A 288358-nucleotide genomic window follows, 5' to 3' on the forward strand; every position below is an offset into this window, starting at 1 on the left:
GGTGTAATATTGGGAGTCTGTTATAGGCCCCCAAGTTCTGATGAATCAAGAAAAAAAAAAAAAGGGCAGCAGTGTGGAGTAGTGGTTAGGGCTCTGGACTCTTGACCGGAGGGTCGTGGGTTCAATCCCTGGTTGGGGACACTGCTGCTGTACCCTTGAGCAAGGTACTTTACCTAGATTGCTCCAGTAAAAACCCAACTGTATAAATGGGTAATTGTATGTAAAAAAATAATGTGATATCTGTATAACATGAAAAAATGTATAATGTGATATCTTGTAACAATTGTAAGTCGCCCTGGTTAAGGGCGTCTGCTAAGAAATAAATAATAATAATAATAAGAAGAAAACTTATACACAAACATCAAAAACATAAGTAAGGAAGGGGACACCATAAACTGGGACCACATAACCCAGACAACGGTTCAGACATAGGAATGATATAGTTAGTGCAAGATTGTTTCTTATTACAACTGGTGAATGCCCTGACTGGATACAATTACTGTTTAGATTTGGTATTAACAAACAATGAAGCAAGGATACACAATTTACAGCTAATAGAGCCATTAGGAATAAGTGACCATAAAGGAATGCAACAGGAGCTTCTAAACACAGACTGGGACAGAAAACTAATAGATAATGAAGTTGAAAACAATTGGATTACATTTAGAAATATAATGTTAGAAATGCAGGATACATTTATCCCAAAAATGAGAAAAGGTAAACTTAGAAAAAGAAACCACAATGGGTAAATCAATCTATTAAACTGAGTATTACAAATGAAAGAAAACTATGTCTTTCTATTAAAACAAAAGGAGCAGCAGCCTTACAAATAGTGTACAGAGAGGCCTGTAGAGACCAGAAAAAAACAGACTAGGAGAACGAGAATAATTAGAGACAAGTAGCTGTAGATATTAAACTTATTTTTTATTATTATTATTTTTTATTATTTAGAGTGACCAATTATTTATTTATTTTTCTCCCCAATTTGGAATGTCCAATTATGTTTTTTCTCCTCACTGCAGTGAGTCCCCACAGAGCACAGGCGTTCTGAGGGCGTGTGAGCATCCTCCGATCTCACAAGCCTAAAGCCAGAATCGCTTTTATGCCGAGCAATCCAGAGCAGAGGTGGGCGGGCTACCGATCCTGGAGAACAGAGATCAGCCCTGCCTCTTATCCACGCTGAATGTGCTCAGTTTAACTGGATGAACAACTCGGGGACCCCAAGTAAACTTAATCCAAAAGGGTTTTTTCAATGTTAATGCTAAAAGAAAACTAAAAGAGGAAGTCAGTAGTCTAAGTAACAGCAGTGGTAATTTAGTGACTAAAAACAAACAAATCGCAGATGTACTTAATCAGTATTTCGTACAAGTATTTACAAATGAAGATTTATACAATATACCTGTCCAGGAGTCCTTAGTGAAACTAGACAACAGATTTTTAAAACCAGTATGTTATATATTCAACAAATCTATAAAGGAGCCATCTCCACTGGACTAGAAAATTAACAATGTTGTTCCTATATTTAAAAAGGGAGATACATTTGACCATGGGAACTACAGACCTATAAGTTTAACATCAATAATATGGAAACTATAATAAGGAGCAAAATGCAGGAATATTTATATAGCAACAACCTTATAGGTGACAGCCAACATGACTGTAGGAAGGGTAGATCTTGTTTAACTAATTTACTAGACTTCTTTCAGGAAGTGACTACTAGAGTCGACAAGGATAGTGCGTATCACATAATCTACTTACATTTTCAAAAAGCATTTGACAAAGTACCGCACGAAAGACTATACCTAAATATTAAATCAGCGGTAATAAATTGTAAAGTAGCAGCATGGATTCATAACTGGTTACAAGATAGAAAGCATAGAGTTATAAATTAGGCCAGGCATCAAACTGGAGTAACGTAACAAGTGGGGTACCACAGGGATCAGTATTGGGACCATTGTTATTCCTCATCTATATAAATGACCTGGACCAAGACATAACCAGTAAGCTATACAAATTTGCAGACGACACAAAAGTAGGAGGGGTAGCCAACTCCCAATCAGCAGCTTTAATAATACAAAGAGATTCAGACAAGATTCAAGCTTGGGCTGACACATGGCAGATGACATTTAATGTGAATAAGTGCAAAGTCTTGCACATAGGGCGCAAAAACATCAGAGGCAAGTACAGCATGAATAGTAACAAAATACAGGAGCCTATGTATGAAAAAGACTTGGGGGTAGTAGTGGATGAATCTCTTAAGCCAACTAAGAGCAGAGAAGCTATAAAAAAAGGCAAATAGAATGTTAGGTTATATAGCCAAGACAGCTGAACTCAAATCAAGAGAAGTTATATTAAAATGATACAATGCACTGGTACAACCATGCCTAGAATATTATGTCCAGTTCTGGTTCCTGTATCATAAGAAAGACATCTTCTGTATAGCTGAATCTGTACAGCCTAGAAAGAAGGAGAGCCAGAGGAGACTTTTAAAATTGTCAAGGGGTTTAACAAAGTAACTGCTGAGAATTATTTTTCACAGGTCCTAGAATACAGTTCTGGTCCCCATATCATAAGAAAGACATAGAGGCATTAGAAAGAGTACAGAGGAGAGCAACACGATTAATTCCAGGATTAAAAGGCATGTCACATGAAGAAAGACTGAAAGAGCTGAATATAGCCTAGAAAGAAGGTGAGTCAGAGACAACTTAATAGAGGTATTTAAAATTATCAAGGGGTTTAATAAAGTAACTGCTGAGAATTATTTTTCACAGAGAACAGAATCAGGGACCACAGGTGGAAGCTGAAGAAGGGCATGAATTCAGAACCGAGGGAAGAAGGAGCTTTTTCACAGAAAGGGTGGTGAACCATTGGAACAGGCTGCCAGACAGAGTTGTTAAAGTACAGACTATCGGAGCCTTCCAGAAAAGACTGGATGCTGTCATGAACAATACTGTATAACCCTCTCTGTGACCATAATAAGACCTTTAGCTAGCCGCCTGGAGGGAGGGCGATCAGTTTAGCAACGGATTCCCAGAGGTTTCATTTCCCCTACTAACCTGGTTAGGGTTTTTTTGTTTTTCCTCTCCTGAGTGCTAACGGACCACGCTGGCACCAAAGCGAGTGAGCATAGGTGGGGTGAAGTCCCTTTTCTCGTTCTTGAATTTATTATGTTCTTATGTTTAGTCACAATAACTTATCTATTGTAGTAACACAGCAGCCTGCATGAAAATACAATAAAATACAATATTCTGTTACCGGCACGGCAATGCTCGGGAAACAAACAGGACAAAACGTCCTTCCCAAGAAAGGTTCTGGGACTACACCATCCAAAACGAGACATCTGGTCACTTTAGACTTAAGAGACCAATTCACATGTACAAAAAGTATAAATATGTATTATAAAAAGGAAGCTGGATACTATTAATCTAGAAAACAAATATTGAATATAAACAAATTTGGAACCAAGCTATAAAATATATGAACAAACAAGAAACACATTAACCTTTTCCAGGAAACCATTTATCAATCACATCACTACAGAGCATAAAGAAGACCTGTAAAATACTCTAATGTAACAATGTTTATATGTAACACAGTCTTAAATATAAAAAATGCAAATGGTTTATGTTTGTGTTTGAACAATAAAATTGCAATTATAAAAAGAGAGTTAGATAAACTGTTCACCACAAGACTTGGTCCCTGTAATTCAACAAGCCAGAAATTATAAATAAGACCCCATGGCTCTAAAACTAAGTCAGTCCCAAACGTGTCTTCTATATCATTTTTTTACACCACCTGTACACTACATAACAAAAATTTCGATTAAATAATTAGCCTAAAATTAAAAATTATAACACTCTTTTTTCAACTGCCTGTTTGACCGGTGTAGTGTTATAAAGTGGTACATCGTCACAATGTGGTACGTGTATCAAAACTTGACCCGTGTAATATTAGAAAGTGGTATGCTGTGAGATTTTGGTACAGGTGCAATCAATTGCACTTTTTCTGTTTTTACCAGATTTGAATGGGCACATCTGTGCTTTCTAAGCGAAAGTTTTTTACGCATGCGCAGTGATCTGCGTACTTTTTTTTATCCGCGTATCTGAAAATAACACTACAGCAGTCTGTGTTGCTAAAACATAATACAAAACAAATGATAGTACTGTACCGGCCACAAAAATAGCATTTGACTCTGTCGAGTTTTCAATCGCCGCAACATGTTTGCATTACAGTACTGTAACCACAAAATTGTAATACATTCCATTGCTGCAATTGTTACGAGTACTAGTATTATTGCAACTAACACAGGAAGCACTCTCTGCTGAACTCTGACCCCATCATTATTTCTGCCTTCTCTCACATCTAGCCGGATGTTCCCGGTATAGTGTGGAAAGAAGGCAGCCATGTCGCAGCTCTCATTCCGTTGTGTCTCCCAAATGATTTGTTACATATACGATACTTTAAGCCATACAACCTAAATAAAAGCGTCTTAGACTGAAACACTGGAAACGGTTTCAAATTTATTTTTGAAAAAAAAAAGTGTTTTTGTTTTTCCTTCCAGTTTTGTGGGAGTTAACTCGTTATCCGGTGTTTCTTTTATTCAAGTGACGTAAGAGAGCGACAGAAGACAGTTGTAACCACTAAACTCCCCAGCAACTCTTAACATTTTTTTTGTAATTCGGTTACAGTGGGGAAAAAGAAAACAAAGGATTATTTTTATAACAACCTGGGACCTTCTGCTTTACAAACGTAGTTTACACTTGGTTTCTGAAACCAAGAATAAAACGGTCCTTTAAAAATGACTTTGTATTGAATCTGCCGAAGTGGAGTTGAAACTAAGTGAACTCTGTGCCTGACCGAAGAGAGAGACACTTCCGTGTTGCCGCAGCTTGGAGAGGGATGGTGGCAGCAGGAGCTGCAGGAAGTTTATGAACTAAGAAAGCGATCCTTTCCATTTGATTACCTCTCCAAAACTTTCACAACCGGGATACTGTTTTGTTCTTGTAATCGAGTACACGGACATCGTTTGGAATGCGTTTTTCAAGCCTGTGATTTCAATAGTTTTTCAAACTGCCGGCTATGGATTAGAATTGACTGCTTTTTGTTTTATTTTATTTATTTCTGTTTGGTCACGTTGTGGATATACAGGACAGCGAGGATTTATCTGGTTGGCTCTTCAGCCGGAATACTGGTGTTGTGTCTATTAATTACATGTCATTCTTCATTTGAATTACACGTATAACCAGATCAATACGGTCAATACAAATACCCAGTTGAGCGGGCTGAATATTAAATGCCGAGCTCGGAGGTGGTGCAAGAGGGTCGGGGACGGAGCCCCTCTGAGCACAAAAAGCCCCGGCAGGAGAAGAGAGTTAAATCGCCAAGCTCCAGTGGAGGAATAGAGCTATTCTCTCAGGATCAGAAACGCCGGGAGAAGAAGCGATCTTCCTCCTCCCGAAACAAGAAGCGCGAATACGGCAGGGAACGAGTGCAGCAGTCACTGAATGAGCCAGGCAGCGAGCGGAGGACCGTGTTTGAGAGAGACGGAGAGCTCAGGACCCTGGTGGAGTATGACGATGTCAGCTCCCAGTCGGAGCGTTTCTCGGGGAGTCCCTCTCCCAAGCCTGAGCCGCATAACCAGCGGCTTCTGTTGCAGAGTCTGAATGAGGACGAGCCCGGCGGCGACAGGGGGGACGAGCAAGGGAGGAGATCGAGAAAAGAGCACAGTAACCCAGGCAAGGAGCCCCGCCAACACAGTAGCCGATCCACAGAGAGGAACAAGCTGGAAAAACAGCACAAGAAGAAGGACAGCCATCAGAGGGAGGGGGGCCCTTCTAAACCCTGGGCCAGCACCAGTAGTAACAAACAGGCCAGAGATGGCACCCGTAGCACTGACAGCAACGGGAAGAAAAAGCACAACTTGCCCATCTCCGTGGACAAAAAGGAAAGGGAGGCAAAACCGCACAAAAGTAATAAATCAAAAGCGGAGAAGGAGGCCCCGTCTGCCTACAGGGACACCCCAAAAGCTTACAGGGACGACAGGGAAGAACCCAGGGCCTACAGAAAGAGACAGTCAGTAAGCCCAGGGCACAAGCAGGACAGCCCTTATGTGACTTACGGCCAGGGCTATGGGAACCAGTCCCCAGTTATTGGTGGGTGTTACAACCAGTTTAATGCTAGAAAGAGCCCTAGTTACAGCAAGAGACGATCCCCCAGCCCACATTATGGTGGCAGAGACTCTGAGATGTACGCTGCGTACAACAACATTACGAAGTCGCCTAGCTCGTATTCCAACAGAAGACATCGGTCTCCCAGCCCTTACAGCAGACGCAGATCCCCCAGTTATAACCGGCACAGCCCGTATGAACAAGGGGAAATAACTTCGAGTCCGTACAACAGCAGGCGAAGATCAAGAAGTCCCTACAGAAAATCCTACAGCCCGAGCCCCGATCTCAGGTAAGACACACATGCACACGGTCCACCCTGCACCTGTGTTTTCTCTTCGAAGTAAACACAACTACATTCAAAGTAGCACATTTAAGTTAAACAAATATTTCCACCAAATCCAATTTCACGTTACAATAGTATTAGATCGTTACATCTTAACGTTACAAGATTAACGCTGCGTTTCATGAAACAAGGCCTATAATGGGAACTGGGCCTGGTAATTATTTGTCAAAGACAGTGTTTCCGTAATGTTTTTATTAGTTAAAAAAATAGTATATATGTATGTGTGTAATATATATATATATATATATATATATATATATATATATATATATATGTATATATATATATATGTATATATATATATATATATATATATATATATATATATATATATATATATATATATATATATATAATATATATATGTGTAATACTAAGTGTTTAAACAAGTTTAAAACTACACGGTTGGAGTTACAAGACCCTTGGACTTTAAGCCAATATGTCAGATCCCTGCAGGGGTGCTGGGGGTTAGGTAGCACCCCTGGCTTTGCATGACTTCCATCATATAGAGGGGTTACAGTTTTGTTCAATGGCTTTCAGCACCCCCACTATAAAAATTGTTCCAACGCCTCTGGATCCTTGTTTCATCATTCTTGATTCAAAGAGGTGAACTTGATGTTACTGTACTTAATACAGAATGGTTTATTGCATAGCCCCCAAACACGTGCTGGCCAGTTTAGTGTTGTACCGGTATCCCTAGTTTAAACTTCAGTAGTTTAGTTACAAAAATAAAAATAGCAGCAAACACTGCACAGCACAAATGTCAGGTTTAGTAAGTTTCCTACCAATTTGTCGCATCAGTAACAACTCCTCCCACAGCAGACCTGGCTCAATTACAATAGTAATTAGTGTCACTGTAGTTGAACCCTGGCACAACTGCTTAATTGGAGTTCTAATTGGAATTGTCATATAATTGATACATTACAGTTCAATTACAGACCTTTCCAAGCGTAAGCAGTCACAGTTCCATATTTTAGTGGTATTTTCAACCACTTGTTTTTTAGTGACCTATTTGCTTGAGAAAACCTTAAAGTATGTTTCTGTATTTGTACCTGTGATTTCTGCTTTGTAGAATAAATGAATGTGTCGTAGCTATGTGTTACTTTTTAGTGGAATTGGTAATTTATAATTGCAATTACTGCAGCATCATTGTAATTGGACAAATAGCATTGTAATTTCAATTTCAGAAAATAATTCTGCTATTGACCCCAGGTCTGTCATACAGCATACAGCTTGTGTTTTGTAGGTGAACTGTACTTTACAACCTGAACTTGTTAGTCAATATAGGTTTCAGTTATTTTACAGGTGCATGGAGGATAATTTGACATTTGTTTCCATGTCTGCTTTACTGGTATTGATATCTAGCAAGCAGACTGGGAGAGAACAGTTGTTATTATTATTATTATTATTATTATTATTATTATTATTATTATTATTTAAATTAATTGGTCTTTTGGTTTGGCAGGTCTAGATAGATATATTATTTGAAATAGAATTTGGCTCTATCATCAATTTACAGATTTGGAACCCCTGCTCCTGTTCATATATTTGCATTGTGGATTGGTATCTGGTAACTGTCATCTGATTTTTAGTCATTTAATGCAGTGGTGGAAATAAGACTCCTTGCATAGCAGTTTGATCCATTCTTGCGTTTACTATGTGTTTAAGACAAACCTGTGCTTGTTACACTGTGGCTAATCAAGCTGTTGGAAGTGGAATGGGTGAAACAGCTGTGCAATACTATTATTTGTAATAGTAATTTCAGTAGTATTATTTTTATCCCTGTAATGTCAAAAATGCAAGGTGGATTAAAGTAATGTATAATGCTTACTAAATAAAACAAAATCCAGATACTTGATTTGTGCATCGTTTGAAATTACATGTGTAGCAGTTGGAAGTAACTTCTGTTTGCTTCGGTTTTGTGGGCTTTTCAGTTACAGTAATCAGCACAGTACATAAATGGTTTCCAGTAAGAGAAAAAATCTGTTGCACAAAAAGAAACATTTGATAATTGTTACACACTGTTAATGAGAAATATCCTATTCCTGCTATTGGTGCATGTTTGTCTTTGTCTTTACCTAATTTACAGGTATGATGTCATAGTATTTTACATAGTGTGGAAATCCACTTGTGATAAAAACTTGGTTAGGATTTTCTTCAGCAAATCTGAGAGCAGAATCTGGGGATATTAGGAGGTTCCTTGCCTGTTTGTCTTTCTTTTATGCGTACCTGCATGCCACATTTTACATTTATCCTATAATGCTGAATTCAGTTGTAGTGATAAAAAAAAACAAAAAAACTACACAACAATTTTAAGATTATGGAGCCATCTGTCTGTCTGCCATATGTCAAACTTACACTTATACATGTGAATACAGTGGATGTAGGTCATAGTGATTTTTTTTCTACAGTTTGAGGAGGTAATATATTTGATCATTTGTTCTTGGTGTCCTTATTCAAAATGTGCACCCTAAGTTACTGATTGTCCATCCACATACCTGTCTCTCTGTGTCACTCTACATGGTGAACAAACACCACAACTGTCTTGAATTTAAACCAGCCTTCTCCACTTTCATAGATTCTTACTCTATTGCATTTGGGTATAATTTGATAAAACTTTAACCTTTGCTTCCATTTAAAGTACAGTTGATGCAGATCAGTAATAAAATTTTAAAAAAAAAACTGCCAAACAAAAGTCAAATCTTGCACTTGTCTAGGAGTAACTTTAAACACAAACATGCACCTTTCCACTGATCTGATCAAATCTGTTGGAGCACTGTGTGCAGTACCTGAATTTGTAGGCCTACAGTATATCATACTCATGCTAAAGAATAGGCTATTTTGAATGTGCAATTCATTAGTTTGTTTAATGCTAGGTGCCTTAAATGGCAAACATGGGATAAGATGGAAAAAGTGCCTCAAGAAAAATTAAATGTCATATTGCCCATTTTGTTTGCCAAGATCAGTTTACCCACATGGTTTGTGTATATTTTTCCAAAATGAAAGCAGTTTAACTATGTTTAAATGTTATAACTTACTTTTTAATGTGTAAATGTGCTTGATTGTTCAATTTCACCAAAGATTGGATACAGTTTTACCCCTTTTTGAGAGTAGTGTTTGCTGTGGTCACAACCTTTTAAACCACTTTATTTGTGATCTGCAGTATGATATGCAACACATTTGAAAATATATATATATATTTATAGGTGGATCTCATAGTTTATGTATTGAATCAAAAAAGCACTTAATACTTCCATTGTTTTGCTTTAGTTGCTTAAAATGGATTTACTGCACGATTATGTACATACGCCCAAATTACTGTACACAAGTCGAGCAAAAGGCTCTGAAAAACTCTCTTCAAGACTTGGGGACGATTTCACCAACCTGAATTTAAAAAAAAGTGCTAAACTAGGATTAGTTAATCAATTACATTGCACCACCAAAATGTAAACCAGGATTAGTAAATCTTGGATTAAGCAGGTAATCCTAGATTTGTAATTATCAATCAGTCATTATTTGTATACACCAGATTCCAAAAGGATAAAAGCAAATGTAAACAAAAACAGTTCAAGCATAAGAAAAAGTTAATTCCTATTATTTTTACTCATCATATACTATGATGCATTATATAGTAATTATCAAAAAGCACCAAACATAGGCCCCACATACAGCCTGTGGCTACAGTATCCTACAACCCTTAACCCGGTCTCTAGTGATGCTGACCAGGTTGTTCTGAATTCACTCTGAAGATTTGATTGAAAGAAATTAAGTCAAATAATGGCTGCTTTACTTTGCATACATTTAGTGTCAAAGTGTTTATACCTAAAGTGGTAAATTGTAATATATTTATTTTATTGTTCTTGATTACGGTGTTTCAGGCAAAACAGCTACAAAGTTATGGAAAGTATTCATTTATTGAAGACAATACATCTGGAATGAGCATTCATTTAAGGCCAATTTATTCTTTAATTATCGACACCCGTACATGTGTATACTTATTACCATGCTGCATACTCATTTTCATTACCTTTTAAAAATGTGTAATTGTACAACACATGATATATAAACACTATACATGACTAACTTATTATTATTATTATTATTATTATTATTATTATTATTATTATTATTATTATTATTATTATTATAAGCATGCTTATAGCTTATTTGTTTGTGACTACAGGGTTTTACTAAATATTCATTGGGTGAGATTTGCCCTGACTAGCATTTCATGTTCTCCAATTTGAGACCGATTGTGCCGTTGTTTGACACAAAAGGTACTTTATTTTTTTATTTTATTTTTTAAGAGATCGATCTACCATTGTAATGAGGGTGTGAGAACTGAAGCAGTCTTTTTGTTTTGATGTTTGTTTATTCCTTTCGTGGGTAAAACATGTGCAATTCATCCTAGTGAAAAAGCTCATCCCAAGGAAAACCATTACTTCTGAGGATATTATCAGTGTGTCTGTCAGGTAAATAAATACTGGTCTGCTGCCATTATGTGCAAGTTGAAACCACCTCCAAGGAAGGTTTAAATTTAATTCACTTTTCACATTTAAACCTGGATTAAAATTACTGGTGCAATGTGATTATATTTTAATCTTGGGTTAAGAAATGTTTGACCTTGGATTCATTTTAAACCAGGGTTAAATAAAAAAAAAAACGCTTTAAAGTTTTTGTGCAACATGATTAAAATATAAACCTTGATTTAAAATGGGTTAGTGGTTAATCCATGTTGGTGCAATTGGATCTTAATGATTTATGTGACTAAATCTGTTTAGTCCTACTTTTCCCAGATGTTTAATTTAGTGTACATGTACAATAGGTATAATCAATCTTGGCCAACGATCCTTACAGCTACTGTACAGGTACATCATTGGTAGGTCATAGCTAGGAGCATGGAAAATTCACTGTACTTTTTCAAGAAATTCACGAATTACAATAAAAAAACAATACATTTCACAGATTATCACGGAAATGCCATTTTATTAAATAAAAAAAAAAGTTTCTATTAAGTTGCCTAAAATTAGTAATGCATCAAAGAAAGTCACATAGGTTGAAACATTTTAACATTTAATAGTAGCTACTGAGTCAACATTTACATTGTAACGTTTAAAACAATCTTTTAAAATGTAACAAACAAGGGTCATTTAAATGTGTTGGCTGAAAAAAGTAACAAGCAGACAAAACTGATTAAAACAAAACAAGGATGAATGACAAATCTGGCAACATTGTTGAGTTTTGTAAAAGTTTAAAACTTAGGTTATATTCATACAGTAATTAAACAGACTGTGTTGTATAGCGTTATGCTGACTGCTGTTAAAACAGGGTTAAGTGCAAGTGACAAAACAGAAACTTTGTGTTTCTTTACACACACTAAATTATATATTACGTTTTAAAACCACATAACATCGTGCTACTTGAGCGAATCAACCTATATAAAATAATCTGAAGAACAAGAACAGGAAAAACAAGAAGAAATCGTATGCAACTTTTTATCCATCTAGCGTGTTGCACGCACACCCCCGCACACCCCCGCACACCCCCACACACCCCCCCCTCCCCCCCCCCCACACACACACACAAAATAATTATCTGGCCCGTGAGCAGAAAACTAGTTATTTGTTGAAGGCCAGCATCGTGCATCTTGTTGCAGTTTCAACACTCATGGTTTGTCTTTGTGGTGTAAAAACCTGTCCATATGCTGAAACTGCTCGTTCTGCATCCAGAGTTTTGGTGGAATTGACAAAAAGCAGCGTGCAATTTTTGCCATGTTTGGGAATCTGATTTCAGACCTCACCCAGAAATCAACAATATTGACATTTTTGTCACTTTCAGCGGCATGGTGCTTGTAAGATTCAATTTCATCTCTACAGCTTGTGTGAAATCAGGGATTGCATCTAATGGCAAAGATGTGACATCCAAAACTGACACTTGTGGGTTGAGAACTCGAATAGCGTTCAAAAAGTTTGCTACTGGTTGAAAAAAATGGATGCTGGATTTTCGAGCATCGGGGCAGTAGTAGTCAGAGTTTGGTTGCTATTTGTTTAAATAAGCCTGTGTTTATTAATTGCTTCTGAATGGCTATGGTGTGCTTTTGCCTGCCCTTAACTCCAATGGAGCAAGTCCATTACCTTGTTGTAAACAAGGTGAATTCGAACCTTACGTGCTTCAAACCATGTAAGAAGATCCATGAATCGTGTTGCATGTTGTGCAATGAAAAGCATGTCATCGTGTGGGCTTCTACAGTCAAGCAATTTGTTCAGTTGTTTTAGAGCTTGCTTGTCAGGTGTTAAATCAAGTTCTTGTTTTACAAACTCTTTGTAGACGTCTAATTAGAATTCAACTGTATACATGGATTCAAGATTTCGGAAAATGCAGGATATTTTCGCATGCAAAGTACTGTAGTAGCCTAAGTATGATTTGAAGACCGGACATTTCTGCGATAAAACGGAGACCAATCCAATAAGTGCTTTATCGAATTGTCGGGTCTTAAATTCAAAGATTACTGTCCTATACCTCTATTCAGATTCCCCACAATGTACAATCAGCCTTTTCAACAGCTCATCCTGTTCTATATTACCAGTTTCTTTTGCAGACATTATTTTAAATAATCACGTCATTTTAAAGATGAAAAACATTTGCTGCTTCAGTATGGGCTATTAACAAATACATACAGACTTTAACAAATGTATTACTTTATCCCTAACTAGACAGATGGATGCATGGAGACTGACTACAGATTATTCTTATTTTCTCTGTTTTCTAAAACCATGTGCAGGAATGAAGGTCAAAGTTTGCACATGTGCAGTACACTATTGGAATAAGTTTTCCGAAAAGTGTGTTTACATGATATACATTTTGTTACTTTTTGGAATTTAATCGGACATTTCTAGGTGCTGTTTTCCGAAAACTGACTTATGGAATATTCCGATACATTTTCTGAAAACTATGTTTACATGACTTTTGATATTGGAAGTAGTTTTCCGAAAAATGTTGGAATTCTTATGCTCATGTAAACACACTGACTGTTAGGCAGGGGTCCACATTTGGGGATTTTTATAGTTAAAAAACGTTGTCGTTTTTCATTGTCCAGCTGTTGTATCGGTATGTTTGCTGCACTGAAGTCAATTCAAACGTGTTGACGTTACGTGCTTCTCTACTATCTGTGCTCTTTTTAAATAGCCCCGTGATTGTGACCTGCTTGTTTGGTAATTGTCCAGCCTGAACTGCTAGTTTTATTTTTTTGTTTTTGTGTACTGCACTGTCTAGATGCTTGTCAATAGTACCTTAGATGAACATTACATGTTGAGCAAAACTAAATACCACCATCTGCATGCAACGTCCCCTTTTCGTAGCTCTGAGCACGATGTTCTGTTGAAATGAATTTCACTTTTTTGGATTTATCAGCTGTCTGCATTTTTATTGTTAATTATACACTGTAAGCTAATACATCTGCACCATGTAAACAACACTTTTAAAACTCCCGCTTCTGAATCGCATGTTACGTCACTGTACAGTATGAGGAATTCCTCCAATCATGAAGCCGGTATTTGTTTGACCCTTTTCCCATAGTAACAAAAAGCACGTTGATGCCAGACAGCTACTGTCAGCGGAGAGCTGTTTCTACCATGATAAATATAATATCTATTGTTAGTCGTAGTTTTATTATTGTTGCAGACTTTTCTATGTAGTTGTCTATGGTTTCTACATAATAAAAGCTGGTGAAAAGCTCTGTGAAATCTTGAATTTTCCATGGCCCTAGTCATAGCACAAGGTACTATGCTGATACTGTCTCGTTTAAATCAACATTTTGGCCCAGCTTTTGATTCAGTGCACTGATATCGGACCTTTTGTTACTGCATATGAAAGATGCTACATACACCCCGACCCTACAAACTTACACTTTGACCTCTTGTGGGCTTACTGTAGTGGTGTTCTTTCAAAGCTCATTTATTATAAAAAGGTATTCTTTGGTTTGTTTGAAGTGGTATTGGCTAGTCTACCAGGTTAACGTCTGATATTGCTTCCCGCTTTGACTTGCAACTAAAGTTGAGGTGTTACAACTATGTGAGCTTTTGTTTGAGAAATGATAAAGACCTAACGCTTTTGTGATCCCTTTATATCGTAAGACCATTTGAGGTACAGTGCTGACTTCATATTTGCATAAGCATGTGTGCTAGTTGTGTTGGTGACCATGACATCGACCCCTGTCCTAACATGGCTGCCATATTAAGGTCAAGTTTCTTATAGAAACAGACCACTTTGAGTTACTGTATATATTCTCTTGTTTATTTGGAGAAAATACCCCTTGTCTTCATTCCGTCATGTTGAAGCACAACACTATCGTTTCCCATAACTTGTGGTAATATATAAAAATGACCATGATACAATTATCAAGAACACAGTATTGTAACTGAGATATATCACACTCCCTAGAAATTACAGTAGCAGTGTTAGAGGGTTAACACTTGTCATAAAAAAGACATTGTACAAAACCGTACATTATAATGTCTTTACACATAAATTATAAACAACCCATCGAAGTCCCATCTTTAGAAATGAAGGCAATGGTAGTCTACTACTGGGAAGACAGTCTGTTTACAGTAATACTATTAAGCTGTTTCATGAGAATCCGACTTTTAATTCAGTTTGTCTCCCACACCTTTACGTTCGCTTAAAATGTCTTCTTGTCACTTCTTTTTTCCAGAAGAGTAGGGAAGTCGAGGAGCCGCAGCCCCTACTCGGCCCGTCACTCCCGGTCCCGCAGCAGACACCGGCATTCACGCTCACGCAGCCGCCAATCTAGCATCTCCCCCAGCACCCTCACCTTCAAGAGCAGCCTGGCAGCCGAACTCAGCAAACAGAAGAAGGCCAAGGCAGCTGAAGCAGCCCGCACTGTGGCCAAGAACTCCAACGCCTCCACACCTGCTAAAGGGCCTGCTGTAGCCGCCACCCCAGCTGCTGTACCCCAGCCCTCCCTGACAAACCATGTGAAGGAGCCCAAGAAACTCTGGCTGGACAGGCCTCCCTCCCCACCGCCAGAGAAGCCTGCTAAGGCCAAGGGGCCTTCAACAGAGGGCCAGGTGGAGACTCGGTCCCCTGCCGATTGGACTAGCAAACGAGCAGCCCCTCCTGTAGCCCCCAGAGAGAACAAAGGGAAGGAAGAGTCTTCCCAGCTGCCCAAGGAAAAGAAGAAACCCCCTGTGTCTGGCAGCCTGGGAGGCAAGGAGAAAGAGAGAACGACAGTGTTGCCCACCTCGACCCTGCCCCCTCTACCTCTGCCCCCTGTGCTACCCGAGGACGTGGATGCTGAAAGGTTAGTGCATTTGTATGACTGCAAATATGGAGTAAATTGTCTGGGATTAAACTTTGCTGTCTTAATTCAGAGGCAGGTAAACTTGGCAACCTAGCAGAACTAGCAGAAAAGATGACGGGAGAGGTAGGCAGTAAACTATGTACAGTAGTATTGCATTCATTCGTCTTTTTGCAATGTACTTGTTAGTTAAACAGTACACAACTTCATCAATAGAAATATATACCAGGACTGCACATACAAAGGGGACTCAAGTCAAGGTTACAGTGAAATGCAATCTGAACTTCTAAAGGAGGCTGAGAGTGTGTAATAAAGAGTTTAGTGGGAAAACAAATAAGTGTGGTTATCATGTTCACCATATACAGTGTAAAAAAACAGTTAAATATGTCATTTATTTTAGTAATACTTAATTCATACTAGATACTGTACTTTATAAAGCACTGATTCTATCCATATAACAGTTTACTGTAAATGTAGATGCATTATATTCATAGGCTTGGGCAACATGGGAATTTTAATAAAAATGAGGAGTAACAATCGATTCGGCTAAAACGTTGCCCGATAGTCCAAGAAATGTGTTGTTCAAATGTGTATGCACACCAACAGTGTGAAGAACAAATACATAAATAAACATCCACTGCATTGTCATTCACAGTGTTGCTTATTTCATATGATGGATGATTTGGGATCTAAATACTTAGTCAAAAGTTTGTCAAAATACTTCGTTTAGGGCAGCAGTGTGGAGTAGTGGTTAGGGCTCTGGACTCTTGACCGGAGGGTCGTGGGTTCAATCCCAGGTGGGGGGGACACTGCTGCTGTACCCTTGAGCAAGGTACTTTACCTAGATTGCTCCAGTAAAAACCCAACTGTATAAATGGGGAATTGTATGTAAAAAATAATGTGATATCTTGTAACAATTGTAAGTCACCCTGGATAAGGGTGCCTGCCTGCTAAGAAATAATAAGTCAAAAGAGAAGCATGTACCGTTTACCATCAATTACAGAAACATACTGTAGAAAAAGAATACAGAAATTCAATATAAATATGAAATTATACACCTCTAACTTTTGAAATATTTTGAACAATCAAGAACACATACAACCACAAATGTGTAAATTTCATTAACTTTTTTAATGTTTTCACATCATTTTACTCTTAAACAATATAATTAGTCTTTGCTAATTTTCAGTATTAATAAGTAATGTTCGTTAAACTTCGAATTCCCCCAAAATAAATACATTTGAAATAAATTTATATAGGATAAAGGTAAATTCTTTCTAAAATAAACATTGATTTAATCGATTTTGGAAAAAAAAATTAAAATTGAATAAATTGAAGACGACGACTAGGGGGTTTGAAATAAACATGGAATACAGTCTTTTAAATTGTGACAGATTAAGCTATTAAAAATAAGTAATCGATCACCTACCATGAAGAGTAAATTACGATTAAAAAAAGATAAATAATAATAATAATCTAATTTATCCATTTAAAATACCAAAGTGAGTGAGTTTCACTTTTACACTAGAAACATTAATAACATTTTTACTTTAGAAACATAAATAACATTTTTACATTATTTCAAATACAATCATAAATATTATGTTAGGCCTATAGGAATATTGATAATCTCTCTGAATGGAGCTAATAGATGGATAGCAAGTAACAGCTGCTGTTTGGTACAGTATGCTTAGTAATATTCCAGGTTTTTCATTCTCTCCTAATAAAGGCAAATAGTGTCTCTCAATGTCTTGCCCTATCATACATTTATATTCCCCTGTTGATCTATTTACTTAGCTGTGTGTCAAGCATTCCCTTTTTAAAATGTCTTTGTGAGGTGGGTTGAATTATTTGTATTGGGATTGCATAACCCTCACTGAGAGGAGGGTACGTTTGATACATTTATCTTGACCCGAATACATGACATGATAAAATGGGAGGGGGAGCGATTGTTTTGAAATGGTAGGTTTTCCCATGCAAGACATGAAAAGCACTGAAATATATATCAAGGTTTTCTTTAAAACTACTGTAAATCTTCTGATTGGGGGTGGAAACTTAAATGCGTGATAAACTGTGTGATTTATTATTATTATTATTATTATTATTATTATTATTATTATTATTATTATTATTATTATTATTATTATTTTTTTTTTTTGTATTAAAGTTCAGCAAAGTCAGCCAAGAAGAAGCCAGAGAAAAAACCTCGCCCATTACTCAGCGACCTCCCTCTACCACCCGAACTTACAGGAGGAGCTCCTGCTTCCCCAAACAGTCCAGAGGATAAGAAGCCAGCAGCTCAGCCAGTCATTAAACGGAGACCAAAGTAAGTCTGGTAGACTGCATAGGAAGCAGGCAAGGATTAAAATGACTACTGACTGCACTGCCATGCAGCGTCTACAGTTTTATATTCTCTTCTTAGATGTTAAGTAGCTTCTAAGCCAGTGATTTACAGGGAGCATTGATTTATCTTTCTCTGCCAAGAAAATTACTTTAGACTGCAGTGGTTCTTTGCCAGTTTGGTGGCAGCATTTTATTTTAACAGTTGGATGTTTTGCAGAAACACAAATATTGCTTTCTTTATCCTTAAAGCATTGCAAGTTTCCCAGGGCAGGGGTCATTTCACGTTTTGATGGTTTTATTTCCTAAAACAATCCAGTGACATATACATGTTACCCCCAACGCTTTAAAATCCTGTTTGCCAGCTGTTTTTTTACATATAGCTAGGGAATGGCTTATGTAGTTGGTAAATGAGACTAAATAAAGACATTCTTCAGAATCTGAGGATATATTGTGGTGCCTGCCTGTCTATACGTACTTTACATATGTCACAGTTACATTTCTAAATGTATCTCAAAAAGAAAATGCTAACAAAACTTGGTATGGGCATCAGATTGTGAGGGTATATGAAGAATGTCCGTCTGTCAAACTTATATTTTTACATGTGGATATAGGTCATGGTAATCTGAGTTTTTCATGTTTCTGAGGGCTCTAGTTTAGAATTTACAGCCTTGGTGGGTGACATGCTTGCTTTTTAATTATGGCACGTTACTGGACATGTGCTCTTTTTCTGCCTACGATCAGTAAAAATATATACGAACTCAGATTGTCAAAGAGTTGTGTTAATACGGCATATATTGTTTTTCATTTGAAGAGTTTGTGGGCCTCGGTTTGGTGAAATAAAAGAGACAGAGATCGACTGGGGAAAGCGTTGTGTGGACAAGTTTGAAATCCTTGGAATAACGGGAGAGGGCACTTATGGACAAGTCTACAAAGCAAAAGACAAGGATACAGGTAAAAACTTACTTGGATATCAGATTGCTATCAGGGGTATCCTGCTTAACTTGGTATTTTGGATTTGTTTAAAAAAAAAAAAATTATAATAATAAATCCTATTCCTATCTGGAATACTTGTTGATGGGCAGTTTTATATTTTGAAGCAAAAAGACCTGTTCATTGTATAGAGCAAGAACCAAATAACTAAGTAATACAGTACAACTGTGGATCTTAAACTCTCAATGTTTCTCATTGTGGATCATGAACATTGATTTTATGTTAAATAAGACTAGAGTAAGTTGATTTAAACTTAACTCCTCAGACTTCAATGCTGCCAAACAAAAGGCGATGCAGTCTGGGCTTTGAACATCTCATTTAATGTTCACTCGAGTGAACTCCTGCACCAAGGAAAAAATAAATAGAAATAGCTTGAATAAGTAGAAAGAAATTGTGAAACTTAAAACGTTATATTTTGAAACAAATGATCACTAGCCCTACATATATATAATTTTGTTTTTTCAAGCTGAAATGGTGGCGCTGAAGAAAGTGCGATTAGATAACGAAAAGGAAGGCTTTCCTATCACTGCTATTCGTGAGATCAAAATCCTCCGGCAGCTGAACCACAAGAGCATCATCAATATGAAGGAGATTGTGACCGACAAGGAGGATGCACTGGACTTCAAGAAGGACAAAGGTATTTCCAAGACATTGGTTTCTGTTTTAACTGACAAACTGAATAAGAAGCAGCAGCAATATATATGTATTATGCAAAACAAAAAAAAAGGAACTATATTATAATATAACCGTTTTTAATGCACATAATACATGTGAAAAATAAAATAGGTCAGCAATCTGTTTTGGCTGTGTAGAGAAGACATTGCTGAAGTGTGTATAGCAGGGAATAGGTAGAAGATGGGTATGCATTACAGAGATTTATACATTGCAGAAATAAAGAAGCAAGGTATATGTGTGTAGTGGAGGATGTTCATGCGGCACATTTATTTAATGTCAAAACCTACTTTTGGGCTGGGCACCACCACGTTTATCACATTACTAATTCTTACCACGACCCTCTCCCCAGTTGAACCCAGATTGAATCAGTTTGGCCTCAAGAGCTTTTCCTGGAGTAGATCTGGTATGCCCTGGTTGAATTCCTAACCATGTTAACTGTTTCCTTTTAGGTGCTTTTTACCTCGTGTTTGAATACATGGACCATGACCTAATGGGCCTGCTGGAATCAGGATTAGTTCACTTTAATGAAAGCCACATAAAATCATTCATGAGACAACTAATGGAAGGACTGGACTACTGCCACAAGAAAAACTTTTTACACAGAGATATCAAGTGTTCAAACATTTTGCTTAATAACAGGTAAGGTAATGTTTGAATTGCTCATGGTGTTGGTGTACTCGTAGCCCCCCCCCCCCCCCCCCCCCATGAAATACATGACGTATTTGCCCCAAAAATGTAAGATAATAATCAGTAAACTAACTAGTAACATCATATTTATGTATTTGTTGTATTTATCAGCCGTAATAAAACTAGCCGCTGGGGGATGCTGTTGTACAGACAGAAAAAGCACTGAGCAAATAATAATCCCTTTAAGGATGAAAGTCCTCCTAAAAGTGTCCGACTGCTTGTCAGTATGATGACAACTGTCTGGAGATTTAGCAATTGTTCATTAATAGTCCATGTGCTATTAAATTAAAGTATTTTTTATTCTATTATTGAAGATTAAGGTAACCTTTTTTCTTTATTTACTACTTGTTGTTGATATTGTAGGAAAGAAAGATCATGTTCTAAAAAAGAAAATAAATTCTAGCTTCAGTTTGGTCAAAACAGTTTTTATTTTACTTGAAACCTGTGCAGTGCAAGCAGTGTAATAGCCCTGGATTCACTGTTTTAAGTGATTGCTCGCAGTTGGATTGTGCTGGAATGCCTCCCATTAGGGATCAGTCTTGGTCTTAGAGCAGAAGTTCTCAAACTTAAGCCTATAAACTTGCGGAAACACATATGTAATGTCATTTGAACTGTTGTGGTGAGACTGGCATTGTGATACTTACAGGCAATATACTGTACATAACTATCTTTACTGCAGTATAGTTTTTGTTTCTTGTTTGTGTTTTTTTGCCTTTTCTGTTCAGCTCACGGTCCCTATTCAAAATTGGTACTAGTCGAAACACCCCCAGACACAAGTTTGAGGACCTGAACTAGAGAACCAAAGACCAGCACTTCGGCACACACAGCTCAGATGTGCCTTTTGAACTTTTATTCTAATTAGATTATGGCAAGGTTTAATACTTTGTTCAGAATTGGAAACCGCATTTAATGTGCCATGCATTGCCTGGATTCACATTAAAATAAGGATTATAATCAGAAAATGCACCGTTAACAACCAAAACCAAGCTAACTTTATACATTATTAAAGAAAAAGGTTATATTTCTTTATAATAGAGGAAAGCTGCATATAAATTAATTCTGGGGAAAACCTGAAAGTATTTGACAAATATCCATTCTGTGACTAATTTATAATGAAACCATAAACTTTTCATACAGAAAATTGAAATTCACGATATTGCAGAATAAAATGTCACTTTTTTTTCATTTTCTTTTTTTTTCACTAGGGGGCAGATTAAGCTTGCAGATTTTGGTCTTGCACGACTCTACAATTCAGAGGAAAGGTAAAGGCTGTCTCTGTTCAAGTGAAATTGGTGTTCTGGTTTGTACAGTACCAAACAGTACATTACTGTGTCCTCTCTTTATAGCAGATACGGTTTTACTCCTTTATGGCCAGCGTGACTCCCATTTTCCCCATAATGCCTTTTCACTTGTTGTTATGCAGTGAAGCACATACTGTACCTTGCAGTCCCCAAACTATTGCTCTGACTACAGCGTTATTAGGACTGTGCTTGTGTGAGTATTTCTGCATGTACTGTAACTGTAAATAGGACATCTTGGTAACGATTCAGCATGTTCGAATTGACCTTTTATTTGATACTGTGAAGTTTTTGTCCTATGTTTTAGATTTTGTTTCTTGTTAATAATTCAATGTCATGTTACATTCCATAAGCTGGTATATCAGTTACTTGAGTGTGTAAATAATAATTAGTTCTTTACTGGGCAGTCTTTTTCCAGCTCCTTGGCTGACGGTCTTGCTGCCTTTAGGTAAATCTGTTTAATTGTACTGGAGTCAGTTGCTTTCAAAGAGTATTGCCAGTACCATAGGAATTGTTGTGGCCCCAGATGTATTGTTTGACTGTGTAGCTTGTGTTTAAGCAATATTGATTTAAATGTAAAGTCATTTGTGATTAGACATAAAGCTTGCACATAACCGTGCCATTAGAAAAAAAAAAAGTGTTACGTTTTTTGTTCAGGGCAAAGTCTACATAATGTGTTTTTATGTAGATTTAAACATTTGGCACAATTCGTTAGTTTATAGTTTTAAGCATTCAACTCAAAGTCGCAAAATATAATCTTAAGACAGCTGGGGATGTTTGTTAAACTGCTCACAATCAACAACCATTTAATTAACAGGACGTTACTGACTACAGTCAAGATATCTGTTCCAAGCTTGCATTTTGATTTAAGGACCTGTCTTCTAAAACCGCTGGTATCCGTTAAAACAGTTAAACTGCAGCAAAGCTTATCGGTATTTCCGTGAACATGCTTTATTTATTAAAGGTTTTGCCTTGTCAGATGCCAGTGAACAGCAAAAGGTATGTTTACATGAGTAGTGTGTCATTTACAGCAAATTCTCTATTTCTGTATTTCAGCCGCCCATACACCAATAAAGTCATTACTCTGTGGTATAGACCACCTGAACTGCTGCTGGGAGAGGAGAGATACACCCCAGCGATTGATGTCTGGAGCTGCGGGTAAGCTTTGCAATGAGAAAATAAGTGTGGCCCTTCTCTTTCCAATTTTCTATAATTCATCTTTTTTTTATATATATAATTGTTGAGTAACTCTCATGTCCCATTTTGTCTACAGGTGTATCCTAGGAGAACTTTTCACAAAGAAGCCTATTTTTCAAGCAAACCAGGAACTTGCTCAGCTGGAGCTTATTAGGTAAGAGTCATACAATGTTAAGTCTTAAGAACCGGAAAGTTTCATCTTTATTGTGGGTTAACCTTATGCTGTCAAATTATTGTAACACTTTATACTGCTTGCTGTGTTTGAATAACACAAGAAATAATTTCCAAATTACGTGCCTTTGTTGTGCCTAAATGTTGCAATATTACTTTGTAACATTCCTGTATGCCTACTTTCAAATAGTCTTAGAACTGTAGTGTTTTTGTTTTTTTTTAGTTTAACTTATTTCTTGCACATTCATTTCTGTATGTGTGAGTAACTGTTTTAAGACAAACTACTGTAGATGTAAATATGTAACTAAATGGCAGTGTGTGATCTGGTTGCGATTTAATATGGTAATAACGTATTACACTGTTTAAATGAATTTGTGGCTATTACAATGTTAGTCCTACTAAATACCTGAAATGATGCAGGATGATTAAAATATAAATGTGTTTCTGTATAAATGTTATTTTTTCAGTCGAATCTGTGGCAGCCCATGTCCCGCAGTTTGGCCAGATGTAATAAAGCTCCCTTATTTCAACACCATGAAACCAAAGAAACAGTATCGGAGACGACTAAGGGAAGAATTTGCATTGTAAGTTTTTCTCTCTTTTTTTTTCTGATGATAACCTAAAATAAACTGAAAACAGTTTCACTCAATTTTTGCATCACCTGACCTATTGAAGTGATTGTTACAGTGGTCCTGAAAGAGAGATGCATTATTTAAATAAATTACACCAGCAAGGCATTAATGCAGCATGAAACGTTTTTTTTGTGTTTCTTTCTGAAATAAATCCCCCCCCTTTTTTTCTTTAGCATTCCTTCAACTGCATTAGATCTTTTTGATCATATGCTTGCATTGGATCCTAGCAAACGTTGCACAGCTGAGCAGGCTCTTCAGAGCGAGTTCCTGAAGGATGTGGATCCTGTCAAAATGCCTCCTCCTGAGTATGAATCTAAGCATTTTGTCTCTCCTTTTTTAACCTATACAGTGCTTAGATTTGCACTTGTGACTTTGTTGTAAGTTATTGTTTCTGTTGTTGGAGTCCTTGTCTAAAGGCAATCCAAATCAACCTAAGGGTGCTTCATGAGACATTTTTAATCATCCCTATGAGGGGAGCTTATATGTAATGGTCAATCGGGTGCCACCACAGTGCTATTCCAATTGCTAATACTAGTATCTCAGAAGGCATTTGACCTTGACCTCCGACCTAATAGGACCAAACATTATTGTCATGAAACAAAATGATTTATCTGTGAAAAGAACTGTGGGGAAACATATTTCTAGTTTACACTGCCGACTTGTGTGACACAAATAATGTGGTTTCCAGTGATGCTATTGGTATATTCCTGGTATAACAAGGTACTTTAATGACTGAAATATTATTTGTTTAAAAATCCGATTTTTGAAGCTGAAAGGTTTAGCTTTGTGGCCTTCAATTGGATGTTTCTTTATTATGGTGAAGATTTGTAATTATGTAATTGTTATTATTTTACCTCACAGCCTCCCTCTATGGCAGGATTGCCATGAGCTCTGGAGCAAAAAACGTAGGCGTCAGAAGCAAATGCCTGATGAGATGACAGCCCCCAAAGTCCCCAGAAAGGAGCTGGCTTTGGGAATGGATGACAGCAGGAACAATACCCCTCAAGGCCTTCAACCTACTCAACAGAAATCTCAGGGCAGTTCTAGTGTAGGACTAGGTCAGTAAACGACACTGTATTTCTGATTGTTTATGAAATAAACTACTGATAAAGCTGCTTACTAATAAACTCTATTGCACATGTAACACGAAATGGTCTGCTTACTCTGCCTGTCTGGATAGGAGTAGGGGAGCTATATTTGTGCATTTAATCAAGCATCATGTATATAATGTGAACATTGGTACTTTCCGGGATATGAAGTTTTTGTATTTTAGTTGTGCACAGTTCTGTATTTATTGCTTGAAATTATTTGTATTACTGTAGGAGACGGAAGTTGCTTACTTGCTATGTAATCTCTCCCCCCCCTCCCCCCCACTTTGCTCTGCCTACCTTTATTATATTATGGAGATGCCCATATACCTGTACATCTCCCACAGTAAAAACTGCTTCTCCAATTATGTATTATAAGTCCTTTGAAACTATGCCTGGGCATTTGAGTGTATTATTAAAATAAAAAAAGGTCCAACACATTGTGTTACTGTCCCCAGTCTCCACAACAGGTAGAAACCATATTCTGAATTTAAATCCCATGAACAGATGATAATGCAGTAAGGATGTTTTGACATCAATGGCTGATGCAGTCATTCATAAACTCATCTAAAAATAGTCTAACTGAGTCGGGGACATAGAAGTCAAGCCTATCTTCATTATTTGCAGATCTATGCAGACTTTTTTAAAGTCCAGGTGCCAGCCAGTTAAAAAATACCAAATATACATTTTTTTTTTTAAATATATAAAGTCATTCAAAATCTATATTGATCAGGCAACCAGTTATCTCCATATTTTACTATGTAATTCTGGAGCGCTGAAAGTCATCAATGTTGCCCTGCTGCTGGCCATAAAGATACACCAGCATGCCTCTTTGTGCGGCTGCAACTACTGAACAGTGGATGTCAAATTCACAAACACTAATCCCAAAATAAAATACATTTGATATGTTTAACCAGAAAACTGGGTATAAAATAGTAGTTGGAAAAATACCAAATCATAGCAATACTTTAGTGAAAGTGAAAAACATTCAGCAAAGACGTGTCTGTTCAGCATTACCTGCACGCAGTTTAAAGCTTAAATGAAAACATGAAAAATATCCTGCTTGGAGAAATAAAGTATGCAATACATTATGCTCATAATTAAGTTTGATGATTACCTTGGCCTTATCTTGTTGAATTTTTTTTTTTCTTTACACGACTTTAAAAAAATACAATAGGTCATATTAATAAAGTTCCGGCATACTGGCTCAGTTGTAATGCACTTACTGGCATGTCCCATAGAGCCGCATTCATCTTCATTTATAACTTCACATTGGACGAATGTTTCGGCTAATGTATGTTCTGTAAATGGCTATCTTAACTTGTGGAACAGCGATGTGATTCTAGGGGTTTAAAATAATCTGCAAATGTTTTCTTGGTGGTTAGAAAGAAGGATAATCAGATGGGGAGATAAAAAATAAAGAAATATCCTATTTGAGTTTCAATGATTTGATTGGACTCCCTAGCATCTCTGCTACTCTGATGTGAACAGTAGTAGAAATAATTGTGTATGTTCTGTAGTAGAAGAATTCCAATACACGGGGGTCTGAGTGGCTCAACAAGTCGCCGTTCTTCACTGGGGATTCCCGAGGGAGTGTCGCATTGGCTCTGACGCTCCATGGGTTAGTGAAGCAAAACCGTCAAGGATTGTTTCTCCTCATCACGCTACAGCGGACCCTACTGGTCAGGCGCCTAGTGAACACCTACAGGGCTGGTGGTAAAATAATTGGGCACACTACATTTTTATTTAAAAAATAAATAAATAAAAAAATTCCAATACACTTTTAAAGGTAGTCATTTTATAACTTCTAAATATGAATTATGGAAATGTAGAAATGTTTACATATGTTGCTTATGTTGCTGTCCTGAATAAGCACCTTAATTTGAGCTGATATGATATTGCATTCCATGCAGTAGGCAATAGGGAACATTCCGTATAACTAATATGAAACTAATATTTTAGGAGACTACATGTTATCATTTTTTCCCCCATATACGCTTTGCTAATGTGTTTTTTTTTATTTTAATTGTATCTTCTTTCTGATGATAGCACAATGTGGTTAAAATTTTACTATTTAACAAAAATCTTAGTTTGGGGTTGGATTACACAGAAAAGTCAACATTTAAGTATTAGAATTACATCCTCACTAACCTATGTATTTATTGCATTACTTGTTCTATATCAGGGAAAATCTTAATGACCAAACCCAAAAGAGGTTATGGTATAGATGTGCTATTGTGTTGGTATGTATTGTAGGGACACAATCATATCTACATCATTATGCTTCAACACATCTCTGTTCTTGTGTTTTCTCAGATATTAAAGCCACTGGACCCCAGCTAACCCAGGATCAACTGGCAATTCTGCTGAACCTGCTTCAGTCCAAGAACACAGTTAGCATGGCTCAATTTGCCCAAGTCATGAACATCAATGTGAACCCAGAGACTTTGCAGCAACTGAACAGCATGTCCCTACCAGCTGGGATCCTGGCCTCCACAGAGAAGCCTCAAGAGCCTCAGCCAGTGGTAACCCAGCCTCCTGTCCCCTCGGCCCCACGCACGCCTCCACAGCAAGCCCTGCCTAAGGTGGAGGGGGACGCAGCTCCCACAGCCATTCAGAGTGCATTCACAGTTCTACTGGCTCAGCTCCTAAAGGTTCAGCAGATGCAGAAAAAAGACAGTGTTCCAGTAGAAGGAGAGATTAACAGTGGAAATGATGTGCCCCCAGAGCCCAGGCAGCCCCCGGAGCCCAGGCAGCCCCCGGAGCCCAGCCCCTCACCTTCACCAGGTAAACACTTCAACACATTTTAGATATGTTTTATAATGCCAATGCATCAAGACACAGAAACTACAAGGGAAAACATAACTTTGTTTGCAACCTTTGATTTTGTGATTGATAACATGTTTAGGTTTAACTAACCGCTGTTTATGGTTAGTGTCCTCCTACAATCTTTTTTTTTTTGAGACAATGCTTTCTTTTTATATTTGTCATTCCGCATCATTTCTGTACATTGCTCCTGATATTGCTACAGAATTAAGATATTTTGATATACAGTATGGTAGTATGCACATACAAATTTGGGATTCCCTACTGTACATGGTCTGAAAAGTCTTTGCAATATGATTTTTTTCTTTACTCAAATGATTCTTGCAATAAAATAATCAGATGTCATACATCAAGATAGATGGTGTGAGGGTAATGGTAAGAAAAGATGCTGTGAGAATAGAAATAACATATCTATCTGTAACGCTATCCCTTTTATTGGTAAAATGAACCAAACGAGACAGTTTACCCACAATATTAAAGCAAGCTTTAACATAGCAATGTGTGTGTACTCTTTTAGGTTTGGCCGATAATGCTGACCTGCAACATAATGCCACTGCTCCAGAACCTCCGTTGATTCTGCCTCCAGACCAGCGTCCCCCAGAGCCTCCAGAACCCCCTCCCACCACAGAGGATCTGGACTACAGAGGAACCATGGGCTCTGCTGATCCCCATTCAGGAGTGAAGGCAGCCCTGATGCAACTGATTGCCCAGCACAGTGTACCAGAGCCAGAGTACCAGCAAGAAAGTTCCTACCAACCGGGCAGTGAGTACAGGGAGAGCTTTGGGAGTTCCTCATTCTCCGCCAGCAGTTACACCAGTGACGACTTCAGGGGCAGCCACTTAGGGGCAGGGGAGAGAGCCAGCTTCCTGGGCGGCGGCTTACCTCCACACTCATTGAGGGAGATGTTTAGTAGTGGAGCTACAACTCACACTGGTGGTGTCGGCAGGCCACATACCCCAGGCTACCCAGAGTCCTTTTCGAGCTCAGTGGGCAGCAACTATGGCGACGGCAGCAACTACTCTGGGTGTGGAGGAGGAGGAAGTGGAGGAACCATGCTATTTAGTGGGGATAAGGACCACAGATTCGAGTACAACCACAGCCCTCTGCCAGTGCTACCAAATAGCAGTAACCTAGAAAGTACTGGCGCTGCTAGCATGCCAGGAAACATCTACAGTTATAACCATGGGATGAGCAGGCAAGAAAACATGCTTCCTGGGGGTCCTGTGCATGGGCAGAACTGGGGATCGCCCTCACAAGGTGGTGCCTACTCGCAGGGCTATAGGGCACACATGAACACTTCAACATTAAGAGGAAGGGGGCTACCATACTGATCAATTCTTGAAGACTGGTATTAAAAGGCTCTTGGGCACATTCAAAGCTGGGATTCTTTGTTTTTTTTTTGGGTTTTTTTTTAACACGGCTTAATAATTTACCAGACGTGAAAGACAATTGTTTTGTTTTTTTAAGAGAGACAGTGATGCATAAGATTTAAAAAGAAAAAAAAATGCTCATACCTTTTCATATTGTTTTTAATCAATTATACTGCTGTCCTTTTTAAAATGTTCACATTTGAGTGTACATTATACTAAACCAGGTTATAAATTTTATCTGTCCTTTTAGCTTTTTTTTTTTTTAATTACTTTGGTCTTGGGCAGATTAGTATTAACTGCTGAACCAGGCACCAAATTTAGGAGAGCAAGCTGGACAGCCTGTGCACAGGATATGAGATTCTATAGATTTGGACCAAGCCTATAAATCGTACTGAAGGCACTGGATGTTTTGATCGCTTCTTTGGGAAAACTACTTTTGTACTGAAAGATTACTGACAGTCTGTGACCCACTGTCAGTGTTGTTGTGGATATTACAATTGAACTGAAAAAGCCAGGAATCTTTATTTATGTAAACAGATTTCATAAATTCTGTTCTATATGTAAACCCTCCCTCCCCTTCTCTGTCCCTTTCCTTTGTAAAATCAAATGCTCTGGTAAAAATGATCCCTGTTAAAAAAAACAAATGCTTTTGTACCAAGACATTTTCTGGCAAATGTTTATTAAAGAAATACCAAAATAAATACATAGTCTTGTTGCTTTTACAAATCTTCAGAAACTTTAAGCCTCACATATTGTAATTATTAGGTTAAACATCTATATTGAATCTAAAAAAACAAACAAAAAACAAATACTTCAGTATTACAAATACAATATACTTTTTTGGTTTTGTTATTTAACTTATTAGCACAGTTTCCCAATGAGGTGCTTGATTTAACTTGATTATCTGAAGAATTAAAAAGATACAGCTACATTACAAGTCTATTTTGTTAGGCTGTGATGAAGATTCCTTTTGTATAGTTTGGTGTGAATTGACTATGGTAGGGCATATGTCAAACACAACAAACAACTTGATTTGTAACAAACCAATGAAATCGAAATCATCAGGGAAATGAACTTGAAATGGGCATACTGTACCCTACATACTGCTTATCAATGCATTAGCACTCCATGTGGCCAGTATTTCCTTATTGTAACAGTCTTGTCCCTAATAGCCTAAATAATATGTTATCTAGTGATAATCATGTGGCTATCCATGAAACAGGATACACTTTAAGTATCAAAAGCCTGTTTATTTTTCCTTTTTGGAAATGCTACATGCAGGTATCTGAATAGAGTTAACATACATTTTCACCGCTGTGCTCAAGCACGAATTCACAATTCAGTTCGGCTCTGTCAAAGCTACCAAAACATTCAGGATTATCACTGGATTATCCTGTGAAACAACTAAATTGGCCAAGCCTTCATTTTTTATTAACAAGCAGGACATACAAACGAGATTGCAACATGTTAATAAGCGACTAATCGTTCTGTGTGATGTGTTTCACTGAAAATCCCTGTAAATTAAATCAATTTTACTATTAACACTCAAGGAGAGTAGAAGTTGGCGGAAAACACTGAAAATCAGAAGCCCTAATTATGATCTAGTTCTGTATCTATATTCTATTTTTCTGCTAACCAACGAATCTTGTTTAGTAGACTAAAAAAAAAAAAAAAAAAATCTTAAGCAACTCGCCATAATGTGAACCAAATGTGCTTATAAAGCTGCAATGTGAAAATGGGGGAGTAGTGATAATGTTGCTCGTGCAAGCTGTTGTAGAAGTAACAGGTTTTGTGAGGTTTAAATGAAGAACCCTACTAAAAAAATAAAACGTTACTCTTAAAGTGTGAGTAAAATATGGTACTTTGTGCAGTAGTCAAAAATAACCCTTAAATAAATGTAGGCTCTTCAGACGTGGACTGCTTTGGCTGAGATGATTCATGAAGTTTTTGATATTCAGATCTTCTGGGAAATACTGTGATGTGATGGTCACTGGTCATTATTTTGGCTGCTCACCTTCTGTTGGAGGCATTTTAGGCCACCAACTTGAATTAATCTATACCAACTGTTAATAAATACATTTTTTTACTCCAGTAATAATATTTTATATGAGATTCCCGTGAAAGTTGGACCACAGCTTAGTTTGAGTGGTTCTACTTTCCACAGTAGTGTCACTGCACCTGTAACGAATTAGAACACCACTTGCTTGTTTTTAATTAAGCATCCTGTAAGGAGGGGGGCTTGTATGCCACAGCACCAACTACTGCTAAATCTCATTAACCATTTAAATTTTTAGTGTTCAGGCAAAATCTAACCATTCATTTTGACCTGTGATCCTAAAATGGATCATGTGACTTTTTGGCTTCATACTCTGTACCACATATGTATTCTGTGATTCCAATTGTGATAAACGTTACTATTCAGAGTATCAGAATATGGGGATAATGGAAAAAGCTGCCCTATGTACGTGTGTGTCACACTTTACATATGGTTGGGGTCATGGTGACCTACTTTTTCATCAAACAGCTCTAATTTTCTATTTACAGCAGTGGCATGGGATGTACAGTACTGACATCATCTGAAATGAGGGCCAGGAACTTGTAAACTCCTTGTTCTGAGTACACCTGAAGGAGCCATGTGGTAAAAGCCATTGGGACTGGTAAATGGATGAAAGTCCTGTATGTAAAAATCATATACAGAATCATACTGGATGTCTTTATATTTGATAAAAGTCAAAGTTACCTTTTCTCAATGTCTATTTTCTGTAGATTTTACAATCTGATGTTGAAGTGCAATGCAAGTAGAAGCTGCTCAGTCATTACCACGGGAGCTGCAGATTCCAAATCATTGTTCTCCTAAAAAAAAAGCAAAAAAACCCCCTGAAACTTCATTTTCTTCCTGTGTTTATCCATTCTTTTTGAGCTATACTTCCATTACCGTTCTGGAAACTCCTTGTCCATGCCTTGCCCATAAATGTCCTCCCCTGCCTTTGCAAGTGGATTCATACAAGTATTAACAAGAATGGTTAGTAAAGCTTCCTCAGTTCTGGCAGAGTGAGCACACAGGGTTCCAAACAGGAAGACAGTGATAGGGCTAGGGGTTAAATGCCAATATTATTTGTATTTTTTTCTCTTTTGAGATGGGGTTTCTGGTAAATGCAGCAGGTAATTGTGTGTAAATACTGGGCAGTGGAGCCATTGTGAGATTTAATAACCACTCATTTAATAAATGTGTCAATCAACAAAGCATTCTATCAAGTCTTATTGTTTTGCTGTATTTCTCTCACATGGACACAGTTATAATCCCTTTTTCCTATGCATGAAACTCAGACTATTCCTATATTTAACCATATCCACCTGTTTCCACCACCAGCTGCATGCTATACTAAAAAGGATTATTTGAATGCAAGCTTTACACTGGAGAGATGTGCATGTGGTTGATGTGACAAAGTTAGAGACCCTCAAATCACAGCAAATAAATGCATGAAAATTGTTATGGTTCTATAGGAAGTTGGCTGAATAGGTATCACAATTTCCACTCTTACAGCGTGTTGCACAGGGTGGTTATAGGCACATTCGTCAACTGTAACTAACTTTATTTCTGTACTAAGTTGAGTACTAGCTAGTATGTTACTATCTACATATTATCCCCAGCTCTATACTATCTTAGTACCAACTGCAACCAATGGTTGAAAAGAATAGTTATCAGAAATTTCTTTTTAGTACTACAATAATCAACGAAATCCAGCAGACAGACTGATGCGTTGCGTTCGTTGCAACTGAGAACATCTCCAAACCTACCTGGAGTCTATCTGGAGGCACTTGATTAGTTGCAATTGAAACTTGGCGAGAGCCGAGTTCAAATCAACATGAAGTTTTAACATCTACTCTCGTGTAATGGAAATCATTAGCTTGCAGACTATCATTAGTAACTATCTTCCTGCTAACCACAGGCTCATCCCCAGTTAGTATGCTACTTTTAGTTTGTTGCAATTGACCAGTGGAGTAAAGGCAGGTAAAGTTGGTCAATGTAGTCTACATTGTCACAACGTTGGCCTGGAGGGCGGTTTTGTTTTCCACGTTAAAGAAGTTTCAATCAATATGATGACATACATTCATTCTTTCCAGGATGTTGTAAACAGCTATTCTGAGCATCTTTCACTGCATAGGCCTTGAGGAATGATCCGTTTATGGCAAAAAGCTCTTAAAAGTAGCATTTCTGTCATGGGTGTAATAAAGGCTTACAAACTAAGTCACTGTTCCTAAGTCAGCAGGTTTTCTGTGCCGCACATACAGCACTTGTTTATTATGCAGAGCACACCATGTATCATTTGTAAATTCCAAAGCACAAGGGATGATTAGATGGAGAATGTGCCTAAAAGGGATGGTCTTGATTTAAACACATTAAACATTTTATTTTGGATGACAGTGTAGTCATAATTTGTAACTAATCGGTCATTGGTGAGAAAATGTCATATTGTTTACAGTGTAAAGTTAACAAGATACTCACATCTGTCAATTTGTGCAGTGTGGAGTAGTGGTTAGGGCTCTGGACTCTTGACCGGAGGGTCGTGGGTTCAATCCCCGGTGGGGGACACAGCTGTTGAACCCTTGAGCAAGGTACTTTACCTAGATTGCTCCAGTAAAAACCCAACTGTATAAATGGGTAATTGTATGTAAAAATAATGTGATATCTTGTAACAATTGTAAGTCGCCCTGGATAAGGGCGTCTGCTAAGAAATAAATAATAATAATAATAATAATAATTTTTAGTCTCTTTTTGATCACTTCCTGGCCATGACCAGAATCGTGTTGTAACCAAAAGATAAACAAATATGTTGTTAAACCAGAACTATCTTCACTTACAAAATATGGTATTCCATTTTTTTTCCCTGTTGGCATATTTGATGCAGCTATGATATACCGAGCACCAAATAAACTTATCACTATTATAACACATTTATTTAAAAAAAGGTATATAAATGATGGACATTGGTTTCTTTCAATCACTCGATCATTCATCCTTGACCATGACACGCTTGAGTGACTATGACTGAAGCATATGCACTTAATCACCGAATTAGTGAGACAGTTGATTAGACACTGGATATGGAGTGATTTCAGCTGTTGAATTGCAAGCTTGAATAAAAGCAAGAAGAGTAGCACCTTCCTGCACTCGACATGATGGAAGCTGGACTAGGGCAGCGTACTGTGGCTCGCCGTCTTGTGTGCTCACAGCCAGCAATTTCAAACCTGGCTAGACGGTATAACCAGATACACTCTGTTAATGACAGGCCACGAACTGGGAGCCCAAGAGCCACAACACCTGCCCAAGATCGCCAGATCATTTTGCAGCATCTTCGTGAAGTCAATTGTCACTGCACTTGGTCTAAAACAGTTTGTCGTTTTTCAATCACATCTAGTGAATTTTATCAAAATATAAGTGATATGTTTCTTTTGATGCTCAAATATAAGTGACAAGTTTCTTTTGTTTCTCAGTATAGATGATACTTCTGATGAATACAATTATTTGTTTTATACTAATGTGATGATAAACCGGTGGATAGAAGTCTGATGACCATGACATATTAAAAGTATGTATAGAATAGTATGTAGTAAGAAAGGCAATCCATTTTTTAATGAAAATTGGATAAGTTGTATTTAAGACCTAGATTAATGAAGCAAATGAGGTGTTGGTAGCATGGCAAATGTAAACGTGGCATACAGACAGATACATCGCCATATATCCACACAACTTGATACTCTCATTAACTTATGCTAAGCAATGTTAATACCAAGTTTCATCACAATTTCATCCCCCTCAGGTTCGACTGCAAGGTCGTTGCTGTTCTTCCAAGATCTTTATTTTAATTTGTGCAGAACATTTAATACACCAACATTTAAATAAGAGAGGAAATTAAGGATGCAGCAGTGGTGATTCAGACAAGGACAATTCCAGCCATGATATCTGATGATAAAGGACAGCAGTTTTGCAGTAGTCAATGCTTATGGGGTTTACTCGTCCCAAAGAAACAACATATTGCCTATTGAGCTACAGTCACAGACAAAAAAGTATTTGAGCAAGTAAAAAAAAAAAAAAAAAAAAAAAAAGAGCCATAAAGTGATTTCTACAATTTCTAATTGTTCTATTGAAAGATATAAAAGTAGAGATTCAGCTTTACAATAAAACAAATTATTACATAACATGTAAAAACTAATTTCATACTTTGACAAAAGTATTTGGGCAATCAACATATTTCGTATGAAACCCATTTGTTGCTAATTATTGACAATTATCATGATTGAAAACCAACACCTGATAATTATAGAATACATACATAATCAAGTGCTGAAAAATAAAACTGGAAATTTGATTAAAAAAAGCCAAAAAATAAAATAAATAAAAATAAGGGTTAAAACTAAAAAGAGTACAACAATTACCTCAAAACTGCAGTGATGATACAACAAAAAAAACAGAAAAGGAGAAACTACCAGAAAGCCTCAGTTTACTGAAAAGCACTGTGTGGACTATTACTGACAAACAAAGGAGAACAGGAACTACTGCAACTAGCTCCAAGTGTGGAGGACCAAGAAATATTTCTGCAAAAACCAAAGAATCGTTCAAGCAGCCCAGCAAAATCCTTGGATTACTGCAAAGATTTGACACAAGAATTGAGAGAAGATGGTCAAGAAATTCACGAGCGAACAATTCAACGATACCTTAACAAGATGAATGTCCATTGGCAAAAACCAAGATGCAAACCTTTGTTAAAAACAATACACAAAAGAAAGCGATTGGAGTTTTCAAATGGTATGGTCAGATGAATCCAAAATAGCACTTTTTTCACCAAGAAAGCAACAATATGTTTGGAGGAAGAGAGAATTTAAAGAAAAGTTAATCATGCCCAATGTTAAAAATGGTGGAGGTTGTGTGATGGTATGGGCTTGCTTTTCTTCCTCAGGCACTGGCAACCTTTGTACTGTAGAAGGATAAATGAATGCTGCAAAATATCAACACATTTGCACTCTCATTTGTTAGCCGGTGCTAGAAGGCTTATTGGATGGAAGTTTCTATTCCAGCAGGATAATGACCCTAAGCATTCCACAAAGTCTACAAAGGAATTAAAAAAAAAAAAGGGAAGATTACAGTTATGGATTGGCCATCTCAGTCCCCAGACTTGAATCCCATTGAGATGTTGTGGATTGACTTGAAGGCTGCTGTTGCAAAAAGGAAACCAAAGTCGATTGCAGAACTCAAAGCTGTATGTGTTAAAGAATGGGCAAAAATATCTCGGGAAAGATGCCAGGAACTGGATTCAAAATTAAAAAAAAAAAAAAAAAAAAAAGATAGCAAGCTGTAACGTAAGCAAGGGGTGGGCACACAAAATACTAATGTGAGGGTGCCCAAATACTTTTGTCAAAGTATGAAATTAATTTGCATGTTATGTAATAATTTTTTTTATTGTAAAGCTGAATCTCTACTTTATCTTTCAATAGAACAATTAGAAATTATAGAAAATCACCTTCTTTGTGGTTTCTTTCTTTTCTGTTTTTTTAACTGCCCAAATACTTTAGTCTGCAACTGTATATTAACAAGTTGTATTGTTATTGGAATGGCTTATGGGTCATTCTAGCTTAAGTGGACCAGGGTTTACTTGACCTCTTGCATCAAAATAACTTTTTTAATAATATTTTTCTAGGACATCCCTTTTATGGAAAAAATTATGTCAAAAGGTCAATATTTTTTTACCACCTCCACACTTTCTCTCCATGAGGCATGAGTTAAGGTCCTTTTGTATGTACATGACATCTGCACTGGCACCATTTTCTCAATCACAGTGATTTATGTATCACCAACATCTCTCCTGAATTCACTTGAGTTGGAATGACCTTTATCAAATCCTTAACACCATGGTAGCAAAGCACTGCCATTTATACTGGAGGCACTGTTATAGGTTATTATATAGGATATAGGTTATTCAGTATCAACATGAGTGTATGTATGATGGAATCAGTCAATACTTATGTAAGGGGCAGCAGTGTGGAGTATTGGTTAGGGCTCTGGACTCTTGACCGGAGGGTTGTGGGTTCAATCCCAGGTGGGGTACACTGCTGCTGTACCCTTGAGCAAGGTAGTTTACCTAGATTGCTCCAGTAAAAACTCAACTGTATAAATGGGTAATTGTATGTAAAAATAGTGTAAAAAAAATGTCATTGTATGTAAAAAATAATGTGATATCTTTTAAGTCGTCCTGGATAAGGGTGTCTAAGAAAAATAATTGTCATTTTTACAAATACAGTGGATGTAGGTTAGATTTTTTATGATAGGTCTAATTGCGTATTTACAGTTGTGGAAGTGTATTTCTAACACATTTGGTTTGATCGAGTTGTTTTTGGGTTACCGACATGAGAATGAAAAGTTGAACAATTGAATGAAGGAGAAGAAAAACAAGGATTATAAATATTTTAGAACACATACCTTTTTGGGAAGCCTTCATTTTATAAATTAATGTACTATTTAAGACTTTTGAGCTAAACTAATTTTTTTACATTGCTGGAGCTTTTCAATTGGTTTCCTGGCACTGGTAGATGCCATAGAAGCCTTGCTGTAATGAAAAATGTTAATGGAGAATGTATCTGACTTCAAAAACTGGTCATTTAACTTATCTTGCCATAGTGTAAATTACTATTAATTGAATAGAGAACAAGCATGCAATTTTTTTTTATTTTGCACTGTGAGCAAGGAGGGCACTGTACTGATTAGTGGAGTGTACAGCATTAAACTTGTCAAGTCTGGCTACAGCTGTTAGTAAATGCATTCCACCCATAAAGCCTTGTTGAGTTTGAGGGTCCCTCTTCTGGTCAGTTAAGTATTTTTAATGACGTTTCTCAAGCAAGTTGGACACCAGTAGCCCATTTTAGCAGGTATTAATATAGGATGGCAAACATCTGTGTATGAGGGAATACTGGTACAAGTCGAAGTTAACAGACCAAGACTACAAGTGTTGATATAAACCAGTCCATTGCAGTCCTATGCCAACCGTACTAAGAAAAAAGCACCACAGAAATGAAATGGGGTACAGTTGATATCACAAATGCGGTTTCTATGTGTTGTGTTGTGTCATGCAGCAAGCAAAACATGCACCTAATTGGTTATAAGTTCCTAAGCAGTCTAATTAGTATTCACGCAGGCACAACAATGCAAGAACAATGTTTGACTGCAAAAGAGAAAAACGTTTATTATTGCTACCTGTCAAGGTATGCAAAATATATTTAAAGTAAACACTGCAATATTCATGCATATGAGAAAATCCAGGATTTAAAATCTTAAGTAGATAAATACTTGACAAATTGTTTACAGTCACCTTGGATAAAGGCGTCTGCCAAATAAAATAATAAGGCTCACTTACTTTAGCAGTGAAGATATGGTCTTCTTTAACATCCCTCCAATTACTGATCTTGAATTTATAACTCAATAAATAGGATTACTGGTACCAGATCTTTAAAGATTTGACGTCCAAGACATTTGAATGTCGTCATCATGGTGACATCATTCCCGTAGGTTCTAAAAAAAAATGTTGAAAACATTCCAGCAGGTAATGTTGCATGAAAAGCACCTCCACCGTGATGTCTAGGTTCAAACAATTCCATCTTCAGCCCAGTTCATTGATGAGCATTCAGCCTGGTAAAAAGGACAATGTTTGTGTATTTCAAAATGACATTATCCACCCCACCACCTCCAAAGAACAATGATTTAAATGCATTTACCTGTTAGTCCTTTGGATGAGATGTAAAACCGAGGTCCTATTGTAAATGACTCTGCAGCAGCTGCTGATACATAGCCTAGATCACCCCTAGTCTGAGTCGTTTGGAGAAAGCATCTACTAAATGACTAATTAATAATCATCCTCATCCTCATGCCAAGTAATAAAGATTATTTCTTCTTTTCACCATTTCACATGCTTCTGTATCTTTCTAGCAAGATACTGTTTTCACGATTGGTGTTCCAAAACATCTTGATAGGTTTCGTCCAGCATTCTTTAACATAACTGAATCGTACATGTTCTGCCAAAAAAGGGACTTTAGATACTCTTAGGACTTGCTCAACGGCTGTGGGTATTACCCTTCAAATTATTAAATCTGTGCAGGAATAATAAAATATGAGAAATTAAAATAACATTTTTGAGGATTAAGGGGAAAAGAAAGAACTAAATTAATATGCAACCATATTGTCAATGATATTATCTGTAGCTGGTGCAGAGTAATAACTAAAATTGTATACTTTTAATGACAGAAATGGTTAAAAAAAATGTTACATGTTAAAATAGACAAAAATCACAGGATCTAGTCAATATATCATTAAGTGGGGATTAAAATCAATGAAGCTTTACAGCTGGTTTCAGACCGCAATTAGCACTAATCTTGCACTACCTTACCAAAGGTAACATTAGTAGTCCAAGACTAGTGCAAATTAGAGTCTGTCAAACCAGCAGTTAAAGTTCAACACATGGGGAATATCTATGCACTAAAGGTAGAAAATAATAAATTACCCATTAAAAAGGAAGCTATTTATTACTAAGTTTACATATATGTGCACAGACCGGAATGGTAAACTTCAGTTGTTAAGTACTGTAGTCTAAATAATGGAGAATGCCTAGCAGAAAAGCACAGCTAAATAAAGTAACTGACTCAGAGGGAGGTTATGCATAACTAATAAGTGGATGTTTCACAAAGACATGGTGCATTCAGTACTGGTAAATGTCATATGCTTAAAACTGTCAAAGGGAACAGTGTACTGAATAGAATCAAATACATTTCCAGAAAGCGTTAAGTAGATTGATAGCACATGACAATTACCCATCCATGCCCAATGAAAAACACTGCTATTAATCTGCAAAGCCTCCATGTTTTGTAACCATGGATGCCTAGTAAAAATGGTTTTAAAAAGGCCCCAGAGTTTGGATGTTTGTCCTGCATACATTAAACAGCTTTCCATGAATACAGTACATATGTCATTTTTTATATGTAAATATGTGCACTAAGCTTACAATTACCCAGGGCATTTATTTAATCAATGTTGTTTATAATCTAGTTAATGAAAAATGTAGGACTGAGTTTTGTTGTCGAGAAGTCACCATACAAAACATGTACCTGCTTAAATAATTTATTTTTTCTTCAAACTTTAAATACGGTGCCACTGTAGTATTTTGTCCTGCACTCAAAATGAACTGAAATCAGCCAATTTCAAAATAGACTAGTTTATGTTTATGCTTCATTCATGCATTTCCAACATCAATTCAACCATAACATGTCTCAATATTCAATGTAAATAAAAGCAGCTGTAGTTTTGTTTTATTTTTGAAAGGGGGGTGGGAGTGTGTGTGCAGGATGTCAAATACATCAGTTCCAACCAGGTGTTTTATATAATGACTGCAAACAAACAAACAAAAACATGACAAACAAATGCATTACACATATAGATCCGGTCATAAACAAAGCCACTTCATTCTTACACATATTTTGATTCTCAGTAACCAAGCACAGTGAAAAAGATTAAAGTTGTGGTAGAAAGTATATGCTTCCTTTCTCATTTCTGTTTTTGCTGCAATCAAATGCATCAGACATTTCTTTGTATTTATATAATTGGGGGCAGCCAGGTAATCTGCATTTGTTAATGATTCAGAACTTTGATGTGCCTAACATACAATAATATAAAACACAACAATAGAAATACTTCTAAAACAAGGAAAGTTTAAAGACATGTTCCATTCAATGCAACACACTGGCTAGGTCCAGGTAGCCTGTATTTTTCTAAATACAATATCAATTTGTGTTGTTGGCCAGAATACCGATAAATGAAGTGCCCTTCAGAGGACTGTTGGGTTTTAAACTACATTGGACTATTTTTGTAACAATGTCGAAAGAGAAATATCAGTTTCTGTCTGCTATCTCATTGGCTGACAACTGAACAACATGTCAAAGGCTGTTGCCTATGCTTCACAGAAACACATTTGGAACTGCAATCTTTATGTTTAAGAGAACAGCTCAGCCAGGCTGCATAATTCATAGCTTGCATTAACAAAAGCCTAGGAGCTTGTTTTGCCACGTGCAGATTAGCTGCACGTAGCAAAACCACAAGACTGGTTTAGTACACATGCCCAAAGTCAGTACTCAAAATAATGTATTAAGATTGTAAACTATAAATATAATACTTCTAAACAGGGCATTGATATTTAGAATATACATTTGCATGGAAACATACTAAACGATTAATACAACAATTTAAAACCTGTTTATGAGAGAAAAAAAAAAAAAGAGGTTTCACTATATACTATAAAATACATGAGAACTGAAAAAAAAAGCATTCCTGACCATGGTTTTCCACTGTATGTACACGGTTTGTTGCAAATCTGCAATTACATGTAAAAACCTTGGCTCCAACTGTTAAACCTTTAAAAAATAGAAATAAAACACTTACCTTCAAACCTTGCAGCTGTAATGCAAGAACAGTCCATTGTTCATTATGATTAAGGTTAGGATATATTGTCAACCAGTGGTGTGATTGAGATGCTGCAATAGATGGTAGAATGCAACTAAAATAGATGTAGACTAATTCAATTTTATATTGACAACCTGGAGTCCCTATTGGTTTTAATTTTATTTATTTATTGTGGGAAAGGTGCCACTATCTTAATATTACTTTTAACAGAGGCATCCAATATGTTTAAACTAAAATGAGCATGTAGTTAAACTTAGAGGTCACTATTGATAATTTCAAATGTGGCGAAAACTAATTTTGTATCAATTAAATACACATTTAATCATTTACCTTTTCAGGGCACAAACATATACTTTCATATATCAGCTTAACAGATTTGGTTGTTTCCTTAAGCACATCCAGCAAGCTACAACAACTACTGGAGTCACTTACATTCTTCAGGTTGGCCAGCCTACAAACTGAATTGTAACCCTGAAATTATTTTTAAAACATGCATATCTGAAAACTTCAAGTTAAAATGTGTGTTTATGTTTTTATAAAACCAAAAAGGTTGATTTGCAATGTATCTTTAGTTTGGCTTGACACTGGCACATTAACAACAAACGCAATGTAGAATTATTCATGTTCACCTTGATGTTCTTTTATTTAAATATAATAAACAAAAAACACTCAGCTTGCAAAAGCCGAGATGGTGTATTTTAATCAAACATTAATGAAAGGGATTTAAAAAACAAAAATAACATCCCAGTTTAAATTACAGAAATATGTTGACATTTATTTGCCTTGACTGAAAGAAGTCTAAAAAGAACGGTTAAACAAAGGTTTATTTTATTTTACAGCAGTTTAAATTAGCTGTATTTGGGTTTTAATCAGACTAAGTAAATACATAACAAAATATATGTAGACATCCTACAACATTATGGTTATTTTGATATTGTTCAGTGAAAAATATTCCACAACTGGAGATTTAACAGAAAAGTTTAGGTTTCATTCCTATATAAACCTGTCATAACAGTTTATTTGTTTATTTTACACAATGGAAAACATGTCCTGAGATGGTTAAAAACGAGTTGAACGTTTGATACTGTTCTGGTCTTCCAACACAAATAGTTATTTTCTTGTACAAACCAATGGAAAATAATAGCACTCTAAAACATGATTAATCTTAAATACAGTATATACCCATATATACACTACTTATGACAAACTACCGATGACAAGCATGTTGGCTACAAATTATTTTATGTTATGTACAATTTTGGAAAACAATCAAAGGTGTACAAACTTCCATTGTAATTCCACTGTAAAGTCAGTCTAAAAACATTGTGATAAAATAAAAAAATACCATTTCAGTGGTATCTCAGTAAAAATCAGGCATTTAAGCTGCCTGTCGGTATTCAAAGAGAGGTAAATAGCGAGATATTGTTTTACCAGTTGCTAACTGTTCGCTGGTGATTAAAGAACACAGATTATTAAGTTCTTCAGAGCAGGGAGGCACTTCCAGATCCCCAGAGTACTAAGAAAACTCCCAACACCATCCATCTCTCCCCTTTGGAAATACCCAATGCAGTAAAAAAAAAAAAAAAAAAAAAAAAGTCTCATAAAAATACTGTATTACAAAACATGCTTAAATAAAACCCATTTTCATGTTCATGTAAACAGTACTTTGTCCAGATATATCCCTAAAAAAGGATGTGATCCTGCTTCTTAATCTGCGTTGCTGCAATAAAAAAGGGGGTCTATGTATCTGGTTTTAACTGAAATACCTCCCTCTTTTAGCAGTGTTTGTTGTTTGCTCTCTGTTGTACTTCTGGTTAGTGTCTGTAACAGTAACTGGCTCTAGGCTAGCCCATGGGTCCTCAAGCATTGAAGGTCTGTAATAGTTTTCCACATCATTAGACACTCTTTTCTCTCTGCCATGCGCAGAACCAAACGGTGTAGATGTCCTGGGTGAACCCTTTGAGAGAAAATCATCATGTAAAGAAACATTCCATAGTTAAAAGAAATAAAATAAAAATAAAACTAAGTAATATTAACACAACATTTTTGTTCCGATTTAAGCTTTAATGATCCAAATTGTATGTGCTTTTTCCCCTCTAATCTTTTTAGAGTGGCACCAAAGGTATGTTTGATAAAGTTCAATGTGAATGTTAAACAAAAGCTTCGACATGAGGCTTTGAAAGAAAAAAAAGAAAAGAAATAAGTGTAGGAAGTTTGTATTTCTACTTATTCATAAAGTTTCAAATCACGACCCATAGTTCCAGCACCTTTTTTTCTGTTTCCAACTACAATCTAATTTTTAAATGTATTTCTCAAGACCCAGGTTCTATCAAAAAAGTAAATGTAAACAGTACTGTAGTTCAATGCTATGTTTACTAGTCTGGACAGTTAACTGAACGACACTCCTCGTTTAAAAACTTACACCTTGATCTGAAAGCTTATTTAGCTTTTACTATCGTTGTGAATCTTCTCCTAGTAAGACATAGGCTTGTCCATAATTTTGTAAGTGGTAAAGAAAATTAAAAGCAGACTCCCCTGCCCCGCCCCCATTTTTCTCCTGTGACATTAATGTTTTACAGCTATCTGAAGCTTATTTATATCAGATGGAAATGACATCACATTCAAATTTTAAAAACATATAAAGTATTGGGTGCTGTGTCATATATACGCTGATTTTCACCCAAATTCAGTGTGGCCATTAAGACCACTAATGGTCTTAATCCAGTGTGGCCATTAAGACCATTTTGAATGTCAGCTTGCATCATACAGTACACGATACAATTTTCTATACTACATATTTAACCACTGGCCAAAGACTTTGTAGTTCTGCAGTGCTGAAAGTTAAGAGACATTCACAATCAACCTCTACTTGTGGAATACTGGCATGCAATTGGTCTCTTCATTTAAAGCAATGGCTTGAAGTTGTATGCACTTTCTTTATCAAGGGTAGGCACACTTTACCTATTTTCTTAACCATGTACAGTTTCTAGAATAGAAAGGGTTAATAATTTAAACACGACAGCAAGCCCCCTCCTCCATCACACACACACAAAAAAACATTAAATAAAGGATCCAATTAAGAATCAGTTTTGAATTTACAAACATGGAGCACTTAAGTAAATTACCTGCTGCTAAAATATCTGCCCTGAGCTTTATGATGCTCAGTTAAGTTTACTAACTCAGGATGCAACTTTACTGCCATCAACAAGACTCTGAACTGGATATTGCTTCACCATAATCTTATTTTTCATAATGCTGTATTGGTACAATGCAATATTGACAAAATGCTCAGTACTCCATCTTCCTTGAAATTATGACCCATATTATTAAAATACATTAAGACAAGCAGTAGACTTTTCAGTATACTACAGTAGCTCAATTATAATAACAACACAGAGGCCCAATGTATTAAGGCTTTTACTTCAAAATGCAATTTGAACCATTTTTTTTTTAAAGAAAAAAATAATTTGTAAACCAAGCAACAACTCAAGTTTAAATTCGAGTGTGCAAGTTTGTTACTAGTAATGTAACGTTAGCAGTTTAATTTACCTTTTACAAAACTTGCTGCAAGTTTCATTTTGGTTTAAAGACCTTAATAAAGTATACCCAGGGTTTGTTTCAATAGGAGGACAACACCTTTGAACTATACTGAGAATGTAAAGTGCTGGGCTTGTTAATTCCTCTCAATGGAGTATAAGCAGTAAACTATTAACTGGTAAATGTGCAATTCTTTAGAAAAACCCACACAGCTTTACTAGCCTAAACCAAGTACAGCATACCGATATGTTCTGCTTTCGATAATAAAATGCAACACTTCATAAAAGTTGCAAATATGGCTTGCTTGAATTTGGTTAAATTAGTCACTTATGGAAGTCTGTGTAACCTTAACTGCAAACCAATTATATTCCTGAACCTTGATTTATAGGTGTTTTGCATTGTTTATGCATTAGACCTAGGCCTACTTTGTAAAATGTCGAAACTGACCGAATTTTAACTGCGTTTTGATTCAAGCAGTTTTCTGCTTTAAAATATGTATGATAAAATGACACTGCTTTCGAGTGTCTGATCCCATGATCCAGACTGCATGCATGACTTCTGTGAAGCAGGAACCAGCAATTCCTATAGGCTATGGTTCTTCTGAACCATGTTAGCAGCATACCCTGCAGCAGAGTCTTATTCAGGGCCAAGAATTGTGCCACCTGCCTACATTACATTATGCTGGTGGATTTAAGTTGATTTTTTCCAATTTTAATGCTTGTCATTCAGTTCACATCTGGGTGAACAGAAAAGGGATGGTGCTGACCAAATACTGGTTTATTTTAAAGCAAAAAACTACAAGATAGGCAGCACAAGATGCTCATAGCTTTAAGAGATGGGCAACCAAGGCTTTAAAATACCCTTACCTCAGGCACTAAAATTACCGAGTCCCATTTTCAGTGCTGAAGATCTATTTGGCGCTCTTCTTTTTTTACTACTGCACAGAAGGAAGTCCTACTACAGACGTATACTGCGTTAAAGGACGTTGAAATCAAGCAAAGTGATTCTCTAGACAAGTATAACCAAGTGTGCGACATAAGAAATTGTGTAAAGGCAGACTTTTAGATTCGTGGCTATAAGAATATAACCTGCTATTCTCATTTGTGCTGACTACATTTCTTTCATCACTGGCGATTACACTAAATTCTACAGGAAAATGCACCTCCAGCAGGCCATAAGAAATGAATTTTAAAGCCTTGGTTACCATTTCTTTAAACATACCTATAGGCCTGTGGATAGTTAAGTCCTAATTTAAACCTAAACAGGCTACAGTACACTTAACTCACACTCAAAAATAGACAATTCTGACAAATTTGTTGTTAAGCTTTAATAAGTCATTCTAATAACAACAGAGTAAAGAAAATACAGAAATTAATTTATTAAATACTGTGAAAACATTACTGCGTATTACCTTTCAGGGAGGCGAGAGTCGGATGTAGTAGCCACTAGAGGGTGCAAAATAACTTAACTTAACACTTAACTTGCACACTCAAAAACACAAAATTACCAAATTTCTCATGGAAAATAATTCAAAAAGGTTATTTACAAAAATAGTAAAATAGTAAAACGACGTGAAATCCCTGGTGTGGGGGGACACTGCTGCTGTACCCTTGAGCAAGGTACTTTACCTTGCTCTTATTTTATTACTTGTATTGTAACACTTGAAATGTATTTGCTTACGATTGTAAGTCGCCCTGGATAAGGGCGTCTGCTAAGAAATAAATAATAATAATAATAATAATAATAATAATAATAATAATGATTGCTCCAGTAAAAAAATTAAATAAATAAAAAATCCAACTGTATAAATGGGTAATCGTACGTAAAAATAATGTGTAAAAAATAATGTGATATCTTGTAACAATTGTAAGTCGCCCTGGATAACGGCCTCTGCTAAGAAATAAATAAATAAATAAATAAATCCAAAAACCGTAAAACTTCAACAGAACTAATTGAAGGAGTAACATGACGTTTAGTTAATTCACAATTACTAACACCATTTTATTTGTCCATGCACAACTACAGTCCGCGCCACATCATATGTGATTTCACCTAACCCCTACACCAAACCCATAAAACTGTCATTATCAAACTAACTTATTTCAACACCGTTTGCTTTGCACCCTCTAGCGGCAGGATGCTACTACATCCGACGCCCACCACCCTGAAGGACACAGTAATGCTTTCACACTATTTCATAACTTCATAATTTCTTAACTTTATTGTTATTAACATGACCTATTAATGCTTAACTACAAAAACATGTGGCAACATTTTCTATTTCTGAGTGCGACTTGTGTGTTACAGTAACCCCCAAACAATTCTAATAAATAAATAAATAAATAAATAAATAAATAAATAAATAAATAAATAAATAAATAAATAAACAAACACTCTCTCTAGTCTACGTTTGGCTACATTTATCAATGTCTTTGCTCCAAAGTGCAACCATTTTCCTTGCTACTATTTATTTATTTTTTCTCCATGGATAATAAACAACAAATGATAATGTTAAACAATAAACTCAAATACAAGTCAAAAGATTCAACTTGATTTGCCACACACAAAAAAGGGAAATTACTCTGGCGTAAAGACGTTGTGGCCTTTAGTTTTTACAGAAACACTGGTAAAAATCAAAAAATAGTTTGCTACAGTTATAATATCTTCCCAACTTCTCGAAAATATAAAGACCGTTCCCTAAACCATGTAAACTTTCATCTCCATATGCAATTTACCGATGAAAGCCCAGGCGTCGGAAAAAAAAACCCACCCCACGCACACCTTGTTTTAAATCAGAGTGAATGAGTATTTATTTTAGCACAATGATTTTTTTTTTGCATTTGTAGCCCCCTATTGTTACCTGCCGATAGGCTCTCTGTTGTCCGGGGCTGTGCTTCTGGTAGTGGCGGTGGTGGTGGTGGTAATCGTTGTGTCCTCCCGGAGAATTTGCGTACGGAGTCGAGTACCTAGGGCTTGGCCTCTGCGCGGTCTGACCCGGGGACGGGCTGTTATAGCTCCCCATACCGCCGCTGCCGTTGTTGTTATTGCCGTAAAAATTCTTCGGAGGAGTATGGGGAGATTTGCCAGAGTATTGCCATGGTCTCTGGCCATAAGGCGGAGACGTGGCGTTTAGAAATCCCCGGTTAGGAGGAGGCAGCAAGCCCGCCTGTCCACCTCCTCCAAAGCCGGGCCCTGTCGGGGAGCCACGAAACCCCGCAGGTCTTTGATCCATACCTCCGTTTCCTGGAGGAAGTGGATGTCGGAAACCCGGTCTGTACATTTTCTCAAGACTAAGGCGATCTGCTTTTATCGTCTAAGCTTTGTATACTGCAATTGAAACACAATGTGTACAACAACGCAATCAAACCACCGCCATGTTGTGCTGCAATAGGAAGTAGTCCCCTTCCCTAACGGAACAAAGACCGAGCGAAAGCGTTCCGACATCCTGGTAGTGCCAGGATGAAGGGGTGATGATTTATTAATACAGCGGTACAGTCACACCAAATAAAGAAAGACCAAGAAAAACATCATTTTAACACGAAAGCCGTGTCAAAGTACAGAAACCACATTTATGTAAGATGAAAATCGTTTGGCAAGAAACACAACTGTTTCTAAGACATTTATATTTTATTTAACATTTTTGTTAGCACCATCGTTCAATTCTAAGAAATGGATAGTTCACAGTTATCTTGCAGTAAACGCTATCTTACGCACCTTTTCAATTGTTAATGAGGTGCACATATTATTTAGTAGACTACACGAGTCTACATGATGTACGGTAACAGGGCGACCCTTCGCTCCGGTGTCCAGTTCTTTCTGGTCCCCCGTTTTGTCTTTTCCTGTCAGTCCGCCCCTTTGTTAATTTGTCGGGAGGTGAGGGTAAGGGAAGATGTCTGCACTATCAGCGCTCGCTAAGGGTTTGCAAGACCCTTCTGTTTAAACTCCTCGCGTTCCTTTCATCTTAATTTACTACAAAAATGCAGAAACAGCAAGAATCTGCTCAGAATTCGCAGCCAGGTACCATCTACATACCTGTTATTTATTCTTTTGCATAACGCATTTGTGTTTATTCCATAAAAAAAGACTGCAGTTGTCCAGTATTGTAAAAAGTCGCTTTTATTATTTAAACATTTTACAATATAACCTACTTGCTGGTTTATATGTGAAACCAACTGTTTTTCGCAGTTTTTTGGGGGGTTGGGACTGTGGCTGCTGTCTCCAGCCTGCCAACTCTGTTGCCATTGGCAACGTGACGCTTTTTTATTGTGGGGGCAAAAAAAAAAAAAAAAACCTAGTTAGCAATGCACTGTATAAAATTACAGCATTTCAAGCTATATGAAGAGTAACCTAGCTTTGTGTTACATTAACCTACTGTATAGTAGAATACAGGAGAATCAAAACAAGAGAAGCTAAATAAGTAAAACATATCAAAGGTATAAAAACAAGGTCTTAAAATCAGTTTAGTTATATGCTTTAGAAGCCTGTTGGTTGTTTAGCACAGAGCTTTCCAACCTTTCTGGCTAAAAGAGCCATGCCAATTGATGCCTGTAGGTGTCTAAAGAGTGAAGTGTGTAAAGTGTCAGACGATCACAAAAACGAAGTGAATGAAATAAAACATTGCATATTGCAGTACAACCTTAAATAGGGTTAGATTACAAAATAAACACATAAATAAATAGTAGCAAGGAAATTCAATAAAGGCTAGTGTGACAGGATGGACCGAGGTTTGAGACTCAGAGACAGTTTAAAAGTTCAAAAATAAAGTTTTTAATAAACAAAAATACAAAAAAAAAAACCAGCACGAGGGCCAAACAAAAAGATTTAAACATAAAATACACACAAAGCAAAACTTACAAAAATAAAGGTTTCCAGGCTGGGCGTTGCCTTCACTGGAACAGAAAAACAGCACATACAAAACACACCTTCTCCTCTGGAACTCTCCTCTACAACTCTCCAACTCTCTTAGCCAGGGCCTCTCCCCTGGCTTTTATCCCCTGTGGCTGGAGCCCAATTATTCAATAATTGCCGATTAGTCAATTAGGGCTCCAGCCACATTCTCACATGTTTTCCTGGCAGGGAGGAATTTTAACCCCCTCCCTGCCAGTCCTAACCATGATCATAAAGACGGGGCAGTACCCCGTCACATATCCCCCCCCTTGTGCCAAGCACAACATGGCCTAAATGGCCACCTCCCCCCTCAGTCTCAGTCCCGGAAGAGGGGGAAGCACAGTGTCCATGGGGGTGGCCATGGTGGGACGTTCGGCACCACCCAATTCTTCGTGGCCAGCAGCTCCCTCTTCCGGGGCTCCGGCCACACACCATCTTGCCGCGAAAGTGCAGCTGGGGGAGCTGGTCTCCTGACCTCCCTCCCCCTCTTCATGGTCAGCAACTCCCCTCCGTGGGGCTCCGGCCACAGTGTAGCGACCCCAGGCGAAGCAGGATCCCTGGCAACCCCAGGCGACGGCAGCAGCAGCGGACCCTCGGGAGGCGACGGCAGCAGCAGCGGACCCTCGGGAGGCGACGGCAGCAGCAGCGGACCCTCGGGAGGCGACGGCAGCAGCAGCGGACCCTCGGGAGGCGACGGCAGCAGCAGCGGACCCTCGGGAGGCGACGGCAGCAGCAGCGGACCCTCGGGAGGCGACGGCAGCAGCAGCGGACCCTCGGGAGGCGACGGCAGCAGCAGCGGACCCTCGGGAGGCGACGGCAGCAGCAGCGGACCCTCTGCTGGCGGAGACGGGAACGGCGGCCCGGCTCCCTCTGCTGGCGGAGACGGGAACGGCGGCCCGGCTCCCTCTGCTGGCGGAGACGGGAACGGCGGCCCGGCTCCCTCTGCTGGCGGAGACGGGAACGGCGGCCCGGCTCCCTCTGCTGGCGGAGACGGGAACGGCGGCCCGGCTCCCTCTGCTGGCGGAGACGGGAACGGCGGCCCGGCTCCCTCTGCTGGCGGAGGCGGGAACAGCAACTCGTCTCCCTCTGCTGGCGGAGGCGGGAACAGCAACTCGTCTCCCTCTGCTGGCGGAGGCGGGAACAGCAGCTCGTCTCCCTCTGCTGGCGGAGGCGGGAACAGAAACTCGTCTCCCTCTGCTGGCGGAGGCGGGAACAGAAACTCGTCTCCCTCTGCTGGCGGAGGCGGGAACAGAAACTCGTCTCCCTCTGCTGGCGGAGGCAGAAACAGCAGCTCGTCTCCCTCTGCTGGCGGAGGCGGAAACAGCAGCTCGTCTCCCTCTGCTGGCGGTGGAGGGAGAAACAGCTCCGGTTGTTCCCCATCTGCTGGCGGTGGAGGGATAGACAGCTCCGACTGTTCCCCCCTCTGCTGGCGGTGGAGGGATAGACAGCTCCGACTGTTCCCCCTCTGCTGGCGGTGGAGGGATAGACAGCTCCGACTGTTCCCCCTCTGCTGGCGGTGGAGGGATAGACAGCTCCGACTGTTCCCCCTCTGCTGGCGGTGGAGGTGGGAACAGCCTGTATTCTTCCCCTGCGGGTCCCTTCAGCCCTGGGCCTGTGGGCTTCCCCTTCTCGGGCCGTGGACGCACCGACTCCTCCCGCTCGGGCCGTGGACGCACCGACTCCTCCCGCTCGGGCCGTGGACGCACCGACTCCTCCCGCTCGGGCCGTGGACGCACCGACTCTTCCCGCTCGGGCTCCTCCCCCTCGGGCTGTGGACGTTCGGGCTCCTCCCTCTCGGGCTGTGGACGTTCGGGCTCCTCCCTCTCGGGCTGTGGACGTTCGGGCTCCTCCCTCTCGGGCTGTGGACGTTCGGGCTCCCCCTCTCTGGGCGACGGCAGCGGCCCCCATTCTGGCTCTCGGGACGGCAGCTCCTCCCCTTCTGGCTCTCGGGACGGCGGCTCCTCCCCTTCTGGCTCTCGGGACGGCGGCTCCTCCCCTTCTGGCTCTCGGGACGGCGGCTCCTCCCCTTCTGGCTCTCGGGACGGCGGCTCCTCCCCTTTTGGCTCTCGGGACGGCGGCTCCTCCCCTTCTAGCTCTCGGGACGACGGCTCACCCCTCTCTGGCTCTCGGGACGACGGCTCACCCCTCTCTGGCTCTCGGGACGACGGCTCACCCCTCTCTGGCTCTCGGGACGACGGCTCACCCCTCTCTGGCTCTCGGGACGGCGACAGCAGGGGAACCAGCAGGCATGCTCCTTCTGCTGGTGACGGTAATGGAGGCAAAACCAGCAGGAACTCTCCCTCTGCTGGTGGACACCTGGACCGTGGACGTTGGGCCTTCCCCCTCTTGGGCTCTGGCCACACCGACTCCCCCCTCTTGGGCTCTGGACGCACCGACTTCCCCCTCTTGGGCTCTGGACGCACCGACTCCCCCCTCTTGGGCGCAGGACGCACCGACTCCCCCCTCTTGGGCGCAGGACGTTCGGGCTCCTCCCACTCAGGCGCAGGACGTTCAGGCTCCTCCCACTCAGGCGCAGGACGTTCGGGCTCCTCCCACTCAGGCGCAGGACGTTCGGGCTCCTCCCACTCCAGGTCTGTGTCCGATAACACCTCCGGGCAGTGGTGCTCCTCATGCCCATACTGCATGCACTGGGTGCACCACTCCTCTTCCTCCCATGTCTTCCTTCCTCTCTGCCTCCTTCTTCTCCCCTCTATTTGCGTGGGGCAGATGGCCACTGTGTGCCCATATGCCCCACAGCCAGTGCACAACTCTGCCGCGAGACTTTTTAAAAACAACTCCCCGTCGTCATCTGCCTCCTCCTGGGCCAGGGCGTAGGGGCGTCCTGCCCAGTTGTGGCCATAGACTTCACCGCGCCCACACCAGTCCGCTGGTAGCACTTCTGGGCAGGATCTCCATCGATGGTCCTGCATCTCGCACCATGAGCACCAGGGGAAAAGACTGGCTGGGTCCTCCAGCTGGGGTGGCTGTTGTTGCAGCAGCCTACATTTCTTCGGCTGCTGCATCTCCTGCCTTTGCCGCTGTCTGCTCTTCCTCCCCATTTAAATCAAGTTTCCAAAAAAAAAAACTCCCAAAATTCAAGAAAAAAAAAAAAAATTACTGCTCTGAGCCTCCAGGTGGCGCTCTCCCGTTTCTGACACCAAATGTGACAGGATGGACCGAGGTTTGAGACTCAGAGACAGTTTAAAAGTTCAAAAATAAAGTTTTTAATAAACAAAAATACAAAAAAAAACCAGCACGAGGGCCAAACAAAAAGATTTAAACATAAAATACACACAAAGCAAAACTTACAAAAATAAAGGTTTCCAGGCTGGGCGTTGCCTTCACTGGAACAGAAAAACAGCACATACAAAACACACCTTCTCCTCTAGAACTCTCCTCTACAACTCTCCAACTCTCTTAGCCAGGGCCTCTCCCCTGGCTTTTATCCCCTGTGGCTGGAGCCCAATTATTCAATAATTGCCGATTAGTCAATTAGGGCTCCAGCCACATTCTCACATGTTTTCCTGGCAGGGAGGAATTTTAACCCCCTCCCTGCCAGTCCCAACCATGATCATAAAGACGGGGCAGTACCCCGTCACAGCTAGCTTTTTCACAATTAAGCTAGCTGCTTCGGTGTTTGTTTGCTAAACATCCCTGGTATAGTACAAGCTTTCAATTTTGCCTGCTTTCAACATATCTGAAGGTACCCCACTGTAGAGTACATCAACTGTCATATGATTCACTGTTTGAAAAAAAAAAAAAGAAAACCAGTTGGGGTCAATTGCAAAGAACTTGTAGATTTAGTATGGAGCTGCATAGTAAGTTGCGCACTAGCTTATACGGTACTTTCTCAGGATCATCCCAAACTGCATACTAACTAGGACCCTGGCGCTGTGAGGTAGCAGCGCTAACCACTACACCTCCGTGCCGCCCCCCAAATTCACATATATAATCTAATTTCCCTAACACATGACCAAAATGAATGAAGCTGCGTTAGATGATAAAACTTCATTATTTTGTAATATGATATTTTGTAACAATTGTTAAGGATGAGGGTGTGCTAAGAAATAAATTAATAATAATAATACTACTACTAATACTACTACTACTACTACTACTACTACTACTACTACTACTAATAATAATAATAATAATAATAATAATAATAATAATAAGTACTCATCAAATACATTTGTTTAGGACCAAAGGTGTATTGTAGACTATACAAGGTGTAACTCGAATCAGAAATGCTATTTACATATTTCAGGTATAGCCTATAAAAGCTTACTTTCTCAGTACATCCATTGAAGGCAATCATGGCCAGTAGTCGTGTGCAAAATTATACAATGGAGCAAAAACTTTATTTCATAGTGTACAGCATTTTTTATTGGAACTGTGGGGAGGATGGCTGAAAGGATTCCACGACAGTTCTGCAGCACACAACTGCATGGAATACACTTTTACAACAGATTTAATTCTGCCTTCCCTGAGAGGCGGCAGGTACAGCAGCAAATTTAAAAAAAAACAAAATGTGGAAGAGGATGAAAGCAGAGACACTGGAAAGTTCTACTGGAATGTATTATTATTATTATTATTATTATTATTATTATTATTATTATTATTATTATTATTATTATTATTATTTATACAATAGCCCTACGTTAAGTTGAATACGGATAAAACTGGTTTTGACACTTTTTTTTGTCAAAAGCTTTGAAATCATGTTATATAATTGTTGGTTATGACTAGTTCAGTTTCATAAAAGTTGGCAGTACAATTTGGGATTATTCATATTTGTTCCAGTTAGTACGATATCACAAGTCTTTAGTCTCCTGATATTGCTGGACAAAAAAACAACAAAACCCTAACCATTTAGTTAGTAGGGGAAATGAAACCTCTGGGAAACCGTTGCTAAACGGACCACCCTCCCTCTAGGCGGCTAGCTAAGGTCTTATTATGGTCACAGAGAGGGTTATACAGTATTGTTCATGACAGCATCCAGTCTATTCTTGAAGGATCCGATAGTCTCTGGTTCAACAACTCTGTCTGGCAGCCTGTTCCAATGGTTCATCCACCTTCTGTGAAAAAGCTCCTTCTTCCCTCGGTTCTGAATTCATGCCCTTCTTCAGCTTCCACCCGTGGTCCCTGGTTCTGTTCTCTGTGACCTGTGAAAAATAATTCTCAGCAGTTACTTTGTTAAACCCCTTGACAATTTTAAAAGTCTCCTCTGGCTCTCCTTCTTTATAGGCTGTACAGATTCAGCTATACAGAAGATGTCTTTCTTATGATACAGGAACCAGAACTGGACATAATATTCTAGGCATGGTCGTACCAGTGCATTGTATCATTTTAATATAACTTCTCTTGATTTGATTTCAACTGTCTTGCCTATGTAACCTAACATTCTATTTGCCTTTTTTATAGCTTCTCCGCACTGTCTAGTTGGCTTAAGAGATTCATCCACTACTACCCCCAAGTCCTTTTCATACATAGGCTCCTGTATTTCGTTACTATTCATGCTGTACTTGCCTCTAATGTTTTTGCACCCTATTTGCAAGACTTTGCACTTATTCACATTAAATTTCATCTGCCATGTGTCAGCCCAAGCTTGAATCTTGTCTAAATCTCTTTGTATTATTAAAACTGCTGATTGGGAGTTGGCTACCCCCCCTCCCCCGCCAGTTTTGTTTACAAATTTGCGTAGCTTACTGATTATGTCTTGGTCCAGGTCGTTTATATAGATTAGGAATAACAATGGTCCTAATACTGATCCCTGTGGTACCCCACTTGTTACATCACTCCAGTTTGATGCCTGGCCTCTAATTATAACTCTCTGCTTCCTATCTTGTAACACCAGTTATGAATCCATGCTGCTACTTTACCATTTATTCTTACTGATTTAATCTTTAGATATAGCCTTTTGTGCAGTACTTTGTCAAATGCTTTTTGAAAATTTAAGTAGATTATGTGATACGCACTATCCTTGTCGACTCTAGTAGTCACCTCCTGAAAGAAGTCTAGTAAATTAGTTTAACAAGATGTACCCTTCCTAAAGCCATGTTGGCTGTCACCTATAAAATTGTTGCTATGTAAATATGCCTCCATTTGGTCCTTATTATAGTTTCCATGATTTTACATGATTGATGTGAAATGTATAGGTCTGTAGTGCCCAGGGTCAAATTTGTCTCCCTTTTTAAATATAGGAACTGCATTGCCAATTTTCCAGTCCAGTGGGATGGCTCCATTATTTATGGATTTATTAAATATATAACATATTGGTTTAAAAATCTGTTCTCTAGTTTCCCTAAGGACTCCTGGACAGATTCCATCAGGCCATGAAGATTTGTTTATTTTAAGTGCTGCTAGCTCCCTTAGTACTTCATTCAAACTCTGGCAATGGTGTTTGTATACATTCTGTTAAATTTGGTATATTGTATAAATCCTCCTTTGTAAATACTTGTACAAAGTATTGATTAAGTACATCTGCGATTTTGTCACTAAATCACCACTGCTGTCATGTAAACTACTGACTTCCTCTTTCAGTTTCCTTTTAGCATTAACATATTGATTAAGTTTACTTTCTGCTGCTACTTGTCTCTCTAATTCCCTTTTCACTCTCCTAGTCTGCTTTTTAAGGTCTCTACAGGTCTCTCTGTATTGTATTTTCGAGGCTGCTCCCGTTGATTTAATAGAAAGATATAATTTAAATTTATTTTTAATACCCAGCTTAATAGATCGATTTCCCCATCGTCCTCCTTACTAACCACGGGATCATCCCCAGTTAGTATGCTCCTTTTAGTTCGTTGCAGTTGACCCCTTGTGTTTCTGCTCTAGACAAGCTATTATAGTTACCAAATTGGGGGTACAAGAGAAGGGCCTTGGTTTTGTTGTAGACGCCTCGCTGACAGCAACCAGACAGTGTGGGGTGGCTATTAAAAAGGCACTCATGGGGCCTGATTTTCGGAAGGGGCACTTTAATAGAGAAAATAGAGGTCGCAGTTAGAGTTAGGGTTAGGGTTAGGGTTAATAAAAACCTGATTTAATTTGCTAAACATTACTACAGTAACAATTTGAACCGATTTCAAGCTTATGATTGACTGGTTATTGATCAGGGCTCTGGTGTTTGATTGGTCATCCATAGGGCTCTGGTGTTTGTAGTTTTAGCTGGCCTATTATATATTATTAACTAACAGTTAACAAAAAATAAATAACGTACATAAACATGTTTATTAGCTGTTGTTAACAGTTAATAAACAAAAAAAAGGCCCTGTGGAAGGGTGGTGGGCAATTCACTGACACACACGGGAGACAGAAGGTTTATTTGAAAACACCGCACTGGTGCCCAGTTTTATTTATTTTCTTTTTGGATTTATTTTAGCCCACAGAGGGGGCTGTTGTCTGTGGCCTGTATACCGGCAACGGTAATCAAGACCACAGGTTACTAACACAATGCAGGTGCACTCACAGGAGCTCAAAAACAATAATGAAAACCAAAGGCGAAATGAAAAAGGAAAATAAAACACAGTAATAAAACTACAAAACAAAAAGTGCTGCTTACGCAGTGCCCCCACTGCCGCTAAGCCGGTCAGTATTGGTCAGCCGGTCAGCTATTTGTTTCTATACACTGAGGTGCCCAGAGTTCCCTGTATAACTACACACGTCCCCTCAGGTATGTAATTATTTATTTTCCTTTTTAGTTTATTTTAAGGCAGGCTGTCTCCCTCAGCCGTGCTTGCCTGGTCTTTGTTTACACTGGTTTCTTCCACCAGCGTCACTGTGTATTCCCAATCACAGCCACCCGAATGCATAACCAAGTGCAGTATTTATGGGCTGAGCAATCCCCCAAGGCCTGTCTCTCAGCCACTCAGAGAGAGGGAAAGCCAACACACCCTTTTCCCCACCTCTCCGTGTCACTGCCATGACTTACAGGCGGATCTATGAGGCGGCTGCCCCCTTCCTGCAGTACCACGCATGCGCCAGATAGTCAGCACAGACCTCCCCTGTTACAGGCCCTTAAAATAAAGCATGACCAAAATGTTAAACATTAATATGTGTTTGTTACATATGGTTTCAAATGGTCTTATGTTAATTATGTATTTAATATATTCTAAAATTAACAGGCCTCCACTTATAAGCCCCCTGTTCGAATTTTCTGAAAAAGGCACTGTTCTCCAGGATAAAGTCGTGGCATAAGCCAGGGTACTTGGCATCTACATCTGTGATAATACATTGAGCATCACATAAAACTTGCACAGTTAAAACATAATGATGTTTTCATTCCTTGAATCTGGGGATATTGCAACATGTGTGACTATCACTATTTAATCATATCCTGATGTAACTATCACTTTTATCTGCTGTATTATTGAATTGTGGTTTGTCACACTTGTACTTTGCTTGAACAAAAGTTATTGTATCTCTTGCTCTTATTGTATTACTTGTATTGTAACACTTGAAATGTATTTGCTTATGATTGTAAGTCGCTCTGGATAAGGGCGTCTGCTAAGAAATAAATAATAATAAATAATAATGTGTTCAATCTGTTACACCTAGAACGTTTGGTAAGCAAGACAACTGATAGCATTTGTGTTTGGTTCTGTTTTGTTCCACATCCCCAATTGGAAATAGTACATACTCCTATGCCCTATACGGAAAAGTGCATCTGTGACATCAGTCAGTATCTTTGACATAGAAGACTGACAGATGCCTAAACTGTCCCCAGCTGTTGTCTGGAAGGCACCCGTTGCATGAAAATGAATGGCTACTGTAACCTTTACAGGTACAAGTATGGCGTGACTGCGGGCTGTTTGTGATTCTAAATCAGACTTAATCAGATCACACAGCTTTGTTATAGTGCCTATATCCAATCTGTATCTACGCATAACTTGTTTTAGAGTTAGATCTAGAAATGTCTGACGGGGATGAAATATTCTGGGTTTAGGGTACGGTCGTTTTTTCCTCCTCTCTTCCCTTTCGTGCTGCAGTCGAAGATTTTGAAGCGCTTTGATATCCTCCATTGTCGATTACAGCTCAGTAGCCCTGTCAGTGGTCGCAGTTTAAATAAGACACAAGAGGAGGCATGGCTTAATTAGCGAGTGTATTTTGATGAAAATAGAACTAATTATGGACTTCAATTGCTTAACAAGCTGTAATGTGAGTGCATTTTCATAGAGCGCACACCCTGAAATGCCATTGCGCAACAGATTTATAGGACTTTTGCAACCTCTTTTGAAAATCGGGTCCAAAATGTAGAGTAAAAATTAAAGTAATTGTAGCTAACAAAATAATTCCATAAATCTTACCTGCCATGCACTTCCATTCACAATATCGGTCTCAGATATGCAGTTTTGACGGAAACAAGAAACTCTCTAGGTGAAATGAACATGGCTTAAGAGCATGGCTTGTAAAGTGAGAGTTCTTTAACCTAGTGTACTAATAGATATCACAATTTAAAAAGAAAATAAATGTTTGCTAAAACATGGGATGCTTTTAAAACTTGCACATTTGAGACCTTTATTGTGAATGGCTGTGCATGATGGTGAACACTTATTAAACTATTTTCTTGCTATAATTACTTTAAAGGCGGTTATGATGTGGTTGTTGAATGCACTGGAAAACCACACATAAAATACTGAGTTCAGTACTGGTCCCTGCATTACAAAAAAGGGTTATTGTGGCTTTGTAGAGAGTACAGTGAACACAATTGAGGGAACTGAATCTACAGAACCCAAGAACAAAGAAGCGTTAACGAATAAAGCCAGCAGCTTCAAATGTTATTTATTAGATTTAAATTTTTTTATTAATATTTTTTATTTTTTATGATGCAATCATTCCGGATGATTCTGGCTGTCATTGCTATAGTGTTATTAATTATTACCATTTTTCACTGTCTGTCTTTCCCTGGCTCTGAGCTTGCCAGGGTATACTAATTGCTGGCACTGAACAGACTTCTTCATTGAAAAATCCAATTTTCACATGATTTAATTGGAATGAGGAAGTTTGTTCTGTGCCGGCAGTTTGGATTTCGAGTTCACGCTCTAGCAAGCTCAGAGCCAGGTAAATACAGATACAAACAGAAATGATAACAACTCAGTCTAATAACAACAGAACCCAGAACCCACCAGAATGACTGCACATGTGAGGGGGGGCAGGGCCAGCCTTAGGCTGTGAGGGGCCCTAGGCGGTTATGGTTAAGTGTGGGGTCCAGAACATCATATGAATGCCACAGTAGCATCCATATCTTAAAGTTAGTATATAGGTGCGTCATGTAATGATATGCACCTACATATACTAATGTTAAGACACAGTAAATAATATTAATGATATTAAAATGTTAATGAATATACTTGTTTCAGTTTGTTTGCTAGACTTTATCATGTTATATAATTCACAACTTCAGAGAACTCAGTATTCCAGTCTACTTCAAACATATCACGTATTAACTCTTTCTAAAATGACCATGCCTCAATAGGCCTATTGAAAAATACTGTAATGCCTGACTATAAGTGGGTTCTGACAGGTCGATGGCGAGAATAACCAGGCAGAAAAAAATAACTAAATAAATAATAATCATAACAAAGAAATCCATCTTTCACACTATGTGTGCAATGCCACTTCCCCTCCCCTTCAATTTAGTTTTTAGTGTTTTGTGTTATAGCAAATATTTTTAACAAAATGTACCCCATATCTAATCACACCCATATTTATAATATTTTGTAAAAAGGAAATTCTGCCACATCTGTCTCATCCATGGCAAGACTCATAGCAGCCTGTAATATTATACACGTGCTCAAATTTGTTGGTACCCTTACAGCTCATTGAAATAATGCTTCATTCCTCCTGAAAAGTGATGAAATTAAAAGCTATTTTATCATGTATACTTGCATGCCTTTGGTATGTCATAGAATAAAGCAAAGAAGCTGTGAAAAGAGTTGAATTATTGCTTATTCTACAAAGATATTCTAAAATGGCCTGGACACATTTGTTGGTACCCCTTAGAAAAGATAATAAATAATTGGATTATAGTGATATTTCAAACTAATTAGTTTCTTTAATTAGTATCACACATGTCTCCAATCTTGAAATCAGTCATTCAGCCTATTTAAATGGAGAAAAGCAGTCACTGTGCTGTTTGGTATCATTGTGTGCACCACACTGAACATGGACCAGAGAAAGCAAAGGAGAGAGTTGTCTGAGGAGATCAGAAAGAAAGTAATAGACAAGCATGGTAAAGGTAAAGGCTACAAGACCATCTCCAAGCAGGTTGATGTTCCTGTGACAACAGTTGCAAATATTATTAAGAAGTTTAAGGTCCATGGAACTGTAGCCAACCTCCCTGGGCGCAGCCGCAAGAGGAAAATCGACCCCAGTTTGAACAGAAGGATAGTGCGAATGGTAGAAAAAAACCAAGGATAACTGCCAAAGAGATACAAGCTGAACTCCAAGGTGAAGGAAAGTCAGTTTCTGATCGCACCATCCGTCGCTTTTCTGAGCGAAAGTGGGCTCCATGGAAGAAGACCCAGGAGGACTCCACTTTTGACAGAAAAACATAAAAAAGCCAGACTGGAATTTGCTAAAATGCATATTGACAAGCCACAATCCTTCTGGGAGAATGTCCTTTGGACAGATGAGTCAAAACTGGGGCTTTTTGGCAAGTCACATCAGCTCTATGTTCACAGACGAAAAAATGAAGCTTTCAAAGAAAAGAACACCATACCTACAGTGCAACATGGAGGAGGCTTGGTTATGTTTTGGGGCTGCTTTGCTGCGCCTGGCACAAGGTGCCTTGAATCTGTTCAGGGCACAATGAAATCTCAAGACTATCAAGGCATTCTGGAGCGAAACGTACTGCCCAGTGTCAGAAAGCTCTGTCTCAGTCGCAGGTCATGGGTCCTCCAACAGGATAATGACCCAAAACACACAGCTAAAAGCACCCAAGAATGGATAAGAACAAAACACTGGACTATTCTGAAGTGGCCTTCTATGAGTCCTGATCTGAATCCTATCGAACATCTATGGAAAGAGCTGAAATTTGCAGTCTGGAGAAGGCACCCATCAAACCTGAGACAGCTGGAGCAGTTTGCTCAGGAAGAGTGGGCCAAACTACCTGTTAACAGGTGCAGGTGTCTCATTGAGAGCTACAGAAAACGTTTGATTGCAGTGATTGCCTCTAAAGGTTGTGCAACAAAATATTAGGTTAGCGGTCCCATCATTTTTGTCCATGCCATTTTCATTTGTTTTCTTATTTACAATATTATGTTGAATAAAAAATCAAAAGCAAAGTCTGATTTCTATTAAATATGGAATAAACAATGGTGGATGCCAATTACTTTTGTCAGTTTCAAGTTATTTCAGAGAAAATTGTGCATTCTTTGTTTTTTGTGGAGGGGTACCAACAAATTTGAGCACGTCTGTGTATATATATATATACAGTATATATACAGTGTATATATATATATATATATATATATATATATATATATATATATATATATACACTGTATATATACTGTATATATTTCTGTATATATTTAGATTTTTAGGGTATAATTGTCATTCTTCTTCTTCTTCCATTCAGAAAAATAAATCTAATTAACAAAATGATGAACAGCATTAGAAACAATTGTGCTGTATATTTATATATACCTTAACACCAAATTGCAATATTAAGAAATCTAAGATGGCAGACCTGAGTATCCCAAACATTCGATATATTAACGAAACAAAGCTTGTGGATTCAGCTTTGTATTAATGGATTAGATTTACATTAGCTGCAACAACTGATATGGTTTTAACATAAGTCTGTGAGTATATGCATCTAACCAAAGAATGACTATTTTTTTTTAATATAAATTTAGTCATCGCCAATTATTTTACCCCGGTTTTCTCCCCAATTTAGCATTCCCAATTATTATCTGTATCCTCGGCTCACCGCTCGCAACCCCCCCCGCCGACTCGGGAAACGGAGGCTGGAACACGCGTCCTCCGAAACGTGCTCCTGCCAAGCCGTCATTTTTCGCACTGCAGATCCACAGCAATGCCACCAGACCTATAGTGCCGGAGGACAACACAGATCTGGCGGCTCCACTGCAGAGCCACAGGCGCCCTATCGGCCACAGGGGTCGCTGTTGCGTGGTGAGCCGTGGATTCCCCTGCCGACCTAAGCCCTCCCTACCCAGGCAGCGCTCAGCCAATTGTGCGCCGCCCCCTAGGAACTCCCAGTCACAGTCGACTGTGACATAACCGACATGGATTTGAACCTGCGATCTCCAGGCTATAGGGCACATCCTGCACTCCACGCGGAGCACCTTTACTGGATGCGCCACTCTGACTATTTTATAAAAAGCTTAACTTCCGTGGTAAAATGAAGAGGCTTGCGAACACGAAACATTATTTTACAATGTATTGTTACCTGTTAAGTCTACTAATTGCCCATATAACTGTTTGACTTACTGAACAAAGATTTAATTGATAACTGTTTAAAAGTGCGCAGCGACATGTTTGCTATCACTTTCCCTCAAAACACGAACAATTTCTCTTGTGTGTGGATGAGTGTGAGTGGGTCATGTGAGGAGTCACCTATGGTTGCTAAGGAATAAAAAAACAATGAAAAAAAATGTAAACATGGTTGCTGGCGGTAGAATTTAATGTTGCTGGTGCTATACGAGGTACCCTAACGCTAAAATCTAGCACCATAGTGCCAAATTTGCACCCCTGATATAATAAAGACATTAAATCTCACAGCAGTCCGGTTGAGCGCAGGGCCCCAAAGGGTGGAGGCCCTGAAGGGGATGTATATAAATATTTTAAAGCCAGCTGGACGTTCTGGGATCAGTCGGCTACTAGGAACCAGCCAAGCACGACTCATAACTTTTTCAGAGTAACCTTTTAAACTTACCAAATAGAAGATCCATTTTACCCCTTAACATCTCTATTAGGATTTTTTTTCCGGGCACTTGATAATATATAGATAAAAGTAAGCTACTCAAAATTGACATGTATATATTCTGTATTGAATAGCAATGATCACGGCAAAACATGCAATAAAGAATATTATTACAATGCACACAAACTGGGTTTATTAACAAGGTAGAAAAGGTTAGTAAGTTAAAATATCATTTGTTTTTCGTATGTGAATTTAATTATACAGTAGTTCGCCAATCCAAATCCCACTGACATATACATTTTTCATTTAAACAAGTTTAAAGGGAAATGAAACTGTACAACTGATACGTCAATGCAAAAGCTAAGCAGGGGATTATACAACATGGTTAAATAAACATCTCTTCCTGAAGTGGCTGAGTAGTTAGAGTTTAAAAGAGCTAGGGTTTCAGCTGGAGTTAACCAGAGCAGCATGACAATTATTTATCCTGAAGATTTTTAAAGGAGTAAAACATATAGCAAATTAAATCGCCCCTCCTCAGTCACTCCAGTTTTAGAGCACAGATTAAATGAATTATGCCAAAAACATAAGTACACACTAATTACACAGAATCTTAAATTGATATATATATATATATATATATATATATATATATATATATATATATATATATATATTACACTGGTAGGTCATGTGGATATAAAACCATTAGAAGGGATTCAAATATTGGACCTGACAAGGTTTGTTGCTTTTTGTATTAAAAGCTGTGATGTACACACATACATTAAAATTAACCTGTGATCTCTTTGGATCAAGCCTACTTATTCACTGAAAATGTGTATGACGGTTTAAACAGTAAACAACCATTTACACATGAACAAACCTTTAAATACAAATAAATATTCAAATACTTTGTAGTGTTTAGAACAAATTCATTATAGCTTATCATTACTGCCTGTCGAACCTATATCCACATTGTGGAGTGAAACCCTGTTTAGGTGGTAAACAATATATTTTGTGGCTTAAAATATTGTACTATTTTATTTTGAAATGCTGTACTGTATAAACATGTACTATAATGCATTACATGAAAATATATTCATTCATATTGTCATTTGTATGTTATTTATTCCAGGGTGGTCCAATTGCAAGTATGATTCTAGGAATGGAAATCATTAAAGTAGAGAGACCAGGTAGGACATTTATAACCACAAAGCCATCCTTTTACAGACTGTTCAGTCAGTTTTTTTAATATATGTACTGTAATAAATTACTAATGACGACCAGTTGTGTGTGTGTGTTTCAGAAATACTGTACTGTATTTTGGGTGGTCTAATTCTTTGCTGTTTTAGGTATGAAACCCAGCCTCTAAAACTAGCAAGAAACAAATATGATGCATGTTTTTTTCACTTCCTTTTTTAAAATTACTGTAAACTTAGCAATGGGGTAAATGCTGTGTGTGTTTATATGTGCAAAGTAATTTGACTAAATTTAATGGTTTTAGGAGTTGGTGATGATACGAGAGCCTGGGGTCCTCTGTTTGTAGGAAAACAAAGTGCCTATTTCCTTAGTGTGAACCACAACAAAAATACTTCCAACAACCATGATCACATTTAATTTGTATTGCAGTGAATCTTAAGGATCCTAAAGGAGCAACTATAATCAAGGAGGTAAGAAGAGGTGTGGCAGTCTGGCTCGCAGTGGTGTGGTGGATGACGTCACGGACCAGGAAGTAACTGACTCCAAAACAGTGGATGGGCGGGTGAAACCGAGTGCAAAAGCACTCAGCGTATTTAATAATAAACAAACAAAAGATTTAAACAAAATACAAACAAAAGGGCACGAGGGCCAAACGAATAAATAAACAAACAAGTAAGTGCCGTGCTGGATAATCCAGCACGTATTAGCAATTGTTTTTTAAATGTTATTCCTTCTCTCCGCTCTCCGTACTCTCTACTCCAACACCCCAACACCCCAAGTGCAGAGAGCTGCTGGTTTATATACTCTGGCCGAGGGATTTAACTAGTTGGTAATTATCTTATTATCCCCCGGCCAGAGTCTGCACGCGTTTGGTAAGGATGCATGACTGTCAGCTAGTTAAATAATCAGTAGCTGATCAGCCATGCATCCTCACGGGGTTTTTAAATAATAATAAAAGACGCGGCGCTTTTACCCGCGCCGCAAACAAAAATACAAATAATAATAAATAGGGGCGGGACACTCCGCCACACATGCCCCCCCTTGTGCGCAGCACACATGGCCCCAACGGCCACCTCCCCCCTCAGTCTCAATGTCCTGGAAGAGGGGGAAGCAAGTTGCATCTGGGGGGTGGCCATGGTGGAATTTCTGGCACCCCCCAATTCTTCGTGGCCGGCAGCTCCCTCTTCCGGGGCTCCCTCCACACTCTATCCTGCCGCGAAAGTGCGGCTGGGGGAGCTGGTCTCCTGACCTTCCCCCTCCTCTTCACGGCCAGCAGTTCCCCTCCGTGGGGCTCTGACCACACAATCTCCTGCCGCGAAAGTGCGGCTGGGGGAGCTGGTCTCCTGACCTCCCCCCCCTTCTTCAAGGCCAGCAGTTCCGCTCCGTGGGGCTCCGACCACATGATCTCCGGCCGCGAAAGTGTGGCTGGGGGAGCTGGTCTCCTGACCTCCCCCCCGTTCTTCATTGCCGGCAGCTCCCCTCCGTGGGGCTCCAACCACATGATCTCCGGCCGCGAAAGTGCGGCTGGGGGAGCTGGTCTCCGGACCTCTCCCCCTTTCTTCATGGCCGTCCGTTCCCCTCCGTAGGGCTCCGGCCATAGTGTAGTGACCCCAGGCGAAGCAGGATCCCTGGCGACCCCAGGCGAAGCAGGATCCCTGGCGACCCCAGGCGACGGCAGCGAACCCTCGGGAGGCGACGGCAGCGGCAGCGGACCCTCGGGAGGCGACGGCAGCGGACCCTCGGGAGGCGACGGCAGCGGACCCTCGGGAGGCGACGGCAGCGGACCCTCGGGAGGCGACGGCAGCGGACCCTCGGGAGGCGACGGCAGCGGACCCTCGGGAGGCGACGGCAGCGGCAGCGGACCCTCGGGAGGCAACGGCAGCGGCAGCGGACCCTCGGGAGGTGAACTCGGGAGGGGAGCCCCTGGCCATGGAGGCGGCAGCGGGAGCTCCACTTCTCCCTCGTTCCCTGTAGCTGGTGGCTCTCCAGGCGATGTGGAGCAACAGGCAGCCCCAGGTGATGCGGAGCAACAGGCAGCCCCAGGCGATGCGAGGCAGGCATCCCTGGGTGGTGCGAGGCAGGGCAGGAGCAGTCCTTCCCATGACGGTGGATGTGAAACCAGCAGGTATTCACCCTCTGCTGGTGGAGGTGGGAGGGGAAAGCAGTCCTCCCACAGCGGCTGAGACGGAACCAGCAGGTATTCACCCTCTGCTGGTGGAGCTGGGAGTGGCAAGCAGTCCTCCCACGGCGGCTGAGGCGGAACCAGCAGGTATTCACCCTCTGCTGGTGGAGGTGGGAGGGGCAAGCAGTCCTCCCACGACGGTGGAGGCGGAACCAGCAGGCATTCACCCTCTGCTGGTGGAGGTGGGAGGGGCAAGCAGTCCTCCCACGACGGTGGATGTGGAACCAGCAGGCATTCACCCTCTGCTGGTGGAGGTGGGAGGGGCAAGCAGTCCTCCCACGACGGTGGAGGCGGAACCAGCAGGCATTCACCCTCTGCTGGTGGAGGTGGCGGAGGCAGAGGCAGCTCTTGCTGCTCTGCTCCTGGTGATGGTGGAGACAGAAGCGATGGGGCGGATGCTAGCCACTCAGAGGGAGGCTGTGGCGGTGCTGGCTCCCTCTGCTGTGGCGGCTGGGCTGGTGTGTGCCGTGCTCCCTTCAGCAGCATAAATAGAGGCTGCTGGGGAACACCAGCATCCTGCCCTTCTCCCCCCCAGAAAAATTCAGGGGGTTGAGCCTGTAACTCCTCCCCTTCTGGCTCTTGGGACTGCAGCTTGGGTCCTAAGGCTGTGGAAGCGCAGACTTCTACCTCTTGGGCTATGGACGCACCGACTCCCCCCTCTTTGGGCTGTGGACGCACCGACTCCTCCCTCTTGGGCTGTGGACGCACCGACTCCTCCCTCTTGGGCTGTGGACGCACCGACTCCCCCCTCTTGGGCGTAGGACGTTCGGGCTCCCCCCACTCGGGCGTAGGACGTTCGGGCTCCTCCCACTCGGGCGTAGGACGTTCGGGCTCCTCCCACTCGGGCGTAGGACGTTCGGGCTCCTCCCACTCGGGCGTAGGACGTTCGGGCTCCTCCCACTCGGGCGTAGGACGTTCGGGCTCCTCCCACTCGGGCGTAGGACGTTCAGGCTCCTCCTCCTCAGGCTGTGGAGGCGAAACCAGCAGGCATTCTCCCTCTCATGCTGGAGACGGTAGCGATGGCTCCTCTCCCTCTGATGCTGGAGACGGTAGCGATGGCTCCTCTCCCTCTGATGCTGGAGACGGTAGCGATGGCTCCTCTCCCTCTGCTGGTGGAGACGGTAGCGATGGCTCCTCTCCCTCTGGCGCTGGAGACGGCAGCGATGGCTCCTCTCCCTTTGGCGCTGGAGACGGCAGCGATGGCTCCTCTCCCTCTGGCGCTGGAGACGGCAGCGATGGCTCCTCTCCCTCTGGCGCTGGAGACGGCAGCGATGGCTCCTCTCCCTCTGGCGCTGGAGACGGCAGCGATGGCTCCTCTCCCTCTGGCGCTGGAGACGGCAGCGATGGCTCCTCTCCCTCTGGCGCTGGAGACGGCAGCGATGGCTCCTCTCCCTCTGCTGGTGGAGACGGTAGCGATGGCTCCTCTCCCTTTGGTGCTGGAGATGGCAGCAGCAGGGTCTCTCCCATATCCGCAGCCAGGTAGTTGAGCACCATGGCTGCGATGTCTGGGAGGGATGCTGGGTGGTGTTGCTGTTCCCAGGCCTCCCAGCGCTCCCCATCTCTTGCCCACAGGAGGTTGATCACTGCAGGGAGGGCTTCCTCATAATCCCTCCCCGGCTCCACCAGCCAGTCCCAGACTCCCTCAGAGGAGAGTGCATTCGTCCTCTTTGGAGGATGCAGGTCCTCCCTCACTGGACGCTCTGGCTCCTCTTTCTCCTGCCATGGAGGGGGTTGGTCGGGTGCTATGTGACCCACCTCCCCAACAGCGAAGCACCACTCCTCTCCTTTCAAGCAGGTGGGGCAGACGTCCAGCATGGTTGAGCTACAGTGGGACCTGCGACCGGCCCCACGCTGCTGTAGCTGCTGCTTCCTCCGTCCGCTTCTTCCCATATTTTTTTTTTTTTTTTTTTTTTTTCCCCAAAAAACACACAAAAAACACTTTGAAAAAAAAACGAACAAAAAAAACGAGATTTTCTTTCCTGGTCCGGCTATTGGAGGCGTATGTTTTATCCCACTTCTGACACCATATGTGGCAGTCTGGCTCGCAGTGGTGTGGTGGATGACGTCACGGACCAGGAAGTAACTGACTCCAAAACAGTGGATGGGCGGGTGAAACCGAGTGCAAAAGCACTCAGCGTATTTAATAATAAACAAACAAAAGATTTAAACAAAATACAAACAAAAGGGCACGAGGGCCAAACGAATAAATAAACAAACAAGTAAGTGCCGTGCTGGATAATCCAGCACGTATTAGCAATTGTTTTTTAAATGTTATTCCTTCTCTCCGCTCTCCGTACTCTCTACTCCAACACCCCAACACCCCAAGTGCAGAGAGCTGCTGGTTTATATACTCTGGCCGAGGGATTTAACTAGTTGGTAATTATCTTATTATCCCCCGGCCAGAGTCTGCACGCGTTTGGTAAGGATGCATGACTGTCAGCTAGTTAAATAATCAGTAGCTGATCAGCCATGCATCCTCACGGGGTTTTTAAATAATAATAAAAGACGCGGCGCTTTTACCCGCGCCGCAAACAAAAATACAAATAATAATAAATAGGGGCGGGACACTCCGCCACAAGAGGTTATTTATGATAATGGGTTACAGCTAATGAACAAATACAGGGACAAATAAGTAGTGTTTTCATATTGGCTAAAGTAAATTTCAATGTAGCAACAAAGATACTAGTAATGCAGTAAATTATTTTACACAAGATACAGTGCTGCAGATTTCTCTTCAAACGCAGCAAGTCCTTAGAATCATTTGGTGACTTGTAACAGAGAGACATATCTTTAATGTACTATAGTACAGGTAGTGGACAAAAAAATGGAAATACCTGGGTACATGAGGGACACCAAGTATATTGAAAGCAAGGGCTTCCACACAGGTGTGGCTCATGCGTTAATTAAGCAAATAACATCCCAGCATGCTTAGGGTCATGTATAAAATGCTGGACAAGCCTGGGTTGTCTATAATTATGGCTAGCATGGCTGCAAGAGGAGACCTCAGTGACTTTGAAAGAGGGGTGATTGTTGGGGCGCGTTTGGCAAGAGCTTCAGTGACCAAGACAGCTCAACTTGCTGATGTTTCACGAGCAACGGTGTCTAAGGTGATGTCGGCATGGAACTCCAAGGGAAAGACATCATCAGCACAGGGCAACAGTGGGCGGAAGCGCATACTCCAGGATCATGATATCTGTGCATTAATTCGAAGTGCAAGGCAAAACATGCGAGCAACTGCAGATCAATTGACTGCAAATTTCAACCTGGTGCGCAAGCAGCCAGTTTCATCAAAAACCGTCCGCCGAGAACTCCACAGAGCGGGATACCATAGTGGCCCATCGCCCTATTAAGTGGCTTTACATTGGTGTTTCCATTTTTTTGTCCACTACCTGTATATTATTCAGTCATTCGATTAATGGCTACAAAATCATAAGGGGCTAGCCACTGCTACAACTGCTGTGGATTAACTTTGCGGCAAAACAAATGATTATTATTTGTTTATTTAGCAGACTCCTTTATCCAAGGCGACTTACAGAGGCTAGGGTGTGTGAACTATGTATCAGCTGCAGAGTCACTTACAACGACGTCTCACCCGAAAGACGGAGCACAAGGAGGTTAAGTGACTTGCTCAGGGTCACACAATGAGTCAGTCGCTGAGGTGGGATTTGAACCGGGGACCTCCTGGTTACAAGCCCTTTTCTTTAAACCAGCCTCCTAATGATGCCGCAGAAAGCATAAAAAAACAAAAAACAAATAATCCTGGAAATGTTTGTCTTTTGTGGCTGTAGTCTGAGCCTAAGTGCATGCTGGATCAAGTTATGATTTGAACCTCATTTTGATTTCAGCTGGCAAGTGTTTGTGATGTTTTCATTGAAAACTATATTCCGGGTAAACTGGGAGAAATGGGACTAGGTTATAAAGACATCAAGAACGTTGCTCCCCAAATTGTATACTGTTCAATTACAGGTATGGCCGTGTTTAACATTACGCAAGACTAGTTTATAAACCTGGAAATAATTGTGCTCACACATTTGTATTTGCTTTATTGCCTGGTAGTTTTGTTTGCCAATACTAATTCCACATTAAGAAGATTAAACAGGTCCTTAATGTTCTTAAACATATTAAGATGTTCTTTTTGTTCTCTTATGGGTGTAACTATTTTATTGCCATTTATTACAGAATAGAGGTGGAGGGTGGGGGTGGGGGTGGGGGTGGGACATTATATTTTATAATTAAGAATCAAGTATGTTAATTAAACATCTGTGTGGTGTTAATTTTATTTTAATAATGCCCGTTTCATTGAAAACCTATTCCAATTATTGTCTGCACGCTTTGCTTGTAAATAACTTTATTTCATTAAAAAAGTTATAACTGAACAAGCCTTAAGCAGTTGTCTAAAATGGTGAAAGACTGGGAGAAACTGTTGATTGTGAGCACATATGCAAGCTTGTTAATCCAGTACAAATGTATAGAAAGTGTACTACTATAATTAAAACAATAAGGGACCCTTCCTGCCCTGCACATGACGAGTGGGTTGTGTGTATATATTTAAATAGTATTGTGTAAAATGTGTGTAATTATTGTATTTAATTAATGAAGTACCTGAAGCATCCTGAGAGAGCTTGCCTGCTGTGTGTGATTAACAAATGTGGAGAGTGACAAAGAGAGTGAAGCATCTTGCTGAAAACCTCCAATCGCTGTAAACTGGGGTCAGAGCCGAAGCAAGAAACCAAAACCGCCGACGGCCGAGCAAGTAGCCGGAGTTGGGGTTTGTTTATTAAACAGAGAAGATTAGTTCAGGGATTGTAGATCCCACCAAAGTATAGAGAGTGAGGTGAATAAGCGGGATCTCCATATGTTAGGAGCAGCGAACGCCATTTTCAAGAACCCTTTTATTTGATAGTTTTTGTACAGTTTTATTTTTGTTTACATACATTTCCCATAGTGTCACGTGAGCTGTAGTCTGTGTAAATAAAACCTGTTCGCCTGCGGGGCGTATCAACTATAGCCTCTGACTCGAGCTCCTGCCTGTCACAAACAGTGAATGCACGCACCCACACGGCAGGCGCCTGTCACAGACCCTTATACACTGATCCGTCCGTCTGTTGGCTCATTGGTCGGTCGGCTCATTGGTCTGTCGGCTCAGTGGTCTGTCTGTCTCTCTCTGTCTTTCATACTAGGAGGGAGCACGATAACTACCTTGATTTTGCAACAGTATTCACCAAACCTTTATCATACACTCATAGCCTCCAAGAGACATTTCGGATTGCCTTTGGCTATAATCCATATAGTCACTTTCTTACCTTAAATGCTCCTAAAGCATTACATCATCACTTTATATCGAATCCGCCTTTTGCACATGTACTATACTTTTGATAAGTATCTTTCACACCCTAGGCTACACGACAGGCGATACCGGAGCGACGTGAAGGATTGAATCCTGTTTTTACTGATTTCTTGGCGTGACAACTAGGGCAATGAGCAGAGAACCGCTTCAATGCGTGTGGTCCACCAGGGTGAAGCAGCATCCAAAATAATGGAGGAAATAACAATACTTGCTGGGAAAAATACCCAGAGCTTTATGACAACAGTCATCACAATTATAAAGATAGAGATGAAAGATTATTTATGGGCGTCCATTTCGAAGGAACGGGATATACATGGGATGCATGATTTATTGCCATATAGATACTCATAATTTACACATCATGTTGACAAATATGTACCAGTCTTGATCGTAGTCTTGTCAATAGCAATTTAATAGCTGTATTTGTTTTGGGGTGAAATTGAGTCCATTTGAAAGTATGTATTTAAAATAATGTATATATATATAGGCTTATGGGATCAGGCGGTTTTCCAATCTGTTGCACTGCATCAAGTCGCTTCAGGTGTGTATGGTAATGTCGCTGCAAAAGTAAAGTTGCCTAAATTATCTTTCATGTAAGAAATAAAAAATAAGGACTAGACATGTTCAAATTCTTGTATACTGGTACTGATTCTTTGTTAATTCCTTGTTAATATCAAAAGTATTCCTGGAGTCTGTTTAGCTATTGTTAATGCAGTTTTCAAGTTGGTCTTTCTGAACTCTCTTTTTTGAACTTCATACTACCATAGTGTACTTCGTGTTATGAGTAAGTGAGATCAGTAAAAAAATGGCCAGCAAATATGATTGTGGGAAAGGGAAAACTTACTGGAAACACCAGGGAGAGAGAGGACTAGAGAAGTAACCAGTGTTTCTGTCAGCAAAGTTTTAAAGTAACAAACTTCAAATATTTAAGATTATCTCTGTGAGTAAGGACCCCGGGCATTATTTTTGGCACAGAAATAGTTTGGTTTCAAAGATTTTAAAACTTGCTTTATTAGGAATTAAACAGTAATAGTAAACTGTTAACTTTTTTTTTTACCAGCATATGTTTCTTTTATTTTTAAACAGCAGCTGAATGTCTTCTTTTTTAAGTATATTAAAAAAAAAACAGACCAGATTTAATATGTGTACGTTATACACACAAGGGAATGTTTTATACACAGAGTTTATAATCACCTTGTTCTTGGCTTTCCTACTAATCGTTTGAGCTTGATCAGTGGCATATTTTCTACTTTTGTTTACAAAAGAAAAAGAAAAAAAAACATTTACCAGTACTTAAGGTCTGCCTGGGTTGTAGCTTTTATAGAGCTCTGTGTCTTACAAAGGTTATAAATGACCTATTTACATTGTGCCGATCATTTAAATCATTATTAATTACTTTAAAAAGAAAGTGTATTTACGTTTAGAGAGAGCACGCCAACAAAAACGTAATTTGTAATTGTTATTTTTTTAAAAAACTAGTCTGTTTGTGTGGTCTAAGTATGGCAAACACAACATGCTGTGGAGTGAAGCTTGCTGGCGAGTCAGTCATGGGGTGTGATCTAGGTGGCGGATCTCAAATCCTTTTAATCACTGCAAAAGATATTCCCTGCTGTTTTAATTTTTTGGGGGGCTACAGAAATGCACAAAAAGAGATGCATATATACTGTAATGGGCAGTGATGTGTGATACACTGCTGTCCCCTGTCGGTGAGGTGAGATGAGGTTAACAGCTATAAAAAAACACGCTTTGCTTGTGGTGGGCGGGGTCACCAGTTTGCGCCCAGCCTCCACTCTGGTACACATATGCTCTGTTACAGTAGATAACACAAAGTCAGATCTCAGTGCCGAATTATAGAAACAGCAAAATGGGATTAATATACCAGAATTTTAGTATAATATAGATTTGTATTGATGTGGCATCTATAATGCAAAAATCTAAATATTGATAAACCAATTATGTCAGTAAATTAAAAACTTAAAGTAGATAACATTCACCATACATGAAAACATGTGTCGCAGGTACTATGAATCGACAAGGCTGATGCCTCTCTGTATCTTGTGGTAAAGATTGTCCATAGCAAGTTTCATGATAATTGGATAAGTGGTTCTCCAGACAGTGTGATAGAAATGCAATACAAAGGCACCTCCCCCTTTATCAAAGGGATATCCATTACCCATGGGGGATATCAAGAATATTCCAGTCACAATGTAGGAACAATTGAAAGGTAATCAATTAATATTACATGCAGACTTTTTATGTTTTTAAGCTGATGTATGTCACTCGAGGAAAGGCAACGCAATTCCAATTGTCGGTAAAATTGATCAGAAATGATTATTTTCTGTTTTAAATTTGCATACGTGAAGGAAAATCTATCAGTATTTCAGTATTACATCAACAGACTATTATAATAGTATCAAGAATTACAACATCAATAGCATTTTTTATGACAAAGAAGAATAAAGCATCTGTCACAGAGAAATTAGATTATATTTTTATATAAAGAAAACAACATTTCCACTTGATCACTTTCAGAGGTACATCTGTCATGTGTCCCCTTTATAATTTGACATTTACTGTATATATGTCTTGCATGACTAACCATGATAAACATTGAATTCACAGAACATTGCACAAAGCAATTCTGTAATAATCCAGGACCATATTCACAGTGTAAAATATCACAAATCAGTTGTCTAGTAAAATTTTAAGATGGTTTATACTAATCTTTACCGTATCTTATTTTGTAAAATTTAATTTTCTAAAGTTGGAATTTAATTGACTTTTACACTTTTATATATTGGTGACTACAGTTTTGCAAAGTCATCAGTAGTTGATAGCAGTGGAATTATATGTTCACATATAAAGGCTTCAAAAGTACAACTTGATGAAAAACTAATATATTAAATCCACCCTTAACTTGTTAAAATCAGTACAGTTTGTGCTGTTTAATCATTGTAATATAAAACACACTTTCATTTCTTCCTTTTTTTGATGGTTTGGGTTTCATGGTGCATATGTGCAAATACACTCAAGACTTTTGTACTTAAAACTATGGCGTGCTCAAAGCTGAGCTAAAAGCACAACTTTGCACCAACATATGGTTCCCATTAACACCATGTTCCTAAAATTATGTGGTTGAATAAAACGATTTTGCTGCGTAGCAATTGATGGAGCGAAACCTGATGTAGGTTTGAAAAATAGAAAGTGTTTTATTGCGTTCCAAGAACTCTTAAAAACTCTTTATTTGTCATGTGCAGGGGATACAGTATTTTTTCAGTTTATTTTTTTCTTCTTATCAGAACGTCTTAAACCGTAACTAGCTTATCATGTAACTATTGTGCAAAATATACAGTTTCTGCCAAAACTCTATGTGTAAAATGTTGTGCCAAGTTTCCTACCATAGTCACTGTTATTTAAAGTAATTTACGGAGAAAAAAAATAAATCTACTGTGCTCATAATTTTGATTGGAATTGACCCACAGATTTAAAAGAAATAACTACAATAAAATTGTTAAAACTGGTTGTAGTTTTTGATAGAAAACAATACAGTAGCTTAACCCATTGTTATCATTATTATTTGTGTAACCTTTTATCAGTATACGTAGGGCTGATAATGTACTCTGAGCTTCCACTCAGTAGGCAGATTTAACCTCACAAAGGCAGCATATCAGAATAATTCTTATCTGTGGGCTCTCTCCATCAACCAGGCTACATCTGAAGTTTGTTTGTAATACCTGCAGTGACAGTACTTTTTCGAGAAGCTTAGCACTTCTCTTCATAAATGATTGTTGGCTATTTCTTTCCCAGTGAGTTGGCAGGCTAAATAATTACAGTATTCATAAGTGAACAAGATATTTATTTTTATGACATGTATATGTTGTTAACCAGAAGAGTGGCTGGACATTTGTATTTTAGTGTCAATAAGATAACTTTCCTAATTGCTTGTGCATTCCCAGGTTATGGACAAACAGGACCAATGTCCCACCGAGCTGGGTATGACTCAATAGCATATGCTGTCTCAGGACTTATGCACATAACTGGTCCACAGGTTAGAACCTCATTTATTCTTTATTACCATTACTCCACAAAGTTATTATTAATGTTTTCTCAGGGGAACTTTATATTATCTACATTTTCATAATATTTAATTGTGTACCTGTTTAATGTCCTATTCTTATATTGTCTCTGAATTTTCCATTCTTACTATTTTAGTAAAAAAAATGTTTGCCAGCCAACTCCAACAGCTGATTATCTGAAGTGCGGTGTGCAGCTGTAATTTCTGTCCCTCTGAAACTGTGTTTTTGTCTAGCCATTTTCCATTTCCAATCAATGTTGCATAATTGTATTCCTTCATAATTGTTTTATTCTTCTCATAAAATGTGCCTTTGCCTTTAGATGTAGATTTATTTGCATGTCGATGTTATCGTTTTTCATAGTTTACTAAATGACCATTATTTAAAGATATTTGGAAGCTTGTTTATGTTTTCTAGGGCAGCAAGAGTTTAGCCAAGGCAGAATTTGGGTATTGAAATTTGATCAGGGCATAGGTTCCCCCGGGACCGTCTTTAAAACAGTCAGAGTATCTTCAGTGTACTCAAAGTAGACCTCAGTTTAATGCCTCCTTTTAACAATGGCTCCTTCAGGATCACAGTGTTCTCTATACAATTGTGGGTCATAGGCTAATCTCATAGGCGACAATGCCCACTATAAGGCAGCTGGCACCACTTACAGCAGCATCTGATCTTTTGGATTTAGTGTCTAAAGTATCAGGCACCCAGCTTGGACTGACCACTGCAGTATTTCCTGGTCACTTCACTGATACTTGTAAAAATGAGAGTTTCTGCATCTTTATGTATCCTAGCACACCACCCTATAGCTCTGTCAATTTGAATGCAAAGAAAAAAAACGTGATTCACTTGATGGTTTTTTAAATGATGTGTACCGGTGATATACATTAATGTTTAGTTTCTGAAAAGTAATCCTCACTTCCATCAAACACTGAAAACTTTGGTTTTTGGTGTTAAAACTCTCCCGGGTTCGGTTTTAAAGTGTCATACATAAAGTGTCACAGGGCAGCAGTGTGGAGTAGTGGTTAGGGCAGCAGTGTGGAGCAGTGGTTAGGGCAGCAGTGTGGAGCAGTGGTTAGGGCAGCAGTGTGGAGTAGTGGTTAGGGCAGCAGTGTGGAGTAGTGGTTAGGGCAGCAGTGTGGAGTAGTGGTTAGGGCTCTGGACTCTTTACCGGAGGGTCGTGGGTTCAATCCCAGGTGGTGGACACTGCTGCTGTATTCTTGAGCAAGGTACTTTACCTAGATTGCTCCAGTAAAAACCCAACTGTATAAATGGGTAATTGTATGTTAAAAATAATGTGATATCTTGTAACAATTGTAAGTCGGCTAAGAAATAAATAATAATAATACTGGTTCTTCTCATAATAAAAAAGAGAGGACAGCTATGCTTGCACTTGCACACATATAGCTTGTAATATAAAGTTAGGTTTGATGCAGTGCGAAATCTCTAATGCAAATGATTGTGCAGTGCATGAAACAGTTTAATAGTGTAAGTGGTGATTTTTTTAAATTTTGCATGGGACTTTATTATGAGTTGTTGTCTGTACTTGGTGTTTCAGTATAGAGCACTCTCATATGACGCTAACCTATTGATAATGAATGTCACTAGACCGCACAGCAGAGAGTGAATATGTTACTGAGAGCCTTTTGACTACTGAGCCCAGGTTTATGTTTATGCCATGATGTTCATACCTCATGTTCCCTGTTTAGGATGGTGATCCAGTCAGGCCGGGGGTGGCAATGACTGATCTTGCCACTGGCTTGTACACACATGGAGCGATCATGGCTGGATTACTATAGAGACACAAGACAGGAAAGGGGCAACACATTGACTGTAATCTACTCTCATCCCAGGTACACAGCAATCTAATATACTGCATGCAGTGTGTTTCTTTTTCTGTTTTAGGGTTTTTAACAATATCAGGATTGTCCATGTGTGTGCTCATGCCTAGTAAAGTTTAAAGCATTGAATCAGTAACTGTAATGCATTTTTGGTTATGTCCTCATGCTTTTCCAGTTTGGCACACCTCCTTTGTCTCATCAATTCAAATTCATTTTGCACCATCTAATGATTGAAACCTATGTCTGCATTTAAATTAAACACATTTTCAATAAATATAGATATTACCTGTTTATTTGGATGTATGATAAAGTGGTGTTTAGGAAGTATACACACATTTATTTTGCCATGTGATCAATGTCAGCTATGTGAGTTTGAAATGGGTTTTAAATTAAGAATATGTTGATGAATATTATTATTATTATTATTATTATTATTATTATTATTATTATTATTATTATAAAAATAGATAAATTCATGCAGAAATTAATTTCTACATGCCTAAAATGTTCCCAGCTAAACGCTAATTTGCATATTTGATGGCATCTCTGTCAGTTGGAAATGATCTGTATTTTTTGGTGAACAGAGACTAATTTCAGAGTGATTTCAACTCTTTCCTAGTGGCAGATGAAAAGGTGTTATTATAATTTTGGTTTTCAAGAGCATCATCAGGAACAGACGAAATAGGCATCATAATTTAACATCAAGAATGCTGTCTGAATGTTATTGAAAAATAAATTGGGGGTGCACTTTGTTATGTGATTACTGGTCATTTTCTAAAATCAGGTTTTACAGCACTTAATTTAGGAACTTGGTACAGTTATGAAGGTAAACATAGGCTGTGATACTGAAGTCTATTGCTAATGTGTATGTTTAAACAAACTGCACAGGTTAAAGCTGCCTTATTCCACATATTGAAATGTTTTTAAAGACAATCCTCCTCTGTTAGAATGAGGTCCTATGAACCCCCCCAAGTGAATTTCAGTTTGCTATGTGTATATATTGCCACAGGAGGGATTTCTTTCCATCTTCCACCTCTTTAAGTGCTGCATCCTGTTTATTCTGCATTACAGGCAAACAGTAACAGTTTGCTGCTCTTGATTTGATATGTAGGATAATATTTATTTCCCAGGCTAAATGTGATAGTTCACCTGTGGAAAAAACATGTTATGTGTTGTTGGAACCACTGTATATGTTATCTTAGCATGCATAGAGTATATATTCTTGTGCACATGTGGCAACACTGTGATTATACTTTTTTTAGTATAAAGCAGTAGACTTAATAAAGCTGTAAGGTGTTTTGGAACAGTCTTGAGCTACACAAAGATTCCAAGGCAGTCTTATAGCATCAGACATTGCATAAGTTAAAAAAAAATCTATGACAGTTTCACAACCTTGATCAATAAACACTCCACAGAAACGACACATATTTTAAATCACCAGGGTATAATAAAACAAATGTCTTTCTGGTAAAAAAGCCTAAAACAACCTTTTTTTTTTATTTGGACTTGGATGATTACACACAGCAGGATGCACAGTAACTGTAATAGAAATAGAAAATGCTGACATTACTACAGCAGTGAAGCCAATAATAATCAAATCATTGGTCTCTGAAATTCAAACGCAACCTCTGTAGTATATGTGCTCCTATATTAAAATGATTCTGATGAACAGCAGAACGTTAAGCTCCTAAATGAATTTCTCATGTATTAAAATTGATTCTAACATTAAAGGAAACATGTGGAGGTTTACTGCTTATATAAAATGTATCAAACAAACATTTCATTTTTGTATGTCTGATTGATCCCAAAACATTTTTTCCCCTCGAAATAGTAGTGTATTTGTATTTGTATTTTTAGTGTATTTGTTTTAAAATGGTTAATGGATTGCTGATTTAAAATAAAATACAGGGGTTTTATAACCTATGCAAAGAAAAACGTCACAAATACATCTTGAATGTATCACTTTATAAAGCCCTATATGCATAAGTTTGTTGGGGGGCCTTTATTGGTTAGTTTCTAAAAGCATTTTTCTTTATTATTATTTTTAACAAGAGGAATAAATTAAAGCATTTAAGGATCCTGTTTATAGGATTAAGCTTGACTGCATCAAAACAATTAAACTGCTGTTTGATAAGTTAAATATGCTATAGAAAACAGAGTATAGAGACAGTGAAACATGCACTCCGAGATGTGCCTAGCGCTGCCTCCCAACACTGCCTGTTCTGTGTGTGAGCTCTGTATAGCTCTGAATGAATGTACAGCAGAATGCAAGGCACTGAGGAGCGTGTTTCAGCTCTGAATGAATGTACAGCAGAATGCAAGGCACGGAGGAGCTGTCTGGATGTGGTTTCAGAGTGGACAGTGGATTTCTTTGTCACACTATTTAAAATGTAAACCCTTACATGTCCACAACCCTTTCAAGTTTCTGTCATTTTGATCATAATTTAAAATTCAAGACCTTGAAACTTTTGCATCTGAACACTGTCCTTTGGATGATACTTGTAAATAAAAAGCATGTGGGATTGGGATGTGGTTCTAATTATGTAATTGTTTGTATTCTTCTGTTGTGGTTCAGAATTCTTTTGGAAGTTTGGCTATCCTTCCTGTATTTTAATTGCAACCAGGATTCTAAAAAAGACTTCTATATTGAGTTAGTTTAATCAGTATTTAGTATTTATTTTTTGGTACAAAATTATCACATGTTTTAAATAGGTGTGCAGTAGGTGTAATGTCTACATTTAACGTGACCAAAAATGATCTTTGATTTTAGTGTCTATTCTTTCTGTTCTTTTTTGACAATGCCCTTTGTCATCAGGGATTATTGTTTTAGATTCAACTGTTATAATCTGGCACAGTCAAGGGTGAAGACAGACACACAAAATAAATGACAGTTGTTACTTACTTGTGATGGAACTTGGTGTTTACATTATTAAGCATACCATATTGAGAGTATGACATTCTCAGGGTATATTGTGGTGGTGTCTGTCTGTACATCTTTCCATCTTCTTGTTTGTTACACTTACATTTTTGCATACATCTGGAGAACCGCTATCCAATTGTCATGACATTTGATAATAACATTATTTATTGAGAATGTCAGATTGAATTTACGGTAGAATGGGATGTATGTAATTGACATACTTGTTCACATACAGTTCCTACCAGCTCAAAAGTACTAATTGCTGTTACTTTTGGATATAGAGGTTGAATCCCACAGGGGGCATTGGCACCTGCCTAAATAGTTTCTATCTAAATATCATGATTGCTTTAATCATGTTGTTCTTTAGAAGTGACCAAAATACATTTGCTGGAGCCAGGTTTCAGTTAATCCTGCCCTGCCCTAACATTAAAGGGTACATGGTCTTAACAATCCAGTCGTGGAAGCCCTACAGAGTACAATGAAATGACATGAAGGCTGTTCTGATAGTGGTCCATAGTGGTCAGTGTGGCATGCAATTGGACAGTAGGGTGCATTCTTGTACCTGTTTTATGCATTGTTAACAAGAAATGCCATTCGACTGTGCCACTATTTTATTAGGGATGCAAGTCGGTTATGATCAGTTCTGTTTTTTTTATCAACTCTTTCAGCTGTTTTTGACATCCAGTGGCTTTTCAGTAAAATCAAAATGAAAGTTTAAAACCAGAAAAATTAAACTTCTTTAATTGCTAAGGGAACTGGACATGCCATTATTATCGAATCACTCATAGCAATTAGAGAACATGTAAAAATAATCTAATAATGTATTACTGGACCTTAAACTTTTTGTATTTATTATTTTCCTGGTAACTGTCATTGTCGCAGAGGTCGGTTGTAAGTGGCAAATCATGTGCAAATCACATCTGAGTAGAACTGCAGCTCATGTGTGATATATACACTCAACTGGATAAGGCCCTTATATTTGAATTCAATCAACATGCAGGCAGAATGCAGCAACAAAGTAATCAGACAAACAAAACTAATTTCAATACATACACAGTAAATTAAGCTACCTTAATAAAAATAAACTACCTCCTCACAGAAGCATTTAATTTAAATTTGAAAGCAGCTTTCAGATATTTGTCCACAGCATCCCTTAGCTTGTTTTGCAGCTTTGCCCAGATCACTGTTTATTCCAGTTTCATGCGTGTTTGTGACCTCAACCAACATTATATTTTCTTTAAATTTGTCTGTTTCAGTCAGTTTAGCATCATTGGTTGATTTTTTATTAGGTCTACAGAAAGTAATTTAACAGATGCAACAGACATATATATATATATATATATATATATATATATATATATATATATATATATATATATATATACAGACGTGCTCAAATTTGTTGGTACCCTTACAGCTCATTGAAATAATGCTTCATTCCTCCTGAAAAGTGATGAAATTAAAAGCTATTTTATCATGTATACTTGCATGCCTTTGGTATGTCATAGAATAAAGCAAAGAAGCTGTGAAAAGAGATGAATTATTGCTTATTCTACAAAGATATTCTAAAATGGCCTGGACACATTTGTTGGTACCCCTTAGAAAAGATAATAAATAATTGGATTATAGTGGTATTTCAAACTAATTAGTTTCTTTAATTAGTATCACACATGTCTCCAATCTTGTAATCAGTCATTCAGCCTATTTAAATGGAGAAAAGTAGTCACTGTGCTGTTTGGTATCATTGTGTGCACCACACTGAACATGGACCAGAGAAAGCAAAGGAGAGAGTTGTCTGAGGAGATCAGAAAGAAAATAATAGACAAGCATGGTAAAGGTAAAGGCTACAAGACCATCTCCAAGCAGGTTGATGTTCCTGTGACAACAGTTGCAAATATTATTAAGAAGTTTAAGGTCCATGGAACTGTAGCCAACCTCCCTGGGCGGGCCGCAAGAGGAAAATTGACCCCAGATTGAACAGATAGTGCGAATGGTAGAAAAAGAACCATGGATTACAAGCTGAACTCCAAGGTGAAGGTACGTCAGTTTCTGATTGCACCATCCATCACTTTTTGAGCGAAAGTGGGCTCCATGGAAGAAGACCCAGGAGGACTCCACTTTTGAAAGTAAAACATAAAAAAGCCAGACTGGAATTTGCTAAAATGCATATTGACAAGCCACAATCCTTCTGGGAGAATGTCCTTTGGACAGATGAGTCAAAACTGGGGCTTTTTGGCAAGTCACATCAGCTCTATGTTCACAGACGAAAGAATGAAGCTTTCAAAGAAAAGAACACCATACCTACAGTGAAACATGGAGGAGGCTCGGTTATGTTTTGGGGCTGCTTTGCTGCGCCTGGCACAGGGTGCCTTGAATCTGTGCAGGGCACAATGAAATCTCAAGACTATCAAGGCATTCTGGAGCGAAACGTACTGCCCAGTGTCAGAAAGCTCTGTCTCAGTCGCAGGTCATGGGTCCTCCAACAGGATAATGACCCAAAACACACAGCTAAAAGCACCCAAGAATGGATAAGAACAAAACATTGGACTATTCTGAAGTGGCCTTCTATGAGTCCTGATCTGAATCCTATCGAACATCTATGGAAAGAGCTGAAACTTGCAGTCTGGAGAAGGCACCCATCAAACCTGAGACAGCTGGAGCAGTTTGCTCAGGAAGAGTGGGCCAAACTACCTGTTAACAGGTGCAGAAGTCTCATTAAGAGCTACAGAAAACGTTTGATTGCAGTGATTGCCTCTAAAGGTTGTGTAACAAAATATTAGGTTAGCGGTCCCATCATTTTTGTCCATGCCATTTTCATTTGTTTTCTTATTTACAATATTATGTTGAATAAAAAATCAAAAGCAAAGTCTGATTTCTATTAAATATGGAATAAACAATGGTGGATGCCAATTACTTTTGTCAGTTTCAAGTTATTTCAGAGAAAATTGTGCATTCTTCGTTTTTTGTGGAGGGGTACCAACAAATTTGAGCACGTCTGTATATATATATATATATATATATATATATATATATATATATATATATATATATATATATATATATATCGTTATCATCATCCTTTTTCAATCCACTGCTGGGTGAAGGCGTCCCCAAGATTCTTCCACAAAAGCCTGTCAGTTGCATCCCTCATCCACTTTGCTCCGGTGTGTTTCCTAATTTCATCTATTAACACAAAAAGCTTCCAGCTTTAGCTTTTCACTAGGATGGTTTAAGCTAGGGTACGCGGGCAGGAGTGTTTGCATATGAAAATAGCCCTGGACATCTGTGACAGGCTAGCTGCAGGGAGGACTTCAGGCCAGAAAGAAACACACAGACAGACGGTACTGAGCTTGAAACTGAGCTTCAAGGGGCCAACAGGTCGTAAGGCTGTCAGCAGCAATGCTGACAGCGGGGTGGCACACTCCTGAATTCCACAACTCATTCATTAAGAGCTATATTTATTTCTGAAATCCACTTAACACCCCCGCAATTCAAAGGACTTTGTGTATATGAGGGGTAAATAGTTTCTGACAGGGGACAGCCCAAAGTTAAAGGCAGGTGTTTTTGGAGTGGAGATATTGCTGAAAGATAACAATACATTTACAGCTTTATGTTGTAAACATCTTTTTGATTTAGAATTGGTTTAAGCTTGTCTTCAGAAAGCTGAGAAAAAAAGAGGTCAGAGGTGTTGCTGTGGAGGGTTACTGTATGTACCAGTGCTATATTGTTGTTATGAATATGTACTGTTATGGACTTCAGAGGCAAACTAAAATGTGTCACTGTGACAAGCAGGCTGTAATGGTGACGTCAGACCAGAAAGGAGTACACAGACAGGCAGCAGTGATGAGTGAAACTGAGCTGTAATGGCTGCGCTCAATACGTTTATTGCAAAATAAAAGGTTTAAGCAGAAAACAGGACATGGCACTTGCGGCCAAAATAAACAGACAAACGAAACGGATTAACACTTAAACAAACGGTGGACTAACAGACAAACAAACACGATGAGTACAAACACTTATAACAATTATTATTTTAGTTTACTTTACTTTCTCTCCTCTCCACACCCCTTCTCCACTCACCGAACACACAACCCAGAGTGAGTAAAACGTGCATCTATATATACAATTGTGCTGGGATTCAATTGCCAATTAATTATTCACTTGAATCCCAGCACGTGAACTAATCTGTGAAAAACCCGTGTTCACATATTAAGTACTTTAAATGCACGTGAAGTGAAGTGCAATCCCTGTGCCTAAATACAATTATACATTTTAAATAACTCGTGCTACACACACCCATTTATATCCCGTGCAGCCATATCTATACACCAACATTTACACACTACATACAACATAAAACACAAAAATACACACAGGGGTGGAGCACATTGCCACAGTCACATGATGGATTTTAAAACTAAGGTTTAATATATTGATAGCAGATTGTGTTAAATTGTGTATTGTTTTATATGTTACTCAATTTTGACTAATGTGCCTGTATTTTGGATGTTTATTGTTATTCAGACATTTTAGATTTAAGTCATTTTCATTTAATTGCCTTTGGCCACAGACATCAAGAAGTTGTTTGTATAGGTAACCAATTCTTTTTTGGATGCTTTAGCTTATTACAAAATGTTAAACTGTTATACATATTGTAGTCTGTTATAAAAAGCTGGGACGTTAACAGTAAAGACATTACAATAATGATTTAAAATATAAACATCTTCAAGACTTGGCTTGCACTGGGTCCAAGCCATTTTACACTTACTTGCTAATGCTGAATCAGCACATATTGCAAAGCAGCCTGCTCTTACCATATTGTTTTCGCTGATGTGGGTGTAAAGACCATTGCTCCAATAGGACATTATTAAATACTGACATTTAAATCATTGACACAGAATAAAGTACAGACAGAAGTAAGATGTAAACCATAACATTTTACCATTACTTTAGAACTGTCAAGCTATTCTTTAAAGATGACACAACAGTATTATCTGCTGCATCTCCATTAATAACCCCTTTTGGGCATCTAGATACACTTCCATGTGACAGCTAATGCTAATTGATTATGCATTCCTTATGGATGCTGATGAATTACTATTGTCTTCCAGCATTACTGACATAATGCATCAACAAATGACGGTGTCTTTTTATTGGGGCTTTGTGCAGGATGTCACAACCAGCCTTACACTGCGCCTTTTCTGGTCAGGAGGGAGATTTACGGTTCAAATACCTTTGCTTTTTGTCACAGGCTTGTATAGAGATGAAAGGGCCCAAGAAATTATGCATTCCGCTATGCTCTTATGTACTGTAGTAAAGTGGGCCCTTTCTAAAAAGTGCTTTTTTCACACAGAGCTTTCTGAACTAGTATACACTGTACTACATGGCAGTGGCGTGCCGTGACAAAATGGACTGGGGTAGCAGAGTCATCGCAACCCCCCCCCCCCCATCCTTTTTTAAGTGGCAGCTACCTGTAAGCCACAGATACCTTTCATAATTTGAATTCTGAAAGTGCAGAGAGTATATCCTTTCCCTTCCTGTGTCAGCTCAGGGATCTGTGGTGTATATCTTCCTTTTTTAACAATCTCCAATTTTTCAGAGAAAGTTCTTCTTGAAAAAGGATTCGTAACCAAATCGACTATGATGTCTCAGTTTTCTCACATTTTTTTATTTTAGTGTAAAATAAAATTTGAAATAATTAGATGTTGTAAAAATATTTGTATTTATCAATGTATATTTATAAGCAATATCCTGCGAAATCCAGCTATGCTCCTAACTGCAGTGCTAACCAATGAATATTCATGTTTTGGGGTTGCTCACTAATGATTGGTCATCTGTCAGAGCTTTGATTTTCCCGTTGGTTGCTAAAGCAGGGCCTTCAAGTGAGGCAGAGAATACCCTGGGAGATTTATGGCCCGCCTCTGCTCACTCCTGATTGGTCACCTGTCTAAAAAAAAGGACATTCTTCGACTCGCCTATTGGTTAAACTCACTCAAGACCTTCAACTGAAATGGAGAATACCCTCAACTGTTTTTTTTCTAGCGTCTGGTAGTTGTTTTAGACTTATGTGGGGGAAATGCAGATCTCTTATTGGCTGATCACATCCCCTTCAGGAAACCCCTAGACTCTTAAAAAACCTGTAGTAAACCCTGTAAGTCATCTTGGATAAAGGCGTCAGACAAATGAACAAATAATAATTACAGTAGTATGTTTCATAGTATAAGCAAGCACACTGTACACAAGTGAGTGAGGCAACGTAATGTCATTTGACTGACGGTTTACTTGGCACTGTCTGGTCAGCAGAGAATACCTTGAAGGTCCTGACGGCACGCCACTGCTACATGGCTTCTAATCATGGTGTCACTGGTGATTATCATAACCTAAGCAATTAAAAAGAGAAACAAGGTAGAAAATACAAAAAAAAAAAAAAAAACTAGTGTTGAAACTAAGCTTGACAAAAATGCTTATTAAGAAGTAACCAGTCTTCTTGCTCAGAGACTTCCTGAGATAAGTCACAGTGCTGCATCCCTATGTTGTCAGCTACTAGTTAGCATAATGATGCTACAGATGAAGATAAGTAAGCCTGGAAGAGTCAAGTTTTCCATGTGAACATCATTAGTGAGCCTCATTAGTGCTTTAGGGGTCCACAAGTAACACAGTAGGATTTTAATGCTATAAAATGTATAACAACTATAAAAAGGTAAACCGAGAAAGACTGTGTTATCTTTTATGAGGGGATGTGAGTCTTCATGCACCTGAAGAAAATGAAAACCGACTAGTAATATGGAATATACATTAAATGCAGGTAAGAGTTCACAGTAACTTTGCTGAAAGAAAGGCTGAACAAAAAGATGAACAAAAAGCACTGTAATCATCCAATTGAACTGAGCCGTGGAATGATCAAAGCAATTCAGACTATAGAAAAGCTTTGGGTGTTGAGACACAAAATAGTACAACGTTGCTGCATCACCACCTGATATCTCACAATTGTTTTATGGGAAGATTATGGCCCGGCTTTCTACTGCTATAGAACAGAATAATGCTCTGCACTGTATTGAGAGGAAGGTATTTGGTATACCACCTGTATAAGACATTAGGTTTTGAGATGTTACACAATACTTAGTATTTTATAGTATAATACTCTGAACTTTCTCAGATAGACAAAGACAAACCCAGCACAAATCTCGCAAAGTGATTCTGAGGACACCCGACCAGCCAAGAAGCCCTGCAAGGGAAGCAAATGGCCAGAAGCTCATCCAAGGAATACAATGTCTGCAAGCCAGCACTTGAGTGTACATCAAAACATTCTACAGTGTGTTTTTTTAAATTGTTTTTTCACCTGTTAATTTTTAGCATTGAAAAAAACAAGTGCAGTTTTTCATTAAAAACAAGAAACATAACTGTGATGTTTAAGCAGACAATACCACTGGGTGGTGTGCACAACCAAGCAAACCAAAACAATTGTTAACATTAGCTTACTTTACATTAGAGTAATTTCAGGGTGAATGTGGCACCATACGTCTATCAATGTAGTTTTCTGTCCGATAGCATGACTGCATGAGGGAAATTCAAGAACCAATTTACTCTAGTGTCGTTAGCACCAATTTTTCTGAAAGTTACTAAAAAAATTAAGAATTTAAGTCAAGCACTCTTAGGTATTCTTAATTAGTTTATTTCTAGTTTGGTAACATTAACGTGTTTTTTCTATTGGTGATAATATCATTTTGGAGTTAAGTTTCCCCCAAATGTGTTTAAATGCATGGGAAATAAATGGAGGACCAGATATTAAGATTTCCAAGTGCATTCTAAACTATGGAACTACACAACACTGTCATTTATACACTCCCTGCCCCCGCCCCCTTCCTTTGGTTCCAAAGCACAACAAACTTCCAAGCCACCACAGTCCCCTTATATGCATCACTGTAATCCTTATATTGGAGAAGGAAAGGTTGGAAGCATCTAAGTGGCTGACCTTATAAAGATGGCTGCTGTAAACCAGCCTTTAATAATAATAATAATAATAATAATAATAATAATAATAATAATAATAATAATAATAATAATAATAATAAACTTTATTTTGTATAGCGTCCTTAAAAGCAGTCATCTCAGAGCGCTTCACAATTAATAGTACAGCAATAAATAAACAGATTATACATAAAAAAGCACAAGGAAATAAAACAATCATAAAAATCATAAAAACACCTAAAAAAGTAAGTCTTTAAATTAGCTTTAAAAACACTCAAAGAAGCTGACTCCCTGATCTCTAGTGGAATAGAGTTCCATAATTTGGGGGCATAGCAACAGAAGGCCCTGTCGCCCATAGAGCGCAGGTGAGCAGGCAGGACACACAGCAGTCTGAAATCAGGTTGCGAGTGGGAGTGTAAAAAGATAAAAGATCTGACAGATAAGTCGGAGCTAGCCCATGAAGAGCCTTATATGTCAGCATCAAAATGTTAAAATCAATTCTAAACCTGATAGGCAGCCAGTGCAAGGCCTCCAAGACAGGAGTGATGTGACCTATTGAGCGGGACTGCTTAGTGAGGATGCTATTAGACACCCCAGCAAGCAGGGTGTTACAGTAATCGATCCTGGAGAAAACAAAAGCATGAACCAGTTTTTCAGCTGCAGGTAGAGAAAGCATGGGACGCAGTCTGGCAGTATTTCTAAGGTGAAAAAAGGAAACCTTGACAGTATTCAGCACATGCGGTTCAAAAGATAACCCAGGATCGAAAATCACAACCAAATCTTTCATCTTAGATCTGAAGTCAAGCATGGTTCCATCAACAGACAGATTTAAAACATTGGTTTTACCTAGCTGGCAGGGAGTACCTAACAGCATTAACTCAGTCTTGTCACAATTAAGGTGTAAAAGATTTTGCGACATCCAATTTTTTATATCAGAGATACAGGCAGTTAGGGCAGAGGCAGCAACATTGATATCAGGTTTACAATTAATATAGATTTGAGTGTCGTCTGCGTAAAAATGATAGTGTATGCCATGAGACCTTAAAATGTGGCCGAGGGGAAACATACAGTGCCTTGCGAAAGTATTCGGCCCCCTTGAACTTTGCGACCTTTTGCCACATTTCAGGCTTCAAACATAAAGATATGAAACTGTAATTTTTTGTGAAGAATCAACAACTAGTGGGACACAATCATGAAGTGGAACGAAATTTATTGGATATTTCAAACTTTTTTAACAAATAAAAAACTGAAAAATTGGGCGTGCAAAATTATTCAGCCCCTTTACTTTCAGTGCAGCAAACTCTCTCCAGAAGTTCAGTGAGGATCTCTGAATGATCCAATGTTGACCTAAATGACTAATGATGATAAATAGAATCCACCTGTGTGTAATCAAGTCTCCGTATAAATGCACCTGCACTGTGATAGTCTCAGAGGTCCGTTTAAAGCGCAGAGAGCATCATGAAGAACAAGGAACACACCAGGCAGGTCCGAGATACTGTTGTGGAGAAGTTTAAAGCCGGATTTGGATACAAAAAGATTTCCCAAGCTTTAAACATCCCAAGGAGCACTGTGCAAGCGATAATATTGAAATGGAAGGAGTATCAGACCACTGCAAATCTACCAAGACCTGGCCGTCCCTCTAAACTTTCAGCTCATACAAGGAGAAGACTGATCAGAGATGCAGCCAAGAGGCCCATGATCACTCTGGATGAACTGCAGAGATCTACAGCTGAGGTGGGAGACTCTGTCCATAGGACAACAATCAGTCGTATACTGCACAAATCTGGCCTTTATGGAAGAGTGGCAAGAAGAAAGCCATTTCTTAAAAATATCCATAAAAAGTGTCGTTTACAGTTTGCCACAAGCCACCTGGGAGACACACCAAACATGTGGAAGAAGGTGCTCTGGTCAGATGAAACCAAAATCAAACTTTTTGGCAACAATGCAAAACGTTATGTTTGGCATAAAAGCAACACAGCTCATCACCCTGAACACACCATCCCCACTGTCAAACATGGTGGTGGCAGCATCATGGTTTGGGCCTGCTTTTCTTCAGCAGGGACAGGGAAGATGGTTAAAATTGATGGGAAGATGGATGGAGCCAAATACAGGACCATTCTGGAAGAAAACCTGATGGAGTCTGCAAAAGACCTGAGACTGGGACGGAGATTTGTCTTCCAACAAGACAATGATCCAAAACATAAAGCAAAATCTACAATGGAATGGTTCACAAATAAACATATCCAGGTGTTAGAATGGCCAAGTCAAAGTCCAGACCTGAATCCAATCGAGAATCTGTGGAAAGAACTGAAAACTGCTGTTCACAAATGCTCTCCATCCAACCTCACTGAGCTCGAGCTGTTTTGCAAGGAGGAATGGGCAAAAATTTCAGTCTCTCGATGTGCAAAACTGATAGAGACATACCCCAAGCGACTTACAGCTGTAATCGCAGCAAAATGTGGCTCTACAAAGTATCAACTTAAGGGGGCTGAATAATTTTGCACGCCCAATTTTTCAGTTTTTTATTTGTTAAAAAAGTTTGAAATATCCAATAAATTTCGTTCCACTTCATGATTGTGTCCCACTTGTTGTTGATTCTTCACAAAAAATTACAGTTTCATATCTTTATGTTTGAAGCCTGAAATGTGGCAAAAGGTCGCAAAGTTCAAGGGGGCCGAATACTTTCGCAAGGCACTGTAAATACTAAATAACAGGGGGCCGAGGACAGAGCCTTGCAGGACACCAGAAGTTACTGGCCCAACCTCAGCACTAAACCCACCCAGCGAGATAAATTGTTGATGTCCTGTTAGATATGATCTAAACCAGTTAAGGGCAGTGCCAGAGATGCCAAATAAACACTCTAATCTATCAAGTAGGATCTCGTAATTTACAGTGTCAAATGCTGCACTAAGATCTAAGAGGATTAAAATTGATAAAGCAGCCATTAACAGATCATTAGTGACTTTGACCAGGGCAGTCTCAGAGCTATGAAGATGCCGGAAGCCAGATTGAAAGGGTTCAAAAAGATTGTTAGCAGTGAGATGCCAGTTTAATTGCCTAGTGACAGCTTGTTCTAGTAGTTTGGCTAGAATGGGCAAATTTGAAATGGGGTGAAAATTATTAAGATTATCCAACGCCATATGAGGTTTTTTAGGCACAGGCGTAACTGCAGCAGTTTTAAAAGCAACTGGAACCACACCAGAACTCAGGGACTCATTTATAATAATTAACACCAAGGGGGAGAGCAGCTCAAAACAGGACTGAAAAAGAACAGAGGGGTTAGGATCCAACAGACAACAGGTGGTTTTCATACGAAGGGCCAGATCTGTAAGAGAATTAAGAGTGAGAGGTGTAAAACAGGATAGAGAGGACCCCACAAAGCCAGACAGACCGAGAGACTGTGCAAGAGGAGTCTGAGAAGAAATACTAATATGTAGCCTTTGTTCCATCCAGATAAGGGAAGGAAGTTAGTGGCTTTAGCACGTCCGTCTGTCGGGACTAAATGTCCTTCACCGTGTCACAGTATGATACTGAGTTTTCATGAGGCTGCTTACAACATTAACTATAACTATAATGTTGTTTTGTACCCCTTACCAACTTGCTCTTAAGGAGCCAGTATCATGTCTATATAAGTTATAACAAGACCTGTAGACATAGCCAATCTATGTTGAAGCTTGGTAGCATTGTTTTCTTTGGCTGGCGTCATCATTCTTTCCAGTCAGGTAGCAATACAGAGTGCACCCTGATAAAAGTCAGTAGATGCCCCTATTCATTAGTCTCATTCTAGAGTTCCCCTGAGCTAACTTTTACAGATAGCTTCTCATGTTGCTAGACTACAGTTTTATCTTTGTATTTTTAGACACCATTAAAGAGTCATTTTTAAATTGGTATTGTATAAATTAAATACTAAGATCAAAGGTGTGTTTTCAAGACCGTGGTGACTGTGAGCTGAGGTCAGAGGTCAGTGTTAGTCATTCCGAACTGTAGTATTGTACTGACAATGGGGGATGCTGGGTATTTTGTGTATATACTATTAATTAATTAATTCATTGATACAATAATAGAAAAAAGACAAGACCCTGTATCTTGAAAATGCATTTCTTAATAAATAATGTTTATATACTGTAACTTACATACTCAAACTCAACCTCTCTAAATCTGACCTCCTTTTCTTTCCCTCCTCCTCCCCCTCCTCTGATCTCTCTATCTCTGTTCCTCTGGAATCTACCACACTCTCTCCCTCTTCCTCAGCTAAAAACCTTGGAGTCACCCTGGACCCCTGCCTCTCTTATTCCCAGCACATCTCCACTCTGGCACGCACTTGCAGATTCTTCCTGAGCAACATCCGAAGAATCCGACCCTTCCTCACCAACTATGCTACCCAGCTCCTGGTCCAGGCCCTGGTACTCTCCCGCCTAGACTACTGCAACTCCCTCCTGGCTGGCCTCCCTGCGTCTGCCACCCGTCCGCTCCAGCTCATCCAGAACTCTGCTGCTCGCCTGGTGTTCTCTCTACCTCGCTTCGCCCACGCTACTCCACTACTCCGCTCGCTCCACTGGCTCCCGATCACCGCTCGCATCCAGTTCAAGACTCTTGTACTAGCCTACAGATGCCTTGATCAGACTGCACCCAGCTACCTCCAGACCCTCATCTCTCCCTACACCCCCACTCGACCTCTCCGCTCCGCCTGCACTAGAAGACTGGCTCTACCTCCGCTACGCTCCCCTGCCTCCCGAGCCCGCTCCTTCTCCACCCTTGCTCCGCAGTGGTGGAACGACCTTCCTACAGATGTCAGGACTGCCCAGTCCCTGACCACATTCCGGCGCCTCCTTAAGACTCACCTCTTCAAACAGCACCTGTAGAACTCCTCTGTTGTATCCTGGGACACTATCACCCTTCATTTAAATATGCTTTATTTTGCCCTTATCTGCCCCCTATTTTACTGCATTTAATCCTGTACCTCAGAATATTGTAATCTCCCAAGTGTTTAATCTGTTGTATTTTGTACTTAATCATATCCTGATGTAACTATCACTACTTAATCATATCCTGATGTAACTTTCACTATTATCTGCTGTATTATTGAATTGTGGTTTGTCACACTTGAGAATTATTGTATTTCTTGTTCTTATTGTATGACTTATATTGTAACACTTGAATGTATTTGTATTTGCTTGCGATTGTAAGTCGCCCTGGATAAGGGCGTCTGCTAAGAAATAAATAATAATAATAATAATACTTTTATATTTTGTTTAATTTCTGTAAGTTGCTTTGGATAAAAGCATCAGCTAAATAATTAAATAATAATAATAATACTAATAATAATAATAATAATAATAATAATAATAATAATAATAATAATATCAAATATGATTCAAAGAACTTCCATCATCATTTTTCATTTTTGAAAAAAGCTGACGGGAGTGTGGTTCTCCTCCACTGACAAGGGGGCAGTATTGGAATGGCAGGGTACTTCTATTGAGGTGAGCAGTTAAATCTTCATTCCTCCATTCTTTAGTTTGCAGGCGCAGGCCCACTCTCGCAGCTACCTTTGATAACAGGTCAGTGTTATTTGAAGTAGCACTTTGATGGTTGGAATTTTATTTCTGTATTTTTTTTTTTATTATTATTATTTTTATTCAAAAATACACAAAAGATTGGCCCAAGTAACTTTTTCAGGTAAAAATAATCTCAGCTCCTTTAGATTAATATTGAAGATGGAAACAGAATACTATGTGCTTAGAGAAGCTGTTTGAAATAAAAAGAAAAGGTTATTCACAAAACCCAAAAAGCCAGAAGGTTACATAGGTTACTAATCCAGGGCAAAAGTTGCATTTTTGGAGTGAGGTTGATTATGTTATATAGGCACTTCCATGTACAGCTATGGCCAAAAGTTTTGCATCACCTATAATTTTATGATTGAGACATAATAATAATAAAAAAAAACTACATGAACATAATTTAAATCTTTTATTTAACACCATGTAATAAAATAAACTACAAAATGATATCACAAGTCTACCGGAAGCCATAATAGCAGTACAGTATTTCATGTTATATTTTGAAATGTCACATTTTTCTTTTTTTTTCTTCAGTTTTTAGTTAAGTATTTCTGTTTAAGTGTGCACCAATAGGCTTTTGGCCTACACTGGTAAGGTGATGCACTGTGGAAGAGGCCAGTGTGTCTTGGCTGAAGGTTTTGTTGGCTTTTTCCTGATGGTTTTTGTTAAGTTGATGTTGGCTGATGAAATAAAAATAAAAGGACACTCAAGGCTGACCATGTAATTTTGTTCTGCACCGTCATGCTATTATTCTGGGCTTCAAATACAAGTCATGTAAGGTAAATGTAACTGATTTCACAATGCATAAAAAACAAGCAAATCTGTTAGTAGCAGTTCGGTGAGGAGTCAGCATGATAAGTATATGCAGTGTTGTATTTAAGCATCCTCCTCCTGTTTAGCGTGCAGCAAAACTAATTGCTTATATCTCTAAAACTGTTTTTTTGCCCCACAAACTTTAAACAATGCAGGTATAATATACATCCTTGAGACATACTGTATCTGGCCTTGCCCTCCTATCCAAATGGCTGCCTGTAGTTATCTCTGATATGGCAGAACAGATTCCTTCAAACTGAAGTTTGTTCTTGGCCTACATACAGTAGAAAGGTGTGCAGATTAGACATGGGGGAGATCAGATAAAAATGGCCACCTGGTAGCTGTAGTGTACAGCTGTTTTAGACAAACCTCAAGGATCCTCCAAAAACCTTTGTCTTATCAGGACTTTTTATTGGCATACATTGCCAATTAGCCACACATAATCTACAGTACATTAAGAAAGTGTTTTGATATTGATGCTCCAAGAGCATCCACTGAACTGATACTTACATGTATACTGTACATAAAACACATAAACTATGGCTTCCTGTAATTAAATAGCATGTACAGGAATGTTTATTTTCAAATATGATTTTGTCAAGACTGTGTGTGTGTGTGTGTATATATATATAAAAAATATGTATTTAGTTAAACCTGCACATTGAATTGTAACAAATTGAGTTACTTTCCTTCAAACTGGAGTAAACATTTTCACTTGATTTGAAGGAATGTTGATTATGTGCCTGCGAGATGTGCTGGAGGCACCCATCTGTTCAGATGTCTATTTGTTAAAGTATATAATATGAGTGTATTATGTTGTGATGATAGTCAGTACTTGTGAATCAGTAGTGACCACTGATTCACATGTTACAGTAGTCCCTTGCTAAACCAGATGTGTTGGGAGACAGACAGGTTGTCTAAAAAATAAATAAATAAGTGAAAACCCCGCAGACATACATTTATAGTGCTCAATTTATGTAAAATGCATAAATCATTGTGCTGAAATAACATTATCTATACACACTACATTATGTAAACATATACATCTGAACAGTAGTAAAATCAAACTAACACCTAGTTCTTTTTACTCTAAATAATGTTGCTGCAGTAAAGAAACATTTCTTTCTTTCAGTTTGCCTGCCTTACCCACATATAAGGGCGTCTGGATAAGGGCGTTTACTAAGAAATAAAATAATAAATAATAAAAAATAGCTGCAAATTATCTTAATGGTCAAAAAGAAGCTAAAAGATGGGGAACAGCACATGAAAGCATTGTTCCTTACCAGGTAAGTTTTTAATTATTTTGTTTTCAAATTTAAAATAAAATCTAGAAGCTTTGGCCTTAAAGCCATATCTTACAGAACTCAACTTCCTCGTCTGTTTACCCTGCAGAAAGTTGTGCACCAGAGATAGCTTGTTGACATTTTTAGTCAAAATAGTTCCGGGAAGTTGTAAGAACATAAGTAAATTTACGAACAAGGCCATTCGGCCCATCTAAGCCTGTCCTGTTCCTAGTAGCTGATTGATACCAAAACTTAAAGGATCCAAGTGATTCTGCTGCACCAGCATTGAGTAGTTGATGATATACGTTAGTTTGTTACCTCTCCATCATTATTTTTTCACAAATTGTTGACATGACTAAGTAAGGAATCATACCTCTTTGGAATCCTGTTGGTGTTGACAAGCTTGATCTTGATCTTGGCAGGACTCTTCAAGTTACCCTTTGCTTTTACATTATGTGTCATCACATAACAAATCATTTTTAGAAACCCCACCCCCTCTCTTTAATCCAGGGGGAAAAAATCACTAATCTAGTGTTATCTGCAGGTAGCTTTTAAAAGGTTTAAAGACAATGGGCCAGATTCATGAAGCATTTAATTCAGTGAGAAGTGCACCAGGTTTGTTTTTGTACAAGGAAAAAAAAAATGGTAATGTTCCAAATCAGCAGGAAACAATATGAAAGCTCTTAAATTGTGTAACTCTATTGTACAATACCCAAATACTATTTAATTTGACATTAACATTATGTCCAATTAAATAGTATTATGATACTCTGTTAGTATGTACAATTTTCCAAATAATTGCAAAGTTACATTCATAGTGACTATTTTAGTATAGTTTTTACCTTAGTCTGCTGTTGAATGAAATAGTTAGTTTGTTTTGGTGATGTTTATATTTTTTAACTCAGTTCTGGAGTGGCCAATACTATTATAGAACTATTAAACTAAAGTTGTGTTTCAACACAGAGGTGTTTTTTTTCCTCTTGATACTAATCCTTGTCATTAGGGGTGTTTATCAAGTGTGCGTGTTAGTCAAATCTTTTAATTTACAGGGTTTAAAGGTTCAAAATCTGGCAAATTCCTCTATGAAAACCGACTTGCTCATACCAATATTTACAACCTTATTTTAGTTATTTCTAAATGATACTTCCATTATTGCAAAGGTTATTTTTCTGTCCATTATTACATGGACATGCTAAGTAGTTTTATTAGTATTTAATTTAATACTTTTTTTTCTGTAAGGTTGGTATATTTTGTTGTTATTTTTTCCCAAGCATTTCATTTTATCCCAAGCATTTCATTTTATCATCCATGTTTTTCTAAATAGGATTGAGTTATAATCCCAATAACGTGGCAAACATGTGTTCACTTTTAATGTACTATTTTTTCTAACGCTTATGACGCTAAATAAAGAAATGCTCCATTTAACAAACATGTACTTGGCCTGTATGATGATCTTTCTACAGATGCCTCGTCTTATTTCTTGGTTACTCAGTTGTTTGGTTATGCATTGTTTTCTGTACCACCAGGTCTTTAACTTGCAGGTTAGTCTAAATTTAAGGTGTTTTGCTTTAAAACTTCAGTTTTGCTTAATACAAGGGCTGTTTACATGCTTTTCACAGAAGTTTTAATGCATTTAAATGCTACTATTAAGATGAACTGTAGGCTTTCTTTAACCTTTGATGACAGGAGGTTAGCTATTAGGTATGAGCTGTATTTATGTAATTATGTATTTATGTGTGATGTTAAGTTTGCTATCTGTGTATCTATTTTATAATGCATATATGTTTTTGGCAGGGCAACTTCTTAAATGTTTTAAAATGTCAAAAAATGTAAATAAACAATTGTGACCAAAGGGGATATGCCAACTGTATTACAATTATGATTCATGTTTTTGTAGGGGACAATGAATATGTATTACAAGAGGAATATTACTTTTATTATTTATTACTCATTACTTAAAAATGCAGCTCAGGTGACAATAAAAATCTGTACCGATGGCAATACAAACTGATTATTTTTTTTAAATAATATATTGAATTGCTTGACACCACTCTTTGCACAACATGATTTGTTTTAGAACAGTTAACCACATATTTTATTAAAGCTGAGCATGTTTTGTAACAGGTTGTGTTAATCCTTTACAGTGGCTGTAGCTAACAAAATAGTTTTTAGAGAAATACATGTTATTTTCATTTTTAAATGTGATGTCTTGGTTTACACTGGGTTAAAGCAAGCCAGTTTGCTTGCCTTACTTTCACTTTCTAGGTCAGCATTGCAATTGGATTCAAATCATGGCACTGGCTGCAGTTGCCACTCAATTGGGAAGCAGCTAGTTGTTTAATGACTGGAAAGATGCTCTTAAAGGGGTTGGAACAAATTCACTTACCAGGATGTACAAGGCTTGCAAAAAAATAATACTTCACCTAGTATTGCACTATAAATATTTGTTTAAAATGGAATGACATGTTTGCTTGAACATCTAAACATATACATCCAAGGAAAGCGCGCAACAGGTAATATTTATGTAATTATTTAGATTGCTGCAACCACTATAATAGGCAAAGAACATTTGGGGGCAATTAGCTTGATTTGCAGAGTTATATTTGATCATAATGCAATCTTTAAACTGGTAGAACCACCTAGAGGAATTGGAAGAAATAGCTATCAGGAAAATGTCATTTGTGAAAATATGACAAAGATCACCCCAGGTCTTGGGAATTAGACCTCTGTATTTACGTATATTAGCGGATTACACCGATTTTAAGCACACATCCTGCACTCTTGTCTAAAGTGGCTTCCACATTCCTTTCGCTCACATTTTTCAAGTCTTGCACTTCATCTGTGCAATACAATGAACCCTTGAGTTTCTGCAAAGTTCATGTCATGGGTCTGCTTTTGTTTTATTGTTTTAGACTTGCTTATATTTAGAAATAGGTGGATTTATTTTTAAATGAACAGAGACATGTAAAGGCTAGATGACGCTCCTTCTTTCCTGTACACAATACATAATGTCCTTTAGATACTTCTTTTATATTTTTGGGGTTTGCTCTTATGCTAGACACTCATGGAGGTGCAGAGTGACAGAATGAATCTTGGTTTACAGATTCCTTGAGGTTCTCACAATCTAGCTCAAACTAGACTGCAACCACAAGAAGCCATATCTTTAAGGCACCCAGTGGTTGTCGGAAATAACTTTTAGACTCTCAGTTTGACTGTAAAGGGAAATGTTTTATCGGAAGATAAAAGCACCATGCCAAGAACTTCCCTGAAAAGCTATTCCAAGAACTAAATATTATTGTCATAACCTATTTTCTACTTCTTAAAATTCTTTTGAAAGTAAGATTTATTTTACACACTCCAATCGCTTCTTAAACGAGAGGATTCTATTCCCACTTGCCACTTGGCCCGAGTTTCTCCTTTGAGATCCTACAGTTTATTTTATTGGGTTATGTTTATAGCCTGTTTCTTTACCCCACCTTCTCTCTGTGGGAAATGTTCCTCATCTGGTATTGCTTGTTTATACTTCAAGGGAGATTCTGGACATATTGGACATTCAGAAAAGAAGGATATACAGTATATTACCAACTTGGGGTTATTGTACTGTGAGTGTTTTTTTTTTTTTCAAAATGACAAAGGACAGGCTGTTACTTCTCATTGTCATCCTGGAGGAACAAAGCCAGGAAAGGAACTATCAATGGTGTTGGTGTTCTGAAGCTACATCAGTGTTACTCACTTGTGGACATTCCTTTGCAGGGCTTATTATTGCCAAGTCCTCAATTATTTAATTGAGCTTTCCTCAGCCTTTTTCCAACCAGGTCCTTAATTGTTTATTTGAACCTTGTAGGAAACGCAGGTGTTATTCTCTCTTATCATGAGATGAGACAGGGTATATCTTGTCCTTGTCCACCCTTGTAACAACATCTATATTTGCTAGTTCTGATATTTTTTATATACATGTATTGAAAATTGGTTTAAGAAATCAGTTACCAATATCCAATTTCTACAACAGGTCCCACATTCTTTTAGTAATTCTTGCAATACCTTGAAATGTTTAGATCCACTTCCACTAATCACATGAAATTAGCTTCCAGGATCTAGCACTGGTCTTGACTTGCCACCACAAAACTCAACATTCTCTGGTGACGTGTCTGATTAACCTATGTGGCACCATGGTTTGAGTTGCATTATCTAAAGCAGCGTAAACATTTGCTTTGCTGTAAGAAGAGAGATGGAAAATAACTGCTTAAGTATCAAGCACATCTGTAGCCTGGAGTCTTTTTAGCTGCCAGCACATGCAGGGTAAATTAGAGTAAGTGTGTGGGGATATATTAAAACCTGATTTTTTAAATATGGATTAGAAAATGATTCAGTACCATCAGCTTCCCGCTGGAATGGCTCAGCACCAACTGTGAATCAAATCTAAAATCTTTGACTTGCTGTATTTTTAAGCATAGTTCACTATTGGACAGTACATACTAAACAAAGACACAATTGGACCAAATTAATATTATTATCCACCAAAATCAGCCAATCAATACTTTGCATCGACAAAAGCAGCCAGTCCTGTACCTGCAACTGCCGAGAACCAATCACAGGCTGTCAGCTCGACTGGAGCACAGACACAGCATCTTTCAACATCAACAAAGCGAGACACGGACAGTTCAGTAATATTGCTCCATTCATATATATATATATTCAGGAGAGAAAGGCTTTGGCTGAAGGTAGAAACATGGTGAGTTAGGAGGCATTTTAGAGTGGTTGAATTTGCTGTGTGTGGGAATCTGTTTATTGCAATCTCTGTAGAGGGAATGCTCACTGTATGATTGCATTCGTTTCAAGTACTGTTGCTCAGACACCCTGTTGTTGCTAATGCAGTAATAATAATAATTTAAAAGAAAAAAAAAAAACTTTTTGGAAAGAGCTGTGGTAATTCGTGCTGTGTGGATAGTTCATAATATTTTGCTATCATATGATTTATATATTTGTTTATTGTCATGACAGTGAAGTCAAATAGCAGAGAATATGAGCTAATTGATTTGTCTTTTCCAAAATGAGCCCGCCCTAAATAAGAGGATGCCCCTCACAGCGTTCATGCTGCCGCCAGGCCTGCTACAAGTTGACTGAAGTTTTGTCTAATGGCTTTATTAGGTTAAAATGGCTGAAACATGTAGTCAAACAAGGTTACATCACTTTTACTATACAAAAGTGTTACAATGCCTGGGTGTCAGGACAGAAATATAATAATATGACAAATAGGAAGAATTTCCTCCCAAATCAGTCCCTACTTGAACATTTTCAAAAATTAGAGATATTCCACGTCTATGTCCAGCACTTCAAATGCACATGTTATAACATGTTAATACATTTGAGGTGTGTAGTGGAAACGGTTCATATTTGGATATTACAGTTCTCCACCACTTTCCTGTCACACACTCAATATACTCTGTCTTTAACCATGAATATAAAACTGTGCTTATTTCATTTAGGTCGGCTTTTGAACAAGGTTATTTAGGTTAAGCTTGTGGTCTGTAGCTTTTTACAGAGTTCAGTGAGGGCCTCAAGCATCCAGCAGACCACCGGAATTCATTTTTAGCTCAATCTCTGCTTTAAAAAGTATTATTGCAGTGCTTGTAGAAGTTAATTTTTGTTTTGCCTTCAAAAGTGACAAATGTGGGAATATTGCCTTTTAACATGACATATCAACAGTGTTGGCAGATGCTGTGGGTCTTATGCATTTGGTTAGTCCTGTGAGAAAATGGGGGAAAAGAAAATGGCATTATTAAAATATAAATAGTTTCTAACATCTGCATTTCTTTGCGTGACTGGACTTTGACCACAGTTACACAAGGGTATTAACCAAAGCCTGCCAGTGTTTAATCACTACATTCTAAATTGTGCATGCAATTAACTGTGCCCCTCTGCTAATTAAAAACATTGGGAAACTGTGACCTTTTATGATTACTGACTTTACTATTTTACTAAATAGTAAAGTCAGTGCCAGTGTACTGTTATTGGGTAATACGTGTGCTGGGTTAAACATTCCTTGATTGCTAAAAAACGTGTGTAATCTATGGCCCCAGGTTTCCTGTTAGCAGCTAAATAAGAAAACACTGGCAGTTTGTGCGTTGGTGGGCAACAGCAGAATTAGGCCAAGTAGGTGGTTACAAGAAGACATTTTAAAAACATATTTTTTATTTTTTTTAAATGCATTTAAGTCAGTATTGTATTACCAGGCTTGGCATAATGTAGGATTGCATTATCTCCTTTGCTTGTGAATATTTATATGTCAGTTATTGGTTTATGATCATACACTTTATATATTGCATGGGTATATTTTTTTTACTAGCCTTGATGATTGGATTTTCTGTGGCAAATGGACACCTAGACATCTGAAGTGTGTGTGTGAATCTGTGTTGTTAAAAGTGTCACGTAGATGAGATTTGAAATATTAAAGCCACATTTATGAAGCAGATGTAAAAGCTCACACACAATAGACCATGCTTGTAGACATTTTATTACCCTGGAAAAATTCCCTAAATAATAGTGAATGACCTTATCAAATTTTTTATGCGATGGTCTCCGATGTCATTTGCTGGAAAGGATAAACGCTACTGAGCTATGTTGGTCCAGAATTGAGTTTTATGATCGAGTTATAAAGTCATTGTAGCTCCAACATAGTTCTATGAATTTCCTCCACTGTGCACATCTATTCATATATAGATCTCAAATGTGCAGTTTTGAAAAAAACACATGTTTAAGCATATATGTACTGTATTCCTTCTAATTTATGACACCCTCGAATTAAGACACAGCCCAAATTTCCCACCCGCAATTTCAGAAAAAAATTAAACACCAAATAAAGATGCATTTACAAAGATACAACCTCAACCTGTGAACTGTGGTATTGCTTGACGTACGGGGGTCTGATCAGCGTTTCCGATCTGTCCATCTGGCGCTGTTTGTTAGAACTGAGCCTAGTAACGAAACACTGAGATTGTAAAAGTTTCTCTTCTAATTCCTCAGGAAGCTAATGACGCTTCTTAAATTCAAAGGAATACTGTATTTTCATTTTAAAACATGATATTTGGTTCTACACCAGGTTAAAGAAATATCTGCCTGCAAGCCATACTTTTAGACTGTTGTGAATGTCATTTCACATGGAGGATAAAATAATCCCTAGACTACTGCAACTCCCTCCTGGCTGGCCTCCCTGCGTCCGCCACCCGTCCGCTCCAGCTCATCCAGAACTCTGCTGCCCGCCTGGTGTTCTCTCTGCCTCGCTTTGCCCACGCTACTCCACTACTCTGCTCACTCCACTGGCTCCCGGTCACCGCTCGCATCCAGTTCAAGACTCTTGTACTAGCCTACAGATGCCTTGACCAGACTGCACCCAGCTACCTCCAGACCCTCATCTCTCCCTACACCCCCACTCGACCTCTCCGCTCCGTCTGCACTAGAAGACTGGCTCTACCTCCGCTACGCTCCCCTGCCTCCAGAGCCCGCTCCTTCTCCACCCTTGCTCCGCAGTGGTGGAATGACCTTCCTACAGATGTCAGGACTGCCCAGTCCCTGACCACATTCCGGTGCCTCCTTAAGACTCACCTCTTCAAACAGCACCTGTAGAACTCCTCTGTTTGTATCCTGGGACACTATCACCCTTCATTTAAATGTGCTTTATATTGCTCTTATCTGCCCCCTATTTTACTGCATTTAATCCTGTACTTCAGAATACTGTAATCTGCCAAGTGTTTAACCTGTAGTATTTTGTATTTAATCATATCCTGATGTAACTATCACTATTATCTGCTGTATTATTGAATTGTGGTTTGTCACACTTGTACTTTGCTTGAACAAAAGTTATTGTATTTCTTGCTCTTATTGTATTACTTGTATTGTAACACTTAATGTATTTGCTTACGATTGTAAGTCGCCCTGGATAAGGGCGTCTGCTAAGAAATAAATAATAATAATAATAATAACATATTTCTTTTGAAAATGCACATTTGACACCTATCTACTATAGCTAATAAGTGCAGAATAGCTAAGATGTATGGAATTATTTTGTTACCTATAGTTACTTTAAGCAGACTCACGTAACACACATATTTTAAAGTGACAGAGCTTAACTGCTCTTGATGCAACACAACACGGTATCTGATATTACTGAGATACAGGGACTGTAGACATGAGGCAAAGTCATTGGAATGTTGCTATCCAATCAGATTGCAGACTTTTTCCAAGCTGTTTTGTTATTCTTTATATTAGACAAATTCAGCTGGTATGAATACAAAATTATATTTATTATGTAATACTGTGCAGCTTTTAAATGTGTGTTACCTTATCACTGAGATCACAGTTGTTTTGTTTGCTGGCTGTTGAATTTTAAAATATAGTTTTGACTTTTTTGCTTAGTATTGTTAAATGCTACTGCTAACCTTTTGAGGTTTTTCAACCACAAAGAAACTGAACTGTATATCGCAGTATTCAGTTTGACACTGATTAATGGGTATAGCTGTGTATTTTAACAAGACTAGAGTTTCATATGCTATATATATATAATTTTCCTTCAGAGTTGCTTGTCTTAATGTTTAACTTTTTTAACGAAATTTTTCTAAAGCTGGAAAAAGTTTAATTTCAGTGAAGAAAAAGTTTTTGGTTAAATCAAGTGTGCCAGATGTGAAACGACACTGCTTCAGTTTTCAAAAAAAAAATGATTCAGATTTAAAAAGAAAACACATGTACGACATTAACTGTTTGAATTGTGATATGGTGTCTGGCACTGAATATATAAGTAGACAATTTACAAATCAAGTTTCCATAATGTCTTCTGATGTCTCTCAAAAGCACTATGGGTTGATTTTGGTATTTTGCTGTCATACATTTCAATCTTCTTTTATTGCAGGAAATACTTTTTTCATAAAGAATACTCTTGTTATTGAAACACCTACAGTACCACAGGCCTGTCAATAGGATGTAGGGTCTGAAGTGACCATTCCTAAATGAATACCGCCTCTACGTCCTTCGGGGGCGTTGTGGTTTTTTTCCTGAGTGGGCCTCAGAGTCATAACTTCTGAGACTAATCCCTGTGTAATTGTAGTCTTAGGAGCAGATACGCTTGACAACCAAGTGCCAATTTATGAGACACGTTCCATTGACCGTACCTCTACCGCTGTTTGCTGTAGTGGTCTCATATGAAGGGTTATGAAACACATGTTACAGCAAACATATATTTTCATTTTAACAAGTTATAACTGCACCATACTAATTTAAATACAGCTCTCAGTTTGCATGCCTTACTACAGTCTCTTACACTTCACCTCAACAATGTCTTTATGGCCAATGTATGTCAATAGTTGCCAAGCATGTCAGTCAGGAAGAAGGCATTGGAGAGATGGAGTGAATTCCCAACATTAGCAGGCCACCTAAAGATAGCTTTCTTTAACCTGTACCAGATCAAAAAAATGTAACTGTTCCCCTTCCTATCTTGACTAAAATGTAACTGCTATCCTACCTGTCTTGACTAAAATGTAATGTTAATAGGGCGATCCAGCGTATTCTACACTGTATTACAGGACATATGTCAGGGATGCCATTTGCATTTCAAATCGTGTACTCGGTCATAGGAGGGACATTCCATTTACACAAAACTGTGAGACACATATCGGCGGTGTTTCATCACCTGTACTTTTTGACATACTAATAAAACAACTCTATTGTAAGTGATGACTTCTGAAATCTTCAAAAAATGACTTTGAGAACAGAAGCTGCAAGAGCAGCAGTATCCTCAGATGAGGGCAGTGGTGCTCTGTCTTAGAGTCAGAAGAGTCAGAGGAGCAAAGCAGTGAAATAAACCGTGAACAGAGGCTTAGCTTGATCACGCACTAGAGGTCAGTCTTGCAATCTAACAGCAGGACTGCACTTGTACTTTCTCTTGACGTATTTCTGTCCACTTGTGTGGGAGAGCACAGTACTGCAATTGCTCTAATAACCACCACCTGTTTGTATTGAGTAGCTGCTACTGAAATTGTTTTTCAGAATTACCAAATCATAGCTTACTTTTCTTTCATCTTGATCTTCCATAATCTTGTCCTTTTACTTCTGATCTTCACTAGATTAACTGCTCTTGGACCCATTCACATGGGTGATCAACAAGAACACCCACAAGCAGTGACCTGAGGATGAACAACTGCAAATTAAAAACCTGTTGATTACAGGGGGGAGTAAAGTGGGTGGTGCAATGATTTTCAAACATAGTGATTTGTAGACTCTGCCGCTGTGGTGTATGAATTTACAACACAGAAGCATGTTTTTGTCACAGGCTGTGTTACTGTATATATTCATCCAATAGGTTTACTATGCCTAATTCTCTCTGTCTCTCTCTCTCTCTCTCTCTCTCTCTCTCTCTCTCTCTCTCTCTCTCTCTTTATTGGCTGACTGTAAGTTTTACTGTTTTTTTCAGTTGCTGTAGTGATTGTATGCATCTTTGCAGTGTTATTTTTTTTAAAAAAAATCAAGTGTGTGTCCAAAGCTAGTAGCATCCAGCACAAAGTATGTGTATAACTGGTCTACAAACTACAATATAGTTACATGAGTCTCCTGATCAAACTGGCAGCAAGTGAAGACATAGCTCAGGCATAGGCTGGAGAACAGATCACTAAATAACACCCATAATTCTGGGATGAGTTGATCTGACCAGAGTAGTTGAGCATGTACTATTGAAGAATGTTGGGAATGAACAGCAAAAGCAAGAATGAATAGTGGAATTGTCTGCCTTCAACCATCAGTCTATATTAGTCTGTTGTCTGTTGACCACAGAAAGCAAACTTTTTTGGATAAGGTGTAAACCCCACAATTTAATAGTACAGATCTTAGATTTTGTTTATTATTATTATTATTATTTATTTCTTAGCAGACGCCCTTATCCAGGGTGATTTACAGTCGTAAGCAAATACATTTCAAGTGTTACAGTACAAGTAATACAATAAGAGCAAGATAAATACAATGACTTTGGTTCAAGTAAGTACAAGTGTGACAAAATACAATTCAATAATACAGCAGATAACAGTGACAGTGATAGTTACATCAAGATATGATTAAATACAAAATACTACAGATTAAACACTTGGCAGATTACAGTACTCTGAAGTACAGGATTAAATGCAGTAAAATAGGGGGCAGATAAGAACAAATAAAGCGCATTTAAGGAAGGGTGATAGTGTCCCAGGGGAAAAACAGAGGAGTTCTACAGGTGCTGTCTGAAGAGGTGAGTCTTAAGGAGGCGCCGGAATGTGGTCAGGGACTGGGCGGTCCTGTAGGAAGGTCATTCCACCACTGCGGAGTGAGGGTGGAGAAGGAGCGGGCTCTGGAGGCAGGGGAGTGTAGAGGAGGTAGAGCCAGTCTTCTAGTGCAGAGGGAGCGGAGAGGTCGAGTGGGGGTGTATGGAGAAATGAGGGTCTGGAGGTAGCTGGGTGCAGTCTGGTCAAGGCATCTGTAGGCTAGTACAAGAGTCTTGAACTGGATGCGAGCGGTGATCGGTAGAGTGAGCGGAGTAGTGGAGTTGCATGGGAGAAGCAAGGCAGAGAGAACACCAGGCGGGCAGCGGAGTTCTGTTTAGCTCCTCTCACCCTTTTCTTTAGTTCTGCTGTGTTATATGCCAATAGCAGATATATACACATCTGTACTAACTAGGCATTATTATGCAACCATTGAGAGAGTTAAGTGTAATGTTATGTGACTAGCGTCTTCATTTATTACAGTATAACGGAACGCATTTGATTCCAGTGAATTTGCCATTTATCATTTTAATTTGCATACGTTGTATTGTCCACACATTTCCCTTATGATAATGGCTATTGTATTGCTTGGGAGTCACCGGAGGTTGCAATAGACTACAGAGCCACGTTTATTTGAACCCCATTCCAGAGACCCATGCTGGAAGATGTGGGGCTAAATCTGTAGCATCCTTCACTCAGGACAGCTTTTGAACAGTGTTTCCTGTGTTGTTGACAACAAAGAGCTTGGTGGTCATGTCCTGCCTACCCAATCTTTTGAGGGACAACTATTCACTGCTTCAGCAAGGCAATGCACCCCTCCCCTGCTGTGTCTTAGAAAGACCTGGAAGCTTGCCCATATTTCTTGAATGAGGGCCAAGAGATGAACTCATGACCTTTGCATGCAGTCCTTGTGCTCTTGTGTAACCCTAAATGAGGCCTTTTCTGTTGTGCCCTATGTACATTAGTAGGGATGTGGTTTAGGCTTTGCTGCTTGCCTTGTTTTTCTCGGTTTTGTTTTTCTATCTACCAGGGGTAAAATTCCAACAATTTTAAGGTTCAGTATTTGGTGTCAAAAAAAGGACCAGACTGGAGGCTTTGTGTTGGAGCTCAGCAATATCTTTAAGGTTACAGTTTTCTTTCTCTACTGGTGTTGTATTAAATGCAGTTTCTAATTAAATACTAATCTTAGATATAATCATTTACAGATTTCAAATTTCCTCAATAACTAAATGTATTGTTTATATTTTTAGAAATGGCACGTATCCCAATCATGGTCACATATAACTGGTTCATATATCAATATTTGTGTGGCAAAGTGGCTGAGTGAGAACAGGTGCAGGAGTGATGCAGTGCAGTAATTAAACAGATAGAGCCTTGTAATCCAGTTTGGAAAAGTGGAGTTTATTTTTATTCCAGGTCTGGTGACCAAAACAGTAATCCCCCGGCAATACACAACAATGTGTCCCGCACGGGGTAAACAATAACGGGATTGCAGTCCCAACTAATAAACACAATATCTGACTGTGGCAATGTGCCCCGCCCCTGTGTGCATGTGTGTGTTATATGTTGTATGTTGTGTGTAAATGTTGGTGTATAGTCCATGGTATGGTACATGGTATATAAACGGGTCTGTGTTTCACGTGTATTTAAAAATGTAGATTTGTATTTAGGCACGAGGATGGCACAAATCACTTCACGTGCATTTAAAGTATGTAATATGCGCGCACGAGGTTGCACATAATTAATTCACGTGCTGGGATTCAAGTGAATAATTAATTAGTAATTGAGTCCCAGCACAACAGTATAAATAGATGCACGTTTCATTCACTCGGGGTTGGGTGTTCGGTGAGTGGAGAACGGGAGAGAGAGGAGAAAGTAAAATAAAGTAAATTAAATTAAATTAAATTGATAGTTGTTTTCACTCACCGTGTTTGTTCGTTTGTCTGTTCACTGTTTAGTCCGTTTTGTTTATATATTTATTTTGGCGTAAGTGCCGTGTCCTGTTTTGTGTTTAACTCTTTTATTTTCTGTTCTATGTAATTATTAAATGCTGAGCGAAAGCATTCGCTCAGCTTCACCAAACTCTACATCTCTCTCTGTTTATCTTCCTGTTTCTGGTCTGACGCCACCCACTCCGGCCGTCTTTGTGACATGTGGTGTCAGAAGTGGGATCACAGCGCCTCCAAGCGTCAGACCAGGAGAGGGGTTTTTGTGTTTAAAAACAAAAAAAACACAGGACTGTTTTCAAAAAAAAAAAAAAAGGGGAAAATGGAAGGCTGGAGAGACGGCTGCCGCGACCTGGAGGACCTCCTCGGGGGCCTTGAGGACCAAGGCTGGTGCATGGCCTGTGGGGTCTACGGACACACGGTGGTGATCTGCCCCTTCCAAGGTGAGGAGGAGGAGGAACCGGCCCAGGAGAGGAAGGTAGGGAGGAGGAGTAAGAAGAGAAGGGGGAAAGGAAAGCTGCAGCAGCAACAGCAACCACAACACCAGCTGGAGGAACAGCAGCCCGGGTGTTACTGCTGCGCTGAGCCTGGGTATTCCAGCACCAACTGCCCCTGGTACCCCCTCGGACAGCTACCCCAACTATGCCCCATCTGCAGAGGTGAGCACTACGTGGCCCGCTGCCCTGTCCATCAGGAGAGGGAGGAGCAGGGGTCGCCTCAGTCTCCACCACCAGCAGGGGGAGGTAGACTGCTGCTCCCACCGCCCCAACCACAACTGCAACAGCGGCCAGAGGAGCCAGAGAACCTGTTCCCCTGGTGCACCTGGTGCGGAAAGGTGGATCACCGCTGGAGGGACTGCTCCGAGGTGCCACCGAGCTGGTGCGGGCGATGTGAGGAAGGGGGACACGACTGTTCGGGATGCCCCTATGCCAGCTTGCCAGTACCTGAGTGGGAGGAGCCTGAGCGTCCACAGCCCAAGCGGGAGGAGCCAGAGCATCCACAGCCCAAGCGGGAGGAGCAAGAGCGTCCACAGCCCAAGCGGGAGGAGCCAGAGCGTCCACAGCCCAAGCGGGAGGAGCCAGAGCGTCCACAGCCCAAACGGGAGGAGCCCGAACGTTCTACGCCTGAGTGGGAGGAGCCCGAACGTCCTACGCCTGAGTGGGAGGAGCCCGAACGTCCTACGCCTGAATGGGGGGAGCCCGAACGTCCACAGGCCAAGAGGGGGGAGTCGGTGCGTCCACAGCCCAAGAGGGGGGAGTCGGTGTGTCCACAGCCCAAAAGGGAGGAGTCGGTGCATCCACAGCCCAAAAGTTAGGAGTCGGTGCGTCCACAGTCCAAAGAGAGGGAAGTCGGGGCTTCCATAGCCCTAGGACCCAAGCTGCCAGCAGAGCGAGAATGCCTGCTGGTCCCACCTCCACCAGCAGAGGGAGAATGCCTGCTGTCCCCACCTCCACCAGCAGAGGGAGAATGCCTGCTGTCCCCATCTCCACCAGCAGAGGGAGAATGCCTGCTGTCCCCATCTCCACCAGCAGAGGAAGAATGCCTGCTGGTTTCCCCTTCCGAGGCAGAGCCGCACCAGTCCCCTTCAAGAAAGGCAGAGCCGCACCAGTCTCCTGCAAGAGAGGCAGAGCAGCACCAGTCCCCTGCAAAAAGGGGAGACTACACGCTGCTCCCACCTCCGTCGCCAGGAGACTACACGCTGCTCCCACCTTCACTGACAGGAGCAGAGCAGCAGGAGCTGCCTCTACCTCCGCCACCTTCACCGGCAGGAGCAGAGCAGCAGGAGCTGCCTCTACCTCGGAAACCTTCACCGGCAGGAGCAGAGCAGCAGGAGCTGCCTCTACCTCCACCACCTCCACCGCCAGGAGCAGAGCAGCAGGAGCTGCCTCTGCCTTCATCACCATCAGGGGGAGAGAAGCAGGAGCTGCCTCTCCCTTCACCAGAAGGACCAGGACGTGAAGCTGGCGGTCCTCAGCAGCCCTTGCATAGGCTGCTGAGGAAAGCATGGGGAAGAACCGCCCGGCCACAGAGGCCGAGAAGAGGGCCAACACCCGCACCCCAGCTTGTCCTGACTCTCTGCCTCGCTTCGCCCAAGGATGCCGGCCTCGCTTTGCCCAAGGATGCCTGCCACGCTTCGCCCAAGGATGCTTGCCACGCTTCGCCCAAGGATGCCTGTCTGGCATCGCCTGGGGCTGCCTGCCGCTCCGCATCGCCTGGGGTTGCCAGCCGCTCCGCATCGCCTGGGGTTGCCAGCCGCTCCGCATCGCCTGGGGTGGCCAGCCGCTCCGCATCGCCTGGGGCTGCCTGTTGCTCTGCATTGCAGCAGGAAGTACTGTGGCCGGAACCCCACCAAGGGGAGCTGCCGGCCACGAAGAAGGTGGGGGAGGTCAGGAGACCTGCTCCCACTGCAGCAGTTTTGCTGCCGGAGATCGTGGGGGAGGTCAGGAGACCTGCTCCCACTGCAGCAGTTTCGCTGCTGGAGATCGTGGGGGAGGTCAGGAGACCTGCTCCCACTGCAGCAGTTTCACTGCCGGAGATCGTGAGGGAGGTCCGGAGACCTGCTGTCACTGCAGCTTCTTCGCTGCCGGAAGTACTGTGGTCGGAGCCCCACCAAGGGGAGCTACCGGCTACGAAGAAAGGGGGAGAGGTCAAGAGACCAGCATCCCCCGCAGCAATTTCGCTGCAGGAGTGGACCAGCATGCTGTCAGCCGTGCCACTACCGGCAGGGGTGCTGACAGCATGGCCAGCCATGGGCCCACTGAAGCCTCCCTTCCCAGCCCGAGACTTTGTCCTGGACTGCTGGGTTTTTAAGGGGGGAGGTGGCCGTTGAGGCCATGTGTGCTGCGCACAAGGGGGGGTATATGTGGCAATGTGCCCCGCCCCTGTGTGCATGTGTGTGTTATATGTTGTATGTTGTGTGTAAATGTTGGTGTATAGTCATTGGTACACGGGATATAAACGGGTCTGTGTTTCACGTGTATTTAAAAATGCAGATCTGTATTTAGGCACGAGGATGGCACAAATCACTTCACATGCATTTAAAGTATGTAATATGCGCACACGAGGTTGCACATAATTAATTCACGTGCTGGGATTCAAGTGAATAATTAATTAGTAATTGAGTCCCAGCACAACAGTATAAATAGATGCACGTTTCATTCACTCGGGGTTGGGTGTTCGGTGAGTGGAGAACGGGAGAGAGAGGAGAAAGTAAAATAAAATAAAGTAAATTAAATTAAATTGATAGTTGTTTTCACTCACCGTGTTTGTTCGTTTGTCTGTTCACTGTTTAGTCCGTTTTGTTTATATATTTATTTTGGCGTAAGTGCCGTGTCCTGTTTTGTGTTTAACCCTTTTATTTTCTGTTCTATGTAATTATTAAATGCTGAGCGAAAGCATTCGCTCAGCTTCACCAAACTCTACATCTCTCTCTGTTTATCTTCCTGTTTCTGGTCTGACGCCACCCACTCCGGCCGTCTTTGTGACACTGACCCACAAAAATACATACACGGTTACCAGTGCTGGGTGCGTACGGTAGTGCTCGTGGTGGGTGATACAGTTTAATTAGTAACTTTTGGTGAAGTGCCGTTCCGGCTTAGTGCTGGCCCTCGGCGACAGCTCCAGAACTGTGTTAGCTGTCTGGTAATGTGCAAGATAAGACAAGACAAATACAAGACAAAACAAACAAAACACTCACTGTACTTTTCTGATTAAGAACAGAGTCTCTCACAGTCCTTCTCAGTTTATTTACACAAACCACAAGCGAAGGAACAGATTGCGATTCTCTCCCCCCTTTTATGCCGTCACATATGACCCCTTGGTAAATGAGTGCAACCGCCTCTCCAATCTGCGGCTGCCACGTTGTTTCCCTTCCGGGTCAATGCGTTCTTGCAGCGGAGTCTCGCCTTCATCCAGACTGACCGACTTCCCGACCCTGGGAAAGAACTGTCAGACCAGCAGTCCGTCCAAAGAACTCTGTTCTCGCTGCTTAGCGCCCTCACAGGTCGGGAGGGAGATTTACAACCAATAATCATTGTATTTCTGTCACAATTCACAATAAGCATTATCAACCTGCATTAACCATGGTAGTGCTAGCTGAAGACAAATTGCCGTGGTACGACAAATGCTTGAAACCTTCATTCACAAAAGTTTTTGGGCACTTTGTCAGTGGAACTGGTCATGCTGTGAAAAATGTGGGACACCTAAAAAGCAGTTCCTTATCCATGATAGTAAAACTTGAACACACCATTTTAGACCACCTGGAACAAGAAAAACATTTTTCTTATAGAAGTATGGACTAGTGTAAGATTCCACATTTTCTTGTCAGCATTCCTATTGTGGTAGCCTCACACAGATTTTGACCAAAAGTAATTTCAGATGTATTTACCGCATTAGATATATCCCTCAATTTTGACCAAAAAATCAATATATTACAGAGGGGTGCTGACAAGTGAAACTTTTTTAAGAATGCTAATTTTATTTTCAGTATTAATGCAAAACCACCAGTTTTAGCTGTGGTCTAAGACACTGACTTGTTGATAAGTTGCATGACTGCTCTGCTTTGTGTTTAATCCATTGTGTAACGTGCCCCTTGTGTATACTACCCTAGAAAAAACATGATAGCAAACTACATAGAATATTATAATACAAGTATACTGCACAGCGTGTATTTAACGATCAACCTGTATATGAAAATATGTAAATGTAATACATGCGTTATACATTACTCCATTAAAATTACAATACAGTACAACATCACATATCTGACCCCCCTAGACTGGGGTACAAGCGGATATGTGAAAAGTTGGATTTGCGAACATCTATAAAAAAAGCATTTACACATCCATAAATAGGTTAGTGAACAACAACAACACACAAACTGTTTTAAACATGGGGACATTTTTTGGTTTAAAAGTAAGCAAATGTAAATTAGATTAATTAGGCTACAAATACACAGTGTTGCTATACAGTTTACGAAAAGCCATCTCCACACAAAGCTTTTAAAAAAATACAAAACAAACGGTAAATGTACAGTAACCTGCAACTAACGTTTTCTTTCTTAACTATAGAAGTCCCTGCCTCCCTGGTTCTCCTTTCTTAATATCTCTGTCACAGTACTTTGCGTTCTTTCTTGATACTGCCAACAGCCGCTAAGAAGCTCGGTTTAAATATTGCTTCGGCTATTTTAAACAAACGGCTGGTAAGCATTGCATTTATGAAGCTTGCTTTGTTTAATTCAAATGCATTTAAAAGCTACAACAATACGCTGCCAATATCTGCAACCGAGCGCTCCATCATATAAACACATTGCACAAAAAAAAGAGTAAAACACAAAGCTTTCTCAACTGGTGTATTGAAACGTCACTGCTGCACACAGCTAACTGACACACAGCCCGCCTCTCTTAAAGGGGAACACACCAAAAGGCTGATTGCTATAACGCTTTCTTTCTGTTTCCATCGCGGACGCTGTACTTACTGCCAGCACCATTACTCTCGTAGCCTAATTTTAATATTTATTTATTTATTTATTTATTTAGCGAGGCGGTTAATTGATCAGAACGGTTGTGATAGTCGGATATGTGACGTTCCACTGTACAGTCGACAGTAGAAATCAGCCAAGAAGTGATGGATATTAAGCAAACACATTACTTACCATTGCTGCTTGTTAGTTGAATATTCATATCATAGGTACATCCCCTGTAACTACAGTAGCATCTCCCCGACTAGATGTGGCTTTTGATGACAGTTTATGTTGTCTCTCACAAAGCTTACAAAAGTGAATAACATTTAAAAACAAACCACCACCATTATTACTCTTGCTATAACAAGCACAATACATCAAAGAACAAATAATACATTCAAAGTAAAGACATTTGAAAGGTGTTTTTCAGGTATCTGGTGAAGTTCTCTTGGTTCTCCCACTGAATGCAAATACAACTTTGTGGGGTTTATATCAGCAAGTGTTTTTTTCTTGTTTTTTTATTTTATTGTAACCATTGTGTGATTCAGGGGGCAGGAGCTAGGGCTCCTCCCCGTTCTGTCACACCAATAATGTCTCCCTATTTAAACCCTGTCATGCCCTTGTTCTCTGTCTTACCATTTTCCGTTTTCCTTCCTCCTCCACTATGCTGCTCCACCTCTGCAACGGTCTCCCTCTGGGGGGAAGTGAAGCTCACTCCCTAACCTTAGAAGTCCAGCCGTGCTGACCTCGTACTCCGACAGGAAGGTTCATGAGCCAGGGGACCCCTGGCTAGATGTATCCTAACTCTCGGTTTCCCATTCTCTACCCTCTAGGAGGTCGATCGGTTCCTGTCACAAAGCACTTCTCAATTCCCAATGTTCTTCCTCCACGCAGCCCTTGCTCCTGCCCTATGAATTGCTCTTTTAAAAACGGCTCCTTAAATTCTTCAGTTATTGGTCTGAACCTCATTCTTTCTGGGTTTTCGTCATTGTTTGGTTGATTGTCCATGTCAATATTTTAAATTTATTATTTCTTTTCTGTTGTACTGTGCTTGTTGTATGTCTGTATGTGTAGTGGTTAATCAGTCTTTTTAGCAAAGTTTTTAATCTCTAGCTGTTGCTTTTTCCTATACAGTCACTGATGTTGTGAAAATCAAATTTGACGTGTGATATGAAGACTTCAGACTTTCACTTTTGTCACCTCTTAAGACACTGCCAGGAAGATAGGCCATGTTGAAATTACTGTGCTTTGATTCAAAGTGTCGCCTCAAGTTGGCGACCTTGCAGACTGCTACAGTGGTTTGGCATATTAAACAAAAAGGTTTTGAATTTAAATGAGATGGCATAATAAAAGAAAATGTGCGGTTTTCGCTGTCCACTTTGCGGTGTCCTAGCTGAACGTCCTGTCTGATGCAATTGCAAGAGCATGAGATCCAGTAGATAAGTGACAGAGCAAATTGATAAGCAGCACATTATGCCATTTGCCATTCCCATTGATCTCAATAATAAATGCACTGCTTATACTGTAGTAATTGCTCTTACTAATCCACCAATCAGCTGTTTTCACCTCGTTACCTTGCCATTCACATAGATTTCAATAAAAAAGGCAGCACTTTACTGTAGTAAAAAAGCTTAACAGATCGATCAATCAGCTGTTTACACCTCGTTACTGATCACCCCTGTACTGTACCTTGGCTATTTAATCCCTGTACGCAGTGTCAGGTTTATTTACAGTTTGAAAAAACAGCACTGACTGCAACACAAGCAAGCATGACTAGAAAGAGAAAAGCGATGATCATCAGCACAAAAATTCAGTGTAAATAAAATGTCTCTGTTAGATGTTGTGCGCTTGCTAAAGCATGCATGGAGCTCTGCCAGTCAGCAAACAATGCAACGTTGCTTCAAAAAGCTGGGGACAATATGGGAATGGACCTGATAATGGACTGGGGAAGGGGATGGGAGTACTCTGTAAATGATGTGTTATTCTTGTTCAGATTTGTTAGCGTTCTCTGTGTGTTTTAGCGTTTGTGTGACTTAGAGCTGAAAGACTGCCTGTGTGTGAGTGCGTCACTGAGGGGGGTGGGAGCAGGTCTGACACGACCAGTCATGAGATAGGGAGTGTTGGACCAATGAGTGAGGAAGGGGGAGGGACTTGGGTGTGTGTGCGTGTGGAGATGACAGTTTGAAAGAAAGAAGCGGGATCTGACAGAGTGAGAATTGAGAGAGAGAGATTGTTAAAAGAGGTTGAGTTTGTGAGTGAGAGGAATGAGAGTCATTGTTCACTAAGAGCTATAAAAAAATATAAATACAACGGTTTCCTACTGCTTTGAACCGCAACTGCCTGTCACTCAGCAGCGAATACACGCATCCACAAGGTAGACAGCTAATCTGTCACAAGCGTTAATACCCTGTATCTTTCTAAATAAGGGATTTAGGGGAGCTCCCTAATAAAAGCTCAATCTCAGAACAAAAATAATATAGTACAGTAATTGTTACAGCTGTGTATAATGGTATTTAAAACAGGATTAATTTATCCGCCTGTTTACATATCCGCCCTTACTCTGGTCCCATCGCAGTCAGATATGCGATGGATTACTGTACTTTTTATTACATTCATAGTTTTAAATACATACTTTTTTATTAGTGTAATGAGTTTTTTTAATAAACATTTTTAACCGCACACACGCTTGTTTGTTTTGTTTACTGTACTGGTGATTGGGGGACATTTTGAATGTCAGGTTATTGTGTGGGAGTTTATACCATCCATCACTTACTGCGAGTGAATCACGTTAACACAAACGCGCCCGTTCTAAACGGTGGCGACTCTACCAGCATTTCTTGCATGTCCTTCATTTGAGTTGTTGATTAATGTCTTCAGCTTATTATGGCTTTCATTGGAGACTAAATTGCTGAATTCATGCAAAATGCCTCTTCTTATTTGTGGAAATTGGAGGCTAATCCGTTAAGAAAAAAACAAGCATTGTATGTGTATAATCACATGTGACTGAGATTTTTTTTAAAAACAGACTGATTCTTTATTGCATCTATAGTCTGTGATGGTTGAAGTAAATTTGTAAACATATTTTGTATGTTTATGTTACGATGTAGTATCATGTTTTGTTTACTGAAAATCAGAGAACGCAATTTAGTTAATCAAAGCAGTCTACAAAATGTATAATTTTTTCTGTACTATTCTCACGACAATCTAGTTAATTCATATTTGAACAATGAAAAGTATTATAAATGGAAAATTACTGTGTGTTTTATTGAAAGTACAGTTGTAAGTGAACTTTTAAAAAGCATACATTGCAAATTAATTGCACTTAACCTGCAGGTCCCATTCTGATCACAGGCATTTTAAAACCGCAAAAGCAAGGTGTCGTCAGGGTATTGAGTAAATCAGACATGAGGAGGCCTTGCATCCACAGTTTGCGATTCATAGGCCTCTTATATTGTATGCAGTTTTTTCTGAATGGTTGACAAAGTGTTTGCGAGGATGTTGAAATCTGGGGCTCCAAAATAATTTGCACTTACAGGAAATACATGTTAAGATAATTTGTAGGGTTGGGCATCGATATGAAAATTTTATATCGATATTGTGCACGTATTTCGATATCGATAATATCGAAGTCTTCCAAAACATAGAAAAATATAATAACACAAATGCAACATGAAACATATATACATATAGACATTAACATATATTTACATATGGAAAGCAATAACTTACTTTAACTTAGTGGTGCTTTGCTTCACAATATCCATGGAGAAAAACAAGGTCTTGTTATATTGTTTTACTATTCCATGCTATCATCAGCCACCTCAAAACTGAAATATTTCTATACTTCACTGCGCAGGATAACCAATTTGCAATTTGTAAGTGCAAATTTAATCTTCTCAGCGTATAAAAATGCATGGCACATCTAACGAGAATTTACTAGATATATAGAGATTTATAAGGAGATATAACTGCAGTTTACAACAATGAAAACATTAAGGTTTTTGGATATAAGCCCTAGTACATGTCCTTAGAATGTTTGTAACCTCCTCACAAAAAAAACCAAACAGTATCCCTCCGCTAGTTTTATTTGTAACCTCATCACAAAAACAAACCAAACAATATCACTCCGCTAGTTTTATTTGTAACAAACTGTCATTTAAAGTAAATTTCAACCTTTTTAAGTCAAAGATTCCCAAAAATAATACATCACTCTGGATCAGACCTGACAAAACTAAAGTCTTCTAATGTTTTAAATACGAACACTCCACAAGGCCTGTTTATAAAGTATGGTTTGACTTACAAATACATTTGGGACGGAGAGGTAGAAAAGGCTCAAGAGAATTACATCATAATGCTTTCCTGATTAAAACTGATGTGAGTGATAAAAATATCTGGTATACTTGCAGGCCATAAAATAAAATCAGTAACATGATGACAAAAACGTGTGTTGCTGCAGGTTTGAGCCATCGCTACAGCAATTTTTCAATTAGATACACAACAGTCCAGTTATTGTCCAACGCTGGCTTACAAAGCAGGGAAATCATTTCTGTGACTGGTCATCGATGTGAAAATAGTCTTAAAAGTTACTGGACCATCAACAAAGAGCAAAGCAAAACCTGGTCACGCACTCTGTCTGCTGCGGGAGACGTTCAATCACCATCTTTAGCAAGTAGCACCACTTCCAAAGGTCACGCTCCTTCTACTGTCCAATCACAAGGCAACTTTCCCAGAAACATTTTTAATAACCGCTCAATATCTGGAAATATTTAAATGAATTACAAAGGATAATAATAATAATAATAATAATTAACACTTGCACAATCTTTTCTGATCTTTGTTCTCAGTTTATTCAAATAAAAGTATACACAGTTTTAAAAACATTGTTTGTATACTAATTTTATAGAGAAGCTCATAGGCAACATTATAATGGGGAACTTTATTTTGTAGAATGTTCATTTTAGAGTGCTTATGTGGAAGGATACTTAAAAAAAAAAGTTAAAATACAAATTATGATTAATTGTGCTGTAACATTGAAATATAAAAGCAATAAAACCCTCCACATCAGACATTACCAGTCATTATGTCTTGGGCCTCATTACCCAAATGCTCCATACAGCCTGGTAATAGCCCTCTGTGGCGGTTCTAATTGCTTACATATATTGTATATATAATGAAGAAGAAAAGTAATGGATAAACTGAAAACTTACGATTGTAATAATTAGCTACAACATTTTGGCTTCCTCCTTCTTTAGATATCATGGTAGAAACAGCTAGGTAAACTGATGTTGTTTAAGTTTGAAAGTTGCACAGTGATTAGCAGATGAATGCTCTAAGAACGCCGTGACAAACAATAGACAGTTCTGAGGTGGAGTTCCGAGCCTAAAAGGATGCATTGTCTTCCAGGTTCAGTCTATGGGGAAATGAAGTCTCAAGTCTGTGAATCCAGAAGTTGTCTCTTTTATATAACATGTTAGGATTGTACACTTTTTCTATTAGAATAATCTTTATATCAGCAAGCCTATGGTTTTGAGAGCTGAACTGTATGCATAGATGACATTAGTAGAACTACACGAGATATTCTGTTTTATACTGCAGGTTCTACTTGTTGTGGTACTAATGAAAGTAACAATTTCTTCAAGGTGATCTGAATGATGGATTGTTTTAATTCAGCTTTCTAACAATTTACAGAGATTGGGAGGTTGACAAAAAGATCAGGTGACTAAACACCTCTTTTTGTGCTGTAAGCTGTTAAAAAGTGAATAATTGAACTGGACAGTTCCCAAGCAGCCTGGGATGTGTTCTGTTTTCTGTAAGTCAATGTAAATGTTTTCATTACATTTCATCCTGCTAAACCGTATTTGATCCTTCGCACTTGTAAACATTGTTTTGTATTTCATTATTTATTCTTATGACATTTCGTTTATTGTTTGCATCGTAGGAATTTGAACTGTTGACTTGGTCGTACTTTGTTTACAACCGAAAAATGTCTGTAAATAAATAAATTAAAAATCTGGATACCAGCTTTAGGATTCATTTGAGGATCCTGAATGTTTATTTTTTAGATAAACTGTTTCCTATGGAACTGAATATGAAACATATCAGGAAACAATTATCCCCATATTTTTCCTCCCTCTCCCGGATGCAAAAGTCTGCCAAACTGAGTGTCATTCTTTTTGATATGAGCATGCCAAACTATATGAGGAGTGTATGATCAAAGTGGCCAATTTAATTGTGAGCATTGTGGTGAATCTCCCATGTCTATCATCACCCTTCTGGAAAATATGGACAAGTTAACAATTCCAGACTCTGTTAAACTGTAAGTGGGCTTGCTGGTGGAAAATGTATTATACGTAAATTCATTTGTTCACCATAAACCAAACTTAGGTGATAAAAAAAAACCCTTATGTGATTATCTGCAGATTATCTGAATAAATTTAATCTTCTTCCGTCAGCCTCTCAGGTGGGTTTGCAAAAGGAACATTGAAGACTTTCTGGGCTAGATTGTCAAAGGGATTTAGTCCAGATTGTAATTAGCATGATTATTTCAGAAAGAAAAAAACACACCTGATAACTCGTACATTTCATTCAGGCTCTCGTAAGTAATCCCTTGCAACCCGACCCAATTACAACTATTCTGTTGTTTGCAATTTTAAGATAGTGAGTCAGTCCTTACTCTTTCATTTTGTTTTTCTTCTGTGCACATGGTTCCTAAAGCCCACCTGTCTGTTAATCATCCCACATGAGTGAAGTTACCCTTGTAATTTTGTATTTTAATTTAATTATGGAGGCTGACGTTGTTAAAAATAAATTGTCGACAGGGAAATGTGTAGCAGTGGAAAGTGCCGCTGCTGGAAAGGGTACGTCTAAATCCACTGTTTGGAAAAATTACGACAGTGTCCTATAAAAGTCCATGTGGCTATGTGCAATGCAAATCTTACAAAACACCAGCCAGCTGTGCTTTTAAGAATCATTTGATTTCAGGAACAGAGCTCACATCAGGGTAACACATAATTTTTTATTTTGTAGTTTTAAGAAATTATTTCAGGTACCTTTATCCTCTAAAGCTGACTGGCCTTAATTGTATTCTGGGGTAGAAAAAAAATGCTTTGGAAAGAAAGGAGTTAAAGTCTCAATTTCACCATGTTCTACCTCTACAATTGACAATGTAAACTAAGAGACTAAGCAATGTAGTGGTAACTAAAAGGTTAAGCATTCTCCTTCATAGGACTCATGTTTTGTTTGTGCATTCATTGTGATTGTGTTTGATGCCCTAATTTGAAATAATTTAAGCTGATGGACTAAAGTATGTCAAAACAAAATCTCATTAAATACTGTATGTGCACTTGGTTCTTAATTTTCTTTGTATATAGCACTGCAGACAAACAGAAACCTGGTATGTGCCGGCATACTTATGAATACAATCATTGTTAGTCGTTTAAGAATCTGAGAACAAACTGTTTGCTAATAACATTAGGAAGTATATTCATTTGCTTTCCAGAAGAGATGGTAAAATACACACTTATTGCACTGCTGAATGCAGGACAGTGGGGCTTAAATAATTTGTGTTGTCATTGGTAAAAAAAGATTTGTTGCTACTGTTTCCTTGGTTATTAAGTTTGTTTTTGTAAACACAGACATGGCTAATTATTCAGTTTTGAAGACAGTGCTGAGGAGTGTTTTATTTCCCACACATAGCAGAACATAACCGAAGCAGACGTGCTAATGACCACAGTTTTGAATTTAGAATGGCTGTCAATATATTTATTTGTTTTTCATGGAGTTTATCTGCCAGTCATTAGGTTAGGTTTTCTTGTATCCATTGTAATGTAATACTGAGACATCTAAAAATAGCAGCAGGAAGAAGGTGATTTCAATGGATGACAGGAAGTCTCTTGAAAATTATAATGGGAAAAGGTCCAATTCCTTTCTTAAGATTTCGTGGCTGATTTGTTTTTGAAGCATAACATTAATTGCATTAATTGAACATTTTAAATGCTTATTCATACATCCAAAAGATGCAATGGGTTAGATGTATTTTTTATTTAAAAATGCAAATCAATAGGAAGAAAAAAAGCTAACAAAAAAAAAAACAGACTAGACAATGCTTCTAGTGAATATAAATGAACAGTTTTATTGGAAATAAAACTAAATAGAGGAAAAATTAAAGGTGCAACAACTAAGCTAAAGTAATACAGCAAGGAAGAATGAACTAAACCAAACAGTACAGAAAAGAAAATATAAACAACGACACCCCACTCACGCTGGTTGATTAGCGATCCAATGCAATCAACCCTGAAAGGTTACAACTGCATTCCTGACAGCTATTTAAGATGAAGGTTAGTCTTAACAGGGGTATCATTAGTAACACAAATATTTACTTTCGTTAATATTTGATCATCAAAGCATCGTTAAATCAGTCTCATATATATAGTTTTGGTTCAGAAGGCAATTCTCACTCTTGCGAGATAAAGACGTGCTTTGCGTCCAGACAACTTATAGAGAATGATCTATTATCAAGACAGCTAAATCTGGATTCTAGCTTCTAACGCAGAATGATAATTGCCTTGTAAAACCCACATCAATTTGTATAAATCACATACAAACAATTACTATAGTGTTCATTAACTCAATGCATGAATTAAAAACAATAATACTTTTCTTACATTCTACTTAAAACAAAACGTTAATTTTACTCTAAGGTCTGCTTATTCTCGAGTTTATAAAAGGATTAAAACACTAACACACAAGTTCACAAACAAATAGAAACACCCAGACAAAACATACACGGTCACCAGTCCTTTAGTGAGTGCAGTAGTGCTTGTGGTGAATATTTATTACAGTGTGCTTTTTAGTGCAGTGATGTTCCGGGTGGGTGCTGGCCTCTGGCGACAGCTCCAGAACATGTTTAGCTGTCTAACAAACAAAACAAAACACTCACGATACAATAACACGGATCATTCTGGTATCAATACAATCACCAAAACAAAGGAACAGATTCTCTGTCCCCTTTTATGCTGTCACATATGACCCCTTGGTAAACGAGTGCAACCACTTCTACAATCTGCGTCTTCCACGTCGTTTCCCTTCCGGGTCAATGCGTTATTGCGACGAAGTCTCGTCCCCTTCCGGGTTGGCCGACTTCCCTTGAACCCTGGGAAAGAACTGTCAGACCAGCCTGTCCAGGGAACTCTGTTCTCGCTGCTTATCGCCCTCACAGGTCACCACGAATCATTATATTTCTGTCACAGTGCTGCAATTGAAAGAACGTTTGTTGCAATTTTTTATGTTTGCAATATTAGACAGCTTCTCAAGATCCAATTGTCCGAACCCACTAAGTTAAGAGAGATTGAAAGTGAATCTGATTGCTCTGCATCAGAAGGCAGCAATGATGGTTTCCATGCCGTAATGCAGATGTGGTAAGTTTACTTTCGCTTTCAGTTTGTGTGTTCGCTTTAATATTAAAAAACTAAAAGCTTAACACTGTTAAACGTAAAACAGTAATGCAGTGTTAAGCTTGAAATGTGTAGCTCTGTTCCCCTGTCGGCTTCTTATCCAGCACACAGCTACGTGGTGACGTAGTTCCTTTGTGGCCATGTCTGGCCACATCGGGTACATTATAGCACACCATGCCAGAAAAAGGAACAGATTTTATTTACAATGACAACACTATGTAACACAATTTTTGTTCCTGGGTAGTAAGTGTTATTTCCTAATTGCTTATGCCTCAAAAGTATAGAAAATGGCTATTATTCCCCACAAACTTTGCTTTTGTGACCAGACAGTGATATTTTGAAATTTACCTATTTCCAATGAGAAAACGGGCGAATTTGTGTCTTTTCGTTCACATAAAGTCAGAAAAAAACAACATATGAATCCAAATTAACATGCATTTATACTAAAGTAATACAAAAATGACTACAAAAGATTTAGAAGTGAGTAGTTTTTCGAGATTTACGATTATACTGTAAATCACTTTCACGAATCAGCCCCCAAATGTAGTCTCCCATCATGTTCTCGTTATACTGTCCTTGGTAGCGGCGTTCAAAGTCCAGTATATCCTGGTGGAAGCGCTCGCCTTGCTCCTCCGAGTACGCTCCCATGTTCTCCTTGAATTTATCAAGATGAGCATCAAGGATATGGACTTTGAGGGACATCCTACAGCCCATTGTGCCGTAGTTCTTCACCAGAGTCTCAACCAGCTCCACATAGTTTTCGGCCTTGTGATTGCCCAGGAAGCCCCGAACCACTGCGACAAAGCTGTTCCAAGCCGCTTTCTCCTTACTAGTGAGCTTCTTGGGGAATTCATTGCACTCCAGGATCTTCTTTATCTGTGGTCCGACGAAGACACCGGCTTTGACCTTTGCCTCAGACAGCTTAGGGAAGAAGTCTTGAAGGTACTTGAAGGCTGCTGACTCCTTATCTAGAGCTCTGACAAATTGTTTCATAAGGCCCAATTTGATGTGCAGTGGTGGCATCAGCACCTTCCGGGGGTCCACCAGTGGCTCCCACTTGATGTTGTTCCTCCCCACAGAAAACTCGGTCCGCTGTGGCCAGTCCCGCCTGTGGTAGTGCGCCTTGGTGTCCCTGCTGTCCCAAAGGCAAAGATAGCAGGGAAACTTGGTAAAACCGCCTTGGAGACCCATCAGGAATGCCACCATTGCAGTCTCTTGATGCCATCTCAGAAAAATGCAGATATGTATCCACTTAGGCAGCTGGAACTAAACTGAACTGGTGGGCTTAAGGCCCCTGTATTTATACTACTATTTATATTACTGGAAAGTTCTAGAAAGTGCTAGAAGTTACTCCAAGTTTACTCAGCACTGAATCTATCTGGAATGTTCTGGAAAATAGGTAAATTTCAAAATATCACTGTCCTGGTCACAGAAGCAAAGTTTGTGGGGAATAATAGCCATTTTCTATACTTTTGAGGCATAAGCAATTAGGAAATAACACTTACTACCCAGGAACCAAAAAAAATAATAAAAAATTGTTACATGGTGCAATCATTTATAGCCGAGTACGACGTGAAGTGGAATAAGGGTATGTCATTTCAACTGTAATTATTTCCTTTTTATATCTATATACAGTACCAGAGCAATTTCATCACTAAGCAGCAGTAGGCTGTTTTGAGTGGACATAGACCCTTTTATAACCTCTGTGTGGTTCGGGGGGCAGGAGCGAGGGCCTGCCCCCCATTCTGTGCTGCCAATACTATCTGCTAAACCCCATATTTAAACCCCAAGTCATGCACTCGCTCTCTGTCTTGCGTTTTTTTGTTTTCCACCATCCTCCCCTCTACCTCCACTACACTTTCCTCATCCATTTTGCTGCTCCACCTCTTCAACAGTCTCCATCTGGGGGTAAGTGAAGCTCACTTCCCAACCTTAGAAGTCCAGCAGCACTGGCTCCATCCTCTGCCAGGAAGGTTCTCTGCAAGACAAGGGTGACCCCTGGCCAGATCTTCTAACTCTCTTCTAACTCTCTTTCGTCTTCCCAATTTATCACCTCTAGTTTCCCTTGGGGAAAGTACCAGTTGCTTCCCAACCTCGGAGTCTGAACGGTTTGGTCTCACCTCCGCGAGGACAGCTCTCTGCGAGCCATGGGGAATCCCCTTACTTATCTCTATGTCAGAAAGCACCTCCTGTCCCACGAATCAGAGGTCTACAGTGTAAGAAAAGTTAAGCCTTTAAGGACCGTGTTAACATCGTGTTAACACAATCATACTGAAGTGGGCTTCTAGGACTGTGATCGCGTAAACACGGTAAAAAAAAAGCACTTTGATTTGATTAATTTCAGGGCCACTGTTCTTTGCAGTACAGGCTTGAAACACATATCATTGGATAGGGGAGTGACTGACGTTCACTTTCTGATAGTTGTTGTTCACTGAGAGGGGCATTTAGTGTATAAAGGACAGAGACTGCAGCAGGCAAGAAGAGACAAAAGCAGAAACAAAACATCACAGAAACTTGTTTAGTGCTAATAAAAAAGGGGAAACACTGCATAGCTGATGTATTTGATGTATTCAACTATCTAATGTTTTGTTCTGTGCATATTATTTTTACTTGTAAATTTATGCTATAAAAGTCTGTGTAATACACTTTTATATGCTGCGTTTCCTATGTTTTATTTGAGACATTTTTTTAACTTGTGTAGGAACTTTAGCTTTACAAGGTATAGCTTCGCTGTGATCAAACATTATTTCAATTAGAATGTTGGTAACCATGGTTTTGTTGCATGTTGAATATGATAAAGGGGTTTCGCTAAATGAGATGTTTTTCAATGGCATGAAAAGCCTGTTTTTTTTTTTAAAGCATAAAGGTGAATTTCACCCATTCTCTGCTTGAATTGAAAGATAAAGATAGAAAAAACGGTATATTCTTTCTAAAGTAAACGTCGATATTAATCGTCGATTTGGCAAAAAAATTAAAATCGAATAGTAGCAAGCCTAGTTATAATGTATAGATAAAGATACTATGCATGAGCAAAATGTACTTTCATCAATGTATGCTAGCCAACTTAATGTAGTTTTTTTTTTAAAAATCAGTTGCATTTTACTTTCAAGATTATAAGTGTGTACACAAATAGTAAGACAACTTGATAAATATATTACATAATAAGATGAGCTAATTATGAATGCATTACAGCTTAGTCAAGCTAAAGCTGGCAGTGACTCCCTGTATTACTATAACAGGAACCTACAGTAAGAATGAATGAATATATTAATTCTCTTTATCGGCCACCCACATGCATATTTAACATATTCGTGGATTATGAACCAGCCTCATTTTAATCTTTCTCACAATTGTTTTTTTCGGGTCTGCTTATCTTGTAACTTGCTAGATTATTCTCCTTTGTCTTTTTTTAAATCTCTGAATCAAGTCCTAGAATTATTATTATTATTATTTTTTACCATTTCTTGTTTTTCTCAAACTATAATTTCTGTCAGTTTTATTTTCATGTTTTGTTTTAGTAGTACAAAAAGAAATGTAGGTATAAAATGAGAGAAACATTTTGCCAGTCTCCAAAGACATGGACCAGGGTTTCTAGTTGAAGCAGTCGTATGTGGCCGCCACTAGGGTATCAACAATGGTATCCCTAGTGCAGGAGGATATATACACAAGTGTACATTAATATTTACAAAAAGGCAAAAACAACTAAAATATAAACGGTGGCCAAGCTCGGGAGGTCCCACACCAGGAACCTTCTCCCTAACACAAACATTGGTGGGATTAAAATCCCTATAATTAATCCCCTACCCTAAAGTGTTAATTAAACACTGTCATAAGAACATAAGAAAGTTTACAAACGAGAGGGGGCCATTCAGACCATCTTGCTCGTTTGGTTGTTAGTATTTTATTAATCCCAGAATCTCATCAAGCAGCTTCGTGAATGATCCCAGGGTGTCAGCTTCAGCAACATTACTGGGGAGTTGGTTCCAGACCCTCACAATTCTCTGTGTAAAAAAGTGCCTCCTATTTTCTGTTCTGAATGCCCCTTTATCTAATCTCCGTTTGTGACCCCTGGTCCTTGTTTCTTTTTTCAGGTCAAAAAAGTCCCCTGGGTCGACATTGTCTATACCTTTTAGGATTTTGAATGCTTGAATCAGATCACCGCATAGTCTTCTTTGTTCAAGACTGAATAGATTCAATTCTTTTATCCTGTCTGCATACGACATGCCTTTTAAACCCAGGATAATTCTGGTTGCTCTTCCTTGCACTCTTTCTAGAACATCCATATCCTTTTTGTAACGAGGTGACCAGAACTGAACACAATATTCTAGGTGAGGTCTTACTAATGCATTGTAAAGTTTTAACTAAACTTCCCTTAATTTAAATTCAACACTTTTCACAATATATCCGAGCATCTTGTTGTCTCTTTCTATAGGTTCCCCACATTGTCTAGATGAAGACATTTCTGAGTCAACATAAACTCCTAGGTCTTTTTCATAGATTCCATCATAATCTCTTTACACAGGTAACATAGATTAGATGTTACCCGTGGTAACTGTGGTAAAGGACTGGCTTTCCAAACCCTTTTTAAAGGCAGGTGATCAGGGTTAATTGATTATCAATTCTTCAATTGACACTTGGCCACCTGCTACACATTTTTTATTACAAACCTCACCAATGCTATTTATAATCAAGCAAAAAATTTATTTTACAGGGGTAAGCCTCAGCCCTGCCACACCAATCCTATTGAATTATGGTAGCTTTAAAAAAAAAAAGCAATTACCAAAACGATGAGAATTGTGTGCAGTTATTTAATACTAACACTTCATACCCCAAAGCCCAAACCAGTTATCTTTATCATATTTCTTAGTTGTATTGTCATTTGGTACTGCCATAATGATATATGCTTTATCCCAGCAAAATCAACTAAAATGGATACATGTATTAGTGTGCAGGGTTTTTGCCCTGCTTCGTTAGCCTAGTTTTCGACGTCAATAACATCCCAGATTTGTGGCTACTTCAGTTGATTAGAAATTTGCTTGATTGCTAACCATTAGGGAGTTGAAAACAGAAAGGCAATCAAAATCATTTTACAAAAACTGCCACCATGTAATAACTGTAGGTAAAAATAGAATTGATATGTGACATATTCTGGAAAAATAGACTGATCTGGATCAGTAAAAAAATTGCTGGAACTCGGTTCTTACAGTAGTTACAGGATGCAATTGTTTATGGTTTTCAGCTGTTTGTCCTTTAATGCGTGCTGAAATGAACAACAACATCCGTTATTGATTTGATATGTTTTGAAAGATTCTTGATAAATAAAAGGGAACAATATAGGTTTTATCTTAGGGATTATCCACCTAAATTTATTAAAAACATTCCATATAATTTTTTTTTTTGTTTTTACTTTCTTTGCAGGCTTTCAAGACAAGGGATGGATACTTAGTTGTTGGTGCTGGAAATTACCATAAGTTTGTCAAATTATGCAAGGTACGTAACGTCCTTATCAGAAACAAACAGCAACAAATAAAAAAAACACTTTCTGATTGGACCCGAAACACAAACAAACTCAAGTTTTATATGGAGGGTGATCACATAATCAAGTGTAAATAACAAACACTAAGGTGGCTACCAGGCCAGTAATATGTAGTGTTGTCTTTGCATATTCCAAATTCAAGTATAAAATAAAAGCAGAGAACCAAAATATCATCAGAAAAGGGTAAACAGTAGAAATATTCATAGCGCTAATAAGAGGTTAGAAAATGGTCTTATAATCACACTGTAAATCATTACTGAGTTATACCATGGTAAAAACAGAAAATGTGAAATATTTGAGATGCATTAGGAAACCATGAAAACTATGGGAAATATAAAGTATCAGCATGGGCAAAACATGTAAAAGTTTGCTAATGTATCATGGTAAACTTTTATAATGGCACTGGGGACCGAATTCATATATTTATCTGCAGAGAAAATCTTGTACAATCTAGGAGCTTCCCCACAAGAACACCTCAGCATGCCCTAGAGGGACCACCCTCATTGAGGGGCAGACTGGGATCCAAGTTCACATTCCAATCTAATCCATACTTTATTTTACTTGACTAAAGACAGATTCATTCCTAGGCCTCCAAAGATAGTCCACCACTTATCTCTAATCCTCTTCACAGAACGCTTTGCCTTGGCCAGCAATAAAAATAGTGTGCTTAGCATCTTAGTAACAGTATTTTTTGATTACCTTTGATTCAAGAATATCAAACTCCTGTAATGCTTACACCTTTGCCTGGGCTGACATGTCTCAGTGTTGGACAGCAAAGGTGTTATTTTTTAATTGTACTAAGCTTAATTAATGCCACATAAATTCTCCAGTTCATTTAGTTTTCCCTGAGAATGAAAACCTAAAACAAGCAAACAAAAACAAAATTCAGTTTGTCAGAATAATGTTTTACATTTAGGAGGTTGTAGTAGTCAATAGTACCAAAGAGGGCATGTAATAACTTTACAATTATGTATGTGCATGTGGAGCTCTGAAAGAAAGTTGTACCTTTATCAGCCAGTTTTATTATCTGGTACAATGTGGGGGAAAAAGCCCTGGATTGTGCTTCAGGATTAACTATAGCACTCTTTGCCAGTTTTATCTGCCACATTATTTTAACCATATCAGCTAGAAACACATTTCTGTTCTCTAGGAGAGAGTGAGTTGCTCTTATGAGCACAATAGTGCATTTAGGTCTGACTCTCTCCTGCAGCAGTGCTCATTTCAGGGCAGCAGTGTGGAGTAGTGGTTAGGGCTCTGGACTCTTGACTTGTGGGTTCAATCCCCGGTGGGGGACACTGCTGCTGTACCCTTGAGCAAGGTACTTTACCTAGATTGCTCCAGTAAAAACCCAACTGTATAAATGGGTAATTGTACGTAAAAATAATGTGATATCTTGTAACAATTGTAAGTCGCTATGCATTAAATAATAATAATAATAATGATAATAATAATTTCAAGAGCATCAGCATTGTTGTAGATGGGACCCTGATCTGGATACACCACGATGCTATTAAGAAAAACTCTCTCCTCTAGAGAGTCCCTGAGTAAAAGTTGAAAAGTAAAGTTGATTTATAACCCATGATGTCTGAATAAAAATATCAAAGCAATTATATTAAAAAATCTACTGGTGAGATACAATAAACACATGTTACAGTAAAAGGCAAAAGCAATGCTTTTATCCCTGATTTTTTTTTTCCTTCTCAAAGACACCCTGTGGAAGGGTGGTGGGTAATTCACTGACACACGGGAGACACAGATAATTTTGACAGCACCGCACAGGTGCCCAGTTTTATTCAGTGGGGCAGTTCCACGTCTTGGCCCGCAGAGGGCGCTGTTGTCTGTGGTCTGCCTATCAACAATGATAGACAGAGCCACAGAGATACCAGGGGTGGTACCGTAGTAGGTTATAGGCGCACTCACAGGTGCTCAAACAAAAAACTAAGCAAAAGGGAAAAAGAACCAGGAAAATAAAACACAGTAATCAAAAACTACAAATTAAAGGTGCTGCTCTCGGCAGCTTCACCCCGACCGTCGCTACCCGCACGGTCCGGGTCTCCGTCCTACTCTCGCCCCTCCCTCAGGCTGCTAAAACAAATACTGATGGGGTCTGCCCACGGTTTTCCCCGCTAACCCTGTTTTCTTTCTTTTTGTCTTTTGTTTCTTTTGGGGTTTTCCTCCCCGGCCGTGTCTTGGACCTGGACCACAGCGTCCGCACGTCCTTCTTTTCTTTCTCTCAAAAGGGCAGACCTGAGGGAACAGCAGAATGTTATTTTATAGGGCTAGCAATTATCCCAAGACCCGCCTCTCAGCCATTCAGAGAGAAGGAAAGCCCGCACATCCACTCTCCCACCTCTCCGTGTCACTGCCATGACTGACAGGCGAATATTGACAGGCTGCTGCCCTCTCCCTGCAGCACTATGAACACATTAGAAGAGTCAGTACAGGTCTCCCCCTGTTACACACCCATTCTAGTTTTATGTGTCACTTGAACATACTTTTGCCTTTTGGGTTTGCAGATCTTGAACCTAATGATCTTGAATATAAAACCAACAAATTATGGGTCCAGAACAGAAAAGAACTTCTTGAAATTGTGTCTGCGAGGTGGGTTTTGTTAACCAGATGCATTTCTTTCTTCTCTGGTGCAAGCTTCCAGTCAGAATCTCCTACAGGTTAAACACAATATAGCCCAGTTAATTGTCTGTTGCTTCACTGTTCCATCTAGATTTCCATTACACGAGAGTAGATGTTAAAACTTCATGCTGATTTGAACTCGGCTCTCGCCAAGATAAGCACCAACTAAGACGTAGCTTTACAGTAAACTAATGTGATCCATATGTGTCTCCATCCATTTACGTTTCCTTCCATATGATGATGTAGATATCCTTCTGTCTGGTGTTAATGGCTGAAGTGTAATGCTGGCTCCAGGGATCAGCTTATTTTGCCTCCCTGGCGCATCAGCACACACAACGGCTGCGATGCTGGCTCCAGGGATCAACCAAAGTGCGGCCTCCCCAGCGCATCAGCATGACAACCGTCTGGATTGAGCTAAGTAGGGTACATCTCTGGGGTTTTCAAGTGGGCACCTTCCATCTTCAGTGTTTCGTCGACTAGCCCACGACACCTCAAGAGGGCTCGACGGTGATTCTGGCGTCCCAGCATCACCCCCCTCCGTCCCCCACTCAACTCAGCCCAGCTTACTTACCTGTCCCCAGCCAGAATCTTTCCGTCTCAACCACAGCCAGTTGCTGCTCCTCTCTGCTGCTTCAGATAAGTTCTTCACTGTGCGACGCAACTCTTGGCCACTAAATCCGACGTCTCTGAGAAACCGGGTTGTAGAGTGTGCCACAAATCCTCGACAACCCACTTCCACTGGGTAAACCCAAACTCTCCATCCTCGCTGTTCCGCTTCAGTGGCTAGTTGAGCATACCGCAGTTTCTTCCTCTCATACGCCTCATCTACAGCATCCTCCCATGGCACTGTTAACTCTACCAGGTGAACAAGGCGTGCTGATCCAGACCACAAGACAATATCTGGTCGAAGGTTAGTGGTGGCAATCTCAGGTGGAAAAATAAGCCGTTGACCAACATCTGCCAGCATTTTCCAGTCTCTAGCAGCTTCCAGTTGTCCTTGGCGAGGATTGGTTTTAACACCTTTTCTTGGTGGTTGCTCTCCTGGGCGGAGGAATGTTGTCTTTTGTGTGTAATGTTTTGATGGAACAGGTGACAACTTATTGGTCATGTTACGCTTGTCTTCCAATGCTAAGGCCAAACATCGCAGCACCTGGTCATGGCGCCAAGTAAACCGTCCTTGGCTAAGAGCCACCTTACATCCTGTCAAAATGTGCCTTAATGGTTGCAGGTGATGAACACAAAGGACATGAGGGATCCTCTCCTACCCAGAGGTTCAGGTTCTGTGGTGATGGGAGAACATCATATGTTGACCTGATGAGGAAACTGATCCTGCTCTGTTCCATTGACCATAGGTCTTGCCAGCCAATCTTGCGTTGTTCCACACTCTCCCATCTCATCCATTCTCCCTGTTTGGCCTGGGAAATGGCCTTTATACACCTCATCCTCTAAAACATATTGGTTACATTTAATAGATAGATCATTGTAAACCTAATTGTCCCCTCAGACAGGTTATGAGTAAAGCTGTCCAAAGTTGTATGCTGTTAAAAAAGGAAGTTAAGATCCTGAAACTCTAGCAATTCTAACAAGGGAAAAATGTAGTGGTTCATTGGTCAGGTGCTGCTGTGGGTTTACATCGTTGTTCCTTTACCCTGTCTATGTTGTCTTGTGGTAAAACATGGCATACACACCGGGATAATGGAGAAACGTTTGAGAGGCTTGTCCTCGGAAAGCCTGTATGTTTGAAGTGAAGCTGGCCAGCTTATTTAAAAGACATGCGGTGCCACCCACCCCAGCAGGAGCTGTAGCATTTTTTTCTTTACAAATGTAATTAGTTTTCTCTGTGCTTTTTTGTTTTATTGTGCTGGGGTCTGTAAGCAGTGTACAACCAAAAATAAATCTTCAGCTTACTTTTGTTGTTCAGGTCTGCAGCGTAGATCTACCGCAGTGAAGTGGAATTAAATAGCTTTTTGTTTTGTACATCAGAGACTGTTGATGCATGGAGAAAAAAAACAAATTTGTTTTAGTGGGGTAGCTTTAGAAAACCGAGGTGCAGTTTCAAAATGACCTTGAATGACTATGAAGTTGCTCAAGTAACCCCATAAAGGATATTGATTTCTGACAATCTACGCAAGCATTCATGAAATTGATGGTGACTGCCCTTTAAAAAGTTGCTCAGACTGCCAAATCTTTGTTGACAAAACAAAGCCCAGCTTCTGGGGCATTCTGTCGCCTTTCAGCCGTTAAATATTCTCTATTGTAGAACATTGGCAGCCTCGAGGGATTTTTCACAGTATTTAATACTTTTCAGTACTTTTAAGTATTTGCACAGTATTTAATAGTTTTCCTCTAAGGATCGGTTTGCTTGGGTAAGGGTGACAGAGATTGGTAGGCTATGGCTAGCAGTGTAAAACATTTAAGAATCCTTTAAAATAGTCCTTCAGAATAATGTAATCATTTAAATGTATTATCTAAGTGCATGTGCAGAGAATATTAAAGTGATAACCAGAACCAGTGCATTGTGTATGAGGAGATAACAGTGTTCCGAAAGGATAGAATCCCAGATGGAATAGAGGATATCCTTGAGAGGGAGGCCGTTGTGCACTAGATGAAGTTAAGCTATTATGTGTTTATATTTTATTTTAATTAATACAAAAGTGTGTTAATGGGCAGCAGTGTGGAGCAGTGGTTAGTGCGCTGGACTCCTGACCGGAGGGTCGTGGGTTCAATCCCAGGTGGGGGACACTGCTGCTGTACCCTTGAGCAAGGTACTTTACCTAGATTGCTCCAGTAAAAAAAACAAAAAAAAACAACTGTATAAATGCGTAATTGTATGTAAAAATAATGTAATTGTATGTAAAAAATGTGATATTTTGTAACAATTGTAAGTCGCTCTGGATAAGAGCGTCTGCTAAGAAATAAAAAATAATAATAATAATAATAATAATAATAACATATGTTCTGAAATGACGGCCTCCACAATGCACCTAACAGGGCTCCAAGAACTTCATGCCTAATAAAACATTGAGACTTACATTGTGTAAATAGGTAAATAGGGGTGCAGCAGTGTGGAGTAGTGGTTAGGGCTCTGGACTCTTGACTGGCGGGTTTTGGGTTCAATCCCTGGTTGGGGACACTGCTGCTGTACCCTTGAGCAAGGTACTTTACCTAGATTGCTCCAGTAAAAACCCAACTGTATAAATGGGTAATTGTATATATAAAAAAAAAATTGATATCTTGTAACAATTGTAAGTTGCCCTGGATAAGGGCGTCTGCTAAGAAATAAATAATAATTATCTTGCTTGTTTTCGTGATGCAGTCGTCAACATTTTAAAGCAATTCTGTATTATTCCTCTCTAATTAGAACAGGAGACACAGTAAGGAAAGGTTAACAAAGTTTAATTAAGAGTTGTTGTTTCAAATGACAATATTTACAGCCTATTTCCATGATACTGTTGTATCATAGTATCACACTGATCAATGTTGTATTGAAGTGAGCCATGTGTTTTTCCAAATGCTGTGTACTGCAGTTCAGTTTAATGCAGGTGGTATTAATTACACGTTTACAAAAAAAAAAAACAAGAAACATTTTTGACAGCCTTAGATGGGATACATGATCATATATTATGGAATCTCTTACTGAGATTCCAAAACGTGTATAGTTTGGATAGAAAGCATAGTGACAACAGCCTGTCACCGAACTGGATGACTGATTCAGACTTAGAGTGGAGGCAACACATAACTGACTTTTTAAAATTAAAATTTAAAATATGAAATACTAAAACACTTATATAATATAATAAATAGAGGACACGTTGAGTGTACAGTCTCTGGAATAAATACCTCTGCTTTTAGATTTTATCCACTTGTAAGTGTTGTCTCCTTGTACAGTATAATCGTTGTGCCCTAACGATATGTGCAGGAACCAATGAGAGTGCTTGTTTTAATTTCCAATGTTCAGTCAGGCTTATCATTTATTATAAAAAAAAACAATATAAAGTTGAATCAAGCACGATATCAAGCATCTCATTCAGCCTCTCAACTCCGCAGTTTCTTCAGTCTCCGACTGGCTGAATACGAGAAATCCTGGTTTCAAACAATTGGAACCAACAGCTGTCCCCCTCCATTCATCCGCCATGACAGCCATGCATATCACTCCAGCAGCGTCCGCCCCTGAAGTTTACCTGCCAATCTTAACACTCTCGACAGCTGCTGCTCCTGTCCCCTCCTCTGCTTCCCTGATCCATCGACACACAGCTCTCCCCAGCTCAGATGCAACATTATAGAAGGTAAAGACTTCAACTTAGTTTCAATTTTCATAGCAGTATCAGAATTTCTAGATCATCGAGTCATTGAATGTGGTGATCTGTCTGTTACTGTCAAATCCAGGGATCCTCTGCTTTTAAAAAAACTAACTGGCTGAATTTGTAATATCTTTTTCAGTATATAGAGATGTTTTATGTGAAGTTTACCCCCACATTCATCTTAAAATTTCCCATTGCCAGCTCCCAAGACACCTCTCCGCTTCAAGAACCGCCTCTCGGCCGCATTCCCTATCCACTCATCAGCCCCTCCAGCTACTTCCGTTATCAAGGATATCGAGGGCGGCCCTATTAAATACTCAGGTGGCATACAAATATGCAATCATTTCAATTCTGAATTTTGCTCTTCTAGACAATGCTCACTCCCTTTCCATCTGCTCACTTTCCTCCAAATGACAATCATCCCTCCTCATGTCTTCCACTGCCAACAACATCCCGTCTTGTCCCAGGCGCTACAAAATCACCCCAATTGCAAATTAATTTCCTACCTCATCCCGACTTTCCAATGAATTCTCTAGAAGACTAAAATACATTCCATCATCCTCCTTTTATTGTAAAAATCTTCAATCAGCACAAAAGTATACAGAAATCGTTGACTACCTCATCGCTTCCTTGCCCCCCCTTCCCTCAATTCCGAATCAATCCTATCGGTTTGCCACAAAAATAATTTCAGGCAAGAAGCACCTTATCAATCTCTCTGCCCCTGCGGCACGTCAATCAGCAGCATATATATATATATATATATATTATTATTATTATTATTTATTTCTTAGCAGACACCCTTATCCAGGGCGACTTACAATTGTTACAAGGTATCACATTATACATTATTTCACATTACATACAATTACCCATTTATACAGTTGGGTGTTTACTGGAGCAATCTAGGTAAAGTACCTTGCTCAAGGGTACAGCAGCAGTGTCCCCCACTGGGGATTGAACCCACAACCCTCCGGTCAAGAGTCCAGAGCCCTAACCACTACTCCACACTGCTGCCCGTATATATATAAATTCATATTCATCGTTTTGCATTGGTGGCACATTTGCTGGGTACCTACAGGAAGGTTCTCAGCAAGACAAGGGGGACCCCTGGCCAAGTCTGTCTAACTCTCTGTCGTCTTCCCATTTTCTCACCTCTAGGTTCCCCTTGGGGGAAGTATCGGTTGCTTCCCAGTCTCAGAGACCGATCGGTTCAGTCTCACCTCCGCGGGGATGGCTCTCCACGAGCCAAGGGGAATTTCCTTACTCATCTCTACGTCACAAACCACATCTCTCGTATTACCAATTTCCGAGGTTTCTTCCTCCTCACAGCCCTCGCTCGTGTCCAGCGAATCAGATTTGTTAAAAATAAATTATACCAAACATGCCTGAAGTTAACTATCACAGTTTGCCAAAATGCAATTGTCATGGATTATTTTGTGGGTGATGTCAGACCAGGAAGAAGACAGAACACAGTACTGGTGTTCAATGCGCTGGTGCACGAGTTTTATTAATTAAATAAATGGTTTAAACAGAAAACAAAACACTTATACCAAAACCAAACGGCATGGTGGCCAAAACAGACAGAGACAAAGCCAACCAAGTAGCGGGCTGGTTTATAGCCAGCATGAGTAGCAGTTGTTTGGAGTCTTACTTTTTATTTCTCCTGTCTCTCTCTCACATTCTCTCCTCTGAACACCCAACCCAGAGTGAGAAATTTGTGCTGCTTTTATCTACAGCTCTGAACGGACTCGATTGCTAATTAATCATTGAGTTGAAACTCGGCACAGTCTCCACATGAACTAATTGTGACTTCCCCGTGCCCACATACCAATCACACATTTTACATCATCCATGCTACATAACCCACATTATACAAATAAACCAAAAACACCCAGGGGCTGCACAACTTCCATTCTTTTCAATGGATCACTGAAATATTTAGCTTGCAAACTGTTTTCAGTATGGCATGCCTGTATTTACCCCCAAGATGTTTACATGTGAATCACTGTTGAGAACTAAGACAAGCTTTAACCCTTAGCGGTCCATTTATTCAGTGCCTCTCAGGCACATCAGGTCCAATTTATTTTCACTCGCGCTGTTTATTTTACATGCGCTGTTTAAAAGTTGTTTTTTTTCACAGTAAAACAGGTTTAAAAGGTACTACATATCAACAGGACACTCAGTACTGCATCTCCAGCCCCGCCCCACCCCTTGTTCGCTGTATTTTTCACATGCCTTTTCATAGTCCTGCATACTGATAAATCATCTCCTGATCACTCGTTTTATCACCAAACTCCTCAATAATGCGATCCAAGTCATTATTTTATTACTATAACATCTCAAAAAGCTCTGCAAATGTCTGTGATATTCTTTGAGCGCTGGATGCAGAAGCAGCTATCTTGTTTGTTTATGGCCGTGTTATCTCTGTGGTGCCGGGGCTATGTGTATTGCTCAGATCAGCCCCTTTTTTAAATTTTTCGGCTTCTCTCAGCTCCTATCGTCTCACTCGGCCATTGAATGGTTTTCTCGGCTTTTTCCGGACAAAAATGACTAGAGACCTGTGTTTTACATCTTTTTGATGATGTCGGACAGGAAAGGGAAAATTGTAATGTCGGACCTGGTCCGACATAGGACCGCAAGGGATTAATAAACTAACATTAACCCCTTAGAGTACTATTGGGCTGATGATAGGTCCAGTGATGTATGCTGCTAAAGCACTAAAGGGACGATTGTCGGCCCTTGATTGTCCCTCCCATTTGCTGTCAGAAATGTATTTATTAGACTACTTTACCTAGCCAGCCAATAGCAGAGAGTTTTGCTATTCATACTAGCCAATTAAATAGTTGTAAAACAAAATACAGCTTTTTACTGGTTAAAAAAAAAAACACACATATCTCCGAGCTGAAGGTTGAGAGTTGGCAAATTTATTGAGTGTGTTTTGTTGCGAGTCTGACGAAGAAGGAGAATCATTTATAGGTTTTACAGCTTCTGAGGCCGATAAAACGTATAATTGGTTGAGCCTATATAGGAATCTGAATGGGGATGACAGTGATATCAATTTAAATGAAGAGGAGGATGGAGAAGAGGATGAGGACGAAGATGAAGAAAAGAGCTGCAGGGAGGGAGGAGATGAAAGTACAGACGAAGACATGCCTTTAATTCGGCTGCTGAACAAAAACTTCAGAGCCCCGAATTGGACCACACTAACAGAATTGCCAGAACAGACAATAATTCATTGAATATAAAGAATTACACAGAGGTTAGTGGTTCGAGACATACCACGCAACCCAACTAGTTGAATTCTTTGAGCTGTTGTTTTCATCAGAGCTGCAACATCTGCAGCGAATCCAACAAGTATGCATTAGAAATGAAAGAAAAGTACAAAAAAAGAAAGTAAGAATACATCGCGATTTGTAGTAATATTTATTCAACATTTATTTGCTTGTTTGATTTTTAAAATGATGGATGATATTTGGCTAGTTCATTTTTGCACATAGAAATACTATTTATTCCTGTTGTACTAAAATGTATATAATACTGTGAAAATTAAGCCAATGCCTTATGCCGAGGCACGGGGTTGTATATGTGGGAAGTATTGGGTGGCAGGGATGGAGTTAAAATCCTCCCTGCAAACACAGGTGTATTGATAAGGTGATCACGGGTGGTGAAAAGGTTAGTGTGTTAGAGGTAATGTTGCTGTTAGAGGTATGTGGTGAGTGTTTTTCGTGTTCTGTGCAGTGCCATTTGTCCTGTGTTATTTACTCCTTGAGTGTTTTGTATAGTCTTTTTGATTTGGCCCTTGCGCCGGTTAATTTGTTCTGTCTAGTGTTTGTTTATTCTTATTATTTATTAAACACACGCATCAGCACTTCACTCACTGTACTGTGTCCATTCTCTTCCTGGTCGGATGTCATCCCCAAGCCATCTTGTTCAAGGTTTCATACAATCATTTTTATTTTTGGTGTAAAATTAAGTAATTTGCTGCTCTGTCACAAGCGCGTTCATTTGTATGTGACATGTGTAGTCCTGTAGGGTACAGTGCAGTGGTGGTGCCTTAGTACCCAGAGGATTAACAAAGCACCCCTGCAGATGTTAAAAAATGCAGCAGCAGCAGCAGCAGCTTTAAATTATTCTCACAAGGACAAGTCAGTTTTGAAAAGACTGAATAAACCGTTTTTGAGTTTGATGATGATGAGTTATCAGGTTATAAATCGGTACTCTATCATTTTTTAATTGGTTAGCAACGAATCGCTATCGGTGGCAAAAGGTGTTCTTTTAAACGAAGTTCCTGTTCCTTTAGGTGGAGCATTTCCAATGGGAAAATTCTGTTTCGCCACAAGGTTGTTCCCTAAACCGAAGTGTTCTCTTAGGAGGTGTTCCTATACACAGAGACTACTGTACCATCATAAAACTTAATGATTCTACAATGCACTCCTTTCTAGTGTTGTTGAATATCACAGCCAGCAGGTCACATGTATTTTATAATCCACAGCATTAAAGCCAAACTACTGTTTTTTGGCAATTAGAGGAACAACTAAGTAACTAATTGTCTTCTCTGTGGCAATACAAAAAGTTATCTTGCTACCACGAATGCAGATTTGTCCTAATCAGCAAGAAGATCTTCATTGAAAAAAATTTAAGTGGTAGGATTACGTTTTCTGGAATGAAGACCTGAGGAAATGATCTAATAATTTAGGTAAATTTAAGTAAATGAGTGTTAACATATATGAGTGCCTAACAAGACAAATACCTGGTTTACATACTGCTGTTTAGCAAAATAATAAAAAATATCAAAGTGAAATTTTGCTGTCTACAAACTATGTAGATGAAGGAAGTTTTTTGAAAATTGCAGTTAGAGCAATGATCCTTACTTGAATTGTGCTAATTTTGGTGGCTGCAAACATTGGAAAAATATACAGAGCTATGATGTGATTTAAGCCGTGTTTTTTCCTTGAGGGCAATGTTTGGTTCTTCCCAGAAACACATGTGCATCACATTGTGGTTGTTATTACTGACTGTTGGAATTAAAACAGTGCAGTCATGTACATCTCTTGAAACTGTAACACAAGAGTTCAAACCACAAAGTGGTGTTTGTTCCTAGATTCTCAGAAAAGAAGACGATTGGTTGCAAATGTTTGAAGACACTGGTGTGCCCTACGGCCCAATCAACAGCATACAGCAAGTATTCTCTGATCCCCAGGTCAGTTAACACAATGCATATTTATTGTGCACAGTTGAACCATTACTTCAAAATCTGGGCTGCACATACAGTACTGTGCAAAAGTTTTAGGCAGGTGTGAAAAAATGCTGTAAAGTAAGAATGCTTTCATAAATAGACATGTTAATAGATTATATTTATCAATTAACTAAATGCAAAGTGAGTGAACAGAAGAAAAATCTAAATCAAATCCATATTTGGTGTGACCACCCTTTGCCTTCAAAACAGCATCAATTCTTCTAGGTACACTTGCACAAAGTCAGGGATTTTGTAGGCATGTAGTCAGGTGTATGATTAAACAATTATACCAAACAGGTGCTAATGATCATCAGTTCAATATGTAGGTTGAAACACAATCATTAACTGAAACAGAAACAGCTGTGTAGGAGGAATAAAACTGGTTGAGGAACAGCCAAACTCAGCTAACAAGGTGAGGTTGCTGAAGACAGTTTACTGTCAAAAGTCATACACCATGGCAAGACTGAGCACAGCAACAAGACACAAGGTAGTTATACTGCATCAGCAAGGTCTCTCCCAGGCAGAAATTTCAAGGCAGACAGGGGTTTCCAGATGTGCTGTCCAAGCTCTTTTGAAGAAGCACAAAGAAACGGGCAACGTTGAGGACCGTAGACGCAGTGGTCGGCCAAGGAAACTTACTGCAGCAGATGAAAGACACATCATGCTTACTTCCCTTCGCAATCGGAAGATGTCCAGCAGTGCCATCCGCCCAGAATTGGCAGAAAACAGTGGGACCCTGGTACACCCATCTACTGTCCGGAGAAGTCTGGTCAGAAGTGGCCTTCATGGAAGACTTGCGGCCAAAAAGCCATACCTCCGACGTGGAAACAAGGCCAAGCGACTCAACTATGCACGAAAACACAGGAACTGGGGTGCAGAAAAATGGCAGCAGGTGCTCTGGACTGATGAGTCAAAATTTGAAATATTTGGCTGTAGCAGAAGGCAGTTTGTTCACCGAAGGGCTGGAGAGCGGTACACGAATGAGTGTCTGCAGGCAACAGTGAAGCATGGTGGAGGTTCCTTGCAAGTTTGGGGCTGCATTTCTGCAAATGGAGTTGGGGATTTGGTCAGAATTAATGGTCTCCTCAATGCTGAGAAGTACAGGCAGACTTGAAAGTGGAAATTCTGGCCAGAGCTGGGGTAACAGCAGCCTTCCGGGCACAAAAGTACCACGCTTGGGAGTACATGGCTGGAACTCCACCTCGCTCCCAAATGTTTGACTTAATTCATCTGGCAACCAGGTGGTTGTGGCCCGATGTGAACCCTGCAGAGAAAGTAGTGGAGCTGTTGGTTATGGACCGGTATCTCCGGGCCCTACCAGCACCCCTGCGGAAGTGGGTGGGGCAAGGAAACCCCACCACAGTTAATGATTTCATAGACCTCGTGGAACGACAGCTGGCCGCGGAGGAACTAGCTCGTCCCACTCCCACCACAACAGCATCCCGGAGCCCCCCCCAGAATACGTGGAGACCACGACCGGCGCAACGGGTGGGTAAGAAACCGCCGATGCCGGGAGGGGGTGAAGAGCGGTCTCCGACCGTGAAGGGACAGTATAAAGAATTTGTACCTAGTCCTGGGAGTGGGGAACTAATAGGCTTTAGGTGTTATAAATGTAACAAAATAGGCCATATAGCCAAGTATTGTAAACAGCCCGAGGACATGGACTGTAGCCTGAGTGAAACATTTGTTGGCAGCATTATTGTTAAATGGTTAGGGGAGAATAAATACCCATACTTGATGCAGGTTAGGGTAAATGGGAAAAATGCTGATGCCCTTATGGATTCACGTAGCGCATTAACACTGGTGACACCCAACTTTGTGCGGCCCAACCAATTGAACTATAGTCTCAAGACCGGGATTACCTGTATCCATGGGGATAATAAATATTACCCCACAGCGAGGGTTAAATTCACCCTTGATGCTCAGTCTATTACCCTCCGAGTCGGGGTGGTACCTAAACTACCCCATGAGGTAATCCTGGGTAGAGACTTCCCAGGGTTTAAAACCCTGGTACAAAACAAAAGGGAGTTGAAAACCCCCGCAACAAAATTAAGGGTGAATATGGAGCCCACAGAGAGCCCAACCGAAGGTTTCCAATTTACTCATTTAGAGGTCTGTGAAACACCGTCTGAGAAAATACAGAAGTCAAGGAAACAAAAGAGGGTAGACAAACAGCGAGGGGCTCCCATCCAGATAGCATTAATAGGGGGATCGGATAAACGACAAAGGAAAGGGGTTGCCACTCAGTGCTCGGAAGCAGAAATCCGGGGGGGAACCGATGACACCCCCACCTCCATTGATCCTGTAGATAGATCGGAGGATTGGGCCACATCATTTAGTCCAGAGGGGACCCGATTTGCCACTGAACAGGCTAACGACCCCACCTTAGCTAATATCAAAACCCGAGTGACCGAGGTGAATGGGGTAGCGGTAGACAATGTAGTAATAAACCCCCTTGAACATTTTATAATAAAAAATGATTTGCTATACCGATGTGCACCGCTAGAGGGAACCCCAGTTGAACAACTTTTAGTGCCCAAAGTATATCAAAATACAGTATTGCGACTGGCACACGCCCATCTGTTCGGAGCTCACCTAGGGGTAGAGAAAACCTTACAGAGAATATTAAGACGGTTTTATTGGGTAGGCATTCGAAAGGGTGTAGAGCGGTATTGCAGATCTTGTCCTGAGTGCCAGCTTGCTAGCCCAAGGCCCTCCTTAAGAGCGCCCTTAATGCCCCTACCTATTATAGATATTCCATTTGAACGTATCGCCATGGATATAGTGGGGCCACTCACTAAGTCAGCGCGGGGTCATGAGTATATACTCGTAATTATGGACTACGCAACTAGGTACCCGGAAGCCATTCCCTTACGTAATATGGCCTCCAAAACCATACTAAAAGAACTAATTCAGGTAATATCCCGAGTGGGTATCCCAAAAGAGGTCTTAACAGATCAAGGGACCCCGTTCGTCAGCAAACTCATGAAAGACTTATGTAAAACTCGCCGCATCGCCGCATTACGCACCTCCATTTATCACCCTCAGACCGATGGACTAGTTGAGAGATTCAACAAAACCTTAAAGTCCATGTTGAGGAAGGTAGCTGACAAGGAAGGCAGGGATTGGGACCTGCTGCTGCCCTTTCTCATGTTCGCCATTCGTGAGGTCCCACAATCGTCTACAGGGTTCTCCCCGTTCGAATTATTATACGGGCGCCACCCCCGAGGCATTTTGGACCTCACGAAAGAAACGTGGGAAGACCAGGGACTTAGGGGCCGTAATGTGGGCGAGCATATACTCCAGTTACAGGACCGAATCGATTCCGTCATGCCGATTGTCCGTGAGCATCTCGAACGTGCACAAGAGAACCAGGCATACCAATATAACAAAACCGCCAGGGTTAGAACCTTCAGCCCGGGGATCGCGTGATGGTCTTGGTCCCTACCCCGGAAAGTAAGCTTTTTGCCCATTGGCAGGGGCCGTATGAGATATTAGAACAGGTTGGGGAGATTAATTATAAAGTACATCAGCCCAATCGGAGAAAGCCCGAGCAACTTTACCATATTAATTTATTAAAACCGTGGGTGGATCGGGAGGCTGAAAATGCTCTAGCAGAAATAGGGATCGAGGAACATATGGTAAATATAGGACCTGAACTAAATGAACGTCAAGTTCAGGAAGTCTGTGATTTGGTCCGTTCCAACCAAGACGTTTTTTCCGATGTGCCGGGGAGGACATCGGCCATTTGTCACGACATAATAACGGCCCCAGGGGAACGCGTTAGAGTACGACCGTATAGGATACCAGAAGCAAAAAAATCAGATGTTCACAAGGAACTAGATAAAATGTTAAAATTAGGAGTAATAGAAGAGTCCAATAGTCCTTGGAGTAGCCCCATTGTTATGGTTACAAAACCGGACGGCACGTGGAGGTTTTGTAATGACTTCCGACAACTCAATAATATATCCAAGTTTGACGCCTACCCCATGCCCAGGGTAGATGAGTTAATTGAGCGGTTAGGACAGGCCAATTACATCACGACACTTGACCTCACAAAGGGATACTGGCAAATCCCTTTGACCAAAGAGGCTAAAGAAAAAACTGCGTTCTCCACCCCACGGGGCTTATTCCAATATAAGGTCATGCCGTTCGGGTTGCATGGTGCCCCGGCGACTTTCCAACGTGTGATGGACCGGGTGTTGAAGCCACATGAAGCATACGCCGCCGCCTATATCGACGACATAGTGATTTTTACGCAAGGGTGGGAGAACCATTTACAAAAAGTTGAGGCGGTGATACAAGCGTTGAGCATTGTGGCCCCGCTTACAGACCTGTTAAAAAAAGTCTGGTCCGAACAAAATAAAATGGACCGCAGAGTCTGAACTAGCTTTCCAAGGCATAAAGAACCTTCTTTGTAATGATCCTGTCCTAAGGGTTCCCGACTTCTCTAGGTCATTTGTCCTGCAAACGGATGCATCAGAAATTGGCATAGGTGCAGTGTTATCTCAGGAAATAGAGGGAGAAGAACACCCCATAATGTACTTGAGCCGGAAATTAATGCCTCGAGAAAAAAATTATGCTGTAGTAGAAAAAGAATGCTTAGCCATAAAGTGGGCTATTGACACCCTAAAATACTACCTGTTAGGGAGAGAATTTGTCCTGGTTACTGACCATTCACCCTTGAGGTGGATGAAAGATAACAAGGAGACAAATGCATGGGTTACCAGATGGTTCCTGACCTTACAACAATACAGGTTTACCATAAAACACAGAAGCGGAGCTAAAAACGCAAACGCAGACGGCCTGTCAAGGGTACATGCAGGTTGTGAGTTGGCCGCTCCAAGCCGATGGCATTGAAGCTGGGGGGAAGGATATGTGATGAAGCTAGACTTTGTCGCTTTTTAAAATGGCTGTCCGAGAGTAAAAAAAAAACAAAAAAAACTACATGTCCCAGGAGCCCCCGTGGCAGAGACAGGTTGGGCGGGGACTCCTGGGTATATAAGGAGGCAAGCTGAGGGAGTCAGGGCAGTTCGTGGGAGGTTGCCGCAGGGAACAGACTCCAGACTCCAGTTTGCTTGGAATAAAACTGGAATACCACAGCCTGTTGCAAGCTTGAAAGGGGTATGTGATTCAGGACTGCTGCAGTTTATGCAATGTGTTTTTTTTTAGTTAAATTGGCGGGAGAATGAAATCGCCAATGTTAATTTGCTACAGTGTGGGAAAGTTAAACTAATATAGCCAGCCAAATAGGGATCCTGGGAGTGAGAGGTAAACCTGAAGGCATGTGACTTTGTGATTGAATATAAAAATAACCACACGGACACGTGAGAGACTTTAAAAAAAAGAAACTTTATTTTGTTGAACACTATTTCTGGTGGGGAAACCAGAAAGCCCGTCTTCCTCACATCTGGGAGGTCTGGAACGGTCATCTCGGCAACGCAGGAAGTGTTGGACCTTGTGGAGCGGTGTTTGTTGATTTCACTGTGTAGTGAGGGACAAAGAAGAAAGTCAGTTAGGCCCGAACAGGGCTAGGCATATTATTTTTTGTTTGTTTATTTTTGTGTAAATAATAAACTTACCTGGACCATACAGTCCATTCTTTGAGAAACTCCTGTCTGGATCTCCGGTTTTTGGGACTCCCCCACTTACTTGTCTGTCACAGCCCTTAGAGTATACTTTATTTTATTTTTTTATTTTATTTTATTTTATTTTACAAATATTTGGACATGTTATACTGCATGTCCATGGTGGCTATAAAGTCACAGGGCCAATTTGCACTGCTCTGGTAGGTGGAAGCACCAGACAATGGGCAACATGATTTTAGGTCTACTATCGCTCCAGACAACACCTATAAGTGTTGTTGTGTGAGCTGCTCAACATGGCCGCTGTTTGTCTCACCACAACTATTTGAATTACTCTAAAATTTGAATAATGTGAACCATTGTCTGGTACTTCCATCTGCCCTTTACCATTTGCTCTGTGATAAATTAACTTAATTATTCTTTTTTTTTCTCCACAGCAACAGCACAAAATGGCAAAGGAACTTTTATAGCCACTGTGTAAACTCATACTTAATGATATGGTGTTTAGTTTCTAACACTTTCTGGCTGTATGTTTTTATGTGTCATTTTGCAAATTATGTACAGTCTAACTTCTTTAGCCACGTCATACATGTTGCTGGTATTACTGAGTACTGTAATACCTTTCTTTCTTTCTTTCTTTCTTTCTTTCTTTCTTTCTTTCTTGATTTGAAGGAATTATTCAAATACTATCATATGACAGCACATTGTGAAATTGCATTTCAGTGGTCGCAGGATGCACAAGACATTGACAGAACTGCACCTGACAGACTGTTGGGATAAAGAGCAGGGGATTGCATTATAAGGTGTGATGTCAGATGAAGGTCAATACTTTGTGTAACCAAGTGGTTCCCAACAGTTCGAGTTTTCCCAACCAGGGTTTAACCTCATTAAAGCTGCAAGGCTTTTCAAGGCTTATGAAACGGCACTCACCGTGAGTAATTATTCTGTTTACATGACCAGGACACCCCATCTCCACATCCTAAAAAAGGGTGTTTCCACTGCTGGCCACATCTGCACATATCACACAGTGCTGATCACCCACAGAGCACCACAGACACAATGAGGAAACAGGGACTTGGCATCTGGTCTGGCCCCAGCAGTGTGTCTGTTTATGTTAATGAAACAGATAGTGGTGATATGGAGAGGCAGGCTTCTTGTATTGTTTAGATTGGATACTTGCCTGAAAGACTTAAGATGATTCTTCAGAAGCGGAAAACATGAGTGCCACTCTGGAATTAGATCAATCCATTTTTTTTTCTTTTTCTTTTTTCTTTTTATAAAATACAAATCAAGTTTCTATTCACGTAATGTCTGCTCACATTTTCTGTGGTACATGTTTCTTATATTATGATGTCCCTAACCTCCAAATTAGTGTCTCTAATGTTCCAGATAATGTATATTAATGACGTCTCAATCAAAAATAACTTGGTTTATCTAGTATATATATATATATATATATATATATATATATATATATTATTTAAAGAATTTGTGCCTTAGCATGTTGGCATCTCCGGTGTCTGTAAAAACTTGATCACAACTGTGTCAGCAACATCTACGAGATATCCTTTTTCATCAGAAACGTCAATTGAGTGTGCAGCACAAAAGTACTCGCTCATGCTTGTTGGCCAAAAATCCTTTAGATCTGGGTCTGTCGCTAACCCAAATTAAACCCAGCAGTGATTTGGATATGATAGACAAACTAAAGGAGAATATGACTTCCTGTGGTTGTTGGCGTATGATTTGCTTCCTCCAAATACTGGATCTCGTGATTCTTCTCCTCATTTGCATGGTTGTTTCTTTTGTGCTGGTAGTCAAAGTAAAAAATATTTTAAATATTTTTACGGTACAGTTTGACTTTTAGTACCTATTAAACTAAAATTGTTTCTTAAATTTAAAAACTTGTCCTTTATGTATTTTCTATTAAGGAAACCTCAAACCACGTTGAGGCTTTATGTGAATGTTCCCCTGGAACACTGAACTGAAGTAATTAACCCAACACAATACTGATATTTACAGATTTCAAGCGAATACTGTAATTGAAAATGCAGCCACGGTAACCACCAGTGTCCAGGAAATAAATGTTAATAACAGCTGGTAATGACTGTTTTATCCTTTTCTGTGGTATTTCAATTTGTATTAAGTTTGCATTTTATAGTCTTTGCTTACTTTTACCTTTTTGGTTTGTTTAATAGTCGTTTTCTTGCTGAACAAAACAAGTGGTCTTAGCTCAGATTTTTTCCAGGGGAGTGTGTTCCCAGGCAGATTTCAGCTTCTGACCAGTTAAGCTTTCAGATATTGTTTCTTTTTCATTGTGGTTAATTTGCTATGGTTTACATGTTGTAGAATCATGACAGCAGAAGCTCCAGTAGAGAAAAGTTGAATTGTTTCCCATAACAAAGTTCTGATGGTTTAAAATCTCAATGAAATTACTACTGCTAAAAAAAAAAACACGCAGCCTAGAAGTTTCCAATTTTTTTTTTTAAATACATGTAATGATGTGGTTCACGCCATAGGGTCATTCAAAGATCCCACAATTGTCTATGATCTGAATCAGCTGTGGGATATTTTCTTTAGCGAAAGCAGGACTGAAATTAGGTTACAAGCAATAGGATGCTGTAACAGGGGGATGTTACCTGCGTGGGTCGTCACTGAATAATAATGAGTCAGCCAGACACAGAGCAGTGGGTGATGACACACTGCACAGGCACGCAGATTTAATAACAACACAGGCACCAGCGCTAGGGTACCAACAATGGTAATCCTAGCGCCAGATTTAATAAAGAAAGCAAAGCTAAAAATAAAAGTTTGCTCACAGTTGGCGAGCGCTAATCCTACTAAAAAGAACGTCCTGCTCTAGAAACCTACTACCCGAACTAACCCCCAATGTGTGTATTAAAATGTAGACTAGCAAGGAATTTCATTGCAAAGTTATAATTAAAGCACTGGAAAGGGATTCCTTTTGCACACAATACTGTACCTCTGTAATGCTTTAAACATCACTTTGCACACTCATTTTTTTGCTCTTTGTTGAACTCATAAAGAATACAGTGTGCACATGCAGGAAAAATATGACCAAAATATTTGGAATGCAGATAAGTAACACATACAGTACTGTCGACAAAATATGGACACAAATTACCAACATTTGGATTAATTTGTAACTGCGAGAACTCACTGTGAATCTTTTAGAAATTAATTTCTTGAGCTAGAATGAGGTTTATTGTAATGATCTGGTGGTTATTTGGGTCACTTCATGAAAAGAGGTTACCAATGTGTGACATTATGGCCTTTTGGTTTTTTTTTAGAAAGAACAAAGTAATATGCTATGTGCTATAGTAATCATGGTATGTGCTATAGTTTTTTGAAAGTAGTAGATTTGAACATGACATATTACATTTGCTACCACTTTTAAAACCACCTCAGCCAGGAAACTAAATGGCACACACTTGTGGGAATTACTCAAAAAGAAACAAATAACACTAAAACAATGTAAGTAGATGTTTTTTGTGACAAAATACTTTACCAACTGGTGAAAACATGAGCATTTAAAGCACACCCTTCTTTAAAAACGATGCGTTTTTGAAATGACGTTTATTCAAATATGACACATCCTCTGACTTTCACGTTATCTTATTGATTTATAGATATACCCATTATTGATTTACAATTATAACTGCAGTCTTGTTTTGTTTATTATTATTTTAGTACACAAGTTTACGAACTGTACATTAATAATGTCTTTTAATGAAGTGACCAATTTCTGCTTGTGTTTTCCTCCAATGAGAGATTTATTGATCCTGTTATTAATATCTCTAAAGAAAGCATTGCTGTACAAGTGTTTCACCACCAGCACATTTTATGATTGATCCAATTCTAAATTTAAATTGTGATCCCTTCATGTTTCTTGTAGAGAATTGTTCTAAACATACTACATCCTGACATTAATCCATAAATACATGAATCATAAACTCAGTGCGTGGTTTAGACCTTTTTCTTGTATCTCAACCTGCGTGCATTACAAAAATGCTAAATTAATTTACTTATGATGCAATTATGATGCCTCTTCAAACTGTAGAGCTGTATCTGCACGATTTATATGCTGTCAGCAAAAAGTCCATCACCCAAAGCTATGTATATTTGGTGTAACCACTTCCAGTTTTGAATGTGCAAAGCAAGTGCAGTTACTCTTTGAACATCTCTGCAGCATCATGGTATAATACATAATGGAACAATCTTTTGTTATAGTGTTATAACAGTAAGATGTTAATGATAAAAGGAAATCCAACTGATTTGGCCCCAGGAGATTTTAGTTCTATAATCTGTTCCAGAAAGTTGGAGGATTCCTCAGATCATCTTTGAGGAACATGTAATTCACTCCCATTTCAAGTCAAAACCACTGTCCTTTATTTTAAGCAGGTCTTTGAAGCTGCAAATGTTTCCAAGACGATTTGGACTGCAGCACATTTCCTGCAGCTTACTGTGGTATCACAGACAGATTGATGATAGTGTTCTCATATATAAACGTGCTCAGTGAAAAAAAACAGACACCTTCACAGAAAACAGTAGAAATTCATGAATCCAATTTAGAATAAGTTAAAGTCCATGCAAAGCATGACATTTTCTTAAATACTGCTTACTATCCATCCTTCCTTCACAATCTGCATCTAGTGCACCATGCAGGTCTTTGACACTCATGTAAACTACAACATGGCATACACAGGATTCTGGGGAACATTGACTTCATGCTCAAGACACACAAGGCCACTCCTTAGATTCCATATTGGTTTAAAACAGTCTTCCTACAGTATACAGATAAACATTTGGATAGTTTCAAACTTGACACCTATTGCTTTTAAAGTTTCATGAAAAAGAAGGTCATGACAAATTCTGTTTTTTCATTTAGATTTTAAGTAACATTTTGTAGAAATTTACTGTTAGGTACAATTTAATAATTTTGTCCCATTAGGCAGCAATATTTGCTGATCACATTTATTGTTTTTATTTTACATGAACAACTAGACAATTTAAACTGATATCAAGAAATTAGATCTGTGAATGGGAAAAGACAATTATTTTGACAAGATATTTTTCAGTGTGTGAAATGAGATAAAAAAAAAATTATAAGCATGAGCTTGTCGAATTTAATAAACCTTCTGAGTTCAACTTTTCTTACACTTCAAGAACAATATGTGTACTAATGAAAAGTTTGTACGGACCTGTATGGAATAGTATTTTAGGAAAGCAGGGTTGTTAATACTTGCTATCCTTTTTCAACCAGTATTCACCAACCATGGCAGCCACCATTCCTCTAGCAAGCCTCCATTGTATCCTGTGTTTTTCAAACAATCAACCACCTCTAGCTGAATTACAATAAATAAACACAAATCATACAATTATTTTGTTACTTGTAGATTATTTTTAAGAAAAATTATATGCTACATATTCTACACTTAAATATGGTCTTTTGTTGTTTTTTTTCTTTTTCTTTTTTTTTTTTACAATAGTTGACTTGACTGGAATTCAAAGTCATTATATCCTACAGTACAAATTTGATATATGCTACAGTAAACCAACCCAATGTCATAAAGGCTTGACAGTATGTCTCAACACAACTTATTGAACTGAGCCTCCATCAAATGAAACTGAGCCTCGGCCTATACTTTGACAATAGCTATATAATATTGAAAGAATAATAACATACAGTACTTTGATCTGAAATCTTGTTAAAAATATATACTTTTTTTCTTTTCAAAATTAAATTAAGCTGTCAAAAATGTCTATATTGTGTTGAAATATTCTATTGCTGACTGGCGCCAATGCCGTCACAAATCAAACCTTGTATCAACAAAATTGACTTTTTAAAAGTATGTTGAAAACACTTGTTGCATAATTTAAGTAACTTTAATGCTGGTTGTGAGTATCTAGGAAAAACTGTTTCTCTCGCTGTTATAAATGTTTATCCACCTGGGAGTCAGCTTATTTCCTGATACTTTTCAATCAACCAGCCCAAAAGTTATCACTTTAAATAAATCAAAAAAGTTTGTTTATCACAATATAAATCAAAAACATGTCATAGATTTACTTGACTGCATTTAAGGTATTTGTGCAATCCTGTGTTTATTCAAATAGATTTAGAAACAGTCAACTTCCAGCTCATTCTTAACACACATCTGTGTGCGCACACACTCACTCCTGAAACACAGCCAAATTGGCTTTGAGTGGATAATTATATATATTTTAGTCTTGGAATAGTACATACGATCCCCACTGAGGCCTTATTGTATTTTTTCACTTTAAACAGTGGAGGACACAATATTGTTTTGAAACTCATTCTTTTTAAAACAAATTGATTTGCATTTTTATTGACTAGGCAAATCTCTTGAACAGTATAATTATAAATGGATCTCTAGGGCTTCTCAACTTGTAACCTTGTTTTAATTGCTTACACAAAATCACAGTTGCAATCCGTTTTGGAATGGCTAACCAATAAAACCTTACAAATTTGTACTTTATTTATTTATTTAGTCTAATGCATCATCAATTTGGAACATGTTACCAACAATCAGTATGTTCCTAACTATTCCCTGGGTTGTTTCAAAATTTCTGTTTTTTGGACTTTACTGCTTATTAAAAGTGATGGATGAGGAGATTTAAAAATACACAATCTTTTTTTCGACAGTTGACATGAACCACTCCCTTCTGCACTTCAATATTAGGAAATATTTTTAAAAACACACTTCTAAAAGCTTCTCTTAGTAAAAGCGTAGCAATGTGTAATACGTCATAGTTCAAACATTGTAAAGTCAAGAGAGAGATAGACTAAATATTTTTTTAAAGTATGCAAAAATACTCTGGTATAACTTTTGTAATGGAATAACCAAAAGCATAAAATGTAATTTACATTTTTTAACTCTTTTTACACTAAATTTTGGGAATAGATATTGCTGCGTTCAGAGAGTACTCGCCAAACAGAGCTCCAGTCAAAGTAACTTTCACAGGGGCTCAGATAGTACATTTTCACAGCTATGATTAATGGCAAGCGGTCTCATCTGCAGATTAGAATCGCACTGTCAATGTAGGTCAGTGTTTCATGGTGCTGACTCCTCATAGGATACAATTCAGGGCTATAACTTTGGCCCACTTTAATTTGTTTTGAGTTTATATTTATATGTTTATTTAAAACATATTTAAAAGATCATAATAATTAACAATTAGTGTATGTGTTTTAATGTCATTTGGCTGGTGATATTCAATAAAGATACATTCAAAATTGAAATAGAGAATTTCTGAGAAGATCCATTGACTTGCATTTCATTTAATCTTAAATATCCCATCAGCATGGCCTAATTGGTTGAACCGTGAAACATGGAAGACGCACTGCAGAAGTTCAGGAGTATGCATTGCTTTTTTTGTGTCAATCAATTCTCAAAGGTTTTAGGGAGTATTTGGAACCCATATTTATTTTTTAGTGAGGCTTCAATTAACAAACGTTAATGTGGAAGTATATATTGTTAATAAAATATACCCCATATACACGTCTTCCACTACTGATTGTATTCCCATATCCATTTTACTACATGTTTGCAGACCATTTTATCAGATATTATTCCCTTGACACTGTACCCCTGGAGGAGCTGTGTTTTTTTCTCCAAAATATCACATTTCTAAAGACTGCAAACTATGGCCAACATTTTCTGAAGTGTCACTCCAGTGCCAAGATGTGTAATTTAAGACTTTAGTAGATGCTTTGTATCAATAAAAAACATGTTAATAGTGACAAAACCGACAGTAGTCTTGAACTGAATTAGATTTTATCCGAGGGCTAGGTATACATACAGTACATAGCTGACAGGTGATTATAAATAGGGCTTCTCTTTCTGGGGTTTTATTCAGTTCATTGAGTTATATGTAAATCATTTTTATTCAGGGCTTTTGCTTTTTATATGCTGTATGAAATTACTGTTTTCGGTTACTTTCGTTTTTTTCTGTCACTATGTATAGTAACTCAACAGTACACTTCAATTGTACCTGTTTAGGCATTTTTTTACATTTCACCACAATTTGCAGTTCTGCTTTAAATTCCACAAGCATGTAAATATTCCCTATCAAGCTGTAATACAGCTTTAAATCTCACAAGCGAGAACAATCCTCCATTTCTTGTGATCTTGTTTTAAATCTCGCAAGTGTGTTACAATCCTCCAATAGAAATGTAGGAATTTGCTGCCACTCAGTAGTTGGGGTAGGTTTAAAGTATTATTATTATTTATTTCTTAGCAGATGCCCTTATCCACTGCGACTTACAATTGTTACAAAAAATCACATTACAAAATATCACATTATAATATATCATATTACAGAATATCACATTACAGACAAGAACAGATATAAAGTACATTAAAATCAGTAGCAAATAAGATCAAATTGAAATAATAGCAAAATAAAGAATATACTAAATAATTACATTTAAGAACGAGTTCAACTAAGAGCAGTTAACTTATAGTAAAAATATTTGCTTAAATGAGCCAGTAAGAGCACATAGTAAATACGATAAATGGATGAGCATGATTTCAAACAAGCGCAATAACAAAAAACCGTGAATATGGATACCTATAAGAGTAAAATCAAATACAAGATACAGCAAGTAGTTATAGTTAAGAGCAGTAGCAGAGTACGGCAAGGTATGGAGCAGTTCAGTATGAGTACAAGCTGATGCAAGTACTGGTACGATTGGGTGCCATATAGTCCAGTATAGTTGAGGGTTGTGAGGTTTACAGATATTGTCTGAGCTGGTGTATCTTGAGGCGGCGTCGGAAGGTGGTCAGTGACTGAGCAGTCCTTATATCTGTCGGTAGGTCATTCCAACACTGAGGGGCAAGGGTGGCGAAGGAGCGGGCTCTGGAAGTGGGGGAGTGGAGGGGGGGTACAGCTAATCTGCTGGTGGTGGAGGAGCAGAAGGGGCGAGGGGGTGTAGGGAGAAATGGAAATAGGAGGGAGCAAAAAGGTCAAGACAGCGATAGGCGAGTACAAGAGTTTTTAATTGGATGCGAGCAGCGATAGGGAGCCAGTGAAGAGAGCAGAGCAGCGGTGTAGCGTGGGAGAAACAAGGAAGAGAAAAGACAAGGCGAGAAGCAGAGTATTGGATGAGCTGGACCGGACGGAGAGCAGAGGCAGGGAGGCTGGCCAGGAGGGAGTTGCAGTAGTCAAGGCGGGACAGTACCAGGGCCTGAACTAGGAGCTGTGTGGAATAGTCGGTGAGGAAGGGGCGAATTCTGCGTATGTGGCTGAGGAAAAAGCAACAGAAGCATGCCAGAGTAGGGATCTGCTGAGAGTAGGAGAGAAAGGGGTGGATGAGGATGGAGATAGAGGGTGGTGGATTCAAGAGGAATCGAGATAGAGAGATGACTTCTAAATCATGTTTTCGTGCGCTATCGCAGCGGTTTGCTAAACACTGTCATTTTTGCCAGAGAGGAAGCGGCTGCACACATATTTGCTAAATAGGACCCTATGTATCTTAACTTTAACCGTATTTGCTTATGGTTAACAGGGTCAGTTCAATTGATCTAAATCATGCAACCATTTCAATAATACAAATAGGACATCCTTGGAGATGTATATTACTTGAAAGGGATGTTTAATACACTCAAGAGTCTCACACAAAGCAGACACTTCCACTAATATCCATGATGTGATTTAAGAGTTGCTCAAAAGCAGCTGTTTTATCTCATAGTTTGATCTTCTCTGATGTTTTACTTGAATAAAATCTTTGTTTTAATGCCTAAATAAACACAGAGGTTTGACAGTCATACTGGTTTACTGCTTCAAAAAGCACATCTGAAAATGGTTACTTTAGAAAGGCTTTTCTTCTTGCACATTTGAAATGTGAGATTTAGATGTGTTGCCCTAGAAAGAATCCATCTTTATAATCTGAAGCACTTTTGGGGTTTACAATACTGTGCTAGAAAGGAGAATTAATGCACTTTGTTCTTATTTCTGTGAAGATAAGAAGACACTGAGCATTACGTCTGACAAGACATTTCCTGACAAAACTGACAGTAGCTGAGCTATTTATACATATGTAGCTGGCAGTTAATTATAAATAAGATGTCCTGCAAATTATTAAAGTAAGACAAGCTACTGAGTATTCAGGTAGATATATGCTTAATTTCTAAGCACAGCGATTTTCAGTTAGAACATGAAAAAAATGTACCATTTTATTTCAGAGGCACATGCCACGCATGAACTTACAACTGCATGGGTAAGGGGTTGCATCTCCAGCACTGTCAATAGTTGTGGATCTATGTACTTGGTACCACTATTTGGTACCCTTTTCCACACGTCGTGGTCACACTAGTTTGTGTACCACACACCTCCTGGTGGCACCACAAGCACGAAACTGTGATCATTTAAATAGAAGACCTTCCACAACTTCTGTACCTAGTTTCGTCAATGTGGGCTATGAGTAAATAAGTAAATAACTTAGTCACTTTCACTTCTCATAGTGGGCCACCTTCCTGCAACATTTAAATTAAGACATTGGTTATTGTTCGGCAAATGACAATTCCACCCTACGGTATATATAATTTACATACTAATCAGATATACTTCATACTAAAAGCATTTGCACCTTTGGTCATAATGTTCGTGCAAATAGGTATTTGAAAAAGATAAAATATTAATAGATAAATATTAGTAATAGAGGTTTGCAGTTGTGTGTAAGATAACATCTCGGTTTGGTATTTTAGAAAAGGGCAAATTAAAGGTCAATTCCGTATGAGAAAAGGGAAATAGAAAAGATATATAATTAACATTATAAGTGATAGGGATTCGATGCATAATGACAGAGGGAATTGGAAATTATCCATTAGCTTCTAATGTATTAAACTTCAACTCACTTGAATGAAAATAAAAATAAATGTCAGGACAGAGCAATGCAAGCATGTAGCAGGGATGTTAAAATATGCAAAACAAAAAAAAGCAAATCGAAATTGTTTTCATCTGATATTGCCCTGTAACTTTTGTCAAATTACAGTAGGCACTTTTAGGAGATTTAAATGATCCTTCAATCTATACTTTGTCTTGGCAGCTGTCAGGTTATGGTCAATTTTCACCAAATCACAAATCATAGTTTGTGAAATGCAGGTCCACCACTATACTATCACTGTAGGTGTGGTGACTGTCATACAGCCTTCCCATCCTTACTGAAATAATCTACCATTAACTTTTTTTTATCAAAAAGTTCAAACTTTGACAGCTCGATGCAATCTCTGTATTCTGGCTTTCATTTACAGGACACTACCTTTTATTATCTTAGGGTATAGTACAAAGTGTTTTTATTGATTAGTAAAATGGTATTATATATATATATATATATATATATATATATATATATATATATATATATATATATATATATATATATGAATGAAGAGGTTTTTTAAAAATGTACACAAAAAGTTTAAAAGATTAAAAAATATTTTATTTTCAGGACGTTTTGGGGAAAAAGCCTTTCAGCTGTTTACAAAGAAAACTTCAATTTTGTACACTGCAGTTTTATATATATATATATATACCCCCAAAGTGTTTAATAAAATAAATCATTAATATTTGTAGCAGTTTGCCTTTTTTCAGTTTTGCATTAGGTTAAATGAACAAGGCCTGTGCTTTGCCATGGAAACGCATACATCATAAATCTTGGGTGGCATGGTGTTAGCAGCTCTGACATGAGCGAGTTGCATTTTGGGTAGTTCTCCCCACTTCTGATTCATATGTTATAATGATAGTAGAAAAATACATTGGCATTAGTGTTCTGCCTCCCAGGAAGCTTAACTTGCAAGATGATTAAAAAGAAGAAATCTGACAAGAATGTACATCCAATCAACCAATCATAAAGCTGTATCAGTGGACATTCCATCAAGGTAGTTGACTGCTAAAGCAATAAAAAATAATCTGTTGCTTAAGCAATAGATCGAACAGAAGTCCCAGTGAATTTAAACTAGAAATGAAACAGTATACCCAGGGAATGAAAGCAAATGTCACCTGGCAGACTGCAATGTGACAAAAGCCAGCAGCATATATTTTGCTTGGGAAAATGTCTGACATTCACATTGTCTAGCTCCAATACCTACTGTACATGCTATTGCTGTGCCCCTTCTCATATGTCAAGCATACCTGTTACTGCACCGTCACTTTTCACATGAGTAAAAGGTAACAACAATTGAATGGTGGTGATATAATCAAACAATAAAATCATAGAGGTTGACCTTTTCTGTTCAGTAATTAAGTGCTCTCGCTGTCATTCCTTTTGGGATAACTTCCAGATGTCCACCAATGAGGGAAGTATTGCTTAGCTGGTGAACTTTACAGTTACTTGAATGCATACAAGTTACCCTTTATTTCATCCGGTTTGAGATACAACAAGCGAGCAACCATCCCTGAAATCCTCTCTTGTTGTACAGTGTTGTTTTTTATCATCACTGTCCCAGAATTTAGTGGAAAGAAATAGCTTTAAAATTGCTTCAAATATGTGCTGTAGATTTTAGATGTATTAATCTAAGCAAACAAATTGGGCACTTACAAATCAGATGGATTGCTCATTGAAATCTTTTGCATGTACTCAAAGACATTTATTAACTCGGGAGACAATTATTAACTTCGGAGACCAAGATATGTAGTAAACAAGGGGTCTGAGTGGGATAAAATAGGAAATAAGTGCCCCATCCGTAGTTTTTATGCATTCCAGAAAAATGGAAATACTAAATGTTACTGCACTAGACAACTTGCTCATTAAAATCAATTATCTATTCAGGTATGCCAAGCATAGAGTCTGGGTGGGAGAAAACTGCTTACAGATGCCCAATGCCCATTCGTTTCGTTCCGTGTTTTTTCAAGTGTCACAATATTTGGAAGGAGGTCCCCAGGTCTACAGAAGTAGCTTTAGGTGTTTTAACAGTTATTAACACTTGAGCATTAGCTAAGTGCCAAAACTGTAAAATGCTGTCCATGTTTATGGAATAATATCACATCAACAGACAAGTAGCAACAACTTTCCAGTTCCCCAGCCAAGTGAAAAATATATGTATGTATTGAAGTGACTTTTTAATACCCTGAAACATGCACAGGTGCCTTTCTTGAACACATCTTTTTAATGACCTAACAAATGGGATATAGTTTTCACAGCTGTTTGTAGAGGAAGTTAATGGGATGTGCTGCAGGTTTAAAGTTTCAGCCAATACCCTTTATTTCACTTGTCATTCTTTGGCAGGTTATTTAGCTTCATGGTTAACTGTGCATAAACACTTAATAACAGTGCTTCCTGTTTCAGCTCATATAATGGAGCAGGTTTCCCATTTACTGTATTAAATGGATGTTATTGAGCAGCATTTGGAATTCAAAAGCACTGTGTCTCAAAGGGGCCTTTTGGTACTAAACCTTAGACGTGGAACACAGGTTGTATTGTTACATATTGATGCCCCCGCTATAAATTATATTATGATGCTTTGCAAAGAGGCCGACTACAGTAACCTTGAGTGCTGAAAATGTCCATAAATACAGACAAAGTGTTAGTGCAATTGCAGCAACTGTTCTAAGAGGGATGGATGAACATAAGAAAATAAATAGATTTGTATCCAGTAGCAAAGCTTAAACTACTCCCGTATTGCTATCGACACTGTGTAGTGATGAACAATACAAGTTGATAGTAAATCAGTAATAATAACCACCCACAGCCACTGCCCTGCAAAGTTTCATCATGCCATTGTTTAGAAACAATTGTACTGCAAGCATTTAAAAGTGAAAAACACAATGACCATTACTTGGTATCTTAAATATTCAGCTGAAAGGAGCAGCTTTGATACTGTCGGAATGCATCGGTAAAAATGTGTTTTAATAAATCTCAAATGTTCTTCATGTGAACTTGTGTAGGTAAGGATACATTAGGATCTTCTTTTATCCTTTCTGTGTTCTAACAACAGCTGGAAAAGAGCACAGCAATGTAGACTTCCCTTTTCAAACTGTCTAATGTACTATAGCCTATGTGAAATGAGTTCTGGTGGTCTCATATTTTAACGAACGTGTAATCAACATCATATTACATTTGTTCAGCTAGCAGGTCTACTTTCACAGGTAGTTCCTCAGGTACGAGTTGTGGCAGTACACAGTGGGGGATAGCAGACAAGCAGACATGCCTGTTTTAAATTCTTCAGCTGGTAATTCAATGCTGAACAGGAATAGACAGACTCTAAGGAGATCACCTTTTAAATGTTTAATGCTGTCTGCAGTTATATAATTTTAAGTGCTACTTTCAGTTATGGAAACAGGTTGTTGCAATCATCTTAACAGTAGGCCTATCAGAATAATATGCTTAAATATGTATTATACAAATTTATTGTAAAAAAATAAGTGATTTGAATTATAAGTTATATGTTTTTCATATAAAGATATAAGAACATTTTTATCTTATGAGAGAAGGTTTGTTTGTGGCCTCCTGATACAAAAGAAAGAAACGATCATTTAAGTGACATCCAAATCCCCACGTTAACAAAAAAAGTTTTTTTCATATGTGCAGAATTTGACATTGTGCAGAATTTGACATTTTATTTACTGTTTGTTCTGGGGTAGATTGCTTTATTATGTAGTCAACTCCTCAAGGCAGAAATGTACAATGGAATTTTTTAAATACCAGCCTAACAGGTAAGGAAGGGTTCAAGTATTAGCTTACCATATCCTTTCAGAAATTCCTAACAAGTTTTGAATGCAAGACCATGGAAAACCACATATTTGACACTTAGGCACACAAAGAACCTACCTTTCAACACAATTGCTAGCAGCCACTTGAATTGGTCACTGGCTATTACTGGTCAACAAACCCCACAAATGGGTCCACTGGTGAAACAAACGGTCAACATATTTATTTTTAATACATTACAGTATTTAACATGATACAGTATTTACTATAGACGCTCAGTTAAAACACTTTCTTTAGCAGAAACGTTCAGATGTGTTCAGATGTGTACATACAAGGTAGGAATGTCTACGGAATATAAATAATGCGATAGATCCTTTATCCGTGGTAAAAACATTTTAGAAAAAAATTGAGATTATACAGAATTTACTGAACCCAAAGTTGTTTAGTGAGGAAATGCTAGCTTGAGTTGGCAGATTCACCTATTAAAAAATAATTGCTGTGTATGTAGCAAGTTAGTCAGTTTTGGTGACTTTTTACCCAGCTTGGCCTAGTTGCAAAAATGATTGACACTTGGTGCAGGCTTCTTTTCATATTTTGTAGCATCTGTCAAAACTGCTTTGTGTTTTTATTGATCTGATCTGTTTACTGTACTGTACTGTCGCACTGTTGGTCATGCATTCAGCTAGGTCACCTCCACTACGCAGTGTTCTCGCACTCTGTTAATATGAATGCTTTATCCCTGCACACATACCTTGTGTCAGGATGGACTAATGCTTTTACAAAATAGATAATAATATTAACCTGAACAAATCACCATTGAAGCGCTTTCTGATTTCTGCGTTCTGCATTCATTTTACTGCATTAAATTTAATAAAAAAAGAAATGTTATTTTTTCACATAAAATGTAATCCTTTAACTCATTTTGTTACCTGCCTGAAAAATGAAAAGTATTGTTACTGAAAAATGTAATCAGATTACAGTGATGTACATGTAAATTTAAGTTACTTCACAAGACTGTTCATAGGGAAGGTGGATTATAATATGTAAGAGCATTTCCATTGGGCCCTGAGAGTAGGTGTTGTCTGTTAGCATTATAAAACCAATCACACTCTGATTGTAAATTACTTGTGGACTAAATGACACGTGAATAGACTTAGATGTGATTTACCCTTAAAATTTTTTTTTTCTTTGTGTTTTCTGTAATGACCAAGACATCTTTCTTGTCTGCTCTAAATGTGCTGCAGTTTAATCAAAATTGTAATCCAGACTACTACTGATTTTTCATTTTATTTGGCTGTTGTCTTTCTCATTGATGTGTATCAGACCACAGACCATTAATCCCTTTCCCTCAAACATGTATTTCTGAGATCTCCACAGAATCAAGCAGAAGTTCTGCGTTTATGAAAGCTTTCTGAAGTTCAGGTTGTGCTCTATCTTTTACTCAAAGCATATGTTCATCAATTGTGCCTGATCTACTACTAAAATCAGTTGAAGTCCTGTAACATTAACCAAGATGATTGATACCAGTTTTACTGTCCTGTTAATACAAATCCCTCCCAATTACACCCTAGGGATGTTGGCCTGAGTAGGTAATATTCTGCCAAGTAGAAACACTGCACTTGATATTAGTGTAGCATATACACATACATGTTGCTTTTTGTCTGATGAAAGTTAGTACCTTGATTTGAACAAATTTGATGTCATGAAGGTCTCTTTGCAGCTTCAAAAAATCTTGAGCAAAAACAGCATTTTCCCTGTGTATTACTACAGGAACTGAATATAAAATAATTACACAACCCAGGAGGAGAATTCAAAGTGACTTTATACCATCTGCATTTTCAGAAAATTAATTTAATACCTTAATATCATATTGTGTGTGCCTTGTTTCCTCTTCGATCATTATTTGAGCTGGTTTGTGAAACAATCACAGTTGCTACTGTTGTTTCTGCCCCCTCTGCATCTTTGGCAACTGTGAGTTAGCAAATAGAAAGTCTCTGTACAAATCACAGTTATTATTAGTTTATTTAGCAGATGCCTTTATCCAAGGCGATTTACAGAGCCTAGGATGTGTGAACTATGCATCAGCTGCAGAGGCACTTACAACAACGTCTCACCCGAAAGATGGAGCACAAGGAGGTTAAGTGACTTGCTCAGAGTCACACAATGAGTCAGTGAGGGAGCCAGGATTTGAATCAGGGACCTCCTGTTACAAGCCCCTTTTCTTTAACCACTGGATCGCAGCCTCCAGTTGCAGAGGAGACAGAAATTGCAGCTGCACATCTCTAGTGGTCATTTAAATAAAAATATAACTGTAAAGAATTATATAGAACACACATAATATGAAAATAAATAAGTCATAAATCTAATATTTTGTATGCATAGATGATATAAAGTATATCTTAATCACTGTGGAGTTGTTGTAAGTGTCTATTTGTTCTAACTAACTCAATGTTTTTTAATTTCCAAAAGGAAGTGGCACACACATTATTAGTTGCAGGGTACAGCAAGGTAGAAGTTGTGCATGACCGTTTCCTACCTTTCTCAGAAATGCAAACAGCACTTGAGTGTTATGAGTCCCACTAGAGCAGGAGGATTAGTGGGAAGCAGAATTATTTAGAATAGTCTCTAATTGCACATACACACGGAACATTTGCAAACAAAAAAGGTCATTATAGCAGCTAACGTTGGACCACATCAGATTCTTTGTGGCTAGCCTGTAATGTTAGACAACACATCTTTGCTATGACCATCACACAAGAAAGCCCACAACTGAGGGCCAGAAAATAATTCCAATGGTTTTTAGATACTGTGGGAAAGGAACTATTTCTTTTGAACCAAAAACCAAATTGCTGCTCCCTCCAGGGTCACTGCTATGACACGGGGTTTTTTTGTTTTTGGAAACACAAGGATGCACATTAAGAAATACGCTGTTTGGGTGGAGTGTAATCATGCTCACTTTTAAAATGAAGGCTATGAAGACCACCTGGTCTTGCAGGTGACAGGTGCAAATCATTTGTCTGGAAAGTTCCATTGTCGTGGGGAGGAGTCATGCTGCAGTGGAAGAATGTGTTTTACAATGGTAACCTGTGTGTTTAGACAGAAGGCAAAACATGTTGAAAAGTTTTTCTCTTATGTAGCCTTTGCCTGTAAGTACTGCATTCAACTGAAAAAAAAAATGTGGATGTAATCTACCTTAATCTACATTGCGTTGGAGGACTCCTGAGAATTCCAAAGCCTGATTCCCCCTTTAAAGTAGCTGTCATCTTGTGTCATTAAATTACAGACAGGAAAATACAATGTTTCTATAGAGGTATGGTTTTAAAAGATTGCTTTTGTTCTGTGATGATAAAAATGCATACATGTTAAGTGTCTACATAGTTTCTTGTCAACTCGTATCTTTTTAATATATTGTTTTAAATTGAATGTACAAAAAAATTAAACAATTCCAAATCATTTATAGATATTGTAAGTCAATGCTTACTGCAATAATAAGGAGGGTGACCATTTTCTCATGTACAAAGAAAACATTCATGAAATTAAACCGGTTACAGTAGTTATTGCAAAGAGCCACTAGAAGTCATCTTTTTAGGTGGTTCAGATTAGTAGTCATATTGGCAGATTCAGGATGAGACTAAAAAACGATGTTTTACTTGTTTATGGTTATAATATAATAAACTTTATTTATATAGCTCCTTTCATGCTAAAAGCAGCTCAAAGTGCTTTACAAAGGAAATGCATGAAGGAGAAAATTTTATTTTAAAAAAATAAGAATTAGTACAAAAGTGATAAAAAAAACAATGTAATACAAGCTAAAAGAAAACATTCATTTTAAACATTAGAGGCAGCAAAAACAAAACATTGAAAGTACGTTCAAATTTAAAAAGGCTAAGTTGTAAAAATGTGTCTTAAATATTGTTTTAAAAATTGCCATCTCTTACAGAGGATGGCAGTGAGTTCCACAGTCTGGGAGCATTAGAACAAAAAGCAACCTCTCCTTTCCTTTTACGCTTTACCCTCGGAGCACAAAGTAAGTCACTGTCAGCTGACCTCAATGTACGCGCAGGCTGATATAGAGTTAACATCTCAATTAAATAGTCTGGTGCCTGGCCATTAAGTGCTTTAAATGTTATTAATAGAATTTTAAAATCAATCCTATAACGAACTGGAAGCCAGTGCAGTGAGGCCGACACAGCAGTAATATGTGCCCTTTTCTTTGTTTTAGTTAGAACTCTAGCAGCTACATTCTGCACAAGCTGAAGACGTGACACAGCATGACTTGTAAGACCATAAAACAGAGCACTGCAGTAGTCCAATCTATATTAAATAAAGGCATGAACTACTACATTTTTAACATGAATACTTTAGTTACGTTTATATCAGGCTAGCTATCTGGTTGATTATTAATTACAACATGAATATATTCATAAATGTATTTATATTTATACCTGGTTTAAAAATGTACATTGATTCAAATTAGGAGGAGAACGGCACATTTCCATACAATCGTTTCAACCATTTCATCTCTCTGTATAAACAAGATAATAGCCTAATAATCATGAACAACAGGATCTCCCAGATACTTGTAACTCCGTTAACTAGGGATTTCGACATGTAAACAAAATGCTAGGGTAATTCACATACAAAAAGAAAAATAGAAAAGCACTTAAGCGCTGCCTTTTTTTTGTTGTTGTTCAAATGTAGCTACCCTAGTGTATTTACAACTATACTGTATGTATTGTGCATCACAGTTCAGAAGGAAGGAGGTTTCTGAACATAAATGATCAGTCAAATGCTGCAAATCCATAATTGTTTGTGAGCAATTTATTACGTTATTGTTGTGTTCTGAAACAAAGCCTCAAACATTTGGTAATATTACTTATCATGCAGGTACAATTTCATTGTTGCTACATCAACTTCCATTGGAGATAGCGCTGTCAATCATGGTACTGCATCCGGGGTTGAGCTTTGCAGACTTACTTAAGTCGGAAGCATTTTAAAAAAAAATTAAGTCGTAAAAAATGAAATGGATAAAGTCAGGATCCACAAGAACCACAAGACATAAATGGGCAACAGTGGAGTAGTGGTTAGGGCTCTGGACTCTTGACCAGAGGGTCGTGGGTTCAATCCCAGGTGGGGGACACTGCTGCTGTACCCTTGACTCAAGGGTTGAGCAAGGTAGTTTACCTAGATTGCTCCAGTAAAAACCCAACTGTATAAATGGGTAATTGTATGTAAAAATAATGTGATATGTTGTAATAATTGTAAGTCGCCCTGGATAAGGGCGTCGGCTAAGAAATAAATAAATAATAATAAATAAGTAACCTAAGGAATTCAAATTAAATTACCCACATAGGTGGTGGAGCCAGACTGCGCATGTGTAAGTTATTATTTAGCCAAAAATAAACCATGCATGCGCGAAGAAAAATTAAAATAACTTGCTAAATACCAGATATGGTGTTTAAACACACAGCTGTTTTTGAATTCGTTTACGTAAAAAAAACTTTTTTTTTTTATTTTTATTTTCTGACTTAAAAACTACTGCACGGATTTTCACGAAACTTGGACAAAAAAAGTATCCGTCACATGGACAAGGATCATATGAAATGCCGTCCCGATCCGTTTTGAAACAGCCAAGAAAACTCAAAATCAAGTTTAAACAAGGCTTTGCCAGCCGTTCTTACGTGTTGCGCCTTTATAATTAAAACCAGAGGAAATGGTGTCTTTAGATTACTGCGTTAAGTTAATGGAAAATACTGGTATGTTAGGATTTATCTTTTAAGAGATTTATTCAGTTTGTCTTTTAGATCGCCTGGTGTTACAATGTGCCCTGTCAACACCCTGCCTTCCAATCGTAACTCATTAGTGCAAGCTTTGTTTGTTTAAGGTTACCTCAAAAAAGGTGATTACAAAAGGAAACAAAAGGTGAAATTCATTGAACCACACTCTGTGCTTGAGCATTCAATACAGCTATAAAGCTGGATGCACACCAGTAGGATTACTGAAAGAGATGAAGCTCTGATTACATATGACGCCTTTATTAGTTGTTAATATTTGCTTATTTTTATTGGGGTTGTTTACATTGATGTTAATTACCCCATCCTGAGAAATGTGCACAGTGTAGCGTGATAAGGGAGTGTGTCTGATTAAAAAGTGCTTACCATGTAAGGATGATGAGCCTTAAAGGTAATTATAAAGCTAGACATTTAGTGGATATCTGTTACCAGTGAGAAGTAATGAAAGAAAAATGTAGGATTCCCCTAAAATAAACAGCCCGTATTAGGGTAAGAATACAAAGTTAAATGTCATTTCAGAAACAGGTGTGATTACAGTGAGTGCAATGCAGCATCAATTAACCTTTATGAATTAAACAAGCATGTCAGTGAAATTCATATTCTGTCACATCTGTAAATTAAAAATGATAGATTTCAGTAAAATTAAAAAGTAGATCACTGTGATCCACAGCATACAGTACAGTATAGTCACGATATGCATGTGTAAAAATGTAAGTTTGACATTTGAATAAGCAGTTTTCTAGATATATGTAAAAATATAAGTGACATACAGATAGTAGTGTTCAAAAGTTTGGAAACAACACAATTTACAGCAAGACTAGAGGTGTGAATTGTATTACCAATTTTTCCACTCTCTGACCCTGGTATTTCTGAATAGATCATTGTCTCACTCTTTAAAAATATGCTAAATAATTAATGAGCAAGACATATCACAAGTAGAATGGTACCCTAAAATGTTCTCCTATTTCTAGGAAAGCAGTACACCTGGGTTTGTTGCCGGATAACTTCACTCAGACTACTTTCTCACTAAATATCTTGGCTTCCCTGAATAGAAACCTGACCGTATATGCTGTAAATTATACCAAAGCAATGATTTGATTTTTTTATCCCAATAGACTAGAACACCAGACTGTAATATTGACATTGCACTACAGGGATACAATTTATAACAGCACCTGTGTAAATATGTAGTGAAATCTGGATGTGTTTTATAACTTTTTGGCCAAATATGTCAATTAAGATAAGATTCAAAGCAGGATAAATCCCCTGAAATACAACATATTTCCAAGAATATCCTGCCCCTGCTTGACTAGTTGGGGAATTAGAGTCTAGAAGGCCAGGATTCAATGCAGTTACAAAGCAGTTAAGTTACCACTATAGCAAGGCTACTGTGTTTTCATAATGCAAGTGTTCCACCTGTGTGATGTCAATAGTCTGGTTTTATTTGATTAAATCTACCCCAGAGACAAAGCTGCCATGGATGCAGAATCAACTGTGAGACAACATTAACAACAAACTGTATTTTCAATTACTAACCTGATCTGACGTGGCTTAGCTTCTGATATATGATGAGCAAATTCAGAAGAAAAAAAAAAAGTTTTAGCTGTAACTCACAAATGAAATATATTCGCTAGGCGATTTTCCATGACAGTTTTTTACTCGCTCGCTAGTCTAACACGCTAAAACCAGGGACTGAAGCCTAGGCTAAACTTTCCAGCCCCTATTCCAATATACCGTAAAGTACAAAAAGTAAACAGCTTGTTGCTGTACAGAAAATCCACAGCAAAGGATGCTTGTGTTTGGGAGACTGTTACTGTTAATGTTGTTGCTCTTTCAGCTTGTCATCACCGTGAAAATGATTGGTGAGTGGTGGCAAAGACTAGCCCTGCAAGAAGCTGCAGATATCAATGCAAATGTTGGCTGTATTGTGTTGGTCCTCACCTGACGCATGGCAGCACTACCACACTTGGAGGTGGTGTGAGGTAGCCTAGACACTGGCCCTCCAGTTTCTGCATGACAAGACCAACATTCACTGTATTGTGGGAAACATTTTGTAAAAAACTAATATGGAGAAAGCATGCATTAAACAGTTCGATGTCACTTGAATGCCGAAGGATGGTGGCTCGGACCAGAAATATACTTGCTACAGTTTGTTCTCTTATTTTATGTTTAAATGATAAAAAATACAATATTTTCTTAATTAAAACAAAACCATACGTTGTATGTGTAAAATGCACTGACCTCATTTTAAGTTGATATTATTTTAATATTTAAGTATACTTTGTATACATTTTGCTACTTTCATTAAAATATAGTTACATAGATACCCTCACAAATATGGAGACATTGCATACAACTTTCTCCATCATTAGAATGCTGTACTATATGTTTTTGTTTAAATACAAATCTGATTTATACTTTTCAAGGTTATTATAATCGTTAACAATTTAAAAAATATATATTTTTACAAATGTAGTCGTATGGTCCAATATCTGCACACCTTGTGGCGTTGTTAAACAGCCAGGCCTATGGATTCTGAATCACATGTGAACAGCCTGGGGTGTGTTATTAAGCTTATAAAATGGCACCCCACACAACATGAATTAGTTGTCAAGAGAATCAGGCAGAATGGTTACCGTAAAACTTTAAATAAACACCCCAGCGTTTATTTACAATATTTACCAGTAGCCCCGGCGCCTATTGGAGACCGGCGACTATTTGAGGCTCTGAGTTATTATGTAAGATCACTAACATCTGCAAATACTTCAGATGCAATCATGAAAAAGCTGCCTGCACACAACCTTATAGAAATGACATAAGTAAATTACAACATTCCAGCAACGTCATTAAAGGTTGTGTCAGTGGGTAATAACAATTTGTATTGTAATAATAATAAAAACAGTAAAATCCACTAAAGACAGCCCTGTAAATATCAGAACACAAGCATGTATTAAGGTAGGCTTGCAGCACAATAAAAAAAAAAAAACATGTTTTTTAAATTAATAAAAGCAATAAGTATCATCTTTACTAACACATATTATATTTATTGTTCACCCTCAAAACCTGTACATTGGTAAGCATGGACAAATGATGAAAAATTAACCAGCAACAAATCTTCATTGCAAAACAACCGCAAGAAACACTGTGTTAATACGAAAATAAAATGCAATCCTGTAAATATCGAACATAAGTTCATGCTTTCGGCCCACAACACGCTGAAAAATGCTTCAAACTGTTTTTAAGATTAACAATAAAATCAAGAGGTTTCCAACATATTTATTTTCAACTATGGCCAAGAGAATCCTGAGTTATCCCTTTTGACACAAACATTTTCACAATATCATATCTCAGGAACTAGTTGACCTAGAGAACTGCGATTTGAGATCAGCAGGTTTATTATAAACCTAATTTTCATATTTTTCCATAATATCTTAAAATCCATATGAATGTCATGGAATCTCCCAAATGAATATTTTGACATGGTATGGTACAATTTCATAATTAATTATTGGACACCCAAATAAGGTTTATTGTTGAACTACTTACTGTATATTTTAAAAGTTGAAAAAGGTTCCTATTTTTCGATTCATTTTGATGCTGGGTGTGGTCTTGCACTGTGAGTTAACAAGAAGGAAGACAGCCATACCATTTATCTTTCTGACTAAATGTAAAATTGACATTGTAAGTGCAGAACACAAACCAGCTTTGTTTAAAGGCTGCAGGGGGGTTACATGGTTTGCAAATGAAGGCATAATTAGTAACAGAAAGGAAGTGGAGTTTAATTCTGTAGCTCCAATTCTGGAAATCATCTGCTCAAATGTATTCTCATATTTGTTTGCCTTTTCCAAATGAAACTTATATTGCAAGGCTTTATGGCTCCAGACCTTTTTTGTTCATAACTGTAGCCATCTCTGTGTTTACTTAAGAAGAACAGACTATTAACCTCACAAGGAAGCAGCCAAAAGAAACTCTTCAATCGCACATAAACAAAGGCATCCAATGTAGTTTTAAAATGTTTCAGATCTCTGTTTTATGCTATGTACCACATTTAAATAAATCTTCCTCCTTATGTTTGTTTTCTTTTCCAATGAGTCCTGATCTACTGCAGGTCTTTAAAATAAAATAAAAAAGACCCAGCACATATTTTCTTAGCCAAGTCCCCTAGCTTATGTGGCCAATTCTCATTTCTGTGCAATTACAATTCAAATGCGTGTTTCGGCAACTGGATATTATGTCAGCAAAGAAATCTATAATGTTTAAAATGAGAAAAAGGAAGGTATGTACCTTTTTCTCCTTATTAATGTTTCGTTGCCTTAATGGTAATTTCTTCTCCCATAATGCAGTGAGTTTGTTAAAGATTTGTCATAAGTCAGGCAGAAGTCATAAAAAGATACACTTTATAGTGGTACTGTTTACTATTTCGCATTTTCACAGCTTGTCAGTATCTTTTTTTCAGTGCTGTTAAAAACTTTATATTTTGGAATATAAGTTAAATATTGAGACTTAGCATTTAACATCTTTTTTTTTTTTACTTTTTGAGATTTCCATTGAAATGAAATATTATTATTTCCTGTATTCTATTACATTTGTGATCTTGAGTTTTTTTTTTTTTTTTGTCTGTGTTCTAGGAAAGCTGCTTCTAGTTATATCTGTACTATAAAATACATTTAGTAATATGTTGATTGATTGATTGACACTGTGCCTGAATACTTATTGACTAGGAATCGTACAGTAATGTATTTTGAGTAGTATATTTGAGTATATTGGCCTACATACAATTTATATAGACATTTTCAGATACCTTATGATGTGTGTGTGTGTGTGTGTGTGTGTGTGTGTGTGTGTATATATATATATATATATATATATATATATATATATTACGGTGCGGCCCACCAGTCTTAACTTAAACGGCCCTTGATTTTTTCATTAAAACAAATTTTCATAACCAAGTAATTTAGCAAGATGTATTTATATTGCATTAGTGAATCAGTGAATCAAACAAACACATCTGTTTAATTGATTCACTAAACTGAATGAATCAAACTAATAGAGTAAGTAAAAATAATCTAACTGCACATCACTAGTTTTCAGACCAGAAAAATAGTGTGTCTGTCGGTGGTTTTAATGTGTCCACTAAAATTAACGTCCTTTAGTAAATACCATGTGAATAAAGAGCATCTCATTATTCCGAGCTGGATGCTCATTTAAATACATTATCATGCATTACCATACACGTTGCTATTTTACACGATAATGAATAAAATTGCAATAGTGGTTTGTCACACTTGAACAAAAGTTATTGTATTTCTTGCTCTTATTGTATTACTTGTATTGTACCACTTGAAATGTATTTGCTTATGATTGTAAGTCGCCCTGGACAAGGGCGTCTGCTAAGAAATAAATAATAATAATAATAATAATAATAATAATAATAATAATAATAATAATAATAGTAAATACGGAAATCATTAACATGCACACTAATTGCAATTATCGCGCATCATAAAGTTTAGCGCCCTTTCGTAAATGAGGCCCCAAGTCCATAAAAATGTAAAAAATAAGTGAAGTTAGTAGGATGAGTCATGTGTTATTTTGTATTTATTTTGATGTTTGAACATTGGAATTAGGTGTAGAGTTCTGTGCAAGGGATGACATCTGTACACAGGGTAAGATGACTAGAATTTTGGTAAATAATTCGCTGATTGGTGCTTCAAGTAAAAAAAAAAAAAAAACTTGAAGGTGGGGCCGTAATTCAACAAAGGATAATGTCAACTGAAACCAGTTTAATGCAGTTGTAGAAATGCAATGTAATTTTGTTTATTGAGTACATTACTTCAGTGGACTGTACTCATATTGTATTACTTTTTCTCTGGTCTTTGAGTTTTTTTTTTTTTACCTGAGGCATCAGCAATTCTGTTTTAAATGTGTGATTTGCTCTGTTTTTTTTTATATAATTGGAAGCATAAAAGCAGAAATGTCACATTTCTACTTTGCTCTTTCTGAACTATATAAAAAATAGTTTTGTGCTTTTGTTTGCACATTTTGGCATAGATCAAATCCAAATGTTTGTAACATAAACATAAAGTAAACCTGCGATACTGAAGTTTGATGTTCACCCACCACTTGCCAAAAATCAAACATAATTTGAACATATAGGAACCAAACATCATTCCTTTATGCATTTTATATTGAATTCATCTTTAATGTTCACAGGACCAAGCTAATTAATCATATATATATATATATATATATATATATATATATAATTTCATATGCAGGGTTCTCCACAGGCCTTTTCATGTTGGCCTACATACAATTTATATAGACATTTTCAGATACCTTATGGTGTGTGTGTGTGTGTGTGTGTGTGTGTGTGTGTGTGTGTGTGTGTGTGTGTGTGTGTGTATATATATATATATATATATATATTACGGTGCGGCCCACCAGTCTTAACTCAAACGGCCCTTGATTTTTTCATTAAAACAAATTTTCATAACCAAGTAATTTAGCAAGATGTATTTATATCGCATTAGTGAATCAGTGAATCAAACAAACAAATCTGTTTAATTGATTCACTAAACTGAATGAATCAAACTAATAGAGTAAGTAAAAATAATCTAACTGCACATCACTAGTTTTCAGGCCAGAAAAATAGTGTGTCCACAGGCCTTTTCATGGCTGTCACCGCCCGGCTGAAAAAACCCGATCCGATGCTACTGTGCCTTCAACAATAAGGATTGATTGTGCTTCTAGCAGACGAGATCACTTGCGCGTTGCGGGGTGAAAAAAAATCTTGGAACCACGTGACAGCTGTGTTACGTCTTGACCCAACATTTAACCAGAGTTGAAGGAGCGGGTTTTGTGTGTTAAGCATTTCGAGAGGATAGAACATTAAATGACTAAAAATAGTCAAAGCAAAAATAGTGACAATGAATGCAGGCTTTTCAAACTAAGCCGGCGATCGGCGCAATCCACCATCTAAGACTATATTTGCGCCGGCTACTTTATTAAAAATATTAAGATTATTTTCGGGTATTATCATTCAGTCCATTTTTTTGTCGTATTGTTGTACTGTAAGGTGATATATAGTACATAATAGCTATAAATATACACCAAAAAAAAGTATTCCTTTTTGTTGTGATATCATAAAACTATGTACCCAGGTGCTTGTGAGAGATATTGGGGGTTCATGTATAGAAGCTGTATGGGATATCAGCTGAACACTTCTTGTTAGCGGACATACAAATGCTTAAGTGTAGCAGTGCTGGATTATTACACTCCGGTTTCATGCAACAGTTATGATGGTGACCAAACGTGTGTGAGTACTGTTGTGTAAAAAAAATAAAATAATAAATAGTTAAAATGAACAGTTGCATTTAAAAAATGTAGAACAACGAAAAACAAAAATAGACAAAATGCCCTGAAAACTTAACACAAAGAAAACAATTTAAATGAAGCAATAAGCTCAATCATTACGCTAAAAAGGAATTGAAAAGGTTACCGTTTTTTTGTGAACGCCAATAAACCTACTTTATCTTTCCCCAGTCAAATCGAAGAGTGCATAAATAAACACAGTAATTTACCATAAAAAAACAGTAATAAAAAATGTAGAACATAAAAAAGAGCAACCACATACAGTCAACGAAAGACAACACATTACTCAAATTATTTTGTTGTATTATATATTTAAGGTAAGGCAAGTTTATTTTTCTGTTAAAAGTGCTTCCGGCTATAATGTTCTGCCGCCCGGCTGTACAGAATTCCTGGGGAGAACCCTGGTATGGGTGGTTTTGTACATTTGTCTACTGAACTATACAGAATAATCTGTGTTTATGATATAGGAAATCCAGCTAATAATAATTATAATTAGTGCTCCCCTCAATAACACACACACACACACACACACATATATATATATATATATATATATATATATATATATATATATATATATATATATATATATATATATATTAAATATATTATTTTATAAGCACAGGTTGTGGCTCTGTACCACAGATCTGTTTATGGTACAACTGTATGCTTCTACCGATCCTGGTTATTTTGATCCAGCTACTATAGCAACAATTGCTATGGCAAGAAATCTCAATTCAGGTTTACCACTGTGGTCGGCATTGCGTGCTGCATTGCCCTCTGCAAAAGATTATATTATAAATTGTAGTATTCAGCAGGTTTGTTTACATCTGAAGAAACAGAGAACTCTTTGTTGGTGGTAGGTTGCTTTTGGTCATTTCAGTGTGCAAACTGCAACCAAGAGAGTAAACCAATGTATAAGAGTAAAGAGAAAACTTGCACGAAACAGAGTTGAACAATGTTAAAATCCTTTAAAGTGATTGTAGATCGATAACAAAATAATTCTGTAAATCTTATCCATTTTGCACTTCCATTAGCTACATAGTTTTTTAAAGTAACACGTTACAGCAAGCATGTATTTTAATTTTAGTAATACGCCAGGTAAAGGGCAGTTCCAGCTTGGCTTGCCTTCCAGGAAGTCTGTTTCTGCTTTACTTCATTGTTCATTTAAGCCCAGCAGTGTCTTCTGGGTCAAAGCATGTTCCTGGCTGAAAACATGTCAGTCAATAGGCAAAGCAGCTTATTGGCAGGCCCAGACGGAATCTGCGGGGAATTTTTCCAAATTCTGCGGATCATTTTGCCTAAATTCTGCGAAAAATCTGCGGAAATTAATAATATTTGATTTTTATGTAAAAGGTTATTTTGTTTTATGAATAAAAATAATATGAAAAATACTGCAATGTACATATTTGCTGTTTATCATAATGTTGAATTCTTAAATTGTAAGATACTTAGTAAAAATAAACAAGATACTGCAAATTTTTTTTTTATTACCAGCACATGTCACATTTTAGGGTAATAATAATAATAATAATAATAATAATAATTTCCCCACACTCTAATACTACAATATTTATAGCGTTTCATAATGTTTATTTAAAAAAAAAAAGCATTTGGCTGAAACTATCAGCTAAACCCATTAAAAATATAAATCAAGTAGCTTAAAAAAATATGTTTAAATGTAAACAATGCATTTAATATTTAATTTATTATAATAGAGAATTCAGTTTAACCCCCAACCAAATAACATTCAATGTTTTCATACAGTAACTATACTAATGTGATTCATACAGTGTATGCCTGACATAATAAATGTATACTATTCGAAAAGTAGCTACTTGGAGGAATCTTTAAACACATGAAACTGGACATTAGCTGATCCATGATTTCGTGTTCTCTTAATACTAATATTAATGCTGCTGTTGGCTCGTTCACAAAACTTGAAGACAAGATTTGCTATCGATGTCTACAGTGCAAGCAGAAACAAATTTAGTAATAATAATAATAATAATAATAATAATAATAATACACTGTGTATTCTTAACTGCTTGATATTTTTTGCTTTTCTGTTGATGTGCCTCTCAGATTTCAAGTGTTCAAAAACTGTCTGCTTCCGAAGGTAATCGATCGAGTGCTGACAGAGTGTCAGGTGATTCTCATTCTGGCTTAATAGCCCCGAGGATTCTGGGGAATGTAGTCGTGTACTAACCCATGGACTATATATATATAATTTCATATGCAGGGTTCTCCCCAGGCCTTTTCAGCCGAAATCGCCTAGAAATTGTTGAGCACGATCCTGTGCACTAATTTTGGTTGAAACATATTTTTCCCTGGCATCATCCGTGTTTTACTTCCTGTTTTTGTGTGTTTTTAGCATTTGTCTCATTTTTAATAACTGCAATACTCAATACTGGTAGCTATCAGTACTGTATTTGAAATAAAATGATTGTGCGCTGATCGTGTGATCGGAAATGCAACTGTCATAGCAACGAACTCTGCCAATGCCATGGACAAGTGTAATATACACCAACATGAATCCAGATGTAGTTAATTTACATGAGTCTTTGCTGTTTTTAGGTCTGTGTAGTGCGTGATTATGCTAGTACTTGTGTTGTTACTGCTGTAGTGTGACACTGTAGACAGTGATTTATTTCGCACATCATTTGAATACATTGAATTCCGTGGGAATGCTACTTTTTGTACTTTGCGGTCTTGAGTGAATTCCGTACGTTTTCATCAAAAATCCGCGGGCGAGTATTCCGTCTGGCCCTGCTTTTTGGTTATTGACAGGAAAGAAACAAGTGGGGGTGGGGACAATTTCAACATCCAAGTGAAATTGTCCAGCACTTTCAGGTTCATCTAAAAGCATGGCTTGCAAACAGAAATGTCATTAACCTAGATATTGTCACTACTAGTACTAAAAATCATGTTTTAAAGTGAAAATACATGTTTGATAAAACACGTGTTTCTTTCAAAACGGCACACTTGAAATATAGATAATTTATATAATTAAAGGATGTTCAAAGGTATTTGTTTGATTCAGTTACTTTAATATTAATCACATAAGCAACCATGTAAAATGGCTGTTGTAAATCAACACAAGCAATACCTGTTAAAAATGTTTCTAAAAAACAATTGCTGTATATTGAATTTGTAATTCAAGACACAATCGTTTAATTTTCCACTGTGTTTTATGTTACATTTGGCTAAACACTTTCATTTTGAGTGATTACACTTGTTATATTTCAGATGATTAAACTCTATTGTGTCAGAAACAGTGCCAAGCAAATGCAGTGGAAGGTAATTTTCTTGCCCTGTGAAATCTGATCTTACTAACTCTAAGCATAAGTAGTACTTAGCCAGCTGTCCACACACACACACAGAGCATTTCTCACATTATTCTGTATACTTAATTATCAACACAAGTGCATTTCATTGTACAGCTACTGAACGTACACAGAATTAGGCGTGTAGTTGTTTTAATGTACTCTAAACAATATGCCTCATTTATCCAAGTAGCTGTTGCAGTTCTTTCTCTAATCTCCTCCTGAATTAACTTCTATCCCTGGCTTGGAGAGTGCAGGGTTCCCAGACTCCTTCACCTTTATTGAACTTTATGCATCTGTCTTTTTGGAAAATAGTTTTTTTTTTTTTTTTTTTTTTTTTTTTTTTTTAATGCATGCCCGTTTTCATTCAGACAATTGGTAGACTGAACCTACTGCCGTGCAGTTAAGAACTTGCATGCTGAAATACAGGGTAAGTCATCCCAGTTTAAATGTCAGCCTTTGCTGAAAATTCACTGTCTGCTGGATATAAGTCTAATCCCTTGAAGGGTTCAAAAGAGGTAAAATAAATAAATAAATAAAGCTGATTTGTTTTTCAATTTCCTGACCCGATAAAGTAAGAAAGTAATAACTTGAAAACCTACCATAGTGTGAGTCTTCAGTTTTCATCTATGTTTACCTATTAACCTAAATGATCATCTTATGATCTTACCACAGAGCCCACCATAATAATTACTTCACATGCTGTAGAAGGTAACCTGAGGTTTTTACATGTAAGGGCTGTGTCAAAGTGCTCTTCAGAGATTGCCATTTGTTGTTGTTGTTTTGCAGTAGCTCTTTCAAACTGAGGGGTTCAATGTTGACATGAAACACTCCTGGGTCAATCTGAGGCATTAAGTGTGGCAGCAGTGTGGAGTAGTGGTTAGGGCTCTGGACTCTTGACTGGAGGGTCATGGGATCAATCCCTGGTAGGGGACACTGCTGCTGTACCCTTGAGCAAGGTACTTTACCTAGATTGCTCCAGTAAAAACCCAACTGTATAAATGGGTAATTGTATGTAAAAAATAATGTGACATCTTGTAACAATTGTAAGTCGCCCTGGATAAGGGCATCTGCTAAGAAATAAATAATAATAATAATAATAATAATAAAGTGCACATGGCTTCTAAGCATTTATTAAGGAGCTAATGATTTAAAGCCTTTGTTACTTACATTTGACCTTTACATTTTGCTTACCATTTGACTGTTGATGAAATACATTACAAATTTTGATTCACATTGCTCAATTCACCTACCTATGATATGTGTGCTACACGGGTTGTATGCTCTTTGATTCATCAAGCCCGACCCACTTTACTCTGTACAGATCACTTATCATGACCCCCAGACACTGCGCAGCTCTCAGTGCTGTGCAAGTGGTATGCCCTGGACTGGTGGGGGCCTTAGATATTTGCTGGCGCTGGATGGGGGTGCTTTAGGCAAAGCTGCTTTTTACTTGCTGCTTTTAACTTTATGGATAACTATAAGTGTTCAGATAGTCAAATAAAACACAGGCTTAATGTAAACCACCACCATGTTAACATTTTGTCTCATTTCTTTTAACAATCTTGGCAATGCCTTTTTTCTAGATGCTTTCGTTCAAGCTAATAACACAAGAATTCTTACATGGCATTTTGCTGTAAAATAGCTTACTAATAGCATCCATTGTGAAGTTGACAAAAAAGGTTACCTAACCACAGGAGGTCACAGCCGCTGTTCTTTGGTAAGTTTCCAAGACTATTAAAATGGCTTCTCATTTAACAGTTGTTTGGCTTTTATTACTCGTGAGTCAAGTCCACATTTCACTGGATAAGCATACCTCAGATTGTTTTCTAGCCAATAGGGGACAGATTCTTCTAGTTTCAAGAGTGCAAGTATGTTGAGCAAATGCTGTTTGTCTAAGACAGGGCAGCTGAGGTTTCTTCACATAAAAGTAAAATAGTGGCATTTGTTAGCATGATCTTACGCTGTTCTGCTGAAGATGCAATTCATGCTCAGTTCATAAATTAATCCTGTATTGTGAGACTGCAACAGCAAGCAGATGCTTCTATGGAGATGTGTGTGTAATTATTTGCAAGGAATGCATTAACCATAGAGAATTCTTAAACTGCCAACATTCTTGGCTTTCCTTTTAAGCACTGCTAATAGTAAGAGTGGTTAGATGTCTAATAAATCCTGCTCTAATTATGCAGTAAGAAATGTCACTTCTGATCAAATAATAAATCATGACAAAGATACAATTTGTCTCAATTTGCATTTACTGTTTTGATTGTAACCATCTGAATATAATCCCACAATGCAATCTCGAACTGTCAGAAAGGATTCTAGCCAATATTGCTGTGGTCTAATGACTTAAGGCCTCTGAGTTTTGTTTGGGGTGAAATGTTCTTTATGTCTGTTCAACAGCTAACGTTTTTCAGCTTCTAAGACCTAATACGTATGGAGGATTAGGTGCGAAGATCTATGGAAGGGACAATGGCTGGAATTTAAACAAGTTCCCTCAACTGTAGCTTCAAGATTAGCATATTTGACACTATCTTTCACAAGATCTGTTCCTGTGTATTTAATCTGTTTTTAAGTGTAGTGTACAAAAAGGTAAACATTACAAATTCTTAACAACGACAAGGCTTACCAGAGACCTAGCTTGTATACAAGAATATTTTTAAAAATATATTTTTTAAATAACATTGTAGTAACTAGGGTTAACAATTTTCCACGATAACAGAATTCCACAGAGTGACATCCTCAACTTAAACCATCTTTTGTATGCACTGAATTTAAAATAAATACATAAAATAACTGTCTAAAAATGTTTCAAGCAGATGAATATTGCATTGGAAGTGCACATGTGTTATATTTAAGGTGATATTCCTGGCCACATCAAGACTTATTCAGAATGTAAACTTTAATGAACAGTAACAGAACATGCTTTTCAAGTGTATGTTGTTCGACTGCGGCGTTAAACAGCCTAGGCATATAAAATGGCACCATTACATCACACCACCTCTGCTAAAGTGAATTGGGTGACAAGTCAATCAGTCAGTGGTTCTAAAAGTTCGGAACCGATGACATATGGAACACTTATTAGCCAATGAAATTACTCTCTCATTCCTTGTCATTTTATAAGTATTGGTAATTTAAATTAAAAAAACAACAACAATAAATCATAGGCCCTAATTAACCCATATCTGAGTTAAGTTGTGCAAGGTGTGTGTGGAGTGCCACTCTGAACTGTGTGAGGGTTGTTCCTTGGAATGTAAACTTTGAAGCAGGGAACAAGAGTCGGAGAGAGAGAGAATCAGGGAGTGGAAAACAAATTAAAATGGAAGAGCTCAGTGAAATGTGTAAGTGTGGCATAAAAGCCAGGCTTTATTTGTCATTTCTTTACGGAGAAATATCTCAAAAAGTAAAACTGGCATTCAGTTTTTAAGTAGTTACATGGAGCAGGTTTTCAGAATACCCACAGTTCAGAATTCTAATACTGACTGCAGTGTTCACATGATTATCAGTATTGGAATTCTGATTTAGTTCTGTGTTTACATGACAGGTATTGGTATTCTCAATACTCAGTATTAGATACATACTGACCATGTGTAATGGCATTTAACCCCCATTAAAAGATAGTTCTGATTGACTTGTGTATATAGAGACATTTAACCAACTAGACTTTAATCATTATACTCACTTTCCAGTGTTTTTTTTTTTTCATAGCCCTCATCCTTTCAATCAGTCTCTTAAATATATCGCTATTTGTAAATGCTCTCATTAAGGAGTGTCATTACATTAATTTCTTAAAAAAGATTTAGTAAATGCGTAATTCCCCTCATTGCTCCAGTAGTAACCCTTATGTCTTGTCTGGCCATGGTGCTTAGTCTGTTCATAAATAACGCAAATGCTGGGAGTCAGAACCCGAGAATGCACAATGTGTGAATACCGATTCTATACCACCTGCAGATTTACATGCATTTCACCTTCAGTATTGAATTGGGTATTCCACCCTGCGGATTCCGAAACCCCCTTTGGAATTGATCTCCTGGATCAGTATTTGGAATCCAGATCGTTACTGGCCTGCCTGTAAACGTGCTCAATGCATGGTATACTAAAATGAACTGTTTCTGAAAAAAGAAAGCAGATAAATAACATACTAAATAAATTAGTGGCTGCTCTGTTTATTTGGGGAACAGATAAACTTTGGAACAGCTGAAGCGTGTACATGTTTATATATGGTGCCCTTGGCAATGTAATGTTGTCATTTTTTTATGCTCATTTGGTATGTTTTTCTTTTTTCAAAGAAAAATATGTATTGTTCAAAAGAGTATTATTTGAGTTTTGTTTGGTTTATTTAGATGTGGTCTGCACCGCTGGTATTTAATGGCAATATAAAAAGGCAATGTGGAATTGTAATACAATGTTTGAATGTCATGCATAGAGTAATAGGAATCAACTTGTCTTGAGTTTTACTGGGGGTTAAAAAGGTTCATCGCTTAATCTATTTCACTACAGTAACAATCTGTTCAAAATGGTGTCCAGTCCTCTGATTGGTTAAGTTCAAACATATGATTCAATCAATTATCCTCTTACTCGAATTACTGTCAAAACAAATGTTATTATTGCCCTCTTATTACCTATTATTAGATACATTATTTTGATAGGATCAGTTTGGTGATTTAACAGGGGAAATATTTTCCATGGTAAAAATATTTACCATGGTAAACAACACTGAGATGAAACATTTATTTTTCGAAGGGTTACTATAGTTACTTTAAGTGTCCCCGATAAACCACAAGCCATTATCATACATACCTTAAATGGTTCTTGTTGTTGATCAGTATTAGGTTTTGTTAAAGAGTATATATTGACTAGGCAAGGTAATGCTGTTAAATACTTGCCTCTATTTGTCATGTAATTATTTACTTAACATTCTGTATATTATTATTATTATTATTATTATTTATTTCTTAGCAGACACCCTTATCCAGGGCGACTTACAATTGTTACAAGATGTCACATTATACATTATTTCACATTATACAGATATCACATTATTTTTACATACAATTACCCATTTATACAGTTGGGTTTTTACTGGAGCAATCTAGGTAAAGTACCTTGCTCAAGGGTACAACAGCAGTGTCCCCCACTGGGGATTGAACCCACAACCCTCCGGTCAAGAGTCCAGAGCCCTAACCACTACTCCACACTGCTGCCCTGTATATACAATTGTTAAGAGTATTTGGTAAAGAGTTATATCTTAAACTGTATATGAACACATGATCCCTGTTGAGTTCTGTATGAAAATGAAAAATGACTGGGTAGTTTTGTGATTTTATAGACAGCAATGACATACTTTCTAGAGACAGCTTTTAAAATATTAACTCCATGTGATGGTTTTGAATATTTAACTATTGCTTCCTTGGGATAATATCATTACGCAGTTTTAGTCCAGAAGTCAAGCGTCTGGCACACACTTAGTAATGAGCAGTTTGCACATTGTCTTTCCTTTTTTATTTTTTTATTCTAAAAGTTCAGATGAAAACGGATGAGTTATAAATCATAGCAGCTATCTCTGTAGCCCATCTTGGCTTCACTGCTGACACGCTTCTCAATCAGTACCACATTTTCGCACCAGAGCCAACGCTCCACAAGCAAAGCCATGGATATCTTTCATTTGTACTCGGCAGGTTTAATGAAACTCGACGAATGTATGGAGAAGCTAGTAAAAACACAGGAAGGCAGGTCTTTCTTTGAACTGAGCTAAGCAGGCAAACATTCTCAGAATAAACATGCTCTTGCCTTCCAGAAACTGGGTACACATCTCAACCTTTTGAAATGTTTAAGCAGGTTTTTTTTTGTAAAAAGCCTTATTTTAAACGCTTTTGGATGACGCCTTCCTTTTGATTCACAGTCTACAGAAGAATCTGTTCTGTACACTCACACTCGCCTTCAAATTCCTCAAACAGTTAGTACGAGCTTGTGCAAAACTAGAAAGCTGTCCATAAAAGTAATTGCTTTTGCATTTTACTACACTTTTTTTAAATTTATTTTACAACTTTTTTCTATCCCCCCCACCAGCTGTTTGTTTAGTACCACTAAACTGGCCTTGCGGTTTTCACTGATGCCTTTTAATTCAGAGGCTTTTAAAACCAATACCCAGCTTGGAAGTAAACCTATTAAAAGTAGAGTGACCCAAGGCAAGCTGGCATCATTTTAAGAGGGTACGTGTTGCCCTGTTAGACAAACTGGAAATAAAAGTAACAATGCAGAGGTATTCCGCATTTGAATCAAGATAATACATGGTACCAAGATGCATATGGCTAATGTATTTGGAAAGAAGAAAGTTGTTGTTTCTGTTTAGACAATTGCTAGATTACTACTATCACAGGACTGCTACTAACTATTCCTGCAAAAATTGCTTTTATGACCCCTCAAGGCTGACTGTGGTGAAGTGTATCAGTGTTGTGTAAACTGAGGCGGACAATGCTTTACTTTGGGCTTCAGTTTAATCCAGCCTCTTTCCATGTCAGCATCCTGTGTAACCCCTCTGTAAACCAGAACCTGTCTAACCTGGAGTTCGGCATGATTTATTTGTCTTGCCTGCATGTGTGAAGTTGAAGAAATAGAAGACCATAAGTATGAGTCACTATACATTTGCTGGGGAAGTAGATCAAATACAACATATGATTTCTCTTACCCATTTCTGTTAAGTTTTGATGTGTTTCTTGTGTTCAGTGTTGGAATTACTTGAAAAAGAGTACTCCTCATTACCTTCTTTCTATACAACTTCACACATCAATATGTCAACACCTAACTTAAGTTTGGCAGGGAAATGTAGTTCTTGGACGATTCCAAGCGAAAATGCAGCACACCTCCTGATTTATGGCAAGACAGAATCCTATGTGAAATTAGACTTGAATTGTTAAATAATATGTAAATTACCATGCTAAGGTGCTTAATAACATTATGCAATTAACTATATATTGTGAATGTAGTGTATCTAATCTTGAAACAGACAATGTTAAACTGCATGCTTTTGAAGAAAAAACTACCACCTTGTATGTTATGTTTATATATAATAAAATCTCCTTCATCATTTCAAATAAGAGATGGTCAGAGCCACCAAGCAGACCAGTGTTTATTTAAAGCAGAACCAATATTAATTTTAAATTTGCACTGCACTGGTGATAATCTGTGTGCATCATTGTACGACCTTGGCATTTTAAATACAATGTTTATTTAAGTACCAAGATTAATTATTAAAAAAAAAACCTGGACTGAAGATCATACCTGGGGGACTGCTTTATGGCTGTTGTTTCAGTTTTTACCTCAGTCCTGTTAAGATACGGTATGTGGATGTCCCAGGTGTGATGTGGATGTCTCAGAAAACGTTCAGATTATTGTGTATTCTATAGTATAACATTAAAAACTCTTTGTCCAGCTCATACTATTTGAGGTGTTATTCAGATGAAGTGGAGTATTTAATGCAAAGGGTTAAGACTGGGCAGGGATATTGTATTTCTTAAATTTTTAAATTAAAATGTATATGAAGAGACACAAAACATGAAGTCTAAAATAATCATGTTGCACATGTATGGATGAATGAGTAATATTTAAAAGGGTTGTGTTTCATGATTTTTAAATTAAAGCCATCTATCAATGTTAGTTTGTGTACGTACTTCTACGCTTTTCAAAGAACCAGAAAGTCACTAAAAGTAATATGCATAGACGTGTAGAATATTTTATACTGGAGCACAGCTGTTTAAAATGAAAGAGATATAAATGAATTAAGAATGTATACATATGAATGGAAGTACACACTGAAATCCAATAAAAAAAAATATAACATTTAACTAAATATGATTTCACATCTGTTGCTCATATGCTAATCTTATCTGCTACATGGGACTGGCAAGTAGTTAAAATTGAGAGTCAGCTGAAATAGATTTGTTGAGGTTGACTGTCATTATTAGGCCCTTGCTTCTACTATAAGAGGGTCTTTTGTACTGCACCTGTAGCTATCATGTTGAGGTATGTTTTGTGTGGAATTTGTATCTTTGAAAAGAAGAAAGACAATTTGTCAGAAATAACATGGCTTGACATGTCTGTGTAATACTGGTTACCTTTACAGAAGGAGAAAATAAAAGCACCAGCGACCTGCCTAATTTGATCCTTGCCTCTAATCTAAGCACTAGCCCGTTTGGTAAAATGTCATTTTTTAAAAAAAATATTGAACATGGTTATCCCATGAAAAACAAATTTTGAAATATACGGTATGTCATTTTATGTATTTACTTTAGGATGATGCGTGAATAAGATGCACTGTAACAGCTGTGGAGAACCACCTTAAAATGGATCTTGTACAATAGAGCAACTTACTAGTTTTATAAATGAATGGTAAATTCAACATACAGTATTTTGTTTTCAGAGAAACAACAATGCATTGATTTCACTTTAATATTTACGTGATTGACTGTCTTGTATAGTACATGTCTATACCTTTTCTGATCATACTGGGAAATCCATAAAGCTGTTAATGGTACATTTTAAGTAGTCCCATTCAATTAATTGTGACATACTACAAATGTTTTTTTTTTTTTCTTACATGTGCAATTCAAACTACAGTGCATTAATAAACATGATATCTTTAAATCTTTTGTTGTGATAAAAAAAAATACATATGTCTGCTGTTTCAGACTGTTTTGGTTTCTTATTCAAGGCACTATGTAAATCTCAATGCTTCATTTCAATCTGATTTACATGGAAATGCTGCAAATGAAAGCCTGAACTGAAATCTCATTGTGCTCCAGGTCAGGGATTATTTTAATTTTGGAATTGCTAGATTGTCAAACAAGTACTTGAGCAGCTGCTTAACTCACATAGCATCAGGAGCTTGTATTTGTTTACAGTGCACGGTTTTAAAGGAAGGATTGTGTCTGCTAATTATAACAGTCTTCGGTTGAAATACTAATTGACCATGCATTACATAGCCTGTACCTTCATAATAAGGAGTCTATTCAGATACTGTGCGTGCAGGTCAGGGTATCTTGTGTGATTGGTTATTGAAGCTATACCGATGGCTCTACTTGTCTCATTCTGATTAAACTATACATGGGCGTTTGTTAGGAGATATTAAATTAAATGGGTCACAGTTATCTTTTTTCTTGGAATTTTGATTAAGTTAATGTGTTATTTACAGCTAGTATTCTGTGTAAAACTACTATACATTCTAAGGCAAAATTAAAAGAAACTAAGTAGAAAAACATATCGGCTAATGCCTTCTTCAGTAGTTTTACCTCAGAACTTATGATTAAGTGTTATGGAAAAGTTTCTTACAAATCTTGTTGCAACAGGTAAAAGGCAAGACCCACCAGATACAAGGCTGATAATCTGACACATGCCCACTCAATCAACAAATCCATCAATTTTGTTTTTAAAGAAAGTTCACAGAGAGAAATTGTTACAGTGGATTAAAATTCATGTTATCAGGGGGTTGGTTCTGCTAAGGCCTGGTTTTTACATAAACTAGTTCAGTGACTTTTCCGAAGAGAGGAGCTCAAGTACTTATCTTTAGGGGATTTTGTTATCGCTGCCCTGTAGGCTTAGTCAACTAGAGAGATTTCCCTGCTCCATCATCACTATCCTCCACCCCCAGATTGCAAGTGCCAAGAAGGGATAAAGTACCACAGTGACACGAGACAAAATCATATTCACAGCTAATAATTGTAAGGTAGACACTAACAAAATAATCATTCAGGCATTCCTACAGTAAGTTTACCTAAAAGAAGTGTCTAATAAATTACATTAAAATAAATATTAGTTTTATCCTTACAAAAATCTCTTAAAGCTGACAAAGATTGGGTTTAAATGAGCTGTAAATAAGAATAAAATACTGCTGAGGGGCTTCCCAAATGCTCATCCATTAAAGGCATGTAGTGCATGGTGAGTCAAACAGCTAAGAGCATGCTGGGTCAAATCCTATTGGTGCTGAGTTGACACCCAAGTCAATTTAAAGCTCACATGCAGCACTGCTTTGTCATTTCTGACCTGTGGGGTTAGGGAGGAAAGTCGTCCGGGCCTACCTGATAGTGCTTCAGTAATCCTAACGCCCCAGGAGAATGCTAACACAAATTGATGAATGCCAAGACACCCAAGTCAATAAGTAACAAAAAAAAAAGAGGAGGGTTTTGACAGCAGAAATATTTGTAATTTTATAGACTTCTTCCACAAACAATACACAACTAAGACAGTAGATTTACTATTTTTTGAGAATGGGGATTATTTCTAATGGTTGCCAGGTACTGGGTTACAAATGCATGTGTTACTTTAAAAAAGCACACTTTGATCAGCCAGTTAAGCAAAGCATTAATAAGTAAAACTTATCTATGTGTGTAAAAGGTATATGTTAAACAGGGTTTGGTATTTTTTATGATGATGACAAAATTGTTTCATGTGCTTAAAGAAACCAAAAGCATGAAATCTGCTATTAATAATAAAAAAAAGAAAGACATTTTTCTCATGACTGCTTGAAAATAGCTCCAAAAGTCAAAGAACAGTTTATTTTTTTAGGTCTGATCTAAGGGCCCTATTTTTTAGTAAGAGAATAAAACCAGCAACAATCTCGGTTGCAGGAAGGATCAGTAACATTATTGTTCCAAGTTGTGTCTTGCTCGTTTTATACAATACAACTATTTTCCTCACTAAAATTGCCTTAGCCCTTGTGCATATAAAAAATGTCCATTCTAAAAAGAAAAGCAACTGTACAGTTATTATATTAAACATTTCTATAAAAATTATGATTTTTTTTAGTTCATGAAAATCACACCCTGTATTCATAGGTTAGGTTCTTCAACTAGTGAACAAAAGTCAGTCTCAAGGTTTTTATGACTCCCAAGATTTGAAAACATGGCTGTGGAAACTCCTTTGGAAGCATTACTTCAGCACTATACTTACTACTTGGCTTACCTCAATGAAGTTCTCACCTATACTGCTTCTTAACTAGGGCATTTAAAAGCTGTATCTAAAATTACTTCTGAATTAACCATGGATAACATGCATTTTTTTTTCTTCTGAATTTAATATTTAAGACTATATATCCCTTTGAAAGTATTTTAATTCCATCAGGAAACACACTACATACTTATGTATTCTGCTAGGCCAATATGTACAGTAAATCAAGGACACCCCTGTGTTGAAAGAATAATTATACAGACATATGAAGGTTTAATTCTGGCTGGGTTGAGTCTATTGTTATTGAGAATTTAATTATAAAGACTGTAATGTTGTCTGACTAGCATCTGGATGTGACTCTTACTTTATGAAGGGTGGGTTAGAAAAAATTAAAAATAATGTGAGTAGGGTTTTTTTCCTTTCCTGAGTGCTGAGCAGTTTGTATTTGGTTCTGCAGGGTGTGTGGTCAGGTTGGAGAGGTTGGGCTCTATCCCTCAGTGCGGTTAATGCGTGTCTCAGCTGCTTCTCTTTTCATTAATCCTTTTCCCATATCTTTTAGGGGTAGGTGGCAGTGTGCCACTGTGGCTCGTTGCGTTAATCATACATTCAATGGAGAGGTGGCCCTACGTGCCACATCCTATCTGCAGCACTAAAATGCAGCATATCGTTCGTGTATTCGCCTAGTCAGCCAGCGTGCCCATGGACAAGGTCTCCGGCCAAATTCATCATCCATCATTCATTCGTCTGTCAATTGCGGATTCTCCGTTCTGAAAAATATAAGAACAAAAATGAATATATTTCTAGCAGCTGTAACCCCCATAAAGTCAATATATATATATATATATATATATATATATATATATATATATATATATATATATATATATAGAGAGAGAGAGAGAGATTTAAAGTTTTACAATTGATCTTGGAAATTGCTTAAACATAGTGGATACTGTACAAACCAAATTACCTGCATTCCATACCTGGACAATAAGTGGCATACAAGATATGAGCGTCTTTTTTTCTTTTGATGTACTTTGCTTCAGTGGTCTTTGTTTGTGCAGCAGCCTACGCATACTGTTTCAGTGATCCTGTTGAAATAACAGTAGATTTGTGCTGGCGACAGTCTGCAGCAGCTCTGTTCACTCTGTGGACTTGTTGATGGATTAAGGTTGAACCTAGTCAATCACTGTCTGTCAGTCGCCTTTGGCAGGACACTTCAGATCAAGATAGTGTAACTTCGTATGAAGGGAAATACAGATTTACCTCTATTTCAGACAAACCCCTGACTATTATTATTATTATTGTAATAATTATTATTATTACTATAGTATATATATATATTAACAATAATAATAATAGCAATAATAATAATAATAGTTGTAGTCATCAGCGTGGTAATAAAATAATTTAATCTAGCTGTCTGCCATTTATAATCTGTTTATCAGACTTTATTTTTACAAGGTAAAAATCTAATGGATTGTGAATGAACCCTTAATTGTAACTTCTAACAGCTCAAGGTAGCATTGGATGTCTTTGTGTCAATTTGCAACTAGATATTAAGGCTCAAGTGGAGAAAAGGTTAAACAAACCCTTGGCATTCCTGTTAGTATTGAAATGTCCTTGGCAGGGCCGAATTAAAGGATGTGGGGGCCCTACGCTAACCCATATTTTTGGGGCCCTATGCATATTATGGCGAATGGTGTTGTTGGCATATTGGTTAATCTAGCCCTGCGTTGGGAAGAGAGATTGTAAGCGGAGCGGAGCGAGCTAATTGTATATGGAGCACGGGAGCGGAGTGGGGTAGCTGCTGGAGCGGAGCACGGAGCGGACATTTCCGGCCCGCTTCTTCACAGCACTGAGAAGAACTGAGCACGGTTTTATTTTTCTTAGATAAATGTTTGGCCATGGAGTTTGCATAAAAGAGTTATAATAAAACGATGGTGACAAATACAGATGCAGTTACTGATCCTTGGTGGTACATTTTACTAAAGGGCAGCTTTTCAGGGTTCACTTGACACCATGCAGAGTGGTTGTGTTCCACAGGAAAGCTGCTTTCTTCCAAACACCAACACTGTAATCATTATATAGGCAAATAGATGCATGTCATACTCATTCATAGTGCTGTATAGGCCATCAGCCGACCGCTTTTTTTCACACTGCAGACTCACCATGCAGCCACCCAAGAGCTACAGCGTCGGAGGACAACGCAGCTCTCAGGCAGCTTACAGGCAAGCCCGCAGGTGCCCGGCCAGACTACAGGGGTCGCTGGTGCGCTGTGAGCCAAAGACACTCTGGCCGACCTAAACCCCCCCCCCGGGCGACACTCGGCCAATTGTGCGCCACCCCCTGAGAGCTCCCGTCCACGGTCAGCTGTGGAATAGCCTGGACTCCACACGGAACGCCTTTACCGGATGCGCCACTCGGGAGCCCCCGTTTTTTTATTATTATTATTATTATTATTATTATTATTATTATTATTATTATTATGGTACATGTATGTAGGATTTTCTTTTCAGAAAACGTTCGTATTTTTTAATATATTTGATACCTCTATAAAACTAACTGCAGAAGCCTTTAGTATACTGCCACTGCATGTAATTAATATGTAAAATGTAGAGGCCCTTGATTGCAGTATATTCCTAAATAAATATCTACTAATATGTGTGATATTTTAAAATAATATATTTATGTCTCATTTATTTTAAGGTTCTACACAATGGTCTTATAATGGGAATGGACCACCCCTCTGCAGGACAGTTATCTGTGCCAGGTTAGTACATCATTCTTTTTTCCAATACATGCTAACTTGTTTAATTTATTCTGTAACTTACCAGTAACCTCACTGACTAAAACCTGCATTATAAATGGCTAAGTAAATTCCTCTAATTCAATGGTAAGCCCGCTTCTCAACACAGCTATTATATTCCAAAACCGATTCAATTAAGATCATGTGAGATAGAGATTATATTAGCCAACGTATAGGTTATTCTATCAACTAAGTCAATAATTAAGCCGTAAGGCACGAGGGGGCATGGGTTGTGCTGGATATTGTCACTTCTTGGTGTGTTGTTAGGCAACCAACCAAGAAGTGACAATATCCAACACAAACCATGCCCTAAAGTGCCTTATTGCTTTTATAGAATAGATTTATAAACATTTAATAAAAAAAGAAAGGAGAAATCTATATAGTTTCTCTAAAGATGTATTAACATTTTGAGGTATAACCTTCCACAACAGAAAATAGTCCCTATAAACTAAAAATAATATTCAAGTAAAACATTTTCATTTTTTTTGTTTTTTTTGTTTCAGTAAAAGCAAACCTTTTTTAAAAAAAATAAAGACTTTAACTAACTATGAAAACCTTGCTTAGATGTGTTCATTTTTCTGACTTTAAATAACTATCAAAAAAAACTTGCATATATCTGTGAGGTGCCTGCCTTCCTGCATATTCTATGTAACATTGTTAGTTGCTAGGTAATTCACTCTCATTGGCTCTAGCGTATGTCAAACAGCACAACAGTTTAAGGTGCTTTGTTGGGATGAAGATTATTAAGTTTTTTTTTTTTTTCAGAAAGCCAGTCATGTAAGCGTTAACAGCCCAATGTGTTTGTTTTGTGGTATTAATTTTATTTCTCGAGTTTTTTTTCTAGCTAGTCAGTATTACATTGTGTACCTGTAAAGAGAGTAAAGTAGAAGAGACAATGAAGAAAAGCAAGAGTAGGATGGTTAAGACATCGCATGTAGTAATGTAATATACTGTAATGAACCATGGTTCCTGCAGGCAGGGCCTTCTCACAGGCAGAGGTGGGACACGAACCCGGGACCACCCACTCTGAAGCATAGCGCCGATACCGATGTACAAAAGACCCGGCTCCCTTGCAGGAGCAGATATAGGGCTTATATCTTCATTTTTAGATTGCGTCACCTACCAGACCTGACCCCTACCCACGTGCATGCTACAATACTATTGAAAAATATTAAAATATCCACAGTTAAAAATTAATGAAGTTCATTACTTCACAAAACAATGGCTCATACCAACTAAAAGGAGTAACATAAAACTGAATATCTGACAACTGGATCGGACCAAAGTTCCATTGTCTATACTTTTGAGGCATAAGCAATTAGGAAATAACACTTACTACCCACTTACTACACGGTGTTATCAGAGCAACTCTGTGCAGACCTCTTAACAGTGAGCTAAATAAAAAACAAAATAGGACCTTCGCTGCTTAGTGGTTTAAGAGAGGAGCGACTAAGTAAGCTATTGTGCTGTTAGTAGAATCCCAGTTCCAGTCACTCAGTATAACCTTACAAGCAAATACTTGTACAGACTCTTAATATTGTATTTTTGGAATGGGTCCCAAACAAAAGAGTTATACTCTAACATAGATTTTTCCGAGCCCTTGTAAAGATGTAAAGCAAAATCTGAAGGGGCCTCTCTGAAGGCACAAAAAATAAACCCATAGCTGTTCTAGCTTTACCACAGACATAATCAACATGGTGTGTCCAAAGCAAGGTATCTGATACCCAAAGAGGGTGTAGCAACTCGCTTGATTAGGAACCCCCACCCCAACTGGGACAATAACTGAACATTTTGGAAATGTTCGGTTTCAAATAATGAATTCCAAACTAATCATAAACAAGATAAATATCGTGCTGAAGAGCTACTGAAGAAAGCTGTCCCTGGATAGCAACACTTTGCCAACTCCCAATAAGGTAAAAAGAAAACCAACCCAAAAAGTGCTTCACCAAACCCATATTTAGAAAGCATTGATAAAAGGGCATTATGTGGGACTGTGTCAAAGGCTGTGGAGAGGTAAAAAATACAGCAGCTGTACCATAACCGGAATCCACATTTTCATAACAAGGACCAAGAAGTAATGGCCCAGGAGGTTGAAAAACCAAACTGCAATTTAAAAGGAAAATCTGGTTAAAAAAAGATTATTTAAAACTATTGACTCTTAAGTTGGATAATTATTGTGTAGAAAATTACATGTTCTACTTAATAGAAGTGGGTGTACATAGAACATGATGAAAACTGAAACAGACTAGATTACTCAGTTTATACCACAAATTGCAACATTTTCTGGACATATTTTAAATTTTGAATTTAATATTGTATTTTTTTTAAAGACATGTGCAATCTCTATATCAAGTTGGGAGATGCATTCAACTGATATATCATAATAAAGTGTGAGCTGACTGGCTTCTACAATAGCAGGTTGGTGCAAGATAGGGTTGGCATGGCTTGACCTACAAAGAAATCTCAATGAGAGGTATAGAAAGCCAAGCCTGTAGTAATGTGGAAGAGATAACAGCACAAAACTCAGGGACCCGCGGATGCATGGTCCAACCTGTGGTAACACACTGCTTTCTCGATTGACTATTATTGTTTATAAAACGGATAGTTAGAATGCTGCATGCTGATTGGTTCATCAGTGTTCCAAGCTGTTGTAATATCAAGCACAATGTAACGATTATGAACCACGTGCACTGCGCCACCAAAATCAAAGAAAACACCTGTCAAAATACCTGCTGTCACGGAAGATACTGAAGACATCAAGATGTCTTGTCATATCTTCCAATTTATATTAATTTGCACTACGAACCAGCTTGCTATTTTAAACAAGAGACTGTTTTGGTATTTTATTTGTAATACATATATTTTGAAATTTACCTATTTCCAATGAGAAAACGGGCGAATTTGTGTCTTTTCGTTCACATAAAGTCAGAAAAAAACAACATATGAATCCAAATTAACATGTATTTATACTAAAGTAATACAAAAATGACTACAAAAGATTTAGAAGTGAGTAGTTTTTCGAGATTTACGGTTATACTGTAAATCACTTTCACGAATCAGCCCCCAAATGTAGTCTCCCATCATGTTCTCGTTATACTGTCCTTCACTGACATCTCATCCAGAAGCCTCAAAGCCGTGCTGCTCCATAATGGTAACAAGTACCCGTCTCTTCCCCTGGCTCACTCGGTGCACCTCAAAGAGGATTACAACAGCATCAAGACCTTGCTGGATGCCTTGAAGTATGATGAGTACGGCTGGGACCCCTGGAAGGTGCTGATGCCACCACTGCACATCAAATTGGGCCTTATGAAACAATTTGTCAGAGCTCTAGATAAGGAGTCGGCAGCCTTCAAGTACCTTCAAGACTTCTTCCCTAAGCTGTCTGAGGCAAAGGTCAAAGCCGGTGTCTTCGTCGGACCACAGATAAAGAAGATCCTGGAGTGCAATGAATTCCCCAAGAAGCTCACTAGTAAGGAGAAAGCGGCTTGGAACAGCTTTGTCGCAGTGGTTCGGGGCTTCCTGGGCAATCACAAGGCCGAAAACTATGTGGAGCTGGTTGAGACTCTGGTGAAGAACTACGGCACAATGGGCTGTGGGATGTTCCTCAAAGTCCATATCCTTGATGCTCATCTTGATAAATGTAAACATGGGAGCGAACTCGGAAGAGCAAGGCGAGCTCTTCCACCAGGATATACTGGACTTTGAACGCCGCTACCAAGGACAGTATAACGAGAACATGATGGGAGACTACATTTGGGGGCTGATTCGTGAAAGTGATTTACAGTATAATCGCAAATCATGAAAAACTACTCACTTCTAAATCTTTTATAGTCATTGTTGTATTACTTTAGTATAAATACATGTTAATTTGGATTCATATGTTGTTTTTTTCTGACTTTATGTGAACGAAAAGACACAAATTCGCCCGTTTTCTCATTGGAAATAGGTAAATTTCAAAATATCACTGTCCTGGTCACAAAAGCAAAGTTTGTGGGGAATAATAGCCATTTTCTATACTTTTGAGGCATAAGCAATTAGGAAATAACACTTACTACCCAGGAACAAAAATTGTGTTACATAGTGTAATCATACCTTTGTCAGTATCCTTTCGTTGGCACAGCCTTGGGGTTATGGAATGCCCTTCCGGATTCCATTGTGTCATTGTCAAGCCTCAATGGGTTTAAATTTGCTGGTCAGCGTTGTCTGTGCTTGAGATGAACTTGTTTAAGTTGTAATGAAATTGTGTAATTATGTGCTGAACATACAGCATTCACATGTGTAACCTGTGATGTGTGCTACACTGACATTACCTTGACTTTGATTAACCTATGTGTTCTGCAGATGCTACATAGTCGGAGTGTTGCTTATTTGAAATACAGCATAATCAGCTGTACATATTAAGACACTTAAAGACACTGAATTATTGATGAACTTAACTCAACATGTGAAACATAAGGTGCTGGAAAGTTGTAAAATATCACTATTCGATTATATAATAAGCCCAGTAGGCTACTTCCTGTGGCACCTCCATGTAATCTAGATTATACTCTTATCTGTCTGTATAGGATAGGATCCTTACACCCTACGCCCTGTACATGATTGTTTGTTTATTTTTAGAACGGGGTACCCCTCTGTCCCTGTGCAATTTATTATTTTGTATTTGTTTTTTTATATTATTATTATTATTATTATTATTATTATTATTAGTGTTTTTATTGTTATGAGTTGTTATTGTTTGACAAGGATGAGCGAGGTGCCGTCCACCATGGGAATGCGTGACTGTCAGCTAGTAATTGATAGTAATATTGAATTAGCTGGCAGTCACGCATAATAATTCCACCTGTGCAGAGGGGTAATGAGAGAATAATGAGACAATTAATAGCCAGTTAACCCCTCGGCCATGATATAAAAGACCTGCTGCTTTGGCTGCAGGGGTGGGTGTTCAGAGGAGAGAGAGAGAGAGAGAGAGAGAGAGAGAGAGAGAGAGAGAGAGAGAGAGAGAGAGAGAGAGAGAGAGAGAGAGAGAAAGAGAGAGAGAAATCAACAGTGATTAAAAAACCCTATAGGAACAGTGAAGGCGTTTGCCCAGCCTGACCTGTAGTAAGTTTTGTGTTCGATATTTGTTTTTGTTTGAGTATTTATTTTGCTCTGTGAGCACAGTGTTTTTGTTCAAATACTTTATTTATTTTTGTGTTTAAATAAACGGCGCCGCAGTGTCTTTTTGCACCTGCAGTACTGCCTGTGTTTTCCTTTCTTTGCCCCTGCAGTACTGCCTGTGTTTTCCTTTCTTTGCCCCTGCAGTACTGCCTGTGTTTTCCTTTCTTTGCCCCTGCAGTACTGCCTGTGTTTTCCTTTCTTTGCCCCTGCAGTACTGCCTGTGTTTTCCTTTCTTTGCCCCTGCAGTACTGCCTGTGTTTTCCTTTCTTTGCCCCTGCAGTACTGCCTGTGTTTTCCTTTCTTTGCACCTGCAGTACTGCCTGTGTTTTCCTTTCTTTGCACCTGCAGTACTGCCTGTGTTTTCCTTTCTTTGCCCCTGCAGTACTGCCTGTGTTTTCCTTTCTTTGCCCCTGCAGTACTGCCTGTGTTTTCCTTTCTTTGCCCTTGCAGTACTGCCTGTGTTTTCCTTTCTTTGCCCCTGCAGTACTGCCTGTGTTTTCCTTTCTTTGCCCCTGCAGTACTGCCTGTGTTTTCCTTTCTTTGCCCCTGCAGTACTGCCTGTGTTTTCCTTTCTTTGCCCCTGCAGTACTGCCTGTGTTTTCCTTTCTTTGCACCTGCAGTACTGCCTGTGTTTTCCTTCCTACATTCTGGCCTGCCGTCACCACTCGGTATCCTGTCACAATGCCCATCCTCACTTGCAAATAAAGGGGCTTACAATATATCCTGTACACATCATATATGAATGAGGAGCAATGGCTGGCTAAGTACTGCTTTCATCCTCCAGTCTCAGACTTAAATGACCCTATAATGGAGTTGTGAACACAAACATGCAGAAGGTTGATGTGGTTGGTACTTTAATATTTGGAGTCAGTGAGCTGGCCATTTCCAAGTTTCCAGCATGGTTCCTTCACAATTCAGATAGGATAGAGTCTAGGGAGAAGACTAAGGTCGTGCCGCAGGGAATGCAAAACAAAGACCAGAGCCATGGTAAAGAAGAATAGAGAATAGAATAGAGAATTACTACCTGCAGCATAAAGAATGCTCCCATAAAAGGACTTTATTACCGGTGTATTGTAATAGGAAAGTACACGTTGCAGTGAAAGAAAAAAAAGCAAAATCTTTCCAGAGCTGTTTGGGGATTCCAACGAAATGCATGATACCCCGCATTATGTTTTAAACCATACTGAAAGAACATTTGATCCCAAATTCCACCCTTTAAACCCTTTTCTTAAATCTGTCAGACAATACTTTTTTTACGTAAATGAGAAGAAAGGTATTGTTCAAGGTTTTCTTTCGTGCCAGGCTCCTATGAATATACAGCTGTGGCCAAAAGTTTAGCATCACCCTGTAGAATTAACACATTTCGCGTCATAAAGTCGATTGAAACCTGCTGAATAATGTTACGTTAACATATTGAATGACAAATAAAAGATCTACATTATGTTTTTTTTTTTTGTTTTTTTTTATAAATGATGTTTTAATCCTAAAATTCTAGGGCTCAAATTGCTAAACTTTTGGCCATAGCTGTAGACACAATACATTCATTTTCTTAGTTCTTTTTTTTTCAAGACATTGAGACCAGTAAAGCATAAATGAATTATCACTGTGTTAATGAAAATGATTGTTTACGGAACCGGATACACTTATAGACCCTCTGAAAATTCCACCAAATGGATATATATCCAGTTTGTAAATGAAAACACTGGAATGATATGGAAATTTTAAAAAAAAGCAGTCCTCCTTAATGTCATCATTTTTTTTACCCAAGAAGATACCCGGTAGAGGAAGAAAATAACATCCCTTATGATGCTGTGGTCTGGGTGAACCAGAGTGCAAGAAATGAGACAGCGAGAAAGAAAAGATAATGGCTATCTTTTCAAAATGCTGGACTTTCTCTGTTGTGCAATAGATCAGGGGCATGATACAGCACTTACAGTGCATTAAAATTCCTGCGTTTCAGTGCCTAATACTAGAACAACCGCGTTTATAGGCATACCTAGAACAACCATGAACGGTCAATTTCATCGGCGTATTAAAAACAACATAAATATTATAATGAAAGGACAAACAGTTGAATAGAAGTCGCAGTTTTATTCAGGAACGTCACTTAAAGCATCCACACAACCGAAACATTGTAAATAAACGGACATTTGAACAGAAATGTGTTTATATACAGACATATTACATAAAGCACAACCTCAAAAAATTGTAAAAAATTAAATAAATATTTGAAAATAAATTTGTGTATATACATGTATATAATGTACATACAAAATTGTACAACTGAAATGATGTAAATAAGTATCAAACTTTTTTAAATAAATGGTTTTATATTGCCTACATAACAAAGAGCTTATACGCAACTGAAAAAATAAATAAACAGTTGAACAGAATGGGCTTGATTTACAGTCGTTTACAAAGTCTAAATGCTGGCACAAATCACACAGAACCTGCGCTTTTCAAAATATGCAGTGCACTTACCGACCATCTTTGGGCATTTATATGATTCTATCAACAGTAACCCAGGCTTCTGGCACCAAATGTTCCACAGGCACATAGTAGTACAATGAAAGCATCTATTTCCTCCAAGGGCATTGACCATGGATCATGTTGGTGTCCAGTCTGCTTTAGAGCCAGATTGTCATTGTCCGTCTTTGCTGCCACAGAATCGATGTTTGGTAAAATGTGCAGTAATTCCAAACACTGCTTTACTGTCCTGCGTTTTAGCGATCCATTTGCAATGTGTATTGGGCTAACAATGAATTTCTTAGAAAAACAAGCCACTTACAGTAACCAGTGCAGACAGACAGCCTGGCTCCGTGAGCTGTCAAGGCTGATTGATGGGCTATCAGGAGGCTCATTAAAACAATAGAAATGGAGGAATGCAGACTGATTAATCAAACTTCAATACATGGCTGCAAGTCCCGACTGATAAATACAAATAATAATATGTTTTATATGTATCGGTCTATTTGACTGCTCCTGGTCAGAATAGGTATGACAGTATTTTATTTCACTGATTCTTTTTTTGTCAGGATAATTAGTACATACAGTGCCCTCCATAAGTATTTGGACAGTGAAGTCAAAATTGCTATTTTTGCTGTACACTCAAGCAATATGAAAATACGAGTAAAAGATTAATATGAGGCAAAAGTACAGAATGTCACCTTTTATTTCTGGCTGATTCAAGACATATATGTTTTACCAAGTAAGAATAACAGCACTTTCAGAGTTCTATCCCCCCATTTTATGTGAGCATAAGTATTGGGACATTTGGCTCACAGGTGTTTCTAATTGATCAGGAGTTTCCTGTTGCATTGATTGTTCACACATAAAAGAGCTATGAATGTGTAGTCTCAGTTCTATCCTTTGCTTTTGCCTTTGGAGTCTGTATTTGGTGTTAGTAGGCATAATCTAACATGAAGACTAGGGAGCTGTCTATAAAAGAAAAGCAAGCGATTTAGATGCTAAAAGAAAAGGGGAACTCAATTAGAACCATAGCACAAAAGTTGGGCATAGCCAAATCAACAGTTTGGAATGTCCTGAAAAAGAAAGAAACCACTGGTGTCTTCAGCAATCGGCAACGACCAGGTTGGCCAAGGAAAACAATAGCAGTTAATGACAGAAAATTCACCAACAACCTCCAGAATGCTGGGGTGAAAGTGTCACAATCTACTGTTCGCAGAAGACTTCGGCAGCAGAATTACAAAGGCTACACTGCAAGATGCAAACCTCTGATCAGCACCAAAAACAGAAAGGCCAGATTAGAATTTGCTAAAAAGTACAGAGATGAGCCAGTACAGATTTGGAACAGAGTTTTATGGACACATCAGACGAAGATTAACCTTTATCAAAGTGATCGGAAGGCAAAAGTGTGGAGAAAAAAAGGAACTGCAGATGACCCAAAGCATACCACCTCATCTGTGAAGCATGGTGGAGGTAGTGTCATGGCATGGGCATGCATGGCTGCCTCTGGAACGGGCTTACTCATCTTTATTGATGATGTAACGAATGATGGCAGCAGCAGAATGACTTCAGAAGTGTACTAGTAGTAGTCGTAGTATTTATTTCTTAGCAGACGCCCTTATCCAAGGCGACTTACAATTGATACAAGATATCACATTATTTTTACATACAATTACCTATTTATACAGTTGGGTTTTTTTACTGGAGCAATCTAGGTAAAGTACCTTGCTCAAGGGTACAGCAGCAGTGTCGCCCACCGGGGATTGAACCCACGACCCTCCGGTCGAGAGTCCAGAGCCCTAACCACTACTCCACACTGCTGCCCCTACAGAAGCATCTTGGCTACCAATGTACAAGAAAATGCCACCAGACTCATTGGGCGGCGCTTCACAATGCATCAGGACAATGACCCAAAACACAATACCAACGTAACCAAGGAGTTCATCAGGGGGGAAAAGTGGAAAGTTTTAGACTGGCCAAGTCAATCTCCTGATTTAAATGCGATTGAACATGCATTTCACTTGCTGAAGAGGAGACTGAAGTCAGAAACTCCCCAAAACAAGCAACAGCTGAAAATGGCTGCAGTAAAGGCTTGGCAAAGCATCTCAAAGGACTATACCAAGAGTTTGGTGATGTCAATGGGTCACAGACTCACTGCTGTTATTGCATGCAAGGGATTTGCAACTAAATACTAGCTTTTATACTTCTTATATTTGCTTTAAGTTGAATTGTCCCAATACTTATGCTCACATAAAATGGGGGGATGGAACTCTAAAAGTGCTGTTATTCTTAGTTAATAAAACGTGTATGTCTTGAAACCACCAGAAATAAAAGGTGACATTCTGTACTTTTATTTCCTAATTGTATTTTCATATTGCTTGAGTGTACAGCAAAAATAGCAATTTTGACTTCACTGTCCCAATACTTATGGAGGGCACTGTATATTTAGGAAAAGTCAGGAAAGCACAGCTCTGTATCTTAAACAGATGCACCACAATTTAAATTTAAATTCCAAAAACGGTCAAAATGACCGCCTTGGTTGTTCTAGTGTTAACTAACATTTCTTTATTTTGAAAAAATGCTTCTCGTAATTCAAATGACTTTTTCTTAAGGCAATGCTGGAATTTTCTATTTTTTACAGTGTATCCTCGACTAAATAAATACACACATCAGTCAGGCAATGCAAGTAATAGATTATGTGTAATATTCATTTTTACTGCAATACTCTATTTCATTTCTGTATAATACCTTTTGGCAAAATATTTTTTCATAGTTTTTTTTACTATTATTATTATTTTATTGTGTTACTATTGGGTCATTTTATTTTTCATTTATCTCCTGCCATACCTTTTTATCAATGTTTTTATTATTTTTTTTTATTTTAACCCCCTTTTTTTTACCTGTTTGAAATGACCCGTTCAAATGTTGCCTCACCACTGCAGCCCCTATTACTGATCAAGAGGTCTGAAGGTCAAAGGGTGACCTCCATTCCCATCATCACCCCTTTTCAGCGGCTGAACTTAAGCAACAAATGTTGTCAAGTTTCTGACCGAGGAGGTGAAGCTCAGCCTTGCTAGTCTGGCGAGCCTTGTGGGGAGACTGACCAGTAAGAGTTGCTGAAGGTCCCTGTGGTCCCCCATCTAAGATCAACAACTGGGCAAGAACAGGATTCACTTATTAAGCAGTTTTAGTCATTATTGTAACTTTACATAGCCGTCCATGTTGTAGACATAAGAGCTAAAGAGCTTCAGGACAAGTTTTTAAATGAAGTAACAAAGGGAATTTGCAGTTTCAAATCTATAGGAAACTGAAACATTAGCAGCAATAAGAAACTGTGCACCTAGTCTGAACTAACAGTTTTGAAAAGCTGTCCCAGTCTTGCTTAGCCATACTTTCAGCAAACACCCCTTTTTGTGAACTTTTAGTACTTATGGAAGGTGAGAGACAATGGCACTGGCTACAGTCAGGCTCAGTGCTTGGAGGCGCCATGCGATCTTGTATCCAAAGATATACTGACTGCCTACAAACATACTACCTCATTTATCAGACCTGAATCTTGTGATTCATTCCAAGGGGGTTACAAAGCAGAATTCATTAGGTAATGCAGTATGTTTATGCTGCTGTAGTTAACAGTGCACAGCCCCACTGAATACAAGTTTTACTGACTAATGAAAACATTCTCGAAAGAAAGTGTTTTGAGTTTAAAGACGAAGTGGTTGCAGCCTTGTAGTATAATTTGCCCCATGGCCTTGTCCATTGGAGCTCGATAGCTGCCCCTATATGCTGACTGAACTATGATGTAATGTATATTGATTGATGATAACTAATTTCAGTGGGCAGGACAAATGGCACTCTGGGCCTCCTTACCCTTAGACAAGGCACGCTGCAAGGTGGAGGCAGGGGATTAGGAGGACCAGACAAAGAAACGACAAGGAGGCGTAGACTATAGGGCTATTTATGAGAACAGTTAGATTACTTATGTGATTAGTGGGTGGATTCCTCTTTCAGAAACACAACATAATTTCCAGTGTAAGTTTGTCAAATCTGGCTTCATTTGGGTAAATGAAGCCCGCTCCTTCTCCACCCTCGCCCCGCAGTGGTGGAATGACCTTCCTACAGATGTCAGGACTGCCCAGTCCCTGACCACCTTCCGGCGCCTCCTCAAGACTCACCTCTTCAGACAACACCTGTAGAACTCTTTTTTCCCTCTGGACACTTATCACTCTTCCTTAAATGCGCTTTACTTGCTCTTATCTGCCCCCTATTTTACTGCATTTAATCCTGTACTTTAGAGTACTGTAATCTGTCACAAGTGTTATTTAATCAGTAGTATTTTGTATTTAATTATATCTTGATGTAACTATCACTGACACTGTTATCTGCTCAGTTATTGAATCGTATTTTGTCATACACTTGTACTTGCTAGAACCAAAGTCATTGTATTTTTATCTTGCTCTTAATTGTATTATTACTTGTACTGTGATTCTTGAAATGTATTTTTGTTTATGACTGTAAGTCGCCCTGGATAAGGGCGTCTGCTAAGAAATAAATAATAATAATAATAATATTAGAAAATAAACCGAAGTAACATGAAGTTGTACATCCACTTGACTGTAAATTATATCTGAAACTGATTTAGAGCTAATTGCATTTTCTTTGAAAAGATGTCCAACAACACACAACCAGCTGTGGCAGTGTCCCTCGTGTCTTAACAAAAAAGAACAGACTTAACAGAAAAGAACAGATGGATAGCCATTTCATTTTGATCATATATCTGTGCAGTGTTTTTATATGTAAATACAGAACATAAATTGGCTAAAAGAAAATCTGTAAACCCTGACACATATCTCAGATTTTGCTGAGTCTTGTTGTGTTGCAATTATGTCAGTAAAATACATCCCTCGCCACGGCTGTAAATTAAAAATAAGAGCGATCAATATCATGGAAAAGTTGATGGCCAGGACATATATCATCATTTGATTAGATCCAGACATAAGCAAAAATGAACGTGTGATATACAGATGAATGAACGTACCGTCAAACAGACACCTGCATAAATCTGCAATTCTCATTGACCTTTGCTAAATAATGTTAATGCCAAGTTTCATGACAATTGAATGCATGGCTCTCTAGATATATGCAAACATGTAAGTGTGACTGTGACAGAAATACAATGATTCTTGGTTGTAAATCACCCTCCCGACCTGTGAGGGCACTAAACAGCGAGAACAGAGTTCCTTGGATGGGCTGACAAGGGAAGTCGACCAGCTAGGAAGGGGTCGAGACTCCGTTGCAATAACGCATTGACCTGGAAGGGAAACGACGTGGCAGCTGCAGATTGGAAAGGCGGTTGACCTCGTTTACCAAGGGGTCATGTGTGACAGCATAAAAGGGGGCAGAGAATCGCAATTTGTTCCTTCGCTTTGGTTTGTGTAAATAAACTAAGAAGGTCTGTGAGAGACCCCGTTGCACGTAAAAAGTACCGTGAGTGTTTTGTTTGTTTGTCTTGTCTTGTCTTGTGCATTACTCGACGGCTAATGCAGATCCGGAGCTGTCGCCAAGGGACTGCTCGCACCCAGGACTGGTGACCGTGTCTGTATTATTGTGGGGCAGATATTGTTTATTATCTTTTCCCGTGTTATTTACCCCGTGCTGTACACATTGGTGTGTATTGCCGGGGAATTATTGTTTCGTCACCAGACCTGAAAAATACAATAAAAACATTTCCAAACCGGATTACAGTTATCTCTGTTTGCTTCTTTCACGCACTGCATCACTCCTGCACCTGTTGCAACTCAGCCACTTTGTCACAGTGACATACAGATGTACAGACAGACAGAGAATCTAATAATCTTAATATTGAATGCTAAATAAAAGCCAGTTTTCCAGATACATGAAAATATGTAAAATGTTACTGTTTCACTTACTAGGTCATTTCAACTGTTTTTGTAGGCAAAGCATGCCACTGGTTGAAAAACATCTCGGTAATAAGGAGAGGCAGCAGTTAGATTGGATTGGTTAATGAAAGGAAATAAGTTGTTCAAGGGGTCAGTACAAATTCAACAAGTAAGATTCCCTTTTATTAACTGCTATTTATATGGGCTGATAATAGCTTAAAAATACATGCAGTTGCAAAGTAAATGCTTTGGAGAAATCTCCCACTCATGCTGGTGCCTTACAAAACCTGCTAAGCTCCAAATGTTTTGTGTAACACTGACACTATAGACTACGTTTGTGTTTGAGGCCATTGATCATTTGGCCAAGTAAAGTTCCAGAAATAGTTTCTCTGTTGTTTGTGAAAGAAGCCTCATTAATGAGTGTGTAAAATAATTTATTAAGAGGCATTTCCCCAAACAAACCTTTTATTTAAACTAATAAGACTTGACAGTAAGCAGATTTTTGCTGTACGAGTTGCCTTGCTTTGTTGAGAAAATGTGTGGGCTGGTAGAGGGATACACAGTCTGCTGGCAAATGCAACTGATATATGTTGTTCAAGAATAGATTTTGCTTTAGATGTCAAATTATACAGTTTTTCTTCAAAAAACTAATGATATGTTCATTACAAAATATGTTATTTATAGAAGACAAAAAGTAACGTCTTAGCATGTCTTAATGGACACGGTGTGCTGCTGGCACAGAGTTCACTGAGTTGTTAAAACCAAAACTGTCATACTCAATTAGTTTCAATGGGATTACTGGGAGCATGAAATCCTTTGAGCAGATTCTTTTGAATTAACTTTTTGTTTCATTAGCATTTCATTTTTTCTACGGGGGGGGGGGGGGGTCGGTGGGGGCGTCGCCACAGGGCAGATAACAACACACATCTGACTAAAATACAAAATAAAATAACTCCCTCTCTATAGTGCACATATAGTGAAGCAAAAATGTAACTTTCTGTGAATTACCCATGCATAAAGCACCATGTAATCAGCGCTATATTAAAAAAAAAAAAAAAAAGGTAACATTGAAACATTCCCACTCGTGGATTATTTTATTTAGCAGTTATTAAACTATAAATAGCCTGGCTAAACGGCGGTCGGAAGTTCAGTTCAACGCGACAGACAAGCAAACCAAGTGCAAGAAGGAGAGCGGGTCGGGCGAGGGGAACAGGGAATGGGCTCGCCCCAGGTTCGGCTGCCGGAGCGGGGCTGAAGCGTCTCGTCTCCCAGAGGAAGCCGCAGTTCCTCTCGCAGCAAAAAAGTAAATACATTAGGAAAGATAACCATGTAATAGGCCTAATATTTATTTAGCTATAAAACTAATGCTGAATAAGATGTCTGTGTTATTAAGTGCCAGCACATATTTTCTTCAGTTCAGATACTGTATCAAAAGGGAGAGACAGAAACGGAAGTTAGACTGAGAAGTTGTCTGTAGTTTGAACAACACCAGTACTGTATTTACTGTAGAATTGTATGAATCACTGGTATAGGGAATTGGGGCACATGCTCTAGGAGCATTATATCAGAGACGCTGTGGCAGGCTGGCTGAGTCGTGACGTCAGGCCAGATGCAGGAACCAAACAAAACTGACACCAGTACTGCAATTAAAGGCGCTTGCGTCGTTTTATTTCAATAATACAAAAATAAATAAAAGGGTTAAACAAAAAGAAACTTACTCACAGAGCGAAATAAAACAGTTAAACAAAAACAAGTCAGTAACACAAAAATACTAAACAATACAGGTCAGGCTGGGCAATAGCCTTCACTGTTCCTGTAGGTTTAATTTTAAATAAAGTTTCGTTTGGGTTTAGTTTTGTTTTCTCTCGCTTCTCACTCGCTCTCGCTCTCTCCACTCTAACACCCACCACGAGTGCAGAGAGCTGCAGGCTTTTATGGAGGTGACTATCTCCCGATTAGCAGCAAATTAATTCACTTAATTAAACTCAGCACAAGGTTTTTAGATTATTCCTGGCAGAGGACGAGCACCAATCTCATCACCATCACCATCATCACCATCACCATCACCATCACCATCATCATCATCATCATCATCATCATCATCATCATCATCATCACCATTTTAAAGGCCCTTTCCTTTTATGTTTAATGTTGGGAAGGTTATCATCCTCCCTTCATTCCAGTGGAGCAGATTGTAATAAGTTACATCTGGCTCATATGGTTACTTTTGTGAAGCTACTTCAAGAACATTATTGTTCTTCTATTTCTCCAGATGTAACCAGTATGATTCAATGAAAATAAAAGAGGCAGTTGTATTATTAACAGCTAGAAAAAACTTTTAACTATGCTCATTTAAATTATTTTAACAATGAGGTCGATGAGCATTTGCCATGCCAGAAAAAAAACAAAAACACACCTGGCTGTGATGGTTAAACAAGCACATTGTAACATTGAAGAGATGGGCTTTGTATCAGAAAACTGGTGACGGAGTCGGAAATGCATTCATTTGTTACATATATATATAATGAGGATTGATTTTATTCTTAATATATGGGCAGTAAAACGCGACTGACGTGTATCTAGGTAAAGGATATCCGAGTGCTGACTGTAGTTTCATTTAGTGGATGCGAGAGTCTGAGCTATGCTGAGGTCTAACAATTTTAAACTATTGGTTTATCGTGGTATATGCCGTTTCTATACAGAAGACACATAGGATATACCAAATTTGATATACTGGTTAGCTAATAAATGCCCCACCCCCAGGCAAATTACTTATACAATATTTTACATAATTTGAAGATGATTATGAATTAATTGATGCCAATATATTAGCTCTCAAGGTAAAACAGTGAAGAAAGTCATTCTGCATTTATCCATCTGTCTCACTACTTATTTGAGATTAGTGTAAATAGTGGAAATCTGGGAAGAAACAACTGTCATGAACCTGTAAAGCTGCATGATAATCTCAGACATGGGGTATTCCTCTAAATTGCAGTTGAATTTTTAGTCCCTATATGAGGATGGTACCCATTAAAGTTCATCGAAACTCATATGGTCATGCACAGATTGAATAGACATTATGCTCAGTAGCTATTTTGTAGCCCCTTCATGTCCTTGAGAATATTAAAAACCATTGCTTCTGACATTGAAATTGGTTATTGACCCCTTGTGTAAGGATAAACCCTTACATGAACCTTACATCAATGTAATATCTAGGTTGTGGGTTGACTTTTATTTCAAACAGCTAGTATGTGATTTTGTCCTTGGGATGGAGGGGGTGTGGAGGCTGTATTTTAAAGCAGCAGAAAGGTTGATATTTAAAGAAATGAATCTGTAGTGGAGATGCTTGCTAATGGAGATGTTTTGACAGGTCACCCATTTTTTCCACATGATAAATCTTAGGGTTGATTCCATTTATATCTTTATATGACTTTGGTTAATGAGTTATATGTGCAGCAGATATGGGGAATGGAAATAAAAACAACATTTTGAATACACAATGTTGATATATTATTTTGAAACCGTTATTATGAAATAAATTGAGGTGATTAAAAAGAGAAAGAAAAGCTGCAATCACAAAATAAATACAAAATGGAGTAATTGAGAAGATTTTAGTTTCCTAAAATCAAGCTGGTTATCTTAACTTCCTCTCACTGGCTTGGTTTTCAAACAGATGCTGACACAGGAACCCTTAAATATAGAACATGGACAGATTTGTGCGTCCAGCTCTTAAAATTCAAGCACACTGTCTCCTTTGTCGATTCATAATGTGCTGTTCCTGTTCATGCTTTGTTTTGAGCAGTTATTAAAATAGTGTACCTAGTGTGCTTCAGCAATTTCTCAATAAGACAATAAATCACAAGGGATTATATTCATGGCACTGTACATGCATTTGTGTTGAACAGTAACTGGCTAAAAAGTAAGAGAGTTGACAAGGTTCTAGGTAAGGGCAAACTGTCATGAAATTAGTCTTTTTTTTAGAGACAGGTTATTAGGAATTCAAAGTAGCCTTACTAACTTTATAAAATTGCGAAGCTGTACAATTAGAGAGTTCCTGTTATTTACATTGAAAGGCAGTATATTTGAAGAATACATGATTAGATGTGGGAAGGTAATCTACTTTCTTTTGGCTAACCATTCATGTCAGGAGGATACAGTCTTATTCTTCTTTGTATTTCAAAAAGCAAAACAGAAAGACCAAGTGAGGATATCTACTCATCTTTGTGTGAGTGAAAGCATGCCTCTTTTCTGTATTACCTCTATTATGAGAACACCAGGGTCAGATAAACAGATTTTCCATTATGGGAGGAACTGGAATTATCTTTCAGTTTTGTGGAATACTTGTTCCTTACACAAAGTAGAATTCATCCGATCAAATAAAGTGCTTGTCAATACGCCTTAAAGAAAGGCACTTGTATGTTTTTTCACTTTACAAAAGAAGGGGATGGGGGTTGCTGCGCTACATAAATGACACAGCACTACCCTTAGGTGGTCATTCATGTTTTTAGCCTGTTTTGACAAGATGAGAGGTTAGTGAGAATTCACTGCCTTTTATACAGACTAGTTGATAACTCCTCCACTGTCCCTGCAAGCACTGCGACACATAACACCACTCTCTTAAAGCTACAGCAGCTCAATTATAAAGCAGTACTACAACTATAACACAAACTGTGTTTAATGATTACATTTAGAATGTGGCTTTAGATTATATCTTACACTATTCACTGCAAATGTTTATTATACATATATGTACTTAAATGTAATTTCACAGTTTGAAAATATTTGCTTACATTCTTGTTTGTATGTTTTGAACGATTGGTTAATTGTGTTTTTTGACTTTGTATAACAAAGTAACATTTAAAAGTAGAAAAAAAGTGTCCAGCATTGGAACTGTCTTTAGCTTTCTTCAGTTTAAGTGTTAACAATCTATATACACTGTAGTTAAATCAATACGCCACCCAGTTTTTCAGACAAACACGTTTTTCAATATTAATTTTCTGATATCGTTTGAAAGAAATATGTTGAATAAAAAGAAAAATCAACTTACTTATGACTAAGATGATACGATAAAGTAGCACTGCTGTGAAAGGAATGCACGAATGTGCAAATGTTGCAAGTTGCAGTCTTTTTTTCTTCATTCTGAGATGTTGTGAAAGATTGCGTATCCCTTCCAGTAAGTACCCTTCGGCATTTCTTGAAGATTTGCTTTTTTGATACCGCAAGATTAATCCATCAATTATTTTTTAATCGATCAAAGCCCACAGGTGTGATTAATTGACTCATCATTAATTGATTAAAACCCATAGTGTAAATTATGTCATGTGACTAACAGAAGTTTGAGCGTCTTTATTTGAACTTCCAAGTCTTGATGGATATTCATTAAACGTTCCTAGACTTAAAAAAAAACAAACAACAACAATCAAAACACAAATACCTCTCCTTTCTCTATATGTGCTTTAGTGTGATTTTTAATCATAATAGCTTTGCTGCAGTAGCTGCAGCCACCAGTGCTTGCCAGTAAACATTCCTTATAAGCAGGCAGTTGGGTAATTGGTAAACGATTCCACAGAGACTCTTTTACTGCACTCCTGAAGGTGTCTCTTCATCATGGAGAGGAGTGACCCCTGCCTGGGGTGACTAGGATCTGGAAACTTGCTGAAGAGCTGATTCAAGGAACTGAACAATTACTCTAACAGACTTGTGTTTTGCCATTCAGAAAGAACTGACACAAGATAAACATACATACATCTCCTATGAAAGTATACCAGACTTCTCTGAAAGTAGATTTTCGCTGTTCTAAGTGAAATAGCTGAATGCGATTTGACAAAATGGTGAGCTTGTAAAGCCTGGAAAGAGGGTTAATTTAAACTAAGAACATCCCTGTGTTACAGTATATAATACAATATACTATATTACAAAGGTCTATAATGATAATGCACAGTTTAACTTCCTACATCATGACACACCACTGCTTCTACACATACTGTACATCTGTCTAAACCTAAAACATGGACATTAACAAAATACAAATTCAGATTGAAACTGGATTCATAACAGGAATGTATTCCGCCATCAAAAGTAAAAATAACAGAGAATATAGGGTATCCCATAAATCACTGGTGTGTATGGTTCTGATATTTTCCATTAGATTAGCCAACCTCCCTCTCAAACTTCCACTCTACTAATGTCCCTACCAATGTTTATTTACTACAAAGATTATTTTTAGCAGAAGTAAGTTCATTACAACAAATATATTTAATTATTTATTATTATTATTATTTTTAATAATCTGAGCCTGACGTGTGAAAGTCTTATAAACTCAAGATAAATAGAGGTTCTCAGTGCATATCCTCCTACGCTACTTCCTTTATCTTCTTTCCAGGTTTCAGGTTCAGCGGTTCATATATCCACTAAGGCCACTGCAGGTCAGTGGTGGAAAGTTTCAGAAACTTTCTTTAGCTGACTTTTAGAGGAAAAATAAAGATAAGAAGTATATATGTTAATAGGGAGTTTCTAAACCACAAAGAGTGTTAGATAAAGTGTAACAAAAATTAGTGAACAGATAAAGGATGTTTTTTTAGCTGCTGCCAAACCAAAATACCAGTAGTTTGCAATGGCTGTGCCTATTCAGAGAAATGTATGATCTCTTCTAATGTCATTTGGCTGTTGCCTGTAGAAAACCCAGAAACACCTGTTAATGACGTTTTTATAAACACTTTATTTTTTTTTACTTTACTTGCTCTTCTGAGAGAGTGACTTTACTTTTTTTTATCCAAGTGGGTTCTGTACCTTATGGAGACACACGACATCTGGACACAAAATCCTCTGAGCTGCTACTTTTTTTCTTCATTGAGATTTTTTTTTTTATTTACCATTTAAAAGACCATTCCCTAACAGATGGTATCAAATGCATTTTTCATGGGTGTTTTAGAGCCATACACTTATCTATTTAAACCGACTGTATTCTGACAAAGCCCAAATCTGCCTGTCAGTGCTGTCTTTATGCAGCTCAACTGGAAAATTATAAATATCACAATAGCTTGATCCAAATGTCTTATTAGGACATTTACACACCAGCCTGTGGTGTTGTATGGAACCTTTTCACTTTTTTTATTTATTTTTTTAAACTTGGTGGAAAAAAAGGGGTCATAGTTCTATAGTTAGCTAAATAATATGTTTTTTTAGATTACATTTACTGTCTATTGAATGTCAGTTTGCCTTGTAATTTTAGAAATATTTCTGGCAGCCTTTTTTTTCTTTTCTTTTTTTAAGATGTGCCAAAACCCATAATTGTCTCTCCTTCCTATCAGTAAACCAAGTCTAACATATTCCCTAAACATATTCATTTGATTTAGCTTCTGCTTAGATTGTTATTTCACAACAGATCTTATTTAACTGTTTCTGTTGCTGAGGTGCCCAATATATGAAAGGCATTTTACAAATTAGAATAATCTGTTGTGTTCAGTGCAAAATGAATAATGTTGGGGACATTGCAGCTCATTTCCTCTAACCCACATACTTGTGCATTTCTGATGTGGCAGCTGCAAATAGTCTACCACTATATTTGGATCTGTAAAAGACGAGACGGGGTCTGTTTCTGGCTGGTTGTTTTGCTGTGGGTTTAAATAATTTATTTTACCTTATTGTAATTCCTCTGGTAGCCCTTTGTAGTTCCTCAGACTCTTTTAGAATCAGATTTGGTGCATGCTGAATTTCACTTAAAAAATATTTGAATATGTTCTGCAGTAGACACATACATGTCACTGCAGTACTTCAGTGTTCTCTAAAATAATGGGAATAAAAAAAGGGGAAAAAGGCTCTTAACGGGATTGTTGCCTGGCCCTGATTGGATAGCTGATTCCCCAACCTACTCAGCATTGGGTGCTGTCACTGCATAACTAAACACACTTGCGCTGGGTTTTTAGTTTGATCAGAATCACACTTTTGGGGAAGCCACACCCTACAGGGCAGACGCATTTGACTTTAACCACTGCATCTACGACCGCACTCGTTTAATCAGAATCAAGCCCAAAATGCTAACAGTAATGAACAACCATAGTTCAGATAGAAATGACTTCTGTTAAGGGGGCTCCCGAGTGGCGCATCCAGTAAAGGCGCTCCACGTGGAGTGCAGGATGCGCTCTATAGTCTGGACTGTCGCGATTTCGACTCCAGGCTATTCCTTTGCTGACCGAGGACGGGAGCTTCCAGGGGGCGGCGCTCAATTGGCCAAGTGACGCCCGGGGGGAGGGCGGGTTAGGTCAGCCAGGGTGTCCTCGGCTCACCACGCACCAGCGACCCCTGTAGTCTGGCCGGGCGCCTGCGGGCTTGCCTGTAAGCTGCCCGAGAGCTGCGTTGTCCTCCGACGCTGTAGCTCTTGGGTGGCTGCATGGTGAGTCTGCAGTGTGAAAAAAAAGCGGCCAGCTGACGGCACACGCTTCGGAGGACAGCGTGTGTTCGTCTTCACCCTCCCGAGTCAGTGCAGGGGTGGTAGCCGTGAGCTCAGCATAATAAAATAATTGGCGATTCCAAATTGGGAGAAAATAATAAAAATAATTGGTAACGACTAAATTTATAAAAAAAATGACTTCTGTTAAAATATAGTATTTTTTATTACTATTGCAATGTTAAAGGAACATCTGATGCGGGTGCACGCATATTCTTTTCAGTTGATAAAAACTCAAGTCCTTTATTTTTCTTTTTTATAATCGTAAGTGTTCTAATTTGAATGTAAGTTGTGCCTTTTTGTTTAACTATTATGCACAACAGTGTTTTTAGTTATTGGGTCTTCCGTAAAAAAAAAAAAAAAAAGTTTGTTATTTATTTTGAAAAATAAAACGTCAATGCATCGATTATCATTGACAAATGCCTATACGATAATCGAATAAGAAATTAGTTTGCCAATTGCACCACTAGTAGCAAATAGTTTATTTTGCCAAGTTTATTTATATTACTTCTACATAGCCAATAGTGGCAATCACTGACAATTTTAGGACCCACTCCGGATTTGTAACTTTTACACAGGGAGTGATGGAACTGAACTTGGTACAGGTATGCATGCTGTTCATTTCAACCTATTGATGTACAGAAACCATTTGTAATTTATCTGCCTAATGTAAGCAAATGCAAACGCAACTTTAAACTGTTCTGTTCCCCAAAAAATAAGTTGACACGTCTCTGCTGTTATTATAGGAATATAAACTGATGCCTGATGTCACTATATATTTTTTATTATTATTGTTAAAAGTCATTTTAAATATGCTTGCAAATACTGCTAAAGGTTCTAAAAAGTTTGAGAAACACTGATCTGCTGCACAGTACAAACTGCTAGACATAATGTATTGTAGTTACAGAAGTAGAGCTGTTTTACCATAGAGCCCCCATTTTTTACAGCAGTGTTAAATTGTGGAATACGGTAGTTACAAGTTCATATGTTAGTGTAAGTTGTGCATGCAGAGTGGTTGCCTGCACCAAAAGATTAGCCTTTGACTATTTATATATAATATATACAGTCCTATAACGTTGACAGTGGATCCACTCAAACATATGGTATAGATGACTAAAAGAGAGCTTGATTAAAGACAATGAAAGGAACAAACTTGTCAACGAAGCTCAAAGTGATTCTGCAGGGGATATGATGTCATCTCACCTATATCAGCAAATACCATTATTACACTGGCTGTGGCAGTCTGCATTAAACCTGCTGTTTGAAAGTGGGATGGATGCCAGGCCATAAGTAGCATTATATGTTCCAGTGATGCTGCTTTTTTTTCTCAGAAGTTTATCCCAAAATAATAAAGTACGAGAGATTGAATTCCACAGCTTGACCTGTGATACGGGATCAGAATAACAGCTTTAAGTGCAATATTGCTCATTCTGAAAAGTGTTTGTCGGTTGGGAAAATGAAACAGACTCCAAATGGAAACCTTCAGCTGTTAACATCATTTCCATGTCTTCTATTACTCAGGCATAAAATGAAAATTTCCAGTGGCTTCTCATCAACAAAATTATCATTGTGTTTCTAATAGAGCTCTGCTGTGCCACAAAATGATTAGTTTTACGGTGGAGGTCAGTATGTGAAAACGAAACCTTTATATGTTAACTGACCTTTTGATCTCCCCAGTTGGCCTTGCAGTGAAAAGATTTTCAGCTGCTAGATTCTGATATTCAAAGGCAACCCAAGCTTTCTTTTCAATGATGTTCCAGCCTGTCTACTTCTTATTGTAGTGTGGCTGGTAAACTTACTTAAATAACTTACGTGACCCTGAGACTAGAGGGCAATCCTGTTACAAAGTTATGCTGGCTTCCTGAAACAAAGGTTCTCTGATGTGGAAAGTCTCTTAACGGGTCACTGCCAGTTGAACACAAAATGTTTGGTGATTCTCGCAACCCCCTGCAGGCGAGGCAGGACAAGTCATGCACATGCTTCCACTTTGTGGAAGTAGTTGTCAGCATATATACTATTCTATATCTGTGGTTGTCAGTAGGTAGATGCAGAGCCTGCGTCATAGGATGACGTAGTCCCTAGCAACGCATGGACGCCATTCCACGGAGGGGAAACTAGATTTTTGCCATAGTGTTATCGTTTCTGTCCTACTGAGAAACCTGTTTTTACCTTTCATAACATTAAGAATGGCCTACGATTATGTGGATATAATTAGTGCTGTTTTATTCTTCTTTCAAAAATGTGAGTTGTATTATTTGCAGTTACAATAATATAGGCTGCTTATTGATTACTAAAAAGCTATACTAATAACGTGCATCATCTCACATTTTAAATATTCTAATAAACTTTACTGTGATCATGTGATTGTGGAGTTTTGCTTTTGTTGTCGTTGTTCCGATATATATGGTTGTTGCACCATTAAGATGTAACTTATTCTTGCAAGCACACGTGTGATCAAGTGTAAGTGGAAAAACCGTTTGTCACTGTTGTTTAGTTAAAGAATATACAACATAAACGTTTTTTCCACTTATCACAAATACAACTGTTCATGTACTGTGTCCCACATTTTATATTTTAAAACCTACATGCTATATGAAAATCTATCTATGGGAAACTGAAGTCATACAAAAGGATTATTGTAAAATTGTGGAACTTTGGATTTTTTTCTAAAGACTTTGAAATAAAAAAGATTGAATATCTCAAAACTGTTTGGAATACACATTACTGTTCTTCGTCTGAACGGTTTATTTATTTAACCCAGCTTGTTCTGCTACGTTCCCGCTAGCCGCTCGCCATGTCGCCACAAGCGAAACGTTTTCCCTTGTGGCTCAACTATTTTTCCTGAAGTTCGCCACGGTGGCGAAGGCTTAGAAAAATGTACTTGTGTAAGACTGCCAGCACATTCAACGTGTGCTGGTAGATGAATCAATACAGACTGTTTAGTTTGATTTCATTTTGCCCAGTGAAAGCTCTTTAGCTTGATCACGTAATATATGCATGCCGCAAACGTTGTGTTTGGCGGGAGGACAGAGACCCTAATTAGAAACACAAACAGTTTATTTGTAAAAAACAAACAAACAAACAAACAAACAAAAAACCACATGGTGATACTTCATGGGGAGGTGAAGCAGTCATGGTTTCAAACATACCCTCTGGTCCCGAAAGAACATTTTCACATACAGCAAGCCAGAAACATGCAGCTTCAAGATCACAGCTAGGTTTTTTTTTTCCCCCGTTGTTTGCTATCTCTTTAAAATGTGTTGAAATATATTTTGGAAATAGTAACAGAGTGGATTCGAAAGAGGAATAATTTAATAAAATAAAAAATGTTTTTTTAAACACAGTAGTGTTTGTACAATCCTACTAATATTATGAATCACATTAGTACAATCTTGTGTAACTAGAGCTGCGGTTGGTCAGGGAGGCATTCATATTAACACAGCACTGTAACTCTGATTCCCATTTAATAAATGCCAAACTTAGTCCCTCGTGAAGATATATTCATGTACTGCATAATCCTTTACATTATTTTGACGCAGTTTTCTTTCCACTACAGAATGGTAAAGCAAAATTGTGCCAGCAGACAGTGCTATTAGGTATTAGGTGCTATCAGTGTATTACTTGTATTGTAACACTTGAAATGTATTTGCTTACGATTGTAAGTCGCCCTGGATAAGGGCGTCTGCTAAGAAATAAATAATAATAATAATAAAAAGATCTGCAGTGGTGTTGGTTGTTACAGAGCTGCATATCAGGGGCGCACCCAGGATCTAGTCTCATCTGTCAACAGGGGGAATGTGCTAATAAAGTTCAGTGAAGTTCAATCTCATCTCCGTGTCGCACACATTACACGCACCAAACTAAAGAACATGAAGGAATAATCAACAATGTTTCACAGGATTATTATTATTTTTTGGCCGTTACGCAAACTGAAAACACAGTCTAACGGCCTGAATACAGCTTCATTTTTCCAGGCAGCAAAGTAACCGTTACACCCAACAGCGCTGAGAGTACGTTAAAAAGAGAAATATAATATTTTTTTTACCAAGCATTATAATTTCAGGAATTTACTGGTATAAGTATTATGTGAGGTTAATATGTCTTCCCACATTCATAATATTTCCTTTTTGGTTTACTTTTTAATAAGCATGTTTAAGGAGGTTAGGAAAACATAGCAGCTCAGCCTCACAGTGCTAGCCTTGTGATCAATAGGCAGAGAAGAATAAATGTAATAATTACAAAAGACAGATTTGCTGAAATTAGAAAGAACAGAAAGTGTCTTGTAAAGTACCCAGGGAGGGATTTATGGTGAATGAGTAATAGCTGAAGGACAAAGTGTTTACAAGATAATGTAGCCAGCAACCAGATCTGTGGCATCCTAAGGATGTGGGCAAGTCATTAGTATTGACTATTGAAATGAACAAAAAGAAAACAAAGAAAACAAACTCTGTTGTCATTAGCATTCTGGAGTGTGTTTTCCCGTTAATAATAACCATAACAAGAACAGGCAAGGCAAGCAGATAATAGGCACACAATAAACCAAAACTGAAATCACACAGGCTTGTACAAGTTACTAATGACTTGGAAAGTAGAAGATGGCACATACATTTAATGCTCGTAACATTTTGGAAATGCACATTACACTATACAGTATACAATTAAGACTTAAGCTAGAAGTGTTATTTGCAAGACTGTGCAGTATACTGATATCAGGGTGTCTGGAATATTACTTTATTTTTAGTATTACCATTGACACCTTAAACAAACCCTCTGTTTGACTGCCCTCTAAGCTCATACTTTACATGACGGCTATCAGCATGGACCCATTGAGTTAAGAAACAGGAATTTAAGGGGTGCTTTTGTTTGATAGGTACATGTAAACTTGGATTTAAAAAATATTTTATGGGCTGCTATCCCTGTAAGTTTAAAAAGTCAGTTTTTCTAAGACAGCCTGTGCCGTGCTCCCCTCTCATTTCATATTCGTGAGACAGGTTAGGGTTTAGGGTTATCAGAATAACATTTTTATTTGATTTATGTTTTGGCTTAAAATCTAAAATGTTTCCAAACTTGATCTTGTTCTACATACATTTCAGAACAAGATTTAATTAGTTATTTTAAAAAATGTTTTGTTTTATTTTAACATGAGTGTCGGGTAACGTATGCAAGTAAAATAAGTACTGGTGTTTTCATTTGCCAACACGTTTTTTTTGCAAAAAATTTGCATTCATTAACATTTTAAGGCTGTTAAGTGTGAAGAGAGACTATCAGTGACTTTATAAACTATGAATCACACATATTTTTATTGACAATAGCCTGCACAATATCATATTTGTAGTGATGCATACATCTAAAATTATACTACTTTTCCAAGAATAACGCGCTCTATTTTTGAAGGTTTTTGAGAGTTATATTTAGATTTTAGATTACTTAAGAGAAGGTTATAGTATTATAGTATTCTGTATAATATGTAATTTTTCCGATAGGGTTGCGGAGTCATGCACATTATATACAGTTGTATTCCAATAATTACAATGTGTAACTTGGAATGGGCATGAATCTGTGTTACTTTAAATCATAATGACAGACCTCATTAGAGATATCACTTACAAACATATACTGTATAAATGGCAACTGGTAAAGAATCTTGAAATAAGCAGTGAATTTGTAGATTCATTAGAAGTTCTACATATTGTTGTATGAAAATGTATTATTAGTACCGCAATATTAGAATCCCACTACACTTTTTAAGTGATATTTCAACAAACATTTCAGCTGCAACTTTATATTTTCAATGTACCTTTGAGGTACTGGCTTCATACTCGGTACACAATTGTTGGTATTATACTTATTAAATTGTAATTTAATTAAGTAATTACAAACCAAATAACCACAGCTGATACCAGGCAGCTCTTGGTTTTTTTATACAAATTGCCACAGACTTAGTGAACGGCACAATCATATTATTTATTTCAACAAAGCCTACAATATTTATTAAAGTATTAAAGTTTCCAAATGGTGATAAAAAACACATTTAAATACTGTACCACAGTCAGATTTTTTTTTCAATCCAAAATTAACATAAATGAATAAAAACATTTACAAATATAACGGACATGCTTGCTTTTCTGTAACTTGCAACTACTCTGCGTTTAATTCTAATCTTGCCAAGTATCACATGCTAAAATATGAAAGCAAAATGCACAGAAGGTAAAACTTCTCAAAAACATGGGCTGTTTCCTGGAGCTCACACTAATGCATGTAATTTGAATGTCTGTAATTTTACGAACATATCACGCCCCTTTTACACATTTTAGAAGCATTGCGGCACGTTATATACAAGGTGCGCAGTATATTTGAGTGCAGTTTACTTGTGCATCACAAGTCAAAACCTAAATGAAAGCTAACACATTTTTTTCAACTGCCAGTTAAAGCTGATAAGGTGCGTGTTATATTCAAAACATTATGGTAAGTTATGTAATACACTGCACTCGGAACCCTGTCTTTTAAGTAAATGGAACTGTTGCAGGGGACCTTCTCCAATAACAATTCAGTATGTGTGTGACTGGCAGCTTAAGATGTGGGACTTAGAGTAGTTAACCTTTTCTATACCTTTCTGGTGTTCTATATAAAATAAATGCCCTTGGACACTCCAAAACTAAACATTTTCCAAGTGTTGTCCTTCAGTAAATTACAAATATATAAACCAGTTTGAATTTGGAAATCCAAGAATTCAATGATGAAAAGTCCCCTTGGCCAGTAGCTTTATGAAATTTGTCACAAAAAATAATTTAGACCCAACCTAAATCTGGAAAAAGGTAAACTTACCCAGATTTAGAATAGGTCTAATGGGTTTTCATCAGTGTGTGTATTTTAACATGTATCAAGTAAGTTTATGCTGTGCACGCACACACTATCAGGTTGCTGGCTCTCTTACAACATGGCATGAATTAAAAGCTAAGAATCCTGTAAATTAGTTTAGAGAAATTAGTTTAGAATTATATTCTGGTGTTTGCAGCAATTTTATTACACAGACAACATCGTCATAACATCTGCACTGTACCTTGTGAAAAGCACATCAGTTGCCCATAATCCTTGTATGTCACTGTGACAGAGACAAAATGATTCTTGGTGATACATAAGAACATAAGAAGGTTTACAAACGAGAGGAGGCCATTCGGCCAATCTTGCTCGTTTGGTTGTTAGTAGCTTATTGATCAAGCAGCTTCTTGAAGGATCCCAGGGTGTCAGCTTCAACAACATTACTGGGGAGTTGGTTCCAGACCCTCACAATTCTCTGTGTAAAAAAGTGCCTCCTATTTTCTGTTCTGAATGCCCCTTTGTCTAATCTCCATTTGTGACCCCTGGTCCTTGTTTCTTTTTTCAGGTCGAAAAAGTCCCCTGGGTCAACATTGTCAATAACTTTTAGAATTTTGAATGCTTGAATCAGATCAGCGCGTCTTCTTTGTTCAAGACTGAACAGATTCAATTATTTTAGCCTGTCTGCATACGACATGCCTTTTAAACCTGGGATAATTCTGGTCGTTCTTCTTTGCACTCTTTCTAGAGCAGCAATATCCTTTTTGTAACGAGGTGACCAGAACTGAACACAATATTCTAGATGAGGTCTTACTAACGCTTTGTAAAGTTTTAACATTACTTCCCTTGATTTAAATTCAACACTTTTCACAATATATCCCAGCATCTTGTTGGCCTTTTTTATAGCTTCCCCACATTGTCTAGATGAAGACATTTCTGAGTCAACATAAACTCCTGGGTCTTTTTCATAGATTCCTTCTTTAATTTCAGTATCTCCCATATGATATTTATGTGAGGGCGCTGTGTAAAGGGAACAGAGTGCCCTGAACTGGATGGCCAGACAATTCTTTCCCTGGGTTAGGCAGAAGTTGGTCATCTAGAAAGGAGGCGGAGCTCCGGTACACAAAATCATTGACCAGGAAGGAAAAAACGATGTGACAGCTGCAGATTGGATGAGCTGTTGCACTCGTTAACCAAGGGGTCATGATAGATGGTACAAAAGGGCATGGAGCGATGTGGTCTGTTCGATCTGTTCTTTGCATGGTTAATGGTGAACCAGAAGGAGAGTGGGAGAATTGTTATCGTGAGTGTTTGTTTTGTTTTGGTTCTGTTGTGTCTAAAAAGTACACTGTTTGTTATTATTAGACAGCTAAACGATCTGGAGCTGTCGCCAAAGGCCAGCACTTACCAGGACATCACTGCACTGTGTCACGAATAAACTGTAAATACACCACAAGCACTTTAGCACGCACTGTGGACTTCTGTATGTGTTTTGTGTTACGTGTGGTTGTTTAAGTACGGGACTGTTATTATTTCGGAACCAACCTGCAGATTACAACCAAGCAATACACAACGCTGTATTGCTTGTTAACATTATTATTTGCTGTCCACCTATTGTTTGTTCCATGATTTGTTTTCATGGCTTCTAGTTCATGAGAATAGATTTTTAGATGTTTGAGTATTCATGTATCCATTCCTATGGTAATGAAGGATGCAGCCTTTTTAAATTTTCTTTGCTCTGCCAACAGTTGCAAACAACAAATGCTTTCTTTTTTTCATACAGTCCTTAAAGAGCAACGAAAGCCCCATCCACCTCTCGCAATTGTTTATACTGAGTGCTATTTTATTTAGGTTTGCTGAAGAGAAATGTAATTTATTGAGTGCTATTTTATATAAGTTAGCTGAAGAAAAAGTACGATGTAGGTGTTACTTTTCTGATACTATTTGAAAAAAATCTGTTGAATAAAAAGAAAAATCTACTTATTTGCAACCAAGATAATATGATAAACTTGTAGTACTGCTATGAAAGGAAAGCAAACATTGCAAGTTGCAGTCTTTTTTTGTTCATACTGAGATGTTGTGAAATATTAGGTATACCTTCCAGTTGCCCTTTTGCCAAGGTCTTTAGACACATTTTCCAATATTTATTTTTTGCGCACCATTTTTTTAAACCGCACTCAGGTAGATAAAGTTAATTTATCAATTATATTTTAATCGATCAAAGCCCACAGGTGTGAATAACCAATGAATCATTAATCAATTAAAAACCCCTATATATATATATATATATATATATATATATATATATATATATATATATATATATATATATATACACAGTACTGTGCAAAAGTTTTAGGCAGGTGTGAAAAAATGCTGTAAAGTAAGAATGCTTTCAAAAATAGACATGTTAATAGATTATATTTATCAATTAACTAAATGCAAAGTGAGTGAACAGAAGAAAAATCTAAATCAAATCCATATTTGGTGTGACCACCCTTTGCCTTCAAAACAGCATCAATTCTTCTAGGTACACTTGCAGACACTGAATACAGTTTACTGTCATAAGTCATACACCATGGCAAGACTGAGCACAGCAACAAGACACAAGGTAGTTATACTGCATCAGCAAGGTCTCTCCCAGGCAGAAATTTCAAGGCAGACAGGGGTTTCCAGATGTGCTGTCCAAGCTCTTTTGAAGAAGCACAAAGAAACGGGCAACGTTGAGGACCGTAGACGCAGTGGTCGGCCAAGGAAACTTACTGCAGCAGATGAAAGACACATCATGCTTAGTTCCCTTCGCAATCGGAAGATGTCCAGCAGTGCCATCAGCTCAGAATTGGCAGAAAACAGTGGGACCCTGGTACACCCATCTACTGTCCGGAGAAGTCTGGTCAGAAGTGGCCTTCATGGAAGACTTGCGGCCAAAAAGCCATACCTCCGACGTGGAAACAAGGCCAAGCGGACTCAACTATGCATGAAAACACAGGAACTGGGGTGCAGAAAAATGGCAGCAGGTGCTCTGGACTGATGAGTCAAAATTTGAAATATTTGGCTGTAGCAGAAGGCAGTTTGTTCACCGAAGGGCTGGAGAGCGGTACACGAATGAGTGTCTGCAGGCAACAGTGAAGCATGGTGGAGGTTCCTTGCAAGTTTGGGGCTGCATTTCTGCAAATGGAGTTGGGGATTTGATCAGAATTAATGGTCTCCTACAATACCATCAGGGAGGCATCTGATTGGCCTCAAATTTATTCTGCAGCATGACAACGACCTCAAACATACAGCGAAAGTCATTAAGAACTATCTTCAGCGTAAAGAAGAACAAGGAGTCCTGGAAGTGATGGTATGGCCCCCACAGAGCCCTGATCTCAACATCATCGAGTCTGTCTGGGATTACATGAAGAGAGAGAAACAACTGAGGCTGCCTAAATCCACAGAACTGTGGTTAGTTCTCCAAGATGTTTGGGCCAACCTACCTGCCGAGTTCCTTCAAAAACTGTGTGCAAGTGTACATAGAAGTATTGATGCTGTTTTGAAGGCAAAGGGTGGTCACACCAAATATTGATTTGATGTAGATTTTTCTTCTGTTCACTCACTTTGCATTTTGTTAATTGATAAATATAAACTATTAACATGTCTATTTTTGAAAGCATTCTTACTTTACAGCATTTTTTCACAGCTGCCTAAAACTTTTGCACAGTACTGTATATATATATATATATATATATATATATATATATATATATATATATATATATATATATTGTAGCAGGGCAGGGAGGGGGTTAAAATCCTCCCTGCCAAACACACATGCAAGTTTCTAAAGATATTAATGGAACAAACCAATCCTTACATTTATTTGTAGTCTTCCAAGACTCTGAGTATACATATTTGCCCATGGCACCATTTCTCATTAACTACCGAGTCCGAGAATGCACAATAAATAAATAATGCATTTTACAAAATGTGCTTTACTGTAAAATAAACACTGTTTATTTTACAGTTTTCAGAAGTTTGTTTCTGTTACATTTTCTGTAAACATGCGATTTCTGCAGTGAGTTGTATTTTTTTCTTTCGTTTTTAATATTTTTTTCAATTCTGTTAACTGTTGCTTGATAAAAATAAGTACAAATAACAATAAATAATTTATTGGCATTTACTTGAACAACGTAGCTTGAAAGTAAAAGTCCAGTACATAAATATCAAGTAATATGTATATGAAATGGAAAAACATGGAAATGACTTATCAAATGGAAAAGAGTAATGTTGAAACGGAAAATCACTTTGGTCTATTAATTACATTTATATACACAAATGGTTTTGGATATTTCTTATTCATTTTATTAATACTGATTAGCACAAACCGACATACCACTTCTTTAGGAGATTAGCATGAGCTGCTATAGGAAATCTGGAGCAGCTTCCCTTTTTGTCTGGTGCTTGCAGTCTGCCACAAAACACTGCAATACACGGCTTACTAGCTTGAATTTGTATTAAATTAAACTACGACTACTTACTGTAGAAATCACATTAATGATTATGTAGCACCTTGGAAAAGGGTAAAAGTTATTAACGTAGATTGTATACACTCTATTTACGACTTTCAATGTAATACTGTTGTTGCAACATACTTGTGAGTGTGTGTGGGTTTTTTTTGTGTATGTGGGTGTACTTTTTTTTTTTTTTTTTTTTTTAATTTAGTCGTTGCCAATTTGGAATCGCCAATTATTTTATTATGCTCAGCTCACCGCTACCACCCCTGTGCTGACTCGGGAGAGCGAAGACGAACACACACACTGTCCTCCAAAGCGTGTGCCGTCAGCCGACCGCTTTTTTTCACACTGCGGACTCACCATGCAGCCACCCAAGAGCTACAGCGTCGGAGGACAACGCAGCTCTCGGGCAGCTTACAGGCAAGCCCGCAGGCGCCCGGCCAGACTACAGGGGTCGCTGGTGCGCGGTGAGCCGAGGACACCCAGGCCGACCTAACCCTCCCTCCCCCCAGGCGACGCTCGGTCAATTGAGCACCGCCCCCTGGGAGCTCCCGTCCTCAGTCGGCAAAGGAATAGCCTAGACTCGAACCGGCGACGTCCAGGCTATAGGGCGCATCCGGCACTCTACGCAAGTGCTTTTACTGGATGCGCCACTCGGGAGCCCCCTGTGGGTGTACTTTTTATCTGTATATACATTTTGTGATGATGCAGCAAAAGATCTGACCGATGCATCTTGTAGCTCATATTAAAGACCTGCGCGGGTCCGATTTTTACGACCCGCTTCCGACCCGGACCCGCAACCCGCTGCAACACCGTCTCCTTACCCACGACCCGACCCGACCCGCTTTAATAAGACCTGCTACCCAACCCAAACCCGCAAGTGTTTGTCCTTTACCTACTGCCTGCGTCAACTGACTCTCTCACGCTCTCACATTCACACACAGATATCTCTACCATTCTCCACAGATTGAGTTTACACAATAGGCTATACAGCATGGTAGCTTTCTCTAGTGGTCTGGATATATTTTAACATTATAACATATTAACTGTCTCTACTTACTTTACTAAAAAATACCTGTCTGTTCCTTTCGTGCCACCAGTTGAAAGGGAGCTACACCTGTGCTTTCGCAGAGATGATGTACCAGTTTTGTAGCTGTCGTTCAAAAACATAATGACAGGTTTTACAAGCAACGGATCCAGTCACATGTTTATTATTTTCATTCGCTATGATTCCAAAAGAATTCCACACTTCTGATTTACCTCTCAAACTATTATCCACTACATGATATAACCCTGCACTATCTTTTGTTTCACCTCGTCCACAGACATTTTTAATATCCCCAAGCTGACTCCTCCCTAATCGCCTCCTGCTTTAGTGCAGAAAATACCGGTACATTTACCTTCTAATACGTTATTTGGGAAAAGGTTACAGACGAGTACACAGAAAACATTTTTGGTGATTCAAATGCAGAATTTTTTTTTTTTTTGACCAGCACCCGAACAGGAAACCGCGAAAAAGTTCACATTCCTACCCGAACCCGACCAGTTTCTGAGGGTCATGCGCGGGCCCCGCGGGTACCCGACCCGATGCAGGGATCTAGCTCATATAGTGATATTTTGCTTTTAATAAAAGACTGAATCAGCAAAACAAAGCACATACAAATAAAATAATCAACAGTCAATTAATTGTGCAATGTGAATATCGTTTCATGAATTAATTGTATATGCTAGGTTTCAGATCGATAAGACATATACTCACTGTATTTCGTAAACTTCGAGTAAAAAAGACAGTCTTACATAGAAAACGTAGGTTGTTTGTTTGTTTTTTTTAAAAAAAGTTATACAATGTTCATAACTGCTGTACGGTTACTGACTCAGGTATATGATTGTACAGTTCGGCCTTCATCACCAACATCGCTTGTAAGGGCGAAACTGATTGGTCCACCGTGATACACGGTGTCCATGGAAACATAAGTCTGGAAACAAAATGTCCTCAGAGAAGGAATGTTTTACTTGAATTACATACATAATGGAAATTGCCGATGTTTTACTGGAAGAAAATGAACATTTTGAATACTATTCACTGGAACATATCGAGCATTGTAAAAACTTTTTTTTTCTTTTTGAAATAACTATTTTAGGCGACTCATCTGGCAAAGTAGAAAGCAATTTAGCCAGCTGCCGGCTGGAAATGAGAAGGCTGAGCAGGCGTTTTTTAATAGAGAGGTTTCCATGCTGTAACAAAGCATACTTGCTTCCCGCTATCACCCTGTAGTAGCTAATTTCATAAATTGTGAAATTAAGTTAATGCCTTTAAAAAGTTTGTGAATTAATAATGGAATAGAAAAACACGGTGGACAGTCCAAACAGATTCGCTTGCTCCTCATTTTACAGCACCCTGAACTAGGTGTAAAATAGTTTAGTTTAATCAGTGGCATGCCGTCAGGACCTTTAAGGTATTCTCTGCTGACCAGACATTACCAATTAAGTAAACCGTCTGTCAAATGACATTACGTTGCCTCACTCACTTGCGTACAGAGTGCTTGCTTATACTATGAAACATACTACTGTAATTATTATTTGTTCATTTGTCTGATGCCTTTATCCAAGATGACTTACAGGGTTTACTAGAGGTTTTTTAAGAGTCTAGGGGTTTCCTGAATGGGGATGTGATCAGCCAATAAGAGATCTGAATTTCCCCCGCATAAGTCTAAAACAACGACCAGACGCTAGAAAAAAAACAGTTGAGGGTATTCTCCGCTTCACTTGAAGGTCTTGAGTGAGTTTAACCAATAGGCGAGTCGAAGAATGTCCTTTTTTTTTTTTTTTAGACAGGCGATCAATCAGGAGTGATCAGAGGCGGGCCATAAATCTCCCAGGGTATTCTCTGCCTCACTTGAAGGGCCTGCTTTAGCAACCAAGGTGAAAGTCAACGACTCTGCTACCCCAGTCCATTTTGTCACGGCACTCCACTGAGTTTAATGGATTCTTTTACTCCTCCTTTCAGATGGAAAACTCTATCTCAGCAACAGGTGCACTGAGATAATGCGATGATGCATAGGAGCAACAAGGGAAGTGGAGTGAATGATTGCTCCGTGAAAACATGCTTTTAAAAATAATATTTTGGGAAAAAGAAGGTCTGGAAAGTGGAGCACTGCAAAATTAGCTCATAAGCATAACAACTGAAAATCGGCCTGTAATTGCCTACATATGCTAGTTACCCCTGGTGAGTCTTGTAGCTAGGGTTCACTGAAGTGGCAATTTGAAGAGAGTATTTATTTAGCATGGTGCATGCATATGAACGAGGTTTGAAAATTAACATTTTTATAAATGCAACCATAAATCAAATACTCAAAAGTAATTTCTAGAGTGGTTCTCTGAAAAACTTATTTTGTATAAGAGATATTGGATTCCATAAGCAAGATACATCTTTAGAATCGGTCCTACACTTGCATCTAAAGAACTGAGTACATTGAGTACTGTTTTATCTTTACTTATATTGCCTACACAGTAATGGTCTAGGTATTTATATGAAGCTGCCACATTTCAAAACAAGTAAAGGTTGACGTCAGAAAACAATCTGGGCACCATACATTTATAGAATCTAAAGCATTTTTCCATTTCAACACAGTTCTCCCTATACTTAACCAGCAGTATTAATGTGTATGAAAATATTTTGAGAAGGATCCTTTACTGATGAAATGAACAGTTCCTAGAGGGAGCCTGCTGTACCATGTCCACTGTTTTAAGTGATAGGCCCTTTTTTGGCACTTCTTATTGATGTCATACAGATGTCACTTATGTATACCGTTTGTAAGCCATTTGCACAGTCTGCACTATGGTAATTTTGAAAGGAATACAGTCTGTGTGAATGTGCTAAATCCTTTAAAAGCTTATAACTGATGAATAATTAGAGCAGTCGCCATGTGCAAATAGGTCTTGGCTAACCAGATTGTTATTAGGCAATAATTGTTTCTTTCAACCTGCTGCACAAGTATAAGATAATGTCGTGCCAGCATTTAGACTGAAGACCTCCCAGCCCAGATACAAAGGCTGAGAGAGAATGACTGTGAGACGACAGCACTGGGTAAAGATAGCCAAGATTCTCTTTGGTTTACCTTTCACTGTAGAGATGGTTACAGCTGTAGACTAGCTTCCATTTTCCATTATTAAAACATTATACTTAATGAAGAAAATGCTTGTCCATGTGATTTTATTTTGTTTTTGAACTGTTTGTTTGCCAAGCTGCACAATCAATAAAAGTGTGCAGTTGCGTTAAAAAGCATTTCCTCATATGTTTTTCATCATTTCCTGACCATTTGCATACAGCTCATCCCTTTATTCTAACTTAACTAAATGTTTTAGTCAGATACCGTATAGTGCTCAGCAGTTTTCTCTAACCTTAAAATGATAATGTTCTACCATATTATAATGCATATGCATTTCTTTCTCTCTTTTGATTAACTGAGCTAGTGGGCAAATTTTTTAAAATATTTATAGCTTAAAACATTGTCTTAGTAGCTCAGACCAGGCACTATCATTAAGAGGTTCTCAAGAAACATTTTGCTGAAAAATTGACATTTCTTTATTGAGCTGTGCCAATAGTATGTGTGTGGTCAATGCGTTCCAGGCTTTAGCGAGTGATTTTGGCTATTGGAGGCTGCACACGCTATTAGGAGTTCATACATGTGGTGTTTTATATTTCTGACATGCTAAATATACATACATGGTTCATAATTGATGGCTAAAATGGTATCCTGAGACCTTCAAAAAATATCATTATTTGATATGCAACAAGGTATTACTTGATTTGCTGTCATATGTGTTTTTTATATTGTAATCTAATGGGGATTTTGTTATTGTCTGTTTGCCTTCGAGGGACACTAGATAGATACAGCATTTGCATAGACTTTTCCTTTCTTTATGACAATCGCTGTTTCAGAAAAGATGATATAATGCAAAACTATACATTGTGTTTGTGCTTTTTTGGGGGGAAAGGATCAAGGAAATAATGTTTAGGAACTATAACTCCATGAATATCTGTATATAGGTGAAGTGTTCTTTACAGTTTAAAAATATGATTTTTAAATTATTTTTTTTTTTATCTATTTAAGAAGATATTTGCTAAAAACACCAGTTCTAAGTGGCAAGTAATAGCAACAGTACCAGGTGTCGCAGAGGCAAGCAAGTGTGAATGAAAAACTGAAGTTTTGTTTGGGGAATGTAAACAAACAGGGATGATAACAAAGTATCATGTAAACAAAACACATTGATACTTTAGAACAGAAGACCAGACTCATCGAGTTTCAAGTACCAATTATCAACAACAACAAAAAAAAACATCCAGAGATTTCATTTCCAAGCCAGCTATAGACCAAAAAAGGCCTTACATGAATCATTTGTACTAGGAAATGGACACCAAGATTGGATTTGATTTTGTAAAGCACACAGGTCATTAATGAGTATTGTTACTGTATTAGTTCTTTTAAAAAGATTTTCAAAAGTTACTTATCTTTCTAAAAATTCCCATAAGATGATAAACGTCAGTGGAATACCTTCCAAGAAAGCTTTCTCTTTTTTCGGATCATGATTTAAATTTTAAAAAGCCTGACATTTACCAGTATTGTAGTGAATTAAACTTGATGTAAGGACTTTAACACCTGCAATGCCATATCTAATGTAAACGACTGAGCTGAGATCAAGACTGAGGTAATTTAGTTGATAATCATCAGCTCAAAAAATTTGGGAAATAAATAGGCAATCACCCCAATGATTGTCAAACATCTTAAAGGGTCCGGGGAGTCTAACATTGGGCAGTTATGAAAGAGGATGTCCAATGATTTTTATTCTTATTTTTGACTTTATATGCTTTTTTTTTGTTTGAGGGTAGATCATGCAGTAGAACAGTAACACTTAACAAAACATGGTGGGGATTTAAATGTGATTTGAGCACAGTTTCAAAATCATATATATTGAATTCTAAAGAGACCATCTTTACTTCATGATACATTACATGTGGTACAGTATGTATTCAAATTAACAGTCTTGAATTATAATATTTGTTCAAACGAACTGACACTCATTTTTGTTATAATTACTTATTTTTGTTACAATTATCTGAAATAATCTGCCAATATATGGAGAATGAACAGGATATATATTTGTTATATGCTTGACTATGTTTCTCCTATTCATTCTGTTTTTATTCATTTTATAATTATAACCGAATTCTGGGGAGAGAGAGAGAGAGCTGAATGTCATGTCTGTCTTTGATTGTTCATGATTTTCGTACTTTGATTTTGTGATTGTGTTGATGTTTTCACTGAACTCTACTTTACAGGCCCTGCTGTTCGGTTCAGTGACTTTCAAGTGTCCAGTCCAAAACCTCCCCCTGTGATTGGACAACACACCACAGAGGTCCTGAAGAGCGCACTGGCCTATGATGATGACTATATTAACGAGTTGATGAGAGCTGGGATCGTCACTCAAAATAGCCAGCACTACACTATCTGCAAAAAAAATATCAGTTCCTTATTATTGTACCATATTGTACAACTATTTTGATAAATGTGTTGTGATTAATTTATGAAATACATATCTGACAAGAAAAAGGAAACTGCAAAACCACTACCGGCAAGTTAATGACCTAAACATAATGAAAACTAGTTTTCTAGAAATAAACTGTGGAAATTGTACTGTAGCCATGTCCAAGTGTGTGATATTTCATCCTTGATATATATCACAAAGAAAGCTGAAAAAAAACACTAAGTTGTATGAAATCAAACCTATCAAATCAATATTTAAAACTTTTGAAAAAAAAAATGTATGAAGATAGACACAACATTAGGCAACCAAATGTTGTATACTTTAATTAATTGACAATAAAACAAGTGCTTTTATTTTAATATCCCTGTTGTTTAGTTACATGTTCAGTGCAGCATCACAATGATTGTATACAGATCTCTTCAGCACTGTTTAAAGAGCAGATCCACTTCACAGTACTGACATTTTTGCTAGCATTCTGTCGCTTTTTACTACAACTTGGTGCTGTAAATGTCATCCCTAGCGACGACACAGAACACTGTGGCAATACATTAATCATTTTAATATGTTTAAATACTGTGGTGAACTAGACACATGGGGATTTATTCAGCTGATTGAAATGCTTGCAGATCTTTAATTCTGCCATCGTTTAAATCATTAAAATGGACCCTCCCTGTGATTTTACATATTTTTACAGACTGAAATACAGACTCACATGCACTTTTACGTGTTTGATTTTCATAACCAAATATTCCTATTTTAAAGATCTACACTGTTGACAAATTGAATATATAGAGGACATGTCATGAAAAACCATGAGATCCGGTATTTCTGTCACGGGCGGATGCAGCGATAACAGATGAACCCTTGGGGCGAGTAGTTTGATAAATGTGTTTTTGTGATTAATTTATGACATACATATCTGAAAAGAAAAAGGAAACTGCAAAAACACTACCGGCAAAATAATGACCTAAACATATTTAATGAAAAAAAGTTTTCTAGGAATGAACTGTGGAAATTGTATTGTAGTCATGTCCATTTTCTAAGTACACGTATGTGATATTTAATCCTTGATATGTGTAATAATTAGGGCTTGAAGTTTTCGGTTTTAACCGATAATAAACGAAGAATCATTTTTTATTTGTTTAAACCGATAAACGTGGGTTTGGCAACATATTTTAAATAATGTCAATCATGCAAGACTGTCTTTCTGCATAAAGAAAACAGCTTTAAGAAAGCGGGCAGTATACAAAGACATGGCAACTGACCAATCATCAATTTTGTGCAATACGCGTAATTTGCGTCAATGCATCATTTGCTTAGCAACTGGCTTAGCGACCATGAACCCACACACACAAACCAGCAACATGGCACCGCCAGTTAGTTTTTTTTGGTGTTACGGTTTTATTCAGTGATGAACCAAAAAAGTTATTGTAAATATAAAACTGCTTGTGGCAAAGTGCCCGCCCCCTATGTATATAGTATATGTGCACTGTTATTATTTACTTTTGTGTATTATGATTTATTGTAAATGTATGACGGTATTATAATGTATTATTATTTACAGGGTGGATAAAAAGCTGTCTGCCATTATTTGTTATTGTTTTATTATTTTAAGAAACCTTGTAAGGATGCATGACTGATCAGCAACTGAGTATTTCATTAGTTGACAGTCATGCATCATTATTAAACTTCTGCAGACTATGGCCGCGGGGTAGTAATATAATTGCCTGTTCGTCACCTCCGGGCATGCCTCCATGTCATTGCTCGGGGATGCCTGCATGTCACCGCCCGGGGATGCCTCCAAGTCATTAGTATTATTATTATTATTATTATTATTATTTATTTCTTAGCAGACAAACTTATTTTTACACTATTTTTACATACAATTACCGATTAATACAGTTGGGTTTTTACTGGAGCAATCTAGGTAAAGTACCTTGCTGAAGAGTACAGCAGCAGTGTCCCCCACCTGGGATTGAACCCACGACCCTCCGGTCAAGAGTCCAGAGCCATAACCACAACTCCACACTGCTGCCCTAAGTCAACGCTCTGGGATGCCTGCACGTCACCGCCCGGGTGTTTGTTTCCAAGTCACCGCCTGGGGATGCCTCCAAGTCATCGCCCGGGGATGTCTCCAAGTCACCCCTCAGGGATACCTGCACGACACCGCCCGGGGATGCCTTTAAGTCACCACCCGGGGATGCCTGCATGTCACTGCCCGGGGATGCCTCCACGACACCGCCCGAGGGGGTGTTAACTCCAGCAGCAGCCTTTATGCCGCTGGAAAGTCTGTGGCCAAAGCCCCAGAAAAGGAAGCCATCAGCTACCGAGCATGAGGGAGAAATGGAGCTCCGGCTGCAGTCTTCATGGCCCAGGGCATCCCTCCCGAGGTTGCTGTTGGAGGGTCCGGAGCTGTCGCTGTCGGAGGGTCCGGAGCTGCCACTGTTTCTCCCTTTTTATTGCAGGAGGGCCCGGAACTCTTTACCTGGGGGTCCGGAACCACCGCTCTCTGGGGGTCCAGAACCACCGCTGCTAAGGGGTCTAGAGCCGTCACCTCCCAAGGGTCCGCTGCAGCTGTTGTCTCCCGAGGACATGCTCCTACCCTGTACTGCACCGTCCAGGGCTACCGAGTCTGCTTCACATGGGGTCACCAGCTCTGCCTCGCCTGGGGTCGCCAGCTCTGCCTCGCCTGGGGTCATCAGCTCTGCCTCACCTGGGGTCGCTGGCTCTGCTTTGCCTGGGGTCGCCTGCCCACCATCGCCTAGGGAGGCCTGCTTGCCATCGCCTGGGGAGGCCTGCTTGCCATCGCCTGGGGATGCTGTGCGCTATTGCCGGGAGATCCTTGCCTTGGAGACCGTCTGCTACTGACCTCCGGGGATTTGCTGGGGTTGGAGGAGCCCGCCTTGGCGCTGTCAGGTCGTCTGCTGACAGCCTCGCCAAGAGCAGCCTTTCCGCTGCCCGGATTGCCACTAGTGAACCCCTTGAAGTCCCTGTTCTTCGCCCGGGAGTTTGAACGAGACTTTGGGGATTTTAAGGGGGGATGTGGCCGTTGAGGCCATGTGTGCTGTGCACAAGGGGGGGTGTTTGTGGCAAAGTGCCGGTATTATAATGTATTATTATTATTTGTTATTGTTTATGATTTTAAGAAACCTTGTGAGGATGCGTGACTGATCAGCTACTGAGTATTTAATTAGCTGACACTCACGCATCATTATTAAACTCATGCAGACTATGGCCGAGGGGTAGTAAGATAATTGCTAGTTAACCCCTTGGCCTGAGAATAAAAGAGCTGCAGTCTAGCTGCACGGGGGAGAGCTCAAAGTTGAGAGGAGCAAAAACAAAGAGACGATTGCTACCGGTGTTAGTACTGCAAAAAGGTACTCGTTATTGAAACGTGCCTTTTTCTTTTGAGTGTTTTGTTGTTTAAATCTTTATTTTTGTTTATTTAATAAAATACTGAGCGCCGCAGCGCCTCAGTTTCAAGTCCAGTACTGCCTGTCTGTGTGTTCCTTCCGGGTATGTGACGTCTGCCACACTGCTGTACAGTTATGCTTCTTCTTATACATTTTAAAGTTTTTCTTGTGTACCACGACTACCTAATTATTATTATTACTATTATGATTAACATTATTATTATAACTACATAAATACCAAAGCTTAATCAGAGTATCATGATGAATGTAAATAACTTATTTTTATGAGATTAATTACTACAGTACGCTATAGTCATACGATGGGGTGGGCAGAATTAAAAACATTATCTGTAGTGTGATAGATACGCGGACAGTAATGGGCGTACAATGACATCTGTTACTTCTCACAATTCTGGGATTTAAAATGCATCCAGAGTTCTGCATTGCCTTAATCCTAATGTGGACATCCTCACTTCAACACAGTAAGTTAACCTTTGTATATGTATCAGTGAAACGTACATTCAATGTAATATAGAAATTGAAAATGTATGTTTTTTTTTAATAACTTAAAATAACCGATTTTGCCAAATTATAATAAAAAACGATAACCCACCCCCCCACCCCCCCCCCCCCGAACTGAACGGAAAATAAAAACAGAAAAATCTAAGCCCTACAAAAAACTGAAACAAAATAACTCATGAAAATGTAGCCACTTAAGTGGTATAAACCTCACTCTCTTTCAAACAGTGTGGTTAAACATTATTTCTGAAAACTGCTTTGTCACTTATTTGACACAACCAATAACATAAAACTACAATGTGTTAAAAAAAAAGGCAGTGGGTATTTCCAAGTGACCAGAAATCCAAACAATCATATTTTTCATGCAGCTGGATGATTTCATTATTAGTGGACATACATACCAAACACAGTCTAGTTAATTACTGTTACTGTATGGTCATGGTGAATACCCAATTATTTTACAGATTACTGACTTAAATACATTGTACAGCACGTAATCTTCAGGAAAGGGGCAATATATTTTAAGTACACATTTCTTGGAAAAGCTGGTGTCTAATTTGACAGACATTTTAGCGCCTTCAATGAGGAACCACATGTCTCAAGTAGCCACAAAGATTCATTCCTTTTGCTGAGCAGTGTCACTCTATGGAAGATAGAGTTTAGTTTTTTAAACAATACATTTAGTAAAGTTTTGCCTGCAAAGACACCTAGAGCCTCAAGGGTGTCTCAAGTAGAGTTTGAGAAAGTAGCTAGATGGCAGGCGCATGAAGGTAAAGTTCAACTCAGGTGAATTCTGGAGAGGCGCTCTACCATCATCCTGTCATACTGTTGTGTGATGTAATACTAATGTAACACATATAGTTCAGTAGCTGCTACAAAACACTTAACAAGGCTGCTTCAAACACCACACAGGACACCCGAGTGCAGATTCAGTCTTTTCTTTATTCTGTATAACAAAGAAACAATATCACTAACTGGCACATGTAGACTGTTCCCAACACTCTCTCCCCTCAGTGTGAGGAACAACGCACTGAGGGATTACTGGGTAAAGTGTAACTTGTGCTCCTCTTCAAGTTGTATTTCCCAATAAACATCCTCCGAAAATATTTAAAGGAGCCTGAACAGAACTTTTTACAGCAGGCACATAACGAGAATTTTGGTGAAACAAATTTAGGGAACGAAAATACCGTTGTTACACAAATACTATGAATACCCAGGGCAACGAGGCATGATGGACTGTGAGCCAACCTTAACTGGGCCCTCTATAAAAGTAAAGAGAAAGTAAGCAGAAGCGATGAGAAACAAGTTTAAAAAAAGTTAAAAGTAAATTAACTTGTTGATTGTACATTCATAATGTGAGTATGTTGTTCCCTTTATAAACAGATGTACCATATAGGCTGCCTAACTTGATCCTGTATTTATATACAACTAGACTACCATTAATCAATCATTTTTTATTTTTTATTTAGCGCCTTTCATGATCTCCAAGCGCTGTACAAGTTACATTTTAAAAAAAAAGTAATATACATAAATTCAATATAACACAGTAAATAAGTGAGTACATTATGAATTGCAACTTTACAGTAGTTAGATTAAGTAAGTTAGATTTGCCATTGCTGATTAGTTTCCTGGTTTTAAAGATTAATAAAGCTGAATATCATCAGCATAACAGTGAAAATGTACCCCATATTCATGCATAATATCACCTAAAGGCAGAATATACAGTGAGAAAAGGACTGGGCCTAGGATGGAGCTCTGTGGCACCCCATAAACAATTTCAGAGTGCAGATTTTACATTCTCAGTTTGAACAAACTGTGACCGGTCAGAAAGATAAGATTGGAACCATGATAAAACTGTCCCTGACAGTCCCACTACACTTTCACAACGACTAAGTAGTATTGTATGATAAATTGTGTTGAAAGCAGCACTTAAGTCTAGAAGAATAAGGCTGCATCAACACTGGACAGAGCGACGCGAGCGAAGTCGTCGAATGTCAATCCACCACGACTTGAAAACGATCCAAAAGACTGGAAATAAATACATGCATGCCTATTGGACACACTACAGATAGTACCAGTAGCCATAGTAGTCCAATTTAAAGCCAGGTACAATAGTAGCATAGTTGAACTGATATTTTCAACAAAAAATATGTTATTGTTATACATTTATATATACAACTTACCGCAATCTCAATTGTGTTTCTTTACAAATTCCTCCATTGATCCTTTTTATTAACTTTTTAAAGTATTTTAAAGTGCAACATTATTATTATTATTATTATTATTATTATTATTATTATTATTATTATTACTACTACAATGTTGTTGTTGTTAAGCATGCATAATCACTATTATTATTATTATTATTATTATTATTATTATTATTATTATTATTATTATTATTATTATTATTGTTATTATTCATGTTATTATTCATGTTATTATATCACTTACCTTGTATTACTACCGATGCTGTTCTGCAAATCTATTTTTCTACTTTATCGTGGATATATAGACTGCATGTATGGTCCGGTTGATTTTTGCTTATTAATAAACCTATTTTTATGCAACTTGCATAATCGGAAAGAAAATGACTTGGTGTTGCTAAATGCACCACCTGCAATCCATGACTACTGGAACTATATAAAATGATTAACTTGTTTTCAGGCGTGACATGTTTTGAGGTGTGTGTTTGATGTGTGTCAAGGGTGTTAAATTTTCTCAAAGTGACGTCGCTCGCTGCTGGTGTGGATACTCCCATCTGACTGCAGTGACTTCTAAATGATTCGCTCAAATCGCACGCGTCCAGTGTGGATACTGCTTAAGAATGCAGGGAGAGCCTGTCTCAGTGCTATGGGCAGAGCGAAATAAATTATTTAAGGCAAGAAATTATTTTTATTGGTTTGCTAGATAAAAAGGGCAAATGAGAAACTGGCCTATAGTTAGTAAGTACTTTGGGGTCTAAAGTCTATTTTTTTAAAGTAATGGATTCACCACAGCTAACTTAAAACATTTTGGAACAGTACCAGAAGAGAGGGAACCATTTATAATTCTTAGAATAAAACCGTCAATCTCAGTTAGTATTTAATTTTCATAATTAAAATGGTCAGGTCTAGCTGATTCAACAAGGTCTGCCTATAGTGAAACCAATATAAGGAATTTCGTTATTGCTAGGGTAAACATCACTCGACTTTGAATCCAGAAGTATCTGATTTCTGAATTTTGAATTGAATCTAGAATTTTGTTTTGAAAATAAAACATAAAATCATCACTGCAGTTATATCATTAAAGGGAATAGAATCAGGTGTATGATTTACTAGTTTTGCTTTTTGAGTCAAAAAGAAATCTAGGATTATTTTAATTGGTTTCTATAAGATTTGAATAGTAAGCAGATCTAGTCAAAGAAAGTGCAGCCTTATATTCTGAAAGATGTGTTTTCCCAGCCTGATAATGCACCTGTAATTTGGTATCTCTCCATCTACACTCTAGTTTACGACCCTCTCTTTCAGAGAATGAGTATTTTCATTAAACCAGGGATTTGACCTTCTGAGGACGACTTCCTGGCTTTTATTCGACAGTGTTGTATGTATCAACTAAGTCATCTACGGTTCCAGACTGATTTAGTTGTGAAGCATAAAGAGCTTCAGAGATCTTAGTACTAGTTAAAGCTATGTCAAAAAGAATGATAGAATGATCTGAAAAAGTTGGGTCTAAAATAGACAAGTTCAGAATAGCCAAGCCACGAGAATTAACTAAATCCAATGTATGTCCATGAATGTGAGTTGGGCCAGTGATATGCTGATTAAAACCAAGAGTGCCGTTTAAATTCTCAGGAGAATGGATCTGAGTCAATGTCTACATGGATATTAAAGTTACCCAGCACAATGACTGTATCGTGTAATAGCCATAGTAGATAGAAAATCACCCATTTCAGACAGAAAAAGGTGAACTAGGTTTTGGACGTTAAATAATTGCAATATACAGAAGTGTTTTAATATTAATAGAAAAAGACAAAAGTTCAAAGGAGGAATACGTAATGCTATTTTCTTTTTTAACGCTATACTCGCTGCCAGTAAACAAAGCAATACCTTCTCCACAGCCAGATACACAGGCTCTGTGTAAGAATGTGAAGCCTGAGGGAGATCCTCAACCAAGGGGGCATTGTCATTCTGTGAAAGCCAGGTTTCTACCAGGGCTAAAACATCATGATTTAGAAGCTATTATTAGCTAAGGACCTAACATTAAGCAAGCCCAAATGCAGATAAGTCAGTTTGAAACTAGGCGTATGACTAGTTAAGGGTAAAACTGAAATATGAATACGGTTTTCCAGGCAAACTCCAGAAGGAGCCGTTATAAAAGGGTGACTGGTCAACAATACTACTTTAATTGAAAAATGTGTATCTCGACCTGGTGCCATATTTTCTAATGTGTGTGTTAGGTAGAACTAATGGCACAAAGGTTTACTCTATATTTTGAGACCAGTTGTTAATATTTGTTATAGTACACAGATTATTTATGTTTTGACCTGTGTATAAAAACTTATTAGAGCAGTGCATACACTGGCATGAAACCACCTTGATTTTCTCTACCTTTAAACTTTGATTTATATCCCCTCCCAATCGTTTAAATGACTGGATAGGGGGTTTTCAATGTTGGGTGCTGGAAGAGAGACAAGGGATCTGTTTATGTGATCTGTCCTACAAAAAGTGCTATCAACAAAGTGCAAAAGAGAATCCCCCACAACTGTAACTTGCTTCTCAGTATTATCAGGCTGATTCAAAATTCTGACAACACTGTTCATCGTAGACTAAATAATTTCTGTTACTGTTCAAGGCTGCAAATCTGCTGCATAGTGTAATTTGTTATGATGATCCATTTTCTGTCGGCCTTACTGTCCTTCCAGCTGTCTTACTTGTAACAGTAACCACGCTCTTACTAAACTCCTGTTTCTTCTCTATACCCTCTGGGTCATTTGGTGGTGGCAATCCACCAAAATGAATTGGCATTTTTCACAGCTGTAGTTATCATCATAGTCCTCAGAGTTTACAACAGTAAACATTCCACAGCTAAGACACCTCATTGCACATTTAAAAGGATCCATACTAATTCAAAATCACAGACATAAAAATAAATGAAATAGGTGAATGACAGTCAACACTAACCGTTTCTCCGTACTGTAAGTGCAAGAGTTAGACAGAGACTGGGACTCTGGTACAAATGCATCTTCCTGCTGCTGCGACTGCTAGGCCTCAGGAGAGAATGCAGCTCTGTATGCATGTATGGTTTCTGAACAACGTTATCTATAAGTATTACATAAAAAGCATGCTATTTAATGAAATATGTAGTAATTTTAACAGCCTGATTTCACATCCATCTTCCTTATCTGTTGCTTTTATTAAACCAATTCACATCCATGTACCAGCCTAGAACCAGCCCTTTGTGGAGTGAAACTCTGTAAGTGTGTAAGAGTGGAGAGTAATACAGCACCCCAGCTGTTTTTGTGTACTTTACATGGAGTTGTGCCAGCAAGCCAGGATATTCCAAATACCCTTGGAGATAACATTCCGTAAAAAGAAATTGGGGTACCCAAATGTTTTAAATATTCACAGATTCACAGAACGGATTGTGCTAGCATCTTACATGAATTAATAATTATACAAATAAATACATTTACTTGTTCAGAGAACAACACACTGTATGTTTTTATTTGATCATTTTATTTTGGGTTTTATAAGTTGGCACGCTTATTGTATGAGACTAGCAAAAGTTATATTCATATTAAATTGAAGTTGGCTAACTCCTTCTGCTAATGTCTTTCAGTACACAGTGAGAACTCCAGCACAGGCAGTATCTTCACCACCTGGCTTATTTTGATCATGTCTTGTCTGTGACCTCAGTCAAAAACTAACAGTAACTCAGTAACAGTCCTTGACTTGTAAAAATTAGGCTCATATGGATATGTTGTTGTACTCTGATATAACATATGGAAGTTTTTAACATTTAGAAAAATTGGTGCTTGAGAGAAACAACACTCAACACTGTCAATTTCAGGATACGAGACACATGGGCCAAGTAATGAGACCAAATGCAAATATCAAACTCAGATTATTTTTCATTCACAATTTTGTGGGAGCAAGTAGGCTAGTGACATGGCATATTTAAATTCTAATCAAATTCTATTTAAGACCTATTTCGTTAAATAATTAAAACTCAGTACAAAAAGCAAACATCATGAATTGAAGCTGAACTTTTATTCCAAATCAGTCTGCCATGAATCGCTTCAAAGTGCGACAAATCTTAACGCAGCGTGCAAGAATCCCATGACATGAAAAGTTTGACATGAAAGGTTCATCAGATCCTCAAGTTTTTTTTTTTTGTTGTTGTTTCTTTAATCAATTTATCTTTGCTGCATGGTTGCTGAACAAGCCAAAAAAACAGAGTGCTTTTTGACAACTGTGACAGTCTGGCTCGCAGTGGTGATGTGTGATGACGTCACGGACCAGGAAGTACAGAAACCAAACACCAGTGGATGGGCGGGTGAAGCTGAATGCTATTGCGTTCAGCGTATTTAATTAATCAAATAAACAAAAACAAAAGATTTAAACAATGAACAAAACCCAAAACAAAAAGGCGTGATGGCCAAACAAATAGAAACAAGTATATTTGTTTAAATATAGCAATTGTTAATTTTATATGTTCTCGCGCTCTCTCTCTCTCCGCTCTCCTGTACTCTCCTCTCTACACTCAACCCGAGTGCAGAGAGCTGCAGGTTTATATACTCTGGCCGAGGGATTAACTAGTTGTTAATTATCTTATTACCCCTCTGCACGCGTTTGGTAAGGATGCATGACTGTCAGCTAGTTAAATAATCAGTAGCTGATCAGCCATGCATCCTCACGGGGTTTTTAAATATAATAATAAAAGACGCGGCGCTTTTATCCGCGCCGCAAACAAAAATACAAATAATAATAAATAGGGGCGGGACACTCCGCCACACATGCCCCCCCTTATTCCCTAAAGTCCTGGTTAGCAGTCCCGCGCAGGAACAGGGGCAGCAACGGGCCAAAGGTGGCGGCCACGGTGGGATGTCTTCCTCCCACGCAAACAACTGTAGCGTCCCAGTGGACCACGCACAAGCCGGTTCCTCTGGCCAGAAAAATTTTGGGGGTGGTCTCCAGACCTGCCCCCCCTTCTTCATGGCCGGCAGCTCCCCTCCGTGGTGCTCCGGCCACCCTTTCTCCTTTGCTGCGGGGGGAGCTGGTCTCCTGACCTCCCCCCCCCTTCTTCATGGCTGGCAGCTGCCCTTCATGGGGCTCCAGCCACAGTATTTCCTGCAGTGAAATTGCTGCGGGGGAAGCTGGTCTCCTGCCCTCCCCCCCTTCTTCATGGCTGGCAGCTGCCCTTCACGGGGCTCCAGCCACAGTACTTCCTGCCACGAAAGTGCGGTTGGGGGAGCTGGTCTTCTGACCTCCCCCCCCTTCTTCGTGGCCGGCAGCTGCCCTTCATGGGGCTCTAGCCACAGTATTTCCTGCCGCGAAAGTGCGGCTGGGGGAGCTGACCTCCCCCCCCTTTTCCATGGCCGGCAGCTCCCCTTCATGGGGTTCCAGCCATAGTATTTCCTGCCGCGAAAGTGCGGCTGGGGGAGCTGGTCTCCTGACCCCCCCCCCCCTTTTCTGTGGCCGGCAGCTCCACTTCATGGGGCTCCAGCCACAGTATTTCCTGCCGCATGGCAGAACTGGTAGCGACCCCAGGCAAAACAGGACCCTCGGGAGGCGAAGGTAGCAGCTGCAGACCTTCGACAGGCAACGGCAGCAGCAGCGGACCCTCGGAGGGCGGTGGCAGCCGCAGCGGACCGTCGGGGGGCGACGGCAGGACAAGCGGACCCTCGGGGGGCGACAGCAGCAGCAGCGGACCCTCGGGGGGCAACGGCAGCAGCAGCAGCGGACCCTCGGGAGGGGAGCCCCTGGCCATGGAGGCGGCAGCGGGAGCTCCACTTCTCCCTCGTTCCCTGTAACTGGTGGCTTTCCAGGTGATGTGGAGCAACAGGCAGCTCCAGGCGATGTGGAGCAACATGCAGCCCCAGGCGGTGCGGAGCAACAGGCAGCCCCAGGTGATGCGGAGCAACAGGCAGCCCCAGGCGATGCGGAGCAACAGGCAGCCCCAGGCGATGCGGAGCAACAGGCAGCCCCAGGCGATGCGGAGCAACAGGCAGCCCCAGGCGATGCGGAGCAACAGGCAGCCCCAGGCGATGCGGAGCAACAGGCAGCCCCAGGCGATGCGGAGCAACAGGCAGCCCCAGGCGATGCAGAGCAACAGGCATCCTTGGGTGAAGCGAGGCAGGCATCCTTGGGTGAAGCGAGGCAGGCATCCTTGGGCGAAGCGAGGCAGGCATCCTTGGGCGAAGCGAGGCAGGCATCCTTGGGCGGTGCAAGGCAGGGCAGAAGCAGTCCTTCCCATGACGGTGGATGTGGAACCAGCAAGTATTCACCCTCTGCTGGTGGAGGTGGAGATGGAACCAGCAGGTATTCATCCTCTGCTGGTGGAGGTGGGAGGGACAAGCAGTCCTCCCACGGCAGTTGAGGCAGAACCAGCAGGCATTCACCCTCTGCTGGTGGAGGTGGGAGGGGCAAGCAATCCTCCCACAGCGGTTGAGGCGGAACCAGCAGGAATTCACCCTCTGCTGGTGGAGCTGGGAGCGGTAAGCAGTCCTCCCATGGCACTTGAGACAGAACCAGCAGGCATTCACCCTCTGCTGGTGGAGGTGGGAGGGGCAAGCAGTCCTCCCACGGCGGTTGAGGCATAACCAGCAGGCATTCACCCTCTGCTGGTGGAGGTTGTGGAGGTGGAGGTAGAGGCAACTCCTGCTGCTCTGCTCCTGGCGGTGGAGGTGGCGGAGGCAGAGGCAGCTCCCGCTGCTCTGCTCCTGGTGGTGGAGGTGGCGGAGACAGAGGCAGCTCCCGCTGCTCTGCTCCTGGTGGTGGAAGCGGTGGAGATGGTGGAGGCAGAGGCAGCTCTTGCTGCTCTGCTCCTGGTGGTGGAGGCAGAGGCAGCAGGTATTCTTCCTCTGCTGCTCGAGGCCTGGGCGCTGGATGCTCACGCTCCCCCCTCTTGGGCGCTGGATGCTCACGCTCCCCCCTTCTGGGCGCTGGATGCTCACGCTCCCCCACTCCGGGCGCTGGATGCACGGGCTCCCCCACTCCGGGCGCTGGATGCACGGGCTCCCCCCCTCTGGGCGCTGGATGCTCGCGCTCCCCCCTTCTGGGCGCTGAATGCTCGCGCTGCCCCCTTCTGGGCACTGGATGCTCGCGCTCCCCCTCAGGTGCTGGAGCCTGCTTCTTTGCCTTCTTGGCACCACCCCTCCTTCCCTTCTTCGGGACCAGCAGTTCCACCTCCTGCCATGGAGGGGGTTGGTGGGGTGGTTTGTGCCCGACCTTGCCGACGGCAAAGCACCACTCTTCCCCTTTGAGGCAGGTTTCCTGATCCACCTGCGGCGATGGTATGGCCTTTAGGTGGATCCACTCTTCCTCAGTCTCCACCTCACCTCGATCAAAGGCCTGCACAAAGAGGGGGTCTTCATATGGGCACACCTCAGGGAGGTGCCCATACTCCAGGCAGGCGAGGCACCACGTAGCCCCTCCTTCCTTCAACTCCCTCTGATGCTCATGCCACCTCTCCATATAGGCATCCACTTTCTCCAAACACAAAACACTTATTCGGAAAAAAAAAAACAAACAAAAAAACGACCTTTTCTTTCCTGGTCCGGCTCCTGGAGGCGTTGTTTGTTCCACGCAGGACACCATATGTGACAGTCTGGCTCGCAGTGGTGATGCGTGATGATGTCACGGACCAGGAAATACAGAAACCAAACACCAGTGGATGGGCGGGTGAAGCTGAATGCTATTGCGTTCAGCATATTTAATTAATCAAATAAACAAAAACAAAAGATTTAAACAATGAACAAAACCCAAAACAAAAAGGCGCGATGGCCAAACAAATAGAAACAAGTATATTTGTTTAAATATAGCAATTGTTAATTTTATATGCTCTCGCGCTCTCTCTCTCCGCTCTCCTGTACTCTCCTCTCTACACTCAACCCAGAGAGCAGAGAGCTGCAGGTTTATATACTCTGGCCGTAAAAAACAGAGATGATTAGAACTTAGAATGCTCCAGGTACATCGCCTGTAAACCCGGATGGTCACTATAAGGTAAGTGAAATGGGAACATTTCTGTAATATCATTCTAAAATCATTTACATTGTTGTAAACACCCTTTTAATACAATGTGTGTTTCCCTATTGGTACGTTCTTATAATGCATGCAATATGAAATATGATCATAGCCCCTCCTTACTGGCACTGCACGTAGAAGTCTGTTGTAAACATAAACAGAAACAAAAAAAGGGGGCAGAGTCAAGGCATTTTGTTTCAGGAATAACAGTGCGACAATCATAGCTTGCTACCTCTATTTTCGTTGTGAATGTAGCCATAGTTAACATGTACCGTCTAAGTGCCGATGTTCTTGTACAGTATAAAAACAAACATTGTTGCAAAGATAAAAGTTGAGTCACTAATGTTTTTACATGTAAATGAATCTCTGCTAAAACCAGCAGGTGTTTTTTTTTCTTCTTTTGTTTGAAGAAGAATGTGATGCAGTACTATGGTACAATACTTGCTGGTGCTCTGTTTCTAGACACGTCCTGTGTTTAGTTGATGAGGTCAATTGATTCCTCCTCCAGCGTTCTCACATAAATGATTTCTTCATTAAATACGATGGTAGTGTGTAGGGAATCTGTAAACGTGAACTGATGCGGTCCAAAAAGAAATAAGAAGAGAATGGAGTTACTAGCTGATCCAGAGTTTCCCTTCAGTATATAAACATTACTGTGGATTGCACAGCATTGTGAGACAAAAATATTTTTTTGTGTCTGTTTCACAGGAAGTTCGAAAATAAGCTACATCTGTAATAATTTCTCACAATGAGAGATGCACGGTCGGGTGACTCAGAGAAATAAACACAATGCCAGAAACAATGAAAATCAGGCTTGGTCTTCCTAGAAAATACTTAAAAAACCCACAGATTTAAAAAAAACAAAAACAATTTGCAGAAGTAAAACATTGGGGTGAAAAAAAATTGAGTATATGCTGTCTCCAAAGTAAGTCTCCTATTGACATGCCTCATTTTGAGGGCCTTGTTACACCATTAAATGTGGAGAGATAAGCTTCCCTCATGTCAAACAAGCTTTGTGGAAGAAATATTTCACTTCGGCTAGCAGCTTTGACCACCCTTGCTGGATTCTACATTCAAACAACTGCACTCCATGTCCCACAGTCAAAATATTAGTACTAGTAATCCCCATTGTACTCTGAAACAGTTCTCATTCTGTTAGATTGTCAACAGATGGTCCGTTGTGGGTAAACTTTGTTATACAAAGGCTGTAGAGTGATATTTAACATACTGTACAGTAAGAAAACATATGCATCCTGAGCCATGATCTATGTACTATACTACAACCAGTAAAAGTATCAGTGCATTTGAGTCTCAGTTCTGTATGATTACTACATCTTTATGCTGTTTGATATATATATATATATATATATATATATATATATATATATATATATATATATATATATATATTTTTTTTTTTACTATTTTACTAATTTACTAATTGGTTTCAAATAGCATGATATTGTATTAACTTTGAATTGTATAATAATGTTGTATAATCTAGGAGCCACTGTATTTTAGTGCTACTGTGCTAGTGGCGGATGTGTTAAATTCGTCCAATTAATCAAATAATTAGACAAATAAGTAATTGAGAGCTTGGGTGGAACGAAAGCCAGAAGACGCTGCGGCCCTCCAGGAACTGAGGTTGACACCCCTGGCTTACAGGAAGTTTGTGTCACCATAGATCAAACTGCATTTAGGGAATGTAAAGTAACTGGTCTTGTCAGCTTTACACAGTAGAGATACCCTTGAATGTATATCATTTATTTGTAATCCAGATCTGTTACTTTGAAATAAACCTCTTTGTCATAAAGTTAAAATGACTGTTCATTTTCATATTTTACAGTTGTTAAAGAAAATCAGTTCAACGTTGAGGTACAACTGACAATTCAGGGTTGGTCCAGACAGTCATAAAAAAAAATGCAGCATCTGGAAGCTGTTAAGTTTTGCTTTAAATTATTATTATTATTACTGTGTATGTTGTTTCTATGCACACAGCAAAATATTTACATCAAAGGTCATCATGTTGACGTTAGAACTTGAGTAGGGAAGATTTGTTTTTAAGGAGAGTTGTGTGTGTGTGTTTTAAACGGTTTCACTCATACTGGACTTGCTGCTGACAGGTTACATGGAGCTGTATATACTAATACAAAGAAATAAATAAATTAATGTGACTAACTCCGTTACAAAAGAGCAGGCTTCTGAAAAGAATCAGTGTAATTTAAAAAAAGTAATATAATATCTGCAGGGCTTGTGTGACAGAGACAAAATGCTTCTTGGTGATAAATTTCCCTCCTGACCTGTGAGGGCACCGTGTAAAGGGAACAGAGTGCCCTGGACTGGATGGCCAGACAATTCATTCCCAGGGTTAGGCGGAAGTCGGCCATCTAGAAAGTGGGCGGAGCTATGGTACACTGAATCATCGACCCGGAAGGGAAACGATGTGGCAGCCGCGGATTGGAGATCCGTTGCAATCGTTAACCAAGGGGGCGTCATTGACGGTATATAAGGGGACGTGGCGAGGTGATCTATTCCTTTGTTATGGTTAACGCTAAACCGGAAGCAGACCCATATTGTAATTGTGAGTGTTTTCTTTGTTTTGTCGTGTCTGAAAACTGTTTGTTTGTTGTAATTAGACCGCTAACATGATCCGGAGCTGTCGCTACAGACCAGCACAAAACCCGGACAACACTGCACTTGTTTCACAATTGATTGTATTTGCACCACAAGCACTACAGCACCCACTTGGGACTTGTGAACGTGTTTGTGTTTATTGTGGGTGTTTAAATACTGTGACTGTTATTTTGGGACTGACCCCATGGATTTAACAGAGCAATATGCATCGCTGTGTATTGCCTGTTCTCATTATTGTTTACTGTTGTCATCAGACTTTGGATTATAAATAAAACATAATTTCACCAGTACTTTGTTGTTAGTCCTTGTCTTGAGCATTGCATCATCCCTACACCTGCGCACTGCAAACCACTTTGCCACACGTGGTGTCAGGGTGGGATGGATCACGCTTTACTGTTGGCGCTGATGGAGGCGCTGGATAGCAGACGGGAGATTGAGGAGAGACGGAGAGAGGAGAGGTACACGGCACTCATTGAGAGGATGACGGCCCTAAAAGCACAGGCGCCTGAGATGACGGTGGAGGATTACCCGTAAACTTACCTGATCGCTTTTGAGTGGCTGGCTACCACCGCATCATGGCCGAAGGGGTTCTGGGCAGATGGGACCCTGCCTGATCGGGGAGGCTCAGGCAGCATACCAGGCCATGACAGATGCCGAACCCATCCAGTACGACCTGGTAAAGCAAGCCGTTCTGCGGCGTCTCAACATCACAGGGGACACACAACAGGTACGGTTCAGGGAGTGCCAGAAATCCACGGATACACGCCCCAGGGTTGTCGCGCAGAAGTTGTGTGAACCCGCCCGGAATACGAGCTTACAGGGAGCATCAACGAGACGAGGCTGGGGTCTGGTGGGAGAATGCTCGAATGGTAAACGCCAATCAAAGGGAGTTGGTATGCAGTGTGACCAAGTGGGCGAGGTTACTGGGCCATCTAGAGCAGAGGCTACTCCAGCCCCTCTCAATGTACCGGACATGTGGGCCTCAAGCACGGACTTAGTGTGGGGCCAAAGCAACGACCCCACACTGGTGCATGCTTGGGAACAGGTCCGATCTATTGAAGGTAAGGATGTTGATGGCGCTGGGGTGCTAGTATTCCCACACTTAATTATCAAGGGGTTATTATTATATAGGGTACACCTTGCCACGGGTACAGGACAGCCTGAAACACAATTGATGGTTTGCCCGTCTTGTCAGCTCGAGGTCATGAGACTGATGCATGATATCCCTTTTGCGGGGCACCTTGGAGCTGACAAAACAAGGGAACAGATATTGGCTCGATTTTATTGGGTAGGACTTCATAATGAAGTGTCGAAATATGTAGCCATATGTCCAGTCTGCCAGAGAGTAGTGCCGGCTCGAGTGCGCCCGCCCCTTTTGTCCCACTGCCAATTATTTTCACTCCCTTTGAACGCATTGCAGTGGGCCCTTTGCTACCTTCTGATTCAGGGCATACACATATATTGGTAGTGGTAGATTATGCAACGCGATACCCAGAGGCAGTTCCATAGAGGTCCACTAGTGCAGCTGCGATAGCTAGTGCAGATTATGTTGAGAGTAGGGATCCCCAAAGAGATATTGACTGATCATGGAACTAACTTCTTGTCTAATATGTTACAGCAAGTATACAAAATATTAAAAATACATCCCATCAGGACATCTGTTTATCATCCACAAACAGATGGTTTGGTGGAGTGCTTTAATCAGACTTTAAAGCAGATGCTGAGGTGATTTGTGAGCCAAGAGCAAAAACATTGAGCGACTCTTATTCCCTACCTCCTTTTTGCAGTGAGAGAAGTGCCGCTGAGTTTGACAGGGTTCTCCCCCTTCGAGCTTTGTACGGCCAACAGCCTTGTGGCATCCTCGATCTGTTGAAAGAGGGATGAGAAGAGCACAAAGGCTCATCTAAAAATATAGTTTAGCATGTGTTCCTACTGAGAGATCATCTGGATTTGTTCGGTCGTTTGGCACAGGACAATCTAAAATTGGCTTAGCACCAGCAACAGCAGCATTACAATAAAAATGCACGAATTCGAAACTTTAGACCAGGAGACAAAGTAATGCTGCTTCTTCCCTCGTTAGAATCAAAACTGTGTGCTAAATGGCAGGGGCCATATGCAGAAATGCCAAGTGCTACGATTTTGCCGTAGCAGCTACTATTTTGGTGGGTAAAATACGGTGCTACGACGAAGGGTTTGATACTACGATTATATATATATATATATATATATATATATATATATATATATATATATAACGTTATATATAAAAACTATATACGTATAGCCTATAAATATACATACAAACCATTGTTTCAGCAGGCTACCATGTGTGTGTTTTCTTGTCTATTTATATATACATATTATTCTTAATAATATATTTCACTGGCATTTTACCTAACGTACTAAAAGCGGTGAGCCGGGTTGCTTAGCAACCGGTGTAGGGGATCCTAGAGAAACTGCCACGCAAATGTTGCCTTATACACTCATTCAGGTGTCATCACCAGCCAGATATAAAAAATGTCTTACTCTCCTCCATCTAAAAGAAGTCGACTATCCTGCCAGAAATAGACAGGAATACACTTCAGAATGGCCTTTTATTAAAACAAGTAAAATCTCTGACTCGCATGCCTACTGTGAATATTGCCGGACTGACTTCTCGGTGAAATACGGTGGACGTCAAGGTTGCATCGTTCATGTAGGTACAAAAAAACATAAACAATTTGCAAAATCTATTGGAAATCATAAATCTATGCGTGAATTTGTGGTGTGTACAGGCAAAGATAATGCAGTGATAAAGGCAGAGACACTTTTTGCAGACTTTTATTGTTGAGCACAATCTTCCAACTGCTGTTTCGGATCATATCGGTCCACTTTGCAAAGCTGCATTTCCGGACTCAAACATCGCCAGCAAGTACGGATCAAACGGCACAAAAACCACTGCCATAATTGAAACCCTTTCAAATGACAAGTCAAAGTCTTTAGCCTTGGAATTATTGCTGGGATTTTTTTTATTGAGCACGGACGACAGCAGCCAGTCAACTGTACCCAGTTGTACTAGTGAGATATTATGACGGGTCTCTTGGAAAAATCGTCACGCAATTACTATCACTACCAGCAATGCAAGAAGTTTCGAGTACTGAAGAGAACATATTTAATTTACTCAACAGAAATTTGGAGAAATGTAACATCCCATGGCAACGATGTGTGAGCTTCTGTTGTGATAATGCCTCTGTTATGGTTGGAGTTCACAAAGGTGTTGCAGTGTTTGTGCGCCAGGAAAATGAAAATGTATATGTACAGGGATGTCCTTGCGACTTGGTACACCTTGCAAACCAGAGGAATCAACAAGCATGTAAATACAAGGTAGGCTACCCTTTTTATTAATTAGAATCAGTCATTCTTGATAATACTACCATAGCAATCAATCAATTTTTTAAATCATTATTTTCATTATTAATGATTCAACAAAAAAATAACATTGATGGTTGTTGACTAACTGTGTGGCTGAATTTGTTGTGTTGCTTATATAATTTATTAGTACATCGTGTGTTTTTGAAATGTAAGCCTTAACCAAATTGCTAAATAATATGTATTATTTTACCTGGTGATTGGAACAAAGACCAGACAATATCCAATATCTGCCTGCCTGCACTGCTGATAAATCACTGCAACATGAAGATGTGACGCTTTTCTACTCTTCTGTAAAGGCATACTTTTCAGAGGCATGCACATACATTCTCTTCAGGATGAACTGCTTAGGAATGCCCAAGTGGCATCAGTCAGTGGTAGAAGGTGGCATTTGACTGTGTCCGTTATTTTGTGGACAGATTTGGGCTGGTCAAAGAAGATGAAATGGATAAACTGGAGTCCCAGTTTGTAAGAAACCACATTTTCAGTTTTTCAGAGGACATTTTGTCAGCAGACATGGCTGATGTAGCATGGAATATGATTGGACAATTGAAAAATTGTGCAACACAGAAATCCAGTTTCAGTGTACTGGTGAAGGTCATGCTGGTGATCCTAACCATTCCTCACAGTAATGCAGATAGTCAGAGGGTGTTTAGTATCGTTCGCAAGAATCGTACAGAGTTTCGGCCAAATTGATCTGATAGGACCCTGGAGGCGCTGCTTATCCAGAAGCTCCACATCCTTGCACGTGACAGTGTGTGCTACAAGATGGTGTTTGGCTGTGATCTGCTTAAAAAATGCAAACAAGCTACCAATAAAAAAGTGGAATTTAATACCAGAGCTACATTGATACAGTAAATACCTACATACAGATCAGGAGGTTCTTACCTTTTTTATTTTTATAAAAGACTTTTAAGTTGGAAATGTTAAGTTGATAATGATGCAAATTGTACCAATGTTTGTGTAGACCAATGCAAAAAATACATGTCTGTTGTATGGAAGAGTATTTGAAATGCATTTGGTATGCTCAATTGCATTTCAAATACTTTTCCATACAACAGACATTAATTAAATTGAAATCCAAAGTACTTGTAGTTCAGAATACAAATATCAAGTGAAATGCAAATAATTCAAAATAAATACAAATAAAGTTTGGAGGTTGAATATTTCAGTCCAGATTTGATTCTTCCTTAGGTCATTTCATTTTAATTTGAAGGTGCTAGCAGCACCTGATCATGAAAAAAAAATACCGCCTCGCTGTACTCACCAGGTAATTTTTTTTACTGGTCTGGTGCTACTGTTTTTTACAGCAGACTACTATTTTTTACGGCAAGTGCTACAATTTCCACATTCAGAACTTGGCATCTCTGCATATGAGGTGATTCCGGCTATAGGAAAGAAAGGTCAATTATGAAATTAGACAGCCCGATCACCGAATTGAACAGGAAATTCATCATGTAAATTTATTAAAGCCCTGGCAGACAAGGGAGGCCTTATTTATAGCCCCAGGCGAAGTAGATGATGATTTAGGCCCCTGCCTAAATTTTCATGGGGGAAAAGTTACTTCCAGATCAGCAAAAAGAGTTGCGTAAGTTAATTGAGGAGTTCACTTTTGTTTTTTCTGACTTGCCCGGTAGAACTAACCTTGTTGAATATGCTATTATTACTTCTTCAAGTGTCACAGTGCGAGAGAGAGGTATGGGCGATGCTTGAACTTGGGGTGATTGAACCTTCCAGGAGCAAGTGGTGCAGTCCAATTGTGATAGTCGCCAAAAAGGACGGCACCAACCGCTTCTGTGTTGACTTCCGTAATGTAAACGCTATTGCCAAGTTCGATGCCTACCCCATGCCTCAGGTCGACGAGCTTCTCGATAGACTGGGAGCGGCTAGGTTCATCTCCACTCTGGACCTGATGAAGGGATACTGGCAGATCCCCTTAACCCGCAGCTTTAGAGAGAAAACCGCATTTTCAACTCCTGAAGGGCTGTTCCATTTTATAACCGTTCCATTTCTTGCTCTTATTGTATTACTTGTATTGTAACACTTGAAATGTATTTGCTTATGATTGTAAGTCGCCCTGGATAAGGGCGTCTGCTAAGAAATAAATAATAATAATAATAATAATAATATTATTAATAATAATAATAATAATAATAACAATGCTGTTTGGGCTGCATGGTGCGCCCGCTGCCTTTCAGAGACTGATGGACCAGGTTTTACAGCCACGTTTTGAGTATGCGGCAGCATATATTGACGATGTGGTTATTTACAGCTCCACATGGGGAGAGCATTTGGCTAGGATCACAGCCGTCCTTCAGTCTCTAAGGGTAGCCCGGCTGACAGCCAACTTGAGAAAATGTGCATTTGCCAAAATAGAAACTCAATATCTGGGATTCATTATGGGAAATGGACAGGTGAAAACCATTGTCACCAAAGTCCAGGCTTTGATGGACACAGCAATCCCCAAGGCTCAGGTGAGGTCTCTACTGGGGTTTGCGGGTTACTACCAAAGATTCATCCCTGAGTCTGCCACAGTTGTCAATCCCTTAGTTCACCTCACCAAAAAGAGCGCTCCAAATTTGAGTGTAAGTGGTCAGGAGAATGTCAGGGGGCATTTGATATTATTAAGCAAAGACTCTGCCAGGCCCTCACTCTCATCACGCCAGATTTCACCAAGGGATTCATCCTCCACACCGAGGTAGATTCAGCTGAGTGTTCCTTCAGCTCCACTCTGAGCAGTGGGATATGTGACAGAGACAAAATGCTTCTTGGTGATAAATCTTCCTCCTGACCTGTGAGGGCGCTGTGTAAAGGGAACAAAGTGCCCTGGACTGCATGGCCAGACAATTCATTCCCAGGGTTAGACGGATGTCGGCCATCTAAAAAGGGGGCAGAGCTACGGTACAGTAAATCATCGACCCAGAAAGGAAACGATGTGGCAGCTGCGGATTGGAGGGGGCGTGATTGACGGTATATAAGGGAGATGATCTGTTCCTTTGTTATCGTTAACGCTAAACCGGAAGGAGAGTGTTTTGTTTGTTACCTAGAAGTAAGTATGAACCCCCTTAAAGACCCCCTGAACACATATTTAAGGGGGCGATTAAAGGGGTAAACACTCTTTAAAACATGCACAGAAAGGTCAACTGAGAAATGAACAATACAATTAAGGTAATTTAAGGAGAAAGTTAAGGGATTTGGTTCCATAGTGTATTAAAAGCTTAAAAATGATTCAGTATCCTCATAAACAGCATGGGTGGCACTCTCACCTGTTTATCTCACAGGGAGGGGACACATGCCCAACTTAATGTTTAAAAACTTGACTTGTTTCAAACATTTACGTCCATCTTTAATTAACATCTGTTTTTTTAAAAGGAGAAAAACGCTTGTTAATTACACAAAAATAAAACCAAACTCAATTCAGATGATGTTGTTCAGGGTTAAAAATAAGTTTAATTTAGGGCAAAATCTGAAAACATTTGTAAATAAGAATATTGCTCTGTTCCAAATCACTTCTGTCAACTGGTAGTTTTAAATTATTCAAACCAGAGCAAAGCAATTGCTCCCCATATATTTTGCATGGGTACAAAGAGTGTCAAAATTTTTATTATTATTAGACAAGCAATCAATTATCAATTTTGATTTAAAAAAAAAAAATCTAACTTTTTGTATTGGTTTCCATCCTACTAAGGCACTATTGTTTTTTTTTTCCTTTGTGTTGCCATGTCATGGGTTTTATTTAATATAGTTCCACTCTGAATTGCTGGCAGTTCACTTCTTTTGTGTGGCAGTCTCTCTGGCTTTATTAAAGCAGCTCTGCATTAAACGGATAAGAGAGCCATTTTAAAGTTCTTATTACCATGTACATAAACACACAACATGTTGAGACTTATTACACAGCCAGTGTATGTTGACACACATGATAATCTTTTGCACAGTTGCCCAAGTGTACATGATTACAGCCATGATACATGCAGTGCACTGTTTTTAAGTCTCCCCTTGCTTTGTGGACTCCAGTGTAATATTAAATAAGCTATGGACCTTGTCCTTGTCTAATATGCCACAGAGTTTCAAGCACTGTGTATAAGATTTCTATAGCAACTCACAACTGAATTAAATATAACTATATTTATAAAACACAGCCAGCCAGTATTTAAATGGACCTTCAGACTGACCGGGGTTGAAATATCTGTGCAATGTCTGTAAAGCTACTTAACCATTCTTAACACGTAATCATTTCAGTACCTCACCATGTGTAAAATAATTACTGTATCTTCCTTCCTTTCTTGTTGGTAAAAGATGTAAGTCATAGTTTAACTGTTGAATACAAATGCAATGAAAAGTATATTAGCAGCATACTGTACATCCCCTAGAATGGCTCTAAATACGAAGAGGCAGGAAGTAGATCACTGTATCCACTGTATGTACATGTAAAAATGTAAGTGTGACATATGAATCATGGATCTCCTGTTGCTTATATAATAGGCCTATCTTTAAATAAGTACGGTATTATCTGTTAGTAAGGCTGTTTTTTTCGTGGCTATCACAGGTTTCAAGATTTCCGTGAAATGTGCCCATTGCTGTGTAATATGTAGAACCCCTTGAAAATTCCCATTTCTGAAAGAATAGTGTAAATATACATACAGTATTTATCACTTAAAAATAAATACAGCACATGTCTGCCTTATTGACGCACAAACTGTTACACTGTATTAAGCAGCCCTCTTAGTTTGCCTCTGGTAAATTATTAAACACACTTCATAGAGCTGCACTTTCTTTAAAATGTCTACAACGAAAAAGATACCAGCTGCATCAAAGATCGGAAATATTTCAGTTAAAGATCGTTCTGTCCAATACAAGAAGGGGGCATTCCACATATCTGCTGTTATTTTGACACTTATTTATGTTATTATGTTGTTTGATAATTCACTAATGGTGAAAATAGAATGTCTTTAAAAGGTAGGCATAAAAAACGAAACATTCTACAATTTAGTATTTACTGTTTTTCAGGTAAGCATTTCAATATTTAGGAACATTTGTTGTATAATAATTCTAGAGAAAATTATCAATTTTTAATGTGACAACGCTATTTTTTCTGCTTAATACAGTATGTTTAGGGCTTCTGTTTTCGATTTTTATTAATTTCATTTTTTGGTGCTTATTTTTTTTTAGCAAATGTCGAGTCTTTTGTAAATCATTTTTTTTCAGAGCTTACGCTTTTTATATACTGTATGAAATTATTGTTTTTGATTAATTTTCAAAATGCTTGGGCGTTTTTTTCTATCACAATATTTATAGTAGTAACTCGACACTTAAGTTGTACCTTCTTTCCTTTGCTGTCTTCCACAATTAAATCCTTATGGTCCTGGGCACACACTTCTGGGGGTTTTGTGTGTAGGCATTTTTTTACATTTTGTTTACATTTTTTTACAATTCTGTTTTAATATATTCCTCCATATATTAACTTTAATACAGTTTTAAATCCTGTGAACAAGCCTTCATTCCTAATTGTAATCTCGTTTTAAATTTCGCAAGTCTCCAACAGAAATGTAGGAATGTACTGCCACTCAGCAGCTGGGGTGTGTTTAAAATATTCAGAATGAATCAATGATAGATACAAGTCAGGAAGAAGGGACATTGCCCAGCTGCACTGGGAAAGGTAGTTATTTTTTTATGGGAATGGGGTGATCAATGTGAATTGAGTAACCATTTCCATATTTTTTCTGGTGTTTATTGGCTATATATCTTATTGTATTGCTTGTATTGTAACACTTGAAATGTATTTGCTTACGATTGTAAGTCGCCCTGGATAAGGGCGTCTGCTAAGAAATAAATAATAAATAATAATATATACCGATTTCATTTTTGTTTTTGTATCAGTGGTGTTTTATCGTTTTTTATCGGTTAAAACCAAAAATCAGAATCTCTAATTATGTTTAACCATGAAAGATCTTGAAATACCTATTTTCAGACTGAAATGCTGTGGAATAAGTACATTTTTATCATGAAAAAAATGCAGCCCTATTTATTAGTAATTTAAAATTAAATTACAAGTTCAGTTGTTATTTGTTTTTATCTCTAGTGGCTTATCATTTTTGTAATATTTCTGAACCGTAATTAAATATAATGAACATTGTAATTTAATGTGCTCAATATCTTATTTTTCTTCTGTGCCTGAACATAATGTGCCACAAAACAGAATTTGTCACTGGACACAATTTGCCATGACAGAGGTGTGTAATCGGATTGTTAACTTTGGCCATATGAGTCCCTTTGAATTGTCTAAAAGCGCAGCCAAAATGCCATTCCTGTATGAAATGTAATTTAAGAATGTGGCCTCATTCCAGAGAGGAAAAAATCATTTCAACTGTGATCAGGCAGATAGATAGATGTAAAACTGTTTTTCAGTATGTGGGAATTTAGTGCCGGACACATGATTTATTTCAGACACTCCTAAACCAATGTGTGCATGTTTTAAAGTAACAGAAGACTGCAGTCTGCATCTGAGGCAGATAAATTTCATTGGCAACTAAACAGATAACCGGAGCTTTTATGAAATATAACGTTTAAAATGTGTATAACCCTGGGGTTGTTTTTACAAGCCTCTTTTTACTTTATCAGTTTTGCTTCATAACCACACATTTATTGCTGATTTTTTTTTTTTTTTTCTGTATGCATTTGAAAATAAAATAGATTTGTTTTGTTGCGTTTTTAGTGTGTAGGGTACCATACAGGTTCCTCTTAGCTTGGGCTCTTTCTTCAGATTGAATATACAGTGCCTTGCGAAAGTATTCGGCCCCCTTGAACTTTGCGACCTTTTGCCACATTTCAGGCTTCAAACATAAAGATATGAAACTGTAATTTTTTGTGAAGAATCAACAACAAGTGGGACACAATCATGAAGTGGAACGAAATTTATTGGATATTTCAAACTTTTTTAACAAATAAAAAACTGAAAAATTGGGCGTGCAAAATTATTCAGCCCCTTTACTTTCAGTGCAGCAAACTCTCTCCAGAAGTTCAGTGAGGATCTCTGAATGATCCAATGTTGACCTAAATGACTAATGATGATAAATAGAATCCACCTGTGTGTAATCAAGTCTCCGTATAAATGCACCTGCACTGTGATAGTCTCAGAGGTCCGTTTAAAGCGCAGAGAGCATCATGAAGAACAAGGAACACACCAGGCAGGTCCGAGATACTGTTGTGGAGAAGTTTAAAGCCGGATTTGGATACAAAAAGATTTCCCAAGCTTTAAACATCCCAAGGAGCACTGTGCAAGCGATAATATTGAAATGGAAGGAGTATCAGACCACTGCAAATCTACCAAGACCTGGCCGTCCCTCTAAACTTTCAGCTCATACAAGGAGAAGACTGATCAGAGATGCAGCCAAGAGGTCCATGATCACTCTGGATGAACTGCAGAGATCTACAGCTGAGGTGGGAGACTCTGTCCATAGGACAACAATCAGTCGTATACTGCACAAATCTGGCCTTTATGGAAGAGTGGCAAGAAGAAAGCCATTTCTTAAAGATATCCATAAAAAGTGTCGTTTACAGTTTGCCACAAGCCACCTGGGAGACACACCAAACATGTGGAAGAAGGTGCTCTGGTCAGATGAAACCAAAATCGAACTTTTTGGCAACAATGCAAAACGTTATGTTTGGCATAAAAGCAACACAGCTCATCACCCTGAACACACCATCCCCACTGTCAAACATGGTGGTGGCAGCATCATGGTTTGGGCCTGCTTTTCTTCAGCAGGGACAGGGAAGATGGTTAAAATTGATGGGAAGATGGATGGAGCCAAATACAGGACCATTCTGGAAGAAAACCTGATGGAGTCTGCAAAAGACCTGAGACTGGGACGGAGATCTGTCTTCCAACAAGACAATGATCCAAAACATAAAGCAAAATCTACAATGGAATGGTTCACAAATAAACATATCCAGGTGTTAGAATGGCCAAGTCAAAGTCCAGACCTGAATCCAATCGAGAATCTGTGGAAAGAACTGAAAACTGCTGTTCACAAATGCTCTCCATCCAACCTCACTGAGCTCGAGCTGTTTTGCAAGGAGGAATGGGCAAAAATTTCAGTCTCTCGATGTGCAAAACTGATAGAGACATACCCCAAGCGACTTACAGCTGTAATCGCAGCAAAAGGTGGCGCTACAAAGTATTAACTTAAGGGGGCTGAATAATTTTGCACGCCCAATTTTTCAGTTTTTTATTTGTTAAAAAAGTTTGAAATATCCAATAAATTTCGTTCCACTTCATGATTGTGTCCCACTTGTTGTTGATTCTTCACAAAAAATTACAGTTTCATATCTTTATGTTTGAAGCCTGAAATGTGGCAAAAGGTCGCAAAGTTCAAGGGGGCCGAATACTTTCGCAAGGCACTGTACAGGCAGAGGCACAGGGGTCATTAGATTGCAATTAAGGCACAGTTATTTTAAAAAAGATCTGTCCTTTGAGAAGTTTTTGATGCCTCGTCAATGCTAACAAGTAGCCTGTTCACACTTACTAGATGGATTTGAAGATTAAATCAGCCTGACATACTAACAGGCTTCAAGTCTAAATAGATTTCATTGTCCACATTATCCATGAGTGTGGGTTTTTTTATGCACAGAAATGTTCAGTGTTATTTTATATGAGGTATTAATGAAAGACGAATGATACATTGACCGTGACAGAGGTTCATTATACAGAACCTTGTGTATTAAATCCTCCTGACAATATTTCAGATATGACATTGATTTGACAGGAGAGCAAGAATATAAACAGATGTGTTAAAGCAAACAAATGTGAAGGGTATACAGTAGCTGTTGAAGACATGTAGCTATACTGTAGGGTCTACTCAATTGATCTAAATGTTGGCAGATCTAAATACCAAGGGATATGGTGGAGGTGGTTGTATGTGCTGATGTGAAGTGTATATCATACTTACATTTTTGCATCTATCTGGAGCATCTCTTGTCCAATTATCATGAAACTTGGTGTTAACATTATTTAGCTTAAGATACTGGTAATATCAGATTCTGGGGATGTATGGAGGTGTCTGTCCATTCATCTGTCTGGTTGTATGTCACTCTTACATTTTTGCATATCTGGTTATCTCAGTATTTAGACCAGCCAGTATTTAGATCAATTGAATAGAATACACAGTGTCAGATGTTGCCAAAATGTGGGTTACTTGTTTTCAGCAATAGTTCAACCAGTTAATGTATGTCAGTCAACAAGAAGCTACCAGAGCTCAACAGGAGTCTACCAGGGCCTTACAGGAGACACAGCTCGAGTCCAAGTGACAACGTCAAGGCCTTCTGCTGTTTGAGAGAACGGCAATGTGGGAGAGTTGGCCCAAGGAAAAATGGGCTGGCGTGTTGGCAACATTCCTCCTGAGGGACGCCCAGAAGGCATATTATGACCTGAGCCCCAGTCAGGCAGAAGACTATGACCACTTGGAAAAGGAGATACTTGCTCGGGCAGGAGTGACTATGGCATGGAGAGCACAGAGGTACCATGCGTGGAATTATACCACCTCCAGTGTCCCTTGCTGTCAATTATTTGATTTAATTAATCTCGCCAAGCATTGGTTGCAAGCGTTGGTGAATTCAGCACACAAAGTCATCGAGATATTATTCATGGATCGTGGCCGCGAAGTGACAGGGGAGGGGGTAGACGCGACATTGATCGTGATTTTAGTACATACAAATGTTTTAATTGTCAGAAATTAGGACAAATAGCTCGATTCTGTCCCAGTAGTGAAGAGCCAATGAAATGTAATCTGAGTACGGAATTGTGTGGTAGTATTATTGCTCCCAGGGTACCTATAGCAAAATGTCCCTACATTGCATTAGCAAAAGTGAACGGAACTGAAGCAAAAGCTCTTGTCGATTCAGTCAGTACAATGACATTGGTTGCATCAGATTTTGTAATGGCCGACAAATTGGATAATAATCTTAAGACCGGCATTACCTGCATCCATGGGTATGTCAAAAACTATCCTACCACGCTGGTTAATGTCTCTTGTGGTAATACCGAACAAGAGATGAGGGTAGCAGTAATTCCCAGGTTGCCCCATCAGGTAATACTGGGTAGAGATTATCCAGGTTTTATGGACCTGGCACAATTTAATGGGGAATTGGGTAACTCCGATGTTAATATTGAGATGGATCCAGAAAGTTTTTGTAATCTGTTTCTCTTCCTTGATATAGAATTATTCTCTGGAACCAGTAAGCCATTTCCCCGTAAATTTCACTGATATCGACGGGAAGTTAAAAAGCGAGGGCCCCCTGAAGGACAGGTACTGGTAGGAGAGCGTGTCAAGGGGTGAGCACACAGTGTAGTAGTGATGATATTGTACAAGAGGCAGGGGAAATAGTGTTGACCGAGGAGCCAGATACCAAGGAGTGGTGTGAAACCCTGCAGCAGGGTAGTGACCAGTTTTGTAGGGAGCAGGAGAATCAGTCAATTGTTTGCCCATTGGCAGGGGCCCTATGAGGTGATAGAGACAGTTGGGCCTGATAAAAGAAAAGTCGAATAAATATATCACATTAACTTGTTGAAGTCCTTGGTAGATCGGGAGGCTTTGTTGGCACAAACAGAGAAGTTAGAGAAACCTGCCGTTAATGAAGTTCCCTATTTAACAAAGGAACAGGTGGAGGATGTAAATAGGTTGGTTATAACTAACAAAGATGTCTTTTCTACTGTACCAGGAAGAACAACAGTGGTGCAACATGAAACAGTGACCCCACCTGGAGTAAAAGAATCCCTGAAGCTAAACGACAGGACATGCAAAAAGAGGTAGAAAATATGATTAAGCTCGATATCATTGAAGAATCTTCAAGCCCCTGGAGTAGTCCCATTGTGATGGTTGCCAAGCCTAACAGGACTTGGAGATTCTGTAATGATTTCAGACAGTTGAACATCGAAATTTGATGCTTACCCGATGCCCCGGTTTGATGAATAAATTGAGAGATTAGGTACGGCTAGATATTTGACTACATTAGACCTTACCACAGGTTATTGGCAAAAGAGAAGCCAGCATTTTCAATGCCAAGTGGTTTATTCCAATATAAAGTTATGCCGTTTGGGTTGCATTGAGCTCCAGCATCATTTCAGAGGTTAATAGATAAAGTGTTAAGACTGCATGCCGAGTATGCTTCCGCATACATCAATGGCATAGTCATTTTTGCTGATGATTGGACAGGCCATTTAAAAAAAGGTTGAATCAGTCTTACATAGTTTAAGGGAGGGGTCTTTAACGACAAACCCAGAAAAATGTTTTTGTAGGGCTAAAGAGGCCAAGTGTTTGAGATATGTAGTTGGGGGTGGAGTAGTGAAACCCCAAATAAGTAAAATTGAGGCGATAAAGAACTGGCTGGTACCCATGAATAAGAAGCAGGTGAGGTCTTTCTTAGGGTTAGTCAGATATTGCAGGAGATTTGTTCCAGAATTTTCAGCCATTGCAGCTCCATTAACAGATCTGATAAAGAAAACAGCTTCAAATTCGGTGAAGTGGAGTAAGGAGACACAAAAAGCGAAATTTAGGGAACATTGTGTAGTGGTCCAGTGTTAAGGGTACCAGATTTTTCCAAGCCTTATAGTTCAGACAGACGAATGCGGGAATAGGGGCAGTGTTGTCACAGGTGGTTAATGATGAGGAACACCCTGTAATGTATAGAGTAGGAAGTTGCTGCCAAGGGAGGTACGATATGCAGTGGTTGAAAAAGAGTGTCTGGTGGGCCGTAGAAACCCTAAAATACTACCTGTTGAGAAGAGAATTCACGTTAGTCACAGATCATTCACCATTGAAGTGGATGAAAGAAAATAAAGAAAGAAACGCAGAACTAGGTGGTTCTTAGCACTGCAACCATACAAGTTCAAAATAGAAATTTGAAGTGGGCTGAAAAACGCAAATGCAGATGGTCTGTCAAGGTTGCTCTAACCTGTAGATGTTCAGGAGTCATTAAAATAGTGGGGGTTTTATTGATTTAGTTCTGTTTCGCTACATTTTTTGTCACAGTCATGTTTTTGTTGATGTCTGTATTGAAGAGTATGTGAGACTCGTTGATGTAGTCTAATAGGAAAAAGACTACAAAACCCAAAACTCAGCAGAATCACATGACAGAAATGGCGGGAATTTTGGGTTATTTAAACCAGAATATATTACCACAGAGTGAGCGGTGTAGCCTTGGTGGCTGGTAATAGAGAGAATGGTATGGTCATTTTGATTGGTAATTAAGACAAAACTAAACAGAGCCTGAACATGAAAGTGAAACTAGAAGAGAACATAAATCGGCTATTTTTCAGTGTGGGTGTTCGTCTTCTTCACCCAGCTACTTTTTGAAGAATATTAAACCTAAAGTTGAACAAATAACTACTTCATGGAAGATTAGTTTCAAGTGGTTTTATTTAATACTGCCATACGAGTGTCGTTACAGTGTTTGCCAGCAGAGGTCCTCGGAGGGTGGAACAAAGCAAGCTGTATACTTACCTGCAATACCAGTATCTGCCAGAGCATCACCAAAGAGACAAAAAAAGACCTGGGGGGAAACCAAGAAGGACTTGTTGTTTATCACCGCTGCATAAAAGAAGACAAAGACTTTTAACTCTTGACTTACCTTTGAGAGGGATCCAGAGCCAGGCTGCCTAATCCAGTGAAGAGTCTTGAAAAGGAAAAGTTCATCCGTGTTTTGTTTTGTCTTCCTTTTTGTTCATTGGTTGGAATAGCCAACCAATAATTCTTAGAGAGGGTTCAAGAGTGAGCTAGTGCCCAAAAACTGGGTTAGGTTTTTATTTTCAGTTAATTGTTTTGTTTATTTAATCCATGTAAATAAACCTGCCCTGTTTTCTTCATTTGAACTTCTGACATATTGTCTCTCATTTGTATGAGTACAGTCAAAGATCCAAATAATTAGACCTAACAGGTCACTATATATACTGTATATATATATATATATATATATATATATATATATATATATATATATATATATATATATATATATAGAGAGAGAGAGAGAGAGAGAGAGAGAGAGAGAGAGAGAGAGAGAGAGAATAGATGGGCTTCAGTGAGTTACTGGAAAATAATTCCATCTAGGGTTTAGTGACGTCATAAACTATGAGACGTTAGGTCGAGTATTTTATAAACTGTCACAGAAACCCGAGATGGAATTATTTTCCTTTAACTCACTGAAGCCCAGCTATTATTTTTTTATAATAAAAAATGTAATAAAAAAAAGACAATAAACGGGTGTTAAGGTTCAAATTACAACTGAATTTAATGAATAATAACATACTTTAAGTCAATATTAAAGAATCTTAAATATAATTTTCTTTTAGATAATTCAGGAATAGTGAACTAAACTCAGTAGATAATGAACTGCAAAAAATATTTTTAAGGACAATGTGTTTCAATGGGGTATGCTTTTTTTAATTTTTTTTTTTTATTAGTCGCTGTCAGTCGAAGATTTGTGTCGCTCGCTTGGTTGGTGCTCCCGTTGGTGAAAGATGATTGTAAATCTTCACAGAGACAGATTTGTTAAAAGTGCCTAAAAAACACAAATATGGGGTGTTGTCGAGTGATTGACAGGAATGTCTTTAATTTCCCGTTCCTCTCCAGTTTCTCTGAGATACGAATATACCAGCTTTACATCAAATTATTATTATTATTTTTTTTTAAATATTCTCATTTTGTTGCTCATTAATGAACATTTCTCTACTGTGGGTGTTGTCGAGTGATTGAGTCAAATGGGTCAAAGTTCAAATATATTCTCCTCTAGAGGAATTATGACATTTTAACGTCACTTTTGTGCTATTATGCGGGGACTGGGAAGCTTTTCAGGATAGAGGGGAGAATGGATGGTGCAAAGTACAGGCGAATCCTTGAGGAAAACCTGTTTGAGTCAGCCAAGACTAAAACATGAGAGGAAATTCACATTTCAGCAGTACAATGACCCGAAGCACAAAGTCACACTGGAGCGGTTGAACAAGAAGAGAATTAATGTTCTTGAGTGGCCCAGTCAAAGTCCTAACTTGAATCCAATCAAAAATTTATGGCGAGACTTGAAGATTGCAGTCCATCGACGATCCCCAGCACCATCCTAGTGTGCAAAGCTAGTAGAGACCTATCCAAAAAGACTCATAGCAGTAATTGCTGCAAAAGGTGCTTCTACCAAATAATGACTTAAGGGGCTGAATACTTATGCAACCAGTAAATTTCATTTTGTACATTTTCTCTGCAAGTTTTGCCGACATTTACCATCCTCCTCATATAACAGTGTTCAGTTTAACTACTGCAGCTCTGAATAAAAAAAAGTTAGTTTGAAAAACTGTGCATAAATTATTTGTAATTCAACAAAATGTGACATTATTGGTAGGGGGTGAATACTTCTGCAAACCACTGTATATATATATATATATATATATATATATATATATATATATATATATATATATATATAAATGAGAACATTCATTTTGCAACTTTCTCTTTTGCCTTGAGACAAGGAAGCGCCGAGCCTTTAAACAAACCTAAAGCAAGGTCTAAAGTTGCATGCCGAGGCCGGTTTACACAAAGTCATTACATATTCTCTTCTGGTATTAAGCAGTATTCTCATGTGACTGCATGTTAGCCAGACTAGGTCTTAAAATTGACAATACTGTTGAAACCTGTAGTATAACATGACAATATTTAGAGCTTGAGCCCTGCTTTCATGTAGCACATGGTATTGATTTTGGCAATACAATAATAAGATAATTTATCAGGAATTCATTATTTTTTCAGTAATATGTCAGAATTCTTGAGTTTAATAAAATAGATAAAAAAAAGTGTAGATTGATAAATGGGAACAATTGTAACTAAATATTTATTTATTTTGGTCTTAACTCCAAATGGAAATACGACTGCTTATAAGAATATTGTATTACTAAACCTCCTTTCCTTTTTCCAGCCATATTGGCAACTTATAACAAGCTGGATTTGTTTGAAGAATGTCACACTAGTGATGTAAGATGAAAAATGTTAATCTTCAGTATCATGCAGCTGAAAACTACTTTGAAAAGTCAGTGTTAGTTTTAAAATGTCCAGGTGCACCTTCTTGCAGACTGCCACAGATAAAAGTGGGGTGTTTATAATAACACCATTTCTGTTAATGCAGTTTAAATCAGCATAAGACAGGTCGTAGTGTGCAAAGTCAGGATTAAGTGTTATGAAACAATAACAATATAAAAACAAAGCAAAGAACTGACTGCAAGAGGCAGCAACATTACTGTAATGCTTTGAACTTTTTCTGGCAGACACAGAATTGTCTCAATGTGTCTTTTATTAATCCAAGATACTTAGAACCAGATACTTAGAACCGTCTTCTCATTTTTGTATTGCACCCATGAGATTGCAACACACAATTGAAATATGGGCCATGTCAATTAACCTTTACAAATAGTGGGGTGGAGTTCTTTTATAAAACCCAAGACAAAAGCAAGGGCTACTTGTTCATAAAGCATTACTATGGACTTACATAATTTAACTTGTAGTGGAGTTTTTTCCCCTTATTTGATCAAAAGCAATTTTAGCGGGCAAGCGTTTAAGAAACTAAATACTTATCTGCTGTCTCAAATGAGTTGTAAGAGGCAGTTAGTTGCAGTAACTGCAAATAAAGTTGCCACATGTAATAGTGTAACAAAGCACTGAAATGAGGATCCGACAGTTGTACAGATACTTCAGCACAGCAACTCGGCAACAACACAGGCAAATCAGCAGACAGAAAGACAGAACCACCACTAACACTGCCAGCATGCAGACGGCCCCACTTTATACCCCTCCACCCTTACAACATTGCAACAGTGTAATTACCTTTACACCAGTCAGTGCTCGCTGTCAGTCCCACTCCCCTGAATCCCTTGAATCCCCTGCCGTGCCTGGCAGGGGTCAGCGTTGGTGCTGGTGCAGTTCCACCCAATATTCAGCATAATCCTATTGCAAGCACAGACTCACACGCAATCAGCGTGTCAGTGGCTGGCAAAGCGCCAAGCATGGGAAAAGGTTGCACGGTCCGCAGCACTATAGCGAGCGTTCCCACCAGCCCATTATACTTTAAAACACAGAATATCTAGTCTACAGAAACCTACTGCTGAAAAAAATAATACAGATCTGTCATTAGATTTGAATACTAGTGAAGACAACTGACAAGGTTCGATGTTGCAATAACCTGTGTCAATTGAAGGGGCCTAAATAGAGGATACCCCACAAATGTTCATTCAGTAGTTTTGTTATTTACATGAGTAAGGATGGGCAAAATAATATATATATTTTTTTCACAGTCACAGCAGTGGAACCAACTGTAAGTTTGTCCGTGTTTGAAAGGTAACCAGAGGGACCGTCTATAATAATCACACTACCAATAATTAGCACAGCATTTTATTGTGTGTGTACCAAATACTCTTTTTTACTTCGGTTAAATTAATGTATAATCAAAAAAACTAAAAAAACATAAAACGGTTCAATGACAACAAAGCTCATATTTTCAAGGAAAATTGATTAATCTGTTGCAATCAATAACCACATATTTCTTGCTGGCATATTTCAATACAAAGTCAACGTTTACAGTGACTATATGTGTTATCTAGCTACATCTATTTACCAGAGCTGCTCAAATCAGAAATGCTATGCCTTGTAAAAAAAAAAAAAAAAGGTTATTCAGACCCTGATTAGCACTAATCAGGGATTACCTTACCAGAAATAACATGATGTAACCCACAATTAGTGCTAATCAGGCTCTGTGAACCCAGACTTTAACGTTTTGTTCTTAGTTTCCCAGCCACACATGCGTTTCATGGTATGCGTTTCATTTTCTTTGTAGGTCGTACATCAGATTCCAATGGGCACCGCTCTTTTTGTACGTATTGTTCATATACTGAGTATTCTGTCCTGGGAAAATGATAGAAATACTGTAGAAATATTGTAGAAATACCTGCAATATACTGTTATTCATTTCTTTTATAAAATACATCTTTTAATAGGCTCCAAAAGAGTACTTTCATTTGTAGCATATTTGGCATTGTTGAGGGGTTACCAGCCCTTTTATTCCAGTGTTGTGACTCTGAGTGCTACAAGCTTTTTATGAGGATTACCATTGAAAAACCATAAACTAGGAATTTCCCTAGCTGACTGTTTCTTTTGCTAAGCCTTACATTTTCTAATTTCCTTGCCAACATGCAGCATTCAAAACATAAATCTTTCTCAGTGCTTAAAAACTGTTTCAAATCTGGGTGGCAGGGCAGGATCTAATTAGATTAGTTTTTACATTGAAAATAACTCAATATATATATATATATATATATATATATATATATATATATATATATATATATATATATATATATATATATATATATATAATTTATGTGTGTGTGTGTTGTGCTGCCCTGTCCCACTCGGGCACGCTGTCCAGTGTGTGTGTGTTTCACAAATTTCAGTAATTAATATTTTGGAAACATTTTACCAATAGTTAAACCCTTTGACATATGAAATGTAATTGAAAACAGATGTGAAAATATAATAGAGTTAGGAGGGCCCTGCAGATATCTGCCCTTCATTTAAGCTTGCAGTATGAGATTTTTTAGGGTACAGTTGTATTTGTTCACTGTGTGATATTAAAAAATTGGCAGACGGTTGAATAATATTGCCTCCTTTCGAAAATCGTAATGTTTTATTCAAATTAAAATCCTTGGCTCCACATTGGACAGCACCTTCAAGAAGATTTACTGGGAGGCAAGGACCATCGGGGTGAACTAGCATACTGCCTGTTTTTCCTTTACCATTTTAAATTAAAAACTAGAAAAAGAACATTGCCAAAGCTGTTGTAAACATAGCCAATGTGGGTCTTAAAACAATGATGTATTGTCTTATTTCTATTTTCCATCAGCACCATGAAACTATAGTCTTATTTCAGTATAAAAGAGGCTAGCAGATGTATCTGCAGTCTACAACCTAATTGTCACTGTTACAAAAAGATCAAAGAGGGCTTACAGTATATGTACCAGATGTCACATCCTAGTGTGGCCTTCTATCTCACAATATCATGTCTACTCCCTAAATACATACTAAGTGAGTATACAATTAATAACAGTAAATAGATACATACATACTTGTTTATTAAGTTTAAAGAGAGCAATGCTAGTATTACAGATAAGTCTGAGAGTAAACTTCCAAACATTCTTCACATAAGCTCAGTAATAGTTACATCCAAGTTTAATTTCAAAGCTGGATTTGTTAAACGTTAGACATTTCAAGTAATCTCCCTTATACTAAAAACACAAACCAGTCTCCTCTTTATTGTTCAGTTATTGTCCTTTTTCATGTCTGTACTTACTGTGGTTGTTTTCATGTCTCTTTTTTGCCTGTTTTTTTTAATTTGGGGTCTAAAACTGGGGTAAAAATATACCATATTGTATTTTAGTGAGGCAAAAGATGTATTATCCATTATTTATTATTGGTGGAGCGAGATTAGTGTGCAGTTTTTTGTTTTTTAATTATAGCCTGTGTTTTGATATAAGACAGTGACACTGGAGTTGACATCAACACAAGGTGTTTTTATTGTATGTAGGTTCACTTTGGTGAAGTTGGATATGCATCAAAACCACATGTATAGTTATGCTATATTGCTCTATAGATACTTGTAATAATAAAGCAGGATGGACTGAAAATTGACTGGATTGGTTTTAACAGCAGAATTGAAGTTGTCAACCTCTAACCATGTGTTTTTGAATCTGCACTCACATATTTGTGTAAAACAGTGCATCCTGTCTTAACTCTGGTATGTTTGCATAAGTTAGGCAGAGCTTTAAGTAAATACAGTTGCATTGTCAAAGAGATGAAGTCCAACTGTATTTCTTTGTGGATATTTAGACAAAGGGGTTGTTTGCATGTTATGGTATAGACTTTCAGTTAGAATCCTAGAATTCTCCTTGTTTGTACTATTGGCTGAATAGTGGAACTAGCTTGCTATATTATGGTCTGTAAGTCACACTCTGTACAAGCAGAAGTATAGGGAACAAAATGGTAATACAAAACTTAATGAAAAAATGAACTGCCCTCCAACTGGATGAAAGATTTCTTCTTCACTTCAGCCCAAAAATGCTTTCTGCAATGGTGACTGTACAGTCTTGGCAATGAACACTGCAGATGTCCTTTTCAGGGGGTAATATGAAGAACAAATGTCACATCAAGTTATTCAGTATTGGTAGTAAATAAATATTATTTAGGGTACCACTGCACTTGTGGGTAGATTTGCTTATTTAAATGGGTACCCGGATATTTAGTATGCAAAGTGTCTTACTAGGGTAAAACAGGAATCAAATGCACCTCTACAATCATTCTGCATATTTCACAATACTTGTGTCAAACTTTTTTTATTTATTTTTTGGATCAATTGCATTTTTTGCAAATGTCCTTTTCCCATTTAACAACCTGTTTCTGGTGCTTTAAATGTCACTATAGTTTTTGGATTATCCATTTTTTGAAGAATCCCTCTGCCATACTCAAATATAATATTTATAATTTTATTACAGCATTATTTACATTAGTACAGTATTTTTTTTAATAATACACATCATGTCACCTGTTTGTTAGATGCTATAGATAAAACAAACTAAATTGCACCACTTGTAATGTTTTTAATAAGTGCATATAACTGTTGTCTCACCATGTTTGTTTTTAAAAGCACAAATTATTTTGTGATGCATCTTTCAGGATTACTGAAAAGAATCTCAGACCACTGAAGCAAAAACCATACTGCAGGAACCTCTACTCAACATGTTAATTGATGGGGTGTTTTGCTTTTGAACAAAAACTATTTCCTTTCAAAAAATTGTATATATGTTGCAACTGAGAAAAACTTTTTTTTAAAATGCATATATTTGGAAAATTGCTAATTTGCAACTATTCTGTAAAAGTGAAAAAAAAAACATAACGTTCACACTGCACCCCCAGAGACCTTAAAATGTACCACAGTAAATTTGCAGTTATTTTGCAATTTCCCCATGCTTTTCCCATAGACATACAATGTATTTGCTATGGCTTCCCATTGTTTTTTTTTCATTATGCTTTACCATACCCCTATGTGCTCTACGATGCTTACCTATGCTTTACCATTCTTTCACTATGGTTTGTTACACTTTGCTATATTGGACTACAGTAAACTTTATAAGGGAGTTCACTGCCTGGGTGTGTTACATAATACTGTTTGTCAGATTCTGCTGTTAATGCAAGGTGCACAGTAAAAAATAAGAACAATGGTTTACCTAGGTGTACTGTCACAGTACATTTAATGAATTGTGCTTGTAATTTTAATTGGTTTAGCTAATTGCCTTTTTGTTCCTATGAACATACTTCAAATGGCTCTTGATAGAGTAATAGATTTGCTGGCAGTTGTAGCTTCCTGATTTGTGACATATATAAGCAGTGCCAACAACAAACAGGTCCAATACATGTGCATGTGTAGCACTGGGGCCTTTAAAGTTCTATTGTTAATTGGAGTCCAGTTGGAATGCAAGCTTGACTGACTGCAAAAAAACTTAGACAGACCCATCACTTAGACAGACCCATCACCTCAGCTGTACATAAGCCTGGCGTGACTGGCAAAATACTTTGTGCAGCTGTAACTTTGACATGAATATCGATTTGTTATGCATCGCCTGAATGTTTACTCTGTGGAAGCCCGCTTTATCCTAGTCTGATGTCAAGGGATGCAACTCTTGGTATTTATATTCCTGTCATTTCCTGGAAAAAGTGTGTTTTAGCCTCCTCACTTATTGTAGGAGATGAGCACCTATTTTGTTTGGAGGGGATATATCACCTTCATATTAGGTTAGTCATCATTTTTCATGTTCTCTGATGACCACTTCAGAGGCAGCTCCATATGTGACTGAATAGCAGCTAGACAATGAACTAAACAATGTGAATTCATTTTTACAGCTGTGTGTGGGAGGTGTCACTTTATGAATGAAAGGCTGCCTGATAAATCAGGTCTAGGGCTATTGGGATGCCATACTTCACAGATTTGTGACAGGATTATGATTAAAAAATATCCAGTGTGGGTCTGCATATTTCTCTCTAATTGCCATTAAAAGCAATTGTCATCTAGAGAGGAGACCCACTTTTCTGTGTGATGTAAGCCAGCAGTATTTGAAGCACATAATTGAAGGCCACAGGGTCTGTGCAGTTGCTTGGCATTACAGAATCTCAGGACTAATCATTTGTGATTCAAAACTAATAAAGAATTATGCTGTTCCATAATTCATACATTGGGGATGTTTAATCGATGCACTTTGTGTGCATAACACAGAGAACCCAGCTCGTCCCCACTTTGAGTATCTCTGAGGTATTTCACACCGGTGTTGGGAGTCATGCAGATTGTGCAGGATGGACTGCCTGCGTGCACCCCCTGAAGTGGTACACAGGTCCCTTTTTCTCTTTGAGCACATGTGTGGGCTGCATGAGCAGCTTTGTACGTGGCTGCACTATTGTGACAAATCCACCAAGAGAGGGTTAGCTTTGTACATGAGCCTTGATCTAGAGGTCACATAAATGGATTGAACGTCACAATCATGATAGATGAAAGCTCATTGATTCAGAAGAATACTTCTGATGGCTGAGGCCTGGCCCTTGCAATTGGGTTGGTGGGTCACTGACTCATCCCCATATGAAAGGAGCAACAGCATCACAATCAACTGACCTATGAGAGTGAAGATGTTTTAACTTACTTAAAAGGGTAAAAAAAGACGTTCATTATTTTAAAAGGCAGGTTAGCTGGCTATAGGAGGTCCGTGTATTGTACATTGTGTAAAATGACAGCAGGTTTGAGGACTCTACTGAGGATACAGACATTTAAAATAAAACTCTATCAATAAGTTTAGCTTAATTTACAAATTTGTCTTCAACTTTTTCAAATGTCAAATGATTGGGTTACAAGAATAAAGACATGGAACAGTGGACACCACAAACAAAGCTTGACCCAGTGAGTTTATTAAAGTTTTTTTTAAAGCCATTATTCAAGAAGTTATTGTGTGTGTGTGTGTGTTTTTAACAAGAATCTATCATGCATACAAAAAAGACATTTTTTAAATAACTAATGAGTTAAAGCTTTGTGAATATGTTTTTGTGTGCCAATTCTTTTACATTATATATGAAGTAATATTTAGTTACGGTAATCTTCTTTTGAACCATGTAAAATGTTAGTTTATATGTTAATAAGGAAGTGATACATATTCAGCAGGTGTTATTAATTCATATTTAATTGGAATAGTTAATTAAAGGAAAATACATAGTCAATTAGTTTAGTATATTAGATAAACTAATATTTAGTATTAGACACAGTGGGAACATTTTAGATTACTTTTGTATGCTTTACATCACATTCATATCATCCTGAACTAGCATACCAGTGCCAGGATTCAGATATACAGTACAGTTATGTTAATCAGAACACACACACACACACACACACACACACACACACACACACACACACACACACAAATGATTTACAACAAGACTGGGGGTGGGGATTGTATTGCCCATTTTTCCTCACTCGGATCCTTTACTTACTAAATAGCTTGGTATCCCTGAATAGATAATCGACTCCTCTTTAAATTGATGCTAAATATTTTAATGAGCAAGACATCTCACAAATAGAATGGTACCTCAAAATGTTCTCCTTTTCTAGTTGCAGAACACTTCAGACAACTTGTTCACTAAATATCTTGGTATCCCTGAATTGTCTCATCTTTAAAAATATGCTAAGAATTTTAATGAACAATCCTGAGTGATGACTCCCAAGACTGGTAAAGTATTCAATGTAGTGCTGTCCTTGGCAGTCCTTAAGACTGGTACAGTATTCAATGTAGTGCTGTCCTTGGCAGTCCTGAGCCAGAAACCTATTTCGAGGGTAAAATGAAGAGAAAATGTCTTACCCAGTCATTCCACATTGGTAGTAAGTGGATCATATTGGGAGTACCAAAGCAGTTGTTGGAGAGATTGTTCAATAAGATCTCTTGCATATTTTTTTAAATAGGAGATGATTTTCTATTCAGGGATACCAAGATTTTTAGTTAGAAAGTAGTCTGTGTGAAGTTATCCAGCAACTAACTCCCCATCCTCAATTGTACTACTTTTAGAAACATTAGAACATTTCAGAATGCCATTCTACTTGTGAGATGTCTTGCTCATTAAAATATTTAGCACATTTTTTAAAGAGGAGAAGATTATGTTCTCCTTCTCCACCCTTGCCCCTCAGTGGTGGAACAACCTACCCACGGATATCAGGACTGCTCAGTCCCTGACCACCTTCCGGCGCTTCCTCAAGACACACCTGTTCAGACAGCACCTGTAAACCTCACAACCCTCAACTAAACTGGACTATATGGCACCCAATTATATCAGTACTTGCATCACCTTGTATTTGCACTTAACTGCGCAACACTTTGCTGTATTCTACTACTGCGCTCAATTGGAACTATTTTCTGTATCTTGTACATGATTTTACTCTTAAAGGTAACTGTATTCACATTTTTTTGTAATGGTTCTTATCTAGTTATTGTACTTACTCCTTGCTCTTAATGGAGTTTAATCTTATAAGCAATTATTTTTACTATAGGTTTAACTGCTCTTTGCCGAAATGGCTCTCAAACATAATTATTTACTGTCTTTTTCTTCTTAGTTGAATTTGTAATGTGATATTGCGTAACAGCTGTAAGTTGCACTGAATAATAATAATAATAATAATAATAATAATAATAATAATAATAATAATAATCAGAGGTACCAGGGTATTTAGTATGGATGGGCATCAATATCGATATTTCGTGAGATAAAAAAAAAAAAATCATGTAGGCTCGCAGAGAAACGCAGTGTAATCAAGTTTATTTTATATTAAGATACCATAAACCCTATACATACCAATCATTGTTAGTCTCATAGGCAAACACTACACATTCAAGTCTTATTTAACCATTTTATTCTATTTATTGGCGTTTTTCTTGTTCTAAGAACCCGATTAACAAATGTATTTCAAACATGCAATAGCTATAAATCAAGAAAAACAACAAATCCACAACCTGTGTACCCTCTCTCGTATGCTCTACTCCCTTACTTCACCTGTTTCCTCACACCAGCCAATCCCTTACCGGAAACTATATCCTGTTTTCAAAAAGTGCGCGCATCAAATTCAAATTCAAGTTGGCTTTATTGGCATGACAATAAAAAGAATTGTGTTGCCAAAGCACATACATGGCATAACCGACTAAAATATATAGACAAAGAAAACACACACATATATATATATATATATATATATATATATATATATATATATATATATATATATAATACTAAACAGTATCCCCCTCCCTCTCTATAGTAAACAGAATCCCTCCCTCCCCCTCTGTATTAAACAGAATCCCTCCCTTCCCCTCTGTATCAAAACAGAATCCCCCCTCCCTCCCTCTATAGTAAACGGAATCCCTTCCTTTCCCTCTATATTAAACAGTACCTCCCTCCCTCCCTCTGTATTAAACAGACCCCCCCCTCCCTCCCTCTCTCTTTTCCCTCTCTAGTGTGACATGTTCACGGTTTGTCCCTCAGGCTATGACAGGTCTCCACGTATTGACCAGCTAGTCTGGCTGTGTGTTTGTCTTCCCCCAGCAGGATTGACAGCTTCTGGGTATCATGCATTTTGGGGAATTCTGGGACTAAATCGCAGAATTTGGGGAAGAAAATGTCCCTTATGTTTTTATATTTTTCAGTGTGTTAGAAAGTGAATCTCTGTCTCGACCTCTCCTATCTCACAGTGACCACAGCGCCTGTTCTCCCTGGCCAGCCAGGTTTGCCTCTATCTGCCTTTTTCAATGGTCAGGTTGTGGTCACTGAGCCGGTATTTGGTCAGGTATTCTGCCAGGGTGTAATTTCTATTTAGGGTCCTCTCTCTCGATTTCCTTGCTCTCACTGAAATCTGGCTGTCCCCTGATAACACTGTAACTCCTGCTGCCCTGTCCTCTCTACGTCCTGTCCCATACCCCACGTCTCACTGGACGGGGAGGTGGGACTGGTTTTCTCCTCTCTCCCTCCTTACTCTTTTCTGTCCCCTCTGATCTCTCCTCACTCTCTGTTAAAACCTTTGAATTTCATGCAGTCCAACTAACCTTTCTGTGGAAGGGTGGGGGTATTCACTGACACAGGAGACAGAAGATTTTATTTGGAAACACCGCACAGGTGCCCAGATTTATTTATTTTTCTTATTACTTGTGTTATTTACTTTAGCCCGCAGAGGGCGCTGTTGTCCGTGGTCTGGATACTGCCGACAGTAAACCAAGACCACGGGGTTACCAACACAGGTATCCCAGTCCGTGCACCTTCAAGTGCTCAAAAATAATAATGAAAACAGAAGGCGAAAGAAAAAGGGAAAATAAAACACAGTAATAAAACTACAAACAAAAGTGATGCTTATGCAGTGCCCCCACTACCTCCACCCTCTTCTCCTCCCTCACCTCCTCCCTCAACTCCCTCTGTCCCCTCACCTCCCGACCTGCTCGTCCCTCCCCTCCCCATCCCTGGCTCTCCTCTGCGCTCCGCTCAGCAAGAATCACACTGCGATCTGCTGAAAAGAAATGGAAGAGAACCAAACTCCCTGCTGCCCTAGATCTTTACCGAACTCTCCTCTCCTCCTTCTCCTCTACTCTCTCCTCTGCTAAATGTACTTATTTCCAATCTGTAATCCAAGCCTCCACTAACAACCACGTAAACTATTCTCTACCTTCTCCTCCCTCCTAACCCCCCCTCCTCCTCCCTCCTCTATCTCCCCTGATGACTTTGCCTCCTTCTTCTCTTCTAAAATCTCAGATATCCGCAAACTCTTTAACACCTCTCCCTCCCCCGCACCCCCTCCTGCTCCAACCCCTACACTCACTGCATCCCCTACTAACTCACCCTCCTTCTCCACCTTCTTGCCCCTCTCAGACTCTGACCTTTCCTCTCTGCTCCAGGGTCACAAACCCACCAGTGGTGGAATGACCTACCTACAGATGTCAGGACCGCCCAGTCCCTGACCACATTCCGGCGCCTCCTTAAGACTCACCTCTTCAGACAGCACCTGTAGAACTCCTCTGTTTTTCCCCTGGGACACTGTCATCCTTCCTTAAATGCGCTTTATTTGCTCTTATCTGCCCACTATTTTCTGCATTTAATCCTGTACTTCAGAGTACTTTAATCTGCCAAGTGTTTAATCTGTAGTATTTTGTACTTAATCATTAAACAAGTATTTAATCATATCTACAGCCTTACGATCTGTGGGCCCCTTGAAGCCTCCGGTCCTGGCCCAGGACTTTGTGCTGGACTTTTGGGCTTTTAAGGGGGGAGGTGGCCGTTGAGGCTGTGTGTGCTGCGCACAAGGGGGGGTATATGTGGCAATGTGCCCCGCCTCTGTGGGCATTTCTATGTTGTATGTTGCGTGTGGTGTGTTAATGTTGGTGTATAGAGATGGCTGCACGGGATATAAATGGGTATGTGCAGCACGAGTTATTTAAAATGTAGAATTGTATTTAGGCACGAGGATGGCACACCACTTCACGTGCATTTAAAGTATTTAATATGTGAGCACGAGGTTGCACGTAATTAATTAACGTGCTGGGATTCAAGTGAATAATTAATTAGTAATTGAATCCCAGCACAACAGTATATATAGATGCACGTTTTACTCACTCGGGGTTGTGTGTTCGGTGAGTGGAGAACGGGTGTGGAGAGGAGAGAAAGTAAAATAAACAAAGATAATAATAATAATATTTCACTCACCGTGTCTGTTTACTGCTTTATCGTTTTGTTCGTCTATTTATTTTGGCGTAAAGTGCTGTGTCCTATTTTCTGTTTGTTTAAACCTTTTATTTTATAATAAACCGGCGCAAGCAAACGCCTTCATCATTTCATTTTATCTGTCTGTGTGTTCATTTCCTGGATCTGACGGCACCACTCAGCCAGCCGTGTGACAAGGTGTTATAAGCCCTTGGTTCCAGGTCTCAGGGAAATACCCAGCTCTCAGTACAAGATTGAGGAGTTTGAGCAGGGCCTCCTGAAGCTTGGGGCTGCTGTGTTTCAGCATCTCAGCATTGATGCTGTCAGGCCCACTTGCTTTTCTTGATTTGAGGGCCTTCAGTTTATCATTCCGCCACTCCGCCATGATTGGGGTTCTAATTTTTTTAGTTTTTCGCAAATGGCATTTTGAGTTTTTTGTTCTTTGTTTTGTATTTCTTTGTAAAGGTTTTCAAAATGTTTTTTCAAAATGTTTCCATTTTGGTTGGCCGATTCTTCATTTTTTGTTGAATTTCGGTTGTTCCAGGTTTCCCAAAAATGATTTCGGTTTATCGACTCCTCAGTTTCGCTGAGTTATTTATTAATATGGTCTTGTTTTTTATTTCTTAGAGTGTGTTTGTATTGTTTCAGTGCATCAACTAATTAAGAAACAGAACCGTCTTTTCTTAAAGGGATACACATCTAAAAACAAACTTAACACAAAATCCATAATAAACAGGAAAATCGGCATAAATAATTTGATATATGTATATATCTTTTTTCCTTCCATTCAGAACGTGCTCGCAAGGTACCGAATGCTATTTGCATGCTGCATTAAGCACTATTGGGATTATTGTGAGATATGCGCATGCGTCAATGTGGTTCTTTGCATTTTTTCCACGTGATTACTTACACTGTTATTAATGTATTTTTAAAATGTGAACTTTCGGTATTATAAATGAGATGTACTTTTAAAACATCAAAACACATCTCAAAATAATGCAACATTCTGCATGACACCGTACTTAATACTTTTAGATGTGTCGTGCATTTGTACGTAGAGAAGATTAAATTACTTCCGGATTGGCTATCCTGCGCAGTGAAGTATAGAAATATTTCAGTTTTGAGGTGGCTGATGATAGCATGGAATAGTAAAACAATATAATAAGACCTTGTTTTTCTCCTTGGATATTGTGAAGCAAAGTACCACTAAGTTAAAGTATTGCTTTTCTTATATATATAATGTTTCATATTGAATTTGTGTTACTATATTTTTCTGTGTTTTGGAAGACTTCGATATTATTGATATCAAAATACGTGCACAATATCAATATACAATTTTCATATCGATGCCCACCCCAAGTATTTAGTAAGGGGTCTGAGTGAAGGAAAATGGGCAATACAATCCCCACTCCTATTCTTGTAGTAAATGCTGTGTTGTTTCCAAACTCAAACAGGAAATGAATAAAGTCAAATGGGATGTTAAACAACATATCAACAGAACTATAAATAGTCTTGATGGACTATATTGTTATTTATTGCAAAAGAAGTTGAAGAACATTGATCAGAAGTGCTGCTCTCTGGCTTTGAATTTGTTTATGAGGTAACCCAATGTTTACTGAAACACTCTCATGGTGTAACATTGTATTGAATTAGTGCTAAACAAGAATAAATAGGTCTTTAATCATTACAGAATGGACTGACTGGATATATTGTATTTGCTATAGCTCATAGTACTGCTGCGGCAGCCCCAGTGATTCAATGATTATGCACTCGCTTTATTAGTGTTTTATGTGATGGGGACCAAGATCATATACACCTTATGGCAGTAGGATATCCATTATAAAGTATAACTATGACATCACTATAAACTTTGATTTATTTCAGGCTGGAATTAATGTTACTGTTATTTTATTCTGAGCTGAATCCAACAAATATTGGAGTTTATCAATGGAAGTCAAGATTCACTACAAATCTAAATAGAAAAATGTGTTCACATGCTTGATGTTTTAATGCAACCATCTCAATGGCATTGGAGAAAATCATTTTTGTATAAATTCCAAGAACATTTGACATCAGTTCTACTGCCTACTTCAAGCTTGCTACATGCGTATCTTGTGGCCTTTTACCTTTGTGAAAAAGGCCAATGTTCAAAGATTTTTTCTTCATCGTATTTTAAAGGGAAATATATGACCTGCCTCATCAAGATCAACCGCACTACAATAATTACAATAATCCATACTAATCCTTTGATTTCCAGATTGCCAAAAAGCTGAGAAAGGAAACTATCCAGTGGTGTTTTTTTTTTGTAAGATAGAGCTAATAAATGACATTGATCTCATATGGTACTTTTACAGTATAAATCACATATTTTTCTTATTTGCTAGCAAGATAGTTTGAAATTATTACTACAACCAAATTGAATTAAAATATAAAGGGTCTGTATCATTGTCTGTGGGGAGGTAAAATGACATATAAAACCTTTGTGTATATTACACTGTTTGTTAATGCTAACAGTATTGCATTTATGTAATTGTTACTTTCCTGCATGAACATGCCAATTTGAAATATAAAGCCCTATATTTTGCAAAGATTGGAGCCATGCCAGCCTTTCTGATCACTATGTCATTTTGTGTTTGCTGCCGGATGATCTACAATGCATTGCACTACCCGAGACCATTGACTCTCCACTGAAACAAAGGCGTGCAGGTTTGCAAGGGGGGCATTCCCGACCGGGAGATGAGGTTAGTGCTTACAACATTCAGCAATAGGATTGTGACTAATGCATTTGGAGGAAAAGCCCACCAATCATAAGGAATTAGTTTATGACCAAATTACTCAATTATATTTCAAAAACATGTACAGGGACAAAGCAATGGCTCCCCACCCCCTTTTTAAAAAAAAAGTCTCTCCAGACAAATGTGAATTCTATTTGGTAATATTTCAAGCCCCATGCACAATAAAAACAAATGGGTTTGGGTGTCCAGTCATTCTACAATGGACCAGCTTATCGATTTCTGATATGTACTTTGTTTAATTAATGTGCGGTTAGTTGTTCGAAGCTGTTCTCAGGTGGTGTATTTTTATTTTGAAAGAAACAGGTAAATGTTGAAGACAGTTCTTCCTATTGCATTAGCTTACATTGTTTAACCAAACATTCATTTAAATGCACATACAGCAACATTCATTGCTGAAACAAATCATGCGGTATTTCAAAATTGCAATATATTTTCCTCTCAGACTTACAGTATCTCCCATCTACTTTCATACAATCTAACTGTCACTCCTATGTAAACACAGGTGTGTTCTACTTGGCAAACACTATTTTTTTTTCTTCTTCATCTTGTTTACCTTCAAATTCCTTTAGTTGGGGTTTGTATATAACTGGAAGCCCTGCTCTGCTATACAGTTTGCCATGCACAGTGTCAATTAAGAAAGTGAGCCCCTTTCTTGACACTTTTTGGGAGCAATGATTTCAGGTACCATCTAAAACAGCAAAAATCAAATGGAACTATAGTTAAAACAGCATGATGACATCTTAATAAAAAAAATGGACGAGCATTCGGTTGAAATTACAACTGGATTTTCCATTTCATAGCTGCTAATTTCAACATCTTGTGTAACTTTTGCCTTATGGTACACAGCCATTACAGGTTTGAAAGACCCCTCTCTGCACTATGTTGCTGGGTTTCTCTGTGTTAACAAATGCAGTGGTTGAGAGGTTTAATTAGACACCAATACGTGCTGTTTTGAAGGGAAAAATAAAGACTGTATTTGCTTTCTGTTAAACAAGTATTAATAACAAAGGGGTGTTGTCACTACTTTGAAGATTAATTGTCATATGTCTGTTGAGTCAATAGAATACTTTTCAGGGAAAAACATGGTTTCAAAATAGCTACATTTATTATTGCTGCTGTGTAAGGGTTTGGCTCCTTGCGCTAGGTGTATTAATACTGTACTGCTGTAGTGTTTATTCTGTTACTACATCCAAACAGCCACTTAGCCATCCCTAGAGTGCGATAGCAAGCTTAAGTGTGATAGGAATCAAAGAGTCATTCATCCCACTGAGTATTCCCAGAGATCAGGGCTTCTTCCAGTGACTACTGAATATTTCATCACAGATTTACGTCATGTGAATGAGCTAGTTGTCTTTGTTGGAGAGGAGAAACCACCACCCGCGCCCTCAAAACCTGAGTGTTACTCATTGTTATTTACACGGAAGTCAAGACAGGAAGCAGCAGAGGAACATTATCGTCACCTTTCTGTGGATTTACAGCTGAGAGGTCATATGAAGACAAGAACCTCTGGGCCCTGATTTGGTTTGGCAAGTTTCCAAGGTATGATAGGTTGACTGAGAAACAGCATGATACAGTGTGGCTACTACTTCTTCTTTGTCTAAACCAAACATCAAACAAAACCACTTTGATTAATGTGTTTCTGTGTTCCCTTGAGAATTTTAAGTGTCACACTTTTACAGCATAACGAAAGATGACTAGTATATGTAGTATAATTCAAAGGTTTTACCAGAAACCCCTCAGTGGCGTTAAACTTCAATCTTTATATAGTGTTACTGTATGTAAATTGTTAAATACTGCAGAGGCCACTTAATATATTTATGGAGTTGGTGAGTGTACAGCACAATGGGACGGTTAACTGAGTTTTTGCAAACAAAATACAGTACATGCTTGTGTTATAAAACTATAATGGATTTTTTGTTCTTCTCACAAATATTTTATTCTTATCAATCCAGATTCCCACAAAACTAAAGCTCAGCACATAAAACGACCTCCTCTGCATCACAGAAATGAAATCCAATGTGAATAAAGGAGGAATTTCACACCGCTAAGCCTGTGTATTTTTTTTTCTCAGAATACCAATAACTATATTGGCATTCCGATCCAATCTGAATATGGGCATGTCCGTGTCATAGAGGTTTGTTAAAACTGACATGTATTTCCAGGGTCGGATGCAGTGGAAAGCACATTTAAAAAGTTGCATGAGCATATTTGTCAGCCGTTTGCAGAAATGGGGCTACTATCACTTGCTGCTTTTAGTGGAAGACATGCAAAACTGTACAGAACACACACTGCAGTTTAATTTAATTCAGGGTATTTAAAAGTCAAGAAACAATAGCAATAATATTTGATTTGTCAATTTGCTGTGTTGTTGTTTTGTCATAGAGCTCTATTCACAAAGCTTTAACTCAAGAGTTAATGAAGGAATCTTTAATACACAAAATACTCTGGATGTTTTTAATGAGTTTTCAAGTTTTTACTCCTGTATAAAACCAATGTAAAACTAGGACAGTCTTTACTGTACACTACTGGAGGACAGACTTTACTGTACACTACTGGATGCAGTAATTCTGTAATACGTTTTACAAATGCTCCATTGTTGAGTGACTTTGAGTAACATATTTTACAGTTTGTAGGCTTTGTATGAAAACTATTTCGACTTGATTAGAGATCTTGGTCTCACCAAGTCCAATGCCGAGCTTTTGACGTCTAGGCTCAAGCAGTGGAACTTGTTGGATGAAAGTGTGCAAGTCGCAGATCAGAGGAAGCGTCACCAACCTTTTTCCAGCTTCTTCACCCGTCAAGATGGGCTCTGCTTCTGCCACAATGTGACCAGTCTGTTCGAGGCAATCGGAATCGCCTGTAACCAGAATGAGTGGCGCCTCTTCATTGACAGCTCATCCAGGAGCCTCAAAGCCGTGCTGCTCCATAATGGTAACAAGTACCCGTCTCTTCCCCTGGCTCACTCGGTGCACCTCAAAGAGGATTACAACAGCATCAAGACCTTGCTGGATGCCTTGAAGTATAATGAGTACGGCTGGGAGGTCATAGGAGACTTCAAAATGGTGGCATTCCTGATGGGTCTCCAAGGCGGTTTTACCAAGTTTCCCTGCTATCTTTGCCTTTGGGACAGCAGGGACACCAAGTCGCACTACCACAGGCGGGACTGGCCACAGCGGACCGAGTTCTCTGTGGGGAGGAACAACGTCAAGTGGGAGCCACTGGTGGACCCCCGGAAGGTGCTGATGCCACCACTGCACATCAAATTGGGCATTATGAAACAATTTGTCGGAGCTCTAGATAAGGAGTCGGCAGCCTTCAAGTACCTTCAAGACTTCTTCCCTAAGCTGTCTGAGGCAAAGGTCAAAGCCGGTGTCTTCGTCGGACCACAGATAAAGAAGATCCTGGAGTGCAATGAATTCCCCAAGAAGCTCACTAGTAAGGAGAAAGCGGCTTGGAACAGCTTTGTCGCAGTGGTTCGGGGCTTCCTGGGCAATCACAAGGCCGAAAACTATGTGGAGCTGGTTGAGACTCTGGTGAAGAACTACGGCACAATGGGCTGTAGGGTGTCCCTCAAAGTCCATATCCTTGATGCTCATCTTGATAAATTCAAGGAGAACATGGGAGCGTACTCGGAGGAGCAAGGCGAGCGCTTCCACCAGGATATACTGGACTTTGAACGCCGCTACCAAGGACAGTGTAACGAGAACATGATGGGAGACTACATTTGGGGGCTGATTCGTGAAAGTGATTTACAGTATAATCGTAAATCTCGAAAAACTACTCACTTCTAAATCTTTTGTAGTCATTTTTGTATTACTTTAGTATAAATACATGTTAATTTGGATTCATATGTTGTTTTTTTCTGACTTTATGTGAACGAAAATACACAAATTCGCCCGTTTTCTCATTGGAAATAGGTAAATTTCAAAATATCACTGTCCTGGTCACAAAAACAAAGTTTGTGGGGAATAATAGCCATTTTCTATACTTTTGAGGCATAAGCAATTAGGAAATAACACTTACTACCCAGGAACAAAAATTGTGTTACATAGTGATATTGTTATTTATTTTATTTAAGTATTGGAATGTTTCAATTGTGGACTATCAACTTCATACAAAATATTCAGGGTCATACACAATATTGCAATCCAGAAATCAAAAGAACACACCAAAACCTTCTCAAAACACAGCCCCAAACTCCTTCTACTCCCCTCTCACTATGGTGCTGTCAGTTTGCTCCTTTTATAGGGCTGGTCATTACCCTTGATCACCTGCAGGTGTGCTGACATACCTTAATTACCTGGTAAGGATCCTGGGTAGTGTAGTTTGAGGTGGGCGACCATTTTGGGAACTGTAGTCCTATTGGGACCTCCATTTTGTGAAAGTACAAAGTCCTAACAAAATCTCTGCCCTCACATATCTCCCATTCAGGACCATGCCCTGAGGTTTATCACAATATATATACTTTTCCTTTTTTATTGTATTTAATACCTGGTGATGGATGGAATGCTGGTGATGATGGATTGAGATTTTTCCACATGGCTGATATTTTCGTTCTCCCACGTAGTTGAATAATTCATTTTCAGGGGGTGGGGGGGGGGGCGGTCTCAAACCCCTAAAGCCACCCCCCGAGCTATGCCACTGAACCAGGCAAGACCTAAATTATTAAATAGAAAATAATGTGGGTGTTTGTGCGGTCAAGTACAAGCTGGTCCTTTTCATGTAAATGGTTACTTCAGTTCCCTCCCAAAAGGAAAAACATCCCTGAGTTATATCTCTCCTCCCATTTTGTAGCACCTTAAATTTCAGGAATTGTTTGATTTGATGCTTTGTAAAAGAAACTGCAAACTGGAAAGCTGCACAATTTAAACAGCTTTTCAGAACACACATCCACCTTACTTTTAGATTTAATCTACTCCATATAATTATTTTGAGGGTAAAACTACTTTTTTATTTTTTTACTGGACAGCACTATTGCAGGCAAAAAAAAGAAAAAAATATTTAATATTTTTTAATATTTAATATTAACACAAGTTTTAAGGTAAGAAAACAAAAATAAACCACCCAAATCGCCAATTCACAGTTGGCAGAACTTTTTTTCTTTTTTTATGATTTACTAATAAAAACAGTGTTTGGTAACTGTGATACACATCAGAATGTAAGTGACCAACCTATTATTAAATATATAATATTGTAAAAAGATTAACACAATGGTTATTGATAAACATATCCAAAGTGTGGTAACATGAAAATCAGTGGTAT

The 288358-nt window shown here is 38.6% G+C and overlaps 2 protein-coding genes and 1 pseudogene across 2 annotated transcripts; 2 read left to right on the forward strand and 1 right to left on the reverse strand.

Moving 5' to 3' along the window:
• The first annotated feature begins 4356 nt into the window (after positions 1–4356).
• LOC117400202 (cyclin-dependent kinase 13) lies at positions 4357–30840 on the forward strand. The gene is made up of 14 exons (XM_033999768.3): positions 4357–6456; positions 15221–15829; positions 17994–18152; positions 18981–19120; positions 19626–19796; positions 20284–20473; positions 21727–21783; positions 22876–22977; positions 23093–23170; positions 23655–23771; positions 23993–24124; positions 24681–24877; positions 27224–27694; positions 28251–30840. Exons 1-14 carry the CDS (start codon positions 5294–5296, stop codon positions 29063–29065), a joined length of 4401 nt encoding a protein of 1466 aa, XP_033855659.3. The 5' UTR covers positions 4357–5293; the 3' UTR covers positions 29066–30840.
• An 11375-nt stretch (positions 30841–42215) lies between these two features.
• Positions 42216–48551, reverse strand: LOC117399486 (M-phase-specific PLK1-interacting protein-like). Its single transcript, XM_033998711.3, has 2 exons — positions 47998–48551; positions 42216–43557 (listed from the first exon to the last, which is right to left on the reverse strand). The coding sequence occupies exons 1-2, from the start codon at positions 48415–48417 to the stop codon at positions 43354–43356; spliced, it is 624 nt and encodes a 207-aa protein (XP_033854602.2). The 5' UTR covers positions 48418–48551; the 3' UTR covers positions 42216–43353.
• A 16493-nt stretch (positions 48552–65044) lies between these two features.
• Positions 65045–233597, forward strand: LOC117399255 (succinate--hydroxymethylglutarate CoA-transferase-like; annotated as a pseudogene).
• Positions 233598–288358: the final 54761 nt, after the last annotated feature.

This window comes from Acipenser ruthenus, chromosome 4 (assembly GCF_902713425.1).
Source record: "Acipenser ruthenus chromosome 4, fAciRut3.2 maternal haplotype, whole genome shotgun sequence".
NCBI classification, from domain to species: Eukaryota; Metazoa; Chordata; class Actinopteri; order Acipenseriformes; family Acipenseridae; genus Acipenser; species Acipenser ruthenus.

Bases quoted from the DNA above. Each gene is read 5' to 3' on its own strand.
- LOC117400202 (XM_033999768.3), top strand. From the start codon at position 5,294: ATGCCGAGCTCGGAGGTGGTGCAAGAGGGTCGGGGACGGAGCCCCTCT. The intron at 18,153-18,980 runs GTAAGTCTGGTA...TTTCATTTGAAG, and splicing joins GTCATTAAACGGAGACCAAA to AGTTTGTGGGCCTCGGTTTG. The intron at 23,171-23,654 runs GTAAGAGTCATA...TTATTTTTTCAG, and splicing joins GCTCAGCTGGAGCTTATTAG to TCGAATCTGTGGCAGCCCAT.
- LOC117399486 (XM_033998711.3), bottom strand. From the start codon at position 48,417: ATGTACAGACCGGGTTTCCGACATCCACTTCCTCCAGGAAACGGAGGT. The intron at 43,558-47,997 runs GTAACAATAGGG...TTTCTCTCAAAG, and splicing joins AACAGAGAGCCTATCGGCAG to GGTTCACCCAGGACATCTAC.